General features: G+C 39.0%; 1 protein-coding gene across 4 annotated transcripts; it reads left to right on the top strand.

The window, feature by feature from the left end:
• The first annotated feature begins 15489 nt into the window (after positions 1–15489).
• ABTB3 (ankyrin repeat and BTB domain containing 3) lies at positions 15490–229150 on the top strand. 4 transcript variants are annotated; one of them, XM_087873814.1, is made up of 19 exons: positions 15509–17050; positions 158541–158690; positions 167935–168139; positions 181454–181606; positions 189173–189338; positions 191931–192020; positions 197492–197593; positions 201076–201169; positions 201270–201405; positions 204035–204073; positions 204392–204612; positions 209844–210022; positions 211300–211371; positions 213962–214067; positions 216713–216815; positions 218723–218804; positions 222045–222113; positions 222571–222684; positions 228318–229150. In XM_087873814.1, the coding sequence occupies exons 1-19, from the start codon at positions 15850–15852 to the stop codon at positions 228525–228527; spliced, it is 3492 nt and encodes a 1163-aa protein (XP_087729940.1). In that variant the 5' UTR covers positions 15509–15849; the 3' UTR covers positions 228528–229150. The 4 variants fall into 4 exon arrangements, with proteins under 4 accessions (XP_034258567.2, XP_087729940.1, XP_034258566.2 ...); XM_034402675.3 differs by lacking the exon at positions 211300–211371; XM_087873815.1 differs by lacking the exon at positions 204035–204073.
• The last annotated feature ends 13376 nt before the right edge of the window (positions 229151–242526 follow it).

Raw genomic sequence — 242526 nt, forward strand, 5'->3', positions numbered from 1 at the left:
GGAAAAAACTGAGGAAAGAAGCAGAAATTAAATGAGAATTTAATTTCATTATTCCTTGTTGCTATATTTTTTCTCAAAGATTTCATAGTACATTCCTTCTTATTAACTAGCGGTTTCCCTTTATGAATTTTGGGAAACTATAAATCTAATTTTGGATCTGACTGAAACTACTAGAAATAACATCTATAAAGGTAGTCTTCAATTTATGACCACAGTTGAGCCCAAAGTTTATGTTGTCAAGTGAGTTTTGCCCCATTTTACAACATTTCTTGCCACAGTTGTTAAGTGAATCACTGCAGTTGATAGATTAGTAACCTGGTTGTTAAGTGAATCTGGCTTCCCCATTGACTTTGCTTGTCAGAAGGTCACAAAAGAGGATCACATGACCCCGGGACACTGCAACGGTCATAAGTATGAACCAGTTGTCAAGCATATGAATTTTGATCTCATGATCATGGGGATTCTGCAAAGGTTGTAATTGTGAAAAATTGTCATAGATCACTTTTTCCAGTGCTGTTGTAACTTTGAATGGTCACTAAATGAACTGTTGTAAGTTGAGGACTACCTGTATGGAATCTGATTTGGCAGATCATACATCCACATCAGTGGTGGGTTGCCCCCGGTTCGGACCGGTTCTATAGAACCGGTAGTAAAACTGGCGGGAGGCTCCGACCACTGACCCTGATGTCATCAGGAAGCTTCTGCGCATCCGTAGAAGAGCACGTGCAGCTCCGTTGTGAACCGGTAGTAAAGGTAAGTAGAACCCACCCCTGAACCACATGAACGAGTGAGACATCAGTGCAGGCCTGGGCATGTGTGGCTATTATGAGAAACATTACACTGGGCTATAAAGTTGGATTAGCCTTCAGTGTTAAGATTCATCTGCTATACATTACAATATGGATAGGTAAAATAAAACAATTCACCCTGACATTTACAGAGTCAGACTATTGGCTTTTAGATCATTGGACCTTCATCAAATCTCTTCATTTTATTTTGAAATGAAAACGCCAGATACTCTATAATTGAGCTAAGATTGATTCCAAGCCTCTTGATTCCTTTGATCCAGAAAAAGAATGATTTGCCTCTGAAACCTTTCCTGGCACCATTTTCCTCAGTCAGTCAGTATTTTCCCCACTGTTATTCCTCAGGTCTTCTCCCAAACTCCCTTAGAATCTCTTCTTCTGCTCCTTATCTTGCTTGGAGTGCATAAAAGTCATACAGGCCACCTGAAATCCAGCTGGAGTTTCTGACCCTGGCCAGGTGTGAGGACTGATTTTGGTAATTATGGAAAGACAAGGTAGCAGAACAAGAAATGGATGTGCTGTTTCTAGGCAACAGCCCTAGGAGAGGGACATGGTATGGAAGTAGAGCACATGCTTTGCATGCAAAATAATCAGTCCCTGAAATCTTCAGTTAAATGGCGCAGATAACAGACAGAAAAGATCTTTACCTATTTGCTGTAAAGGTATGTGGATCAGGCATTTTGAATTAATATATTATATACCTTCATCATGGATATGTCCATATCAGTGGTGGGTTGCCCCCAGTTCGGACCAGTTCGCAAGAACCGGTAGTAAAACTGGTGGGAGGCCCTGCCCACTGCCCCGGATGTTGACATCAGCGATCCTGTTGTGTACTGGTAGTAAAGGTAAGTAGAACCCATCCCTGGTCCATATGGTCACCAAAAGTCAGGCTTGACTGTTACAGGCTGAAATCACCCAATTCAGTATTGGGGGTTGGGGGTGGGGAGTTGCTATTCTATTCCTTGCATACCTCAAAGGCTAAGTAATGAATTTATGAAAACCTCTTTCCCACCCCTAATACATTATCATGGATATTATTAACATGGAACAGCAAACTCCAGCAAATCCTCATCACCAAGTGGAAAAGAAGAATGTTATCCTTCAACAAATCTGTTTTTTAAGTTTAGCTATTTTGGTGCTGGTCTGAAGGAAGGGTCAGAGTCCTTTACAGTGGAGTTAAAATGCTACCCACGATTCTTCGAATTGGCAGAAAATTGTGCTGATAAGAACTGTGCAGTTCACATTGCCATACCTCTATTCTGCCACTGTAACAAGCCAAGTGTATCATGCTGACCTTATTGCTGTGGTTCCAGTTAAGGCCAATTTGATGATCAAGCTTTATTTCTCTCCCATCATGCTTCACCTATGGGCAGAAACACAATTACTATTCAGTCTTCCCAACATGGGATGGGACAATTTTAGAAGCCTATTGTGAGTTTAACCCCTTGTCAAGTTGCCTATTGTTTAAAGTCACTCGCAGCTGGCAAATCCAAGTAGTGGGAAAATTCAGAACAGCATTGTTAATACTCATTGCGGTAAAACTGTAAAAGTTCCCAGCAGCTTTATAGAAAATTAAGGGAGAGTCCCTTTCAAATGTCATCTTCCCTTGACCTTCATTTAGGCCGTGCTGCCTGTTCTGACACCAGCTGAGGTTTCCTATCTGCTTCTTGCAGTCTCTTACACCAGAGGAATAGATAGTAGGCATTAGGTATACTTGGGACAAGGAGAGAGGAAGGAGTACAACTTCCCTCTATAACTTGTTAGTTGGACTTTTTCAGAACACAGATCAGAGGTGGTATTCAGCAGGTTCTGACCAGTTCTGGAGAATCAGTAGTGGAAATTTTGAGTAGTTCGGAGAACCAGTAAATACCACCTCTGACTGGCCCCACCCCCATTTATTCTCTGCCTCCCGAGTCTCAGCTCACCAGGAGGAAATGGGGATTTTGCAGTAACCTTCCCCTAGAGTGGGGAGGGAATGGAGATTTTACAGTATCCTTATGTATGCCCCTTACAGACCTCTTAGGAATGGGGTGAGGTCAACAGTCAACAGTCAAAGGTTAAAATTATGGGAGATTGGAGATGAAACCACAGAGTCCAGGCATTGACCACTCTGTTGCTGAAGTCGTATGGAGAAGATGGCAAAGAGAGATAATAAAATGATAAAAATCTGCAGAACTGATCATGCATTTAGATAAAATGCTTAGTGATAGCTGTTAAGATGGCCATTCCACTCATTAAACAGTGCATAAGTATTCAGACTGAGGCAAGGATCCACATGTTCCCTCTCTGAAGGTTGAAGGCACATGGTATCTCCAGCTGCATGTTTTATGCTGCTAGAATCTGCTAACCACAGAACGTTCTTCTCTCTAACTCACTGCAATGCCCTCCCCTTAGCTGTGTGAGAAGGAAAGTACGGAATATCCCCTTTCCTGAAAGGCATAGATAGAGTTTCACTCTGTCTGTGCCTCTGCCATAATGGGCAAATCAAAACTGCCAGGCCCATCTGCCTCTTCTAATTTTACAGAGACGTCCCAGTACCTTTATTCTCCTACTGTATACTAGCCTACAAGGCTAGTGTTTCTCAACCTTGGCCACTTAAAGATGAGTGGACTTCAACTCCCAGAATTCCTCAGTCAGCATAGCTAGTAATTAGTAATGGGTTTTCTGCCAATAGGTGAATTCTGGGAGTTGAAGTCCATCCATCTTCAAGGAGCCTGGATAGCTCTGCAGACAAGGCACTGTAATTTAACACCAGCTGTCTGCAATTAAAGTAAATTCGAATCTTGCCAGGCTCAAGGTTGACTCAGCCTTCCATCCTTTCTAAGGTAGGTAAATTGAGGACCCAGTTTGTGGGGGCAATAAGCTGACTTTGTATAAAATATACAAAAGTATGAAGGCTATTGCTTAACGCACTGTAAGCCACCCTGAGTCTCCGGAGAAGGGCGGCATATAAATCAAATAAAAAAAAAAAAAGTGGCCAAGGTTGCACTAGCTGAAAAGACCAACTTTACATCTTCATACCACTCTTTGATTCCAACCTCTATAACATACTGTATATTGCTGCTAGTTCTTTACAGTAGCATCCAAAATCTACTGAGTATTGATGGCTGTCCAGGCTCAATCAAGATCAACACAAATCATATCTATTATTAGTCTCCAGTTATCCAATTTTACTGTTTTTCTTGCAACAGATTATTTTTATGCTTTTTAGATAGCACTGTATAGATTTTCATTTCACTTGTTTGTCTTTCATTTTTTAAAAATAATCCACTTTACAGTATTTATACATTGTCTATTTATTTCCTTCATAATTGTTCATCTCATTATTCTCACATTTTACTTTAGTCAAAGACTGAAATTAAAATATTTTAATGCATTGATATTGAGACATAAATATATGGGCAAGTACACTGAAGTTTCATTGTAATTTTGCAACAGTTTGTGTATTCAATAAATAGATACTGAAACAAGCACATAAGCAGACTCTGCTATGTCCTAAGTAGGAACAATAGTCTAAGATTTTGAGATATAAAAGCATCTTATTAATAATAAGTTAGGTGCTCTCCAAAACAATGTCAGTTTTGGACAAAAACACTTTATTCTCAAAATGGGGGTTATCTGATTAAGTCTATAAAGCAAGCAAAATAATACTTTCACAGAAAGCAATAAACACAATATAAAAACAAATAAGAAAGCAAATAGCAATATATCTTGCAGACTTCATACATATCTCAGTATTTAAAACAGCCTGCCACATTGTTTTATTTTAATTACCAAGCTTAAGCCAGTCTCAAATTAATTACACATCAAGTAGTATCTAAGCAGGAAAATCAGTGTGTAGTTGAGAATTTTTAAAATAAAACTTTTCATGCACAATCCACACTTTTCCTGCTATACATATTTGCTATGCACTTTGTACGATCTATCAGTATCCCAAAAGGTATATCACTTTCATAAGGTTGTTTTTGCCTTTCTATCTCTGTGTGTGTGTTTGTATATTTTAATATATGCATTCTGGGTAAATTTTCTTTCCTAAATGAAACCTTTTGCAACATCTAGGGAAGTGCTGCATTACAAAATAAGTAGTACTTTTTGCTTATACTGTATGTTCAGAAGTTAAAAGAAAAATAGGTTATATGAACATCTGAAAAGCCTAGGAGTGACCAAGAGACAGCAAAAGATTCATCTACTACTGAATAATTGCATTTATCTTTCATGCTCACGCATTAGAAAAGCCAGACATACAGCCTGGATGAAGAAGAGGCAGTTTGATCATGTGCAGTGTTTAAAAGAAAAGACAAGGAGTTTTTGCTTCATTGCTTTATTGATTGCACAACAACTCTTAACTATGTAGACCACAACAAATGCTGGATAGCACTTAAAACATGAGAGTATCTGGTCACCTCATTTGCCTAGAAGAATGTGTATGATGGCCAAGAATCAAACAGAATACGGAACATAATGGCTCAACATTAAGAAAGGAGTTCAACAAGGCTGCATATCATCACATTATTTACTTCACTTATCAGAATATATTCTGAGAAATTTTGGAGAAGAAGAAATAGTAACTGGAATTAAAATTACTGAGAAAAACATCAACAATCTCACATCAGTTCCATTTTGATGGCTGGAAGTGAGGGAGTTTTAAGGCAGTGTTTCTCAATCTTGGCAGCTTGAAGATTCCCAGAATTCAACTCCCAGAATTCAAAGGTGGCTGGGGAATTCTGCAAGTTGAAGTCCACACATCTTCAAGCAGCCACTGTTGAGAAACACTGATTTAATAATCAGTGTTTCAATACCTTCAATATCTTTTATTGAAGGTAAAAGAAGGAAGTGCAAAAGCCAATCTACTGCTCAATATTTTTTAAAAAGGAAATTTATGTCAAAAGGTAAGGGCAGCCTAGGCGAAGAAGAACTAGGCGAAGAAGAATTTGTAGTAATTACAGAGATGATCTTTTTAGGTTCAAAAAAAATCACAAGAACGGTTACTGGAGTGATGAAAGGAAATGATGACTATTAATTGGGAGAAAGGCTGTGACAAATCTAGGCAAAATATTAAAGTGCAGAGACATTACATTGACAGCAAAGATATATATTGCCAAGGGCATGGCAAAGTATGCCTGTGAAAGCTGAACCACCAGAACGGCTAAAAAAAGCAAAATTGATGCCTTTGGATTGTAGTACTACAGAAAATTCTATCGGAAGGAGAACAAACAATTCAGCACTAGATGAACTACCACCAAGACTATTCAGTGGAAGGACTAATAATGAAGCTAAAGGTTAAACACAAAATATAAAGAGAAGAATTACTGGAGATAATACTAATACCTTATTAAACATGTATGCCTGACACTTGGAAAAAAATGAGGACGATTGAAAAAGAGATTGGTACTATCACCTGCTAGATAGCAAAAAGATGACTAGATAACTGTCACTGATGACAAAAGCAGGAGCTGACAAGCTCATAAGGAAGCAATTCATGACAGATAATCCTGGTGAAATAATGTCTAGTCAGTTACAAAGAGCTGGAAGCAACTAAATGACTAAACAATATATTAATATGAAACCCAAATATATTTTCTCCATGTCATAATCTAGATTCCAAGTTGGTCAATAAATACTTTATATTTACTTTAACAGCAACAACAACAACAAGAAAACAACCAAATTTAAGTTAACCTAATGAAGATGTAGATAGGTTTCCATCCCCGCCCGCCCCCTCCTTTCACTGTTTGAGTGGATGGGCTGAATATCCATATTGTTATAATTTCTTGAGATGGGTGTTCATACTTCAGAATTCTAACCAGAGTGAAATCATGAATTTGGGAATATGTTTATCAGGAGAACTAACCATAAATCTAGAAGTCAGCTAGCAGCTCCTGGGTAGTCCTTGCTGGAAATAGTGGAAGGTTTCATTCACTATATTTGGAGATACAAGTAGTACTGAATGAAACCTTTTTAATTGTTAATTGTTACTTGGTTCTAGAAGGCGCGATGAGTACCAAACAATTTTTTCCCATAAGGAATAATATAGTGAGTCTCAAGGCAGTCAACCCCAACAAATTCTAGCTTGTGTGTTGAATATCCAACAAACAATGAGTACCAGGGCAAAATTTTTTGTATCAAAATGTGTTGAGTTCACATTCAATGACTTTCAATGACTTTCAAAACAGTTGCATACCAAGGTACCACTGTAGATATGTGAACATAAAGACATGGCATTTTTGTGTTATAATTCTGGAAACACTATACTAGGCTGATTTCAGTAGAACATTTTTCTATTTGGGAGTTTTGTTAAATCAACATTGGTCAGTCAACCAATCCCAGAACTGATATTTTCCCCCACTTCTTGCCCAATATACATTAACAATCAGCAAAGATATGACAGTATGGAGTTTGCTCACATTTTTATTGGTAAGTTAGTATGTAAAATTGGGTCATTATTTCTCATCTCTTCATAGTCTCAACCCACAGCATGGAAATCTAACACTTTGTGGTTCAGAAGTAAATAGCAATAACTGTTACTGAAGCCCCAAATATATTTGAAACAATAATTGTTTCTGGAATAATTTGACCAGGACATTATTTGTTAAAGTGGCTATGAGATTCACCATACCTATATCACCCTAACTGAGAATACAGCACAGTTGCATTGGAAAGTAGTGCAAGAATAGAATAGAATAGAATAGAATAGAATAGAATAGAATAGAATAGAATAGAATAGAATAGAATAGAATAGAATAGAATTCTTTATTGGCCAAGTGTGATTGGACACACAAGGAATTTGTCTTGGTGCATACCAGTGGTGGGTTTCAAAAAAATTTACTCCCGGTTCTGTGGGTGTGGCTTGGTGAGTGTGGCACGGCTTGGTGGGCGTGGCTTGGGCGTGGCAGGCGAAGGATACTGTAAAATCTTCATTCCCACCCCACTCCAGGGGAAGGATACTGTAAAATCCCCATTTCCTCCCAATCAGCTGGGACTTGGGAGGCAGAGAATAGATGGGGGCAGGGCCAGTCAGAATTTTTACTACCGGTTCTCCGAACTACTCAAAATTTCCGCTACTGGTTCTCCAGAACTGGTCAGAACCTGCTGAAACCCACCTCTGGTGCTTATGCTCTTGGAGTACATAAAAGAAAAGATACATTCGTCAAGAATCATAAGGTACAACACTTAATGATAGTCATAGGGAAACAGTCAATAGTAAGGAGGCAAGAGAAATTTGATATTTCTCTCAGAATACAGATAGTCGCAAACCACTCATTTAGTGACTGTTTGACATTACAGTGGCAAAAAGTGACTTACGATACTTTTCCCCACTTACGACTGTTGCAGCATCCCCATGGCCACATGATCAAAATTGAAGTGCTTGGCAACTGGCATGTATTTATGACAGTTGCACTGTCCTGGGTCACATGATCACCATTAGTAACCTTCCCAGCTGGCTTCCAGCAAGCAAAGTCAACGGGGGAAGCTAGTTTCGCTTAATGACCAAATAATTCACTTAACAGCAGCAGTGATTCATTTAACAACTGTGTCAAGAAAGGTTGTAAAATGGGGAAAACTCACTGAACAATTGTTTTGCTTGGCAATGGAAATTTTGGACCAGTTACGACTGTGATTTGAAGACTACCTGCATCTGTTTTAAGCCATCAAAGAGAACAGTTGTTTTTGAATGTTGCAGAGGTGGTTTACAGAACATGGAGGGTTTTTTAAAAAAAAAAAAAACTAGGAGGAGTTTCTTGCTAATAAGAACTTTACTAATTATCTATTAAGGTATTGATTCCTTTAGGTAATCTCCCAGCCCTTTTGGATGACCTCATTCTGGTTTCCTGAATCAGGCAGGGGGTTAAATTTCATTGCTTACAACAGTGGCCCCCAATCTTTTGGGCACCAGGGACTGGTTCTGTGGAGAGAGGTTTTTCCACGGACTGGAGGGGGCGTGGTTTTGCATGCTACCTGTATCCCGTGGATGGGTCTTTGCTTGTTTGAGCGGACTGGTTTCTGGCATGCCACGGCCCAGTGCCAGTCTGCAGACCGAGGGTTGGGGACTCCTGACTTATAACAAAGAATCTTGTCTTAGAAAACGAACTCTTGCTTTGTCTCCTGCTTCACATTTTAGGATCATCTCCTAGTTTTAATTTTTAAGCTGGGCCAAGACAGACTCATATCAGTGAAGATAGATGAACGTTGAAGAAATTGGTCCAATGGGCTGACTCTGTATAAGGCAGCATCTAAGACTTGTTTCAGTTCCACACTTACGCTTCTACTCTAAAGCTTCTGTGCTTTATTCACTTCTATAGCAGTGGTGAATTGCTCCCGGTTCTGTCCGGTTCTTGCGAACTGGTAGTAAAAGTGCCGGGAGGCTCCGCCCACCCGCCTGGATGTCATAAGGTACGATCTGCGCATGCGCAGAAGCATGCACATGCTCCTGTTGCGAACCGGTAGTAAAGGTAAGTAGAACCCACCCCTGTTCTACGGAATATACTTCTCAAAGAGAGTACAATTGTCTCCCATTCTGCTAGCATTCAGTTAGATTAAAATTGCATTTATTTTAATAAAAACTGGTTTTAATTTTACTTCTAATTTTATTAGCACTGTTTCTATTTATTTATTTTTTTACAATTTTTACTGTTAACTGCTGTAAGTCTCCCTGAATGTCACACAGATAGAAAAGAGAGAGACAATTTAAATAAATAAAGTATATAATAGGGAATTGTCACCCGTCATTTACCAGTCCCTGTTTTATTAAGAACCATTTTGCTTGCACTGGCAGACGGCTACCCCCACTCAGTTTTCTCTCTGGAGTGATGCTGATGAAAAAGCTTATTTCTCTGCCTCAATGGCACTTGATCAATGTCAGCTAAGTGAATTCTTTTACTGATGGGGATCTGTAAGGTGGAATCATTTCAGCCCACTGTAACAGATTATGATTATTGGTCTCATTGCCTATAGAAAAAAGTCACCTTCATTTGCTCTGATGCCAAAGTTTTGTTTTGTTTTGAATAGAATCAAAGGTGGCAATTTACTGCCTGATCCTGTTCTTATGGGTACCTTTCAGTTTGGGCAGAATGTGCATGTTTCTAAGCAAACTGCTAGCTACACCTGCTCCTGGGACATTTGCCCATCTTGGCTTTTGAAATTGGCTACAGCTGAGATTACATTACAAGTGTCAATTGTGCTAAATGTCTCATTGCAGGGAAGATATTGTGCTTTGTGTTGTTTGGAAGAGCGGCTTTTGACATCATCAAACATGATGTTCTTTCATATTCATCTCACTGAATAGTGGTGTCTTCAATCATACTTGGAGGACAATATTAGGATAGGATTAAACAATTTAGGAGTTGTAGATTAAATGGCTTTCTGAGTGACTATTCCAGGAGATGGGTGAATGTGAGAGGTTAGAAGTCTGGTTGGAATAACAAATGTGTCACTGTTTAACAATATCTACCTAAGTAAGTTGACAGAGATAGTTGTAGATTTGGTGGAACATCCCTAGCTAAGATGCTAATACTTAAGGAATGTAGCAACATGCTGAGACCAATCTCTCAAGGGTAGCTCTGGGTTCATAATTATTAGGATTTCCATAGGCTTGTGGCAATTGTACCCACTTTCACTCACCAAGAAGGGCACCTAGTAGACCTGATCAAAGATGATGTTCTGAGGTTAGGGAGTAGGTGATAGCTCCATCTTTCTTCTGTAGGGGAATGAAGACTTGGAGGCTTCTGGATTTCATGGAATTCTGAATATCTGAAATCTGAAAATTCACTTTCACAGGCAAGCCTTTCTTTTTAATTTGTCGTTGTGGTTTAAAGTGGATATATTGGATTCATACTGCTATGTAATATGAAGGGGTTATTGTTAATCTAGCATGCTAAAGATATAAATGTACAGTATGCTGGCATTTATAATAATAAATGAATCGTGATGAAAAACTGCATCACGGTGACCCACACTGCAGAACAGTGTCAATGGTAGAATGACCAAGCATGCTATTTTAGTTCTGGATTAATTTTTCCTAATTTAGTGCCCTCTGCATGCTGTATTGATGCTGTTCTACAACTTCCATCACCCATGCACAGCTAATACCCATAGGAGAGAGAAATAAAACCCATAATGATTTTGATAGGTTAAAAAAAGTGGACTGAAAATAAAGAATGACATTTAACAGATATGGCTATTAGTTTGGTAATGGGTTGTGAAAAAGATGAGGGGATAGTGGTTGGTTACAAACTCAATATGAGTCAGCAGTATAGCATAGTTCAAAGGAAGACAAACGCAATCAACAGAAATAAGATTTCCAAATCACAGGAAGTCACTGTTGCATCTTATTCTGCTTTGGTAATCCCACACTGAGCACTGCATCCGTTTTCTGGAACCCTATTAAGGATTTGAAGAAACTAAAACAACTTCAGAGAAGGGTGTACCAGAAGATTGGAAACTAAGCCAGTTTTTGAGCAGGATAAAGATTTCTGCAGCTCTAAAATTTCATCCTACTGTCTGAAAGACCTTTTCTATAGTTCTCTCATACTTCCCATTTACCCTATGGAATTCTGCTATGCAGTACATAAAACAGCATTACATTAGCAAAGTTTAATGCGTAACCCTCAATGCTGACATGGCAATCATATACTACAGTAGTAACATTCCTTACGCAGAAGGTTTTTGTATCTGCTCTAATTCCCCCAATGAATCAGAAGACTTTCTCTATTGTTATTGGAGTGAAGAGTTTATAATCCCACTTCTTACCCATTATGCAGGCTAATCTGAAATTGAAGTTATCTTTTTTTACTGGATAACTTCTCCACTGGATTTTTTCAGGAACGTAATGAAGTGTTACGTGATTGCAATTGCTATCAGAAGGTTCTTGGTTGACTCTGATATTAAGGTTTGGACCTATATACTTATTTCTCTTCTCTATATCCATACTCATCACTTTTATTTGTATTTTTGTTGTATTTTACTTTATTTTGTACTGTTTTTAAATAGAGACTGTCATTGTATCATTAATCTTCTGCAACCTGTTTTGTCTTCTAATAATTTTAGGGCTTCTGGCTAATTAATAATGAAAAGTTAAGAGAAACCCAACCTTGTTGACCCATGACTGTTGTGCAAGGTTTGTCACTAACCACATTGTGATGTCTTCCTTCCCCTGTCCTTACCACTTTCTATAGAGGGGCAATATAGAACATCCTGTTCATATTGCATTACAGTCTGGGTTGGAAGCATTACTGCTTCGGACAGGAAGGCAGTGCAGAGAAGGATGGCAGAAAAGATTATTGGCAGTTCACTTCCTTCTATCCAGGACATACCATACTGAAGTATTGTCTGGGATGCTACGCATCCTCTTCATGACCTGTTTTCCTTGTTACCTTCTGGGAGGCAGCTTCGTGGTATCTAAATCAGAACATCCAAATTCAGTCAGTTTTGTTCCATATAGTATCAACTTTGTGAACTCTCAAGCTTCCTCTTTCCGATATGTATTATGAGAGCAGACAACAGAACTTCATTTTTAAGTCCTGCCTACCTACCTATCTATCAAAAGGTATTGGGAAGAGCTATGTGTATATATATTTAACCTTGAATAAAATACACTAATTGGAGACAGTGGAAAAAAGTAGCTCTTTTCAAATATCTGAAAGAATGCTACATCAAAGGAAGCAAAACTTCTGTTCTCAATTGTTCAAGATTTCATTGTATAGATAGACTAATGGATTTAAGCCACAGGATGGCATATTCCTAACAATAAGTTTCACAATGGAAGCAGTTACCCAAGGGAGTAGTGGATTCTTTTTTTTATTGAATGTGCTCAAGCAAAGATGAGATAGCCATCTATCTGGAATGCTCTCATTTGGATTCCTGCACTAAGCAGGAGCCCAGATGCTATTCCCAACTCTATACATTTATTATCCAATCTTGCTAAAGAATTCTGAGAGGTGGTCCCCAGATCAGCATGCTCCTCTTCCTTACTCCATGGAAAAGGATGAAGTTTCATGAAAAGTACATTTAAATAATTACAGCTATTTTGATACAAGTTTAGGGTGGAGATGTTGCATGTGGGAAGAATATGGTACAGACTTTGTAACTCTGTTCAGTTTTGGCTTGCACAAACAATCTATAGAAGAGTTTGTAAGATTAAAAAAATCCTAAACCTTTTGTGCTATTTACAAAGCTGCAGTTGACTCTTAAAATTATTACAAGAAAAATACCAAATGTTCAATTGAGACACAACACTTTTTTTTATTCCATGTCATTTTTTTTTGTGGTCAGTCTAATTCACTGCTAGGAATTCTGCAAAGTCCCAGATTTCTTGAGTTATGAATTTCAGATTTCTTGAAAATACGAATATGACCCAATTGGCTCATACGGTGAGTGAGAAGATTAGGCAAGCTCTATTGGTTAAAGTTTGATATGAATTATGGAATTGCTGTTGTTTTAATCTTTTATGCCATCTGGAATAACTGCTGAGAGGGAGGAAGCCACATAAATCATTTAAATAAATAAACATGAATAATGTGAAGAGAACACAAGAATTCAGATCATTTCTTCAAGGAATTTATAAATGAATAGTAATTTTTCCCAAACCAGCACCTTCTAAGATGCATTGGACTACAATTGATTTCATTGTCAGCCAACAAAGTTCTGTTGAAAAGGTCGATGGACATTATAATACAGTAGTCCTCGATTTACAATAGTTTGTTTAGTGATTGTTCAAAGTTACAACAGCACTGAAGAAAGTGATTTATGACCCTTTTTCACAGTTACAATGTTTGCAGTGTCTCCCATGGTCATGTGATCAAAATTCAGATGACTGGCCACTGCTTCATATTTATGACCACTGCTGTATCCCAATGGTCATGTGATCACTTTTTGTGACCTTCTGACAAGCAAAATCAATGGGGAAGCCAGATTCACTTAACAACCATGTTACTGACTTAACAAGTGAAGTGATTCACTTAACAACGGTATCAAGAAAGGTCAGGAAACGGGGCAAAACACATTTAACAAATGTCTCACTTAGCAACAGAAATTTTGGGCTCAATTGTGTTTGTAAGTCGAGGACTACCTATAGAATATATCCGGAAGGTGCCATTTGGGAGAAAGCTGATAATGTAACCCGGATCCTGTTGGTTCCTGTGGAACTGCAAGCTCTTAGTTGAACAGCCTTCTCCACTGCCAGATATGCCAGGTATGTAGGACTTTAGCTGCTATTATCCCTGGCCAATGAAGACCAAGTTTGATTGAGGATTGAAAGAGCTGAAGCCCTGCCAATCACCAGGTTGGGGAATACCGGTTTGATTTGCACCCTCCTCTTCATAGTGATTCCCAAATGATTCCCAATCTCTTTCTGTGGCTGAGGGAGACTCTAATTCCCGGGAGAGGTTTTGTTTTAACGCATCCTCGATCTCCAGCTCCTGAACCTTCAAAGTTCGCTTGTACTACAGGCTGAAATAAGGGGGGAGGGGCTCTTGGGGATCAGTTTGGGTACCTCCAAAAGTGGGAGGTGATTCCCTTCGACTCGCCCCCGACAAGCTATGCATTCCAACGTTCCTCCTTTTATTCTGAGCTAGTGACGAAGGTCTGGCATTCCCTGCTAAATTTCCCCCGGCAGATGTTGCTAACACCACCTGGACTCGCTCGATCGCACTGAAGGACAGGTGCTCCAACCTGCCACCGCTGTTCCTTTCGGCCCTCAAGCGCCGTAAATACAATTACAGGAGAGGCAAAGACCTCGAGGGCGATTGCGGCTCCGCACCTGCAGAGAAGCTCTCTCTCTCCCTCTCTTCCCCCCCCACCACCCTTCGTCCTCCCGCAAATCCCAGGATCTCAGGTTGGCTACAACGTAACACCTCCAGCCGGTAAAGCCAAGCCAAGAACCAGGAACCGACAGCAACTTAACCGCAGTCGCCTCCGCCGCTGCTTCTTTTCCGTCTCACTCGTCAATGTTGTTTCGAATGGATCTTTTCTCTCTCTCTCTCTCTCCCACCTCTTGCTGCGTAATATATATATATATTATATATATATATATATCCTATATATATATAGGAATTTTTCAAAACAAAAAAATCGCCACTGTTCCTTCCCGGAGCATCTTGGATCTGTTTCGAATTTACTACAACACAAGATCTTGCGGGTTTTCGATTTCCTCCGCTCGCCGGCCCGCCCCCAGTGGTAGAGCAATACAAATAAATAAAATAAAATAAAACAAAACAAAACAAAACAAAATAAAATATATATTTTTTTAAATTTGATTTATATGCCGCCCTTCTCCGGAGACTCAGGGCGGCTTACAATGCGCTAAGCATTGTAAAATAAAATAAAATAAAATAAAATAAAATAAAATAAAATAAAATAAAATAAAATAAAATAAAATAAAATAAAATAAAATAAAATAAAATATAAATAAATAGCTAGCTAGCCAGCCAGCCAGCCAGCCAGCCAGGCCGGGATGGCGAGATCAAACTCCTTGGATGTTCCCGAAAACAGCGAATGTAGGAGAGCCTGTTGGAGAAAATACGGATTTTTTTAAGGGGGGGGGGGGAGAGAGAGAAAGTGACACTTCTCCGCCGTCGCAGCTGCCAGGGGAGGGGAGGAGCAAGTCCCAGAATGTAGCAACGAAAGCGTTCCCATTGGTTCCCGTTTGAAGTGTTTTGCATAACCACGCCTCCCGTCTCTCTCTCTCTCTCTCTCTCTCTCTCTCTCTCCCTTCCCTGCCTCCTTCGGCTGGCTTGAGCGTGCAGGGTAGTGCGGTGCCGGAGTCGGGCAAGAGCGGAGGGCGGCTGCCGCTTTTCCCAACTGGGAAGCCACCGGAGGGGCGTTTCGTGGCGCTTCTTCTTCGCCGCGCGTCCTTCTGCCAATGCGGATCGCCTTCGCGGGGAAGGGGTACGGCGTTCGCCCGGCGGACCTGCTCGAAAGTCAAACCAGACGTGGTGGGAGCTGCGAAGTTGGAGCCCGCGAGAAGAAGGAGCGGAGGCTTTCGGGGGCGCCGCCGCCGCCGCCTTTCTCTTTTTCAAAGTTTCCTGCTGGTGCAGCATGAAGTGCAGCGATGGCAAGGAGAGGTAAGACGGTGGTGAGGACGCTGGAAGATCTGACGCTGGACTCGGGCTATGGTGGTGCCGCAGACTCCGTCAGGTCCTCCAACTTATCCCTCTGCTGCTCCGATTCCCCTCACTCGGCTTACCCCTATGGAGGAAACAGCTGGCAGCAGCAGCAGCAGCGCCTAACTGACTCCATGCACAGTCGGCACAACAGCTTCGACACCGTCAACACTGTCCTGGTGGAAGACTCCGAAGTGCTGGACTGCGCCGGGCAGCACTGCTCCAGGCTGTTGCCTGACCTTGAGGAGGTTCCCTGGAGCCTCGACGAGGTGGAAGCGGTCCTCCTCCCGCAGCGCAAAGAGGCCCGAGGGCTAGGGGTGGCCCCGGCCGCCAGCTCCAGCAGCGCCGCCAGCTCCACCACCGTCAGCAGCAGCAGCGGAGGAGGAGGAGGCGGCGATGGCGGCGGCCCCCTTTGCAAAGACGCCTTGGCCAGACTTTCCACCTTGGTCAGCCGGGCTCTGATCCGTCTGGCCAGGGAGGCTCAGCGGCTGAGCCTGCGCTTCGCCAAATGCACCAAGTACGAGATCCAGAGCGCCATGGAGATCGTCCTGGGTTGGAGCCTGGCCTCCGGCTGCACGGCGGCCGCCCTCGGCGCCTTGTCCCTCTACAACATGAGCAGCAGCGGCGGCGACCGTTTCAGCCGGGGCAAGTCGACCCGCTGCGGCCTCACCTTCTCGGTGGGCAAGTTCTACCGCTGGATGGTGGACAGCCGGGTGGCCGTGCGAATCCACGAGCACGCCGCCATCTACTTGACCGCCTGCATGGAGAACCTCTTCCGAGAGGTTTACGGCCGGGTCCTGCAGCTCGCCGCCTCGGCGCCGCACCAGCAGCCCCAGACGCAGCCCCACCAAAACAACCCGCCGCCTCAGCCGCAACAGGCTCAGCTGCACCACAGGGGCCCCTGCTCCAGCGCCGGCTCTGGCGGGACCTGTGCCGCCTCCGCCGCCAGTCTGCCCCCTGCCGCCGCCGCCGCCGCCGCCGCCAACAAGGAGCGAGAGACGAACAGCGGCGGCGGCGGCGGCAGCCTGACTGCTAACGAAGCGCCAAAGTTTACGCTCGAGTCTCTGGAGCAGACGGTCAACAACGACTCGGAGCTGTGGGGGCTGCTGCAACCCTACCAGCACCTGATCTGCGGGAAAAACGCCAGCGGTGAGTCAAGGGCCCTGCCCACCTGTTATGGGGAGGGTGGGGGGAGAAGGAGAAGTCTGCAAGCTTTGCGCGCCGGACAGCCCCACTAAGATGAGGGTAGGGTACTCCCTGCACCCCCTCCCCCCCCCCGCCAGCGACAAGAGAGGGAAAGGATGCCCGGGCTCTGCAAAGGAAAGGGGCATCTATTTTATTGCTAACGTTTAGGTGGATCTGGATGGAAGGTGTTAGGAAGGCAAGATAATCAGAATATCTTGTCCCTGTTGAATTCAGCTGACTGCCCTATGCAGGCTTACTGTGGAGTAATTACTATTAGTATCCACAGGGATAAGCACTGGGCCCTGTGGCTGTGAAACCAGCTGTGTATGTTGATAATTTCCCAGAGTAATTGATTAGCCCAAGACCTAATTAGTGTTGCTCTGATCTCTTAGACTGCAAAGCCCATGATCTTCAGCTAGCATGGCAAGGGAAGATGGCAGTAGTAGCTTGTTAGATGTGTTGGCCATCAGAAGTACCTTGGGTTTGATGTATTCAATGAGATGGGACACCTGTCTATGGAAACTTTTAACTAAGAATGTTGATGTTAATTTTGTTATAATTTTAACTCATGTTAATTTTGCTTGGGTTTTGTTACCAATGAACTCAAGGTTGATTTTCAAATCAATTTGACTACTTTGAAGTCATTCATTGGGTTGAAGTTCTGTGTGGAGTTGTTGCGATATTACTTCTCATTATTGCTTCCGATGGCCTCATATCCTTATTGATACAACAAACTGACCATCATTAATTTATTCTAACTTTTAAAATGAATTGTAGGTTGCCACTTATTTTCCTGTGTACCTTAATTCCTGGGCCTCACTTGCTGGATTTCTACTCCTGATTCTGTCAAGTTACACAATGGTAGCCCATCCCCTATGTAGTGTTTGAGAAGGCTGCAGCTTTTGTCTGATGTTCCTAGAAGTGTTGGTGACAGCTGTACTTTGCATCCATTTTTAGCAGAGAGCTGTATGATGTGGTTAACTTGGAGAAGTCTGTCCATTCTTCAGAAATGTTACTATCCTAAGCCACAGGATCCTAGGGGAGGCTGAATTCTGCTTCCTCCCATGGTTTGGATTCGGGAGCGGTTGAAGAGTATATGTTGTATTTACAGATCTGTCACTTAATCCTGACAAAAGGGATGAAGGGTACATCTGTTGCTTTTGTGCCTCCCCATGCTAAATGTGACTGGATTGCTTTGGGGGCAAAGATCTATCTTGCAGTATTATGTAGGTAGTAAGAGCTGCATATCTATTAACCCTGTAAGATTTATTTGGTTTCCTGAGTGCCAAATAGATACTGACTGTATTTGCATTCTATATGTTAAGCCATTATTAACTGAATCTGTTGGTTGGGTTGGTATTATGAATTAAACAGACATGCATGGCATCTAGAATGGAAAACTAATTGACCACATTTTAACTCACATTGAGAAACACTGTTCTCTTGAACAATTATATTCCATTGTATCTGAGCTTCTTTGCAGAGATTTTGAGCAGGAAGAAAATTGGTATTTGTCTTGAAGCAAATATTTGAAGCAAGCTATTTCTGAGCATCTCTGCAACTGACTTCTGCAAACTTATCCATCTCCGAGGACAGCACTTGTTTCATCTATTAATTCCTTCTTCCTATATTCCTTGCATCGTTTTACTTACATTGGTAAAAACCATTCGTCCTCAAATCTCTGCATCAGGATGAATCAACCTTCTGTCCACCCAATATGTAGTCATTAGTATGTCACAGAAGCAACAGTTGTGGGTATGAGCAGAGTAGCCCATGAAATTTGCATGTCTTCCAGATGTGCCATGGCTAAACAGGAGTGCATCAAATTTTGAATAGTATAAAAGAGTAGGACTGTTTAGGACTGTAAGGTCTGAACTTCAGCTTATTAGTGCCTTTGCATAAGTGGTTTCAAAAACAATATTAACTATCACGGGTGCCACCTTATTGCAAGTTAATTCATTCTTTTGTAAGTATATTTGTGATCCTTCTAGGTGGCTGAGGAATTATGGGATTTGAAGTCTACACATTCTATTCGCTGGTTGGTTTTGAATGTGGACTTGTTTGCTTCAATTAGAAGGGATGTTTAGATACTAAACATTAGGTGGTTAACCAGCAGTTGTGTATTTGAGAGGTGTCCTACTACTTTTCCTGAATAGATTCCTGGACGTCTGCCCCAGAGTGCTGTTTTGAGATTTTTGGATTTTGCCTTATCTTACAAATGTGCAGCTCTTGTTATTATAGTGACAGATGAAGGGCAAATACTATATTTCAGGCAAAATGCCTTTCTTGACACAAAATACACATGATACAAAATTACAAGAGTAATAATATTAGCAAATCTCTTTTTAAAAAGGGATTATTTTCTTCTCATCCTCCTTTTTTGGGGTAGTGGTAGTTTTTATTATGTAGGATTCTAACTTGTTTCAGGTTTGTGCTTGAGGGACTTTGTGCCTTTGATAGTTTGGGCTTCTAAGATTTCCAAGTCTTTCTGCTTTTGAGATTGCTAAAATTAAGTGTGGAATTATGCATTTAAAAGTTATTCTTTGCATGGCGATCTTTGACTTCCAAGTCTTTGGTTTTTTTGGTTTGTCTTTACCCAATTTCAGAGGAACATGACAAGACTGAATGATTGGTGTCCTTCCTTCTCATGACTTGTTCCTTCTTCCAGTCTGCCATCTTTCTTTCTTTCCCATGGAGTTCCAGATATTCACGTGTAAAGCATTTCAGTTCAATTTTTCAATTTAATTCAATTTATATGCCGCCTCTCTCCAAAGACTCAGGGCGGCTCACAATACATTTAAAATCCTAATTAAAAACATTTAAAAATTAAAAACATTAAAACTCATTCATACCATACATGGCCGGATCTCGCCGGATCGCAAGAGCGAGACCAACTGCCCCAGGCCTGCCAGAAAAGCCAGGTCTTCACCGCTTTTTGGAAGGCCAATAGGGTGGAGATGGTCTGGACCTCAGGAGGTAACTGGTTCTAGAGAGCTGGGGCAGCCACAGAGAAGGCCCTCCCCCGTGGGCCCTCCTGAGGTATTAATAATACAAATCAATGGGGCTGAGAGAGAAGGGGGAAAAAAGGTAAATGATAGCATTATTTTATGCAAATACTTTTTTTTTTCATTCAAGTCAGTGTTTACTTTTGACAACTGCCTTGACAAATCCCTATAGTTTTCTTGGCATTTTTAAAAAAAGAAATGGCTTGCCATCGTCTTTTTCTTGAGACTGAGAGTGAATGACTGGCTCAAAGTTACCCAGCTGGCTTCATGCCTAAGGTAGGACTAGAAGTCAGTCTCCTGGTTTCTAGTCTGGTGCCTTACCCACTACATTGAACTGGCTTTCCGTACATATATTAAAAGGTGCATTTAAAAGACTTGAAGGAACGGATTGGGGAAGGAGATTTTTAAAATAAGTTTCTGACTTTTTCTTTTGGTATGTGTATCTGAGAATAAAGACACCAAAAATCAATAATGGCAAGAAGGGATTTTAAGGCCCTGAAAATGGATTAAGGGACATATTCTGCCTAACCCAGAGGTTTTCAAACTTGGCTGCTTTAAGACTTGTGGACTTCAACTCCCAGAATTCTCCAGCCAGCACAAGTTTTAAAGCGGCCAAGTTTGAAGACCTCTGGCCTAACCCCTGCCCTGAACCTCCTAAATTACTTTTTTGGTGGAGTTGTTCTGCTTTATCTTTCTCTCTCTTTTCAATTCTTTTTGTGTCAGCCTTGTGTATGTTTGAGCTGCCTATGTTATAGACACCCAGGCTTCAAAAGCGTTCATTTTTCCACAGGAAATGGCAAAAATGTAACTGAAGCTCTGGGAGAGAGACAGAGAGAAGAAATAAAACTTTGTTATATATGCAGTGGTTTGGCCAGCCAGAGCCTGCCTGATCAGACCTCTGAGATACAGTCTTTTGCTAGGGAAGCTGTATTCATGTCTCTGCCTGTTTACAAAAGCTGGAGGCGGAAGGTGCATCCAAGTTCACCAGCTTTCCTTGGATAGCTTCTTCTTTTTTTCCCCCCCTTTAAAACAGCAAGGTATCCAAAACATGACAGTGTCTCCCCATCTCCACTGTCAAGTCTGGAAATCTTCAATCTGCAATGCCTAACTTTGTTCAGATACATGCACAGCATAGCTAAAAATGGAGCAAAGCAGCAGTATCTTGTTAATGTTCAAGGACATTCAACTCGATGATTTAAAAAAAAAAATTGGATTGTTTTGATTTAAATCAGATTTTTTTGATTTTTATCAAATTTATTTTAATAAAATGCTTTTGTAGTAAAAATCTATCTAAAGATAGTTTTCTATTTAAGATACATTAATCATTTAGTTTATTCAGCATGAAACAGTTTGATTTAAATCAAATCCACCCTGTGTGTGTCTCCTTCTCTGGGAGATCCATGCTCTCTTACAACCACAGAGATAAAACCAGAATCAAAGCAAGCTGAACAGGAGAAAAAGTGGATTTTAAGGAGCTAAAGACATTGGCTAGAATCTTCTGGTGCTAGCCTAAAGAATATGCCATGTTACCTATTAGAATACTTTTCAAGAACAGAGAATTATTGTTTGAACCAGGATTCTATTCAACACTTGGCTTTTGCATTGGTTTTTTTTTGGTGGTTCCTTTGTGTTCTGCAATATTTAGATATATTTCAGTGACGGATTATATTTGGTAATTCAGGTTTGAAGAATCATGGAATCATTGGTCGTGCTCATAGATAATCTCTGGTGGGGGCAGGATGGAGGTGGTGCATACATCCTTGCTCTTCTTGACCTCTTGATGGCTTTCAATACCATCGACCATGGTATTCTTTGGGGCCAATTTAGGAAGTTGGGGGATGAGTGGCACAGTTTTATACTGGTTCACTTCTTTCCTTGGTCATAATTGATGTTATTAGGGAGTGATAGATCCAGCTTGAAGCTTTCACTGCTCCTGTTTAACATCTACATGAAATCATTGGGTGAGATCATCCATCACCACGGGATGAAGTATCACCAGTATGCTGATGATACCCAGCTGTACATCTCTATCCCCATTACTTTGGATCAGTGGTGAAGTCCAAATTATTTTACTATCAGTTCTATGGGTGTGGCTTGGTGGGCATGGCAGGGGAAGGATACTGCAAAATCTCCATTCCCACCCCACTCCAGGGGAAGGATATTGTAAAATCTCCATTCCTACCCCACTCCAGGGGAAGGATATTGCAAAATCTCCATTCCCACCCCACTCCAGGGGAAGGATACTGCTAAATCTCTATTTCCACTCCATGCCAGGGGAAGGATATTGCAAAATCTCAATTCCCACCTCACTCCAGGGGAAGGATATTGCAAAATCTCAATTCCCACCTCACTCCAGGGGAAGGATATTGCAAAATCTCAATTCCCACCTCACTCCAGGGGAAGGATATTGCAAAATCTCCATTTCCACTGCACTCCAGGGGAAGGATATTGCAAAATCTCCATTCCCACCCCACTCTGGGGCCAGCCAGTGGTGGTATTTGCTGGTTCTCCGAACTACTCAAAATTTCTGCTACCGGTTCTCCAGAACCTGTCAGAACCTGCTGGATTTCACCCCTGCTCTGGATGTTCTTTTGTGGTGCCTGGAGGCTATAAGGGGCCAGGATGGAGAACAACAGACTTCAACTGAACTCTAGTAAGGAGTGGCTGTGGATGGGAGCCCCCTTTGCATCTGGAAGTTATCATCTTTAGTTTTGGCTGGGTTGGACTACCCAGACAAACATAATCTTGGAGTCTTCCTTGAACTGTGACTTCTTAAAGAGCAGGTGGAACTCATGGCTTGGAAGGACTTTGGTCAATTTTGCATTGGGTTAAAAATTCTTGGATAGGGAGGATCTGCGCTCAATCATTCATGCCTTGGTCTGTTGCCATGTACTGTACATGGGGCTATCCTTGAAAAATATCAGGAAGCTTCAACTGGTTCAAACTGTGGCTGTGTGGGCAATCTTGGGCACCCAAAGAATACCTCAAAGAATGTCCTGCATTGGATATTGGTTTGCTCCCAGGTCCAATTAAAGATGTTGGTGTGACCTTGAAAGCCCTACAGGCCATAGAGCCAAATTACTACAGAACTGTCTTCATCCTGTAACATCAGCCTGTCCCACCCGGTCAGGCAGGGAAGGTGTTTCGTTGAGCCTGTCAACCAAAGACTTCTGACTGAATTCAAGGTTTGTACCCCCAATAAATTACCCTTAAAATAGGATTTTCCAATATGCAGTGGTTTTGCATATTTGCTTAACATGTATGAATTTATCAGGGGCTTTCTTTTTGTGTAATTTTTATATGGCTATTATTCATTATAAGTATGCAACTAGACTAATTTGGAGAAACTTAACACTGGAAAGTACTTTGATATAGCAATCTATTACACATTAGCTTACAGTATGACAAATTCCTGTTAAGACCAGTGGAACTTACTTCTGACTAAACAAATGTAAAATTGTTCTAGTTTCACTCATCTTGGACCACAAAAGAAGCTGCTTAATTGTGACAGAAGTCCCTAAAGAATGTTCTTACTCAGGTCCAGAATTAGATACACAACCGTTTGTGCAGCAACCTCTCTTTATCTTCTTTAGCTTTCTTCAGCCAACATGATAGAGTTTATTGGCTAGCCCAGTGTTTCTCAACCTTGGAAGCTTGAAGATGGGTGGACTTCAACTCCCAGAATCCCCCAGCCAGCTCTGCTGAGTTGAAGTCCACCCATCTTCAAGCTATCAAGGTTGAGAAACACTGGGCTAGACAGGCATGATTTTTTTTAAATTTTGGCAGAGTTTATAAATCCTTGGAATTTATCTGATTTTATTTTTAAGCAATTGATGTTAATGTGGTTGCTGCATGGTGAGCAGCATCAGAACTGTGCTGCTAATTAGCCAATGCTTAACTTGTATTTAGACATTATCTAGATGGCCATCTTCCTTCATTTGGTTGCAATAGAGACTGTTTGACTTTGGTGACATTTTTCATTGTTTCCTAGGATTTCTGTCTCAGAAAACTGAGTGTACTACTAGATTCCAACAGATTTTGCAGGTGTTTTCTGGCTAAGACTTTCTTTTGATGTTTCCTACATCAAAACGAGAGTTGAGTTGAGATTATTCTATTGAGTTTACTCTGAACTAATATGCATAGTATTTCGTAGGTAGTTCACTCCAGTTGCAATATAGGAAAATAAAAACTGAATAGTGGTTATTATTGTTCTCACTCAATCCAATAGTTGAAGATCTTGCAATTAGATTTTTCGCTTCTGGGAAATGATTGACTTTTACCTGCTCTGTTCTTTGTTCATATTTTCCATTCTTTAATCTTCTGACATTAATAGAGTGATTATAATAGACAGTTTCATTCTGCTGCTCCTGGAGCCTCAAGGAATGGCTATCAAAGGGACAATTTTCTTGAGATGCAGTTGAACTTAAAAAACCTTATTTGGATTGAGGCGATCTGTAGTGAAGTAAGAATGCACTTTCAGGATTGTTAGAGAGCTGGTTCTTGCTTGCTTGTCTTGTGCATGGTCTAAATTGGTTATCACATCTATTCATTTATGAGACTTAGTGCAAAGGCAAAGACAGGTAAAATTCACATGAGTGAGGTATCTTGCACAATTCCTCACTGAAATGTGCAAGAAGTACTTTTATTTTACTCTGCTTATGAGCCACGGTGGCGCAGTGGTTAGAGTGCAATACTGCAGGCTACTTCTGCTGCCTGCCGGCTGCCTGCAATTTGGCAGTTCAAATCTCACCAGGCTCAAGATGGAAGAGTCAACCTTCCATCCTTCCGAGGTGGGTAAAATGAGGACCCAGATTGTTGGGGGCAATATACTGACTCTTTAAACGACTTGGAGAGGGCTGTAAAAGCACTGTAAAGTGGTATCCTTGATCCTTGATCAAATCCTTGATCAAGGATTGCAGTAAAAGAGCTTGTGGTGGCCAGTTTGCATTCAAGATACGAGACAGTTGTTAATTGAGTTTTGCCCCATTTTTCTTGCTACAATTGTTAACTAAACCACTGCAGTTGTTAAGCTAGTAACATGGTTGTTAAGCAAATCTGGCTTCCCTATTGACTTTGCTTGTCAGAAGTTTGCAAATGGTGATCACATGATCCCGGGACACTGCAACTGTCATAAATATGAGTCAGTTGCCAAGTGTTTGAATTTTGATCACGTGATCATGGGGCTGCTGCAACGGTTATATGAAAAAACGGTCATAGGTCACTTTTTTCAGTGCCATTGTAACTTTAAACGGTCATTAAACAAACTGCTATAAATCAAGGACTTACAAGGAGTAAGATTGTGGTTGTCATTATGTGCCAAAAATCACTGTGATTTTGATGGTTTACAAAAGCAAAAAAAAAAAAAAAAAGGTTTGAACTGGGATACAGTATATTTGAAAGAAAAGTACAAATTATTTAGTTATTTAACTATGATCAGGACCACCCCCAAATCCTGTTTGAATTGGAGAGGAAAATTCCACTGATACTGCCCTTATTTGATTAATTATTCCCCCTCTCAACAACTCTCATTAATTACCTCATCATAAATAAAACAGTCACCCGAAAGATGGCTTCAGCTTGATAGAACCAAATTGATTTTTCAGAGACAAGGAGTTCAGACATGGAGGGCTTACTTAAAGAAACGCTCTACAGGTAGTCCTCAATTTACGACCACAACTGAACCCAAAAATTATGTTGCTAAGTGAGAAATTTGTTAAGTGAGTTTTTTGCCCCGTTTTAGGACTTTTCTTGGCGCATTTGTTAAGTGAGTCACTGCAGTTGTTACGGTTGTTAAATGAATCTGATTCCCCGTTGACTTTGCTTGTCAGAAGCAAAGATTGTCAAAGGTGATCACATGACCCTGGGACACTGCAACCGTCATAAATGTGAGTCAGTTGTCAAGCATCCGAACGTAAATCACGTGACCATGGGGATACTGCAGTGGTCATAAGTGTGAAAAATGGTCATAAGTCACTTTTTTCAGTGCCGTTGTAACTTTGAATGGTCACTAAGTGAATTGTTGTAAATTGAGGACTACGTATACTTTGGAATATAAGACTACCAATCACAATAGTATTGGTTAGTCCAAAAGCTGCCAGGTCCCTCCTCAGACCATCTATTGCTTGGTGAAAGTAGTCTACTTCTACTGCATTTTTCAACCGTGAAAAAGTATATGTTACATGAGGTTAGGAGGAAACGGTGTTCTTCCTGGTGCCATGAACACATTTCAAGAAGGAGTTTAGGACATGACAAGACTGGTTTACTGACATTTAGAAGTGATGGGACTTTTTCTTTTAAAATAATTATAGTCGAAGAAGGAAAAATATTTAAGTTGCTTTATTAGCTTTTTCCATGCAAACCATGGGATAGAAAATTAGAAAAATCTGTTTTAAATTTTAAAATCTCTGCTTCCACGTAACATAAGCAAGAAGCAAGAATGCAGCTGTTGTCCTCATTGAATAAACTAGGGAAATGATGGATTGGGGAAAACTATAATGAAGCAGTTCTGCCTTCAATGCTATTCTCACCGGAATCATGGCTGACCTGAAAGAAGTTCAAACTATTAGTATACCCAATAATCTTAAATATTTTCCATCTATTCAATTTTCTACAAAACCACTGCCTGAGAACACTGAGATGCTCCCTTATACATGAATTCTCGGGATCCCTGATTTATTTGTGAAATATTTCGCTAAAATAGATTGTGCTTTAACCTGCCCTCTCACCTTCCCTATTATATTTTTATGTAAATTCTATTGCAGAAGACACACTGAAATAAAGGAAATAAACACTACTTTGGTTTAATGGGTTAACACTTAGTTTCCTTTCTATAAACAAAAACCATATGTTGATTTTTGCTTTTGGGATGGGTATTTTAGAATAGAATAGAATAACAAGAGTTGGAAGGTATCGTGGAGGTCTTCTAGTCCAACCCCCTGCTTAGGCAGGAAACCCTACACCACTTCAGACAAATGGCTATCCAACATCTTCTTAAAAACTTCCAGTGTTGGAGCATTCACAACTTCTGGAGGCAAGTTGTTCCACTGATTAATTGTTCTAACTGTCAGGAAATTTGTCCTTAGTTCTAAGTTGCTTCTCTCCTTGATTAGTTTCCACCCATTTCTTCTTGTCCTACCCTCAGGTGCTTTGGAGAATAGTTTGACTCCCTCTTGTTTGTGGCAGCCCCTGAGATATTGAAACACTGCCATCATGTCTCCCCTTTTTGTTCCCTCATTGATAAATGTATATTTTGGGGGAGTGGAAAGACATGGGTTTTTTGTCTTTGGGTTTTTCAGATTGAGAAGTCATCTAGGGAAGGAATTTTAAGTGCTGCTCTGATACATGTAGATTTGCTTGGGAATAGCTTACTTCCTAGCGATATGTTGGAATTTGGCTTGGGATAGTAGCATACCTGAAAGCTGTGTAAAGCTCTTGTAGCTGCTTCTGTTACTTTGTGATGTTATAAACCTATATCCCATCCTTAAAATATTTTTTTAATTATTAAACCTTATCTTTCATGTAAGTTACAGATCAACAAGAGAGAGAGAGCATGATAGAATGAGTGACTGAATAGAGAGTGCATGCAAGAGAGAGATGGCATGAGAGAAAGTGAGAGAGAAGGATAGAGAAGGCAGAAAGACTTAAGAGAGAGAGAAAAAAGATGGACAGATGGACGGATGGACGGACAGATAAATAACAGAATAACAGAGTTGGAAGGGATCTTGGAGGTCTTCTAGTCCAACCCCTGGAAACCCATACCATTTTAAATAAATGGTTGTCCAATCTCTTCTTTAAAACTTCCAGTGTTGGACCACCCACAATTTCTGGAGACAAGTAGTTTCACTGATTAATTGTTTTAATTCTCAGGAAATTTCTCCTTAGTTCTTAGTTCACGAAAGACCAGGTCCACACTGAAAGTTCAGTTTAACTTATTTATTGCTACGTAATGATTTTAGCTGAGCTTTCGTTTCACTCCTTCTCTTGGCTCTGCTAGTTTTTCCCCCTACAATATCCCAGGAAGGAATACATAATATTTTGAAGGAATAACATTAAAAGTAAAGCAGTAATTCTAAAGCTATAATCATATTATTTAAAACCAAAACTGCGACCTTAACCAAAGGTTAAAAATTGGAATCTTGGAAAACATATGACATTAGTGCCACTTACATTCTAAATTTAAAACTTTATATGGCCAAAGGGAAACGTAAATCCACTTGCCAGTGTGTGTATTTAGCAACAGAGCCCTGTATTAGCCATCTGTTGATGTCTTTGTTTTAATCAGAAAAAACAACAGTCAAGGGTGACAGTTTCTGACTAATTTTGGAGACAATATGACAAAAGGTAGCGCCATAAAAAACCCCCCAAAAACCAGATTTCAGCTGGACAGATAGAATAATTTGTATGTGAACATTATCAATACTTTAAAATGTGAGGATTAATTGAAGACTAGAATCACTAGAATACCTGAAGCATTATAGTTCAATAACTCAAGCTGGCCAGTCTTCTGAAGCCACCTATGTGAAAATAAAGTTGTAAAACAGGGATGTCAAACTCAATTTCATTGAAGGCCACATCAGGGGGTTGTATTTGACTTTGGGGGGGGGGGCTGGCAAGGGTGGGCATGGCAGAGGGTTGCAGGAGGCTGTTGCCATGTGCGGCCCTCCCAAGCTCCATTTTTGCTGGGAGAGGCACCGCAGGCCAGTCTTTCACTGTTTCTAGGGCGGCCCTGCGAGCGAGATCTAAGCACCCCGTGGGCTGCATCTGGCCCACGGGCCTTGAGTTTGACACCCCTGATATAAAAAGTATTTTTTTTTGTTAATGTTCCAGTAGAATGTATAATAACATCAATGTAGGGATGGTAGGAAATCTGGACCTCAGACATATTCAGTAACACTTTTTTGCTGGTGGCAACTTTTTCTAACTTAATCCCCCCAGACATTCTGGAACTACAACTCCCAGAATTCTCATTGACCATGCTAAGTAGGATTTCTAGACATTGCAGTCCCAATACAACAGGAGGACACCAGGTTGAGGAAGATTGGATTGAAATCAATAGTGAGTTTCAAAAAATTTTGTGCCTTGGTGGGCATGGCTTGGTGGGCATGGCAGGGGAAGGATACTGCAAAATCCCTATTTCCTCCCAATCAGCAGGGACTTGGGAGGCAGAGAATAGATGGGGGTGGGGCCAGTCAGAATTTTTACTACTGGTTCTCCGAACTACTCAAAATTTCTGCTACCAGTTCTCCAGAACTGGTCAGTACCTGCTGAAACCCACCTCTGATTGAAATATACTGCAGGTGGAAAGAAAAGGATTTTACTGTCATTTTACAGTGTGTTCCCCATAGGTCTTTCAAGACTTCCAATTGTGTACTCATCACAATTTATTTACTCATGTAAATAAATCCAGCCATCTTGCTGCTAATTATCATCATCACCTTCACTTTGATGGCTGGGGAATTCTGGGAGCTAAAGTCCACACATCTTAAAATTGCTGAGGTTGAAAAATACTGGCATAATGTGTCAGAAGTCAAATAATTTGAGCTTGGTCATTTGCGCCTTGAGTGAGAACTCTGGGTTGATGTGTTTGATCATACATTTGTTTGTTTTCTTGGCTCTACATAGTATTCTCAGGAGTCTTCTACCACACCAGAGTTCAAAAGTGTCAATACTCTTCCTGTCCTGCTTTTTCAAGATACTGTTATATTTGTTTATTTATTTTTTTTGTTTTGTAACCTGATTTGATAGTTCAAAAGAAATGTTAGATAATGACTCCTGGATAAATTTACTGTGAGAGGATTTACAAAGACTCTTGGATAACTCTTTGTGTGACTTAAGAAAGAAAGAAAATGAAAACGTTATTTCTAAACCCTTTTTTATATTAAGCCATTCTGATAGCAGATGGAGAAGTAAATAGTAATAATGTGAGCAATAACAATAAGTTTAAATCCCTATTCAACCATATCTGGCTTTGTTTAAAGGTAGCATAATGTTACTTCTCTGCTTTTAACAGACCTAAAAAATAAAAAGGTGGATAATTAGCAATTAAAATAAAAATCTGCTGAGCCACTTGCAGTGCAATCCAGAGGGGTTTGGAAAATAAGCTGGGTGGCATTGGGCAACTCTTCTTTTGCTGAGAACTTGCCAAAATTTTATGTAGCATCACAAAGCTAAAAGGTATAAAATGGATGTTTGTGAAGTAAAAACAAGATATAAAAGAGTAATCAGAAGATAGAGTTTTAAGTCCCTAAAACATTTGTTACCATGCTAGCTTAATTTTCTTTTAGAAATCAAATTGAAAATCCTATATAAGATCACAAAAATTCTTGCAAGTTTAGAAGTTGATGCTTTGTTTTGCAGCATAGAATCACAGAGTTCTGGAGTCAGACGAGAATGCAACAATATTTCCCAACTCTCTGCTATCTGCAGGAAATTCATCCTTGAGAGACGGATAACCATGCTTTTCTTAAAGAACCCACAAGTTCATCATAGGTAGAATGTTCCCCTGTTCTACTGCATTTCCCCGAAAATAAGACCCAATAGGAAGATAAACCCTAGCATGACTTTTTCCAGAATTTTGATAATATAAGTCCTACCCCCAAAATAAGCCCCAGTTAAGATCATGATCCAGATGGATGCATTTAGTACCACATTTTCCCGAAAAGAAGCCCTAACTGGAAAATAAACCCTAATGCAGTGATGGCTAACCTTTTTGCCGTCGCATGCCAAAAGCGGGGGTCGCGTGTGGGGGTCACGCGCATGCGTGCCCACACCCATAATTCAATGCGCCCTGCCCCCCAGCTCATGTGCCCACGACCCCCCACACTCCCCCTGCTTTTGACACACGATGGCATGGTGGGCCAGGTAAGCCCAGTTTTCGCTCTCCCTAGGCTCCAGAGGCTTTCAAGGAGCCTGGGGAGGGCAAAAACAGCCTTCCCCAACTCCCCAGAGGCCCTCCGGAGGCCGGAAACAGCCCGTTTCCTGACTTCTGGTGGGCCCGATGGCGCACACATGCGTGCTGGAACTGAGCTAGGGCAATGCTCGCGTGCCCACAGATATGGCTCCGCGTGCCACAGGTGGCACGCATGCCGTAGGTTCGCCATCACGGTCCTAATGCATCTTTTGGAGCAAAAATTAATATAAGATCTGGTGTTATTTTTGGGGAAACTTTCCACCTAAGCACCTCAACCTATCTCTTATTTCCTGATCACCTTCCTTACGGCCCTTTTATGTACCCAAACATTAATATCATGTCTCCTCTCAGTTTTCTGGATTCAAGGCTTCTAATTACTTCATCCTGCTTTCCTAGGGCATGTTTCTGTATCTTCTTTGTTGCCTTCATGAACCTGTTGTAACATGTCAATACTCTTCTAGAAATATAGTGCCCAGAACTGTATATTGTATTCTAGTGCTAGTCTCACAGATGGAAGGACTTAAATAAAATGCTTCATTTAATGCAATCCAGAACTACATTATATCCCACTGCTACTACTGTTTCTTCTTCTTATGGGTCAAAGTCTATTGGATGCTAAGGAAGGTGTCTATGGGTATTTAATAAAGTTAAAATTGTTTTACCAAATAAGACTCATCACAATTACATTTGCACTTGTGGACACAATATTACTGTGTACCCTATTAGGGTTAAGGATAACATCTATGGTTGGTATGACTGAACATCACTGAGGGACATATGCCTGTACAGTGTCCATCATATAATTCATTTCATATCAATTTCCCATATCCTAATAGTACAAAAATCCATTTACATTAATGGGGTAGAGAAAGAATTGTCTTGAGTCGCTTTTCCAGGTTGAAAGATTTTCCCCAAATTAATTAGGAAACATTGTTGCAGCAGGCATCTGAAGGGCATCAGAAGTTTGTAGGAAATCAACTTCTTTTTGCTTCGTTTTTCTAGCTGTTGGAAAGGAAAAGAAAGACAAAGCAAGCAATGTGGAAAGAAAACAAGGGCTAAGTATCATTCCCAGGGAGACAATGATGAAAACCTGTTAGAACTTTCAGTCTTGCTTGCAGTTGTAGCATTTCTATCACAGTTGTGATAAGTAGCAGAAACGTGTAGCAGTTTGGGAGAGAGAAGACGTTGAGGTTGTTTGGCTATGGCAAAGCATCAGAATTTTATCTCCCTCTTGGATATTGGATGGCTGGAAGCAGAAACCACTGCAGTATGTAGAAGATCAGTGCTTTTATTTTATTTTTTTACTTTGGGCCTCATGTTCTCATTTACTGAACAGTTAGGCACAGTTAAGTTATATGCGCCTCTTAGCTTTGATCAGGAATGATATGGGCACATGTTTTCTATCTCACTAATTCATTCCGTCTGCCTCGCACAGACTTAACTGTGAAATCTCTTAATGTGATATTGATACCTCAGGGTGGCATCAAGAATTAGATTTTTAAATTTAACTGGGCAAAACCCATGCTGATTGCCCTAAGATGTCTTTTTCATTCCCAGCTTGAATAAAGAAATGACTTTGAATACTTTTGTAACACAATAGCTTGTGATGACCCTTTTTAAAATTGCACTTTGAAAACAGATCAGTCACTTCCAAAGAGAATCCAAGTGTCACAAATCTCTTGGAGGGAAAAAGTTTGTTCTTCTTTCTTGGATGCTGAAATAGCTGATTTTTAGTTTTTTTAGTTTATTTTGGAAGCAAGCGTGACACACTTAGCTATATTATGTAGGATAGGGTTTTTTCTCCCCTCCTCTGTTTGGTACACAATAACCTCTTAGCGTTAGACTCAGGGGCTATTTTTGGATCAAATGCTTATTTCCTCACTTAAGTTTCTTCTTCTAACCATAAAAACAGAAGGAAAGAAAATAAGATTGGTCATAAAAATAATATAGGAATGAATGAAGGTTGGTGGAAATCTCTGAAGAGGTGTTTCTCTCTCTCTTTTTTTGGGCTTTTGGAATTGTTAGACAGGAAGCCCAGTGTCTTCAGGAGGAGAATCACATTATCTCCTTATCTCTCTTAAGTAGAATTATACTGCTCCTGTGACAGAGAAAGCTTCCAAAAGCGAAGAATAGCACAGCCTAAAAAAGAATGAACTATACCTCTTTGCACTTGACATGCAGGACACATATGCAAGAAATTACAGTATGTGAAATAAATGGAACTGGATTTTCCATATTGGAATAAGGAAATGGCCTAATATTTGTTTATCTGTTGTTGTATCTTCATGACTTCTGCTTTAATTTCAAAGGATGTAGTCTTTCTGAGGTTGTGCCAATCTCTACTAGTCTGCTGGTCTGACTCATACCATATTTGGTCTCTGATATGGATGTCAGGTATGAAACTTAGCTGTTTACATGCCTTTCTTCTCCTCAATTCCGGCATAGTTTCCACTGATATTGTTATCTTCTTGGGCTGTGCCATTTAGCAAACTAACAGATAGACAAAGGAAATGCATGGCGTTCCCTCAATATAGTTTTATTATATTTATTCTATTTAGTTCAGTACTGAGTTACTTAAGAGAAAAGCAGAATACTTAATTTCACCAAGTGAGTGACCTGATTAAGTGGAGCTTTGAACTGTGCTCTCCCCAGTTCTAGTCTGGCATTTTAACTACTATCTAGAGTTGTGTCTGTGGGAGATAGTTGAAAAACAAGTTGTTTTTTTTTTTGTGTGTGTGTAACCAGATGTCATTTCTCCATTGGAATTAATAGGAATATTTTACGTATGCATTGGCACCTAAAAAAACCTGTTGACTCGGGGACATTCTCTAATCACATATGCAGCTGTGTCTTAGAATAAAAACAAACATTGTTTTAATTTTGATAATTGAAGTGATGTCATGTTATTGCATTTCTGTGCTCCACAAGAGTGACACTTTTAAGGCCAAAATTTTTGCTTGATATTTTGGATTTCCGTTTCCAAAATATCTTCAGTGACTTTTTCTTTATTGTATTTTACTATCAAAGGAAGAAAAAACCAATCTGATGTAGTGATTAAGGCATCAGGTTAGAACAGGAGTGCTATTCAGCAGGTTCTGACAGGTTCTGGAGAACCGGTAGCGGAAATGTTGAGTAGTTCAGAGAACTGGCAAATACCACCCCTGGCTGGCCCCAGAGTAGGGTGGGAATGGAGATTTTGCAAAATCCTTCCCCCGGGAGTGGGGATTTGCAGTATCCTTCCCCTGGAGTGGGGTGGGAATGGAGATTTTGCAATATCCTTCCCCTGCCATGCCAACCAAGCCACGCCTCCCAAGCCACACTATGCCCCAAGCCACGCCCACAGAACCGGTAGTAAAAAAAATTTGAATTCTACCACTGGGTTAGAAGCTGGGAGATTGTGAGTTCTAGTTCCCCTTTAGGAACAAAGCCAGCTGGATGACCTTGGACTTTCAGCCCTAGAAAGGAAACAAAGGCAAAACCACTTCTGGAAAACCTAGCCAAGAAAACTGTAGGATTTGTCCAGGCAACCTCTGAAAACTGGACACAATTGAACAAAAGAAAAAGCAATCAAAGGAAGAGAGCTCAGGAGTGGTATAATGAGCACATATCTGAACCCTGTTTTAAGCATGTACACTTATCTGTGGCTTCACAATAGCCTTTTGGTCTTGGATCACTTGGTGCCTAACTACTATCAAAGGAACCTGGCAAAATTCATGTTCTAGAGCATATTTCTCACAGGGTTTGCTGTCATCTCTGTTTCATAAATCCACACTTTATGTTCCAATATTTCTACATCAGCTAGGATTTGTATCCCCTCTTCTCGCCATCTATCCATAAATTCTTTCATATTGATGTCTGTTACATCTTTCACTTCTTTATAATCTTCTTCAAAAATATATTTACAGGTCCTGAAATTATAATAATATTGCAATATAATGCTAATAATATTGCTATTAGTTGTAGGTTTCTTCAAAACCCCTTTGAAATGTCTCAAGCATCATACCTTTGTTATTTTGCAAATTTTACTTTTCTTTTTCCTGCCTGGAACTTTCATCCCCTCTAGTGTCCCATTTATATATTCACAAAGTCTCAGGTGTCCTTGTTTCACACTTTTAACTTTCAGTCAATGATCTCTTTCTTAATAGATTAAAACAATTAGTGTTCCCGTAAAAATATTATTGTATTTACTAAATTTCTCAGAATAGTTAGCAAAAGTCCTAATAATCCAAATTTGTCTAGTCTCTTAATCTGTTTGAAATTTTTTTTCTATTAAATTTTTATTTAGCTTTTTGCCTTTTGTTTTATATTTTTTAAACTGCCAGCCTTTCATCTATTGCAGGAAATTTTACTCAGCAAGTAGTTGTTCAAACTTGTTATTTGGAACAGAAGTCCCCTTTTCTGGCTTGTCGGACTGGCAGAGGTGGGTGAGGGGAAGGAGGGAATGATTTTGCATGTGCTGCTTTTACAAATGCAGCTTTGTACACCTGTACCCTCGCCCACCACTTCCGCAGCCTGGTTCTAAACGGGCTGCGACCTGGAGATTGGCAACCCCTGATTTGGAAGATCCTTTTTACCTGTAAAATAATTGTGAATCCAAAAGTCATTAGAAAGTGACGTGGACCAATTCAGTGTACTTAAAGGCTCAGCTGTGGTTGAGTGCTTGATGGCTTTTTTCATCCCATGGTTTTCAAACCTGGGGGGGGGGCTATCGTCCTCTGGTCTCACAAGAAGCAGCTTTCTAGAGCACAAATGGAAAAATTGCCCTGAGAGGGTCTTTTAGACTGACCTTTGTTGTCATTCTTCCCTTTTTTGGTTCACAATTTTCCTCACCTAGAAGTCCCTAAGTTTCTGAGGGCCAGAAGAGCATGGCTGGGCACAGATAGTGTCATCAGAAGACAGGGTCAGTATTTTCAGCCTATTTGCTATTAGAAGAGTTGGGATTGTTTTAAAACAAAATTATCAATGAATTCTATTAGTGTGAATTTAGCAATATTCTTTGCCTAAGAAAGCAAAGAGGGTATATAGTCTTCTTTTATGTTAGCAAAGTATAATAAAATATAGAGCATACAAACATCTCTTCTACTTTACATTTCCACCATTCCTTATTTTTTTTTTATAGCCAATCCCAGAGACAACACAATAGTAATATAGTTAGAGGGGAGTACGTATCCTTTGACTAGAGAAGCCTCTTACGCTGTGTCCAAGATTCTAGTGCTCCAGTCTTCAAGTTCTTAATTCCATTACCTTCCCACCCATTTCCAATGAGACTTGGCTCCACGAAAACTATTGGCAAGGCTTCATGTCAATGCTTTTACCATCCCATTGTCTACATCAATGGAATTTAGCCAATTTAAGATTTACTAAATCTTTACTACAATTAGTAAAATTAAGATTTAGGGAATTCTGGAAGTTGAAGTCAAATTTGTTGAGGCTGACTAAGACTGGTATAGGTGGGTTGCTGAGGTTAAGATTCACTGGTCTAGGCAGGCAGCCTTAGGCGTGCCTTGGCAAATCATGCTACTCATTAGTATTTTGGAGATATTACTGTGCTGCCAAGCCTTGGCAGTGAGTTCTGTAATGGAGAGTCTTGCTTTTTCAGTTGCTGTTTTTATGTAGTTCCTCTTGGAGGATTAGAGTAAAATGACCGGATAAGGTATTGTTTCAACAGAAATTAGTTAATTTAATTCTGCATGGCTGAGTTAAATTTAATTGTCTAGAATTTAGGTCAATTAAGCCATTTTTGGCATTTCCAGACCTCTTTAACCCTCATTAACAGTTAACTGTGTTGTGCAAAGTGAGCCACAACATTTTACATTAGTTGTGGGGAGGGCATTTTCACCCGTTTTCATACAGTAGTACCGTATTATTTAATGACAGGTGTGGTCTAGCTATCTTTTCTGATTCCTTTCCCAGTTTCATGATCATGGTCAAAGGGAGCACATTGATATTTCAGCATTAGAAGGTGTAGCTATCCTTAGTACAAGGATTCTCAAATGATGGCTAGTAGTCTAGGGGTCCTATTCAGGAGGTTCTGACAGGTTCTGGAGAACCGGTAGCGGAAATTTTGAGTAGTGCGGAGAACCGGCAAACACCACGTCTGGCTGGCCCCAGAGTGGGGTGGGAATGGAGATTTTGCAATATCATTCCCCTGGAGTGGGATGGGAATGGAGATTTTGCAGTATCTTTCCCCTGCCACTCCCACCAAGCCATATCCACCAAGCCACAGCCACAGAACCGGTAGTTAAAAATTTGTATTCCACCACTGTTAAGTAGTCCCTTTGGAGGTAATGAGAAAATTATTGCATTCACTTCCACTCTGACTGGAAGGGGGTGACTTTCACCAATCTTCCGAAACAAGACTGGTCCATGTATGGTATCAATTGCCAGGATGGTGCTTGTTCTTGTACCAGTCCTAATATACTTCTGAATGTTTCCTAAGGTAACCTGGCCCAAATCGAAGTGCCCTTGCTTAGTTTCATCTCCCCATACTTCTAAGAGTAGCTCTTTCAAGGTTTTTTCCTGGCACTGAGCTTCTGTTGCCATTCCAAGCACACCAGTCTCTCCCTTCAGGTGCTTTCTCCTGCAAGAATAGATGTAGACAAGATAGAGAATGGTCTCAAAGGGCAAGAGGAAGTGCTGCTATGCAGGCTGCAATTAGACAAGCAGGGCTTCAGACCATTTAAGACATTAATTTGAGAAAACATTTCAGACAAGCCTCTCCCTTGAAGATAAAATATGGAAGGGGAAAGCACATTCAACTTGCAAGATTCTGTTACTAGGTTATTTTTCCAATAAAAATAGTTCTAAACCTATAACACCGTGATGGTGAATCTATGGCACGCATACTGGAAGTGGCACGCAGAGCCATCTCTCTGGGCATGCGAGCCATCGCCCGTTGCTCTTCCGGGTTCCGGTGCGCCAGCCAGCTGGTCTTCATGCATGCAGGAGCGCTGGAAACCAGAAGAGAAGCCGTATAGTGCACATGCGGGCGCTGGGAAGATGATCTTCCGGTTTCCAGCACGCGCATGCCCACTGGCCACCTGGTTTTCTGGTTTTGGTGTGTATGCATGTGTAAAGACCAGCCGCCCGGTGTGCTCCCGTTTCGGCACTCGGTGCCAAAAAGGTTCACCAACACTGCTATAACACATTGATTTCTTAGTCTAATCTACCTTACTGGACTGACAAATGAAGCTCAGCACTTAGACCAAGGGTGGGGAAGTATGATTCTTTTATGACATGTGGACTTCAACTCCCAAAATTCTTGAGCCAGCATGACTGATTCAGGAACTCTGAGAGTTGAAGTCCACAAGTCAGAAAGGGGCAGTAGTTTCCCACTTCTCATTTAGATGACCGGGGTTGCTAATACTGCATTTTTTAAGGCACCGGAGCAAAAGTCTTGACACTTTTGAAAATGCTTGCATTGATTTGAGATATAAAGCAGCTCCCCTACTTCTGTCAATTTTATCAAAACCTTGAAAAAAGAGGGAAGCGAGGAAAGAAAAAACGTAGATGTTGAAAAGAGGAGCAAAGAAAGAAAAGGGAAGAATCCAGGCTGGTGGGCTACTTGCTTGGCTTAATTTGTTGAACATACTAGGGAATTGTGGTTTACATGTAACAATATTGTAAGCAGTGGTGGGATTCAAGTAATTTAACAACCGGTTCTCTGCCCTAATTATTTCTTCCAACAGCCAGTTTTCCAAATTGCTCAGAAAGTTAACAACCGGTTCTCCCGAAGTGGTGCGAACTGGCTGAATCCCATCACTGATTGTAAGCCATAAAACTTGGTTTAGAAAAAAAAACAGTGCTAAAATCCCACATTTTGCTTTGACAAAGTCTAAGTAATTAAACTATGATCTGTGGAGTGTATGAACTCACTGACTGCTAAGCAGTAATTTACTTATAGAAGAAATGAATCAGGAGATAGTCATAAGACAATGTAGGCCAGCCACCATGTTTATGCTAGGTGGTATCTATATTTAAAATGAGGAAAGCATCAGTGTTTAATTATGGTCAGATTGTGTCAAACTGAATAAGGGAAAGGAAGGCCACTGAAGAGCTTGACAATGTATGACCGAGCTTGGGTTTTATAAATAGCTGTGTATGTTTGTTCCTGATACTAATCTGTTGTGGTCCTGATACTAATCTGTTGTGGTCCACTTCAGAGCTGGCAGTGGAGTTGGACAGTGATGAGGCTGAGGAAGAACATGGGCCAGTCCTGGAGGCTGGGGAAGGCCCGGATGAGGGCTCTGCGTCGGAGGCAGAGATGGGGCCAGGGCCATCGGGGAGTGATGTGCGGACTTTGGAGCTTCCAGAGGCTGACAATAGAGAGGCAGAGGAACAGGAGGAGCCTGTTCCAAGTGCACATAGAAGAGCTGCCAGAAGGCAAGAGCAGCTAAAGCAGAGAGGATGACTCGGGAGTAGGGCCAAGAGATGATTTTAAGATGATTTAAGCCATAAGGCTTAAAAGACCAGCAACGGCTCTTGGCCTCTTTGCCGGAAAACAAGGTTGAGAGAATTGCTTCTTGTTTCACTGTATTCATTTCTTGTTGGCGTCTTCTGCTTCTGAACTTTTGCCAAGAAAAACCTTTGGCAATTTGCCTAATTATACCAAGGTCGGTGATAAACTGAGGAATGGTGTTTTGAAGAATTTGCTTTAATTTAGTTTGGACTACGCTGAGAATGAGTTAATTCTCAGCTGTTCTAATAAAGTCTGTTTGTTTTTGAGCTGTTTGCATAACTACTTGGGCCTGGGTCACAACACTAATCCAAGAGTATTGGATCTGGGTATTGGTCAAGTCCATTTTGCTACGACAGTTATTGTTGTGTTTTGCTCCATGCACACACATTTGTTTTTAGTTGTTCTTAATCATTATTATTATGAGAGCCAGTTTGGTGTAGTGGTTAAGGCACCAGGCTACAAATTGGAAGACTGTTGGTTGTAGGCCTCCCTTGGATACAAAGCTAGGTGGGTATTATGTTTACTGTGTTTTTTGTTATCAGCCAAGAGTCTGATGTTGACTGAGAGACTATCAAATATATTAAAATAATCAAAACACATTTTATGCTATTGTGGCTTTTTAAACTCGTTCAATCCTGGTTCCTTTCGCAAAATGTCAATCATAAACTGGAATGACCATTCTGATTTGAGCTCCCAGGCTTTGCCAAAAACTTTGTTTTTGCACATATCCATTAAATAAGTTTTTGGACGCTTTGTCTGATGCAGTCTCTGACCTTATCAGTGTATGGACAAGTGCTGAATCTGAATGTAGCTGATTCAGATGGTTGTATGCAGTATCTATGCAATGATGCCTCTGCTAAATAATTACTTAAAAGTAAAATTAGGCTATCTGAGCAATAAATGAAAAGCATGGTAATATGCCACTACTCTCTTGATACTGGGAAACCTTGAATCAATTTACTTTATTGTGGCAATTTATTGTACTGTTTTGCACTAAGAGAAAAACCAGATTCCCGAGTGCTGGAGCAGAGCGGGTAATGGAAACCAAATGGAAATTAAACACTATTTGCTTCAGTTGTTTTATGCAAGAAAAAACTGCAGGAGAAAGAAATATTCTCTTTTAGCCTTGGGAAGCTGCTGGACGATTCCCTGAATGAAGTTGGAGCTGAGATGTTTTGAAAGCCCCTTCTTTTCTTTCTGTGTAGCTGTTTCTTACAGTTATTCTCCACCTTGAATTGTGAGATGGGTGGCAAATAAATTAATATTCTGAAACTAAATAAAATGAATAAATAAAATCTTCATCTGTAGTTCTTTCCAAGATAATACCAGGAGGTTGCCAAGCTACTAACTTCAAGGATCCCTGAATATGGGAATACAGAACTTCAATCAATATACTGTACAACTAATTTCTGTAAAAATGAAGGATTGATACAGATGCCAGAGTGGAAAATTATTTTCTAGCATTCTAATCCAATTTTTTCTGCTTAATGGAAGTTTTGCAAATGTTACATAGATAACCTTTCCAGCTTTAACTTTATAACAGTGCATTTCTCCAGAAATTTGGCAAAGAAAGTGAATGGCCTAGGTTTCTTTCAACCATAATTCATTAATTTCTCTGACTCTTCCAAGTTAAACATTTTTTTTCTACTATAAAAAGAGGATTTTATCCATTCTTAAAGATGATTTCAACATTATCTGCTTATGTCTCTAATTTTGCTTTATTTACATATCAAACCATTTTGTATTAACCACTATTGCAATTATTACTAATCTTTGCTGAGATTTTGTAAAGACGGAGAACACAGAATCATTTTGGTGCTTATTTGTAGCATTGTCAAAAACATGAATGTGCCAACAGGTAATGCCATTCTAAGAGCCAGTTTCATGTAGTGGTTAAAGCACAGGCTAGAATTCTAATCTAAATTAGGAGACTAAATTCTAACCCTGCCTTAGGCATGAAGCTAGCTGGATGACATTGAGCCAATCATTCTCTCTCAGCCCTAGAAAGGAGGCAAACTACTTCCCAAATTTTGCCAGTAAAACTGGATGGATTTATCCAAATAGTTACAAGGAGTCAAGACTGACGGTCAGTGACTCACGGACACCTACCTCCCCCCCCCAACCATTGTATAATGGTTGTACAATGTCTGTCTTTCAAGTTGTTATTAGTCTCCATGCCAAATTCAGATTGTGAAAATTTCATAAAATTTACTTTCAGGATGAGTTCCTTAGAGGAAGCATTAACTTGAAATGTAAACCTTTTGTCTTTATCTACCACCTAACCCTGCTCAGTCTTTTTGTCCCTTTGAACAATATGCAGACTTGGGTGTGGAAAATTACTAACATCTAACCTGTGATTCATCAACTTGATCCCAGGGAGGTTCTGGCATTTCTACACAAAAGCTGTCTTATCACAGGAAGAGTTGCTTTTTTTTTCTTTTTAAAACCAGTTCTTGTTCCTCTATTTCTCATCAGTTCAGCCTGCAGACTTTAGCAGGCAGTAACATTTGTCCCTACTGTATACTATAGTCTTGCTATTGAATGTGCTGTGAAAATACACATTTTTTATTCTGTCAGTTCACAACTTTGATCATAGGCAAGAGAGAAGGAAGATGGATAGATACAGGAATGAATGTGGATTTGTTTTTTTTTATAAAAGATTCCAACTAGTGTCATGGGTTCTTTTAAACTATACCCAATTTGGTGAGCTCAAGACAAAAAAAGAGCCAAAAGTAGCACCAGTCTCTAGACAACATTCACAAGCATTCACATACTTACTACTTATTCCTTATGAGTAAAGTGGCCTCTGGACCAGTGGTGGGATCCAAAAATTTTTACTACTGGTTCTGTGGACGTGGCTTGGTGGGTGCGGTAGGGGAAAGATACTGTAAAATGTCCATTCCCTCCCCACTCCAGGGGAAGGATACAGCTGGGACCCGGGCGGCAGAGAATAGATGGGGGTGGGGCCAGTTAGAGGTGGTATTTACCAGTTGTCCGAACTACTCAAAATGCAAAATTCACTATACAAAATTTATCCAAGACAAACCATCTCACAGATATTGCAAACAAAAATTTCAATCCACTCCACTGTTGGCATATCTACCATCTTTTACCCATCTAAGAAAGAAGCCATAATAATATTTGCATCGTATTGTGGGAGAGCAGGCTTTGCCAGCACCTGGGCTGCTTTCCTCCCTTCTCTTTAAGCCCTCTCCCCAATGTCAACATTGAAACAGCCCAGTTTGTGGGAGTGAAGTAAAACAGGCAAAAAGGTTTTGTTTTTGTTTAAAGAGGCAGACCTAACAAGGCAACAGGAATCTGAATGGGGTGTGGAATTAGGAGGCAGCTTGCAGACCTTGGGAGTGGCAGGGTCCTTACTTTGCTTGTGAAGAGTCCAGAGCAGAGGTGGTTATTCAGCAGGTTCTCACCAGTTCTGGAGAACCGGTAGCAGAAATTTTGTGTTTAGATACTTGCAGGGGAAAACTTGGGTGAGGCAGAGTGCTGGCCTGGCAGTTGAAGCATTGGTTTGCAAAGATATTCTTAGGTAACATTGCCGTATCCCATTTGAAAAATGAAAAAAACAACAACAACAACACTTGGAGTCAGTTGTGGCAATAGTAAACATCTTTAAAAGGGGGTGCCAAAAAAGTCAAGATGGCAGTCAAGATTTCACATAGAAATCTCGCTTCCTTTTTACTTACATCATGCTATTGACATGCATGTGAAAGTGGAATGCAATTGCAGCTGTCATCTTGATTTTTTTAAACTACTGCCTGATTACTATTCAGTGATTATCAAACCAATAGATTAATAATCAGTATCGGAAACAAAGTAATTACAACACAGAATCTCTCATAAAACTCACTGGAGAACACATGTAGTTCAGGTATTTCACCTGCCCAGGATGTAACAGAGGAAAGGCTTATTTCCCAGACCTGGTTTCACCAAAATAAATTCACCTGGTTTCACCAAAATAGTAATAATAAAGTAATCCAAGTTTGGAAGACAAGATATACCATCTGAAATACCTTTCAGATATTTTCTAAGAGATATAGGCAGGGGTGGGCTGTTGGGGGTTTGCAGGGGTTCGGGAGAACCTCTAGCTAAGATTCTGTGCAGTTCAGAGAACCCCCAAATCCCACTCCTGATTGCCCAGGAGTCTCCACATGGCCCGTTTTGGATGCAGGTAACTCCCCCACCATGGTGCAGGAGGCCAACTAGGCCACGCCCACCACGCCCATGCCCACCCAGCAACCAGGCAGAGAACCCCTTGCCAAAATTTTTGAAGCCCACCCCTGGATATAGGGACTTTGCCATGACGTGTTTTTCTGCTTTTTCCTCATTTAATTTGTTGATGTTATTGAAAACTTCCATTGGCAAAGAAAAACCGCCCTCTGATATATATCAAACCCTACATATAAAATTGTGGGTGCTGGTTTCTCTGCAACTTAGCAGCAATCACTTTGGAAGCAAGTAAATAGTAATTCGTGCAGTACAATCCTGGAAAAAAAAAACTCCCACTTTTGCTGCAATCCAAGCTGTGGCCAAGGAGGAGGAGGAGGAAATGGGCCATTGGAAACTTTCAAAGTTTTTGGAGATTCCGGGAAGATAATGATCAGAAACATATTTTCAAGTCATGTAAAAAGTACTTACAGATTTTTTAAAAAATATTTTGGAATGGTTTTCATAGTTCTCAGACATGAAAAACTCTGGAGGAGATTTCAAATAACCAGTGCCTGCAAGGTAGGCTAAGAATATTTCTGAGCCAGAAGCATTCTGGAAGGAAGAGTGGGGAAAAAATAAAAAAAGAAAGAATAGAAAGACTTACTTGGCTACAGAAAATGGAAATATTTATTTGTGCAAAATGGGGTTTATAAAATGTTGAGAGATATATGTATGAACTTTTCCACCCTATTCAATAAACAACTCATAAATAGCTGGTATGCATTCAGATGCCAGCAGCTTCTGTTTACTTACAGCTTCATTGAAGCAGACAGTTTGATGGGGCTGCCTAAACATTTACATATATTTTAATTTCTCAGGAAAACCTGTCTATATGTCTTTTCTTTTTAAAAAGATGCTTCAGCTCATATATACCTTTGACAAACAGCAGTGCAATGTCTTTTTCTCCCCAATCCCTTATTATATATATTGAAAGAAAAGAAGTAGCTCAAAGAAGAAAATTGGTTACAGGTATCAAAATATGGGCTAATAAACAAGTCTGAAATATCATAAAACTAATATATTCCAATACAGCGTTATATTATGGCAATATGATGAAATATATTGATTTTTATTCAGAATCGACATATCTCTCTTTAGCTTTAAATTGAAAATAGTTAACATTGTTCAAATTATTAAAAGAAAATTATATAAAAATGCATTCCATTAATACTATAAATTATACAAAAATTAAAATATCTCTAAAAACCAAATTTTGGATGTGGCACAATTCCATGTAAGATATTGTAATTCAAAAAATGTCCCCCAATTAGAATTAAATCCTGCAACAGATTTATTAAAAAGAAAAACACCAATGTTGTTTTGGACATTGAGGTATACTCCCACAATTTAGTTAGTTATCCTTCCAAAGAGGGAATCAAAGATTTTTTCCAATGAAAGTCTTAGAAATCTTTGCAGTTATTAACATACAACTCCAATCAGTACATTTTGAAGGAATATATAGTTGGTAAAATTTTATAAAAATATATCTGGGATTGCATGTTTCAAAATTTGTTTCATTTTACATAAGGGAATCATTTTCAATATTGTTGGACTTTACAGCATTGCCACGAAATGAAATTTGTTTGGGGAAAAATGATTATACATTTCGTAATCGTGACTGGAATGATATACCAATGATAAACACTCATATACTATATCTATTCTCTTTGAGTATAATGTTCAAGATAAATTTAATATTCTTCCATGAAATTCCCACTGTTGCATCATCAGAACTATATTTCTGTTCTGCCCCAGCTACAGGTCCCAAAAAGTGTAGCACACACACACAGCTCCAAAAACTCAGTTTAATACAAAGAGACCCCTTTCAAAATGCAGGCTTTAACCACAAATGTCCTTATCAGCCTGCTATGAATTACAGAGATTAAATAAAGTCTGACAAGGGTTGGAAATCAGCCCAGAAACCAAGTTGTAACAAAAAACTCACTCTCAAAATGCTCTGCATAGGACCAAACATTGTTTCCAGCAACGTTTGCTATCTGTGTGCGAACTTAAATAGGCTAAGAGAGTGGCCAATTAACCGCAAGCCTTACTCTCGAGGAGACCTCCTCCTGAGTAGCCACTCCTGCCTTTTGGCAGCCCTGTGTGCTCAAGCACACTTATTAATTTAATATAAAATAAATAAATAAATAAATAAGCATTGAGAAGAGGCTCCTCCACTTCACTCTCTTCACTTGAAGGAGCCTCTGGAGGTTCTGAAGGCCCTGGCTGAGTCTCTGCCTCTGGCACCACATCCTCTTCAGGCTTCTCGCTGTCCGACTCGAGCACCGGCTGCACAGGCTGCTGGCGCGACACCACACCAGCCTCCTCCTCGTCGGGATCAGTCACAATCCGTGCAGGCCGCTGGCGGGCCACAACATATTTCAATTCTGCATGTATTTTATCATACAGTACAGCTTGTTCAAATTCTAGTCATACTTGATTAATAATTTATATATCACGCCTAACAAATTATTAGTACTGTACTACATCTTATGAGATTATCAAATTTAGTCAAGCTTCTGATTGAATTTCTGTAATTCTTTTCCTGGGTATCTGAAGATAATGAAACCAATTAAATGTGGAGGAGTACTGATGTCAGCCCTACAAGACAGACTAAATCAGAAAGCAGCTCCACAGGAAATTCCGTTCTGAAATCCATAAAACAACTAGAAGTCCTTTTTAAAACAGTTTACAATTTGAAGTCGTCAAACCACTACATTCTCTTGTGTTCTGCAAATTTTTGAATTTAATTCTTGGCTTTTTGTTGGAACCAATATAATTATTTTTTTTCTGTGTCAAATGTTTAATAACTTATTCTGAATACTGGAATCATGTTAAAAAAAAGAAACCTTAGTCTTTGATAGGATATTCTAAAAGTTGCAGTTCTCCCTAAACTAATTAGATATAATTTCCCCTCTCCATCTAGAAGGGTCTGCTGATGGTTTTTTTACTCAGGTTGGTCAGAATTATATCTGTATTTTTGGTTTAAAAAAATTCTCATTTTGCCTTCTCAGCAGTCATGTTGAACTTGTTTCTTGATAGACATATTGTGTTTTTTATCCTTTTTGAGCTTGGTAGCCTGAAACCAAACCCTACTAATGTCTGCATTCTGTCAACAATGTTAAAGGTTCTCTGGACTGAGTATTTGGGAATACAATATCATCAGCAAGTAATTTCAATTAATGTTCTTGTGCAATTGATTTAGTTCCTCAGATTGTATTGTGTTTACATATTTGAATTGCCAATGGTTTTAGTGTTAATAGAAATTTTTTAAAAAGGAAAAAAAGAAACAAGGAATGAGTTATTTCTACTTGTTTCAAATATTCAGTCATATGTGTTTTATTTTTGCATGGCTTTCTCTTTGATGTTAGGGAAACAAACAAACATTTTATGAATCCTTTGCTGGCCTCCCATACTATGGCTAGGGAAATCAGAAGTTAGACGAGTCTAGAAGAAACTTTTCAATTTCTGATGCACTTCAATTTGATGTCCCTTTGTAGTAGTTGCAGTTCATTAAGTCACCACCTGTTGAATCTGGGAATTTCTCCATTTAATCTTACAGTTATTACATTAGCAGTGCGATGACTTCTTTTCAAATGAAAAGACAGGAAGATAGTGTAATTGTGAAAAAAAGGGAAGTTTAGCTGGTCAGTAAAAGGATCGGAAAAAACATTATTTCTAATTTTTGACCTGTCTATTAACTATTCCCATATTCTACAGTCAGACTCCACTTTTCAGTAATGTTTGTTGGCTACAGTTATAAGTGGTCCATCCCTTTGGTTGAGTCACCTCTGGTTTACATACCACAGATGTACCATTGAAAGAACATCCATACCGAGCAAGTTGGCAGAGAGGCAGGCAGCCTGTGTAATATTCCAGCAACTTGGCATATAGCATGGGCATGACATTTCTTTGTTTCATGTGATGCATGCTGGTGCCATTATGACTGCAATGCAGCAAAACAAATGAAGCAATGGGTGAGCAGTACTGAGTGTGCTGGAAGACAGTCCTGTTTATGTCATTGGCTTGTTTTGCCTCCCTTAAACAAGCCATCTTCTTTCAAGTAGCGTAGGATGCTATCATATCCAGCAGTGAAGTAAAGGGGCACCATCACACCCTGCACTTTAAGCAGCAGGATTGCACTTGTATGCATACCTAATACACTGTACTCTAACCCGAAGCTGTGCATCTCTAAGCTCATCCCTCCTGCAAGTGCTGGATTTTATACATTCCAGACAAGCTTTTGCTTCACTGCTGTAGCAGCAGAAGCATGTTCCATTCCAGTTTGTTCTTCATTTGTTACCCTCGCCAGTCATCCCTTTCAGCTCAGTTGTCTAAGCAAATGCCTTACATTTTACCCTTGTGTTACAATCTACTTTGTATTGTACATTTATCTAATGAAATTGGACACTCTTTGAATTTGCCCAATTCCCTTAGATTCTCAGGCCAGTTTGTCTTTTTAGTTTCTGTGCCACTACATCAGCAGATCCCCATAGCTTTATCCACAAACCTGATCCGTAAACCTGATCAAAGAACAGTCTACTTTATCTTCTTGGCTGTTAGCGAAGCCATTGAATAAAAGCTCTACCAAGCAAGCAACTCCCTCTGGTTCTTTATCTTCTTGTTCTCTGAAGCTATATAGGTAAGATCCTGGAGGAATATTAACCAGACAATGCCTAGGATAGTGTGGAATTTATTTTCATAATTCTAAATTCATGCTCAGCTGGAAGTTGGAGTAAAAACTTGCTGTAATTGCCCGGTGTTTCCTGAGCTGAACTTCTAACTCTTCGAGAACGACTGGATTCACAGATAGTAAATTTGGTTTAAATATTATTAAATAGTTAAATAACCACAACTAGCTAGAATCACACATGTTAAATGATTGGTTTACAATCAAAAAAGTGCACTGGTCATTCTGCAGTGGAGAGTAGTGTTGTTTTTCTTTTAGCCCAGCAAGTATGATATGTATATCTTATAAGGTTTTCACCTATTTCCTATGGCAGGGGTCTCCAACCTTAGCAACTTTAGGATTTATGGACTTCAACTCCCAGAATTCCTCAGACAACAAAGCTGGCAAAGGTGGCTGAGGAATTCTGGGTGTTGAAGTCCACAAGTCTTAAAGTTGCTAAGGTTGGAAACCCCTGCTCTAAACTAAGCTTAAATTGATTGGAGTAGTTTGTGATCCAGTACTTGTTGGAAATCAGCCATTGTCTTGACATGTGGTGGGAACCATGTTGTCCCATTGCTCTATTTTTTATATTTGGGCAAGAATGCTATATGAATGTACTACTTCTCTTTATTAAACTTGGTTTATGGTATAATTGTTTGTGAATCTTGTCTTTATTGCTTGCTGCTGGTTGTGATGGGGATCCAGCATAGCTAGCTGGGGAATTCTGGGATTTGAAGTCCACACATTTTAAAGTTGTTATGGTTGAGAAACAGTGATATAGAGAGATGCCTTGAGCTGCTGGGAACAGATTCTCTTGATCTCAGCAAGGTTTCTGAATAAACCTCTATAGAATTGCACCATCGAGCTAAGAAGCTATTTTATAGTGAAATTCTGAACAGGTTTATTCAGAAATAAATCCCACTGCATATAGTTGCTTCACTTCCTAATAAATGGGTATAGGATTGCGGCACAGTAGGATAATTCTTTGTATGCTTTATATGAATAGTAAATCCCATTCAGTTCAGTGGAGTTTAGTTCAGGGACAGAAGAATTGAACAAAGCACACCAGACGCAATTTCTAAAGCATTATTAGAATCTCAACAGGATCTTAATATTCTGCCATCCTTCCTTGCTCTTTTCAGATCAGATACAGTAATTCCTTATATATATATATATATAGAGAGAGAGATTTGCATTACTTGTTGCTCATTACATTCTTCCTATTGCTCTTCTAATACTATATGTTTTTTCCTAACACGAAGTTACATCATTTTTTTAAATGTGTACTTTAAAAAAAAATCAGTGTATTACATTTAATGTATTCAGTGTATTACATTTAGTCTTTATGGAAGCTCTTGTGCAAATGCAATCTTTTCTGGAATGATAGCTGATGGTCTGAGACAATATTCTATCCTTTCCTGACCCCCCACCCACCCAAACAAACCCCCACAGCAACCAGGAAATTACCAGTATTGAATTCAATTATTTTTACTTTAGTCAGTGTTACACTGACTGACTGCTATATTTCAGGTTTTCCCAGTCCTATCTGGGAATTATACCTGCTTCAGTAGATCGATCTATCTATCTATCTATCTATCTATCTATCTATCTATCTATCTATCTATTGATGTATGTATATGCATGTACAGTATGTCTGTCTGTCTGTCTGTCTGTCTGTCTCTATCTATCTATCTATCTATCTATCTATCTATCTATCTATCATACAATAAGTGAAAATAAAGTTTTCAGTCTTGAAGGTATGAGATGGAGAGTGGTAAACTAAATATGTTAATATGAATCAAGTGGATGCCATAAACCTACAAGAAATGACAGAATGGCAACTAGCTAATTGTATCTGGGTCAGTTCATCCATTGTATCATGTAGGTATGTCATTTATTTTATCTGAGATTCACTGCGGGAAGAAAATTGGCTCGTTACCTTCTAACAGTCATTCTTTCAGTTATCTGTTGCCAATTATTTTCCTTAGTCTTATGAAGGTGATAAATTGTATCTGGTCTGTGAGAATTGCATATTTACCCCTCAATCTTCTGATTACTGGCTCTTCAAGGTTAGGAGAAAGATGAAGAGATCCTGTTTATATTTGCAAATGCTGTCTTGTCCCTTTCACATTCTTTTGGGTAATGCTAAGAAGATTCGCAATGTGGCAGCTTTGGATGTGACTGCTGTATGTGACTACAGTGCCCTGTTCCCTCGAAAAGAAGAACTGACTGGTGCAGCAGTTATAGATTTTTCTTTAGCAGAGTATCAGAGGGACGCATCCTGTACTGGCCTTCATCTTTAAGAAGAAGAATAGAACAAAGCAGACAGCACAGCAGCCTTTTCGAAAGTGGGTAACATCATGTTCTAAGAACCAGCTACAATTTTTTCCCCCTTTCCCTTCCTCAGTGGAATTGCAATCTCCTAAGTAAGAGCCCTGGTGCCTCAGTGGTTAAGTGCAGCACTGCAAGAAAACTCTGCCTACAGCCTGGAGTTTGATCCTGATGGGGTTCAAGGCTGACTCGGCCTTCCATCCTTCCAAGGTTGGTAAAATGAGGAGCCAGATTGTTGGAGGCAATATGCAAATAATGCTTCTTCATTGTAAATCCACCCAGAGAGTGCTGTGAAGCACTATGGAGTGTCGACATATAAGCCTAAATGCTACTGCCATTGCTAAGTCAGTACCAGTGGTAGGTTGCTCCCGGTTCGCCCCGGTTTGGGCAAACCAGTAGTGGCAGTGGCGGGAGGCTCTGCCCCCCACCCAGACATCATCAAAAATGCTCTGCGCATGCGCAGAAGCACCACACATTCACAAAGTGAGGCGTGCACCCATGCGCTACTGATAGCAAACCGGTAGAGTTGGGATTTGAAACGCACAACTGGTCAATACATATACCATAATCTTCCCTAAACAAAATCAATCTGCTCTCATTCTCTCTTGAGGTTGACTCAGCCTTCCATCCTTCTGAGGTGGGTAAAACGAGGACCCAGATTGTTGGGGGCAATAGGCTGATTCTGTAAAACCGCTTAGAGAGAGCTGTAAAACACTGTGAAGCGGTATATAAGTCTAAGCGCTAAGTGCTATTGCTCTTCCCTCCACTCCAAAGCAGCGAAGGTTTCTTACAGGGCTTACTCTATCTTTCCCTATCCCTTCCCATAGTTAATGGCTGAAAGTACTTTTGGAAGATAATAAAAGCTCAATTACTCTTGAGATGTACAACACAAGATGTTCTTTAAGAAGAAGAGATCTGATCAAAATTAACAACTGGTTCTGATGAACTGAATGGGATAGATCAGTGTTTCTCAACCATGTCAACTTAAAGATTCATGGACTTCAACCCCCAGAATTCCTCAGCCAGTCACTTAAAGTTGCTGAAAAATACTGGGCTAGATAATTCCCTTGAGCCAGAACCATGAAGGGTTGTAGTTTGCTGTATTGTGCCATGTTCCAGTTTCTGCAGTCTGCAATTGCAATTTTGTCAGAACACTGGGATAATCCTAGAGCAGTGATGGCTAACTTTTTCTGGACCAAAGCCCACTTTCATGTGCCCTGCCTCCCATGCATGTGCGCGTGGGCCCCTGCATGTGCTCCCTTGCGAATGCACGCACTGCCCCCGCACACACTCCACCATGTGCAGCAGAGACCCGATGACCACTGGCTGGTGGGAGGCACGCACGCATGCACGATGGAGCTGACCTGGGGTGATGGCTCGCATGCCACAGTTTCGCCATCACGGTCCTAGAGGAAGCTATTTATGATTAAGGAGAGTATAAAGTTACATATTCTGTGAACTGACTTCTGAAAGCCACATGGAAAGACATTTCAGAATGAAGGTTGAAGTTTCCAAATGAGAAGACAAGATGATGACGACGACGATGACGACGACGATAGATCAGATATCCCTCCTCACCTCTTTCATATGTGACTCATCTCCTTAAAAATAAACAAATATCCAAAAAAATTCAGGAAAAGGTGGTAGGTTGTCAGATGAACTTTTTTACGTTGGCATGCTTATCAGTTTCTTGCAGAGCTCAGCATCTCTGCTTCTTTCTATTTCCCAGTGCAAATTATTGTGCCCCAATGAGTTATTCAAATGATAGCAATTCATAACAAAAGTTCTTAAATAATCATGCTCTCTGAAAGCCTATTAGAAGCATTGCTTTGAAAAAGTTTGCCATTTATCAAGCTCTTCTTTTTATTTTGTCAGCATTTAATCATCAGAAGTGTGTTCAGAAAAGCATTATTAATAAAATGCAGTATGTTAACTAGGGGTGGGTTCTATTTACCTTTACTACTGGTTCGCAATGGGGCTGCTCACTTTGCTCGTGCCCATGCACGTTCTTCTGTGCATCTGCAGAAGCATTTTGGTGTCATCGGGGTAGATGGGCGAGGCCTCCCGCTGGTTTTACTACCGGTTTTATGAACCGGGCGCAACTCACCATTGCTGTCAACATAAAGCAGTACATATGTATTGTATAAAGTTAGACAATATATGTGCTATAGAATAGAATAGAATTATTTATCGGCCAAGTATGATTGGACACACAAGGAATTTGTTTTGGTGCATACGCTCTTGATGTACATAAAAGAAAAAATGCATTCGTCAAGAATCATAAGGTACAACACTTAATGATAGTCATAGGGAAACAGTCAATATAAATCTTAAGGGTACCAGCAGCAAGGTTACAGTCATACAGTCATAAGTGGGAGGAGATGGGTGATAGGAACGATGAAAAGGTTACTAATACTAGTAATGCAGATTTAGTAACTAGTTTGACAATGTTGAGGGAATTATTTGTTTAGCAGAGTGATGGTGTTCGTTAAAAAACTGTTCTTGTATCTAGTTGTCTTGGTGTGCAGTGCTCTATAGCCTCGTTTTGAGGGTAGGAGTTGAAACTATTTATGTCCAGGATGTAAGGGGTCTGTAAATATTTTCATAGCCCTCTTTTTCACACACACACACACACACACACACACGTGTGTGTGTGTGTGGTGTGAAGTAATAATTTTGGGGACTATTCTGGATGACTTCCTGTCCTGAGGGTCAAAACAGTTTATAGAAACTGTTTCAGACTGTTTAATACATCTAGCTATACTTTTATGGATTAAATATATGCTTTATCAGAGCTCAAGCATAGCATGAAAATGTTTGTCTGACACATTATCTATCTCACCTTTTACTCCCATTTACTGCTCTGCTTTCCAAAAACATCTATATCTTTTCTCTCCCCTCCTGGCTAATTTTATCTGCAATAGCTTGCATTCCTGAGACTAGAGCATTGCTGGATAATTGAAAGATTGGAAAAATGTGTGTGTACACACATTCAGTTGAAATTTCAGCTGGGGAAAGTGGCTTTTCCATCAGAACTTCCAAAGCTTTCTTTTTCAAAATTGTCTTCATCACGCATATTGCTATGTTATTTTATTTCTTTTATTTGCTGTATAAACAGGACTGCTGAAGTGATTGCATTTAAGCCCCTGGAAAGCCAAGTTGCACCTCTGCTATGCAGCATTTGACTTAGTGTGCTGTAAATTGCAGATTTAAAATGTGTCATTCATTTTCAACACACTTCCCTGCCATAACACTAATTAGGTTTTTGCTGAATGGCACACACCATGTTATTTTAATAGTTTTGTATGAATCATACTGTTGTGGAACTCTTAATACCGTTTACCACCTTCTTATTCATGGGATCTGCTATTTTTGAACACATATTACAATCAGTGGATTTATTTTTCTTAAGGAATTCATTTCCTTTTCAGTCCCACACTTAACAAAGGCAGCATTATCAGATTTGAGTGGAAAGAGACGAGGGTATGCTAGACTGTTCCATACCAAACTAGAAAAGCCTTTTCTCTGTCTACCAAGTTCTGTGTGCATGAACAATATTTATATGAGCATCACTAGAATCATTCCTGAGAGGATAGTATTAGTACAGCATGGTTTCTTATTTTATCTTGCAATATTTTCTTTAAAATTATATCAAAATCCCAGTGCAGGTTGAAGTTGGGTATTATTGCAAAGTAGCAATCTTTTTGTAATTCTGCTGTCTGAATATGAACAAGTAGAAAGAGACTGTTGATACCTTAGACATTGGCTTAGGTCTTTGCAGATTTAAACAAAATCATACTAAAAATCAGTGTATCCATCAAGTTTATTAAATTAACTCCTGTTTTTAAAGTATTCTTTGACTCTGCTAGTAAGTTCAATATTTATACAAAAGAGGTACAGCTGTTAGTTACAACAATTCCCTTCTCCCCAAGGGAATATTAGATAATAATTTGCATTTGTGTGGGACTGAACTTTTCTTAGGCCAGCGCAAGTTGCCCAAAGGTATTTTTGAATTTTCTCCAATTGTTTATGGAAAAGAAGGATGGTAGCTGCCTCATTGATGCTATTAGTTAATTAATGTTAGGTTGCTCAATTTCTTTTCTTCTTTTTCTATTTTGTTTTATTTTATTCAGAAAGTTAAAATACAAATTCAAATAAATAATAGATAGATAGATAGATAGATAGATAGATAGATAGATAGATAGATGATAGATAGGCAGGCAGGCAGGCAGGCAGGCAGGCAGACAGACAGACAGACCAAACATTTAAAAATGTGCATTAAAAAGGACAAAAGTCTATAGATTTAGTACTATTTAGCTTTATATAGCTGTCCGTCTCATACAAAAAACTGACAAACAGAACAATTAAAACCATAATTATCACAACATAAAAAACATGAGATATAAACAACAACAAAAATAACATTAAAAATACATAAAAGAACCCCAATATAGTGTGAGGACAACCATCATTCAGTGTCACTCATCTTGTTTGCAGGGGATCTCCAGAGTTGATAGAAGCGGTTTTCAAGGATTTCTTGAAGGCTAAAATAGATGGGGCTAACTTTACCTCAATGTAATAATGGCTGATGAAGAGGATGGGGTTTACAGCAGAAAAGGTGTGTCTCCTGAGTCCCTCCTTAGCAGATAAGACCTGGAGCATACTTTTTCTACTGGATATGATGGGATGGGTAGATATAAGTGAGAAAATACAGTCCCTCAAATGACCTGATTCAATTTCATGTAGGGCTTTAAAGAAAAAAAAAACCAGACTTGCAACCAACGTAGCTTGCTGATCATATCCATTACATATGCCATCCTAAAGGAACACATAACTGTACTTTCATGTTCTGTGCCAGTTGAAGCTTCTGGGTGCAGGTGACGAGGGCAAGAGTATTAGTGAGTTAGAGCAGATTGGTCCAAGAAGGGGTGCAACATGAGGAGTGGGGGTGTGTGTGGCGTGGTTATAATATATATTTTAGCCTCTATTACCTATCGCATTTTAACCATTATAAGATTAGACTGACATCTAGACTAAAATTTGTATATGAGAGTTAGTTATTAATTATATAGTATCATTTTACAGTCAGTAGACCTCTCCAATAGGACAAAAGTTTAAAAATGTTGCATTTAAACCAGGAAAGCTGGGCTTAGATTTTGAAGGATATTCTCTCTGAGACGAAGTCATTTAAGGCCACTTTGTATTATAACTGAAGTATTTGATTGCAGCTGAAAAAATATTTCTAGGACTTGTAGGAGGAGATCCAGAGTGCTTGAGGTTGCTTTCCTAGGCAAACACAGAGTTTGACCTGTGGCCTCTAAGGTGCCGCTAAATATATCTTTATAACAGTCTCTACTACAAGGAACTAGCAGAATCCTTTTGGTCATATTTAGTAGTAAGTGCAGCTGTAAGAAACTGATGACTGGGAGGGGAACAGAATTAAGAAGAAGGGATAAAGGCTTTTCACTTCCACTGATGTTTTTCAACATTTAGCAATACAACATGTCAGGTTAGTCCTATTATTATGCAAAGTGAGACTGTTATCTCCAGCAGCAGATGCTAGGAGACAAGAAATGGTTAGAATGATGGGTGTGATACAAAAACTTGCTCTGTGCTGCTAAGCTTGACTGCCATCCTTGGATGTTGTGAAAAACATTCTCAAAAGAAAATTTTAACTGCAGGTCTGTTTACCTTTTGCATATAAAATAGCGAGTCTTTTGACAAACAGCAACATGTCTTCTGCCAACCCTGGACAAGTCTACGTTTAATTTCTTCAAGGTAGTGCTTTAGTAACTGCATGGGTAGGTCAGTTGGGATCTTCTTCCTTTGAAGCCAGTCTTAAGGCTGGCACAGTCCATAATGAGTTTCTCAAAAGCAAGAAGAGTTTGTGTTAAAGAACTACCCCTCGGGTTTTGTTTGCTTTGTGCAGGAATAGGTAATTGTGGAATTTATCCAAGGGTGATAGTTTTCCGTGATTTTTTTATTTACATCAATGCAGGAATACTCTGGAAAGAAAAAAAAAGTCAGGTATGGCTCACTAAATTCCAGAATGCTCACTAAAGAATCCCAAAGATGGTTTCTCAAAAGGCAACTGGACTTTTTTTTTGTTTTTCCTTGAAGACGTTTCGCCTCTTGAAAAAGCAGCTTTGGGACAACCTAGATGACCGAGAATCTTCATAGATGCTCCTAGAAAAATGTTATTGATGGTTTCATTCACTTATTGCAAGGCAAATTATAAATACATGTATTATGTAGAAGATTTATATGTAAGATTTTTCTCCCTGCTTGTTCTAAATTATGGGTGGATGTTGAATGTCAAATAAATAGGCCAAAAAAAAGTCAGTCAGTCAGTCAGTCAGTCAGTCTGTCTGTCTTTCCTTCCCTCCCTCCCTCTTCTCTCTCTCTCTCTCTCTCTCTCTCTCTCTCTCTCTCTTTCTTTCTTTCTTTCTTTCTTTCTTTCTTTCTTTCTGTCATACAAACATCCTCTTATACATACGTATTATTTGACCCAAAGTTTGATTTGATAGTAATACCACCCTCCAAAACTTTGGAGTTTGTTTGTGTTACATGTATTAACAAATAAATTGCGGCTTCCTCCTGAACATATTGTTTCCAGCTCATAAAAGGTTATTTTAAAACTGTCACATGAGAACAATGTTTCAACCCTTTTTAGGAGGTTTTAATCTGATTGCACATTAAATTTAATGTGCAAATCAGATTATCAAATGCCTTTTGGGTGTTTTTGAAAATAGCCATCAATTATATCTACCTATTATATTACATTTCTACATGAACAGTTAGCATAGTTGCCATATTTATGTAATTAAATAATTTATGGGCAACAATGTACCCGAGGTCTTTGCAGTACCAAATACGTACAAAAGGAGAAGACATATTTGCTACACAAATTCTTGTTTAGACTTGTGAAATACATGCCTTCCTCATGTCTTTATCAGAATAATTCGTTACATCACCAATAGGGTTGTATATTTCTGTTGCAGCTTTATTTACTCTAATCCATGGGTGTCCAACTCAATTTTATTGAGGGCCACATCAGGGCTGTGGTTGACCTAAGGGGGGGCTGAGTGAGCGTGGCCAACTGGGTGGGTGTGCTCAACTGGTCAGGCATGGCCAACTTGAGACCACCCACTGAGTGTGGCTGCCTTGGTAGGCGTGGTCGAGTGGGTGGGCGTGGCCATCTTGACGCCAATCCCCAGACTGTTGGCATGTTTCCTCTTTGCACTGGGTAGACTGAGCCGAAGCCACTCTGGCCCAATGTTTCCTCTTTCCATTAGGGAGACCGGACTGAAGCCACGCTGGGCCGATGTTTCGTCTTCGCATTGGGTAGACTGGGCCGAAGCCACACTGGCCTGATGTTTCCTCTTTGCATTGGGTAGACCAGGCAGAAGCAATGCAGGCTGGCCCCTTACATTTTCCAGGATGGCCCCGCTGGCCAGATCTGACCACATCGTGGGCTGCATGTGGGCCTTGGGCCTTGTGTTTGACACCCCTGCTCTAATCCCTTTCCTCAAAATATTACCTAGTGTGGTGTGTATGTGTGTGGGTATTTTGTTTTGTTTAAGAATCCCCTTCCACATTTTTTTGCAAAGGTTTTCAACTTTCAGTTTCCTTTGAGGTCCTTCAAAGAAATTATACATATTTACAGAATTGACACTTTTCTAATTTATGTCACGTTATTTTCAGAATTCAGGGTGATTTTAGAATTGCTAATGTTGGCAAAGCAAAAAACAACAACCATTGCTGAGCTTAAAGTATTTTTGGTAAATGTAAACAATTTAAGTAACTTATTAGATTGGTGATAGAGAAAAGAGAATGTTGAAAGCATCTCAGCCTATTAGACATGGTCTGAAGCTTTCTGAAACATCATTTCCAAGGTTGAGTAGCTCTGGGTTTGATCAATGATCCTTACTTAGGAAGGAAGAACCGTGAAAGTTTTGTTCCTTGCTTCTATATGAATTTTCAATATGTATGAACAGATTCAGGTAGTCCTTGACTTACAACCACAATTGAGTCCAACATTTCCATTGCTAAGCCAGACAATTGTTAAGTGAGCTTTGCCCCATTTTACAACCTTTCTTGCCACAGTTCTTAAGCAAATCACTGAATTGTTAAGTTAGTAACATGGCTGTTAAGTAAATCTGGCTTCCCCATTGACTTTGCTTATCACAAGGTCGCAAAAGATGATCACATGACCAGGGGACACTGCAACTGTCATAAATACATGTCTGTTGCCAAGCATCTGAATTTGGATCATGTGACCACGGGAATGCTGCAGTGGTTGTAAGTGTGAAAAACAGTTATAACTTTTTTCAGTGCCATTTAAATAGCAATAGCACTTAGACTTATATACCACTTCACAGGGCTTTACAGCCCTCTCTAAGAGGTTTACAGAATCAGCATATTGCCCCCAACAATTTGAGTCCTCATTTTACCCACCTCGGAAGGATGGAAGGCTGAGTCAACCTTGAGCCAGTGAAAATCGATTTGCCAAATTGCAGGCAGCCGGCAGGCAGCAGAAGTAGCCTGCAGTATTGTATTCTAACCAGAAGTGGATTTCAGCAGGTTCTGACCAGTTCTGGAGAACTGGTAGGGGAAATTTTGAGTAGCTCAGAGAACCGGTAGTAAAAATTCTGACTGGCCCCACCTCCATCTATTCTCTGCCTCCCAAGTCCCAGCTGATCAGAAGGAAATGGGGATTTTGCAGTAACCTTCCCCTGGAATGGGGTGGGAATGGAGATTTTACAGTATCCTTCCCCTGCCATGCCCACCAAGCCACGCCCACCAAGCCACGCCTTTTTACTGGTAGTAAAAAATTTTGAAACCCACCACTGATTCTAACCACTGTGCCACTACAGCTCTTGGTCACCAAATGAATGTTTGTAAATCAAGGACTACCTGTACATATTGGCTATTCTAAGCTCAATCAAGGGCCCATTTGGGAGAGTGGGTTTTACAGTCTCTCAATTTTTATTGTTGCTAAAGCAAAGTTGCCAGGAGCGCCAATAAAAAAAAGCAACTTGATTGTCAGGGGCAACAGTTTATCCCTGTGACATGACCTATTTCCAGCTGCTGCTTCTGCCATGCAGCACTCTGTTGGAAAGATTTGTTAATGTCTTTCATTCGGTAATGTGCAGAGTATGAAGTGAATGTTGCCGTTGAGAATAAGATAGTTATTTGTGCAGCAGTGTCATTTTCTTAGAGCCTTTTTTCTTCCCTTCCTTTATGATTGGTCCTATTTAACAAATTATCCTGTCATTGTGATTTTTAAACACTCTTAAGGGAGGAATCTATTTCCAAACATTCTGCTTAAAACTCTATAACATTACCTTCATGGTAAAACGAATTAATGATCTTGCTGATACAGCTTCCTTTTGCAATGTCCACACTTGCAATAAAAGAGTTTTTAATTGTTCTTGTCTGTGTTTGCTGCTTTCATCTTCTATTATGGTCACTGGCAATTAACAAGGCTGTGCCCACACATTTTTGAAAATTAGTCACACCGTTTTTGGGGAGCTAGTAAATTAAATTAAATAATTGAAGTATTCATATTATTTCCCAAAATATCTCCCCCCGTAAATGCCATATCTGATAATGAACATTTTTTTAAAAAACAAGTTTTATTGGTCCCCCCCCCGCAAACCCCCACATTCACCCACATCTTTTTTGAACAGAGTATTGGCTATATCTTATTTTATGCAATTAATCAAATTCAAATACATTTTACTCAATACAGTTTTTTTTTCATGTCTCAATATTTCTATGTTTACTTACATAAACAACATCTTCATTTGCCCTTAAATTCTAATTATTGCTATTTATTCATATTTGTTCTCTTTTATTCTTTAAACAATTCGTTCTTTATCTTAATATCTTTATATTTGTTCAGGGTTGCCTTTCTTCCCTTTCATCTTTTTTATTGTACAGCAATCTTTCTCCTCAAACCTACCACCTCTGTCTTTTCTTTCCTTCTTACTTTCTCTTCTCTTCCTCTTCTTCTCCTCTCTATTTCCCCTTCCTTTCTCCTTCTCCTCCTCTCTTCCTTCCTCTTTTAATTTAATTTTAATTTTATTTTATTAATTAAATTTATATGCCGCCCCTCTCCGAAGACTCAGGGCGGCTCACTCCTTTTACCCTCACTCCTACTGTAATTCCCCTTCCCTCCCTTCCTCCCTTTTCTTCCTTCCCTCTCTCTCCTTCCTTCTCTCTTTCATTTCTCTTCTCCTTCCTTCATCCCTCTCTATTACTGTATTCCTTTTCAATTTTATATTTTCCCCTATGGCAGTGGTTCTCAACCTTCCTAATGCTGCGATCCTTTAATACAGTTCCTCATGTTGTGGTGCCCCCCAACCAGGGGTGGGTTCTAATTTTTTTTACTACCGGTTCTGTGGGCGTGGCTTATTTTGTGGGTGTGGCTTGGAAGTCATGTGACTGGGTGGGTGTGGCTAGCTGGTCATGTGACCAGGTGGCCATGGCTATTTGTATAGGGACTACTCAGAGAGCTGAAAAAGTCATTTCTGACAGGTCCTCGCACTTTTGACTGGTCCTCACACTTATGACCATCCTCACATTTATGCCCGTGCAGCATTCTTAACAACCGTGTCACTCATTTCACAACTGCTTCTCTTTACCATGGTGACAAGATAGGGCAAAAATGTAAAATGTGAGGACAGTCGTAAGTTCGAGGACTTAGCTTCATCTGTACATCAAAAATGTCTTCAAACAGGTTAATAACCTTCTAGGTTTACGTCCTCATTTTATAATGGGTTGTGGTTTCTGAATCTCTCTGTCCTAGTAAAAATAGTCTACTCTGCCTTGTAATGAACCTGAAGGCAGGACAAGAACCAATGGGTGGAAAATAATCAAGGAGAGAAGCAATCTAGAACTAATGAGAAATTTCCTGAGAGTTAGAACAATTAATCAGTGGAACAACTTGCCTCCAGAAGTTGTGGATGTTTGTTCCAATATTGGAAGTTTTTAAGAAGAGATTGTACAACCATTTGTCTGAAATGGTGTAGGGCAGTGGTCTGCAACCTTAAACACTCAAAGAGCCATTTGGACCCGTTTCCCATAGAAAAGAAAACACCGGGAGCCACAAAACCTGGGTGGGCATGGCCAACTCGATGTCACTCACTTCCACCAGTCACATGACACCCCCCTAAGCCATGCCTACCCAGCCAGTCATTAGGGCAGAGAACTGGTTGTTAAAAGATATCGGGAACCACAAAACCCTTTTGATCCCTCTCTCCCTCCCTTTCCCCTCTCTGTCTCTCTCTCTGTCTCTCTCTCTCTCCCCTTCTCTCTGTATCTCTCTGTCTCTGCCCCTTACCTTCTCAGGCCTGTGAGGAGTGACTGGGAGGGGAGGGTGAGGGGTGGGGCGGGGCGGGACCAGCCAGTGGTGGGATCACCTGACAGGGAGTCACAGCAGAGGTCCCAAAGAGCCGCATGCGGCTCCGGAGCCACAGGTTGCTGACACCCAGTATAGGGTTTCATGCCTGAGCATGGATTTGGACTAGAAGACCTCCAAGGTCTCTTCCAGCTTTGTTATTCTGTTAAGGCAAACATTTTGAATGCTTGACATTATTAGATATTCTGGTTCAGTAGGATAGGATAAACTGTAGGTTATCCTATCAACCAACCCCCCGCCCCCAAACAGTGAAATATAGTTATGTTTTTAATGCATCCCTTTGAGGTATTCTGTTATTGAACAATAATAATAGTAATAATAATCAATAACAAAGCTATTTAAGAAGGTTTTTGTATTTTTAAAGTTAATCAGGCTACAGTGCATTAACCTGAAATCTAAATTCAATATTTGCAGATGCCGCAGATAGAAAGCAGAACATAATCCTACTTTAAAAGCATTATACAGTAGTCATTGTTATCAGCTAAGATTAAGTAGGCAAATAAACAAGGGGATTCCATGTAGAAGTCAAGTTTTTACAGAACTCTGGAAGGCACGGATGATCATTTTAATTAAGAAAACATATATATCCTCCCCTGCCTGAAATACACTGAGGGAAGTTTAGTCTGAACAGTATGTGTCAGTGCCCTCAGTCTTCTCCTCTAGAAGTAGCTGCTGGGTAGGACTGTGAGACATTTCTAGGCTGCCACTATTAATTTTCAACATTCATTTTGAAGGGAGAAAAAAAAAAGCTAAATAGAAAATAAACAATTAAGCTGTATCATTCTGCCATGCCTGTAAGTTATCACAGTATGTTCCCAGTAGAAAGTCAAAAGCAGATTAATTTTGAAGTGTTGGTTCTCTAAAAGTGTATGGCTTTCCTTAATTATTTTCTGAAAAAAATTATTATAACAGGAGCCCTTTCATTATCTGAATAGCAAGGAACTGAAGTTTCCATTTACTTGTTTGTTGGGCAATGTTCCTTTGCAATGTGAACAAAAAAGCACACCACAGTTTAATGGTAATTACTGTGAAGCAGGGAAAGTGAAAGAGGTATGAAAAGAAATATCATTTCTTTAGAAATGTAAATCAGCAGAAATCTTTACATTTCCTGACATGTCTATTTTTTCCTGTTGAGCAGTACCTTATTTTCTGTTACCAATACCACATTCTTAAAGAACCTGTCTGTAAAGTTAATGTTTGTGGTTAATTTACCAGCTGCTTTCAGAAGTTAATTATAAACTGGTGTTGATACGCTATTATTCATACCGTGCTAAATGTGTATGGGATGGCAAATTTAATTTGGTTTGCAGTTTTCAGCAACGAAATCTAATGTGTGTTTTCCACACTAATAGGCTGGTTGGAATGCAGGTACTTTTTGGGTTGTTGCTTTTCCAAATTTTGCAGTACATTTCTTACTCAAAAATGTAAACAAAATGTTTACCTTGCCTGAAAATACATTATTTTAGGGGGAATTGTATGCAGAGTGGTTATTGTAAAAATAAACAAAATAAACTTGTGTCTTAAATATACAGACTGAGATTTAAATGGGATGAAACAGATTTATAAATGAATGCGTGTAATCTATCCATGGATTGGAGGTGGATATATTTTATTTATGTGGTCATTGAAATTCTAGTCTCAGTTTTGAAAAACTTTCCAGGAAGAGAAAAATCTCCAGTGACATAGCTGCTTTCTATAAATAACATTTCTGTATCATTAAACATCTTTGATAAAGTTTATAATTTGGGCCTTCTAGGCCAGATGTATTCCCTCAACATTTTGGCGGGGACTCCAGAGTCCAGCAAAAACTAGCGAAGTAGTCAGCTATAAGCAGGAAGGCATCAATATAAAAGAGTACAAGGCAAAAGGTTTCTGTATACATAAGAGATACACCTTTCAGTGTTTCAAAATATGGCTTTCATGGGCTGTCTTGAACAACTAATTTCAATCAGATTTCTGCATTATTACATAATTAAATTGTGAAACTTCACTTTAGTAGCAGGCTGATGTTAGTTGTCGAAAGCTGATTGAACGAATAGGAACTGGGCTCAGTAATTGTGTTTGTGCTAGTGGTGGGTTTCAACATTTTTTACTACCAGTTCTGTGGGTGTGGCTTGGTGGGCATGGCAGGGGAAGGATACTGCAAACTCTCCATTTCCTCCCAATCAGCTGGGACTCGGGAGGTAGAGATTAGATGGGGGCAAGGCCAGTCAGAATTTTTACTACTGGTTCTCCGAACTACTCAAAATTTCCGCTACCAGTTCTCCAGAACTGGTCAGAACCTGCTAAAACCCACCTCTGGTTTGTGAATGTGTACACATTCATGTGGAAGACTCCCTTTCCTTAAAGCACCCATCTGAATCAGAATTCATTAATCTGAATGAATACGGCTGCCATAATAGTTTGATATTATGCTATAATACTGTATTTCAAATAGATGGATGAATGGACAGATAGATATTTTCATTACAGTTATAAATCAATTCAGAAAAAACAGAAAAGAAAACAGAACGTGGGGCAATAATGATAAAACTAGTGTAGGCAAGGTATTATACAAAGCTTAGCAGTGGTGAAATGCTCCGAAGTCTGCTACCGGTTCGCTGCACGTGCGCATGTGCAGTGCATGCCAAACACACGCTTTGTGCGCAGGCCTTTTCTAAGGTAAGGAGAACAGCGAAGGGGGAGGAACAGCTGTGCCACGTCATTTAGATTCGCTAGAAAGCAGGATTTCCTGCTTTCTAGCGAATATAAATCGCGCGGCACAGCTGATTGTCGGAAACACCGGTTTATCCAAACTGGTAGCATTTTTTTACTACCAGTTCACCCGAACCAGTCCGAACTGGTAGCATTTCACCGCTGAAACATAGCCACTCTAAGAGAAATAAAATTACATTGATTGGCCAGTAACAGCTGTAAATAAAATGACTTGAAAATCTGAGTAGATGTATTATTAGATGCAACTGTGCTGGCTGGGGAATTCTGGGAGTTGAAGTCCTCCCCTCTTCAAGTGGCCAAGGTTGAGAAACACTGTTTAGAAAGTGGGGTTAATGTTTCAGGAACTCCTTAGTTCCAGGGCCAAAGTTGTTTGAATAGAATACTCCATAATTTCTGCTGAGGAGCAGCTGTCAGAGGGCATTAAATCTTGTCAGGGTTAGGATTTTTCTTAATTTCAGAATCATTGTTTGGCATAGAATCTAATTGGCCTGAAAAAAGTAAATGACCCCCCCCCCAAGAACCTATTTTTAAGTATGAAAGTCAGATCTGATTGGGCTTCCAAAGCCTTGATACACTGTTTAAGGGCTGCCTCTGTATGTTCAGTCTGTGTCCTGACACATTTCTCCAATGTGCTGTACTTAAAGGTGAAGTTAAATGGCATTTCAGTTTATGTTTATCTAATGAAAGGAGCAAATTTTGATCTTTGAATTACAAACGATGGAGTCTGTGCATTTATGCGGTGTCATTATGGACAAAATGTTGCCCTTGGTGATTGATGTCCCTGCATTCACCAAAGCAGAACTGAATACAGTCTGTATTAATTTATATTATAACATAAGTACTAGAAGATACTCTAGAAAAGCTGAAACCTGTTCCTTTTTTTTTTTTGTGCTGACAGATAAATGTCATGATTCTGATTTCAAATCAGTATTAAATCCATTGGCTGAGCAGCATGATGGCCTAGAGGTGAAGATGCTCATCTCCCACTTGGAAGGTTGAGAGTTCAATTCTAGGCAGTGGCAGATGTTTCTCTATCAGGGCGTAAAGAGAAAATACATGCTGTGAACTCTGTGTAGGCGTCAGGAAGGGTATTTGGCCAGTAAATGCTCATTTACATTCAGTCGCCCCAACTCCACCCCGGAGAAAGGGATTAAAGGGTCATAAAAAGGAAAAAAATCAAATGCATTGGCAAACTCCATTGTTTGTTGAAAATTTTCTCATTATATGCATTTTCCCAGATACAATTTGGTATTTTAAAGAAAATTATGTTCCCGAAATTAAAATACATTTTGGCTGTAATAATATGCTGTTTGCATTTTGACCATAAGGCATCTCTAGTAAAGAAATATATCTCTACATATTGTGTCTTGACATCACAACATTGTAGTCACAGAAAAATTGTCTGAGCATATTGCTCAAGATCCTTGGGGCCAGACTTAGACATGATGTTAAGCAGATGACTCATGGGTGATTTTAAAAATTGTTTTTGAACTACTTTGGCTGTCTTGCCCCACCCATCCTTGTCTGGGAGAGGAGATTTGGAGCCTTGCAAGGGTAGAGAGAGGGTTGAACATGCTGTGATTCTAGTCAAAATCTCCCCTTTGTAACTGCTGTGTGACCCAGGTGCAAAATTGCCACTAGAACAACAGCAAAATTTCCTTGGAAAAATAAGAGTTGGGAAAACAGTCCTTAGCTAAGGTAGCCGATTTTAAAATATTGGGATGAAGTCTTACCATAGGCAGGGTGGGTCTTTTCCTTGCTTCCACATTCATAGAATTTTCTGGATGTTGTCTTTTACTCTTCGAGTCCTAACTGGCAGAATTGAAATGTTTTGATCTTTACAGTAGCCTATGAATAACCTGCTTATTTTCCTTACAAAACTAAATATGAAGTGTCATTGTCTATGGGCAAATATTCAAACCAGCCATTCTACGTACTTAGTTCCCTATTAATGTACAATAAGAAATCATTTAAGTTTTTAAAAATAGTGAAATATTAGCTCCTTCTATGATTCCTTCTATGATTTTGCAATGATGGGTCTTTATTGATACATAAAAAATGGGATTTTAGTTTTACCTCAAATGAAGTTGCCAATATCAGATTTAATTTGCAGAAAGTTTCTCGCTATCAAAACACAGTTCCTCATTAAGTGATTTAGTCATCTTTTATCAGCATCATCTGACTAACATTCCTCACACACCCTTCTAGGAAGATATTTTTCTTCCTTTCTTTCACCAAGGGAGTTAACTCTTGGCAATGCATTCCTAAGAGAAGCAACAACCCCATAAACATTTTAGAAATTAGACCATATTAGAAAAGCAATTTTTCCCTTTGTCAATTTAACACATTGATAATTTAGTGAACTTCAGATCATCCCCAAATCTTAACCAATCCACACATAACAACATTAATATTAATGTATACATTTTTATATCATAAAATGAAAGTAAGAAGAAGAGAAAATATGGAATAATTGAACAATGATAGACTATAGCTTAATATAAGTATGTATTATTATTAGAAATATATAAGCAGATTGAATGTAAGGATTATGATTAACTTGATTAGTTTTATTTGTATTAGAATGTATGACACTCAGGTGCCACATAGTTCAAGCATTGATTTGATATTTATTATAAAAAAACAAACAAACATCCCTGCTCTAGATCTGAAAAGAGTGGTGGCTGAGCTGACATGCATTACTTAAGTTGACTGATGAAATAATACAGAAATTGGAAACCAACCAATGCCATGAGCTATGTCATCCTCAGTTGGTATATTTAGGGGGGAAATGGCCAATTTCTGTGTGAAAACCATTCTTCTGCTCATTTGGAAACATGAGGAGAAGCAGTTTAATTGCAACAAGATGCCTGGACTTCAGCATGGAAGGAAAGATAGGAGAAGGGGGAAGGAAGAACATTCTGCTGGTGGAAATTGCTTGTATCCATGCTCAACTGTTGTCATTGCAGAACCATTTTCAGTGACTACTGTTGTGGTTCTGCAGAGATAATAAGCTAATGCACAGCTTCCACTCTGATTGGCTGTGCTTAGTTATAAAAGTGTTTAGGCTCTTCTTTTTTAAAGAGCAAAGCACATATAGCTTTCCAAACATATCCATCCAATTATAGCCAGAGAAATTGGATGGGTAGCTTAGAATTTCCTCAGGAAAGGAGAAATTTACCAGCAATTCCTCAAGAGCTGCTCTTCTTCTTAGTAGAGATAGTAACTTCTTGTGGAAAGAACCCAAATAAATCAATTGCCTGTTGAGATCTTCCTTTGGGATTTAATAAAAGCATGAGAAGTCAGAGAGGTTGCAGATGAATGTAGAGAGGATGGTTAGGTTAATGAGGGATATTCACATTCATCTCTTGGCTGCTTAGTAATTAAACAGATGCCACAATGCCACATCTGCCAATGAGAATTTCTTCAAAATTGTCTTCTGCTTTGAAACAGGATTTTCTAGAAAAAAAAATAGTGGGTTTTTTTGCCTGATACTTTTGATTTAGAATTTCTTTCTCTCTTCCTTGCAAAGACAGTCTGGTTCCAGTGGTGTAAACCAGACGTAACTCAACAATAATGGAGACTATTTGTAGCCCAGGGTTGAAATGAGAGGTCCTTGATGCTCTCTGACCTTGGTTGTTTTCTTGTAGATGTTTCATTACCCAAACTAGGTAATATCATCAGGGCTAGTGATGGTCTGTTCCAGCTGTTCCTGGAGGTTTGCCAGGGCCTGCTGATATTTGTTTCATCTAAGGCCGTGATGGCGAACCTATGGCAAGCGTGCCACAGGTGGCATGCAGAGCTCTGTCTGCAGGCACGCCAGCTGTCGCCCCAGCCCAGCTCTACCGCCCATACGCATGTGCCTCCCGCTGGCCAGCTGGTCTTCGGATCTCTGCTGCGCATGTATGTGGGGTGGGGCGCATTTGCGGGGACACTTGCATTGCATTTGGGGCCTTGCACAGCACCCCTGCGCCCTGTTTTGGCTTCCAGGTTGGTGCATGAGGCCTTCTAGGCCCAAAATAGGGTGCAGGGAGGCATGCACGCCCCCCTGCGCCCCGTTTTGGGCCTGGAAGGCCTTTTTGCACCAACCTGGAAGCCAAAAACAGGCGAGGGGAGGTGGGGCGCATGTGGGAGGGGATCACACACACATTGCCTGATTGGTATGCCCATTTTCGGCACGCAACAACAAAAAGGTTAGCCATCACTGATCTAAGGTGTGCATCTGATCCATGGTGTGATCATGAGCCATGTCATTTTTTGCCTACCTTATTGGGTTATTTTTCATCCAGCTGTGCAGTTTTTTGGAGGTTTGCATTTGACACTGATAGGTAGGGCATGTTGGCATTAGGCATTCATGCAAGGAGAAAAGTTGTTCCTTGGTGAAAGTTTGCCTGCAAGCAAATTTTTCCCATTTCCCAGTGCTGATGACATAACCTAGTTTAGGTAATGAAACTTCTGCAAGAAAACAACCCAGCTCAGAGAGCACCCAGGATCCCTCAGATGTAACTCAAGTTTGAGGGTCCCTAAGTGGTTCCAGATAGTGGGCTTCACAGGTTAGATACTATGCTGAATGAATAAAAATGCCAAATCTGGGGATTCTGCAGTACTTCTTTCTCCAACATTAAAATTCTTGCTACTCCAATTCAGGGAATTGGAAGAAAATGCGGTGGCCACCCAAGTTCTTCACAGAAGTGGAGGGCTAATTAATGATGAGAGTGAATCCAATTCCCTGTTTCCTTTTAAAAGTTGTATAACTTCTATATGTCACTGCATATGTAACGTATGTATGTGTGTATGCTCACAACACACATACCTGTTAACCTTCTCCAATTTGGCACACTTGAATGCATTGGATGTTGTAAACACATCCAGTGAACATATCTGGAAGATGCCAAGTTGGAGGTGACTGTTTTAGAACTAAATTCAGACTGCAAAAATGTAGAAGTTAATTACATTCATGTACAAATCTAAATCAGTGGCTTGACAGTCGTACTAAGTGGTACTTGAGAGAATTCAAAACATTTGAAGAAATAAACATTTTAAATGTCAGTGCAAGGAGGGAATGCTTGTTATTCTCCGAAAGCAAATCTTCCCAAAGCTTAATGAATAGTTTTGAAAATAATGAAAACTTTGTGTAAAGAAAATACTAAATATCAGAGGCAGATCATCAGTTATTAAAATATTTCTTCATGTACCATAGATAATATAGAATATTTGAATGGCCTATAATTGTATATTCAGAGACGTCGCAATCCTAGAGGAAGAGTATTAGAATATATTTTTTAAAAATACCACACAAAATGAGCTGGTGATAAAATAATGGAATGGATTTGACTGCCATGTGCTCTTTTGAAGAGCTGAATGGTTAATTGTACTGCAGATTTGGCCTTCTGTTCATAAAACCATAAGAACTTGCTTTTAATGAGTCAATTTATTGCTCTGTGCAGCCCAGTACCATCTACTTGAATTGGTTATCTTCTCAGTCAGAGACGCACATAAGCAAGAAAATTCATTCATATTCTCCCTCCCTCCCCCCCTCTCATTACAAAATGCTAATGAACTTGTAAAGAATGCCTATATCTTTCAAAAAATGTCACTGAAGAGCATTAAATATATTTGATCTGAAATGAGATAATACCACGTTAATTTGGGGTGTGAAACAATGAGAAGTTAGTCTGAAGCTGGCACCATTTTCTGTAAATGTTTTTTTATTTCCTCCTTTATCCCATTTGTATCCCACCAGAAACATGAATAGACTGTGGCTCACAGCATACAGTGGAACAATATATAATAATGAAAAACAGGAATACTAAAATTTGCAGCCCAAACAGAATCTGGGATTGATACAAAATACCTGCCAGAAAAGCACCATTTAAGCTGTTTCCAGAAGACAACTAAAATTGGATCAATTGGACTTCTAATGGGAAGCCATTCCAGAGATCTGGGTTGATTATAGAAAAACAGTGTTTCTTGGTTTCAGCTTCCCCTCCCTCTCCCTCCTAAAAGGGGCATAACCAGCTGCTACTCTTGGCATGATCAAAGTGCCAGGCTAACCCCAGCAGAGAGGTGCAGTCCGGAAGGTTTTCTAGGTAGATTTGTTGTCCCAAACATTCCCTAAACATTTTTGCTTTTATATCAGTAGGAAAGCAGAAACTAAACTGAAAGAGGCACCTGGTAAAACCAGGAGCTACTAATTCCTCTTTCTTTCATCTCAGAAGAAAGTGATCATGTAAAGAACAGGGTTGTTATCTTTTGGTATTAAGAGATTATTGGAGATTTCCATCAAACAGGAGCAACAAACAAATGGAGCAACAAACAAACAGGAATTCTTTATTTTTGTGTCATGCAATAATCAAAGGCTTTGATTTAAATTAGTATAAGGTGTCCTAATTTTTGAAAATGATTTATTTGCAATATTACATAATTAATCATCTGTTTAGATGAGGAGGGAATTGGCTTTGAGAGAGTAAACTGGAATCCATTAGCATCAAGTCAGGTAGCCTATAAATCAAATAATAAATACAAAAATAAAAGTAAAAGAGAGTGTAGTCATAACAGCAGATATCAAAATGTTGCATCTTCTTCAAATGGATAATATTTATTTATTTATATTTCATACTTCTTAACCACCCATCTCCCTTGGAGTTATAACCCCAATATCTGAGGTTGGAACTTAGTAGAAATGAATTGAAAAAATATGGAACTTGTTGGCTTTTTTTTCCCAGTGAAAAGTAGGTTATAAACATTGCAAATAAAGAAACTATATCTTCCAGCTATGCTGTCTGGTGATTCATAGAACTGCCATCTAGTGCAATTATGAGTCCTCTTAGCTAGGTATGGATTAAGATCCAATACATTTGAATGTTGTGAAATTTTGAAAGTCTGAATTACCATATTGCTGTTTTTCTGGTATTCTGTGCATGGCATGTTTTTAGTGTGATAGTTAACTTGGGCACTAGCAAACTTTTGTATCTCTGTTATGCATGTATCAATTACATTTCAGAATTCAGAATATTTTATAATGCCTAGTTTACAAAATCCTGTAAAGCAGGTTATGCTAAAAGAGAACAATTTGCTCCAGGGTATCAGTAATTATTGAGAAAATATTTAAATTTAGACCTTCAGTGCTGTTATACTGTAGACTACTGCTGATATTTATATATATTTTATACTCTGTTATTTTCTGTGGTTTTTCAACAAGCAAGGCACCTGACTTGTTGGTCTGTTTCTTTCTAGGAAGGCTGTAACAGAGTAACAGATATGGTTATTCAGAAATCACACAAAATATAATAGAATTTGCTTCAAGTAGGAATGTAAAACGTGCAGTACTAGAAAGCCAGTTGAAAGGTTTTTCTTGCCCTTCTGTATGAATAAATATTTTAATTTATTTGTTATATACTCTGCTTTATTATTGCCTGATATTTTAATTGCATTATTTTACTATTGAAAACATTTCAGAGGTGCAACTTGTTTAAACAATGGCAAAGAAATTAAATAAGATGAAATGTATTTCATTTGTTGCAGACAGTAGTGTGGGGCAATTTCTCTAGATTTTCTTCTTCAACATTTAGGAACCGATCATGCTATACCTTACCAGTGTCTTCCACTGCAAAGAAAGGAGAATATGTGATGAAATATCTCATATTTGACCTTGCCTTATCGTTTCCAGTTATGTAAATTGATGGGAGTATTGTGGAAAGAAATAGATCATAGTGTATCTACACCATCATATAGATCATTCCTTGATCAAGGTTAATGAGAAGATCAAATTGTGGAATGGATCCAAGTCAAATAAAATCTTTGAGAGACTTTGCCCTGAAGTCAGGAACTTTCTTTTACAGATAACATCTGGATTTCATTTGTCCAGATGTTTCACCCAGCAAAGTACCAGTAGTGACAAGTTGGTAATAGCAAGGTGCTGTTAAACATAGGGATTATCTATATCCAGATTGGCTCAGTGTTCACATGATCACATATGGTTGTTGCCATTTGTCAAGTGGGCCAGTTAATTTTGGCTTATATGTAGCAGAGCAAAAGTTGCAGGAAAAGTAAGGCTTCATACCATGTTTCTCTGAAAATATGACATGTCCTGAAAATAAGGCCAACCCTGATTTTTGGGGTGGGTGTAAATATACACCCTCTCCTGAAAATAAGCCCTAGTGAAGGGTTGGGTATGGGCAGCACAGAAGGCAGCCCTTCTCTTCCCCGGTCAGCTAATGGGAGCTGGGCTCCTTAATGGCAACCCGTGGATCAGCTGATCTGATCAGGAGCTGCCCCAGTGTTCTTGGCGCTCACACGCCTCCCATCCATCCATCCCCCTCGCCTGAAAACTCCCATCTCGCTTGCAAGAGAGCAGCCATCTGGCACCTCTTGCCACTTGGTGCCCACCCAGTGGACACCCTCCCTCCAGCCTGGCAGAGCGCCACTCACTGACCAAGCGGTATCCCAGGATCATGATGTGGACAAAGCCGGTGAGAACCAGGTCCTTGAGAAGTCCGCGCTGCTGCCTTCCCAGCACTGACGATGGCTTCCTCTGCGACTTCCAAACCCCAGCTGGAAGTCGCTGGAAGTTGAGAAGAGGCCAATTGGGCCGGCCAGCCGCCTGCTGCCGAGTCTTCGGGAGCCGGGGCAGCCACATGGACCTGGAACCATAGAAGAGCTAGGCACAGGAATGTGAGGACGCAAGCACGGCCTTGGGTGAACAGCTGCCACACCAGCGCAACACAGCAGCAACCATGAGCATCCCCCAAACTAATAAGACCCTCTGATAATAAGGCCAAGCCCTTATTTCAGGGTTAAAAGAAAATAAGACCCCATCTTATTTTCGGGGAAACACGGTATCTTTCTTTGAAAGTGGAGCCAACATCCATGACAAAGACCAAGGAACTGGTGAGTAAGCCCTTTCCTTGAAACCTCTGAATGTTGTTTCTCACAAAGAGATTGCAGGACAATGGCAGGACAATGGTATTCTGCAGATTTGAATGCCAGGAGATGAAGGGATAAGGAATATTAAATTTGCAAACCTCACTTTCTAATCACTTTTGGAAATTGCCTATTAACTATTCTAAAGCTATTGAAAATTTTTGAAAAATCATTATTGGATGACTTCCCCTTCAACTCTGAACAACAGAAAAATTAATTACAAGGTTAAAGAATTTGAAATAATTAGCTAGAAACTAAATGTGATTTTTTAATCTAAGAAAGTTATAAATGGATTAAAGGTCCATGTAAATTTGTACCATTTATATTAAAGGTTGGGAAATTCGTGGCAAGAAGTCCATTATTTCATAAGGGTGGAAGAAAAAGAGCTAAGGTTTAAACCCTGGGACTGTTTTAAATATAAGTTTTGATTGCTTGATTTTGTAGTAGCTCATCTTTGTTACCTCTGGGGTTTGGGGTATCTGCAATACAAGCAATATGTCTATCTTCTGCTGTTGGCTCCTGAGAGTGGAATACATTTTTAAAATGAAATGCTTTGCTCTGGATGAAGTTCTGACAGCAAATGCAGTTATGCAACTGAACTGCTAGAACATACTGGAAGGTATTTTTCTACTGCAATGTACTTCTACATCACCCCACCCTCTGGTTCTTCAGTTTTCACTCCTTCCTGTTGGGGTTAAAGAGCTATGGTATCCTTTTCGTCACTATGAAAGAAATGCAGTGCAGAGTTAGAGTTTTGAGTATCTACTTAATTTTGCATTCTTCTGTCATCCGCAGAAGGGAGCATTGAGCCCATGAACTGGTTTTGGCACTTGAAGAATTACAGGATAGATTCTGATTGAGAATGTCTAGGTGTGGTAAAGAAAGCTACAGGAAAACACCCTTCAACAACGAATAAATATTCTCCATTGAGAGTGGAGACAGCAGCCAGTGTGGGTAGTGCCCATCCAATCAGCTTGAAGGACTGAGCCTGCCAATTTTCCTTAGTCCCGCCCTGTTGCCGGACATGCCCAGTTTTTGGCTCAGTCCTTCAGCGCTGGCTGGTGTGTGGGACTTCTCTCTGGCTAAAATTCTCCCTTTTATCCCTATTATCCCTTCGTGCTGTTTATTTCTGATATTTGACCTGGACTGTTTGACTGTGATCTGGTTTTTCGATTTGGACATTGGCTGATTATTCCTGCTGACTTGGACCGTCTTGGAGTCGAGTTTGTGAGTTATCCAACCCTTCGTCTTACTTCCATCTCCCCTGACTTGATCAGGGGCGTGGGGATTCCCTGCCCTCGTTCCTAGCAGGGAGGGTTTATGATCGTGGATCTTCGAGGGACATTCTCTCCGTTGCGCTCTCCTCGCCCTCTGCATTTGGCCTCTTTCGATTCCTTCTCTGTCGGCAGGGACGGCGGGCGCTCCATAGCGGCGCCGGCCAATTTGACTTGCAAGTTTTCCCGCCGTTTGCGAGGACGCGAGGTTCGGCAGCCTGCGACTCCTCCTTAACAGTTTTGGCCGGCTGAGACCCTTTCGCTCCGGAGAGCTTCCCTTGCAACCGCTCGCCACAAGCTAATACTATTTGGAGGAGAAGCGTGGCGAGCGGAGTGCCTACCCTGTGGAGCCTTGCGCCCCCCCTCTGCGCAGCTGCCGGTTGTTGCGGCCTCCTAAATTGGCCCGTAGGCTCTCTCCTCCAATTAATTAATTATTCAGTGAAGCTGTTCCTGAATATCTGTAGCTGAGGAGCTTCGCGCCCCCTCCTTCTGTGTGGCAGTGGTCCGGATCCATGGGTGTTTTCACTTGTGCCCTGTGGAGCTTCGCGCCCCCCCTTACTCTATTACAGCAATCGTTTGCCTGTGCACTTCAATCGTTAATTGCTAGTGGAGCTTCGCGCCCCCACCCATCTTGCTGGCTTGCTTGCTACGGCCACAGGGCTCTGGTCTTATTTACCTAATTGATTAACTTGATTGACCTCCTTCTCCATTATTTCAAGTTGCTTCGGGCCTTCCCCACCACGCCTTACAATTGTGGAGTTCTTACGCTCCCAATTTCATTTGTCTGGCATTTGATTGGTTCAAATTAAGTGGTAATTTATTCAAAGCTGCCTCCTGTGGAGTTCCTCTCGCTCCCTTCTATCTACTCATAATCTATTTACTGAGGCACAGTCTGGTGTGTGGGGTCTTACATTTAATCTTTAATTGTCTGCCATGCCTAAGGCCCTTTCTAAGTCTAAGCACGGCCGGAAGGCCAGTGCAGGCAACAATGGCCAATCAGACTCCACGTCTGTTACCCAGCAATCTGCCATGGAAAATTCCAGGTCTCATTCCAAGACTTCTCAACGCTCACGTTCTCACCACAAGTCCTCCACGGCTGATTTGTCTTCTTCTTCTAAAGTAGAAAAACGTAGAGACAAAGTTTTGACCAGACTATGTGACAAGGCATCCGCTCAGTTGCCTCCTTCCTCTCCACAACATCCTGCTTCTTCGGATCCGCCTCCAGCCACGGTGCCCCATTCTCCTACTCCTGACCAACTATCTCTGCAAGATTGCCCTGTGACTATTTCCGAAGAAAATTTGTGGGGGTCTGGATCAGTTTCTCAGCAACCGGTTCCCGACCCAGCACCAACTCAGACGGCTCATTCCTCTGACTCTGTGCCTGCCCGTCCTCTGGATCCTTTTGTTCCTCCAGATCAGCTACAGCAAATGATTGAGGCAGCGGTTCAAAGGTCCTTGGCCGCCCGTTCGGGTCTTTCCAGTCGACATGGATCGGTTAGAGAGGCTTCTCCCCTTTCAGCGGACCACAGTGACGAAGGCTGTTCACATTCAGTTCGCTCCGCTTCTCCTTCTTCTTCTCACTACAGTCACCCTTCCGCCTTGATTGACGAAGGAGATCCTGATTCTGACCTGTCGGAGGATGAGAACCTCCCCCCGGATCAGCCGGCCTTCACGGGTCTTTTTCCTCAAGCCTTGTTCAAATCTTTGCTCTTCAAGGCGGTTAATACGGCCCGTTTGTCATCCCCACAGGTGGATCCGGTACCCCCTTCGTCTTCCTCTGGATCGTTGGACCCGATGTTTGCGGAACCAGCTAGGCCTATAACATCCGTTCCTACTCCTCCTCTCTTTCTGGATGTTGTGAAACGTCAGTGGGAATCTCCGGCATCTGCTCCCCTTCCTTCGGCTAATGACAAAAGAAACTTTCAAGTATCCTCGGAGCTGGAGGCTCTTCTTCAAATCCCTTCGGTGGATGCCCCAGTGGCTGCTCTTCTTCCTAACTCCAATGTTCCGGGCGAGCCGGACGAAGGTCTCCGCCCTGATGAACGCAGGTCTGATCAAGTCCTTCTAAAGGCATTTCAAAGCTCCTCCTGGGCCATTAAAGCGACCACTACAGCATCCTTCTTTAATCGAACAACGTTGCTTTGGTTACGTCAGTTACAAGAAAAACTAGCTCCCGGAGATTCTCGTATCAAACAAGACCTGAATAAAATCGTAGCTGCCGTTCAATTTTCAGCCGACTCAACTCTGAATGCTGCAAGGTTCTCCGCAAAATCTTTGGCCTCGACTGTCACGGCCCGTCGTTTGTTATATCTCCGTCACTGGCAGGCAGATGCTAGACATAAGTGGCGATTGGCTTCGGTTCCCTTTAAGGGTACGAAGCTTTTCGGGGACGCTTTAGATCCTTTCCTCACAGAAACCAGGGACAAAAAGAAGGTCTTAGCTGCTGTCTTCCGGAGAGGACCGCCCCGTTTCCCACCTTACCCTTCTCGTTCTTACTCCAGAGGTGCGGATGGGGGGTCCTCTTCTTCCTTTCCCTTCCCCACATCTAGGAGAGAGGGGTTTCCCAACAGACAACGGGGTTCTTCCGATAGGTCATTCAGAGGGCGTCCCTTTAACGTTAGGCGGCCCTTTCGAGGGGGAGGAGGTTGTTTCGCCCGTCGCCATCGCTGATTGCCCTTCGGATCCTCCCATTGGCGGTAGATTGGGTCTTTTTGCCGCTGTCTGGGAAGAATCCACCTCTGACAAGTGGGTCCACGCCACCTTAAAATCTGGGTTGGCCATTGAATTTATTGTCCCCCCCCTCACACCTTTGTCTGCTGCCCGATCTCCCGTAATCCCGTCAGGAGGGCCCTTATGGATTCCTCGGTCCAACATCTCCTGTCTATCAGGGCTATCCAACCTGTACCTCCCGGCCAGGAGGGTTCGGGATTCTATTCAAGGGTGTTTCTAGTCCCTAAATCATCGGGGGGGTGGCGCCCCATTCTGGACCTCAAGCGTTTGAACAGATACGTTGTGTACAGGAAATTCAAAATGCAATCATTGAAATCTATTCTGGACGGCGTTCGGAGGGGCGACCTCCTCTCTTCCATTGACCTTACCGAGGCTTACCTTCATGTCCCTATCCTTCCATCCCATAGGCAGTTTTTAAGGTTTTGTTATGACGGAGCACACTACCAATATAGGGCTCTCCCCTTTGGCCTTTCTTCTGCCCCTCGCACTTTTACGAAAGTGCTGGCTGCCTTGGCGGCTCAGCTCCGTCTCCGTTCAGTCCGTCTCCTGTGTTATTTAGATGATATTCTGCTATTGTCCCCTTCTGCGCAGCAGGCTGCCCTAGATATTCGTTTGACAGTTGAGACCCTAGCGGCTCATGGTTTCTCTGTTAATTTGGAGAAGAGCCATCTCTCTCCCTCCACTAGATTAGTGCACTTGGGGGCTCTGATTGACTCTGTTCAGGGCAAAGTTTTCCTTTCTCCCGACAGGCAAGCTAGTCTGCGACAGTTGGTTTCCCGGGTTGAAGGGAGTCGGGTGGTTTCCCCCTTTGTCTTGTCTCAGCTCTTAGGTAAGATGATATCTGCGATAGCCATCGTCCCCTGGGCTCAACTTCACACCAGGGAACTCCAATGGTTTCTCTTACCTTTGCAGAAGGCTGGCAGGGGCACCTCATCCAAGCCAATTCCTCTTCCCCCGACGGTACGAAGATCCCTCCGGTGGTGGCGTTCCCCCGCTCTTTCGGCGGGCTGCTTCTTCCTCGAGCCCACGAGGGTGGTGGTGACGACAGATGCCAGTCTCCTGGGCTGGGGAGCCCTTTGCCAAGGTCAGCTGGCTCAAGGGACTTGGAGCTCCTCGGAAGCTCGGCATCCCATCAATTGGCTGGAACTGAAGGCTGTCTTCCTAGCTCTAAAGTCTTTCCGCAATCTGGTCTCCGGAGCCCACGTCCTCGTCCTCACGGACAACGTCGCTGCAAAGGCTCACTTGAACAAACTGGGGGGCACCAGATCGAAGTCTCTTCTGACCCTGACAATCGCGTTGGGTACTTGGTCAGAGCGGCACCTGTGTTCCCTTCGGGCGGAACACATCTCCGGGGTTCAGAACGTCCAAGCGGACTGGTTGAGTCGCCGGCGGATAGACAATGCGGAATGGCGTCTCCTTCCGCGCCTCTTCCAGGAACTGTCTCTTCGCTTCGGCCGTCCGGTGATCGACCTGTTCGCAACTCACAAGAACTCTCATCTTCCGCTGTTCTTTTCACGATACCCCCATCCTCGAGCAGCCGGCTTCGACACTCTTCGAATTCCATGGCCGTCGGGCCTTCTGTACGCATTCCCCCCGACGGCCCTCCTTCCCAGGGTCATACGCAAAATTCTATCCGAGCGAGCGGAAGTGATCCTTGTGGCACCTCATTGGCCTCGGAGACCCTGGTTTGCGGACCTCGTGTCCCTATCGGTGACCCCATCGTGGCGCATTCCTCTCTCGGACAATATCCTCTCGCAAGGCACCCTGACGCACCCAGACCCGGCCTGGCTCAATCTGACCGCTTGGAGATTGAGCGGTGCACTTTGAGGGAGGTACAAGTCCCGGCAGATGTTGTACATACCTTGCTATCCTCCCGACGGCCTTCTACAGAACGCATTTACTCTGCCACCTGGCGGAGTTTCCACAACTGGTGTAATCAGGTCGGGGTCTTGCCTCTACAACCGTCTATTATACATATTCTGATGTTTTTGCAGAAGGGCCTCTCCCAGGGGCTCTCCCCCAACACCCTCCGCCGACATATTGCAGCTTTATCTTCGGTACTTACCTGCGGCTCCTTATCTTCTCTAGCTCACCACCCTTTGATCCGTCGTTTTCTTCGGGGAGCAAAGAACTTGTGCCCTCCTGTTCTACACCGTTACCCGACCTGGGATCTCCCTCTCGTTTTGCAGTCCCTTACGGGTCCTCCGTACGAACCAATTCGGACAACCAGTCTCAGACTTCTCACCTGTAAAGTTGCCTTCCTGGTGGCCATTACTTCGGCTCGCCGCATATCTGAGCTCGCCGCATTATCCACTCGTCCGGACCTTTGTGTTTTCCACTCAGACCGGGTGGTTCTCCGTTTGGACCCGACATTCGTGCCGAAGATCAACTCCGTGTTCCACCGGGCCCAGGAGCTTATCCTGCCTAATTTCTGTCCCCGGCCTACTCACCCTCGGGAACGTCGTTGGCACTCCCTTGATGTCCGGAGGGCTCTGCGGGTTTACTTGAAGAGGACGGCTCCTTTCCGTCGTTCGGAGTCTCTCTTTGTATCCTTCTTACCTACTTCTCAAGGCAGTAAGGTCTCGTCTTCAACCATCGGGCGTTGGATTCGCCAGACTATTGCCACTGCCTATGATGCTAGATCCCTTCCTCGTCCTTCAGGATTGACAGCTCACTCCACCCGCAGCGCAGCTACGACAGCAGCTTGGGCAACACAGGCTTCGTTACTGGAAATTTGTAGGGCTGCCACGTGGTCTTCTCCTAGCCCCTTCATCAGACATTACAAACTCGACCAGTTTGCGTCAGCCGAAGCTTCGTTTGGTCGCCGGGTTCTGCAAAGAGTTGTTGCCGGAGAGGACAATGCGGTCCAGCGTGATCCCCCCCTTTCATCGGGACAGTGAACTTGGGTATGTCCCACACTGGCTGCTGTCTCCACTCTCAATGGAGAAGGATCGTTGGTCTTACCTGATACGTTCCTTCTCGTTGAGTGGAGACAGCAGCCAGGCCCTTCCCTATTTTTCTTCACGCTGGACTCGAAAACCTTTTTTCCTGCATTTCTGTCTTGTTCCTTGTCCCACACACCGAGTCTGTCTTCCAGTCTTCGCCAAAACTGGGCATGTCCGGCAACAGGGCGGGACTAAGGAAAATTGGCAGGCTCAGTCCTTCAAGCTGATTGGATGGGCACTACCCACACTGGCTGCTGTCTCCACTCAACGAGAAGGAACGTATCAGGTAAGACCAACGATCCTTCTACCTGTCATTGCTTGTTAGTGACCTGGGCAATAAGAAGTGAATGAATCTTCTATAGAGCAGAACATATGGATTAAGAACCTAAACCGGGGTGTCCAACCTTGGCAACTTTAAGATCTGCAGACTTCAACTCCCAGAATTCCTCAGCCAGCATAGCAAAGCAGAGTTAGTTGAATAGTTATTAGAAACTCTGTATCTGAGCCGTATTAGTAATATGGACTAATATGGACTTTTAGAAGAAAAGTCATTTAGTACCTTAAGAGATTTGTTCTGTCGGAGGAGGGGGAGGAGGAGGGGGAGGAGGAGGAGGAGACGACAACATGGATTAACTATGAAATTAAGCATGACATTGAGAAACCATTGTAACCAGTGGTGAAATCCATTTTTTTTAACTACCGGTTCTGTGGGCGTGGCTTGGTGGGTGTGGCAGGGGAAGGATACTGCAAAATCTCCATTCTGACCCCCTCCAGGGGAAGGATACTGCAAAATCCCCATTCCCTCCCCACTCCTGGGGGAAGAATATTGCAAAATCTCCATTCCCACCCCACTCTGGGGCCAGCCAGAGGTGGTATTTGCCGGTTCTCCGAACTACTCAAAATTTTCGCTACTGGTTCTCCAGAACCTGTCAGAACCTGCTGGATTTCACCCCTGATTCTAACCCTGAAAACAGCACCAGATGCAGTTTAATCTAAGGCTCTTGCAGGGTGTTATAAAGCAACCATATCCTCTCTTGAGGCTTCATCTCAAACAGAGCGGTGATCTCCTGGTAGTACAATACTGTAGGAAATTCAGGCAGAATATTAGAGGATCATAAAAAGAAAAAATAGCAATAGAGAAAAGCCCAGAACCTGACTTCAATGGGAAAGAGGTAGATCCCTCAAACAAATCATGACCTTTAGCCTCGTGAATATATTCCACAGAAGATTTGTTTGGTACAATTAATAATTTGCTGTTTCAGGTGATGATTGTCACACACAGGAAAGCTCCTGATACTATTAAAAATGTATCAAACTGTTGGAGAGGTTTCAGAGTAATTAGTGTGAGGGAAGGATTGTCAAAATGTAGATTTGTACACCGTAACTCATAGCTCATATTTCTCTCATTAGAGGATTTTATTTTTCAGAAAACATCCAAATATAACTGCGTTATCTAAAGAACTAATTTGCTAATCAAGGGCCTTTTTATTGGGGTAGGAGATGGGAGGGGTTGATAATGAAAAACAGTAGAAATGCTGCCACCTTACTGATTGAGACTTAAACATTAAACATAAAAATAAACTTTACTTGTGTGTCCCCACTTTTATGGAAAAATAAGGCTTTATTATAAATGATTCTGATTGTCAAACCAAGTTCTTTTAATCTGATGCAACAGGGAGCAGGTTTAGAAAAAAATGCTAATTGCATACCCCAATGCAAGAATTGTTGGAATAAATCAGCACTAAATACAGCAGTGCAATGGCATCTGCAGAGGTACCTTTGATTTTTTTGGTTCCAAATCGTATCAAAGAGTCACTTGGCTGAACTAAGCGAAACTGGGACTGAGTAGATTTCTAGGTAGGAATTGTATTGACGCTACTGTGGGTTCTATGATAGGAAACAAAGCAGGATAAAAGTTACGTTAAATTATTCTTGGCTAAATTTGACATACTGAAGTCCTATATTTATTGGTGACTTTATTTCTATCAAAAAAAGGCCATCTATATATCCCAGATATTTCTATTTTCTAGCCCCTATTTTAGCCATTTAGTGATGGCTAAACTTTTCCAGACTGAGTGCCCAAAGTGCACACGCCTGAACCTCCAAAAGGCGATGCATGCGCGGTCCTTGCACATGTGCCCCACCCCATGCATGCGAGCGCAGACTCTTCATGAGTCTTGCTCCCTGAGCATGTACAAGCGGCCCCCGGACATGTTCCGGCCCCCACACATACGTGCTCACCCCCCATACGTGCCCTGACCCCTGTGCGTACATGTGTGGCCCCCTGCACACCCCCCCACCCCTGTGCATGCACGGCAGAAACCTGAGGACCAGCTCGCTGGTGGGAGGCGCGCGCACATGCACAACGGAACTGAACTGGGGCATCAGTTCGTGTGCCATCAGAGAGGGCGCTGCCTGCCACCTCTGGCACATATGCCATAGGTTTGCCATCACAGCCCTATCCTACCAATGCCCTATTTTGATAATATTTTTGATGTCAGTCATTCAGAGAATAGGTGGTGCGCAGGGGAAGAAGGTTCTTGATTCTGCTGCTCATCACTCCTGAATACTATGAGCTGAATTATGGAGAAATATAGCAGGGTTCACCTGAGCTTGCTCATGTTTTATATCAGTCTTTTCCCCAACTTGAAGTCCTTCAAATATACTGGGACCATAATTTTCAGCATTTCCTGAAATTTCAATGTATTTGGAAAATTTGTGACTGTTGTCATAAAAAGTATTCTTTTTTCTCAGGGATTCTTCAGTCTCTCCAGTTTCAATTATTATACAGTTTAGTAGTTTCTTTTTAAAGTCAAGGTGACCTGAAGAAGCTGTTTTTAGATAGAGATTTTTTTTTACCTCCATAAATGAGTCAATCATGCAGTTACAAGTGGAATATGATAAAAGCAGCAAATGCAATTTAGCAGTACATCTTGCATGTCAAACAACAACAATAAAGCCACTTGAGTTTGTTATATAATGGCATTTTTGCCTGTCTTATTAGCCAGGCTACTCATACTTTGCTACAGTAGACTTCTCATCCATATATTTTAGCTTGACTCCTCTGTTCCTGAATTTGCTATTCCAGTATTAATGTGCTGCTGTTCCAAAATCGTCAACTTTATGAAAATTCATCTCTTGTCAATTTTCATCATGAGCGTCTTAAACAACTTCCTCCTCCTCATTAGCCTTAGCCTAGACCAGGCCTGTCAAACTGGCGGCCGGTGGGCCGGATGCGTCACACAAAAGGCAAAAAATGTCATGATACATCACGTGATGCAATCGAGTTTGACACCCGTGGCCTAGACCAATCTATGGAACAAGTTCACTTCTCTGATGTCACAATAAAACTTCACAATGGACATATAAACGTCATATTTATACAGGAAGTGTATGGATCATCTTGTACACCTATATATATCCAACTTCCACCCAGAATGTACCATCAAATTTATAATCTATAGCTAGCCTGTGTATTACAACTATATTTGTTCTGACCCATTTGGCAGGAATGCTCAACTGATGGAATTAAACCAGGCATACAGGATACTGAACTATTTACCCCAAAAGATCAATAAGCCAAATCAGTAGAGGCAGATAAGTTCCCAGCAAGGATCTATTAAAAGGTACAGACACTGAACAATTACTGATTGTTACCTACAGCTCACAGCTTGTCATGTCAAGTTCCAAATCAAGAAAGACATGAGGTGATACTTCCAAGCTGAGTTCTTTATTGTTTCACACCTATAGCCAAAACCTTGCCAGACCGAGCAATTTACAGGTCATCCTCAATTTCTGGTTCTGGACCAGAAATTCTGGTCCACAATTGGGACCAGAATTTCTGTTACAAAGCAAGGCAGTTAAGTGAGTTGTGCACAATTTTAGGATTTTTTTTTTTTTTGGCTATGATTATGAAGTGAATCATTGCAGAAGTCAGTCAGTTGTTAAATGAATCGTGCAGTTAGTCAATAAATCCGGCTTCCCCCAGTGACTTTGGTTGTCAGAAGCCAGTTGGGAAGGTAGCAAATGGTGATCACATGACCCCAGGATGCTGTAACCATTATAAATACATGCCAGTCGCTAAGCACCTGAATTTTGATCATGTGACAATGGGACGCCGCAATGATTGTAAGTGCAAGGACCAGTCATAAGTCACCTTTTTCAGTTCCATTGTAATTTTGAACAGTTGCTAAACAAATGGTTGTAAGTTGAAACTACCTGTACTATTCTGCATCTGTGACCTTCTTACTCACACATCATATCTGGACTGACTTGTCTTTTATTCCTCTGGATTGTGCCCCTTCCCTCCTGGACATCCACCGGTTTACTATGTTCAATCACACTGCTCCAGCCACTCAAATACATTATTAATAAGCTACAACCCAATAGCATCAGGCACTAGATAGCAGGTCCATATTTGTGTACAAAAGGTGCTTCTCCAAAAGGTAACTAGACTAAACGTAAAGGTTCCCCTCACACATATGTACTAGTTGTTCCTGACTCTAGGGGGCGGTGCTCATCTCTGTTTCAAAGCCGAAGAGCCAGCACTGTTCAAAGACGTCTCCGTGGCCGGCATGACTAAATGCCAAAGGTGCACGGAACGCTGTTACCTTCCCACCAAAGGGGGTCCCTATTTTTCTACCTGCATTTTTTACATGCTTTCGAACTGCTAGGTTGGCAGAAGCTGGGACAAGTAATGGGAGCTCCTCCCATTACGCGGCACTAGGGATTCGAACCGCTGAACTGCAGACCTTTTGATCGACAAGCTCAGCGTCTTAGCCACTGAGCCACCACATCACTTTTGTAACTAGACTATCTTGGTTTTTTATTCTTTGCAGTCATCTGATTATTAGCACTCTGTGGGTGGATAGTTAGCTCTCTGAGAGTTCACATAGATAGAAGTTCAAACTCTTTTAAAGACAGCAAAGTTCAAATCCTGGATAGAGTGGATCATGGGTTTGAAAGAGGGGTCAAAGAGGCATCTAGGTTAAAATTGAACAGCCATCCCTCAACACAGGGGGAGGGATATGACACCACCTATCTCCTGTTTACAACGCGGTCCTTTCAATAGTCCTAAGAAGGTTTCACACCCGTTTGCACTGATTCAGGTGGCTCTGAGGATACAGCTAAACCCCCAAGTAGCCTCAGCTGACCTTTAGTGTGCTAATGACCAGATGACTGCAAAGAATATAAATCCTTCCATTCCCTACCATTCAATTAGAATTAAAGAAACTTCTTGGATGGGAAGCAAAATGTTTTCAAGGAAAAAAATCCCAAGAGAAGTCCAGTTGCCTTTTGGAAAAGCACCTTTGGGACAGTCATGATCTGGATGATTGAGAATCTCCATAGGTAAAATCAAGGTGGATTACTCTGAGTTGCATTCTTACACATCCCTCTATTTTTTTTCTCTGCCTGCCTGTCTATCTATCTGGGAGTGTAGTGACTTGACAGACTCGCATTCGAGACTTGCCGTGGGGCGGAATGAGTTCCCATCAAATGCTGACCCAGATGGCTCCGAGTTGATTAATGGTGGGCAACTTCATGGTGTCCCCCGGCAATGGTGATATCACCAGCAAATCCTTTTGCCACTTCAGTGCTTCTGACACACACACACAAAATCAGCCTGCCTGCCTACATCTCTCCCTCCCTCCCTCCCTCCCTCCCTCCCTCCCTCCCTCTCATCTATCTATCTATCTATCTATCTATCTATCTATCTATCTATCTATCTATCGCTATTATTATGGTGAATATATCCAGCATACCTCCTCTTCCTATTTTGCCCACAAGAATAATCCTGTGAGGTGGACTCGATTGAGAGAGAGTAACTAGCTTAAAGTCACCCATCTGGCTTTCATGATGAAGGCAGAACTTGCATTCAGAGTCTCCCACTTTCTAGCATGGTGCAGTGGTGGGTTGCTCCCGGTTCTGTCCGGTTCTTTAAAACTGGTAGTAAAAGCGGGGGGAGGCTCCGCCCACCTGCCCAGATGTCATAATTGACGATCTGCACATGCGCACATGTGCCGTTGCAAACCGGTAGTAAAGGTAAGTAGAACCCACCCCTGGCATGGTGCCTTAGTTTTCAGCAAGTCCTCTCTTAACAATTTACTTTGTCTTTCCCATCATAATGGCTCTTTCCTACCTCCGCCAAAGTCAGTTCTAAATTCTTTTACAAGCCCACTGTGATGGTGGCAGACTATGAACATGCTTTTAATTATGTTGGAGTTACTCTGATGTTATTTTCATTATTCCATGAATTTAATTTTATTGCTGATTTATAATTCATCCTGAAAATCTTTTATGCCGAAGACCAAAATTTAATTTTATTAAATCAACTCATACGTCAATCAATAATTGAAATGTTCAACATCTTTCTAAAATCAATACAAAACAAAGCCAACTAAAATAATTGATGTTCACTTTCAGATTCAGAGCACAGAATCAGTAGAAGGGATGTATATTTGCCTCAAGGGAGATTTGGAGGATTAATAAGTGTATTTTTAATTATCTCAAAGTAACTTCTCTCTCCCTACATTTACAACTTTTTATTATCTGCACATTTTTAGCACAAAGGAATGTATTCATTTATTTAAAGTAATTTGACATTGCTCTTTCCAGTCAATGACTACTGTAGGCAAAGTACAAATAATGAAAATGTATAAAGTATAATAAGCTGAATAATTTCTTGCATAATAAGGAGGAATTTTTATTTTATTTTTTATTTTATTTTGAATTTGTATACCGCCCTTCTCCCTGAGGACTCAGGGCGGTGAACAGCCAAGTAAAAACATCAAATACAAATATTAAAATACAGTTAAAATATACATATATAAATTTGGCCCCATTAATTAAAAACAATAAACAAAACACTTAAAAACACTTAAAAAAAATTAGGCCAGCCCGGCTTGCTGGAAAAGGAAGGTTTTAAGGGCACGGCGGAAGGCACCGAGGTCTTGGATTCTCCTTATCTCTGGAGGCAATTGATTCCAGAGGGTAGGTGCCCCCACAGAGAAGGCCCTCCCCCTGGGGGTCACCAGCCTGCACTGTTTGGCTGATGGCACCCCGAGGAGGCCCTCTCTGTGGGAGCGCACGGGTCGATGGGAGATCGTCGGTGGCAGCAAGCGGTCTCGAAGATAGCTAGGCCCTATGCCATGGAGCGCTTTAAAGGTGATTATAAAATTATAAAGTGTTATTAATTGTGCAAAGCTATGCAAAATGACGCACAGCATGTTAGCCAAATCCCCTTGGAGTTAAATGTGAAAGACCTCTTTTGAGTATGAAACAACCAACTCTGGTTTAAGACTGCAGTGCACAACTCTGTTGTGCTGATGGCTGCAATTGAATTTTGAACAACATGTTAGGGATAAGGAAGAACAGACCCTAATTCTGGTTTAATTTAATTAAAATGGAATGTAAATGAAATTAATTAATTACCGCTAATAGAATTTACTTCCTGTGTATTTATTAATTTTCAAAATACTGAAGATTACATTTGGAAAGAGCCTTGGAGGATGGATACCACCAGGCTTTGGGGAACTGGAGTCTGCATGCTCTAAATCAGGGGTGTCAAACTGGTGGCCCACGGGCCAGATGCGTCACGCACAGGCCACGCCTAACCCAGCTCCGCGAAGAGAAAAACTGTCGTGATGCGTCATGTGATAGCAACGTGATGCCATGAGTTTGATACCCTTGCTCTAAATTGATTAATGCAAGTTTTGAGTAGACTCGCACAAGGATAAATTGTCTTTCAAATCATCTGACTACAAGTTGTTTAAGACTTTGCACATAAGAAGTAATGTTTTGATTAACTTGGAAGCCAGTGCTATTCATTTAAAATGATTTCTAAAAGATGAGAATTCCAGAAACTCTGAAAAAAAATCAGGAACGCCTAAATCATGAAACTGATTTAAAAATACAATAATTACTTAAATGATTACACTGAGATTAACAGTGGAAAGACAGAAAAGAGGGAGAAGGGATGGAAAACAACAGGAAATACAGGGCAAAATAGAAGAGTCCATGACTTTGAAACACAAAATGATTACAAAATGGGATAAACAGTGGAAAAATAAGAAAAAGGGAAAAGAGATGGAAAATAATGGGAAATACAGGACAAAAAACAAAAACAAAACAGAAGCTAATACATTTATGATGACCACCATAGTCATTCAGGATTATCATAGGATTCACTGTACTTCTGGCTTCATAACTTCTATTTTGGAGTGAGAGCTTTCTTATTGACTGTGGTACAGTCAAGTTATTAAAGACTTTATACATAAGAAACAGTAGTTGGCTTTAATTGATTTTATTATATTTATTAATATGGACTTTTATCTTTTATACCTGATTTTATGTTTGTTTAACAGCAAAATTGGATTAATAAACAAATAAATGGACAGATAAATTCCGTTTTACCAAGATTATATCTCAGTTTCTTCACATTCAGATTTTATTTCAAGCAAGCATATGGAATGTGTGATGAAGTTTTCTTTTGTGTAGTTGCAAAGAACTAAACTTATTTTTAAAAAACACCTATATTAATACCAATATTAGGGCTATAATTTCAAGTTAAGTTTTATTCTGGGTTGGGTTGTTTTTTTGCACTTTTGCAACCCCTACTTACAGTATATGGCATCCCTTACAAATAAAGTATCCCATAATAACTAGCCCAGAATACATGACAATTGAATACAAGTAATACCTCCAGTGTTATAATGGAGTAATGCCTCCAAAGTTATATAATGTCATTAACAAATATTAGTAGTGAAGTGCTGGAAGCTCTAACACAGGGGTGTCAAACTCAATTTCATTGAGGACCGCATCAGGGCTTTGGTTGACCTCGGGTGGGGTCATAAAGGCATCATAAAGGCGTAGCTGATTGGGTGGGCGTGGCCAGCTTGATGCCATTCACTGGGCATGGCTGACAGGGTGTACCTGGCCAACTGGGTGTGCTCTTTGTATTGGGTAGGCCAGCCAAAGCCACACTGGCCCGATATTGCCTCTTCGTATTGGGTAGACCGGGTGACGCGGGCCAGCCCCTTACATTTTGTAGGACGGCCCACGGGCCGGATCCGACCACATCGCAGGCTGAATCTGGCTCGCGGGCCTTGTGTTTTGCCATCCCTGCTCTAACATGTTCTTTAGCATCAGTTCTTTATGTTCAGTTGGTAGGAAGTTTCTGTGAGAAAATGTTGTGTTGCTATTCATGGAAAAGAAGCCTTTCGTGATTCTCATCAATGCTGCTTAAGTAATGCACCATGATTGAGCCTTTAGCTGCCAAAGGAGTCCCTTTAATTGAATTTCACTATCAAGAGCCCCTTGTTTATGGTAATGACAGTGTTAACAGTGAATACTGTGCATCACTGTGCCAAAAAATGTCAAGATGGTAAAATAGGAAGTGCTTATTTATGTGATTAAAAACAAAGTTCGAACAGAAGAGAATATCGAAGAACAAATGTCTAAGAACAAAGTAAATAAGTAAATAAGTTGTGACAGCAACTGATCTGTTTTAAATTAGAAGGGTTGATGAACTGATTAAAGACAATCGGTGGATCACTCAAAGGGAAGTTAATGTAAAGCCTGGCATTCCACAGGAACATGTGGATCACATTATTAATGTTCTTCAATATCTAAAGGTTTGTGCAAGTCGAATGCTTTGCATTCAGAAAGCAGAGATGAAAGCTTCAGAAGCTGGAATTTGCCATGCTACAAGCATGAAGGTGAAAAATTTCTTCACAGCATCATGACAACCAATGTAATATGGACACATAATTATAACCCAGAAACCAAATATTAGGCCACAGAATATCATCACAAAATTTCATCTGTATGTGTGTGAGGAATCCAAACTAAGGATTTGTAGGACACTCATGGTTAATGTTTCCTGGGATGAAGATGATGTAATTTACATGGATTCTTTTGAACCTTGCAATGATACCATCTTAGAACACTACATTGCCTGACTCAATACTTTGAAACTGCAATTAAGCAGAATCCAGAAGCACAAGAAGAAAATTTGCTGTGAAACAATAACACCAAATCTCGCCTCTTATGAACTAATCAAAAGATAATTGCAAAGTTTTGTATGTTTCATTGTCCTGTTTAGTTTATACTTATAAATAAAAATTGTCTTTTCATAGGAACTTTGAAATTAAACCAAGAACCACAAGGAAGGAGGAGCCAAAGACATTGTGCATGTCATCCTAGGACTATATGTTGGTCATCCTTGCTGTAGACTGGCCATTTGGGGTATAAAAAAATTGTTGGCAATTTTGCTTAGATTCCAGAAATCCTTTGTGAGGGAGGACCAACTTGTTCCTTCATTGATGGTTTTCCACTGCAAGGAAAATACCATCATTTTGAGGAAAAGTCAACATTCTCAAAATTACATTAAAAATACTCTTTCATTAAAAAAAAAAAATTGCAAAGTTGCATCTCACAGGTTTCCCTCATCCACCATACAGTCCAGAGTTGATCCTACCTTTTCCCTAAATTGAAGGCATTGGTTTGACTCAAATCAAGAAGTGGAAAGGACCGTCCGGGCCTATTGGGACAGGCAAAGCATAGAGTTCATTTGAGATGTCTTCAAGTAGTTGTCCATTATTGTCAGTAGTGTGCAGTGAATGGCGGTGATTGTGCAAAGAAGCAAAATCAGGTAACAAAACAGCTCATCTCATGGATTTTTTTTTCATTCATTGAAACATCTCTATTTAAAGTCATAAAGGTGAAGACCTTATTTTTCATCCAACTCTTGTAGCATTGCATAGCATCAACCTGCTGCAAATCTTCATCCTTATGTCAAATCTGAGTCTTTGAGTAATTTTTAATACTAGTTTCAAAAAATAAATATAACAAGTTACTAATATATAAATGGTATTGTTTTATGAACTCTGTTTCTTATGATTTATAGAGAGTGTTTTATCTATCTCTATTGCCAATCAGCTTATTTGTGTAAGAATGTCTGTGCCACCACTGAACAATTATTTTGTGAAAAGCGCTATCAAGACCATTATGACTCTATGAACTTTTGAACTTTGATTTTTCCTGGTTATAAACAAAAATTCATGGTAGTCTACATAAGTGTATGTGCAGATAAATAGATGTGATAAGGTACCATCAGGTTTTTTTTTTGTTTCTGCTACTTCACAACTTAACTTGAAAACATCTTTATCTCAGTTTAATACGTATAACACAAACACGTAAAACTCCACAAGATAAGTAGTGCAGCACCTAAATCAGCAGAGTTTTCTGAGCTACTTGTCTATTTTCCAATCAATGCATCTATTTGTATTTGCATTTTATGCGTGAAGAGTTGTAAGTGAGGTGATAGAGGTTTACCACAGCCAAGTTAAGTACTAAATAATTTAGTCAGAATTTGAAAGCCACGTCCTCAGGTCAAAACCAAACATGCTTCTTGGAGCCTTTGACTTGTATTGTTAGTTTAGTTCTATGTAGATCACACTGGAAACCTTAGGTGGAAATTGTGAAAGTAAAGCAAATATTAGGAATTTATTGTTCATGAAAAATTTCTTTTTGAATAAAACATGGATGCAGACAAATAATTCTTGTTATGTTTCTTTTCTTTTCATTCACTCTGTTGGTTTTAGCCTTTTTTCCTTGTATCTAAACAGATCCTCTTCAAGGATCTCTCTCTCTCTCTCTCTCTCTCTCTCTCTCTCACACACACACACACACACACACACACACACACACACACCACACACACACAGAGAGAGAGAGAGAGAGAGAGAGAGAGAGAGAGAGAGACCCAGAAGATACAGAATTGATCCAGTTATTTTCATCCATAACCTCATCAATTTAAAGTAGTTTTTAAAAATAAAAACAAAAATGACTTCTGAGTGTGAGTTTATGAAATAACCAACATTGGAATTGGATGATGAATACTATCGCATGGAAATTCTTTCCTTGCATTAGCAGTTACTGTATATTAGAAAGCTGGATATTATTTCTTTACTGTTTTACTTTATGTATTTAACAATTTGCTGCATCTAGTAACCTACAATATTAAAGTACTCTGTATACAATGATGCACTTGCAAATAGAACAATAAAACAATGGATACACTAAGTCTAAATTAATGGTCAAGACTAGTGGGAGACAACCATCGTAAGATGTCATAAATTAATATGAATGGAAATGAATTCAGCATGAGTATAGCAGCTGAATATATTCAAATGGGAAAATTTTGACCAATATTTCATCCTTATTACTGGCTCTGTCTTTCATTGTTTAGGAGCTTGTGTTACAATTTTTCTAGGTTCCGTTGTTGAGGATTGTTCCCAAAGATCCCCTTTTCTCTGACGATCCAAGATTCTTTTCTCTGTGGTTCAGATACTGTATGCCTGTATTTTGTTTTGATATTATTTACATTCAGCTCAGGCTGATGCCGTTTTACAGAATGGCTCCATGCCTTTTTCTGAATGCTGTTTTCGTCACTTGCTGTGCTAATGTTTGCAAATATCCTCTGTTAATGGAAAAACTCTCTGCACATTGCAACACCCTGTTGGCTGAATTCATATGCATTCACAGTAGGTTTCGTACATGCTCCTAAGACACATTGTTGTAAACTAGGATTTATGATGGCCCAGCTCTGTAAACTTTAAGCATATGTCTATAAATAATTAAATGACATAGTGAATTGCTTTCCACCAAGTCTGCTATGTAATGTAATTATCTCCAGAAGTATTTGGGTGAAAACCTTGCCTCAAGGTTTGCTGAAATGAAAGGTGGCAGAGTGGCAGCTCTACCTTTTTCTGGGAAAGCAACACTTTTGCAGATCAGCTGATCCATTTAAGCTACCTGAAAGCAAGCTTTTGGTCAGGTTACCATAGCAAGATGCTTCATCTCAAGACTGATGTGGACCATGCCACAACATTTCTGCTTTTCTTTAGGTTTAGTGTTCAAATACTGAATCAGAACAAGCCAGTGGTAGGATTCAGCCGGTTCGCACCAATTCGGGAGAACCTGTTGTTAACTTTCTGAGCAGTTTGGCAAATTTGGAAGAAATCATTAGGGCAGAGAACCGGTTGTTAAATTATTTGAATCCCACCACTGGAACAAGCCCTTGTCAGGTCCTTTGCCTGCAATTATACTCTAGTGAAATACAGTGAATAATAATCTTAACCAGGATCTTATGGGGATTGAAATTTTATAATGATTGTGGAATGCTTTGGATCAGTGGTGGGATTCAAAATTTTTTACTACCGATTCTGTGGGCGTGGGTTGCTGGGCATGGTGTGGCTTAGTGGGTGTGGCTTGGTGGGCGTGGCAGGGGAAGGATAGTGTAAAATCTCCATTCCCACCCCACTCCAGGGGAAGGATACTGCAAATCCCCATTTCCCCCGATCAGCTGGGACTTGGGAGGCAGAGAATAGATGGGGGTGGGGCCAGTCAGAGGTAGCATTTACCAGTTCTCTGAAGTACTCAAAATTTCCGCTACTGATTCTCCAGAATTGGTCAGAACCTGCTGAATACCACTTCTGCTTTGAACATTTGAAAAACACTACACAGATATTAAGTACTTATACTATTACCCTGGCTGTTGCTCCCTGCCCCCCCCCTTGAGTTTCTATAGATATACTTGTTAACACTATTATTTCACCTGTGCAGTTTTGATATGTTTACAGAAAAGAGGAAAATTACAATGGGACTACAGGTAGTCCTCAATTTACAACCACAACCGAGCTCAACATTTCTGTTCTTAAGTGAGACATTTGTTGAGTGAATTTTTGCCCCATTTTACAACCGTTTCTTACCACAATTATTAAGAGAATCACTGCAGTTATTAAATTAGTAACAGAGTTGTTAATTGAATCTGGCTTCCCCATGTCAGAAGATCGCAAAAGGGGATCACATGACTCTGGGACACAGCAACCGTCATAAATATGAGTCAGTTGCCAAGCGTCTGAATTTTGATCACATGACTCATGGGGATGCTGCAATGGCCGAGTGTGAAAAGTGTGAAAAACGGCCATAAGTCACTTTTTTCAGTGCTGTTGTAATTTTGAACGGTCACTAAATGGACTGCTGTAAATTGAAGTCTACCTGTACTAAAATTCAGCTAGGTCAGTGTTTCTCAACCTTGGTAGCTTGAAGTGGGTGGACTTCAACTCCCAGAATCCCACAGCAGCGCTGGCTGGGGGATTCTGGGAGTTGAAGTCCACCCATCTTCAAGCTTCCAAGGTTGAGAAACACTGAGCTGAGTGAAAGAGATTTATTTATTTTATTTATTGGTTTGATTTATATGCCGCCCTTCTCTGGAGACTCAGGGCGGTTTACAATGCGTTAAGCAATAGCCTTCATACTTTTGTATATACCTGCTTAGTAGGACTTTCGCCCCCCCCAAGTGGTGTTCTTTTTTTATACAAAGTCAGATTATTGCCCCCACAATCCGGGTCCTCATTTTACCTACCTCGGAAGGATGGAAGGCTGAGTCAGCCTTGAGCCTGGTGAGATTTGAACTCGCAGTAATTGCAGGCAGCTGGCAGCTACCTAACAGCACTTTAGTCCGCTGCACCACCAAGGCTCTTGGTGATCTATGTATACAGTAGAACATCCTGACACTTTAACTACAGAACTAAAACTAATATTAAGAATTTATAATTTGTTAAATATTGATTCATAAAGACACCTTGCTCACCTCCCAAATGAACTACTGCAATGTGTTTTATGTGGGGTTACCCCTAAACAGTATCCAGAAGCTGCAGCTGGTATAGTATGCAGTGTAGCAGCCCAGGTAGTTATGTGTGCCACTCAATCTATACACATTAAAATACAAAATCTATAAGCTGCATTGGTTACTTTATGCTTCTGGGTTCAAATCAAGGTTATGGTAGTTATCAATACTGTAACACCCTTCAAGGTTATTTGAGGGATTGCATCTTCCCAATTATGACTAGCCATGCCATTAGGAGGGGCGTACTCTAGGTCCCATCTGTTTGGGAGGTCTATCAAGCCAGGCCCAGGAAGAGAGCCTTTTCTTCTTGTGGCACTCCCCTTTGGACCATCATTTCCTCTCCTGGAGATTAGATTGGCCTCAGTCCTGATGACCTTTTGTAAGGCCTTCAAGATATGCCTGTGTCACCAAGCTTGGGGATCCAGATATGTAGCAGAACCTGTGCAATGGCTATGTTGATTTGATATAGGTTGTTTTGCTTCTTAGGTTGGCTGTGGATTAGGTGTACATTTATTGTTTTGTATTTTATGGGGTTTAAAACTATTGTTAGTCTCCCAAAGTTATCAGCTTGAGATAGGTGGCCATATAAATTGAAATGAATGAATGAATGAATGAATGAGCAAGCCACAGTTGACTAAGTTCAGACATGATAATAAATTGATTACGCATCAAGCACAAGTAGTCCTTGTTCAGTACCATCATGACTTTGAACAGTTGTTGAATGAGTGGTAGGGAGTAATCAAAGGAGCAACATTGTTGCTTCTACATTGCAATTGCACTTGCAATTACACTTAGAGTTATATACCGCTTCACAGTGCTTTTACAGCCCTATCTATGCGGTTTACAGAGTCAGCATATTACCCCTAACAATCCAGGTCCTCATTTTACCGACCTCAGAAGGATGGAAGGATGAGTCAACTTTGAGCCTGGTGAGATTCGATCTGCCAAATTGCAGACAGCTGGCAGGCAGCAGAAGTAGCCTGCAGTACTGCATTTTAACCACTGTGCCACCACGACTCTTATTCCCTCCTTTTGGCAAAAGCAAAAACACTGAAGAAATGAGGATGTGGGTGGAGGTAAGAAATTGTCTGGAGTGCTCATTGTTTTGCTCCTTGGTTGATGAACTAAGCAGCCTTCCTGTTCTCTCACTTCTCACCCAAACAGCAGCAGCGTCAGACTCTTTGACAGCTGCCTGAAACTGCAAGCGATTGTTTGCCAGTCACAATACTCACTGAGTTCTTTGTAGCTAGATTGATTGAGATCAGTGAATGGAGACTACAACAGACTAAAATATATTCCATTGTTCAGTCGGTTCATTCCTGTGTACATCAGGGCAGAGATTGCCTCACTTTATGTCCATCTGCCTATGATCTGTGGTGGAGGTGGGTCTCTCACCTTTAATGGAAAGGCTTGCATCTGACTGTTTAATAATGGTCTTTTGAATTCTTATCAGTCTGGGATCCAGTTCTTACAAGCCTTGGGGACACTCATGAAGGAGCTTTAAAACCCTGCAGTGGGTAAGTGGGGATTCTGTACAGAATTGCTCTATCTTTATTTAAACAAAAAGCAATTTTATATCTGCACAGGTAGGAGAAGAAGAAGCTGAACTGGAAGGCAGGGTTAAATGTGTCATAAGTTTAGAGTCATTGCATTGATACAAAAGATTTAGGTCCAGCCCCCCCCTCCCATGAATTCCCTTGACACTTATCTAGGGCCAATTTACTTTTGATCATTAGTTGACTAGATGCTTGTATTAGAGGTAGTACTAATAAACCCTTTTGAGTTTTGAACTCAGTGAATGCTTCTGATTATTTGCACTTGACAGCCCTGTTCAAAAGGAAAAACAAACTATGGTACACATTGAAGACTTGAAAGAAATGGAAATGGATGTGCTGAATCACATATCCTGGTATCCTTGATCCACATGTCTATGATCTATAGAATAGAATAGAATAGAATAGAATAGAATAGAATAGAATAGAATAGAATAGAATAGAATAGAATAGGTTTATTGTCCAAGTGTGATTAGACACACAAGGAATTTGTCTTGGTGCATTTGCTTTCAGTGTACATAAAAGAAAAGATATACAAACAGAATGCTTTAAAAACTGATTCGTATTGATTTTCCAATTGTAAGTATTTGTTAAGTTTCAAATAAAGACGAATGTTCATATTTTTTCTTTGTGCTGCTATCTATTGTTTAGAAAAGTGCAAATGTCAAGCAGAATATCTTGCCTAGTTCCATTATATTCATCTGCAAAATATGTCATTCATTCATACAACATTGGCAGCATCAATGGAACCATATTGCTAAAAATGGATGTGAGTGAATAATGGGAAATACCAGACAGAAGGAAGCAAGCCTATATGTCCATGTGTGCATCTGTCCATTTCTTGAGAGGAAATTCTTTTCCCTTTTTAAAGAAAGATACATCTTACATTTTTTTTTATTTACAATCCTTCCTGGTTAAATATGAAACAAAAAACTAAATTACATCTTTAGATAATTGGACTAAATTCCTATTCTATTCTATTCTATTCTATTCTATTCTATTCTATTCTATTCTATTCTATTCTATTCTATTCTATTCTATTCTATCTGCCTACCTACCCTTTCTGATGATCACCTGATATGGTGGACTTCTATCATTATAATTTTCAGCCATGTTGGCTGGGGTTACTGGGAGTTGAAGTTCAATCCATACAGACACAACCTGATTAAGAAAGGTTATGTTATGTTATTGTCTTGTCTCTTGTTTCAACATACCCTCTAGATGAGCTCAATTACACCAACACAATCATGCAGTTTTTTTTGACAACAGGGCATAAATAGTTGGCTGTTGCTATATTCTGGTTTTAAAGACAGAAGAAGAAAAAAGTAGGCCTGAAATGTGAGATCTGTGCACTATTGAATGCACAACTGCATTGTTGAGGTCATATGGCAGAATCAATGATTGTTATAGTATTTATAAGTAATTTATAAAATAGTCACCATGTTTCCAAGTTGTTTACTAAAATAAAGTAATTAATTTGAACCAGCAATAGCATTTTAGGAAGGCAGTCAAAAACTGCATAAATTTCTGTAATGAAAATGGATTATTGTTTTCAAGACAAGACTTTTCTGTGGTGCAGATTGCAACCCTTATTATGCCTTGATCGAGAGATAAAATAATCTTGCAGTCAATTCATTCTGGAGTGCTTAGATACTCAAGGGAGCTAAAAGGAACAGCAGGTTCTGCATCACTTTTCTTCTAGCATTCTTCAGCAAATGGAATATGGAAATCTTGTCCTTGCTTTAAGTTTTAACACTGGAATGTTCAAATACTTAGAATTGGGTAATATGTGGAGCTAAAGTCCATTTTTTAAAATGAGAAAGTGCATTTCCTCTCAGGGAGTAATAGTAAATAAAAGCCAGGGTCCAAGAGGAAATGAATGTAAGAAGTGGGATCGCACCAGGGACCCATCTATTCCAGCATTCTGTTCACCACTTGTTAGCCAGATGGCATAGGATGTCCACAATTGATTGTGAGAAGTTAGCATCTTTCAGCTCATAATTTCTACAATTGAAATTTGAAAGTGCACAGCTTCTGTTACTAGAAACACTATAGAGAGAGTAGTATTATAGAGCAAGAGTGTCAAACTTGCATCATCATGGCGTTGCCACATGATGTATCACAACTTTCCCCCCCTTTGTTAAACCGGATGTGAGCATGGCCAATGCATGACGCATCTGGCCCGTGGGCCGCAAGTTTGACAGCCCTGATACAGAGAAACACTATACAGAGCCATGGTGGCACAGTGGTTAGAATGCAGTACTGCAGGCTAATTTGCTGCTTACTCCAGGAGTTCGATACTGAGTGGCTCAAGGTTGACTCAGCCTTCCATCCTTCCAAGGTCAGTAAAATGAGGACCCAAATTATTGGGGGCAATATGCTGACTCTGTAAACCACTTAGAGAGGGTTCTAAAGCACTATGAAGCGGTAAGCCTAGGTGCTATTGCTATATAGCTTTTTTTCTTAAAATAGCTATCAATAACCTTATCTTTATGAAAGTTACGGAATCTGGAGACACTTTCAAATAAGTTGGTAATAGGCACATTAATTTTTTTGAACTTTGTATTAAAAATCTGTATGGGTATGTATCGGTATAACAAATATTACTTGTAACTCAGTTATGCAAGGGTATTATGGTAAAATCAAGGTCATTGTGCATGACTTGGATTTGGGTGTTTAGGTTTATAAAGCAATGGCACTTTGCTATTTTTGCCAAAGCTGGAGGGTGTTTTTGATTATACATTTATCCTGAGATCCTACAGAAAGATTCTGAGAATGCAACTTAGGAAAAACAGATAATGTGGATGTTACGTGCATACAAGTCTGAGGCATCTAAAGGCAGAACTTGGGCTTTAGCCAATGTAATACCGAATACCCATTAAAATTCTGTCTGAACTGTTATCAAATCTTGGGATGTGATCATAGCTGCCTGTCATTGAGAGGAAATACACAACCTTCAAAGACCACTTCTGCATTGAAATTCTATAAGAATTTTACATCAAGCTGATTTCCCACATGACCCTTATTAGAGTAATCAAAATTATAAAATTAATAGAATAAAAAAAAATTATCTTCAAGCTGCTGCTGCTGCTCTCCAGATATGTTGGATTAGAACATCTGGAGAGCACTACAGGATTTCTAGCCAAGTGTTCATAATTGGTGGTTGCGTCACCCAAATTTCCGGCTGAAAGTGACCACATTATATGTTATATTGAGTTGAATATATTCTTGAAAAAATCATGGGGGAAGGGGGAGGAGGAGGTTAATTGAAACTTTTCCATCCAAGAAGGCTTCATCCATTTGTCTGAAATGGATGGGGACAGGGATGGGACAGGGATGGCTAACCTTTTTGCCATCATGTACCAAAAGTGGGGGGAGCACGGGGGATTTGCGCACGTCCGTGCCCACACCCATAATTCAATGTGTCCCACACATGTGCATGTGACCCTTCCCCTGCGCTCTGCCCCCTTTTGGCACGTGATGACATGGTGGGCCCGGTAGGCCCGTTTTTCTCCCTCCCCAGGCTCCAGAGGCTTTCTTGGAGCCTGGAGAGGGCAAAAATGGCTCCCTCCCAGGCCCTCCGGAGGCCGGAAATGGCCCATTTCCTGACTTCCAGTAGACCCAGGAAGCCCGTTCTTTGCCCTCCCCAGGCTCCAGAGGCTTTCTAGGAACCTGGGGAGGGTGAAAACTATCTTTCCCAACCCCCCTCCGGAGGCACTCCAGAGGCCAGAAACAGCCTGTTTCCTGACTTCTGGTGGGCCCGGAAGGGCCGAAAATCAGGTGGCCACCGTGTGCATGCGTGCTGGAACTGAGCTAGGGCAACGCTTGCGTGCTCACAGATATGGCTTTATGTGTCACCTGTGGCACGCGTGCCATAGGTTCGCCATCACGGGTATAGGATTTCCTGCCTGAGTAGGGGGTTGGACTAGAAGACCTCCAAAGGCCCTTCCAAAGTTATTCTGTAAGGAGCTACCACAAAGCATGAATTGCAGCCATTTCCCAAAGAAAGACTCTCTCTCTCTCTCACACACACACACACAAACCCCCAGGGAGGCACCTCTGTGATTTTTTTCATGGCATAAGCTGCACTTCACTAATTAGTTAGTTTCAAGAGGGTTTAAGTGCATCTTCAAATACATAGATTTGGCTTTGCAGAACAGGGGGAACACAAATATGTTTAGCCTACCCAGTTTCTGAAACCTACTGAGGATGCTTTTATGTTTTGTTTTTATAATTAATAGGGTAGGTATGCCAACATTAAATAAGCACCCAGTAAATGGGATCTTTTTTTGCCATGTCTTCCAAGTCATTTATCATGGAAAACAATAATATATTTAGTTCTGAATATCTGCCAAGAACAATGATGTTCAAACATTTTGTCCTGAGATTCAGGATTGTCCTTGTTAAACTGCCAGACCCTGCAATTCTTCCCTACTAGGATTCAAACAGAAAACTGAGAGGACTAAATGACCACAAGCAATTTCTGTGCATGAAAGCAGTGAAAAAAGAGACCATATTTTAACAACCTTTTACATTTTGTGCCCTTCAGATGCATTGGACTTTGGTTTCCATATTTTTTGGCCAGAATGGATTTCAGAATTCAGTAGCACCATCACAGTTTAAAAATCTTCCTTCTCCCACACCAAAGCAGAAGCTTGTACAAAACTAGTACACCTAAGAGAGAAAAATTAGCCTCATTTTCTGTGTTATGTGGCAATTAGACATTTTTATAATATATAAAGAATGACATGAAAAATACAAACCCATCAAAAGCTATAATGATCTTGAGGTGCCTGTTTGATTAATCAACTCCCTTGCTTTATTGGAAATCCATACATGCTGATATTTTTCCCCAGTAGTTTCACACTGATTATAATCAATGTTGACAGGACACAAATGACTTTTGTGCAGAATTTATACTTACGAGCAAAGAGCTTGCGTTGGTAGTAAAATATTGCAGTACTTATAACAAGTTACTATTGACCTTACCTTGTCAGTAATCAGTGCCAGGAAACTGAGCTTATGTTCTCATTGGTGATATACTGTCATGTTTAATCTTTTCATTAAATCATCTAAAGTATCCCTTTATCAACTATCAAACACCAGCATTTCATTCTGATATTGAAAGACATTAAAGCTGTGATTTTTAAACCTCTGCACTTTTTACACCTTGTTCTTTGCTATTTTGAAAACTAAGATTCATTTTAAAACAATTCGAATTTAGCTGGCAAGTATGGACACTTTAGAATATTTCCTTGTCAGTAGCTATAATTTCAGCTCTGGTACTGTTTTTGAGACATTTGCCTAGGCATAGCAGTCTTTTTATTAAATAATATAAACTGCAAAAGTAATGCTTGGGAAACAGAAGGTATACAAAAAATGTTAAGAATGGGATTTTTAAAACACATAGAAGGAAGATAGTGAGGGGGCATAAAAACTTATAAGAAACAACGGAGAACAGAAATCTACTATCTGTGCAAATGAACTGCAAAGAATTTAAGATATTGCAGGAAAAACTTAACCAGAATTAAGCAAATGACCACATCTGGAAAGGAATAGAACCTGACATCACACGTTATTAAGATGCATGTCTTGAACTTGACTCAACTCTTTATGTTTTGCTCGAACTATACTTCATTAGCATCAGATCTTTTTCTTTAAAAGTTATCTGTCCACTCACATGTGCTTGTGCTGCTATTGCTTTTCCTGTTTTGTGCAGAGGGGAGGTGGATTTCTAAAATTAACTCTGCATAATTTGAAATTAAATGAAAAGTACCAAAGAAATACAGAATGTTTGTTTTCTTCAGTAGCCTGTTCAAAGGCATTTTTTTTTTAGAAAAATAAGCGAAGCTGCATGTGTTCACCTTGGTGTACTTTCTTATCCAAAGAACTTCCCCTTTCTTATATGCTTTCAGGTACTTGCAACATCGTGTTTACTCTCCTCCCGTATATATAAGTAGTAACACAAGCTCTGTTGGAAATACTCCTTTGGTGTGGTTCAGCTGTTTAGTCCTGCATGTGAACCAAAACACTTGAAATAGTATTGAGCAGCTGAGGGGGAGTATTGAGAGTTCTGTGAAGGGGAACTTTTGATTGATCTATACTGATGTTAACACTGAAGAGAGGGATGGTATGAAGAAGATCTTTGATTGTGCTTCAGGATTGCTGAAGTTGAATGTATGCATTGCCGCAATCTTTCCCCTTTTGCTCATATTGAGAGGAATCGGATACAGAGACTAGAGTTTGCATCAGCTCACAAAGACTATATTTGTAATTATGAACTGCCTCTTAGTTCAAATATGATCCATGGAACAAAAATTAATTGTAGGGCAAGTCTGTGGCTGAATTCCTAATGATGTGTTCTTCTTGCTTGCTTATTTCATACAACAATCACAAATGTGTTTCCTGAAGCAGAAGGTTGGTTTTAGTTATAAACGAACTGGAGAATCTGGAAGAAAATATTATAATTGTGATGCACTTCAAGATGGTTGGAAGTGTTGGCATGTTTTGTAAAACCACAGCATCTCTTGGTGTTTTATTAAAGTAATCAATTATTTCAGTCTTCCATATGAGCTTTAATAATTACATTAACTCAAATTAATGGATTCCTTCAATCAGTTTTGGTTTTATGCAAGAGCTTGAAAAAAACTTGGATTACTTTAATGAATAGAAAAAACTGCCAATCTTGTGTTCTCCATAGCCCTTCTGCCGAACCCTTTTTAAAATACGCAGTCTTAGAAAAATACTTAAATTTCTGAAAGATCTGGAAATCGTTGATATCACTCCATTTCAAGTATAAAATAATGTAGGTGTGATCTCTAACAAATTTTCCTAATCTGTCTCTTGTACCCGATATGAAATGTTGTGAGATTGGACAAAAAGCTGACATAAAAAATATGTTTTCTTATGTTTACAATTTAAATATTTCCAGGTGTCGGTTAGATTAAAAGTTTCAATAATTGTTTGCAGCTTTGGGGAAGGAAGTCAGTGATTTGTATCTTTCGTATTTTGCATTAAAATATTTTATCTTCCTTTCCAGAGTTTCCAAGTTGCCAAGGTTGAGAAACACTACTGTATTGCTTTGAATATTATCTTTAAAAAATACTGGTTTATGGTTTCTGAGATCCTAAAGATATTTACAACTATTACTCTCCAGTCCTGTGTTGCTTATATTTACCACAATCAGGTGTTACAGTCTTTAATAGCTCTGTTAGTAATGCAAGATATCTTTTATCATCTTTCCTATATGACTCTCTAAGGAAAGGACACCTGACACATTCCACATGATGGACTACAATTCCTAGCATACCAAGAATAAGCCAGCAATGAAAAGTGATGGAAGTTCATTAATATCTGGATGTCACAGGTTTTTTTACACTGAACATGAACAAAGTTTACTGAACCTTTATTTTATGCAGCGGATAGATGAGAGAATTTGCAAACATTTCATAGTTTTTCTAACATGAGTTTTCTGTACTTTGCCCCCTCCCCCGCCAATATTACTGTCTTTTCCATTTTTTACCAGCCATACCATCTTTCCCTACTTTTTATGGTATTGTTTAATTATTTTCTAATTTATTACATTATTTGCAGTTACTTCCATATTTATTATATAGTAAAAATGCCAAAAAGAACTGATATAACAACTATTTGCAAATGAAATTTTATAATGCACAAATATTTATTGTTTCCTGAGATACGCATCCCCCCCCCCAATTATGACACAGGTTCTTTTAGTGCATTTTGTAAAGTATCAGTCAGTCAGTCAGTCAATGAGCATAGAGCTGGAAGGGACTTTGGAGGTCTTCTAGTCCAACCCCCTGCTCAAGCAGGAGACCCTATGCCATTTCAGGACTGGGCAGAAAAGACTGCCCAGTCTTTTCTTAAAAACCTACAACTTCTGAAAGCAAATTGTTCCACTGGTTAATTGTTCTCACTGTTAGGAAGTTTTTTCTTAATTCCAGGTTGCTTCTCTCTTTTATTAGTTTCCAACCATTGCTTCTTGTCTTGCCTTCTGGTGCTTTGGAAAATAAGTTGACTCCTTCTTTGTGACAGACCCTTAATATATTTTTGTGAATTAGCACAAAAATGAGCACATTAGTGATATATTTTGTGCAAATGACTTGTATCAAATTAGTTGTCTACATAGTGTGACAGCCGTATTAAATATGTGAAGCTCAGGAACTGACCTCGTCTGCCCATCAAGCTTAGCCAGAATAAGCTTTGTTTTTGGCTTAAGATGAACATAAAGCAATGTATAAAATATTCCATAATGTCTTAGGGTAATATGAGTATCAGGCCACTGTGGCTCATTTAACATACCATGAACCTGAACAGCGTTTTTATTAAAAACTTATATTAAGTATTATGTATAAAGACATCTGTGGATTAATGACAGTAGAATATCTGTACAGAGCTGTGGTGTCTCCAGAATAAATGGAAAAGGCTCTGGAAAATGAGCTGCTAGATTCTTTTCGTTTTGCTGATGAAAATGGAGCAGTTCTCCATTTTGCTTGCATTGAAAAGCCAGATATCTGAATTTCTAACTTTCTAGCTGGATGGCTGAGAGATATATAAGCTGGCTCAGAGACATTAGCGGAAGGCAATTTTGACAGAATCGCCTAGAAGGATATCTGCTGGGAGATACATGTCCAAATTCCTCTCTGGGGAGGCACTGACATAATCTTAATTTGTTCCTGTAAAATTATGGGAGAAAGTTTTAGCTGCTTTAGCTGCAAGATACAGTCGAAGGAAAGATGCTGTAACTGTCTATAATGCAGAAAGCCCATGGCTAAGAGATCTCCAGGAATGATCACAGTGAAACAGAGCTGCTACGACTGTTTCTAAAATATTTATTTATTTATTTATGCCTGCTTACTTAGTTATCACAGCTTATTTGCTGCTCCAATCAAAAGATAACTCTAAGCAGCTTACAAACCCTATTATAATAATCAGATTAAAATACATTGTCAGGAAATAAAACCAGAAAAAAGCAATACTGTGTCATAATCACTGATTTGACAAGCTTCAAATTCCTCCATATCCATCAGGTTATAGAATAGAATAGAATAGAATAGAATAGAATAGAATAGAATAGAATAGAATAGAATAGAATAACAGAGTTGGAAGGGACCTTGGAGGTCTTCTAGTCCAACCCCCTGCTTAGGCAGGAAACCCTACACCACTTCAGACAAATGATTATCCAGCATCTTCTTAAAAACTTCCAGTGTTGGAGCATTCGTAACTTCTGGAGGCAAGTTGTTCCACTGATAAATTGTTCTTAACTGTCAGGAAATTTCTCCTTAGTTCTAAGTTGCTTCTCTCCTTGATTAGTTTCCACCCATTGCTTCTTGTCCTGCCCTCAGGTGCTTTGGAGAATAGCTTGACTCCCTCTTCTTTGTGGCAGCCCCTGAGATATTGGAAGACTGCTCTCATGTCTCCCCGAGTCTTTCTTTTCATTAAACTAAACATATCCAGTTCCAGCAATTGTTCTTTATATGTTTTAGCCTGCAGTCCTCTAATCATCTTTGTTGCTCTTCTCTACATTCTTTCTATAATCTCAACATCTTTTTTACATTGTGGCGACCAAAACTGATGCAGTATTCCAAGTGTGGCCTTTCGATGCCATTTATTTCTCCAAATCATTCTCAAAGGCCCTCTGAAAGACGCAAGTCTTAATTGGCTCCTAGATGAATTATCAGAGAAGGGATGCCCATATCTCTGGGCATACACTGTTCTAGAAGTGAAAGGACATTTCAGAGAAAACTTGCCCTTGGTGTCTCCAGTGATGATGTTTGCTAGGAACTGAGCTCCACTACTAGATCTAACTCAATGGGCAGATTTCACTTGGAGAAGGAAATCTTAAAAGGTCCTGAGTCCTAAAGATAAAAACGTACTCTTTGATCACACCTGTAAGTCTGCTGTAATCAGTGCAGTAGATTGTCTGAAATAAGTCTGTAACTTGGGCCTACTCAAGCCCCTTATCATTTAGGCCACTGCACTGTGGAGCAGCTGTAACTTTCCATGTCTTCAAGAGTAGTCTCATGTAGGGCAAGGTGCAATAATCCCAGGTGTGAGAATGGATTAAGTCAGAGACTCCAATTTTGCTATCCGGAGCCTAACAGCCTCCAAGCACAGAGAGAACATTTCAAGCTGCGATTGGAGATGTGTAACTGTGTATTATCAGTATAGTGACGATAGTTTCCCCTGTGCCAGAAGTTCATCTTCTGTTCTGTTCTGTTGGCTTTACATAAATATTAAATAGATTGATGGATGAAAGATACTGATAGATGCTTTAGAGCTCTCACATTCCAAGCAAATAAATCTGGCATTCTTGGCTGAGACAGGTAGAAAATGTAAGGCATCAAATGTGGCTTATTAAATTATTTATTCTTCATTTTGATTTATACCCATGGGTTATATACTATTGCACGGAGTCATGTTTGGAAACTATTGGAGATGGTATTGACAGCAGGGTGGATTTGATTTAAATTGAGTTGATTTAAATCACTAGTAAAAAGGCTTGATTTAAATCAACTCAATTTAAATCATAATTTTTAAAGAGCAACTGTCATCTCTGCTACTCCTTTGACCCACTGTTGACTCACCGATAGTCCCAGTGTTGCAGAATATGCTACATAACTAAGCTCCATTTCATGCTGAATAAACTAAATTATTTATGTATCTTAAATAGAAAACTATCTTACAATAGATTTTTACCCCGAAAGTTTTTTATTAAAATAAATTCGATAAAAATCAAAAAAATCCAATTTAAATAAAAAAATCCGATTTAAATCAAAAAAATCCGATTTTTTAAAATTTTTTTTAAAAAAATCATTGATTTTTATCCACCCTGATTGACAGTCAGGTTCCCATTGTCAATAATAGACAAGGAGGGCAAGAAATTTAATATTTTCAGGTATAAGTTGTATTCTCTGGAATGCTCTTCCTTCCTATTACCTATTATCTGGCATGTATAGCACAACAATTTTTGTTGGGGGAAAATATCCCTATTCCCATTTCATTTGCCAGAGAACAAGAAGAAATAGTCCATGACTATTTTGCCAAGCAGGAATTAAATACAATTAATCAATTCAATGCAAGTGATTTGGCAACTAAGGTTATAGCGTTTTCCATTGCCCTGTATCACCATGCCTGACTCCATTGTGTTGGACTGTCCTTAAAAGCTTAAATTTAGAACTGAAGACCTTCCCTTCAGTTGGGGGTGTATAAAGGTAACCTTGAACACGGTTCATGAACAATATCCAAATCTGCCAATTTATGTAATGCTATCCTCATCATGGGCTCTCAACAGTTTCAATGCTACCTACACATCCAACTTCAACAAAGTAATAGGAACCAGCTATATATGTCTTCTGTCATTAATGAGCTTCAAACTCCATTCATAATTTCATAGGATAGGGATAACACGCTGAGTTTTAAGCTAACATGGCACCAGATCATTCTGTTAATTTTCTACATCTCCAGGGGGTTTCCTTCCTTCCACAGACAAAAAAGTCATTAGTTATTTTTGAAACGATGTTCCTGCCTCTTTTCTAAGCAGTGTATTGTTCTTGAGAAGGATGGCAAGCTTGGAGTTATATTCAGCCTTCACCCTGTATCAATTATTGTTGAGGTACCCTGATTTCAGAATATCCTGTGAATTCCATTCTTTCTGTCTTATAGAAGGAGGTATGGCTCAGGCATACAAATTTACTTTTACATATCCCTAATACTCTAGAATCACCTTTTCCTTCACATTATAGTAAGTGAATTCATTTACTAATTTTGTATTTTATCCTTTATCTGTGAATGAATGGGACCTATAACTGCATTCTCCCACATCCTAGTTATCAATCTGTTCCCTTTTTTAGATTACCTGTTGCACACTGCTATGCTCAGCTTTCTCTCCACATAGCTCAAGTCCATCTGATCAAGTCCTCCCAAGAATGCTGCCTTTTGGTCAGCAATGTTAAGTTCCAGGTTGTCCAATGCATAGAGATAATGATAGATGCTATTAGAGGAGCTGTTTTCCTGTCATTGCTGTTATTCCGTACTGGTACAAAAGTGCTCCTTGATAAGAAGGGCAGAGTCCATTTAACTATTGAGTCATATCATGGCTGCAAGTTCAGCTGTTCAGCCATTTTTGGATGTCTCCTCTATAGGCAGCCAATGTTGTAGGAGTAGTCACTTTATTTCCAGGTGCAGATATAAGAGTCAAGGAATCTCTATTACTGGTGGCTGGATTCAGATAATACCACCAGAGGTGTTCCCTTCATGACTTCTTCCCTCAGAACTCTGCATCCACATGCATTTTAAGCCCTTGCAATATCAGACCCATCACACTGTAGCCTTTCTCTTGCATTTGAAATAGTGAGACTTGGGTTCTCCTTCTTTAAAGATAGGTCTTTAGATCATCTCCTCTTCTATTATTTTACCGGGGGGCTTCCTTCCTTCCTTCCTTCCTTCCTTCCTTCCTTCCTTCCTTCCTTCCTTCCTTCCTTCCTTCCTTCCTTCCCCCCCCATCCCTCAACATTATTGGAAATACTCTTTCATTTCTTGTGCTGTTGCTTTTTACCTAAACCCTAAAGCACTATGACTAGCATTTATTTCAGGCTTCAAAGACCCCAGATTTTTCCAAATGAATGTCAGCATTAAGCCTTGTCGCATGCTGCTCAAATAACTACTGCACTGATTCTCATTCACCCCATAAGTGTAATGGCAGCTTCAGCAGCTTTTCTTCATGGTATCTCTTTCTGCTGTGCTCCCTTGTGGTTTCACGTCCAACTTCATTCAGCATTATTGACTGGATCTCCAGTCCAACAGAAATGCAGCCCTTTGTAAATAGATCCACCTCCAGGAAAACAGTTTGCGCTTCACCCATGTGTGAATAGTATATATGAATCAAACAAGGGTTTACTTACCTATAACTGCAGTTGTTCAAGAGTATCTGTCAGAATACAGAGTCAGAAGCCAAGGATAGTAGCTACATTTTTTCTTGGGGAAATTTACAGAATGGCTAGGAAGTGTTTGGTGACATTCTTGGAAAGGGAGAATTATTGTGGAGTCTACAATACAAATTCAAAGTCCTTTTTCCTGGCAGAATATTTAGCTTGTCACTCTTAACAAAATTTTAATTGATATTAAGCTTCATCATGAACAATGCTCCTGAGTCATTTTGTGGAAACAAATTATCTAGCGTAAAATTTGATGCCTCATTCTAGTTTATTTAATACTAGGAAAGTGATATGGAAGAAAATGGGGATTATGTGATCGTAAATAGATGGGGATATATATATATATATATATAGGGTCTCCTGCTTGAGCGGGGGGTTGGACTAGATGACCTATAAGGTCCCTTCCAACTCTGTTAATCTGTTAAACATATATACAGTCAACATCTTTGGCAAAATTGACTGCTGCGCTATATTATCAGTGTTTGAAGAAAAATACTCTGCATGTCTCATCCTTCAAACACTTTATTTATCAGCAGAGGTTTTTCTGGTACTTGAAATAAGCTTTTCCTGGGCAGTTAACTTATTCTATTGAAAGAAGGAACTTGTGCAGTTGATTAGCTCCTTTCATCATGCTGGTTGTGCAATCAACCTGCCTGAAACAGGAAGTTATAGGGAGTTGAAATTATGACCTGTTTTAGTCATGATCCTTTTGAATATTCCCATTGACTTTTTTCATAATAAAAAGTCCCATTGACTTTTTTCATAATAAAAAGAAAAGAAAAAAATACAATGTCTTTTGATTGATCTCATTAAAAACTGTCCTTGTGGAGGTCTCTATTTCAAATATTCCCAATAAGGCGTACCATAGTACATAGCAGCAGGTCTTGGCAATTTCTTCTGCAGATATTTTGATTCTTCAATGCCATATATTGGGTGAAGTAGGAAAATTGGCAATGCCCAATAGCAGGAAGTCTGGCAATACTTAATAGCAATAGCACTTAGACTTATATACTGCTTCATAGTGCTTTACAGCCCTCTCTAAGCAGTTTACAGAGTCAGCAACTTGCCCTCATTTTATCGATCTCAGAAGGGTTAAAGGCTGAAGTCAACCTTGAGCCACTGAGAATCGAACTGCCGGGAGCCGGTAGTCAGCAGAAGTAGCCTGAAGTACTGCATTTTACCCACTGCGCCACCACGGCTCTAACAGAGTGATGGCTCTAAATGACAACAACCTTTGCCTTTACTTGTGTTTCAGTTATAGATTTATTAAATAATCTGATTTCAAGGGCTTGCAGGAGTCACTTTAAATAGAATTTAAATCTAATGAGATGCAGAGAAATTATCTCATTAAATTATCACAAAATATGTGATAATAACTATTTCAACTTTTAGGATGCTCTAGTACTTTTGTGGTTATTCCTATAATTCCTGGTTGATCATTGTTCAGCATTTTGCCAGTTGAGCTAAACTAATTGATCATGCATAAACCGTTGCTTGTATTTGCATGCATAAAATAATACCTTTTGGAAGCAACACTAGTTTTAGATTATTATATGCAAATATTGTAGCCAGCATGGTTGTATATTCTGCCTTCTCCTTACTTTTAGTAATACCTATTTTAAAACCTGTTTTAGTAACTTGTGAACCTTTTGAAGGTTATTATCTAATTGATTACACACTGCAGTTCAGCTTAGACAGTTTTTCAACTGTCCTTAATGCCTTCAAACTGCAATTCTACATCCATGTATGAGACATCTGAAAATGAGAAGAGGTGATGAGCTATAAGAGGGAAAGTGAGCTACTTCTGTCTTCTTCTCCTCAGAAAAAAAACCACCTGAAAATCTGATTTTCAGCAATCTGAAAAGCTGGAAGATTAAATTCCTTGGGGGGAAACGGCATTCGAAATGGATATATATGTAAAATAAATACAGAGTTTGCAGATCTTTTTTAGAGGATTTTTTTTAGATGGAATAGATTCATAATTGTGTCTTCGTTTTCTACCATTGGGAGGTAGAGATACAGAAAGGCTTGTAAGGGAGGAATAGAATAGAATTTTTTATTGGCCAAGTTGTGATTGGATACACAAGGAATTTGTCTTTGGTGCATATGCTCTCAGTGTACATAAAAAGACACAATACATTCATCAAGAATCATAAGGTACAACACTTAATGATAGTCATGGGGTACAAACAAGCAGTCAGGAAACAATCAATATCAATATAAATCGTAAGGATACAAGCAACAAAGTTACAATCATGCAGTCATAAGTGGGAGGAGATGGGTGAGAGGAACAATGAGAAGACTTAATAATAATAGTAATGCAGCCTTAGTGAATAGTTTGACAGTGTTGAGGAAATTATTTGTTTAACAGAGTGATGGCATTTGAGAAAGAACATCTTGCCCTCATACATTTTGTGTCTAGTTGTCTTGGTGTGCAGTACTCTATAGCGTTGTTTTGAGGGTAGGAATTGAAACAATTTATGTCCAGGATGCGAGGGGTCTGTAAATATTTTCACAGCCCTCTTTTTGATTCATGCAGTATACAGATCCTCCATGGAAGGCAGGTTGGTAGTAATTGTTAAAATAAATAAAATGGATATCTTTAAATACATTAGAATCGTCTTCAACTCAAGTGCTTAGATGCAGAAATAAACAAGTTAAAAGTAGCTTGACACTTTTCAAGTTCCCATATGAGCATGAAAGGGAAATGCCATTGCTTAAAGGAATTCATTTATAAATGTTAATATAATTTTTAAAGAATGCACAGAAGCCTTTAAAAAGGACAATTTAATGAATGGCATAAAGGTGCTTTTGATAACAACACCAGGGAACATTACATTTACTTGTTGCCTATCTCACAGCTCGAGGCACCAGATATTGCTCACCAGAAGGCACCTCATTATCAAGTTGGCCTTTGTTGGGACTTCTTAGACATAGATACCCTGATGGTATTCTATGGGGTTAAAAATGTCTATCAGGAATTAAACTCACAGATCTTTGCATTTTAAATTGATATATACAGTGCAGGAGCTATTCAAGCTTTGGTGCTCAATAGTTGCAATAAGGGATCCAGAAGCTCTTTCAATAGTGAATGCAGTCTACCTTCTTGTAAGCTCTCACAGCATAGAGATATAGATGTGACATTAAGTAATGACCCCATGTAGGTTTCACAGGACAATGTATGTAAGTATGTATGTATGTAATGTATGTATGTATGTATGTATCTACGTAAGTACATACAGTATACATATGCTTTTAAGTCAGTGTTGAATTCAGATGACTGGCAAAGTTTACCATTGCCTCCTTCCTAGGGCTGAGAGTGAATGACTGGCCCAGTGTCATCCAGCTGGCTTTCATATCTAAGGTGGGATGAGAACTCAGTCTTCAAATTTCTAACCTGATGCCTTAACCACTATGCCAAACTGGCTTTTTGGTATGTAGATACTACCATTTCTTTATTGATAGAAGGATAAAAATCTTAATTTTGATTTGTTTTTGCATAAATAAACAATTGTTAGCAAACATGTTTTTTATATAATTATAACAGACGATACTGAAAACCTTGCAAAAACTTTCTCTTCACTGGGAACCAAAAAGATCAGTCATTCAATAAGGTTTCAAATAAGGTTTTATGCTTTATTCAGGTCTTAGGAAGTTGTGAGAAATCAGTGGATCCGCTGAATTTAATACTTTATTCCTGAAGAAGGAAAGTGCTTAAGAGTTCAAAGAAAATAATATCATAAATTCTTGGAAGTTAAAATTTGACTTACAGAAGAATTCAGTGTGAAAATATAAATACTTTAGATCAGGTTCCCTAAGCTTGTCATACTATGTAAGACTATAATTCTCATTTGTCTTCAACAAACAAGGTTCTTCAAGATGTTTGTTTTAGATTTTGCATTGTTACATATCAACTCTTTCTCCTCATTATTCATAACATCTAGAGTGTCTAGTAGAGGGGTTAAAAAAAAAAAGGCAAGATGGCATCAACACACATAAAAAGGAGGAGCCTGAGTGGCGTAAGAGGCTAATGCCTCCTACTAAGGCAGCATTTAACATCCAGCTGCCTGCAATTACTGCGAGTTCAATTCTTACCAGGCTCAAGGTCGACTCAGCCTTCCATCCTTTCTAAGGTGGGTAAAATGAGGACCCGGTTTGTGGGGGCAATAAGTTGACTTTGTATAAAATATACAAAAGTATGAAGGCTATTGCTTAACGCATTGTAAGCCGCCCTGAGTCTCCGGAGAAGGGCGGCATATAAAAATAAAAAAATAAAAAAATAAAAAAAATAAAAAAAATAAAAAGGAGGAGGTTTTCAATCCCATGGTTTGGGCTGCCATTTTGGGGCACACACCTGATCCAGTACTTGTGCTGGGTTGATCCTGCTATTCAATCCTGTGTGGTAAAAAAAGGGAATGCATGACACTGCTACCCAGAATAGCAATAGCAATAGCAATAGCATTTAGACTTATATACCGCTTCACAGTGCTTTTACAGCCCTCTCTAAGCGGTTACAGAGTCAGTATATTGCCCCCAACAATCTGGGTCCTCATTTTACCAACCTCGGAAGGATAGAAGTGTGGTGGGATTCAACCGGTTCGAATCACTTCAGCTGAACCAGTTGTTAAATTGCTGGCTGGCCCCTCCTCTCCCCACCAGAAGTCCCCCCCCCCGCAGCCCGTTTTTGCTCCCAGGAGGCTGCAGAGAGGCCTACTAGACCCAAAATGGGGCACGGGGTGTGTGTGTGCTCCCCGTGGCCTATTTTTGCTCCCGGGGGGGTGCAGGAGGCCAAGCGCTGCCTGTCACATCCCATGGCCACACCCACCATGGCCACACCCACCCAGCCGGTCATTAGGGCAGAGAACCAGTTGTTAAATTATTTGAATCTCACCACTGGATGGAAGGCTGAATGAACCTTGAGCGGGTGGGACTTGAATTGCCAAACTGCCCTGCAGCCAGCAGAAATAGCCTGCAGTACTATACTCTAACCACTGTGCCACCATGGCTCAGAATAATGTTCTGATATGATTCAGTTAAAAAGGAATATTTTAAATAATACCAATATTTTAGCCATGTATAAATGTCCTCCTTAATGATCAATAGTAATGATAATTCAGTTTAGGGAAGGAAATGGATATGCAGTTTTACACTGAAACAGGACGGATACTAAAAAAATCAGTTTTCTTGAAGACATAATAAGGAGGCATTTGACTTCTGCTTGTATTTCTTTTAACCAGCAACTGCTTTGCAGATTGCTTTTCAAACACAGTGCTAAAGTTAACTGTAGAGAAAGAATTATGAGAAACCTAGCAGTTTAGGGAAGAGTATATTGAGGGAGTATTTCAGTGAGTCATTCATTGCTGAAAAATTTGATGACACATTATTGCAGTATTAGATTTAAGGGAGCAAGTTGGATTCCTGGTAACATAGCTCAATAGAAGCCATCTTTCTTCTCTACTAAAGCTATGCTTGCAGTATGTTATACTGTCATTTGTCAGGCACACGTTTTATAGTACAACCTCTGCTCTAACCTCAGAAGACCTCGCTTCAGTCTTCTGTATTATGCTAAGTGGTGCTGTCATTCAGACTGAAATATCATCACAGAAATCAGCAGCACTTTTTCACCAAGGTTATCATGATGCGGTCTTACACAAAGGCTCCTGGAACGTTTCTGAAATAAAACCTTGCAAGACCACACAATCTTTTGAAAGTTTGGTACTCCCAAGATTTTAGATTTTATTTAATTTTCAACTCTTGGAGACACTAATTATGATCTCATTCGGCACATAACATTCAACTCCATACCATACCATGGTCCATACCATGGACCATAAAACGGTCCATATTTTAAGCTTCTACTTAAATATATTATACTAAATTAGCAAAATTATAATAAATTTTCTTCATCACATTCACATATTACTCAGTAAATTTGCTAAAGGGTAACAATCTAGTTTATACAATCCCTGGCTGCCATAAAGTTATACCATGCTGTCCAAATTTTGCTCATTCTCTTCTCTTGCATTCTTTCAATCAAAATTCTGCCAAACATCTTTCCAGGCACTTTAATTAACCTCAGCCTCCTATAGTTTTTGCATTCGCTTTTATTACTTTTTCTTTTCTATAGGGGAACAAATTGGTGGAATTCAATTTTTTTTACTACCGGTTCTGTGGGCATGGCTTGGTGGGCATGGTGTGGCTTGGTGGGTGTGGCTTGGTGGACGTGGCAGGGGAAGGATACGGCAAAATCTCCATTCCCACCCCACTCCAGGGGAAGGATACTGCAAAATCTCCATTCCCACCCCATTCCAGGGGAAGGATACTGCAAAATCCCCATTCCCTCCCACTTCTGGGGGAAGGATATTGCACAATCTCCATTCCCACCCCACTCCAGGGGAAGGATACTGCAAAATCTCCATTCCCACCCTACTCCAGGGAAATGATATTGCAAAATCTCCATTCCCTCCCCACTCCTGGGGAAAGGATATTGCAAAATCTCCATTCCCACCCCACTCTAGGGGAAGGATACTGCAAAATCCCCATTCCCTCCCCACTCCTGGGGAAAAGATATTGCAAAATCCCCATTCCCTCCCCACTCCTGGGGCCAGTCAGAGGTGGCATTTGCTGGTTTTCCAAACTACTCAAAATTTCTCCAGAACCTGCTGAATTTCATCCCTGGGAACAATCATTGACCCTCTTTTAATTGTCAAGCATGGATACAATTTTCATACCTGTGTAAAAAACTCGCATGGTGTAAGTGGGAAAGCCTGCAGCTGCATAACAGGTAGAGAAAGAAACTTAGAAAGGAATCTTCCTATCTTATCAGGCTCTAGAAAGAGAGAGCAGTAGATTCTTTCAGACTTGCAAGATTCTACTAATGTAGCCTAAATCCGGTTGTATTTTCTGTCTGGTCTACTTGGTTGACACATAGCCCTTCCATAAGCAAAGCATATCTGTATTTTAACATTGCTTTAATTACATCATCCACACTTTCAACATTACAATTTTTCAACAATTTCACATAATTATTTCTTTTTCATCAGTTTGGGCACTAATATTTATAGCACTTATTTCAATTCCAGACTTTGATATCATTCACCCGGAAATCACTAAACTACTGCTTCCAGCATTTCCTCCCTTCAGTTTCATCCCAAATTAGTTTTATCACTTTTACTTTGAATGCCATTCATTCTGCTAGAGGCTCCTTGTTTAGTCCTCTTTACCCAATTCCAAAACTATGTGTTATTTCCATCAAAAATGCTCCACATTTATTCTGCTTTTTTGGATTGCAACTGTCACACTTAGTCTTTGTCGACATTCTCTGCAACTATCTTTTTTCTTTTTGTACGCTTTAAACAATATGTTTCCTCCATCTCATTTTGTAGTGTCCTCTTTTATTTTCTTATATATTATATTTCAGGGGTGAAATGTTCCCGGTTTGGACTGGATCGCCCGATCCGGTAGCGATGGAGGCGGGTGGTTCGGAGAACTGGTAGCAAAAACCCCTGCCCCCCCACCATGCCCAGCTGAGCCATGCAATCATCAGAGGCTTTAAAAAAAAATAAATTTAAAAGCATTTTTTCTACACCTCTTCGGCCGAAAAAATGCTTTTAAAAGTAATAGAAAAGAACAAAAATAATATAGCAAAGAAAGGGGAAAGAAATATATAAAGAAATGATTTGCCAACTTAGTCACAACAACCACTTGAATACCATTGTGATTGACAAAATCACTTAAAGTCAAGCGCAAAAGCAGCTATACTTGGAACAAACAGTTTGCTTTAGCGATTAAGCACCAGTGTAGAAAGTGGGAGGTGGTGAATTCAAATCCCACCTTAGCTATGAAAGTCAGTTGAGTGACTTTGAGCCAGTTGTTGTCTGTCAGCACAACCCACCTCACAAAGTTGTTGTGGGGAAAATAAAGGAGGAACGTGTGTTACATATGCTTGCCACTTGAGTTATTTGTAAAAATAATAAAAGAATATAAGTAAATAAATAATTATGAATAATAATAATAACAACAGCTATCCTGTGACGATACCATTAACATCATGAAACAGCATCTGCCTATCCCAGGTTTTTGGGAAGGACTCAATAAGTGGACAAAATTTCCAAATCCAGTCTAAACATGTGGCTGATTGTGTGACCAACATATTTATTAATATTATTAAACTTATTAAGTTATTAATAATAACTTATTATTAATAGCTATTGCTATTGCTCTGAGTAGCTTCAGAGAGTGGTAAGGACAGCCGAGAAGATTATAGAAAGCTCACTTCCTGTTGTTCAGGATACTGCTTATAAGCACTATGTGCTTAGAGCTCAAAGCATTGTTAGAGACCCCACACACCCACTTCATGGTCTGTTTCTGTTGCTCCCCTCTGGGAGGAGGTTTCGAAGTATTTCTAGCAGGACTACCAGATTCTGCAACAGAACTAGACTGTGTTGTTTCTCCATGTCATATAATATATGTGGGTAAATGCATAATTTTGTACTTATTTATTTATTTTGTACTTATTTATTTATGTAGTGTATATTGGAGGTGGTGACCCTTTGAGAGCTGTATGCAATGAAATTTCATTTTAATGTATGCCGATTAGTGTACATTCAAAGTGCTAATAAAGTTATTCTAAATCTTAAGTTCTAAGTCTCTAAGTCTTCTAGCTCACAACTATCAAACAAAGAAATTACAATAAAATCGATGAAACAGTAGAATGGGGGCTGTCTGGATCTCAGCGAGAATCTGCTACAAAGAAATTCCACTTCTCTGCAGGATCAATTTGGCCAGGCAGATGTTATGGGAGATAGATGGTCCCTCAAATAATCAGGCCCGGTGCCATTTAGGGCTTTATAGATAAAAACCAGCACTTTGAATCACATCTGAAAGCAAATTTGCAATTGAAACACCTTGCAAAGCAGATGTATTACACAGGCAAACTGAAGCATATCTATTATTGCTCATGCCACTGAATTCTGGATCAGTTGAAGCTTCTGCGTGGTCTAACTTTGCCTCAATATAATAGGCTAGTCTAAACAAGTTCAAACCTTAACTGTGGAAACTAGTTTGTAAGTCAACATTCTGTTGCCCAAATACCTCCAAATAGGAGGTGCATGTAATCTACCAAAGCACTATTGTTGGTGTTGCCATACGTTATCCAAATTCTGGCTTTTAATTGGTGTACAGGATGTTCAGAATTTAAGAGTTCATTTTTAGGAACTTGGTCTTAGGATAGTTTTTATTAAGGCAACACTAACTCATTTTTAGTACAGAAAGAACAGTCTTCGGTTCCCATTGGTAAGGTGGGTCATGACAGCTGCTGATTTTGTCTAGGACATAGGTATAATGAAGCAAGAGGACAAAGAACACAGAATCATAGGGCTGAAAGCAGTGGTGAAATGTAAAATTTGTTACTACCGGTTCTGTGGGCGTGGCTTGGTGGGGCTTGGTGCTAATGTGACTGGGTGGGCGTGGCCAACTTTTTAAAAAAACTTTTAAAAGCATTTTTTCTACAACCTTTTCGAAGAGGTTGTAGAAAAAATGCTTTTAAAAGGCTCTGATGATCCCAGCTGAGTTGCCTGATCGTCAGAGGCTTTTGTTTTCTTTTAAAAGCATTTTTTTCGGCCGAAGAGGTTGTAGAAAAAATGCTTTTAAAAAAAAAAAGCCTCTGATGATCGCGAGGGTCAGCTGGGCATGGGGGGGGCGGGGCAGGGATTTTTGTTACCGGTTCTCCAAACCACCCGCCGCCATTGCTACTGGAACGGGTGATCCAGTCCGAACCGGGAGCATTTCACCCTTGGCTGAAAGGGACTTCAGAGGTCTTCTAGTCCAATCCCCTGCTCAAGACTGGGAACCATCCCAGTCAAAGAAGAATATGAGAAGAAGAGTATGAGAAGAATATGATAAGGTCAACAGAGCTTCTTACTTGGACAAAGTTCAGGAATTGATGGAATATTTTCATTTTTATGGTCTACGTGGTCTATCCAGTGTCTCAATCTGTGCTAAAGAATTAGAAGACTTTAAAGCAGAATGGCAATGTGGCTACAATTAAGGTTTTTGGGTGAGAATAATAGATACCAATTGGGCAGCACCCTGAAATGCCTGATAGTCAGCATATCTAAACTTTAATGGAAATTCATGCACATATTCACCTTAAGTAACTATTAAATTTTGAGAGGTTATAGTCAAGTAGATATTGCCTTTAAGATTACCACATATTACTATGGGGTTTTTGTTGTTGCTGCTCCTAGGACAGGGGTGTCAAACTGGCGGCCTGCGGGCCAGATGCATCACACACAGGCCATGCCCACCCCAGCTCCGCAAAGGCAAAAAACATCATGATACATCCTGTGACATCACGTGACACGATCAAGTTTGACACCCGTGTCCTAGGACAATGAATAGTTCTTTAAAATGTATATGAAGAGTGATCCAGCAATAGAACTGTGTATTAGATGTAAATCTGATGTCCAAAATTACCTAACTAGATCATTGTTACAGATTTTGTTCTTTTGTTGGTTGATTTTGATAACAGTTACAATTGCATGCAATTTATATACTTAATTAGAGTGTTATGTTTTCTGGCAGGTTGACCCCATCAAATTTGTATTGATCCTTCGATTAACTTGAAAACTTGTATGAATTATTTCAGAGAATTGTCCAAGTAAATATGTATGAGCAGATTTCTGCAGCAAGGTGAATTGCTTTGATTTCCCCTCAGCTTTAAATTTATAAGGGGTTCAGATTATGCTCAAAAGGATTTCAGTAGAGAGGATTTGGCTGATTTACAGAGTTAATTTATAAATTGATTTGTAATCCCTTGCTTTAAAAATATATAAGAATAAGATTAAATTATTGGGCACAGAAAAATGTATATATGTGACCAAAAGATATGACAAATCCTTGCAGGGAGGTGTTGTTACAGAATCATAAATTGTTTCCATGCAGGGAACCCTAAATAAATAGAATTCAGTTTTTAATTACCCCAAAATGTCATCCATGTAATTCCATTTGTACAATGGCACAATTTGTGAAAACTGAACTGTGCCATTATCATTTACCAGAGGACTTTAGGAAGGCAAGCTTAGACATTAAGTAATTTGTGATCTTTTGATACAGAGATGTAGCATTAATCTTGGCAAAGTTACAGTCAGCCACACTTCCTAAGAAATGTTAACTTCTTCTCCTCTATCTTGTGGGAAGCTGATGAAAATAAACAACAAAAATCCAAGTAAGAAGCCCAAAATAATCTATTTGTAGCTGTGCATGCTGAAGACATGCTATTCATCTCCTGGTTGGTACAAAGAGCCTATGTTGAATCATAAACATTCCAATAAATAATAGGAATCCTGAATTAACATCTTGAAAATTCTGCTTTGAAAGACAACACATTGAAGTTGTAAAACTGTAACCAGCCACATTATCTCGCAGTAATACAGAAAGACTCTGGGCTGCATTTAGTGGCTATCCAGAGTTTTATAACCCAGATTCGATTGCTCTAGCTTATTGTTAAAAGCTTATAAATAAAATTTTGATATCGCTTTTATAATTTTTGCTGCATCAATTTTTCATTTAAAAAAAGAGGCAGCATATTTTATAACAGGATTTCAGAATACTAAAAGACGTGAAACTCTTAATTGATCAAGCACAATGAATCCTTAATCAACTGTGCATTTCTGTGTTTGACTTTCTCAATAATAAGAGAAAATTCAAGGTAGAATTGGCCCTAATCTCTCAACCAACGGGATGGATTACATTCACATATCCTATTACATTTCTTTCTGAATTGCTCTGCCTCCCATCTCCTTGTCTGATCTCCTGCAGAAGACAGCATGTCCCTAGAAACAGGCTGGATAGCTATGATAAAATATTTTTAAAATATCGATACCTTTCTCCCATTTATGCCGAAGAAAACACATGGATTTAAGACTGCAGTTTATCTATCCTAGGCAAGGAAAGGGAAAAAAGAAATTATTCATTAATTACTGAAAATATATACCTCATCCCTTCATTGTGACCACAATGCTCAAGCCATTAAAATCCATTACAAAATAAGTTAAATAAAGAACAATAAAACAGGAAATAACTAGATAAATACATTGACAACACAAGAATATTCATTATAAATTCTGAAGCCTGCATGTTAAATACTTGCAGGAAACATTTTGGGTAGGAACTGGAACACTAGAAGAAGAGATTTCAATAAGATTGTCTTTTCCAACTTGGAATGAAAACATCTCAAATTCCCAGGGCTAGTCATATCAGTACATCTATATAGGACACTAAGTTAAGGAAGACTGCTATAAAACAGGGGCACATAAGACAGAGAAACCTGACATTTTCTAATAAAGGCATCAGGTAGTAAGGACTGCATCAAAAAACATCTCATCTGGTATTTTGTGCAAAGAGAATATCCTCTAACTCTTATCCATGAAAGCTTGGGAATTAGGAAGGGCTGAATCTAAAGATTTGGAAAACTATTGGTAGGAAAAAACTATAGTAGATAATACAGTAGTTGTCCAGATAGATAAAAGTCTGAATGGTACACCACAGACTAATGTTTGGTAGAGTAGCCATGAACTAGTTGGAAAAAATATTCAGATGCCAGGATATACAAAGGATAGAATGGTGCAGACAGTGGTTTCTCCTACGATACTCCGTGGAAGTGAAAGTTGGACTTTGAAGTAGCTAGATAGGAAGACCTTTTGACCTTTGATCTTAGAGGAGACCTGAGAATACCTTGGACAGTCAAGAAAACAAACATATGGATCATCAAAGTAATCAGTTCTGAGTTTTCACTTGAGACACAAATGACTAGATCTGGAAGATCTGAAGGACTAGGTTGGAGACAGATCCTCCTGGAGAAAATCAATCTACGTGATCAGTAAGAGATAATAATGATTTGACCGAACATAATCATCAATCAGTTTAAGAGATATTTATCAAGCAAGCAGATTTGCCTGTTACAATAATAATGTATGGGTACCAATTACTTCTCAGCTGAGAGACAAATGGCTTTCAGTCCATTATGACATATGAGGGGAGATACAGATATAGATCCAGCCCAGAGTTTTGCAGTAACAGGTTTTCTTAAATTACTTAGGATTTTTATAACATCTGCAATAAAAGTAGGTTATCATTACTTATAGTTGTCACTAGGAGTTGAACTTGATGTGAAGGAGACATTACCCTTAAGAAAGTGTATGCTAAAATGTTCTAATTATGTAAATATATTGTAGTCTGTGTGTCCTCCATATACTTTTCTCGCTTAGAACAATGCTTTGATTTTCTTTTGTGAATGTCGGTGCCAATAACTCATTTGCAAAAAAGACAGTTTTAAAGGCTGCCATAAATTTTTTGCCTGTTGGCATTTCAAACTTGAAAAACTATTTAACATGAAGTTTTATTAACTGTAGCTGTAGCAATTTCAGAGACACTGGTTATGTTGGAATTTTTCTTGACACAGTGTACTCATAATGTTCTGAGTGTGTCAAAGACGGTATGATCTATAGCTTTTAATCAGCTAATGGTTTGATTTTGTCTATAAACGTTGGTGCATTTAGTATTGTTAGAAGAGTAAAGATTTGCTTAACTTGGAAGAAAATTAGATTGATTTTAGACTAAAGCTACAAAGAAATGTTGAGGCTTTGGAATGACATAGCAGCTAATGTCAAATAATTTCTTAAAGGGTTGATTTGCATATTACACTAAAAGCCACAAAATTGTTTAATCATAATTTGTAGTCTAGGTCCACAGTGAACCTGGACCACAAAGAAACCCCACAAGTCATTCTTTATATATTTGCTTGACACCTTGTGAGGCTTCAAATGTTGCAAGATCTTGACATTATTTTAGTATTCTTATGTGAAAAGATAATAGCATACCTATAAGTGAGACTTATAAGAAATCTTATAAGATATTGTCCATTCTTATAAATAAGATAGAGCTAAGCCTTACTTAGCAGCTGCCTTGTTTAACAGTGATGAAAAAGTAACTTTATGACCTATCCTCACATTTACCACCTTCGCAAATCTGTAAAGCAAAGAAAATCTGAAGTAAAATCATAAGCACAGTAATGGTTTAACTTAGTGACTGCTTTGTTTAGTGATGGCTGCTGGCCCCAACTGTAGTAGCTAAACAAGGAACGCTTCCATTTGTAAATCAGTTTATAGTGCCTAGATCCTGAAAAGGACTGCTGACTTGTGGTTTATTGAATAAATTATAATAACTGGGTTTGTACAGCATGCATAATCCGAGATTTATAGACCATAGTGGCTGGACTTATATTAGGAGAAAACCAGGGGTGAAATGCTCCGAAGTCTGCTACCCGTTCGCTTTGCTACTGATTCACTGCATGTGTGCATGCGCAGGTAAGTAGAACAGCAAGGGGGGGAAAACAGCTATGCTGCGTGATTTAGATTTGCTAGAAAGCAGGATTTCCTGCTTTCTAGCGAATGTAAATCGTGCGGCACAGCTGATCGTCGGAAATACCGGTTTGTCCGAACCAGTAGCATTTTTTTACTACCGGTTCTCCTGTAGCTTTTATTATTACCGGTCCGAACCGGTAGCATTTCACCCCTGGAGAAAACCCACTTCCAGTGTGTGAAGACATGGGTCACTTTAGGATATTTTAAACTTGGAAGCTATTATGAGAAAGCTTTTCCTGAGATGCTAAAAGAGCAGAGTGCCATTAATCAAGCAGAAAATTCATACTTTCATCTCTGAAATCAGAGATGGGGAAGGAGTGATATGTATTCGATAGTTTCTTGCTACTCCTCATTGCTTAACTGCACAAAGTCATTTCAGCTTGCTGTTTACAATGCAATGTGTTCAACAGCCTCTCTCTCAGGAAAAGGGTGGATTGAGGCACTGTATAGAAGGGGAAGAGGACAAGAATTTACCAGGCAATGCCTACAGGGAGAAATGTTCAAGCCAACTGCCTGGCTAGCTTATCTCGATGCTATCTTACCTAGCATTTCATCTCATTTTTTAAAAAGAACTTAAAAATGGAATAGAAGTGGTATTTAAATGAAAGTTAATTAGTCTACATTTCACTTTACGCTTGGCTGGCAGCAGTGTGGATAATTTTGTTTCACATCTTATCCTATTCACTAGTGCATTTTGACAGAATAATGCTTGAGCTTTGTTGAAAATATGGAAGATATTGCAGAAATCCCTGCCATGAACATTTTTGTATTCTTTTTTTTTTTTTTAATTTTGATTTATATGCCGCCCTTCTCCGGAGACTCAGAGCGGCTTACAATGCGTTAAGCAATAGCCTTCATACTTTTGTATATTTATACAAAGTCAGCTTATTGCTCCCACAAACTGGGTCCTCAATTTACCTACCTTAGAAAGGCTGGAAGGCTGAGTCTACCTTGAGCCTGGTGAGATTCGAACTTACAGTAATTGCAGACAGCTGGTGTTAATCACAGTCTGCTGAGCCACCAGGCCCTATTCAATCAGTGCTGTCCTAAGAATCTTAGAAATATCTCTGTTTCATGTTAATTAGCAGTTCGGTTAGATGTTATTTGTGTCAACATGGTTTTTGTTAATATCAGTCCCATTTATTTAAGTTTACTTAATTCAGTATTTAATTGAATTAAATATTCATTGACTTTTTTCTGGATTCAAATGCCCTTGCATCTTCTTGGCGAAAATAAAGATTGTAGCTCAACTCCTGAGATTACCCAGTGATATCAGTTTCTCAATTTACGGGGTAGTACCAACAGATGTCGATTGTGACTGAGTATGTTAGATAGACTTTAAAGCAATTGGGGAAAAAGACTAAGAACAACTGATTCTAGACCCAACATAGTCTCATTTTTGTAGTGCTGGTATTTATTACAATGCCTTCTCCCCACCTTCTCTCAAATATTTGCTTAGTGGCTAAGACACTGAGATTGTTGATCGAAAGGTTGGCAGTTCAGCTGTTCAAATCCCTAATGCTGCGTAATGGGATGAGGTCCCAATACTTGTCCCAGTTTCTGCCAACCTAGCATTTCAAAAGCACGTAAAAAATGCAAGTAGAAAAATAGGAACCACCTTTGGTGGGAAGGTAACAGCGTTCTGTGTGCCTTTGGCGCTGTCTCTTTGTCTTTGAAATGGAGATGAGCACTGCCCCCTAGAGTCAGGAACGACAAGCACATATGTGCAAGGGGAACCTTTACCTTTACCTATGTTCCACATCATGTTATCTTCACAGCACATCTTTGAGGTAGAGCTGATTGGGGAAAAGTGACTGTCCCAAGGACTGTATTTGAGCTTTGTGCTACAGTGGGGATTTCATTCACCAGAAGTTACGTAGTAAATATATGATATAAGTAATATTAATTTATTTAAATGTATTGGCTGCCAACTTCAGTAGATTTTGGGGTGGCATACAAAACTAAAACAAACAAACATAAAAAGAGCTAGAAATAATAAAGCAACAGGCAGCCCAGACTAAAATGCTCAGCTAACAAAACAGAAGCCATTAAACAATGACAAAATTTCAACCCCAGGCCTGGGACTAAAGCCAAGTTTTCAAGGATTTCCAGAACCCCAGGAGAGAGGACACCATCCTTATCTTTGGAAAGATGTTGTTCCAGAGGGTGGGGGCTGCAAGAGAGAGGACTAGATCTCACAAGAGGGCAATATTTAATGGAAAGGACTACTGGAACGCTCCGTGGGGAGAGAAATGATTGAGATAAGCAGTCCCTCAGGCATCCAGGCATTATGGCCTATGCCATATAGGGTTGTATAGACAATAACCAGCATCTTACATTATACTTGGAGGCCAATGGGCAACCAGTATCACACAGCAGTGGTGACACATGAGCACATATCAAACCAGCTGTAGTTCCAGGTGGTCTTCAAAGGCAGCTCCATATAGAGTGCATTGCAATAATCCAATTTTGAAGTGACTAGGACATGAGTGACTATTTGAACTAGGAATTTCTCTCATATTCTCTCACTCCCATCCATCCCTCTCTTGAAAAAACACACACGTTTTGAAGTTTAAAATGTGGCCTTAATATGATAGTACTTCATTTTTCTTGAACTGATTCATTGCTCCACTCTGCTAGACCACTTTCCCTGCATTCTTCAGTAAATTCTGCCATACCAATATTTTTCTCTCCTACAGTGCCTTCCCAGACCTCCTCTTGGTTCTAATAAGTCTGCTACATTCTTTGTCTGCACCTTCTGACTTCCAGCAAGCCCCTTTATCTGTTGCTTGGAGCTTCTCTGTCTTCCTGCAGTATCAGGTTTTCTGTTTTTTTTTCATTCCATAAAGTCTCAAAATGACAGAAGTATGTGGATCAGGGTGATTCTGGGTAAGAGAATATCCCTTTCATCTGTTGCTGCTTTTGAAGCTTAAGTGCCCACTCTTACAAAGTGTTGCTTCAGGCATCTGATGCTCTTGTAAGCCTCCTCATGTTGGGAGAAAAGCAGGATGGAAATACAAAACAGAACAGAACCAAATGGAAATTGTAATAAAATGTTTTGGTACAGAATACTTGAATACATATTTCCAACTAGCCATGACATTAATCTTAATTACATTATTTCCAATTAATTATCATTATCAAGGGTGGATGAAAGGGAGCTAAAAAGGTGAAAGATGATGGTTGTGGTTGCATATGGGAGGAAAGCTTAGATTTCATGGTCATGGCCTTCTTGATACACATGCAGAGTTACTTGCAGATGCTTTCAATAACTATTCCATGGGAATTGATGTCATTGGGCTGGATTTTGGAACCTCCACACTATTAGATTTCCTTCCTCCAACCTTGACTGTGGGTGACATGATAGCAGTCTTCCAACCTCTCAGGGATTGCCACAAAGAAGAAGGGGTCAAGCTATTCATCAAAGCACCTGAAGGCAGGTCAAGAAGCAATGGATGGAAACTAATCAAAGGAGAAAAACAACCTAGAACTAAAGAGAAGTTTCCTGACAGAACAATTAATCAGTGGAACAACTTGCCTCCAGAAGGAGATTTTTACAAAGGGTTGGACAATCATTTGTGTAAAATGGTATAGGGTTTCCTGCCTGAGCAGAGGGGTTGAACTAGAAGATCTCCAAGACTTCTTCCAACTCTCTTATTTTATTACTTTGATTCTGTAGCCATTTCGTCTATCTTTGTCGAGGAGTCATAGTGGCACAATGGTTAGAATGCAATACTGCAGGCTACTTCTGTTGACTGCTGGCTGGCTGCAATTTGGCAGTTTGAATCTCACCAGGCTCAAGGTTGACTCATCCTTCCATCCTTCCGAGGTCGGTAAAATGAGGACCCAGATTGTTGGGGGCTGACTCTATAAACCGCTTAGATAGGGCTGTAAAAGTACTGTTAAGCGGTATATAAGTATAACTACTATTGCTATTTCTATTTGTAAAGATGGGATATGCAGACATTATCTATTGTAACAATTTAAAGATTCCAAACAATACAGTTTTTATTTGTATGTTTTCTCCTTTTCTTATTACTTTGTAGTAGTAGTAGTAGTTGTTATCCTTGCTATAGTGCTTGTTCCTCTAAAAAAAGAGAAGTTAGAAAAATAGATTTAAGTGGTAATACCTCAGAATCAATTGGTGGCTGAAGCACAGCAATAATCTAGATAGCTGAGAGGTAGGGGTGTCACATTGTCCTGAACATAAGTAATTGGCTGAGATAGAAAGAAAACAACTAATCACAAAGAATCACGAGTTAGAATGATATTTGCCAGTGATGGACTTTCTGCTTCACCTCACGTGGAGATGATCAGATGAAGGCAAGTGAAAACTTCACTTTCATTTTCAGATGCTTCTGCAATCTTCAGGCTTAACTGATCTTCTCCTTATATAGTCTGCAATTGGTGGTGGAAGTGCTACAAATTTTGAGAGTGGAAGACATTGTTGACGTACACATGGGAAAAAAAAATTGCTTCCTTAATGTATCCTCTTTATTGTCCTTCCTATTTTGGTTTTCTCCAAAAGCACTGAATGAGAATTTGAAGAATTGCCACCTGGGCTTGTGCCCACAGTTCCATGAATCATAAGAAGATTCATATTTAATGTGCCTGCCAAATTTAAAAAGTTTCAACATATAAGCAGAAATTGTGTTAAGATATAAGGTGGTTTTGGCTCTACTATCAATGCTTTCTTCACTGACTTCAGATTCCCCCCCCTTTTTTTTTTCTTTAATGTCAATATCTCACTTGAGCATTTTTCCAGATGTCAGAGTGGTTTTTGCTCAGTTTATTTTTTAAAAAATGCTTGCCTTGTATATTTTATATTTAAGTGGAGAAATGCGTGTCTCAGGAAGAATACACTTTAATTGATACAAACCAACCTTTTGGATATTATGATTGCAGGCAGCATTTCTTTCTGCTCACTGTTAACTGTGTCACTTTATTCTCATTCGTTCTTGTTGCAATACCGTAAAATAGAATTCTGCATGATTTGGTTACAAAAAGCAAGAAAGGAGAAGAGCATAAGTAGTTGAAAATATGATTCTCTATAATGCTCTATTCTGATTCATGATTCTTTTCTCAGTATTGTTCTTACTGTTGCAATTATATGTGCTAACCCTGTCAAGCAATTTTGCTTCACAATTGATTATTCTTAATTTGGTGGGAGAAAGTTCCTATTGGCTGGACTAACCTTTTCACAGGTTAGTGTCTTCCAGATGTGTTGGACTACAGGTGCTAGAATTCCCAGATGGCACGATCAATGGCCATAAAGTTTGAGGAGTCTGATATTTTAGATCAATACATATGCAAGTCATCAGTTTTTGGAAGGCTGAGCTAGACACGTACACTTGCATAGCATAAGAAACTATGTTTCATCTGACCACTGTTTCTATGTTCTGTATAGAATATAAATATTCTTTTCTTTATAGAAAGGAATATAAATCTTCCTTGGGAGGGTCATATTTTTGGAGGGATAATCTGTTTAGCATCACATGTCCACGAGAAAAGGAACTAAAGCTTGGTGTGGGATCAGAGTTTAAAAGAGACAGAATAATTTCCTTGATATCCCTATTTTACTTTGATTTTCCAAACCTCTCCCTCTTCTCAGAAAAGGGCAGGTAGCTTTTCTAGAAGTCTGAACTACTTGCTTGAGAAGGGCTTTCTTAAAATTGAGGTGAGGTAAAATCTAAGTGAGGAGGCAAACTCCTCACTTAGCCTTAAAGCTGCAAGTTGATTACAGCAGGTTTAGTTTAACTGGTGGTAGTGCCAGTTGCTGACAGTTGACTCGGTTGTTTCTATTACCTTATCAGCATATAAAAATATTTATATAAGGATACCCTTTAAAAATATTTATATAAAAGATGGAGTCATTGAAGCAGTCGGCATGAGTTTCAGTGGACTCCGGGGGATGGTAGAGGACAGGAAGGCCTGGAGGAACATAGTCCATGGGGTCGTGATGGGTTAGACACGACATTGTGACTAACAACAACCACCCTTTCCATTATATTTTCTCTTGCTGGATCATTCCATGTGGCAATATGCGGCTTCATCCCCCCAATTCTTCATTGTGAAAATAAGATGTAGAATTAAAATCTGGATAATGAATTTGCATCTAATCATTACAACTAGTTACCAATCTACTAGGTTCCGTAATGTGTGAACCCACCCAGAGATGTCAGAGAACCTTGCTGCATTCAAATATTCAGGGTTAACTTACCCTGGTTCATTTACAGACATCTTCCTTAAATCTATTCTGTATGTTTTGGCTCCAATGCATTGTGAGTTAAATTTTGTGATGTGCTGAAATATTAGACTGGATGTCAAGAAAGATAAATACTCAGGGATATTTGTAGTTTCATGCCTCTTGGTGCTCCCAGAAGCCCTGAGCATATCACAAAATTGCTATGCTCCCTAAGGGGAAAAAAATATTTCTAAAGGCTGTAAACTGTCCTTTAATTTGGAATGCTAGCCAAACTGCTTTTTGCGTTTTGTATGAATAAGCTTATTATAATAACCCAGTTAATACACACCCATCTCTCCAGCTGCTCTATTTACATTGATGTATGTTGTTATTTGGACCACCTGGTCAAAAACAGCATCTGTTTAAAATTAATTAGGCTTTAACTAAGAAGCTTCCTAGTCTTTTTCTTTACTTTCTTCCAAATCCTTTCCAGTTCTTTCAGTTTGATGACCAAAAAGAAGCAAATCATCTAACAGATAAAAAGCAGTGTCATATTGGAGCTGAACTACAGTAAATCCTGACAGAAAAGATTTATAGAATCTAAATCCAGCAACTTTGCCCTCTATTTTTTGGCAGTGTTATATAGCAAAGAAAAAGGAGAAACCCAACCAATGCTAGATTAATTGAGCAAAGCAATGTGGTACGTATTATCGAGCACTGAGTGACGAAAGGTCGGAAGAGATGAAAGAAATAAGAAGTATTCATTTCAAAATCTAAGTAAATTGAAAACTTCTGTCCTGGCCAGAAGAATTGATGTAGCAGATTCTGAAAAAAGATCACCGAGTCTAAGTTAAAATGCATCCCTTGTTAAAATGTGGTTAGATTAGTTTTTATCCTTATGTGTAAGGATGAAAGACATGTCACAAGACAAGCTGACAGCTAATAAGGAAAGAAAAGTATATGCAGTCAATTCAACATAATAAACAGCTGCATAGCTGAAACAGGGGGAAAGATTAATAACATACATCAAGAAGAAGTTTAAATTTGGCAGCAAGAGAAAGACTACATCAGTAGTAGTCACAGTTGGTGTTGGGTTCTTATCTTTTATCAGCTTCAATAAGTATAATCGGTAGCCAATACTCCAATAACACGAAGAGAGATATATGTTGTCCACCTTAGCCACATAGGAAGGGCATTCAATAATTGGAGCTGGAGCGGTGCAGTTTTTAGAATGCAGTATTGCAGGCTAATTCTGCCGATTGCCAGCAATTTGATTCTCACCGGCTTACGGTTGACTCAGCCTTCCATCCTTCCCAGATCAGTAAAATTGGGACCCAGATTGTTGAGGGCAATATGCTGACTCTGTAAACCACTTAGAGAGGACTGTAAAGCACTGTGACACAGTATATAAGTCTAACTGCTATTGCTATTGGGACAATGCTATAGAAAAGAGGGAGCCAGCTGGTATAGTAGTTAAGGCATTAGGCTGGAAACTGGGAGACAGAGAGTACGGGTCTTTGATTTATGACCACAATTGAGCCCAAAATTTCTGTTGCTAGGTGGGACACTTGTTAAATGAGATTTGCTCCATTTTGCAACCTTGCTTCCCACAGTTGTAAAACAAATCACTGCCAATGTTAAGTTAATAACATGGTTGTTAAGTGAATCCAGCTTCCCAATTGACTTTGCTTGTCAGAACGTCACAAAAGGTGATCACATGACCTCAGGACACTGCAATCGTCAAAAAGCCGAGACAGTTGCCAAGCATCTGAATTTTTATCATGTGATGGTGGAGATGCTGCAATGGTCATAAGTCACCTTTTTCAGTGCTGTTGTAACTTTAAACAGTCACTAAACAAACTGTTGTAAGTTTTGGACTACCTGTATTCATTCTGACTTCGGCATGAAGTCAGTTTTAGTCCAGTCACTTTCTCTCAGCCCTAGGAAACAGCCAATGACAAACCACTTCTGAAAAATATTGGCAAGAAAACTGTAGGGTCTAATCCAGGGGTCTGCAACCTTAAACACTCAAAGAGCCATGTGGACCTGTTTCCCACAGAAAAGAAAACACCGGGAGCCACAAAACCCTTCCGGTGCCTGACTATTTCTTGAGCGGCCACAAAACTAGCATATGTAGTTGAATTAAACATTCTGTTATCTTCTGAAACTTTTCTTTTTTTGGATTTATCCATGGTTGGCCTACCGGGGGTTGAAAAGCTCAATAAATCGTATGCTGGCGGGTGTCGCTTATTGGCAGTTGTGACACCTATTTTGAGTGACACAACAGAAGGGTGAAAGAGCCACATGTGGCTCCAAAGCCACATGTGGCTCCAAAGCCGTAGGTTGCTGACCCCAGGACTAGTCTAAGCAGCTGTCAGGAGTCAAAAACTGACTTGAGGGCACAATACATACTATAGAAAGGACAACTTCTTTATATGTGTCAGAAATTCTTAAGGTATTGACAGATAGACATATAGAGATATTCTTTTTACTTTGGTGTTCTGCTTAGGAGTCAGATATAAACATGAGTTGGGGCAAGATTTGTTTCTCTAAAATATTGCCCTATAATTCCTTCTGGTAAATGTTGAGCAATTGGCATCTACACTGTCATTTTGTCCAATTCTTGTTCTCATATTGGAAAAGTCATCGTGCAAAATTTAGTGGGCAATGCAGTGCAGGAATTAAAATATTATTGGAAGGAGTTGGTTTGCAGTACACATTTCTTCTGCAGGAAATATGCAGTGCCTCTATTGAGAATAGCTTAGCTGGTCTGCAATATTCATCAGTGAAAGAATTGAAGATGAAGAATAAAATAAAGATAGAGGATAATAACATTGAGAGCTTCTGCATTGGAGACAAGTCCCGTGTGTATCTAATCACACATGGCCTAATAATAAAGTATTCTAGAGTTTTCCTCTAGAACACTACAGTTATTGATTATTGTTGTTGATTTCACAGTCAGCCAGATGTTTAGACTGGATTTCATATTTTAATCTGCCTATCAAGTCATTTCCAAGAACCTGGGATAGGCAAATGTTGTTGCTTGATGATGGTGCTTCAAGTATCGTTGTAGGATATAAGATATTCCAAGTAAAGCTGCTTTTTGCAATTGACTGATAGCAATTTTGTGAAGGCCAATCGTATTCCAATGATGCTCCAGATGTTTTGGGATTGCATCCAAGATGTCTATTAGTATTGGTATTATTTTTGCTTTCTTTTGCCTCAATAGTTCTTACTTCTGTTTGCAGATCTTTGTATTTTTATTATTATTACCAACATCACCAAACTTCAGGCTTAAAGTTTGATCAGAAGCATTTGTTTTGTTATGTGATGGTGTTAAAGCACAGACGAGGCATCTCAGTAAATATTTCTCAATATCGATAAGAACTTTAAAAAGAGTCCCTTGATAACATGTTCTTTCAATATTATCGACCAAACCCAGGGAAGTGTAGCAGAAGGAGGAGCAATAATTTAAAATACTTTTAATTTTCCTTTAATTAAAAGGCAAGCTTAATGAAATGGCACAACAGTGATATAACAATTCTTGGCTTATTGCAAAATATTAATTGGTAAAGAAGCTAAGTTGTATTAAATGTTGCTGAGAAGTCTATCTACAGACCTCTGGAGCCTGGGGAGGCCGTTTTTGCCCTCCCGGAGGCTTGACGAAAGCCTCCAGAGCCCGGGGAAGGTAAAAATGCCCCCACCGGTCGTGGTGCAAGAGGCCAATTAGGCCACGCCCACCATGGCCATGCCCATCCAGCAACTGGGCAGAGAACACCTTGCTAAAATTTTTGAAGCCCACGCCTGGGGGAGGGATACTGTCAGGCACAACATGCTAGGTCCACTTGTGAAGGTTCGATTAAACAGATTTATTGCTATAGCTTTTGCACAAGAATCTTTTCATCTAATGGTCAGCACCTGGTTAGAGTTTTGGTTTTTGTTTATTAAATTTATATGTTGTTCATCTCTCCAATAAGGTGACTCTGGATGGCTTACAGATCATAAAAAGAAAAGTAGAAAAACAGTTAAAAATTTAAAACTATTAAATCTGCGTGAGGTCCACGGTAGACAGTTTGAGGTTGGAGGGTTTGAGGCTGTAACAACGGGATCGGGAAGAGCATTCCAGGCATTGACCACTCTGTTGCTGAAGTCGTATTTTCTGCAATTGAGTTTGGAGCAGTTTACCTTGAGTTTGTATTGATTGTTTGCCCGTGTATTATTGCGATGGCAAGGTAGGCCCGTTTTTCACTCTCCCCAGGCTCCAGAGCCTTTCTAGGAGGCTGGAGAGGGCAAAAATGGCCTTTCCTACTCCCCTAGAGGCCCTCCGGAGGCGGAAACAGCCTTTTTCCTGACTTCCGGTGGGCCTAAAAGACCCGAAAATCAGCTGGCTGGCGCTTATATGCATGCCGGAGCTGAGCTCGCATGCCCACTGATGTGGCTCTGCGTGCTACCTGTGGCACGCGTGCCATAGGTTCGCCATCACGGATATAGATGATAACAAAAGAGCAAGTTTGTGTGGAAACACTATTTATTTAGTCCATAGGACTGTGGGGGAAAAAAAAAGGGCTGATATCACTGTGGTCCAGTCCAGTTCTCTTTCAAGCCAGTGGGATTCGTCCTGTAGACTTGTTTTACACTCAAGTCACTTCAGTTGCAGCATCATTGAATGAAGATACTACGTTTGATTTTAGCCCAGGGCCCAAAATCTGACATGTAGAAAAGCTAAAACATTTTGGATACAAACACATGTATTAATCCAGAGGATTTTAAAAAATGAAGTACAATTGAAAGCAGAGCTTTTCTTTTGGGACTGATGGATAGGGAAGTAGAAAAAAAAATTCATGTAACTTTGTTTCAATGTAACAATTACAGTGAGATTATTATATGCTCAAAAGTGGAAAGGTTCAGCACTCACTCCCACTCCCTTCCCACGGACAAATGCTTGGTCAAGATGAGGGAACATGTAGAGATGATTAAATAACTTCTTTGACTAGAAGAATGATAATATTTACATTTGTGACTGACTGGAAATCTTTTAAAGACTTTTTGCATGAAATAGGAAAAATGCACTTATAACTTGTGGTTTTGATGATTAGAAAAAAATGAGTAATAAATATAAGCATTTTATTGCAATTATAGAGTAAGAGATAACTTTGTGACCAAACTTGTATTTTCTGCAAAGGAAATTGGAAGCTTCTTTCTTTTTCTTTCTATTCTTTTTTTCCAACACTTTTGTCATTTCTTCCTTCCTTCCTTCTTCCTTTCTTAGTTTTCTTTATGTGTTGGTTTTTATGTTCTCTTTAAAACTTTTAATAAAATTTAAACAAGAGGGAAGATGTGAAAGCAAATTAATTACAATGCTCTAAATTTTCCTGGAGGGAAATGGGAATGGAGAATTAAATCAAGGCTTCTCCCTCACACACAAAAAATATAAATTCAGAAGTTCCCTTGCTTGCCCAGGAAAATAAGATATGCTCATTTTTTAAATTTATAGTTGCTTACTCTTCTGAAAATGCTTTACATATGGAATTTCTGCTTAAGCAAAATGAAGAAGCAACGTTACTACTTTAAAAGCATCATTTATAATTGTGGCATCTCTATGAGACACAATGAAATGTTTCTATTATTCATCTATGAATATTTTTAAAAATAATAATATTGTGTTTTTAAGCTGACAATCAAAGCATTTTTAAAAAGTTGTGTTTCTGTGAATTCTGTTAACTACCTGGTCAAAAGGGCAACTAATAAATGGATTTGTGAACCCTCAAGTATATTCTGATCAATGGCATTTTGTATTATTCTTAGGTAAAGGCAGAACATGGAAATCACATAAAAACATATATAGGAATTTATCAATGTCAAAAGAGAAATTAAGAACACAGATTTAAACCATTGGTCACTGACCAAAATAAATAAAAATGTAAATAAATAAATTTAAATAAAAAATTAAGGATGTTAAATTCTTGAAAATAAGAATACAGAAAGAGTCACAGAAGGCTGCACCAATTTTTTTTCTTCCTTTAGTGATCAACTAGTGCAGTGATGGCTAACCTTTTCCAGACTGAGTGCCCAAAGTGCACATGCGCGCTAATGCATGCATGTATGCCTGAACCCCCAAAATGCAATGTGTGCTCTCCCCATGCATGTGCCCCCAACCCCATGCATGCACACACAACCCCACATGAACCCTGTGCATGCACACAGCCCTCCCCCACATGCCCCCCATGCATGCGCAGCAGAGACCCGAAGACCAGCTGGCCGGTGGGAGGCATGCATGCATGCGTGGCAGAGCTGAACTCGGGTGATGGCTTGTGTGCCATAGGTTTGCCATCAAGGAACTAGCATCTATTGAAAGCTCAAAAATAGGACAGGAGCACATTAGCATTACTCAGTTTGTTTTCCAGCAACTGGGGAACGTCAATTGTCCTCTATAGCCATTTTAACTAGTAGCATTTGAAAGTTGTATGTTTCAAGGTGATCTCTGCATCCCACTTGTAATAAAATGTGTAATAACCCTTGGGAGACAGCAAGAAGAGCCACAGCCCAGAAAACAGTCTGATAAAAGAAATCTGAGCCCAAAGGAGGAATAGGGTTGGAAAAAGCATCTCACAAGAGATCTTCCCTAGTTTCCTGGAATCTAAGGGGGTGGGGGTGGATTCTTTCAGAGTTGTAAGATTCTGTTAGCATAAATTTACAATAAAGATAATATCAGTATCTGTTAGTTTTGGGTTTCTAGCCCAGAGTACCTTGAAGGGTTGATACCATTATAGGATATTTCTAGAACAGTGCTTCAAGGAGTGAAGCATTAAATTTTCTCTGTGTTTTTTTTAAAAAATTCATTGTTTCTGATGCTTTCCTTCTATAAAAAAATGGAAAATACTAGTTTTCAGTATGGTTTGGACTGGATTTTTAAATATACAATTATTTTTCCAACTGGGAAAAAATCAGATTGATGAGGTAATTCTGGCAACTGACTACAATGCAGTGATATAACTGCACAATCTGGATTTTTTTTTTTTTTTGGCTAGACAAGTTTAGCATATAAGTATAAAAGAAATATTATATCAGCAGATTATAGTTCAGACTAATTTAATTGAAGTTTGGCATAAGAATCTATAGCACCGGTTTGTAAGTTTTATTCAACCATGCATATTTCTATTCAACTTTACATTTTGCAGTTGTTTCACTCAATTACACAGACATAATTAATAATGTCACTATTGCAAATTTCTGTTCAGATCATGACACACTAAATATAACTTATTTATATGTTCAAAAGATGTACACTCAAGACATCTTTTTATACCTGCATATATTTTTAAAACACACACACAAAAAATACTTTGAGCATTTAAGTGGTAGCATTGCAATGGGCCTTAAACATTTGATTTCAGAATTGTGCCTAGGATTTATTCCTTGGTGCTGAATGCATTATACATGGCACAAAGAAAGAAAATATAATTTATCTTAAACCATTTGAGACAGATGTAGAAATTAATATACTGGAACCATTTCTTTAAGTGATTTTGAGACTTTATGTAGATAATATATAATCTATGTGGCTCCAACACATAGTAGTATACTTCTTGGAAAGCATATAGAAATAAAGCCTTATTTGACTTTCTTATGAAGTTGAGAGAAAATAAAATCTTAGATGTAATATGGTTTAATCTTGTTGCATGCCTTTTGAAAACACATAGACTTTAGTATTGCAAAGTTCACTTCAGTTCATTTGCTTATAGCAGCAACATTTTCTCTTTGATATTAGAACAATCCTTAGGTTTCTCTAATTGTACATCTTGAGACTAGAAGAAGGTATTCATTTATTCATATTCATTTATTTTTCTCTCAAAGGCTTATCTGATGGATAAGGAAAAATGTAAGGGATTTTCAAAAACATGTATTTTTTTTGCATTGTTGGTTACACAAAGGCTTTTTTTTCTGTAAACATCACAAAAATCATGGATAGTTTTTAAAGCTGTGTTTACCAAATCACTTTTTCTACCTATTTGAACAATTTGCACAAAGTTCAGAAACTCTTTAGGGAGAATGTGGACCAAGTGAGTAGTTCAGAACTGATATTTTATATGAAGTTATTTGATGCAGTGGTAAATGTAGTTTATATAATTTTCTTGGTTATTTAGAAACTTCCTTTTAAAGGGGAAAAAAATCAAGCAATGGTTATCTGTTATATTTAATATGCTATTTATCTCATTTATTTCCAGCAAATATACAATATTAAACCACCGTACAAATATATAAAAAGTAGACAAATAAGACTGATTAAAATAAGATCATCTTACTGTATAGAACTGAAGGAGATTACCAGTGACATGTGAAATTTATCTAGTAATGAACAATAGCTCTGCAAACCTTATGGAATCCAGATGTCCCTTAAGGCTTCTTAAAGGTATTAACTCTAAAATTAATGAAGAAAGTATTTTAGACTAAACAAATGAGAAACATAAGTGAATTTTTAAAAGCATGAAATATGATTTCCTTTGTACAGTAATTGATATATACTTTTACTATAAAAAGATGTACATCATCCTATGTACAATCGGTAACCAATCATACAATCATACATCTTCTTATGTGCAATCGGTAATCAAAAGAAAACCGAGAAAAACTGTATGGAAAAGCCAACCCAACCCAACCCAAGTCCTCCCATTGCTTGAAACAGTGTATTTGCAGAGTGCTTTTCATTCTATGTGTCATTCAGCCTCTCCTTTTTTTTTTTCTACAGTGTTTGCTAAACAAAGCTTGAAGATTCTTTGATAGGAAAATAATCAACCCTGATGGCTGGTGTGGCTTCAATTGTTGGTTATTTCTGCTGTAAAACATAAGAGCTTTGCAAAACACATGTTCCAGACTTATAAAACTAAGACAAAACCTGAGTCCCAAATCATAGGCCACAATATAAATATGAGTCCTATTCATTTAGTGCAGGGGTGTCAAACTCAAGGCCCGTAGCCGGCATCCAACCCACGGGGTGTTTAGATCTGACCCTCAGGTCCGCCCTGGAAACAATGAAGGACTGGCCTGCGTTGCCTCTGCCAGCGAAAATGGAGCTTAGGAGGGCCGCATATGGACCACCCGGGCTCCATTTTTGGCCACGACGGCTTCCTGCAGCCCTCTGCCAGTGAAAACGGAACTCGTGGCAGCCGCGCCCGGGCCGCTCGGGCTCCGTTTTCAGCCATGACGGCCTCCTGCAGCCTTTTACCAGTGAAAATGGAGCCTGGGGAGGCCACTGATCTAGTGGTTAAAGCACCAGCTTTGAAAGTGAGAGGCCATGAGCTCCGTTTTCATTGGCAGAGGGCTGCAGGAGGCCATCACGTGGGATTCTGTCTACAGTTCCATTGCAAATCTTGTCATTTAACATCATTTAAAATGATGTTCCTCTGCCAACAACTGAGAATTTATTCCAATGTTTCAAGGAAAGATGCTTTCTTCCCTATTGTGGGAAAAATAAAACTGTTGAATTCCTGTTCCACACATTTTCCAATCGTGTTAATTATCTTTCTCCAATCAAAATACTTTTTAAGTGTACATTTAATGCAGCTGTTTATTTACTATCAAGTCTAATCAGACTTAAGCTCAGTAGAATTTCAACAGCTATCCTGTGGATAAGTCCCCCCACCTCCATTAAATCTTTACAGAATTTAATTCCAAGATGCATTGCTTGGCTTTAAAAAGAGATTAAAATAACATTCCAAGAATATCAGTAGCTGATAAAAATGTTGAAAAATGATTTAGAGAAATTCTTTCTAAAAGAGAGATTGAGAAGAGAGAGAGAGAAAGAGAAATGATAATGAAAGGCAGAGCTTTCCTATTTTGAAAATTAATGATGGTTTATAAATGTCAGACAGTCAGCATCCTCATAAATTTCAGACAAATCTCTATGCATAATTCTGGACATTAATATGTAGCATTCATAGAATCTTGCTGCTTCTTATTATAGTAATGAACCTCAAATTGACCTGAATGCATGTGATATAACGAGGTGGCTTTGTCATTTCAATAATTTTATTTAATTTTAAGCATCTTTAGAAGAATTCATTTTAAACTCCTAGAAGAGAGAGAAAGATTGCTGTTTCAGAATACTTTTCAGTTTTTAGAAGCTAGTCAATTGTCCTACTTAAGGCAGAGGAAGATGTTGTCTTGATTTACTCAGTACCGTAGCCCACAGAAACCCCTACTCTACTCTGTGCGAATATTTTACATTTCCTACACCTTGCAATATAGACCTCGTTTCCTGAGAGTTGAAAATAGCAATAGCAATAACACTTTGATATATATACTGCTTCACAGTGCTTTACATTTCTCTCTTAAGGGATTTACAGAGTCAGCTTATTGCCGATGTTTCCCAATTTTGCTCATTTGTTCATACTCAAAAATAAAATAGAAATAAACAAAAGCAGACCCCCAGAAATCTCTTCAAAAGAAAATAAGAGCTGTTAATTGTAGGAATATCATGGCAGCTTTCTCTGTCCCTGAAGATCCCATGACCAGTGCCTAGAGGTCTTAAAACATCAGAGTCAGGGGTGAAATCCAGACAGGTTCTGGAGAACTGGTAGTGGAAATTTGGAAACAGTTTGGAGAACCGGTAGCGGAAATTTTGAGTAGTTCGGAGAACCAGCAAATACCACCTCTGGCTGGCCCCAGAGTGGGGTGGGAATGGGGATTTTGTAATATCCTTCCCCTGGAGTGGGGTGGGAATGGCAATTTTGCAGTATCCTTCCCCTGGAGTGGGGTGGGAATGGAGATTTTGCAGTACCCTTCCCCTGCCATGCCCACCAAGCCACACCACGCCCACCAAACCACATCATGCCCACCAAGCCACGCCTACAGAACCAGTAGTAAAAAAAAATTGGATTTCACCACTGATCAGAGTGTACAAAATATTGAAACCATTCCCAGGTCTCTTGACCGTCTTTTGTTTTTAGTAATCACTCCTTCTGGTCCAGGCATGAATGTTCAAAACATAGGACCAAAAATGGAGCTACTGAAAAGAAGTGGGATCTCTTATTCTCAAGAGATTCCTCCAGTACATTACAGTGGTGCAAAAGTTCAACCAGATGAAAAAAAAAATGTGTGGGGTGTGAGAGTAAAATCAGGTAGCAAATGGTTAACCAAAAAAAAAAAGAAAGAAAGAAAGAAACAAGGCAGTGGTGTAATTGGTATTCTAGAGAAAAGGACATGGCTGATTGACTGAAACCCTGAATAGGGATATATTTGTTAAAAGACGAAGCTATACTGCAGTATTTTCTTTAGTTCAGAATATCTTGTATTTCTCTTCTCCTATATACGGAAGCTTTTGAAGTACAATAAATTAGGGAAAGTAGCACTGTAGGGATAACACCAAGCCTTAAATATGAATTAGATTGCAGCCATATTTTTTGTGTTATGAACAGAAGAAGAGATAGGGATGTGTGGGAATCAGTAAATAAAGATTAAAGATAAAGATTCTTATCTTCTCTGAAGACCTTCAGCCAAGTGTGAGCTTAGATAATAGTCATGTTGTGCTGAACTGAACATCTGGGAAATATGTTGAGATTTTGCCAGTTCAGAGCCAGACGAGTATATGAACGGAAGGCTAAGTGAAGAATTAGGTTTATATATACTGTACATTGAGAAGTTGTACTTTACCAACCTTTCAGATTTCTTTGTGTATAGAGATGTAACTCTCTTTGTATATAGAGATATACAAAATTTTACAAATTTTTTTTGACAAGATTTCTAAAAGTTGCTGTTATATGTACATAACAGCATTGAGAACCATTGAATGCAATAAAATTTTGACATGAATAAAATTGTCCTGTAAGCAAACTTGTCAGTCATGAAAGCTTATGGATGGGCAATTTGTAGCCATAGACTGTCTGTGCCTCTTGTCCTTTTTTAAGTAGCTTTCATTGTATATGTTGCCAAACTTTGGCAGAACGATTGTCAAACATTACCTTTATGGATTGGTAGCTAATTAAGTTGGAAGGTTGGACAAAAACGACTACATGGTTATGTAAGTACTGCATTGTTTTTCACCAAAGAAATAAAATTGTATTATTTAAATTGTTCATATCAACTAGGATGTCAACTAATGTAATGAATTTATGGATTATGTCCAGTTGTCCAGAAGGATAAAATTCAAAGCAAACTGTCAAGGGCTTGAAAAAAATTCTGTTACTACAAAAGAATTATGAAGAACATGGATAAATATACAATAATAAAAAAACAATTCAATCTTCACATGCACGCACACACACACTAATGGATATGGGAAAACTCTGTAAACATGTATGAAAGTTGAGGAAATGAAAGTCTTAAAATATTATTCAATGTTCTGAATATTTCTGGCCATGGAGCAGAAAACAGTAGGAATTCCATAGCTACTATATTATACTTTGACAAGTTTTTTTGTATTTTCCTGAAATCATGAAGAATCTTATAACAATATTCTACATAGAGATGGAGGGACAGCTTGGAATTCCCTGGAATTTTAAAGGCTACTTTAAAAAAAAATCAAGGGCCACAGTGATAGGAAGAGGGAACTAAATTCATCCTCCTCCTATTTACACTTCTTCTTTCCAAACTCTAAAAAATTACTCAGTGTGGCACTGTAGAAATATACATTATTTTTAGTCAACAGATTGCCCTTTTGAACCAAAGCTCCACAGATGTCTAGGGTCATAGAAATGAGTCATAGAAATAAAGCAGGAAAGCATTACAAAAATAATGAAATGGATGCAGTCAAGGGTAACAAATCCAAAGTATTATCTGCCTCAAAACAAACAGGATTCATGAGAAATAATCTAATTTCTTTCTGGCTCACTACGTTCCTTTTTTGCCTAACAATAAAAATATGGAATGGAATGCATGGAGGTAGGCACAAAACATAAGCATAATTTTCTGCCTAAACATGCTGTCTATATCGATCAATTTCTCATGAGCCATAGAAATAGATCAATTTCATAGAGCATAGATCAATTTCTATGAGTCATAGAACTACAGCAGGAAAGAGTAGACGTAGTACCGTAGGTACACCCATTCAAAAAGTTTGCAGCCAGGTCAACTTGGTGAGAGCTGAAGTTGTATATAAAGCGGTATGTAAAAGAATGTGAAGTTGTATGTTTATGCCTACCCTTACGGGTGAAGAATGACTTGCATCTTTTGTTAACACCTGTTTGGATGAGCCAGACTTCCAGAGCTTACAGTACCGCAGGGCTGAAGCTAACGAAGTGATTATTTCCAGACAAAAACCATCATATTGATCTACCGCTTACATAAGTCTTGGAAAGCATTAAAACAACATGGGGGCTCCTGTTTGCTTTTTCTCAAATATGGATCTTGGCTTAGACAGAAAACAGCATGTGCTGCTTACCTTTTGAATATTCCATGTTGAAGTTAATAAAAGAATTCCTCTGCCTTTTGAAGCTGCATTGATGTTGGGTTGGGATTGTGTTTTTTTTTAATATTCTATTTCCTCTGGAGGGAGATGACATGGACCCAGAATAGAAGCTTCCACAGAATGGTCTTATATGCAAGTTGTATCTGGGTCAGCCATTCCAATTCCAGCGGTGCAGTTAATTCATGTGCCAGGACTGTAACAGACTGTATTTTCCCAAGGTGGTAGGGAAATGTAGAACCTAAACATTTGGAGACACTCATTTGAGAAATTGATCAATATAGATAGTGGGTCCAGGAAATTACGGTTAGGTTCTGTGCCTACCTCTATGCATTCCATCCCATATTTTCATTCTTAGAGGATGGGGGGGGGGGGGAATAATAAAGTGAGCCAGGAAGAAACTAGATTATTTCTCATGAACCCTGTTTGTTTTGTGGCAGATAATACTTTGGGTTTGTTCCCCTTGACTGCATCCATTTCATTATTTTTTATAATACTTCAAGAAACATTTAATTCAGATTATCATTATTTCCCTATGCTTTGTGTAGTGAATTATAGCCATCTTTTTGTTCTGTATATTTTATTTTAAGTTGCCATTAGGAGGACTACATGAGTTTTCATTTAATTGCAAAAAGTGCAAAAGGTATGCCAGAACTGAAATAAACACTGATGACTAGGATAAATTTTCTGGCAGCAAATAAAAAGAAGGGCTATTATGCTGTTTTCTCCCAAGGGCTAGGAGACACTATAGAGCAGTGTTTCTCAACCTTGGTAGCTTGAAGATGGGTGGACTTCAACTCCCAGAATCCCCCAGCCAGCTGGCTGGGGGATTCTGGAAGTTGAAGTCCACCCATCTTCAAGCTTCCAAGGTTGAGAAACACTGCTATAGAAAGTAGTACAGTAATTATACCAGTATGACTGAAACAATTTTTAAAGATAAATACAAGTAGTCCTCAACTTACAACAATTCATTTAGTGACCATTCAAAGTTATAACAGCATTGGAAAAAAGTAAGTTATGACAATTTTTCACACTTCTGACCGTTGCAGCATCCCGGTGGTCACGTGATTTACCTCCGGATACTTGACAACTGATTCATATTTATGACGGTTGCAGTGTCCCAGGGTCATGTGATCATCTTTTGCGACCTTCTGACAAGAAAAGTTAATGGGGAAGCCAGATTCACTTAACAAAACAGGTTACTAATTTAACAACTGCAGTGATTCAATTAACGAATGTGTCAGGAAAAGTCATAACATGGGGGAAAAAACCTCGCTTAACCAATTGCTCACTTAGTAACATAAATTCTGGGCTCAGTTGTGGTTGTAATCCACTTCAAGTTTATTGCTTGCTTAAAAAGGGCTCCCTTTCCTTCCATTTCTTATTATCATCCTATTACTCGGTCACTAACGCTTCTGTTTCCTTGTCCAAATGCATGGCTATCGAACCCTCCATTGTAATATTGCTTCAGCAAACACTGCTTTTGTTAGGAAATCAATTTCATTGCATTATTAATTTTGGGGAAATTGTAATGTAATGTAAAATATTGTATCTTCCATTAGGACAGTGAAGCCTAGCACATGCTCTTGATATCTGAGCAGTTCCATCTTAGCGTGTCTCACAAGACGCTCAAGCATTATTCACAAATAGCTTTTTGTGTTCCGCCTTACAATAAATCCCCAAACCACAGTCAATTAACCAGGGCTTTTTTTCTTAACTTCTCTAATACAAGAATAATCTGATCATTTCTGGTGGTTAGTATCATTGAAAACAGAAATAACATTAGAGCCAATATAGTCCAGTGGTTAAGGTCTGGTGATTAAAACATCATGTTGCCGTCACATGATGTATCGCAACATTTTTCCCTTCACAGAGCTGGGGTGGGTGTGGCCTGCATGTGACACATCCAGCCCACGGGCCGCCAGTTTGACACCCCTGGGTTAAGGCATCAGACTAGAAAACAGGAGACTGTGAGTTCTAATCCTAACTTAGCCATGAAAGCCAGCTGAGTGACATTGAGCCAGGGACTGTCTCTCAGACCAACCCACTTCATAGGGGTTTTTTGTGGGGCAAATTGTGGGGCAAATAAGAGGAAGAAGGAATATTAGGTAATTCTAAAAATAGTAAAAGCGGGATAAAAATAAATTGGAAAATGGCAATACCTAGAAATGCAACCTGGCTCGATTGTGTTTTACATCTACAGATGAGCAATTCATATCTTGCCATAAGTGGTATCTATAAGTTATTTTAAATATTTGTTTCAGTTTCATGCCATATAGTTATTTCACACTGCAGGTCTCATTGATAAGATGCTGAGCATGGATCAGGGATAAATTCAGATAGGAGGGCATTGCTGAAATTCACCAAGCTAAAATTAGGTATATTTCTTCATTCCTCTAGTTATACTGAGATAAATATTAGAGAGAAAAGAACCAAGTCAAAAGAAAGCATATTTTTTCATTTGTCCACCTGTGATGATATCAGTTAGAAATAAATATAATTTTTCTTGACATCTGCCTTTGCAAATCTAGCAATGATTTATTATATCTAAGCCTACCAGCCAAATATTAAATATGAAATATACATTTTCTCTTCTGCCTAGTCAAATTTCTTTTTCTACCTTTCATTTTTGTTTGAAGTTTGCATAGATTTGGTTGTATTTTGGTTTGCATTTTCCCCCCTGATATTTCCCCATCCATAATCAGATACAATACTCTGTTGTCACATAGATTTGCAAAAACAAACACAGAAATATCCTATTTTTCCACAGTCATTCTAGAGATTTGCATAAAAGGAAGGAAGGAAACAGATAAAAAAAACCCATTACAAATGGTGCAAGCTTGATTGCTGCCATATTCTGATAATCTTGTTTCTCTCCAGTGCTTATATTTTGAATATCAAGAAATCATTATTTCTGAAAACTTGCTGTTAAAATATAGAAGAAATGCACAATTAATTAAATGTGGCTGTGTTCCACTATAGCTAAAAAATACTCACAGTGGAGAAGTAGGGTCAGGTGCTCTCCCAACACAAGGATGCATAGATAACACACAAACAAATATACAATATATACATACAATGTCTAACAAAAAATTCTCCATTAGATGCTACAAGAATGAGACTGCTGTTGGTATCAATACCAACTTTGTTACTATTTTTAGGATCTAATCCCCAGTGTAAACCCTACTCTTTAGAACCAAAAGATTGAAGAAGTGATAGTACCACTTTATACTGAACTGGTAAGGCCATATTTGGAATGCTGTGTCCAGTTCTGGTCACCAAGATACAAAAATGATGCTGAGAAAAGCAACATAGATGATAAGTGGTCTGGAGGCTACATTATTTGATGAACAGGTAGAGGAACCTAGGTATGTATAGTCCCATGATGGTGAATCTATGGCACGCGTGCCAGAGGTGGCACGCAGCGCCCTCTCTGATGACACGCAAGCTGTCGCCCCAGTTCAGCTCCACTGTGCATGCGCCTCCCCCCAGCCAGCTGGCCTTCGTGTCTCTGCCGTGCATGAGCAGGGGGCGGAATGCATTGAAGGGGGCCGCGTGCACATTGCATTTTGTGGGTTCGGCCGTGCACGCTTTGAGTACTCAGTCTGGAAAAGGTTAGCCATCACTGGTCTAGTCTAATGAAAGACAAAGATTTGGGGTAACATGATAGCTGTCTTTTGGTACTTATGGGGATCTCACAGAGAAGAGGGAGTTGACTTATTCTGCAAAGCACCTGAGGGTAGGACAAGAAGCAATGGGTCAAAGAGAGATTCTATCTGTAATTAAGGAGAAATTTCTTGACAGTGAGAACAATTAATTAGTGGAACGGCTTGCCTCCTAGAGCTGTGGATGTTCCATCACTGGAGATTTCAAGAAAAGATTGGACAACCATTTATCTGGGATGGTATAAGGTCTCCTGTTTTAGGCAGGGAGTCGGGCTTCTGTTTTGTAAATTTACGAAAAGAAAAATGGGGAGAGATGGAATTCCAAGTGATACGATTTACTTTTTTTCCCTATTGTATCATTGTGTTGAAAACATGCCATGCTTAATGTGTGTTTAGCATTAAAAGACATACATGACTACAGCAAAGGTAATAAGATAACAAGCTAACAGCAAACAGCCCGACTAAATAACCACCAAGACCAGAAGAGCAGACACCTGTAAGAAACATATGTGGTCACTGCCCTAGATCAACATCAAAGGTAGAGGTTTTCTGTTGGAGAATTGGTGAAGCATCTTTGATGGATTAGGAAGGCAGTTGAAGTTCAGGATCTTTTCACGTCTCTGTAATTCTGCAAAATGGTACAGTAGCATAGATTAAAAATTGTATGTTGACTTTAATGTGTTTTGGATAGTTCTAAAAATAACTTCAGCTACATGGATGGTCTTTCCAGACAAGGATAGAAATAACTAGAAGGGAATTATTAAGCAGAAAAAAATTAAAATGGAATGATTGCTATGATAGCCCCATACAAAGCGTCAAGTCTAATAATAGTTATAACCCCAGAATGAGGGTGGCCTTTGAGAAGACTACAAATTACTCTTCCTCTTTGGAATTCAAAGTGATCATTGCTTTAAGGGAGCTAGTATGACCTTAGCATTTTATGCTGTTTTGTTACTCAGATTATGATGACTTTCCCTGACACCCCTTCATACAAAATGAGTCTGGATAGGCAAAATGATGTCCAAATTTGACATGGAAAATTGTGTCCTGAATATGCAAACCAACATTTGTTCCACTGATATATTGCATTACAGTAGACTTCTTTTTTTTTTTTGCACTCAGTCATTCATGAAAAACAGGTGTTTGTGTATGTATGTGTATATGTGGGGATGAGTTAGCATTTCAACTGAGAGTTTCCCCCTTTCTAATGCAATGCTCTATGGCATTAGGCCCAACCCAAATACAAAATGTAGTTCCAAGAAATTTACTGCTGTTTATTTCAGTGACATAAGAATGGGTTTAATTGCTTTCATGCTAACAAGGAACAATCTGTCTCTTTTCTCTAATTGCTTATTAGTTGGAATAAACAAGGTTTGAAAAAAAAGAGATGCCTGATTTGCTGGATTATTAATCATACAAATGTTTACTGTTACAGACTCCTTTATCCTATACAGAATTTCAAAGAGCTGTCAATCAGACATTTCTCTGAAGCTCTTGGGTTTATTTAGATTTAATGTAAAGGACTGTCTGAGTAGCTTATGTCCATACATAGGAATGTATTTTTGCAATTTTAGAATAGAATAGAATAGAATTTTTTATTGGGAAAGTGTGATTGGACACACAAGGAATTTGTCTTGGTGCATATACTCTCAGTGTACATAAAGGAAAAGATATGTTCATCAAGAATCATAAGGTACAACACCTAACGATAGTCATAGGGTACAAATAAGCAATCAGGAAACTATCAATATAAATCGTAAGGATACAAGCAACAAAGTTACAGTCATACAGTCATAAATGGAAGGAGATGGGTGATGGGAATGATGAGAAGATTAATAGTAATGCAGACTTAGTAAATAATGTAACAATTAATGTATAATTAATTAACAATAACAATGTACTCTTTTTGTGAGGATGCTAAAACATACAGGAGCACGCATCATAATGCATGATTAAATAATAGATTAATAATTCCTTTTTCATTTGCTCCAATTAACAAGTGTTGTGTTTGGATTGTTGTAAAAGAAGAAATATAGATTAAATAAGTTTTTGCTCTTGTCTTGTTCTGGGCACTTATCTCTGCAAAAACCATTGGCCAAAGTGTTACCCAGTGTATTACCCAGCCAATTAAAGCCTTCTTTAACCAATGGCATAAAAATATCTGAATAAATCCTGTAGCACATGAGCACTGTGATCTCTTCCACAGAGTTGGAGAACATAACCATCCCATGATAGTACAAGGTTCTCACTTTTTTACCTACTTTATTTTTTTTATTAATTTATTAATATTTATATCTTGGTTTTCCTCTAGCAGCTCAAGGATGCACAGAAGGCATTCTTTCGCTCAGCTTTTTCTCCAAAATAGACAGTCTGTTGAACTGAGAGTGCCTGGCTGGGTTCACCCAGGGAGTTTCTGTGACTGAGGATGGATTCAAACATGGAACAGCCCACTCCTACATTATTTTTTTTACCACTAAACCACACTACATTTCCTGATTCCTTGGCTGCCTGCTTGACCCGCCACTTAGTTAGCCAATTACAACATACTGAGATTGTCGGTACTTTTATAATCTTTCTTCAACACTCTTGTCAGGCAAAAGTGCTTAGTTCCAGAACTCCTACTTTTATCTCTGGTACAGCAATCCTCTCTAGGATTGTCGGGGTCAAAAAAGACAAGAGGTAACACATTGATGCAGCATAGTTGAAGCCCTCTCATTTTGTATCTGTGCCATTTTAACATATCAACAAATGGGGGTGACTTTAGTTGCAATGCCACAACTGATATCTTACTGTTTTCAACAACTCTTCTCCCTGGGTTGTCATTTCTGCAATGGAATTCACATTTATGCAGAATACTGGATTACATCTTCGTTGTTGATCTACCGTACAGTTTTTGCTGAATTTTTTTTTTAAAAAAACTTTATTTTATAGAGAAAATATCTTCCTCCGCCACCCTCAAATTCCTCTTTTATATTTTGAGAAGAACACGTTTATTTTAGATCAGCTATTATTTATAGTTTTTATAAAGCTATTCTTTAGCTTTATGAGAATTATTTCAACTGAAAAATTTCTAGTGAAGTAACTTTGTGTTCTTAGAGTTCATTTGCTGTCATGGTCTGGTAGTGTTGAGTTTTTGCTTTAATCTACTACCCTCTGGTGTGAGGAACTTTTATCACCTCCTACCTCAAATTACTTGAAGAGATGTGATGTCTTAAAAGAAACACACACAGCAACAATATAGCACTGGAAGAAAAGGAAATACAGAATTCAAAACGAGTAAGGGACTCATATTTATTAACAATGCATAGAACATCATTTCTGAATATGAACATAAGGAGCAGTTTGAGACAATTTCAACTAATTTTTAAAGCATGTGCTTGTTGTAAACCAAAGCAACATGCCTAGATACACTTTAGCATCTTATTATTTACAAACCTATCTTACTACCAGGCATTATTAAATAGTAAGCAAAGTTAATCAGTGATCCATTGAAGTAGTTCATTGAAAAATGTTTCTTCAGGCAGATTTTACTAAAATCAAATGCTTAATTTATTTATAGGATGTATACCCCACCTTTATGGCAACAAATGACACTCAATGCAAATAACAAAAATAAAAGCAGTGTAATTAGAAATATAAGTAAAAGTATAAGTATGTAAAAATGTTATCTCTGGATTTTCAGGCATGAACAGATATACTCTGCTAAACTCACTCTGCTAAACAAATAATTCCCTCAACACTGTCAAACTATTTACTAAGTCTGCATTACTATTAATCTTGTCATCATTCCCATCACCCATCTCCTTCTACTTATGACTGTATGACTGTAACTTTGTTGCTTGTATCCTTACGATTCATATTGATATTGCTTCCCGATTGCTTATTTGTACCCTATGACTATCACTAAGTCATAGTTATGATTCTTGATGAACGTATCTTTTCCTTTATGTACACTGAGAGTATATGCACCAAGACAAATTCCTTGTGTGTCCAATCACACTTGGCCAATAAAAAAATTCTATTCTATTCTATTCTATTCTATTCTATTCTATTCTATTCTATTCTATTCTATTCTATTCTATTCTATTCTATTCTATTCTATTCTATTCTGTTCTTAACCATTAAAAACATACATAAAAAGCAGAACATTTTCCGAAGTTCTACAGTCAAAACACATTTACATACCAACAATCTGCCTAAAAATGTTTTGCATACTGTTAATAGAATAATGGAAAGAGGAACCAGCCCAGTTCTTTGGCTAAAGAGTTGTTAATCATGAGAACTCTGAAATTTTGTGTACTGTAAAATAAGACAAAAGTGGCCACCTTGAGTCAAGCTTGACTTCTGATGACTTCACGGAAATTATTTCCCAAATGTAGAGGTCAGTAGTTCACTAATATTATCCAGTTAATGTTTCTAAATCTCACTCATGATTAGTCATTTCCTTATTGGAAAGACCTGTCTTTACTGTTTGGCTTGCTACCAACACCGTGCTTCATTGTCATAACTGGCAGGTAGTAGACAGGAAACAGTCTACCACAGTTTCTGGGTTAGCAAGGTACAAAGCTTTATCACAAAGCAGAGAACAGTTACTTCAAAATTTGTCATGTCAAATATGAAAACAAAAGACTTTTGCAGCTACTCAAGACCCATTTTAATTCAACATTTATATTTCTAACAATAACATAGCAGCCAACCAATTCTACTGGCAGTTATTTATTTTATTATTTATCCACTGTGAAGGAATATTTCACTAATTCACCTTCCAGTCAGCATCAGGGACATTGCTTCCTGTTCATTTTCTTTCTCTTTTTTTTTTTTTTTGAATTTATTTTATTGAATTTCAACAATTAAACAATTCTTATTCACCTCTTGTGCATAACTGTGACCATTTACATATCATAACACTACAATTCACCTATACTCTATACATTTTTACTAAATCTACTTCTACTTTGTTTTTTCCCATTTTTCTGTTTTCGATCCAGTTGTACCACTTCTCCCATATTATGTAGTATTCTGAATCCATCAATCCTTTCAATTCAAGTGTCAATTTGTCCATTTCGGCGCAATCAAATACTTTTTTGATTATTAAATCTTCAGAGGGTATATTTGTACTTCTCCAACATTGCACGAAGACTAGTCTTGCCGCAGTTATTATATGTAAAATGATAATATGTTGTTTTTTTGTCATATTTCCCTTTCGTTATCCCTAGGAGAAACAATTCCGGGGTGTATTCTATCTGGAAGTCTGTTAATTCCTGTAACCAACCAGCAGTTTTATTTTCAATCCCTTTCTCAATAATCCCTAGCATGGCAACTTGACTTTTTCATAATCACCATGTAGAGAGTTGACATGTTCATTGACCTATTCATTATGACCTCAAGGTCTTTTTCCTTGATAGTTAGAAAAAAATGCATCTGTGTGAATCCAAAGTCAGTGCGACTGTCAGTGTTTCAAGGATAGAACAGGCCAGGTAAAACCTCAAAAAGAAATTTATTTGATTGATATAGGCTGTAATAACAGAACCCTGAAAGCCTAAGATCTCGATCTCTCCCCCTTTTATATCAAAGAGAATCAAGGCAAAACAATTTTGAGTTTCTTTTTCACTCTCTGAATTTAAGGATCTTTCTGGCCTCATAACTCTTACTCAAAAAAACAGGTGGAAGCTGTGGCCAAATCTTTGTACAACATCTTGTATATCAATTGTAATATACTGCAAGATCACTCATACCCTTTTCACTTCCACTACTGCAATTTGCTGTACAAGTGTGTGATTGTATGCTTGACATGGGTTTTTTTTCCTATTCAACTGGTCATTGATGAATGAATATAGGAATGTAAGAAAATAGATTTAGAAAAATATATAAGATAAGAATAGGTTTGAAAATGGAATAGTTTGCATGCCTATGGAGAATACGGTTTCTGAATTGATAAGAGTAGTATATAATGCAAATAAACCACATATGAGTATATTTGGAGTACTTCGATAATGTTTTAATATTGATTAGATAGTAGGACAATGATTTGTGATACTACCTTATTTAGGGATATATAAGGAATACTTTTAGTGGCATTAAAATATGTTGGATGGAGACTTCAATGTCTATGTATTTGTGCAGGCTGGCCATGTTTGTTGTTGACTGAGAACAGAATGATTTGCAGCAAGTGTTTGATTGTAGGATACAACAATAAGTATTGATCTCAAAATTAATGTAGCAAAGATTAATAGTTGTGTTTGTCGGAGAAATTAGAGTGAATAATTAAAATTTAAATGTGAATTGTAAAAAATGAGAGCAGAAAGAAAAATTTATGAAATTGGAGAAATTTTAAAGTATGCAAATTCTGAGAAAAAGGCAATGGGCAGAATATGTTCTGTTGTGAAGAACTAAGGTTTGTCAAAAGAAATGGAAATATCTGTGTATACGAGCATACTTCTGCCTAAATTGTTACATAGATGTGAGAATTGGATATATAGGAAGAAACCTGAAGGTGGATATAGTGGGAATATGGTTCTGAAAAATATCTGTGGTAAAATAAAGTAAGGTCAAGAATTAATGGATGATGAATAAGTCATGAGCCCAAGTACGATGCTCAAGCATGTAATGTAATCCTGAATGACACTGATCAGCAAATGCAGTGCTAAGTAATAAACTTATCATTCTATTACATAATTTTCCAATAACAAATGACACCTGGTTCCATTATTAAAGTTTATAGAGATGTGTCAGAATCTTTTGATTTAGAAAGACAGGTAAAAAACAAACCAATAACAGCTAGGGAAACAAAGTAAGTTTCTCATTCTGCAGCTGTATCAATTGCCGGTTTTCTCCCAGGTTCAATTCAAGGTGCTAGGTATAAGATAAAAAAGCATTTGTGGCATGGGGTCAGGCTATCTGAGGGATAGCTGTTCCATAATTATCTCTACCCATCCCATTAGGTCCAGAAGACAAAGGTTCCATCTGCTAAGAGATGCCACCTATCAGGGGCCAGGAAGTGAGCCTTTTGTATTATACCACATAGACCCCTACGCACTTTGAAATATGATTTCCCCAGAGATCAAATTGGCCCTGACCCTGCCAGCCTTTTGTAAGGCCTTAAAGATTGGCTTTTTCCCCAGGCTTAAGGATCAGGAAGTAGGCTGAGCCTGTGCACTGATTATATTGATTTGGACTGATGAGTCTGTTTTGACCCAGACTGCTGTTTCTTGTATTTTTGTTTGTTTCTTTTTAAATTGTAGGCCATTCAGAGTCATTCATTTCAGATGGGTGGCCATATAAATGGAATAAATAAAATAATTCAAGATTGGAAGCCTTGAATGGCTGCATGCTTATCAGATTAAGCTGTGTGGTTGAAGCAGAAAAAATATACAGTTTATTAAGATTAGGCTGAAATAAAACCTTGGAACAGAGAGCAGACATAGTCAGTAATCACTTCCCTCAGAGTTGCTAAATTTTCAGTTTGAACAGATGACCTTGAGTCATTTTATGGAAAGAGCTCATGTGGATACTCGTGCAATCTCAGTGTGAATGTATAGGTTTACAGTATCCCACATATATTCTTGCTGTCATCTGTTAAGAGAAATGGAACTGAATGTGTCTCACCATTGCTTACACAACCGTTCTGACCTTACTTCAGTTTAAGCAACTATTTCTTTTTCCCAACTGGACTGAAATTTAGTGAGTCACCTAAGTTGGGACAGTCTACTAAACCGTTGTCATATGTGGCATTTGCCAACCGTTCCCCCCCCCCCCCGATTGTGCTTTTTAGTGTGCATATGTATTTTGGGTTTTTCTATTTATTTGACAGATTGGAAATTAGTTTCTTTGTATAAAAGCTATGCCCTGACCAATTTCTGGCATATGCCTAATTATAAAGAGGAAAAAACTAACCATTTGGAACAGCCTCTGGAATCCTAAACCACTAACCTACATGCCATATAATTCATAACATGCAAGTTATAATTTTTGCACTCATAACAGCTGGTGCATATGATGAGCTCATAATGTGCATGGCTCATGAAGTTGGTCAGTGGCAGCTGGTTAGAGCAGGATAACGGAGAGCTGTCATACACGATCTGTATTTTGTTGTTGTTTTTTCATGAGATTGTGTGAGGTAATTAATGATCAAGGGACTAAAACAGTGTTTCTCAACCTTGGTAGCTTGAAGATGGGTGGACTTCAACTCCGAGAATCCCCCAGCCAGCAGCGCTGGCTGGGGGATTCTGGGAGTTGAAGTCCACCCATCTTCAAGCTACCAAGGTTGAGAAACACTGGGCTAGCCAATAAACTCTATCATGTTGGCTGAATGTTGGGATTCTGGGAGTTGAAGTCCTCCCATCTTTAAGCTACCAAGGTTGAGAAACAATGGGCTAAAACATTTGCTGCTTCTCCCATAGAAACTAGGCTGGAAATAAGTGTTTTAGGAACTCACTATGGATTGGATGAGCTGTTTCAAATATATAATTTTATGTTGCACAGTGAGTTAAGACCCCAAGGTTCTATATTTATATCCTTTTAAAATGTATTAATTAAGCAGTACAGTGATTAAATCAATTTAGTTGTAACGTTTCTGCAGCATTTCTTGTACTCATAATAAAAAAACCCAGTTTTTAGTAGTAATAAAATATGCACATTATCACTCTTTCTGTGAATCTCTTGCTTGTTGGCTGAACATTTCAAAAAACAATTGTCAGAGAAGTTAGGTGGCCCATTGTAGCAAAAGCAATGAAAAGTTTCATCTCCCCTTAAAAGCTTTTCTATTAATTCTCCAGAGGCATCGATAAAAGCTTATACTATAACTATTATGTTCATTTTTGAATATTTCTCAGAATGTTTTTTTTTTAATATGCTTCTCTATACGAAGTTTACTTGTATCCTTCAAAATATATGATTGATGGATAGATAGGGATTCATTCTCAATATAAAGATTTATTGACGGCAGGTTTGATTCCGGCCTTCAATCTATAAGGGATGCAGTGGCTCGGTGGCTAAGACACTGAGCTTGTCAATCGAAAGGTTGGCAGTTCAGTTGTTCGAATCCCTAGTGCTGTGTAATGGAGTGAGCTCACATTACTTGTCCCAGGTTCTGCCAATCTAGCAGTTCGAAAGCACATAAAAATGCAAGTAGAAAAATAGAGACCACCTTTGGTGGGAAGGTAACAACGTTCCGTGTGCCTTTGCCGTTTAGTCATGCCAGCCACATGACCACAGAGAGATCTTCGGACAGTGCTGGCTCTTCTGCTTAGAAACGGAGATGAACACCGCCCCCTAGAGTCGGGAATGACTAGCACATATTTGTAAGGGGAATCTTTACCTTTTACCTTTACTTTTGATTCCTATGTACTGTCCGTAATGACTGGACATAACGAATAGAATCAGTTTTCGGATGTGCAATTCTGTTTGCACCAGCCTGGTCAGCATTTGGAGAAGTCGTGATGAGGCTGGCTTAGTATATTTAACTTCTGATAACTGCTTCCAAGCCTAGCATAGGCTCCACATGCTTATCTATTATCTACTATGCAAGAGAATTGGCAGTTAGTTTATTTTCAGAGATTAACCTGGATAATTGCTATAAGTGCAGGCTGCTTTTCACAGGCCATGGTATTTGCACTTTCATCAAGGAAGGCTAACTGCTTATGAGCTAGAAGAAAATGTGTTGTTCTTCTATTGACCCAGAACAAGAATATCTTAAGAGAAAAAGAGGTGAATTATCTTGTGCGGAATTGATTTTGCAGGTGTCTCTGTTATAGCTCTGTTAAGTTTTACGTCGCAATTATGAAAAATGAGGTCACTCAAACATTTCTCAGCCATGTTGGTATACCTATGTTGAAACAGTTGTTTCAGAATGAAGTAGTCAGCTTTGTTTGTGATTTGGAAGATAGACAGCCTTTTGAACTATTCTTTAGTCAAGCACATACAATGAAAAACAATGATGTATACTGGGAACATTGAGGACCACAGGGAGAATCAAGGAGGACAAGTGACAAAATACCATATTTTTTGGAGTATAAGACACACTTTTCCCCCCTAAAAGAGGGTGAAAATTTGGGTGTGTCTTATACACCAAATGTAGCTCCGCCCACCTGTTGGCCCCCACCCTTTGGCCTCTGCCTCCCAGCAATTTGCCTCCTTGTAGCAAACAGCCCATTTCAGTTTCAGCTTCAGCACAGCCTGATTAGAGCAAGTAGCTGATTGTCCTTGGATCGGTCTCCCGACCATCAGCTGTTTCAGGCTGCAGGGATTGCCATTGCCTATTGCCGCCTCTGCGCGCCCCATTTTTAGCCTCCACTGTTTACTGCAAGGAGGCAAATTGCTGGGAGGCAGAGGCAGATTTTTTTCTTGTGCTAATCAGGCTGTGTTGAAACTGAAACTGAAACAGGCTGTTTGCTGTTTGCTGCAAGGAGGCAGATTGCTGGGAGGCAGAGGCAGAATTTTTTTTCTTGTTTTCCTCCCCAAGAAAGGTAGGTGCGTCTTATAGTCCAGAGCATCTTATAGTCCGAAAAATACGGTATGTGCCCCAAAATAAACTACGCCACTTATGTACTTGCACCTAACATCACAGGAATGTATAAACGTTAGGAGCTCACATTTCATCACTTGGGTATTATCCTGGTTAGGAACAAGTGACTGGGAGAGAGTCATGTTTTGGTGTCAGAGTACATGCTTTCCCCATATCAGGTGCCTGATTAGATCTCTTGTCATCTCCAGTTTGAAACAATGTCTGGATATCAGGGCTGAAGTTGAGCTGAAGATCTTAAAGAATAAGAATAAACTTTGTTCTTCACATTCTTAAAATCCTAGAGTCACTGGCAACCAAAATACATAGTATTAGGCTTGACTGATCAATGGTCAGTCTCCTATTGTAGGACAGCATTGTAGATTTGAGTCTGTTTAAACTGAAAACCTTGCAGTTGTCTGGATTTTATAACCACACTGAGCTTTTCATCCTCTCTTCTTTCTGCTTTAACACCAGGTGTTCCTTGCCTGCCAGAGAGTCTGAATCTTCACAAAGAACAGCAAAGGTCAAATAAGCCAGGAGATGTCCAGATGTTTAGCCAATCAGAATTGCGAACCATCGAGCAGTCGCTGCTTGCTACACGCGTGGGAAGCATTGCAGAACTTAGTAAGTGCACATAATATTTCCTAACTCTTTTGTCCTTTGGATTTTTGAGCAACCACATCCCACTTTATAAACACGCAAACCCCAGAGAGCAGGTTTGTGGTGAGTATCTACTTGTAACATCAATTCATATTCTCTTGGCAAAGTTGTTCAGAAGACAGGTTTTGAATCATGATGAACCTTTTTGCTATGTAAGAAAATAAAGCCTAGGCTTAACCTGAACAGTGCACATTTATTTTTCGTTGGCTAGAATATTAAGATTAGAATATTATGATTAGAATATTAAGATCAAATTAAACATTAGTGAATATTCACTTCTGATTCAAAGATTCCCTTCTGCTTCAAGGTCATGGAGCTGTGTATAGTATGTTTGAGGATAGGAAGAGGGCAGATAAGGAAAGAGTTATGTGTGTGTCACAGGGAGTAGGATTTTTGCATTCAGCCTTGAAAAGCACAAATCAAATTGTTTATGCATAGGTATGTGTGCATATGTGGATACAAGTAGTCCTCGATTTATAATTATTTGATTATTATTTATAATATAATATATAATAATTATATTATTATATAATTATTCAGTCTGACTTAAGCGTAGTACCCAAAATTATCTGTTACAACGTTCTACCTGTCAATGACTACTTCAGCTTCAACCCCAATAATACACGAGCACACAATAGATACAAACTTAAGGTAAACCGCTCCAAACTCGATTGCAGAATATACGACTTCAGCAACAGAGTGGTCAATGCTTGGAATGCACTACCTGACTGTGTGGTTACATCCCCAAACCTCCATAACTTTAACCTTAGACTGTCTGCTGTTGACTTCACCCCATTCCTAAGCGGTCTGTAAGGGGCATGCATAAGTGCACCAGCGTGCCTACCGTTCCTGTCCTACTGTCCCCATTTATTTGTATTCATTTCCTGTATTCATAATCATGTTTATACTTATATCTGTTATCTTATACATGTTTGACAAACTAAATAAATAAATAAAAATTAGTGAGGTTATAATGGTATTGAAAAAGGTGACTTGCAGCTGGTCCTCGTACTTACAACCATTGCAACATCCCCACAGTCATGTGATCAGCAGTTGGGTGCTTGGTATCCTGCATGAATTTACAACAGTTACATATTGGGGGGGTCATGTGATAGTCCTTAACAAGCTTCTTAGTTATCTTCCGGCAAGCAAAGTCCAATGGGGGAAGTTGGAATTACTTAATGACTGCCTGCCCTCTCTAAGTGGTTTACAGAGTCAGCATATTGCTCCCAACAATCTGGGACCTCGTTTTACCAACCTCAGAAGAATGGAAGGCTGAGTAAACCTTGAGCTGGTCAGGACTGAGTTCCTTGCAGTGAGCAGGGTCAGCCTGCAATACTGCATTCTAACTACTGCACCACCATGGCAACGAATAAATGAATAAAAACTGATCTCCAGAACTGAGGTGTGTTCAGGAATAAAGGGGCAACCACTAAAAAGACCTGCCTTCTGGTCCAGACTCTTCTCTAGGGATCTGCAGATTTTATTTGAGACAGCGACTTCTAATTTGGAATGTAGACTTTATCTCTCAGCTCAGTGTCAGTTCTCTGCAGGTTACAAATGCTCAATATTTTGATTTGGGCCATTTTTTCTAGTTTTTCCTTATCTCAACTTTACATTTAATTCCAGCCATGCCCCCATTTTTGCTACTCTATTGCAAAGGCTGACTTTAGTCGTGCTTAACCCTCTCACGTTATCATTGGAAGTAGTAATCAGAGTAACTGATATGCATCAAAAAAGACACATAGCAATAATAATTGGCTTTCCCTACTTTGGAATTTTGTTCTGTAAATGCTGTATCCTTGATTGAGGACCTGCTGTTGCTAGGCAACCCATAGTAGGAAATGGTCCCTTGTTGAGATTGCTTTGGTGTTAAAAAGCAAAGCAAGACAATGATAGAAAGGAGGACAAAGACACAAGATATGGATCACGAAAGAAAAGGGGCCAGAACTCCGAGGGCCTCAGACAATGCGCTGTCAAGAGCTTAAAGTTATAAAGATAAAAAAGAAACTTAACACCTAAAATGGTTTACGATACTGATTTGCATCAGCTTCTGTTAATGTCTGTTTTCAAAATTGGTGTTTGTTTGAATCCTTAGAAAAAAAGGAAGCATTAGGATCTGGCACGGGAAACAACTGAGCATCAAGTATTGCTAAATCTATATGGAGAAATCACAAGGAAGTTTACAAGTTAATTGTTTCATTGTATGTCAGAAATTTGCACAACATCTAGTTGATTTTATGAAATGTACATATTGTTCGATTTCAACATAAGAAAAAGTATCTGAAAAAACTAACCCAGTTATGAACCTCAGAAGTGGGCACATTTTTCAGTGTAGATTCTTCAGACAGTTTAGATAAAAATGCTAAAATACTGTTTTCTTTAACTGTGGTTTATTAACTAAATTTATTCAACATGTTAAACCATAAACATGTCTAATGAATGATAATGACTGGGTTTATATAGCATATGAAACCAACATACATTATGGTTTAGCATGATGTGTGAAACCAAATCTGTCAGGTTAATTAGAAATTGTATGTAGAAATGAACCAAGTTCTAGAGTTATTCAAAGGGAGAGAAAATATTATCTCTCTCAGTGTTCTAGATGCTGTGTATAATTTTAAACAAGGTTTATCATGTCACTTCTTTTTCTCAGTTTAAAAACATGTAGAAAATCACTTTCTTATCTAAATCAATTAATCAGTTAATTAAATTAATTAGTTGGTTTAGTTAATTAGCACCACACATTCATCCCATCCTCTCACAAGTCTAAGTTTCCATAAGTACTAAATGAATATTTGATTTAGACTTTGTTCTTAAACATATATTTTTATCCAATCTCACTATGAATATAGCAGATTGGTTAGAGCTGCGATGCTGAACCTATGGAACGTGTGTCGGAAGTGGCACGCAGAGCCATCTCTCCGGGAACGCAAGCTGTTGCCCATTGCTCTTCTTGGTTCCAGTGCATCGGCCAACTGGTCTTCACATGCACAGGAATGCCGGAAACCAGAAGAGTAGGCGCCAAATGCGCATGCGCGTGCTGGGAAGATGATCTTCCGGTTACCGGCACGCGAATGTGCACCGGCCTCCTAGTCTTCCAATTTCTGGTGCACATGCACATGTGAAGACCAGCTGGCCAGTGTGCATGCGCGTGCCAGAAATTGGAAGATCATCTTCCTGGCGCGTGCATGCACACTGGGCAGCTGCTCTTCTGGTTTCGCTCACATGCTCCTGTTTCAGCACTTGGTGCCAAAAAGGTTCACCAACACTGGGCGAGAGGGTTTTGAAGAATAATTAACTCTTGTTCAATGATCCTGAAGCATTTCTTTATTTATGGTTGTACAGAAGCAAATGCAAAACAAATTAAAACTGTAAGAAACAATATAGACTGTAAACAATGATAACAACAAAATGTTTGTGGTATGGCAACCCTATTTACTTAGGACTGAAACAATACTACTGTGTTTCCCCGAAAATAAGACCCTGTCTTATATTTTTTTGAACCCTGAAATAAGCGCTTGGCATTATTTTTGGGGAGGTCTTATTTGGGGGCGCGTGGAGGAAACCAGAGGAAATGGTGGGGACCGGCTGCACATATGTTTAAATATTTTTGAGGATGGCTTATTTTCGGGGGGGGGCTTATTTTAGTGCATGCACTCAAAAGTCCAATTGGGCTTATTATCAGGGGATGTCTTATTTTAGGGGAAACAGGGTAATTTACCTGTTAGCAAAATGCACAATCCTTTGACTCATTGACATCTGTTCTTCTCTTCTATGACCTCTAACTGGAACCACTCAATCAGGTAGGAGTGAAGCTACTACAACACAGACTTTCTAACTTCCAACCTTTACAGAGAGTCCATAATGATTCCATAATCAATGGTACTGAACATTGCTGAGAGGTTTAATTGGACTGAGAGGTTCTGTAGAAGATTATCCATCAGCTGACCAATAGCATTTCTGTCCCATTACAGGTCTGGTTTATGATTAAAAAGAATTCAAATATACATGTTGTCTTGGATCCACGGTTTGTGATTTACTACCACTACTTCCCTAAAAAGAGAAACCAGACAAAATTATCAAACATCATCAGGAAGGACTTCATGGCAGGATACATTATGTATCTCCCTCAGAAAATATTGGCTCTCTCTCAAATTCACTCACCTGCTTCTTACGTAGTCACCTGAAGTAGCCAGGAGAGGCATAGTGGATTCCCTCCAATTAGTGTCCAACCAAGAATGGATATAAGTAACTATCTCCTGAGAAATTTGTCCCATCTTTCCATTAAAGGGTTGAGATTGCTCTGAACAGCATCACTGGGTGATAACCTCTTGATGCAATAATCAAGGAAAAGAATCAACATTTTGATGATGTGATCACCACTCTATAGGATCAAACATGAGCTCTTATCTGTAGCTATTCACTTATTAAGCTGACTTTTGCATTGTAGAAAAATTGCTGTAGATTTCTTTTTAGTCACTTCCTTTCCCTCAGGTCCTTATCACTTAGGGTTGGCAAGTGGGACAAAGTTTCATGAGCGCAATATCATCCTTTGCTCTGCCTTTTCCCATATTCCATTAAGCAGGCACAGGATGGAACTGTCCACCAAGTGTATGGAGGAGGTTTTAGAAGCACCCTCTGGAAAGCCTCCTTACTCATTTGATGTTGGGGTGGGTCATTTTAATAGGTTCACCCTGTGGAGTTTTGGAGCCTCTGCGATGTGCAATTTGATGAGGAAGGGGTAATGAAAGCAACTCATTGTGAAAAGGACAGTTGTTGATATCCTTAATTTTCAGATCATGATTTCTCTGTAATAGAGTAAAGAGCAAGTTCAGTGGGTACCTTCCAAAATAAGTTGTGGCTGCATCTGTACTAAGCCCAAGGTCATTGTGGAATCCATTGAATAGCACTAATTCAGTTCCCCACAGTATGGAGGTTGAAGAAATGAAAGCTAATAAACTTGGGAACTTCACCACTAACTCAGAGCTGAGTTCCAAAGGCTCACTGGGCAAGAAATTAGTTGATATATCAGCAACAAATCTGGCTTGTCAATGGCGCTCAATTCCATGACCAGCATCCATTCATGTCTGGTGCAGAACTCCTCATCGTTACAAGGTCTCACAAAACTCTCCTACTTGTCCTTGACTAAGTGACTACTGTACTTAGGACTTGAAATATAATTGGGCATGTTTCCAATAGGGCAACATCCTTCTCTCAGTAACACATGCCAGATCTGCACACTTGCCTGTCACCATATCATATATGAATGCAAGCCTATCATGCACAGACCTGTTGATTACCAGCAGCAGAAACCAAGGTACCTGAGAATTTAATCACCTGGGCCTAGGTCCTGGTGGAAGAATCATTAACTCTAGATTATCCTATGTTTTTCTGAAAGTTTTATATAAGTTTGCTAAAATGCTATTGACTTTCAGGGAATTGTTAGGCAGTGAGAAATACATCCATTTGGAGTTAATTTTTGTAGGTTGGCTGTATATAGGATCAACTTTGTGCTCAACAACCCATTGAGAATTATAGACTTCTAAGAAATATAGGATTCATTCCGAGCAGAGTAATTTCCTACCACTAGGAAAAGAAAAAGGAATTCTTTAAAATGAAAGGTTTGAGTCGTAAGATATTAGGGAGTAAGCAGAAATTACAGTACACTGGAATCACAGCCTCTGTTTGCTTTTTCCCTCCAATGTTCCCTCCCTTTTCATATCCTTGCTACACATTTCACAAAGAGCTAGCCTTAGCAATCTGTCTATACATTATCAAACTGTTCCATAGCTACATATAGACTATTGTTCATTAGACTGACCTTCCCTATTCTGGCAGCTACCAGGCTCAAGGAAGAATTTGACATTCTTGCTTAAATTCCTGTGAGCTGCAATACCAACCAATCCACAGGGCATGCGGATAATTTATCTGATATTTATCTATTTATCTGCATTAAAAAAATCCCAGAGATATTAAAAAAATAAAATAGATGAGTGGCTACAGTCCATGTTTGTCCTGAAGTACGCTGAAACAAAAGGAAAGGAAAAAAACATGGAAGGAGATGTGCACCTGAATATTTTTTACTATTTATTAGGCTGATAAGAAGATACAGGGCTGAGATTCAAACCAACATAGGATTGAGAATCAAATCCTTGGCATTGTATGATAGCCAATGGTGCTTAAATTGTTGTCCCTCACAACTTTTTCACTTGCAGTTATTTGTGTTAGCACTGCTATTATTCGAAAGCCCATGCCACGTTGCATGGAATAGAGTGCCTGTTAAACATTTCAGGAATCTCCAGAAATCTCAGTTATGCTATCCTAATTTTCGACAGTTAGCAGACACAGAAAGAAAGAGGAGACTCTGCTAAAATGAAAGGGGAACTTGGCCACATGCTTTCCGTCACAAGCAAAGCAAATATTATGTGCTGCAATGAATTTCTTGCCAGGCACAGCATGTTGGAATGTGTCTGGCTCCTTTTGCTAAAGAAAATCATCTGCCTCTGAAAATGTGTTTTATGAATAATGCCATTATCTTCTGTTAAGAAAACGGTAGGGTTTTATTTTCCAGTTGGCAAGACTACTTAGAACAGGGGTGGGGAACAATGTCCCCTTTCGACCTGTGGACTTCAACTCCCAGAATTCCTGAGCCAGCCAAGTCCACAGGTTGTAAAGGGGCCATCATTCCTCATCCCTGATTCAGAACATATTTTGTAGAGGAGTGTTGATTTGGTAGATTTGTCAGCATGTTTGCTTAATGTCATATACGGTGTGTATTCTCATTCTATATTTTATTTGCTATTTTATCCCGTTCTTTCTCTTAAAAACAAACCAATCCTCCAAGATAATCATCTAACACAAGAAGTAAGAAAATGATCAAGGACTGTGAGCATAGCAGAAAAAAATGACCCCAGTTGGCAATAAATAACAAATTTGACTAGTACATCAAACTTTAAAACCCCCAATAATGCATAACCCAATAAACAGCAGCATAAAAGCTTTTCTGCCTCAAAGGCCTCTCGAAAAGAACAGTGACTTAGCCAGGAGTGGAAAACGTCATCATTAGCAATGACTAGGCATGGTTATTTGTTGAAGGCATTGTCCATGGTATTGATCACAACTGAAAATATCTCATTTCTTTTACTTCACGCTGGAGAGGTACAGAGATCAAGGCAGTGAGATATTTATAACGCAGAGGAGATGACACACAGGTTCACCTAAAATAGCTATCTATCTAGATCTGAGGAGATTAGGATTTCAAGGCAAAAACAGCATTTTCAATTGGGTCCAAAAACTAACTGATCACAGATCAATTAAGAATAATGCCATTTAATTAACCCCAGAATAATATAATATTTTAACAAGTTCTTGGCATTAGATAAGTGATGGCATTTAGAACCAACAGAATTTCTATTTAGGGGTAACTATGTCTCCATTTTAAAAACAACATTCAATTATATTTAGCATCATAGATAAAGAATCAAATCATAATTACTATATGTGTATTAAAGCAATTTCTCATCTTTCAATGCAAGCTAGAAAATACTGGGAATTAAAACCCTCTACTTTCTAAGAGCTGTAATTTAGGGGGGCAGCAATAGCATAATTCTGCATCAATAAATGGTATGTTATCTATATAGAGTCCATTCCACGTGTCCCAGAATGTCCTGGTTTGGGTTAATCCATTGTAGAGAAAAGGATTGTTTCCTAAGTGGAAAACAAAATAAAGGTGCAACATGATTGTACAAGTTTTTCCAGCAACAGTGCAGAGATCTTTTGCCATTGCCATTGCTTTCATCTACCAAAGTATTGTTGTTATTTTGATTTATTATAGCCACCACTCCAAAAGACTCTGGATAATTTACAACATATTTGAATGTACAATTAAATGAATTAAAAATACAACAGCAAGATATAACAATCTAAACAAAAAAACATTGAAAATAGTAAAGAAAACATACAACAGGGTGTCCACTGACACCCTTACTTCAACCTCTCTTAAGATTTGACATTGCCTAGATACTGAATCAGAGGTGGGTTTCAGCAGGTTGTGACCAGTTCTGGAAAACCGGTAGTGGAAATTTTGAGTAGTTCAGAGAACTGGTAAATACCACCTCTCACTGGCTGTGCCCCCATCTATTGTCTGCCTCCCAAGTCCCAGCTGATCGGGAGGAAATGGGGATTTTGCAATAACCTTCCCCTGGAGTGGGGAGGGAATGGAGATTTTACAGTATCCTTCCCCTGCCACGCCCACCAAGCCACACCCACCAAGCCATGCCACGCCCACCAAGCCACACCCACAGAACTGGTAGTAAAAAATTTCGAAACCCAAAACTGTACAGAATCAAGTTTTAAGGGATTTCCAGAACCCCAGGAGACTGGTCACCATGTATGCCTCATCTCTGGGAGATTCAAGATTGTTTGTAAGTTCAAATAAATTCAGCCAATGCCGTTCCCTGCTGAGATGTTTCTGGAGTACCTTTGCATGTTTTGAATGATGCAATCAAGGGCTCTGGGAGCACAACAAATGTCTTTTTTTATATTTGTGGTGGAGTGAAGGATATCCTGCTGCTGTTTTGAAAGCGCTTGAAAACTTGGCTCTTTGCCCAGAACTTTGGCAAGGTTGAGTGATGCCCCCTTGCATTATGTGTATTTCTTTATTGTTTCTATGCAGCTGTTGTCACCTTTGCTATCTCTTACTTTCTTATTTTTGTCTCTCAGTGTATTATTTTCTTATTTAATGTTTTGTTTTTTGTTGTTTTTTTTACTTTTGAGCCACCCAGAGTTGTTGGGAATTGGATGACATAGAAATTTAAATAATAATCTAAAGCACCACTTGAACACCATTGGCATTGACAACATCATCAGTCAATTGCGTAAGGCAACTTTACTTGGAACAGTTACATCCTGCCAAAATACCCTTAACATCACAAACAACAATTGCTTATCTTAGGTCCTTGGGAAGAACTCAACAGGTGGACAATAATGCTAAATCCAAGCTAAACATCTGGCTGACTATGCGACCAACCATAAAGATAGGATAGTATTTCTGCTTTGTAATAAATCTCATGCTGACTATAACTTTCATGCAGTTCATGCACTCTCTGCTTCTATACGTCATGACCAGTGATTATCAAGAGGGAAGGCTATAGTTGAAGTAGAATAAGAAAAGCCACTTAGTGACTTGTTTGCTCCTTTTCAGGTGACCTGGTGTCTCGGGCAATGCACCACCTGCAGCCGCTCAGTGCAAAGCAACATGGCAACACCACACCTTTGCATCATCGGCAGGGATCGCTCTACTGGGAACCGGAGGCCTTGTACACTCTGTGTTATTTTATGCACTGCCCACAAATGGAATGGGAGAACCCCAATGTGGAGCCTTCCAAAGTCACATTACAGACAGAAAGGTAATATTTCTGTTGAATGGACCCACAATTCCTTAATTACTGTATTTACTCAAAGACACTTGTCTTTAAGGTTATTTTTTTTAAAAAAAAGATTAATTAAATAAATATACTCTTAGTACCTCTAAGACAATCCTTTCATTTTAAGGGTACATCATTTAGAAAGAAAATCTAGTCTTTTAAGTAAATATAGTAGTTACCAAATGCTGGCTAAGTACTGCAGGTTTTTTGACTCCATCTATTTTGGTTGGAGTTGCTTCTTCTTGCTGGAATACATTTTGTTTCCCATAAAGCCCTCTGTGGCTGATACAGAATATATCAAAAATGACACCAAGTGGCCACAGGCTGCAGATTGGTTCCAGATGTCTCTTTTGGAGTGATCTTCTCTCTATATATTTGGTTGCTTGGCTGAGTCTCTGAATTGGAAAGGAAACTTACTGGTTCTGTTTGTAGTTTTTAACAGGTTTGGTCTTAAACGTATATTTTTTACAAATTTAATGGACTTCTGCAGTGGTAATTTGGGAATAGCACCTGAATAAGAACCATCATCAAAAGAATTAGTGTCGGAGAGCAGCAGATAGCTAATAACTTCTGTTGAGACACAGAAGTGACATTGAACAAGGTCATCATTCATTATTTTTTGTCCGATTATATCTCAAGATCCAAATCTATGCTGCCTGTAGCCAAATTTGTTCATTCAGCAAAACTGTTTTCAAATATAGGTTTTCTGCAGGGATTTCTTTTTTTCTCAATCAAAAGAATCTATTATTGTGCCTTTAAAGGATCTATTGAAAACCATCCAGTGAAACCTTCCTAATTACTTAGTAGTTTTGCCTCTTTCCTTGTTATTTCTTAGTATATTTTTCTTAGTAATAGGTTTTTAAAAAAATTTTACCACATGGGAATATCAATATGATCGCCTCCTTCTTGAAGTTCTCTATAATGCCCTGATGTAACTTCATCCTGGATTGCATGTGGGACCATCAAACTGGTGGATTCCCATTTGCTTGCTTCTTCTTAGTAAATTTAAACCAGCTAGAATTGGTTTCTTGCTCACCCTTGCACTTTTGTGAATCAATGACACCAGGCACTCTTTCTGTTTCTTCTTTTAATTGTTGCATTCCAGAAATTAAATTACTTCCCCTTCTTCTTTGCTGCCTCCTGCTACTCCCAAAACAGAAGATAGTAGTTAGATCTCAGTAAACATACTGTAGTAGTACATAGTAGCATATTGCATTGAGAACTCCTGAATTACACTGATTTCACACCTTATATAAAGTGGTCATCCCAACAATCTCAGAGTAATACTCAAGATAAGAAATGTTAATACTAACATAGTATATTGAATTTCAATATATATTGCTACTATCCACTATATATTTAGCAATATATAGTGGATAGTAGCAATATATATTGCTACTATCCACTATATATTTAGTGATAGTAAATATACTAAGCAATGTATAGGGGTTATATACTAAGGAATATACTAAGCAATGTATAGGGATTTCTTAGCTCACAGGGGTGAGCTAAGAAATCTAGAGTGGACATGTAGGAACATTTAATTTGCACATATTTTATTTCAAATTGCCACCTCTATTTTTATACCAATTTTACACCCTTCCCCCCCAAAAACCCACAAAATTATGGCCAGGTAAGTTTTTTTTTTAAATGACAGACAGCGACCTTATTCCATAATCTAGTTACATTTTACTGCACATTATTGCAATTTTAGCAGTTATGAAGTAATTGGAACTATATTAAAACCAGAGGAAGGTCTGTTCCTTTTTAAACCTATTTGACAAATTCCCTTTCCCTGGAAAACCACTTTAGGAACTGTGGTAATGTGGTTAAAGCCAGAATAAGCTTTCTGTATGGTTGCCAGGAACTTGTGGTTGATTTGGAAAGAGCAAAGATTCTTTCTGCCACTTAATCAGATGTGCCTTGGTCTTCAGTACCGAAAATCTGGAGTGCAAAGGATTGGAGAGGCCCAGATCTCTTTTTAATGCTTTCCTTTTTAGCTTCAGTTCTCAAGCAGCCTCACAAATGTGATTGGTTAAAGTGGTTTCTATTAGTACTTTCAAAAGTTCCTTTTGTGTTTTAGTTTCTCCAAAGAGATATCATTCTTTCTAGCATATGATTTACTTTCATATGCTAACACTTTCCTTTCTGAACAGCTCATTTCTTTTTTTTTTTTATTTTCTTTTGGGGTGGAATGTTTACAAGAAGGAACTGTTTTTAGTTTTATATACTTGATTTTATATGAGAAAGGAAAGAAGCAAGGAAGGAAGAGGAAGAAGACAGGACAATGTCTCTTCCCCAGCATCAAAGTTCAATACAGCTGCTAGTCTGGTTGTTTTCCATATGTGCATTGCTTTTCTGTTTTACCCTAGAGAGGAATATATTCATCTACTCCTGTATTTTAAGTTCTGAAGATTGAACGTGAAAGATGCACATCTGCAACTCTTGGTTGGTGATGCCCGTAACCTTTGAGGCAGTGGTGGGATTCAAATAATTTAACAACTGGTTCTCTGCCCTAATGACCAGCTGGGTGGGCATGTCTATGGTAGGAGTAACCAGGGGGTGTGACAGGCAGCACTCGGCCTCCTGCTCTCCCCTGGGAGCAAAAATGGGCCACGGGGGGACACCCCGTTTTGGGTTTAGTAGGCCTCCCTGCAGTCTCCTGGGAGCAAAAATGGGGTGTAGGGGCCCACACTGCATTCCCCGGGCCTCATTTTGGGCCTAGTAGGTCTCCCTGAAGCCCCCTGGGAACAAAAACAGGCCATGGGGGGCATGCCACACACCCCCGTGCCCCGTTTTGGACCTAGTAAGCCTCCCTGCACTTACCTGGGAGCCAAAACGGGGCGTGTGGGGACTTCTGGAAGAGTGGGGAGGGGAGTGGTGGGACCAGCCAGCAATTTAACAACTGGTTTGGCCGAAGTGAATCCCACCACTGCTTTGAGGGGGTATAACAAATTCATGGAGCCTGAGTGGCGCAGCAGACTAATGCTACTGTTAAAGGTAGTATTTAGCTTCCAGCTGCCTGCAATTACTGTGAGTTCAATTCTCACCAGGCTCAAGGTTGACTCAGCCTTCCATCCTTTCTAAGGTAGGTAAAATGAGGACCCGGTTTGTGGGGGCAATAAGCTGACTTTGTATAAAATATACAAAATTATGAAGGCTATTGCTTAATGCATTGTAAGCCGCCCTGAGTCTCCGGAGAAGGGCGGCATATAAATCAAAATAAATTTTTTTAAAAATGTAAAATGTTTCCTTTCCTCCCAATCCCAAAAGGTGCTTTTTCAAAAGGCAACTGGGCTTTGTTTCTTCTTCAGTTTCTTCTGAAGAAGCTTCTTGGATGAGAAGCGAAATGTCTTCAAGAAAAAACAAAGTCCAGTTGCCTTTTGAAAAAAGCATCTTTGGGACATCCATGACTGAGAATCTTCATAGACATTTTCCTATCAATGATTCTGTTTCTCCTTTGCCTTGGCAATTGCTTGGTTTGTACAGTATTCAACTCTTTTCTGTACCCAGTGCTTGAGTGTCCTGGAGTTCTGATAGGGAATTTGGGAGTTGGTTTGCATGCGTAAAACTTTCCATTGTGTTTACTCTGAAGCCCAACAACTCTTCTATTTAGAACCCTTGAGAATTAATGCTGAATTTCTTCATAAAAGAGTCTAGATTAGAACATGACTGTACAACCTTTTGGATTGCCAGGTATTGTGACCAAGGCCCACATAGTGATTACCAAACACAATTCAGTCCTGAACAAACTTATTTTTATTAAAACAGCAGAGAATTAATTTATTCTCAGCTTAGTCCAAAACAAATTCTTCATAAGCAGTCCTATACGGTCTTATCACCAACCTTTGATGTCTTTGGCAACTTGCCAAAGGCTTTTCACAAAGTTCAAGAGACCCTGAAAAGAAGCACTGGCATCAATGTTGCTTTTCTACAAAGAACCCAAAGGCTCATTGCTGCTCTTTTAAGTCTAATGGGAGTGGCCAATCATCTTCTGGCCTTACTCCCGAGTTGTCCTTTTTTCTTCAGCTGCTCTTGCCTTCTGGCAGCTCTTTGCATGCATGCACTAGGAACAGGCTCCTCCTGTTCCTCTTCCTCTCTGCTATCTGCCCCATCTCTGCCTCCAACTCAGAGCTCTATATCTGGGCCTTCCCCTGACTCCAGGACTGGCCCATTGTCCTCCCCAGCCTCCTCACTATCCGACTCTGCTGCCAGGTCTTCAGGCTGCTGGCAGACCACAACACCTGGGCTGCATTGAGTGAAGAGGAATTGTCTTAGAGTGCATTTAAAATATATAATATATTAATGTATATAAATAACATAATAGCGTTAGAAGATTACAATCTTGTGGGGCGACATTACGAGCTGTCTAGGGCCACATATGGCCTCTGGGCTTCATGTTGGACACAACTGGTCTAGAATCTTGTGTGACCTTTCCCCACAATTAGTTGTTCTCAAGTTTATTCTTAATTGTGCAATTTGTTATGAGTCTATTATTGGCCCCATGGAAAAGTTAGAAGTAGAACAGTGTAATCTTAGTGAACAATCAGTGCTCGGTACACATTCTTTCTTTTTGAAAGATGCTGCGGCAAAATGCTAGTGTGGAAATTTCCTGTTCTCTGTGATTTCACTTAAAGTTTACCTTATATGGATTAACTAGTTTCAGGATCTTTAATCTCTTACTTTTTTCCAGCCTTGTGCATGTTTCCCCTTTCCATTCACTTAACAGTGAAAAGACAAAAAGAAATACATTCAAGCAGAGAAGATTTGCAGAGCCTTAATACACATTGATAAAAATTATGTAATTTTTTAAAAAAATCATTTTTCCTAATGTGTAAGCAAAAACAGTGATGGTTAGAAATGCAGTCTGAAACATTTTTATCATTCAGTTAATTCGTTATTTTCACTTTTCCCATTTCTGATCCTCATAGAAAAGTTCAATTTTTTTGCCTGAAAATTGAACTTTTATTACAGTTGCTCTTATTGCAATCTTTCAGCCAAGGAAGCTAATCGTTTCCACTGGGCAAATAGATTCTTTTGAAAGATAAATGAATTCAATCTTAATCAGCTCAGTGAAAACCTATTTTTGGAAATTTATTCAATGTAACAGAGGTTTTTTTAAGGTCAAATATTAACAGTTGTAAGCATTCATTCCTAGGACATTTATAGTCATTTTTAACGGAAATGAGACCTTATGACCATTAGGTCATCGTTTATTAATATTTAATTACCTAGAGATAAATAAAATGACCATAGGCTGGCAAAAAAAAGGGGGGGGAGTTGAAGTGACTTCTGACTTCCTGCTGGCTTCCCCATTGATTTAGCTTGTGGGAAGCTTATAGGGAGCATCGGAAATCACCATTGCATGACTGTAGCCAATTGCGGCAGCACTGCAGCAGCCAAAAGTTTGCAAATATACCAGATTTAAAGGTCCTGAAATTTGAAATTCCATGGGAGTAATGGGACCTGGATTATATATGCATTCTTTAAATTAGCGCATTTGAGGTATTTTGACTTATAAATTGTTGCCCTATGATGCATTGTTTTGGCTAATTACAAATAGATAACCACAGAGGAGAATTTTAGTAGTATATCGATTATTTTTGTAGTAGGTCAATATGACTAAAATCAATTTTGATTATCACTCTAACTTGGTAATATAGCAAAGCTCCCTCAGAAGAATATAGAGATTCCCTAAAGAGCTGTGAAGCCTAGTAGATATCCGTTTGCTTATTAATCTTCTTCAGAGATCCCTCAGCCACCTTTTATGAGGTAACTGTACCAACCAAATCTTTTATCACCTAACACTGGAAGTTTTAAGAACAGATGTGACAACCATTTGTCTGAAATGGTATAGGGTTTCCTGCCTGAGCAGGAGGTTGGACTAGAAGACCTCCAAGGTCCTTATTCTGTTCTGTTAATTCGTTCTATAGAATTCTTTTTCCATTAATGTCTCAATGAAAATGTACTTTAGTAGTTCCTGTATTGGTGTTAATTTTACAAGGCCGCATAAAGTACTTTCTCTCTAGAGACTAACCCCAAAGTCCTTGTGCAAAAAAACTATTGTTCTGCAGGCTTTGAATTTGCTGCTCAAGGTTTAATCGACTTGCCCTTCAGTTTGTCCCTGACTTTTAATTTTCAGCCCAAGGGTTAACATGTAGGGAATTTATGGGAGTGTGTGCAGCATGCTGAATGTTGATCAACTCCATGTAAAGCCTTAACATATATTGCAAGCATATTTATTGCATTGATGTTCCTTAGTCTCCAGTACAGTATGCACTGTAAAATATGGGAACAAGATGTTGAGAAGTTCATAAGTTAAAGGACACTAATGTTGGGAGAAAATTTAATTATCAACAAATCATGGTGACAGAGTTCTGAAGATAAAGATAGTGAGAGACCCGGAGAGAGATAAACAGACAGCCACACACATACCAGCCTTCTCTTCAGATGTATTGGGGCTGCATGGCCAAAATCCAAGACATCTGGCAGGCACCTGGCTGGAAAGCTGATCTATACACAATGCATACAAATATAATAATTCTTTTATGCTGTGAATATATTGGCAATGGATAATTTCTCCTTGAACATTATAATGAACGCAAACAAATCTTCCTATACAATAGGGAGAGGAGACGCTGTCCTTGTCCCCTTCAAATATACCCAAACTTAACCACCACAATCATCTATTTCCTGATAACTTCTTGGAGAAAGAAAAAAGAATGAAAAAGAGCAGGAAGAAAACTAAAGCAAGGTTTGGATCACAGGAATAGAAAATTTAAGTAAATATCTAGAACGCAAATGAGGACCTGATAAAATAATAGCAATAGCATGTAGACTTATATACCATTTCACAATGCTTTACAGCCCTTTCTAAGTGGTTTACAAAGTCATCATATTGCACCCAATAATCTGGGTTGTCATTTAACAACCTCGGAAGAATGGAAGGCTGAGTCAACCTTGAGGCTGAGTCAACCTTGATCCAACCTGGTAAGGATCAAACTCCTGGCAGTGAGTAGAGTCAGCCTGCAATACTGTCTTTTAACCACTACACTACCATGGCTTAAACTTAGAAAATGCTTTATATCAAGGGTGTCAAACCTTGGCAACTTTAAGATCTGTGGACTTCAACTCCCAGAGTTTCCCAGCCAGTCAGCCGTCTTCAGAAGAGTGGCCTGTGACTTTTAAATGCAGATCGACTTCTGAATCTAGTCCTGATGCGTTTGTTCAGAAGACAACAAAGTCCATATTTTGGACAGAAAGGATCACTGGTTTGAAAGAGGGGTTAAAGAGGCCATCTATGTCAAAATTGGAACAGCCCTCTCTCAACAGAGGGGGAGAGATATGGCATTATCTATCTCCAATCTACAACACAGTCCTTTCAACAGTTCCAAGAAGAATTTGCACCACTCAGGTGACCCTGATGACACAGATAAGCCTCCAGGTGACCTTAACAACCTGCTAAAAGACCAACTGTCTGCAAGGAGTATACATCCTTCCATTCCACACCATTCAGTCAGAGCTGAAGAAGCTTCTTGGATGAGAAGCAAAACTTCTTCAAAGAAAAAACCAGAAAGTCCAGTTGTCTTTGGGACAACCATGACCTGGATGACTGAAAATCTACATAGACGTTTAGCCAAAATTGGACACCCCTACTTTATACCAAGACATATGATTGATATATCTAATTCTGTGTTGTTTACATCAGGGATGTCCAACCTTGGCAACTTTAAGACTTGTGGACTTCAACTCCCAGCAAAGCTGACTGAGGAATTCTGGGAGTTGAAGTTCACAAGTCTTAAAGTTGCCATGGTTGGAATCCCCTGATTTACATCGACTAGTAGCAAATCCTCCCTCAGTCAGACAGAAGCCCTTCTCAAATACACCTAAGATGTTGGAGACTGAATGGAAATACATTTCTTTCTGCTATGATCTGAAATAGGCAGATGGAGCCTCAAGTTTTTAAATTTTCTGTACTAGGTGCTTCTCATTTGCTTTGTACAATAGGCTTCTTGATCCAGCTAGAAGGCAGGATTTAAATGTTCCTACTTAATCTCAAAGTACCTAAGCAAGGTAGTTCTTGGATAAGAGACTATTAGGACATCCCACAGTTTTAGGCCAGAAAACTGGATTCTGGAGTAACAGATCACTTTTGTATTATTGCCAAGAAGTTGAGAAGTTGAACTTTTACTTTTATCTTTTTCAACCTTACTCTCTTCTTGCTTTACTTTAGCAGACAAGCAAATTACTTTGCAACTTTGTATAAAAATATGTATATTTATGAATAACCTTAAAAGGTTTTCAATTGGCCAATCTCATTTTGATGGCTGAGCTTTACCGCACAATTTTCTCATTGTTCTTACAGTAGTCACAAACTTCAAAAATCTCTCAAACCAGCTGCGTATCATCCTTTGAAACTCATGCTACTCCTTCCCAAGAGACAGACCAAAGCAAAGTTATTCTGTTCTTGTGGCTGAGGGCTTTTTCATTGGACAAACTGCCTACCTGCCAAGCTAATATCTATTATAATTACACTGAATTAAAAGAGAAAAAAGGCACATTTATTCCAGGGGTGAAATGCTCCCGGTTTGGACCGGATCACGCGATCCGGTAGCAATGGGGGCAGGTGGTTCGGAGAACCAGTAGCGAAAATCCCTGCCCCCCCCATTGCCCAGCTGAGCCGCGTAATCATCAGAGGCTTTTTTTTAATTTTTAAAAGCATTTTTTCTACAACCTCTTTGGCAAAAAAAAATGCTTTTAAAAGTAAAAAAAAAAAGCCTCTGATGATCGCACGGCTCAGCTGGGATCATCAGAGGCTTTTAAAAGCATTTTTTCTACAACCTCTTCGGCCGAAGAGGTTATAGAAAAAATGTTTTTAAAAAGAAAAAAAGCCTCTGCCAATCAGGCAAGTCAGCTGGGATCGTCAGAGGCTTAAAAAAAAAAAAGAAAGCCTCTGCCGATCAGGCAACTCAGCTGGGATCCTCAGAGGCTTTTAAAAGCATTTTTTTACAACCTCTTCAGCCGAAGAGGTTGTAGAAAAAATGCTTTTAAAAGTTTTTTAAAAACATTTTTTTACAACCTCTTCAGCCGAAGAGGTTGTAGAAAAAATGCTTTTAAAAGTTTTTTTTAAAAAAGTTGGCCACGCCCATTCAGTCATATTACCCCCCACCACCAAGCCATGCCCACAGAACCGTTAGTAACACATTTTACATTTCACCACTGATTTATTCCCTTGAAATGTTTGTTGGGCTAATACGTTTTAAAATCTTCCTGAAATGAAAGTGGTGGGTGGTCTTTGTTTTTTTGTCTTTTGCTTTTTTGCTTTGCTGCTTCTGTCTTTGTGACGGACAAGGAGAGGGTCAATTGTTGTTCAAAGAGCACTAGAGTGTGATTGTAGGAGGGTGTGAACTTAGCAACTAGCAGCACTGATTGAATAGCTGCATAAGAACAAGCTCAGTAATCAGAGATAGTCATTGGATATGACAAAACAAAAGTTAAGCTAGTGGCCAAGTTCAAGGGCACATAAAAATGGATGGTGTTTGTTTGCATTGTTGAGGGCACTATCTTGAATTTTTTTACCATACTTCGGAAACATTCCTCTTAGTTGGAGAAAGGATGTACTGAAGATACTCTCTAGAACACGGGTGTCAAACTCACCGCATCACGTTGCCATCATGTGACATTTGTGACTTTTTCCCCATTCACGGAGCTGGGGGCAGGCGTGGCCTGCATGTGATGCATCCGGCTCATGGGCCGCCAGTTTGACACCCCTGCTCTAGAAGTTTAACTCTAGGCTCTAATCTAGGATCTCCAAATGGTGAGAACAAGGTGGGGAAAATTTCTGTTGGTTTTAAAGGTAGTTTGAGATTTGCAAATAGATTACATAGATTACAGATTATATGAGCCAAACCTTTTGAAGAAAGATAACCACATATGTTATGAACCTTGCAGTTTAAAACTATGCATAAAAATAAAAACTTGATTTAATCTTGTTGCTTGCTAAATAATTTACAGATGTAGCCCTAAGTTCAATCAGACTCTCCAACATATTAGACATATGAGTTACATTTTTTATTTTTAGCATTCTCATGTTTCTTTTTTGTTCTTTACTTCCCCGTAAATATATAGAATTATTATTAGCCCAAGAAGTTTTAAATAGATTTAAAATTTCAAATCCATTAATGACGTTAGGAAACAGTAAATGGATACCCACTGTGTATCACCCTGAGTTGCTATTCAGTTTTTGCCCAAATGGTGTATGGTGTTTGATTCACTTGCTGGTATTGCCTGAATCCATCCATCCTTCCTTCCTTCCTTCCTTCCTTCCTTCCTTCCTTCCTTCCTTCCTTCCTTCCTTCCTTCCTTCCTTCTTTTTTTCTCTTTGAATAGGCACCTCTGAATCAGTGGTGGGATTCAGTCAGTTCGCACCACTTCGGGAGAACCGGTTGTTAACTTTCTGAGCAGTTTGGCAAACTGGTTGTTGGAAGAAATAATTAGGACAGAGAACCAGTTGTTAAATTACTTGAATCCCATCACTGCTCTTAATGGTCTGGGAATGACTCCCCATTTCTGGAAGTGAAATCTTCTGGAATGGGAAGTGATCCGCAGCACTCTAGATGTAGTCTAGCTAATTGAAAGGCTGTAGGAGCTGCTGAAAAACAGGAATAACAATAGGAAGTTGAATATGACAGTCCATAGTGGGAAAGAATTAACTAATGTTAGTCATGATAGAACACAGGAATCAGTCATGAATCAGTCTTACTTTACTGATTTTTGTCAGGTTGCATGTCAAACCATGATTTATAGAGATGTTTCATAGCACACTAAAACAAATCCAAAGTAACCACAGTATCTTGTAATACAGTTTGTGAATCATTATGTCCAAGATGGGAGGAAACAGTGAAAAGGATTTGAATGGGGAAGAGGGAGTGGTTGGGTCGCATATCGAGGAAAACTATAATTTATTTTAAATGGGCTCAGGGCTCAGACATAACACTCAGCAAGCAATGCCACTGTGAGAGGTGCAGTATGAATAGACTGGAAAATTAGGGATCTCTTGCTAATTGTGCTTTAGGCAAGACTAGGAAAAAAACAGGGAGAAAATATGCAGTACAGGTCGTTTTCGACTTACAACAGTTTTTTAATGACTGCTCGATGTTACAGTGGCACTGAAAAAAGTGACTTATGACCATTTTTCACATTTACAACCCACAGTCACATAATAAAAATTCTGATGCTTGGCAACTGGCATGTATTTATGACGGTTGCAGTGTCCCAGGGTCTTGTCATCCCCTTTTGTGACCTTCTGACAAGCAAATTCAATGGGGAAACCAGATTCACTTAACAACCGTGTTAACTAATTTAACAACTGCAGTGATTCACGTAACAAATGTGTTAAGAAAAGTTGTAAAATGGGGCAAAACTCAACAAATTTCTCACTTAACAATGTAAATTTGGGGCTCAGTTGTTGTCGTAAATTGAGGACTACCTGTTCTTATCTCAAAGAGGCCTTTGTCCCAGAATGCACTGTTACTAAGATCAAATAAAAATAGTTAGACATGTACACATAAACACAGACATATATAGACAACACACACAGAGTCACACAGAGACCTCCCCCCCCTCTCTCCCTCACACACATGCACGCACACACATACACACACACTTTAACCAAACAAGCAGAGCCATATTGGTGTTAGAATAACTTCTGAGTGATTAAAAACATTGTGTAATTCAGTTAAATACTGGTACTTTGGTCCAGAAAAGCAAAATTTCCCAAGGATTTTGCAAACTGTGATGCTGCTAAGAAATTTTTGGTAAGGGAATTCTTTCTGAGTAATGCATACTGTAGTATCTACAGTACTTAATTCCTACAATGCAGCTCCTACCAGCGAATCCTATCATGTCTGCATTGCCTTTGCCTTTGCCTTCACTAGCTAAGTTTCAGCAGGAAATTTCAGCATGATTAATTAGACAGTGAGCTAATAAGAGGTATTGACTCAGCTCATAATTAGTCTGGACATTTCTAACTGCAGATTATGCTGCTAACTATTCAGCTGCTTTCCTTTGCATCATTTGTCATCACATATTTATTGTGATCCCCAGAGTGTATCGTATATTACTCTCATGCCATATCACCAGATGTTTTTTACACAGGCTGAATAGGCAGAGTTTAATAAGCTGCCTCTTTGGAGTCTGCAAGATATGTCTGTGTGCCTCCCTTTTAAGTAGCTAGATCAAGCCCTAAGCCTTTCTTTTGAATTCTGCTTGTATTTTCTGTCCTGCTCTCAAATCCTGTATTGGTAATGACACAGTGGATCGTCCTCCTGCCAAAGGTAGGACAGGTTGCAGTTTGGGAATTAAAAGAAGAGACTACTGAATTCTGACAAAGGAAACTGGTGGCTATCATTCTGAAATTTATTTTATTCCAAAGAACTTGCTCCGGATTGCTCCAAACTTTAAAAGCAAGATATCAGTTATTCATGGAAAATATTGCAACCTTCTCAAGATCATTGGTTTTTTAGTATCAGGCAGACATGTTGTGTTCGGGACACTGAATATTAACATGTATGTTAACATAACACACCTTTCAGAGTTAATACTCCATCATTCTTTCTATCAGATTGGTTGAGAGGAAGGAGGGGGCTCTCCTATTACTCTGGTTCTTTGTTTATATCTGAAAAAGAAGCTTTGATAAATACTACTTCTCTTTACTCTGTAAAGTAAATGAGTAGCTGTTTTGACTATGAGTGGGATTTAAGGTTTTTTTTAATATGGAGTAAAAGCGTGCAAATCCCAAAGGAAATACAGATGGATTGGAAAATAAAACAGAGACTCATGTGCAAACATTTGGGAAACGTTATTACAGGGAAAGGAAGCCAACTTCCATAGAAGAAAAATCATACTTTTTATATTTTTTATAATTTAATTATGTACTATTATTTTTTAATAACCAGAGTCATTGAGAGTTGGGTGGCGTACAAGTTGAATAAATTATTGGTGCTAGTCCATTATATAATAATAATCATAATGATCCCAGGTTCTTGGGAAAGATTTGATAAATGGATAAAAATACCAGATCCAGTCAACATCTGGCTGACCATGTGACTAATAATAATAATAATAATAATAATAATAATAATAATGATGATGATGATGATGATGTAGCAGTAGATAATTATTGCTATTATTGCACTGTTTGCTTAACTGCATTGTTAAGAGCTTTCAGCATGTCTGAGAATCATGGACAGATTGTGTCTTGCCCAGAGAAACCAGGTTCTTTGTTTTGCTTTGCAGGCCGTTTATCGTGCTGCCCCCTCTGATGGAATGGATAAGAGTTGCTCTGGCTCACGCCGGGCACCGCCGCAGTTTCTCAGTGGATAGTGATGATGTACGACAAGCAGCCCGGCTTTTGCTTCCAGGAGTTGACTGTGAACCTCGGCAGTTAAAGTAAGTCTGTGCAAAGCAGTGGCATGATATGATGAAGAAATTGCTGTGCTGTAACAACCCAGGACAAGAAGTCAATTGCATATGCAAATCCGAATCTCTTTACATTTTTTTTTAGCCGTTTCACAAAATGCATTTTTTTTTCCATAGAGCAACTGAATCTGTGAGACTGTGCTTGCATGTTTACCTGGATCAAGCCTTAAGCCCTTCCGTTTGAGTTCTTGTTTGTTTTTCTCCTGTGTTATCAGATGGCATTCTTCTTCCGAGGGACTGGAGTGCTCATCTGATTTAGCTCAGTCTTGCTGTGCCTGTTTGCAAAATTTGGAGCTGCTGCTTCAATGGCTGTAAAATCGCTGCCTTCCTCTTCTTTGCTACAGCTACGGCCCAATTTGCACTTAGCTCCTGCTATAAGAATTTGCTTTTCGGCATGCTGTCTCTTTTCAGAAAAGATGCAGTGTTGCTATTAGTTTGGCTTATTTTTAATGTAATAAATAAAAGGCAGCATCGCATCTAATAATTTCATAATGCTACTGTACCTTTTATATGTTGGGTTTTATAAAGAAGGCTGTTGCCATGGTTCTCACCTATGTGGAAGTTTTTTAAAAAAACATAAAAGTTGGTGTATTTTGCATTTTGAGAGATTTCACCCCCTGCTCTCCTTACACAAGATGACCTGGTGTTTGGCATTAAGAATCTGTCAAGGCAGGAATTATCATGTGGTTGCTGAAGACCCTCAGAGCAAAACAGAAATGGCAACTCGGAGGTCGTCTTTGGAGACCAGTGATTTCAACCCCAAACAAACATGGACATTTTTGTCAAGATCTTCACAGTCTGTTACAAGATCTCCCTTCGCTGTATGAGAAAAGGATTATCTACTGTGTATATGTTAGCAACATATACACAGCAACATTTCTTGTATCAAATGGATACAAATGGATGAAAAAAGACTTTTAATGAGGTTTTAAAGCATAAGACATAATATATGAGTGTTTGGGTTGCTTATTTATTTATTTGTTTGTTTGTCAAGCATGTATAAGATAACAGATATAAGTATAAACATGATTATGACTACAGGAAATGGATACGAATAAATGGAGACAGTAGGACAGGGATGGTAGGCACGTTGGTGCGCTTATGCACGCCCCTTACAGACCTCTTAGGAATGGGATGAGGTCAACAGTAGACAGTCTAATGTTAAAGTTATGGGGGTTTGGGGATGTAACCACAGAGTCAGGTAGTGCATTCCAGGCATTGACCACTCTGTTGCTGAAGTCGTATTTTCTGCAATCGAGTTTGGAACAGTTTACCTTAAGTTTGTATCTATTATGTGCTCGTGTATTATTGTGGTTGAAACTGAAGTAATCATTGTCAGGTAGGATGTTGTAGCAGATAATTTTGTGTACTGCGCTTAGGTCAGACCAAAGGTGGCATAGTTCTAAGTTGTCTAAGCCCAAAATTTCAAGCCTTGTGGCATAAGGTATTCTGTTGCGAGCAGAGGAGTGGAGGACTCTTGTGAAATATCTTTGGACTCGCTCAATTGTATTAATGTCTGATATGCAGTGCGGGTTTCCAGACAGATGAGCTGTATTCTAGAATTGGTCTAGCAAAGGTTTTGTATGCCTAGTTTGCAGTACAATATTACCGGAGAAGAAGCTTCACAAGATTAGGTTAACAACTCTTGATGCCTTTTTAGCAATGCTGTTACAGGTAGCTCTGGCTCAGTGTATTATACACTGTATGTATTATGGTTGTTAGTTTGTTGTTATTGTTTTGCTGTAACCTTGATGTTCCTTAAGTCACCACCTGACAACTAGATACAAATTAAGGGAAACAATAATGTCAATAATCTATTGTGTTTTAGTATATGGTGATTAAGAACTCTTGTTGTTTTTGTGTCTTTAAGTCAGTGTTGCCTGCCTGGACTAATCCCTGCAATTTTCTTGGAAGAGGCTGGCCATTGCCTTCTTCTCAGAGTTGAGAGAGAGTGACTGGTGTAAGGTCACCCATCTGGCTTTGGGTCTAAAGTAGGCTAGAACTCAGATTCCCAGTCTTTAGCCTGGTGCCTTAACCATTTCATCGAAATGACTCTTCAGTTGAGAGCTGCCCCTAGAGAAGGAGGTTGTGGATTGCATTGCATTGAGTGAATCTGTGATGTCACCAAAGTGGGCAAGACTGGATCCAGGACACTGGATTAATTTCTCTTTTGATTTCTCTTTTGAGGAATAATCCTGCTTTTGTTTTATTTTATTTTTTTAACATGTTGGGCTTAAAAGATAATTTATACCATTTTAATGGTCATTTTCTACTGAGAGAGGAAGGAAATCATTCTCAATAACATGTCAGTGTTCGGTGCCATAGTGTTTGGGGTCAGCAAGAAAGACGTTTGGAACTTGCATTGAGATTGCAGGCTACAGGTTGCCATTCCTGTTTTGTCTCCATGTACATACAAATATAAACACACACACTCCCTCACACATATACACACACACATTCTCTGTGTGTGTGTGTGTGTGTGTGTCACATGCTACTACAAATCCGGGGTAGGTTCCACTTACCTTTACTACCGGTTCGCAGCGGAAGAACACATGTGCAGATCACCCATGATGATGTCGTGGTGGGTGGGCGGAGCCTCCCACCAGTTTTACTACCGGTTCTATAGAACCGGACCGAACCAGGAGCAACCCACCACTGCTACAAATCTCGGAAAAGTCCAGCATAGCTACCCTGAAAAAAAAAAGAGTCACCACTCATAGCTTATAAGTGGTGAACTCTGAAGCTAAGTAAATAGTCAACCTCAGTTTTTATTTATATTTCAGTTAAAAAGTTTAACCTCTTTATTGTTTATTGGGCAGTCTGTTACTGTAGAATAAACAGAAATTTGCCAGAATTTTGCTTATTCCTAATATATACAATTATTTATGAGAGCTTGGTGTCATATTCATATTCCAGAAATCCCTTATTCAGATTTAGTTCTTTTACTAGAATGAGATGAACTTCTCTCCCACTGATCATGATGATGTTGTGGCCAGAGGCCGGCCGTTGCAATAAATTCCAAGTTTCTTTGTTCTTTCTGACAAATGAAAGGAAACTGTTTCAAGGGAGATTTGCCATTCCTCAATCAGGAATGTAACATTTATTTATTTATTTTATTTATTTTAATTTGATTTATATGCCGCCCTTCTCTGGAGACTCAGGGCGGCTTACAATGTGTTAAGCAATAGCCTTCATACTTTTGTATATTTATACAAAGTCAGCTTATTGCCCCCACAAACTGGGTCCTCATTTAACCTACCTTAGAAAGGATGGAAGGCTGAGTCAACCTTGAGCCTGGTGAGATTCGAACTTACAGTAATTGCAGACAGCTGGTGTTAATCACAATGCTTTTAGTCTGCTGAGCTACCAGGCCATTCAACATTCCCTTGCTTTGAAGAGACAGTCTGTGTTTCTTGCTCTTCCTTCCCAGCTGTTATCCTATTGTAAGCATGCTGGTTTGATAAAGAAATCCAAATGTTGTAATACTCGCTTGCCAAATAATACACAATTGCCACCATGCTTGCATATATCCTCTCTTTTTCATCTTTTTTCCCCCTCTTAACTTGGTGAACAGACGTTTGTGTTTAGGCACAAAGGGTTGGATCAAAACAGTTGTCACTGATGGCTAAATACTGATTGTCTGGCAGTTGTCTATGCTTTGGTATTGACCAAGAAGACTAAGTCTTGAGTGGTTTAATAGTCTATAGAGGAGTTACAATGATGCTGTCATAAGCCCCAGATAGACAGTGATTTAGTAGGATTTGAAGGTGATGGATCAGTGTTTTAGAATCTAAGGATGGAATGTACTTGGGTGACTCAAGAATGGAAAGAGAATAGAATATAATTGCTATATATTTATGAAAAAACACATATGTGCCTGATTCTTTTATGCCTTCCACACTTCCTGAGAGTATAGTTTGGGTAGATATAATGAGCAAGCTGAAAGTGACTTGGGAAAAGCATTAATACAAAAACTAGGCAGAACAATAAAGTAAAATAACACAGAGACAAATAATACAGGAAAACAATATAGTTTTCTCCAAATTACTTTCAATACCCCTTTCGTATGCTTCTCTCCTTGAGTGTCCTTGTCCGTGTCTTGAATTTTGACTAATTCTCTAATTTCAGCTGTGAGAGCTGCAATAATTAGGGACAAAAATATCACCCCAGCGTGTGGCTGTAAACAAACTCCTTGACAATCTAGCAGTCTCTGATGCTGATGATTCCAGAGGATGAATAGGATTTGAAAACTTACTTGATAGGAGATTTGTCTAGATATTCTTATGTTTCATTGCTCAGCCCGACATGCAATTTTAAGACTTTCTGAATTGAATCAGTATAGCAGAAGATGGTGAACTGAAGCTGTTCCGCAGTCTCAATTTCCCAAATATAATTTGCTTCCCCAAACAGTTTTGTCCTACCAGAAGAAACAAGACACCAATATATTTCCTTAACTTTTATGAAGTCTGTATTAGATGTATTAACTTACTAGAAATTATGTTCAATGCATCTGGAAGGCACTAAGTTGGAAAAATATTGTATGGAAGCAATCCAGTGCATGAAATGTGCATCATCTTGTAGGTCACTTGGGCTCTTAAAAATAATAAAGGTGAATTTGCTTTCATTCTGTTGCAATTTTCCTGCATAGGTCAATTATAGTCATTGTAAGAATTAATCTAAATATTATTTTAGCTGCATGTTTCTTGCCTAGGTTGTCCTATCCTACAGACACCTACCCAGATTATTAGTGTGACCATTAAGTGAACACTGGGTTTGTAAAGTGACCACCATAGTAGTAAAGCCCACAGTCAAGCAAGCCCATTGTTTGCTATGTGTAGGAGATTATTAGACTGAGCCTGAGGGAGGGGTCAAGGGCATCATTAGTCTCGAGTCCCACAAGAGATCAAAGTCCAGCTCACTTTGAATTCCTTTGATTCTTATCTACCACCAATTTGCTTTGACAGTTAGTAGATTAGATTCTTGTAGAGAGCTTAAGATTGCAATAAACCTATATATTCATTTGAACTATATATTCATTTGACTCCTGATTTCCTGCATTTGACACAATAGAGTGTTTCTAAATTAACTCTTTTCAGTATCAGAGGTTGATTATATTAACATCAATTATTTTTGTATGTGATAGGAATTCATAGGATAGGAGTTTTGGAGGCAGTGTATACTTTCATAACAATGTTTTGGAGTTCTTTATTAATCCTCTGGACCTGTTATCACCGTTCACTTTGGTCTGGCTAAGCCAATATTGAAATTTGGTTATCCTTTGCATTGCGTAGGTGTGATTCTGTGGCTTCAACTAACAAGAAAAAGTGGTTCTTTTTCCTGTTAGTTGAAGTTTTGTTTCACCTTATCTCCCAACATCTGGATTCAAACCAGCCTCTTCCACTATATTATCCCCCCGTACAAGGTTAATATTTTATTGCTGGAGTGCCCAATGTATATGGCTTGTTCAGAAATTATATTTCTTCTCCCTAGTTCCAGCTACTATACTAACACACAATTATGGTTTTAATTATTGGGAAAAAGAATAACCTATATGCTTTTATTTCACCTTTGGAAGTCACTGAGGCTTTTTAATGGCAGAGAGCAACCAAGAAACCATTTTCAGGCTTCAGAACTTTTATTTACATTTTTGCAGTCAACCTTCCCCAACATAGCTACCCGTCATATATTGATATGATCTGCCTTTCAGGGGTGGCTGAGATTTACAGTGACAATAATTGCAATCCTGTTTCAAAGAGCTTTGTGAGGATTCACAAGATAAAAATTGTTCATGGTATGGAAAGGCCCAGTGACTGTGAAATGTCAAGGCAGGTACAGAACTATTTATATTTAGCAACATATAATCACAAAACTGTATGCTCTAAGAATTCAAATTAAAGTAGAAAGCTATCCTAAATCCCAATATTATAAATGGTCTGATTTTGAAAATGATCAGGGATAAGATGTAAAAGTAGCTATTTAGAAAAGGAAACAAAGATCACTTTAAAGACAGTGATTTAATTAGACCAATTAAGGGTTTATGAAGTGATTTGCACAGTTACAGTTTTACATCAACAGTCCATCAGTCAAAATGCTTTTACAACATCTAAAAAAAGGGAAAGACAAAAATTATAGTCCTTGATAAAATGTAGGAGGTCTGCAGCCCTGCAAGAGGGCCCCATCAAGTGCAAAAGTAATATTAAGGAGCCTCAAGGGCTTTCCAAAGTCATGCTGTAAAGAAGAGGGAACAATAACAAGATTGCTGGATCCCATGTTTGGTATAATAAAACCTAGCTGTTAACGTTTACCTGTTTCCATCCTGTTTCCTTCCTTCCATAAGAGATAGAAAACAACAGTGACAGCAACCAGGCAGACTTTATGTTAACAGACTTGATGTAATTTATTATGTTTATTATGAAAGAATTGTTAATAAGAGGCCAGATCTAGAACTGTCATTAGAAATTAAAGGAAATAGCAGTTGTATATGTTTAGAGCAGGGTGTCAAACTCGAGGCCCGCGTGCATCTCACCCCCTGCTCTGTTTTCACTGGCGGAAGGCTAGCAAACCAAACTAAAAGCAAAACAAAACAGAAGGAGAAATGTTTCCCCTTTTACATTTGAGCATCCAAGAAGGGACAGGAAAGGAGAAAGGATGGGAGAAAAGAAAAAGAAAAAGAAGAAAAGAGGGGAAGAAAGAAGAAAGGAGAATGAAGAGGGAAGGAAAAGGAAGGAAGGAAGGAGATTATAATGAGAGGGAGGGGTGGTCTGAGGGTCCTACTTAGCATTTGGCCACCACAGATGCCCCCGACATGAGTGATGTCGAGCTGGCCACGCCTACCCTGCCCACACCACCCTGTCCACACACCCCTCCCCCCCGAGGTCAAACACAACCCTGATGTGGCCGTCAGTGAAATCGAGTTTGACACCAAGGCCCCTTCCAACTCTGTTACTGTTACTGTTACTCCTGCTCTATAGAATCACAGGTTGGAGATGCTACTTGGCTGAATGCAAGACTGACATTTTCCTCCGCTGATGACTGTCTATCCTTTAAGTGCTACCATTCTACAGTCTACTTTTTTCTCATCAGGTCAAAAAAAAAAAAAAACCAAAAAGGGGGGAGATTTTTTTCCAGCTCTGGGAACCAGTATTTTATGATGGAGAGCCTCACCTTTAGCCCAAATCTATTTGACCATAGTCTCTGTCTATTAGCTCTAATCTATCTGAGTTCCTGCTTTTTCCTGACAATTACTGGGCTCCTTTAAAATTTAAGTAACAATCAAATGTGACAACTGCAATTCTATATTAAGGGAAAGAAACTTGGGGCAAAAATGTAGCACACCTGTCTAGAAGAACCTGGTAGGAATAGTTATAATTTTGGGATGAGATTTCCTCTGAGTAAATCCTCCTTGACAGTTCGTTATTCAGGTTGTTTGTTGCAATGGCAGTGTATGTCATTCAAAGGCAAAATGTGGCTGTGGAAAAAATGAATGGCAAAAATCTCTTTTGAAAGAATTTTCTAACTCTTTCCTTCGATTCACAGAATTGATGACTGCTTCTGTGCTTCTCGGAAACTGGACGCAGTGGCCACAGAAGCAAAATTCAAGCAAGACTTAGGGTTCCGGATGTTGACCTGTGGCCGAACAGATCTGGTCAAGCAGGCCATATCTTTGCTGGGGCCTGATGGAATTAACAGCATGAGTGAACAGGTAATAAAGAATTATAAACCATGTAGAAAATAAAAGACTTTGCTTTTTTTTAAAAAAAGTTTGAAATTAAATATTAATTTTCCGAACAGCTTGAAACAAAGTGCTTAAGGAGAATGAGTTTCTTTTACTCGGTTGGGTTGCTTATGTGGGGAGTTTATTATAGACATATTTATGATCAGTAAGTGGTAACATACTTAAAATAGCACTTGGGAGCAACTGTACATCTCTTCTTTGTGACCACTGAAACTCAAGGAATCTCACAGCCAAATAAGAAAGGCAAGATTCCCTGTTCTATTTTCACCAATAATAAAATTGTATACATTATTCATATTTGCTTTTAAAATTTCTAAAGAAGCAAAACAAAAACTCTTAAGAATCCTGAAACATTTAGGAAAACTTAGCCCTACCAAAAAAAGAGAGATCTCTTTGCAGAATGGAGGCAAATTACTTTTTCTTGCTCCATTCATTTGTTCTCCCTTTGGAGCATGCACCTCTCTTTAATACAAACAAACATCAATTCACATTTTTGTGTAATAGTAACAGTAACAGAGTTGGAAGGGGTCTTGGAAGTCATCTAGCCCAACCCCCTGCTCACACAAAAGACCTGTACTAGGGATTCGAACCGCCAAACTGCTGACCTTTCTAATCGACAAGCTCAGTGTCTTGGCCACCTGATCTGCCTAATGATTAACTCTCCCTTCTTGACTACATTTGTGCCTAATATTGTCAAAGAAACATTAATCACAAAGGATACCTTGATGAGCGGGACAGAATATTTCAGATTAATATAAATTTATTTATTTTATTTATTTATTAGTCATATTTCTATGCTGCCCACTCTCTGAGGACTCTGGGCGGCTTACACCAAAGACAGTATACTAAATAGCATATTGCCCCCAACAATCTGGGTCCTCACTTTACCCATCTCGGAAGGATGGAAGGCTGAGTCAACCTTGAGCCGGTGAGATTTGATCCGCTGATCTGCTGAACTAGCAGTCAGTTGAAGTAGCTGCAGTACTGCACTGTAACCACTGCGCCACCTCGGCTCATTTTCTGCAGCTAGAAGGCTCTGTAGTGAAGAGTCAGTTAATCTAGTTTTCTTCCAAACAGGACAGTGTTCCCCTAGAGCTAGGAACTCTCAACAGAGTGGCCTAGCATTTCATTTCAAATTAAATCAGTATATATTAAAGGCATGCATACCAAAGCTGCTACTTCTCCAATTGCAGTTAATACTTTTGGCAATTAATATAAAGTTCCAGTCTAATCTATTAAAATAAACCTGTTAAAGTCTAACCCGTGATGGTGAACCTATGGTATGTGCGCCAGAGGTGGCATGCAGAGCCCTCTCTGTGGGCACATGCGCCGTCGCCCCAGCTCAGCCAGATGGTCGTCAGATTTCCAACACCCTGGGTGGTGCGCGCACATGCACACAGGCAGGTGGGCGCCTTCCGGTTTGGACACTGTGCCTAAAAGGTTTGCCATCACTGGTCTAACCTGTTAAAATAAAATAACAACATAAAATTGATGAAGGACTGCTCTGCAAAATAAATGCCCAATATTTTATTCTTTGTAGGTAACAGTAGAGTGGAGTCCAGACTCCATAAAGATCTTGAGATTAAAAACCTTCATCTTGGCAAAGAAGCTTTACTCAAAATTTAATAAACAGCTTTTTAAAAAGTATGCTTTACTGGTAGTCCTCGATTTACAGCTAATCATTTAGTGACTGTTCAAAGTTACAATGGCACTGAAAAGGTAATTTGCATCCAGTCCTCATGCATAACCATCGCAACATCTCCATGGTCCCATGAGCAGCAAAATTCAGGCACTTGGCAACTGCCATGTATTTGCAATGTTTGCAGAGTACTGGTGTCATGTGATTGCCATTTGTGACTTCACCGCTGGCTTCTGACAAGTAAAGTCAATGGGGGAACTAAGATTCACTTAACAACCACACGATTCTTTTAACAACTATGCCAAAAAAGGTGGTAAAATCAGGTATCACTCACTCAACAACCGTCTTGCTTAGCAATGGAAATTCTGATCCCAATTGTGGCTGAATGTTGAGGCTGAACTGCCTGAACCCATTTTGAACATCTCACATCTGTTTTTCTAAATAAAATCTGGGGGGGAAAAGTTTGATGAAATAAATGAGCAAACCCAGACATGCAAATCAACTTCATATTTCATAAGATTATCATTTGATAATCATGCACCTCAAGGACATTTCTTGTGGGATTTTTTTCTGCCTATAATGCTAGTGATAAGATTAGCTGCATAGTTGAAAATTGAAAATCCTTTCAATTTTTCCTCACATATCAAATAAAACTTGTCTAAATCAAATAATATCAAATAAAACTTGCCTGAATCAAATAATATTAAATAAAACTTGTCTGAATTAAATAATATCAAATAAAACTTGTCTGAATTAAATAATACCTTTGTGGATTGATAGGTATTTGCACATGGTCTAGTGTCCTGCTTCTTGTATTTGAGCCCTAGTCTGGTCACTAGGACATCACCTTGTGATCCTGAATGAAAGATCATAAATCAAAGACTATAAATCAATGATTATGAATACTGCTGTCCACACAGGGTATGACTCCATTGATGTATGCTTGTGTGCGGGGTGATGAGGCCATGGTCCAGATGTTACTGGATGCTGGAGCAGATCTAAATGCTGAGGTGAGACTATTCTTATGATTGCATCTGTTCTGTGAAGACAGGTTAAAAAGCAGGAAGCCAAAGACAAGGGCACTCATGTTTTAAAATGCTGCATGACTTTGTTAGAACAGCTAAAATGTCAAATCCAGATTTAATCTTTTTTTGAACCATCTTCAGGAACATTTTTACCCTCTGATGCATGAAGCGCTCCCTCTCTTTAATAATGGTTTTTGCATACAGGAATGAAAATAGAATCCTTGAAAGCCAAAAGTAATTGAGCAAAACAGCAATGCTTATCCAGCAATGACATCAAGGCCTAGTACTTCCTGGTGCTAAACCCAGTCCCCTATGACAGTAGTTCTGCACCTGTGGTCTGCAGATCCCTGGGGGGCTGTGATGTAATCACAGGGTGTCTGCGAAGGCTTTAAGAAATGTTATGATTTAAATCTTGACTTAAGTCTTGGGTGTCTTTGGACATGTTCTGTGGCGAAGAAAAAGTTGAGAACCGCTGCTCTATGTTGTCTTCCAAATGTATCACTTCATATTATCGGTATTATTATTTAATGATCTTAACATTGTAGTTCCTAATTTCTTAATTAGATTCATCCAATTTAATTTAATTTTTTAAAGTTACTGCACTATCATCTACCAGGATCTTTTGATGGTTTTATAGTAAGCCAAAACCAAACAAGCCATCTAATATCTTAGCATGATATCCAGATCAATCCAGCCTAATTTGGGCTTTAGACTATCCTTCTCTTTGATTGGGTGCTTCACTGAAATTTTAAGTCCAGAAATTTTAAGCTCGATCAGTTCACTAAGAAGTAAGCCAACAAAAATCTTGCTGGTGGAACTGTGGTCACAAGCTACAGAATTTGTCTGCATCAGTATTTTTATGGCGTAATAGCTGCATGTACATGGTCTGGTATACACACTTCTTTCATATAAGCTTGTATTTAAACCCTGGCTTAAAGTGGCTTAAACTAACATCGAGCTCCTGAACAAAATATGGCTTATATATCAATGAATCAATCAACCAAACTGACATTTTATGCAGGCAGAGAATGGACTGAACTAGCCAGTCAGTCAGTCAATAAAGAATAAAAAAGAATAAATAATAAAGAAGCATCTCATACAAAGCATATTCATCCCCACTCTATGTTATCAGTGCCAAACATGGACACTTAAAATAAAACATAAACAAAAGTTAGTCACCACAAAATGAGATGTTTGAGGAAAACTGTTGGGGTGGCCAGAAGGGAAAGAATTGGCATACAACCAATCTTAAACTACATACAAAAAAAATATGGTAAGTGGTTTGCTCACCTGGAGAGGAGGTCATGGGATTCCATGCCATATAAGACATTCACAAAAAGGGGAGAAGGTCGAAGAACACAAGGTAGACCAAAAAGAAGATGGAGAGACAACATCAAAGGCACACTATAACAACATCAATTAACAAAGGTTGAGGCTGCCGGAAGAGCAAGAACCAGTACATTTTATTTCCTCAACACCTGAAGCAGTAAAAGAGGAAGTGAAGAAGAAGAGGAGGAGAAGGAAGCTCCATTTGTGGAAAAGGGGCACTTTTCAACATCCAGCTGAAATGAGATGCTCTTTCTTTTGTACTCATAATTTCTGTTTCTCTTCTGCATCCTGTGGAACAGTGAGCTTTTTACAATCTAATAATTTTTGTGTCCTTGTTCACAAGGCTCTTTGGCAATATATATAAAAGATAATCATATGAGGGTGAACTAATAACATAATTTCTTCTCCTTTATCATAAGTTGCCCATTGTTCCATCATTCTGCTTATAGAGCTCCTGATTACATTTGCCAGGGTATAATTTGGGACAAATCTTGCAGAATCAGTTCTTTGTAAGATTTATAAGTCTAAAAGATTCAGAAAAATTGGGCCAGGATGAAAAACATGATGCAGCATTTTTTTTGTTTACTTTTTAGTTTGCCTAAGGCTACCCACAATACAGTGAATGAATAGTAGCTTGTTTCAGGGGAAAAAATATGCTTTCTATTGCTGATAGTGCAGTGAAAACAGCAAGACTTAATAATGGGAGATTTATTAATCTTTGATGGCTTCACAAACTTTGTGAAACATTGTAGACAAGTGACAATCTTCATATTAAAGTAATATATATTGAAGGCCAATTGAAGATAATTAAATAGGGTGTAAACATAATTTTCATTATACAAGGGGATACTGAAAGGCAGATAAGGAGAATGGAGGAAAGGGTGGTTGAAGTTGATTTAATCATGCTTTGTTGTAAATCATGCTTTGCTACTTGCAGAAATTTTGATGGAGAAGTGGGATAGATTAAGATAAGGTAAATGCGGTCGTAAAATTCTAAAATAGGACCCAGTGCTGGGCTTTTCAGTTGTTCTCTAAATGTCTTTGGTTTGTTAGCAAATGAAAATTGATGCAATCTGGTTTGCCATTTGTTGAAATATTTAAAATTGATTTTTTTCATGATGTTTGTGCAACAGAGTCTCTGGTGGAACTCTTCATTGAGAAATGGAGTAAAATTGGGATGGGAAGAAGAGTGCCTTTTAAAAATAGACAAGATTTTCTCTGGTGTGAAAAATTGTTATAGCAGTCTGAAAACCATTACCTTTAAAACTTCCTATAGCGTTGCATTGCAATCTATACTGAAGCAGCATGTTGATATCAGAGAGCCTTGTCATTAACTGTGGTGGGATATCTGCAATGGGACAACATTCATTTGTAACCTTCAAGCCAACAAAAGCTTATTAGCAAACCATGTCATAGAAGGGATTAAGGGGGCATTTGTGTTTTCGTAGGGCTGTTTATAAAAGAAGGGACCGAAATCCTTTAGCTGGGTGATACTAAGTACTAGTTATAAAGTCATATTTATTTGTACGAAAAAAGGTGCAGTGGATTCTGAAAGAGAGAAAAAGAGCCAGTTTGGTCTAATAGTTAAGGCACCAGGCTAGAAACCAGGAACTGTGAATTCTAGTCCTACTTTAGCCATAAAAACCAGCTGAGTGGCTTTGGGCCAGTCACTCTCTCTCTCAGGGTTATTCTGGAACATGTTGTGGAATTTGGAAAGTGATGGAATAGATGTATAATTTTAACCTTTGTTCACATGGTATAAAGTTACAAGCTGGCAAAATCAGAATTTGAAAAAGTAAATCTGGGGGGCAGCCAAAAATATTTTTTGTTAAAGAAGACAGTACTACCTAGGTTTTTTTAAATATATGTATTGGACTAGCTCTTTATTGATATGCAGGAAAGTTTATCTCATGTAGTCAAGGTTTCATGCTATTTTAAAAACTTGAACTGTGCATTATGATAATAGGTTTTTATATGTTTTGTTTATTTGTTTGCGGATTAGGGTTTCTTAGGTTAAAAAAATAATTGTGAGGTGTGAAATGCAGCAATTTATATCTTTTTTTATGAGTTTATGAGATGCAGCAATTAGTCTGTTCAGAATTTCAGATACCTCTGTGTTATGATGTTACTTCTTGTCTTGGAATAGGCTGAAGTGCAGATAGCAGGCATTATTTCTGCTACTATTATTTTGAAATGTTTTTGTATTGAGCTGGTGAGAATTTCATATGAGAACTAATTTCCAATACATAGTCTTTTTAATTTCCTGGTCTAACCTTGAAATACTCTTAAGTAGCCTGGCATGAGACTATTCCTGTGGGAAGCTGACATTTGTAGGCATTCTTTTTTACATGTTCTAACAAATAATCAATTGCAGCTAGTACAGTGCTGTGTGTGACAAGTTTACAACTGATGATTGACTAGATAGTAGAAGATTGTTTTCTTGCCAGCAATCAAATAGCGAAAACTATAGAGAAAAAATTGGGACAGTTAGTTCAATATTCTAAACTTAATCTAAATCTGCTGAAGTCAATCCTCTGCTGTTTAGGATGGCCAGCAGAACAAGAAAAATTTACACATTGTATAGAACCATGATGGCGAAACTCTGGGACGTGTGCCAGAGGTGACACACAGCGCCCTCTTTGTGGGCACGCAAGCCGTCACCCCAGTTCAGCTCCACCGCACATGTGTGCACGCCTCCCGCTGGCCAGCTGGTCTTTGGATCTCTGCTCTGTATGCGTGGAGCATGCGGGAGGGCTGTGTGCGCATACACGGGGAGCATGCGCAGGGGGGCAGGCCATGTGCGGGAGGCGTGCACACATGTGCAGGGGCGGGGCGTATGTGCAGGGGCCACACATGCATTGCATTTTGGGCACTCGGTCCGGAAAAGGTTAGCCATCACTGGTATAGAACATGGCACTTCCCCGCCCCCTGCCCCCAACAATATGTTCTCAGGGAATTGTTTCAGGCATCATATTAAACTATCTTTAATGTTAACATTAAAAGAGCCGAGGTGGCGCAGTGGTTAGAGTGCAGTACTGCAGCTACTTCATCTGACTGCTAGTTCAGCAAATCAGCAGATCAAATCTCACCGGCTCAAGGTTGACTCAGCCTTCCATCCTTCCGAGGTGGGTAAAATGAGGACCCAGATTGTTGGGGGCAATATGCTATTTAGTATACTGTCTTTGGTGTAAGCCGCCCAGAGTCCTCGGAGAGTGGGCGGCATAGAAATATGACTAATGACTAATAAATAAATAAATATAATTCACAATCCTGACTATAGATATATGTTAACTTTAAGTTAAAGTTAGCTATTATATAGTTAAAATTAAGTGTAATTTGAGGTTCAGACTGGAGAATGGAGTATGGCAAAGAGCTGGGAAGAATGAGAGAAAAGCCATGGAGCTTTCAACTCTCTCTCTGCTGCCATAGCATGGTAGAATAGGCAGCAGAGAATGGAACATTTCCCTGTCTCTGCTCTGCCTAAGCTGGTAATGGTACCATGAACCATGACTAGTTAGACAGCACATTAAACCACACTTCTTCTAAATTTAAAGTGGGACTCTTTCTTTCTGTCTATTTATTAGGAGGAAAAGGGTGTGTTTGAGACCAGGGCTCTCAAAAACCTTTTCTTATAAGGTTGTGTCTAAGTCAGGTCATTAACTGATTTCTGAGAAACTTGTAGCTTTAAGGTCCACTTGGTTTGGTCAAAACATTGTATGAGTTTGGTAGGTTTGCCTAACACTGTATGTATGTGATTGTGATACTTTGAGATGGAGATGGAGAGTAGCATCTCCCTTTCTGTTTGTTGAGAATATAGTTTGAAGCTACTGACGTACTCATGTGATCATCAGATGAGTATTGATTGATTGTAAGAATTGTATCTAGCTAGGCCTTATGATTAAAAGGATCTAAGAAAAATTAAGGAAGTCTATTTTGTTGCCCAGTTAAATTTTGATTAGATTAAAAATTAAAAAAATATTTTTTAAAAAGAGTTTCTTTTCCATGCTTGCTTTTTTTTCTCTGTACCTTAACATGCCAAGCATTCTGGCAAGTTTGTTTTGATTGCACATACAATGGCTTTTGCTGAAGAGTCATATATATAAGAAACCTACTTTATCTGTTTATAGGTTGTCAATACTCCTCATAAATATCCATCCGTCCATCCTGAGACCCGTCATTGGACCGCCCTGACATTTGCTGTGTTGCATGGACATATTCCTGTAGTCCAGGTATTACTGTATTTCCCTTTTGCTCCATCTCATAGTTTATTTCTCATGGTAAGTTTTTAATTGGCAATCATTCCATACGGCAGCCATTTTCATTTTTTTTTTTTTGCTACTTCTTTCTTTGCTCTGCAGATATATAATAACTCTATTATATACAACTACAAGTATAAGGCTGCAGTCTTAAGTATACCTATTAGGAAGTAATTCTCATCGGATAGCTAGAATTAAACCTGAGAAATTTGCATGCAATTAACGGCTAAATCACTGTGAAGTGTAAATAAGGCAATTAAAAAAGAAATTATACCAATAATATCCTATTGGCACTTTTGAATAATTTTTGACCATGTGTTTTATGTATCCATTTATTTATTATTTAATAATATATTATCATGTCACATGATAATATATTATAAAAGAAAGCTTCCTTTCTTTTCCTCCTTTTGTCCAACCTCATTTTAAAAAACCACAGTCAAAAAAGAATAGACATAAAACAATAAATACAAATAGAAAGAATAATACTGTAGGAGTTTAGGGACCACGCAGAATTGTTTTGGGGCTCTAAAACCCCTCATCCAATGAGTTTCATTGACTAAAACTTTATAATTTCTTCAGGCTATATAGAACAAATTAATGATATTCGTGGCTATCAATTCCAGCTCCAAGCTCATAAGACATTTAAAGTGATGACGGTTTCATAGACGATAAGTTTATCAGAGGTTATTAGAAAAACTGGAAAGGAAGTTTGCTTTATCTCTAATTTGGAGAGAAGCAAAAAATGATTTCTCTATGATATCCTGCTTTCTGAAACTGAAAATGGTATCTCCATTAGCGAGATCCAGGAAGAAAGTTCTTACATTATTTGTAGCAGAGGTGGTATTCACTTACCTTCACTACCGGTTCACAAATGTGAGCACGCGTGCATGCACAGAGCGTCAAAAGCGGGACGTGGTGACGTCTGGGTGGGTGGGCAGAGCCTCCCACAGCTGCTGCTACCGGTTTGCCCGAACCAGATATAACTGGCTGAATATCACCACTGATTTGTAGGTTAAATATCAGTGTGGCATTATGCAAAGGCCAGTGGTCTGCATTCTAGATATTTTTCAGCCTTTCTTGTTTTCCTGTATTTTTTTGTAATTTAGAATACAATAAATACTTTGATGTCTGAAGCAGTGGACATTATACTTTTCACCCACCCACCCCTTTTGCATATATAGATGTGAACTGAACCAGCAACTGACATTACTTCAATGTTGGTGACAGAACAGTGTCTTCCATCTCACTGGAAGACAGCAATCTGGTGCCCTCAACTGCATCTGAATACAAAATCATTTTAATAGGAGAGAATGGGCTTCAAGTTCAAGCAGAATATCTGGAAGGCTGATCTCTACTTCTCGGCATCTGTTGGGTCACGTTGCCTAATGGCAGTGCTGTTTTTGATGGAACCAACTGCAAGACCACCATAAGATGCTTATGACTGATCACTCTTCAGTGCCATTTATTACTGCTCTCTCTTTCAATAACAGGATTCCTTTAACAATGTAGTGTCAAGCACATTGTGCTTTCATGGCTCCTAGTCAAGTGATTTAAATCCAGCACAAGACTTCTGAAATAAAAGTAACGGACATTATCCATTTAAAATGGTTACATTGATTTGATTGAGGTCTTTACCTGTGATAGATAATGTACATCAATGCATATATGATATAATAGTTAGCATAGCTTAGTCTAGAACAAACTAAACCGACTGTTTGTTGAAATGTTGCATTTGTTGAATCCTTGAAATGTTACAGATTGTGCAAATAGTATTGGAAAGACCAGGTTGTGGGTTATATAAATAAGAAGCAAACCCTATCCTCTTCTGGCACTGATGATGTTAACTAGTTGGATAATGAAATACCTGCAAGAAAACAAGTTCAGAGAGCACCAAGGACCCCACAGTTCAACCCTGAGCTACAAATAGTTTCTTCTATTAAATCAGAGTTGTTGGATGGGATAGTTCCTTTGGCAACAACAACATGGAATAGGTGAATAATTCCTTTGGCATCCGCTCCAATAAGAATAAGAATAATATAAGCAGAAGATTGGTTTTAGACTGGATAGTTATATTTCTGAATCTTTGGATTGTTCTGAATGGATTAAAAGTTGCCATGGTAGAGGATATATGGTACCCTACATCTATGATACTATTTCAGGTTTTTGCATAGTGCTGTCATATTCTTCAGCTGGTTTCCCCTAAACATATTTAGTTCCCTCAATCTTTCAAGTGTTATAATAATCTGAGCTGACATTTCTGTGGTGGTGAAAAAAATGTTCAATTGCTACCATTTGGTATGTTGCCTTCTCAAACCACTTTAGGGTAATTTGTGATTGTATTGTAAATTACTGTTTGTTTTCATGATAGAATCCTCATGTGTCTTCTCCTCCCAAGATATAGAGACACTAAGGGTGTTCTATTTCTGAAATTCTTGAACTTCTCACCTTTGGTATTTGTTTTAATGTATAATCCATTCCAAGCATCCCCAATCTCTGAAGAATATGTCATTCTGAAATCTTTTAGGTTTCGCGTAACATAAAATTCAATTTATTGTGTGAAAATGGAGTATTAGGTTAGGTGAAAATAGAAGATGTATAGCTGGGCTGCAGTTCCTAAGAACTGTCAAGAAGGGCAGTTGTCCATCGACTTTACCTTCACTGTGAAAACACAACAGAAAGCTCTTGGGAAGCCAACCATAAGCTTGTTGAAGCAAATATAAATCAAATTGGTGGATTAAGAAGGCAATCATAAGAGAAAACGGGGAATTGACCATTCAGTATTTGGGACATTTTTGGGAGAAAAAAAAAGAGAGAGAAGGGCTGATCCTTTAAAGGCCATTGTTTGGAATGACTGTGTCGAAAATATTGCACATTTACTGTTGTGCAGTAATCCTGTCTCAGCAATGGTACAAACAAAAAAGAGATGTTAGGGGGAAAACCCCTGCAAATTGTATGCGTGTGTGGGAGTCTACAATTCATTTGACACACAGCATTAAAAATCAGCTGTTCCTGTCACCTTTTCCCTTGATATTTAATGCTTCTTTGGTGGCAACCAAAGATGACAACTATCTTGTTTTGTGACCTGGCCCCTAATTTAATGGCCCTTAACCTTGGACTTCTCTATTTATTAATTTGCTGTTACCAGATCTGGGCTGGAATATGCACTAAGTGGGGGCAAAGAACTACATCACTTTATTGGTTGTCTATTGGTCATCTGGATTTTTGCATCCCATATGCGATAGCTAGTATTTATGTATTTTGCAGCATGCAGCTACTTTAGCTTGCACAAGTTTTGGGACTGCAGATTCTGGCTCAGAATGATGGGGCTTGCAATAAAATGGATCTCAGCACTAGGTTGAAGAAGATTGCTCTTCTGTGTTGGATGAGCATTTTAGTTCTTGTGTAGAAATGTTTTTTTTAAAAACAAAACAAAACAATGGATTCTTTTATAGCTACTACTGGACGCAGGAGCCAAAGTAGAAGGCTCTTTGGAACATGGTGAGGAAAACTATTCAGAAACACCCTTACAACTGGCAGCAGCTGCTGGTAAGGATTATCTTATCATAATAACTTAGTTAATATTGTTTGATTGAAGAGAATAAGAAGCAGGCTTTTTAAAAAGGCTTTCATTGTTACTGATTTGTAGGAAATTTTGAACTGGTTAGTCTGCTTTTGGAGCGAGGTGCTGATCCTATGATTGGAACAATGTACAGGAATGGAATTTCCATGACTCCACAAGGTGATATGAACTCCTTCAGCCAGGCTGCTGCACATGGACACAGGTATATTTGGTATGCTTTTGGTTAAGTGTTAAAACAATGTTTGAATGGGATATTTAAAGCATTTGATCTGCAATTCTTGTACATTAAGATTCACATATATAAATTTACACTGTCAGATTTTTCTTAAACATTATTTTTAACAAAATAGGTAAAGGATACATTCTATTTGCTATTGCTATTGTCCATGAAAGCTAAACAAAAGTAAAGAAGTAGTATATATAACCATAATAATCAGTGGTGGGTTTCAAATTTTTTTACTACCGGTTCTGTCGGTGTGGCTTGGTGGGTGTGGCTTGGTGGGTATGGCAGAGGAAGGATACTGTAAAATCTCCATTCCCACCCCAATCCAGGGGAAGGTTACTGCAAAATCCCCATTTCCTCCCAATCAGCTGGGACTTGTCAGGCAGAGAATAGATGGGGGCGGGGCCAGTCAGAATTTTTACTACCGGTTCTCCAAACTACTCAAAATTTCCGCTACCAGTTCTCCAGAACCGGTCAGGACCTGCTGAAACCCACCTCTGATAATAATGCAGGAACAGACACCACTGAGATGCAGGCAACGAGTTACAAGCTGGATGTTGGTATTAAAGCAAGTTAAAAATCAAGATAGCCTAGAGTTAGGAAAAATATTATTGTCCTGGCAAACTCTTACCTTAAATGCTTAAAATGTCTATTTTACCCTTTAAGCTTCTTGCCAGATCAGATTACATGTCCCATTTGGGGAAGTTTGAGTGGCAAGATCAGTTTTTTTAAGTGTAAGGTACTCATTTTGCTCCTTACATTATCTACAAATCAAATACAGCCAAAAAAAATAAATTGGCTGTATTTTATCAATTCTGAGGCTATCAGACTGGGGACAAAGACAGAACTGACCTGTAGGCCGTCTCAAACCAGGATCTATTTAGGACAGGCCCGTTTAGCTGTCCAGATTTTAACAGACTGCAACTTGTGTCGGGCTGATGGATTACGAGACAAAAAAATCTTGATGAACATAATTTTCCGTCACTTGATATTTGTTTTAGCTTTATAACTCAGTTGCTCTATCACCTGAAATAGCTTGCAGGAGTACCTTTCAATGAGATTTCAATGAAAGGCAAAGACAGAAGTATTTGTGGAGTCAGGACCATTGCAGTAGAGAGTAGAAGTCCCAAATATAGTCCTAGATCATAGATGTACAACATATGTAAAACTTCAGGAAAGGAATATGAGATGCAAGGTTTGTTCAGGAAATAGATATTCCAGATATTCTTCAAATTCAATTCAAATTCAAATCTTTATTGCCAGTGCACAACATATGTACAATGAGATTGGTTGAGCTTCCTCAGTGCACACACCCCCCCAACACAATACAATTCTTCAGTATAAAGATCTGGTAGAATCACAAGGAAAAGATCTGCCAATTTTATTGCCTCGGCAGTATTCAGAACTAATGAACCATTAGGCTAGTAACAAAGGGGAAAGAATAAGAGGTGGCTTGTGAGAAAATAAGACAAGTTTAAGGCAGGGAATAAGCATGTGTATATATGAATCAGAAAGGCACAAAGACATGACTGTAAATCACCTTGTTACTAAGCGCTTAGTGAATGAGGTGTCTAAAAATGCCATTAAGTCATACAGAATTTCTGTCTGTGCTGCTAAACCCAGACATCTTCTTTGCACTTATAAATCATCCCTTGATGATGTAATCATTGGATGATAAATAATCATCTGTAGAATTAAAGAGGAAAAGTTAGCATTTCGGTATCAGGGCCAAGAAAATACATGAACTGAAGGTGCAAAAAAAAAAAAAGCCATTTGAAAGGCAACCGTCTATTATTTGTGGTAACAAAGGATTGAATAGTTGTCTTTGCCACCACTTCTAATGTTTTTCATTTACCAAGATCTTCTTCCATTATGTCCTTATATCCTTTAGCTTCAAAAATCCAGGAACTGATTTTGACTATAAATTAAAAATGTCATTAGTTATAGTAATATCACTATAGAGATTTATGTAGATTTATGTAGATTTATTATAACTATAGAGATTTATATAGACATTTATAGTAATATAACTATAGAGATTTATGTTCCTTTGAATGGAATGCACCTGGATACCTACCCAATTGGGATATAGATAGCTTAGCGTGACCTTCCAATGATTGATGCCATCCAGATAAGATGTATCACAACTCTCATAATTTCAACAACCCCAGAACTCTTTTGCAAATGGCTTTATATTTCCATTCTAAAAATAAAGATGGATGGGATGGATTCTGTTCCAATTGAGAAATCATATCTCACCTGAAGTTTGGATGGAGAAAAGCTTAGATTTGGGGCAGACTCAGTCTTCCCTTTGATGCATCTGTCATAAATGAAGTCAGCCAGATGTTCAATAAAGAACTCATTGTAGAACTCTTTGGCCATGAGTTGCTATGAGCTATGACACATTTAGCTATGCCTGTCATCACCTGGAGAATTCTGGATTGCAGTGATCAGAGGTATTAAATGTTTTCTCCTCTAATTGCACAGCACAATAGACACATTATTGCAGATAGCAAAATAAACACCTTCCTCCCCGTCTAAACAAACACAGAGATACATACACCCAGCCCACTTGCTTCGGATACATTGCTTATTCTATCCCCCACAGGACTGAACATGCGCAGCTAGCAAGATGTAAGCGTATCAGGTAGGTGGGAGGTAAGGGAGAGGTTACATGCTGGGTTTCATTGCTTGTTTCTAGTTATTTGTTCATTGGGAGCAGCTCCATTGAACATTAATGGCCTTTGGATGAAAGCCTGTTGATGGACAGGATATGGGTTTTTTTGAATTTTTGACTTGCTCATGTGCAAAGAAAAGAATATACTTTGTTTACTAGATCTTGTTGGATGAATTAAGCAGAATTAGTATTAGCCAGATGGCTAGTTGTCTTCTGTTTCACTGTTAACAATTCCCATATGGTGGCCTCTGCCCTTCCCTTTTCTGTCTTTTGGCTTGTGATTGACAGGAACGTGTTTCGTAAGCTTCTTGCTCAACCAGAGAAGGAGAAGAGTGATATCTTGTCCCTGGAGGAGATATTGGCTGAAGGAACTGACTTAGCAGACAGCACGCCTGCTCCTTTATGTGCAAGCCGCAACAGCAAGGCCAGACTCAAAGCTCTGAAAGAGGCGATGTATCACAGCGCTGAACATGGCTATGTGGATGTAACCATTGACATCAGGAGTATAGGTCAGTTTGGGTTTCCTCTCACATGAGAAATTACTTGTCAGAAAAATGGTTTGATGTAAGAGACCCTTGTCTGTTGAACTGACAGTTTTGACTGCTCCTCAGTTCTTGTCAAAACAGAAATCGGGCAACTGATAAACATGTTTAGGAACACTGGAAATTCAAGTGTTAAAAACAAGTATTTTTAATTATTATGGATTTATTACATCAGAAAAAGTACAGCTCCCATTCCATAAATTTGTAAATATGTATAAAAAAAAATTTCAAAAAAAATTGTAAATATGTATATTGTTGCGAACCAAAGTGAAATACATTTTGCTCTTGGCCAAGAAACCAAGAATAGCTGGGAACATTTTTACAATCATGACCATGGCAAGGGGGAAGGCGTTGGGTCCCACCCAGTAGATCGGCGTCCCGATATAGCCAGCTGACGCCATCGCTGGCTATTGGAGGCGAATCACTCGCCCCCACGGAGAGGGCTCGTAACTTGGGCATCCTCCTGGACGCACGGCTGTCGTTAGAAGATCATTTGGCGGCCGTGGCCAGGGGGGCTTTTTATCAGGTTCGCCTGATACGCCAGTTGCGCCCCTTTCTAGATCGGGACTCCCTACGCACAGTCACTCAGGCACTCGTCACTTCCCGCCTGGACTACTGCAATGCTCTCTACATGGGGCTCCCCCTGGGGTGCACCCGGAGGCTCCAGCTGGTCCAGAATGCGGCCGCGCGGGGGATTTTGGGGGCGACGAGGCGCTCCCACGTGACACCTCTCCTGCGCGAGCTGCACTGGCTCCCGGTGGTCTTCCGGGTGCGCTTCAAGGTGTTGGTGACCACCTTTAAAGCGCTCCATGGCTTAGGGCCGGGGTACTTACGAGACCGCCTTCTGCCACCAATAGCCTCCCACCGGCCAGTACGCTCCCACAGAGTGGGCCTCCTCAGGGTGCCGTCCGCCAGACAATATCGGCTGGCGACCCCCAGGGGGAGAGCCTTCTCTGTGGCGGCGCCCGCCCTCTGGAACAACCTCCCCCCAGAGCTACGTACAATAACAGACCTCCGGATTTTTCGTCGGGCCCTGAAAACCCATTTATTCCAACTAGCTGGGCTGGCTTGAGTCAAATTTTAAATGGATTTTAAATTGGAATGTTTTAATTACGGCCAAAATTATTTAATTATTTTAAACAGTTTTTAGATTTTGTATGTTTGTATGTATGTCTTGTTTTTACTTTGGCTGTTCACCGCCCTGAGTCCTACATTGGAGAAGGGCGGTATAGAAATTTAAACAAATAAATAAATAAATAAATAAAATAAAGGAGTTGATATAGACTGCTAATTTCTTCTCTGCCCCCAAAAACCTTTAGCTCAACTAGAGCTGCTGGTTCTCTGGTTTGAAATGTGTATATCTGGAAATAATCACAATAGGTTTTGGCTTGCCTTGACATTCATTTTCTGAAAAGACAGAAATCAAATGAATTTAATGGCAATAGCAATAGTACTTAGACTTATATACTGTTTCACAGCCCTCTCTGAGCAGTTTACACAGAGCCTCGGTGGTGCAGCGGACTAAAGTGCTGTTAAGTGCTAGCACTTAGCTGCCAGCTGCCTGCAATTAGTGCAAGTTTGAATCTCACCAGGCTCAAGGTTGACTCAGCCTTCCATCCTTTCGAGGTAGGTCAAATTTTTATATTCGATTTTAATTGGTTTTAAATTTTATAAATCTATGTGTTTTAATATGGCTGTACACCGCCCTGAGTCCTTCAGGAAAAGGGCGGTATAGAAATCTAATAAACTAAACTAAACTAAACTAAACTAGGTAAATTGAGGACCCGGATTGTGGGGGCAATAAGCTAACTTTGTATAGAACAACACCGCTTGGGGGGGGCCAAAAGCCCTAATAAGCAGGTATATACAAAAAGGTATGCAGGCTATTGCTATAATGCATTGTAAGCCGCCCTGAGTCTACAGAGAAGGGCGGCATATAAATTGGACTAATAAATAAAATAATAAATAAATACAAAGTCAGCATATTGCCCCCAACAATCTGAGTCCTCATTTTACCCACCTCGAAAGGATGGAAGGCTGAGTCAACCTTGAGCTTGGTGAGATTCGAACTGCCAAATTGCTGGCAGCCGGCAGTCAACAGAAGTAGCCTGCAGTACTACATTATAACCTCTGTGCCACCAGTCCCATTAATAAATTGAGTAAAGAATTGTGGTCCTGAATATGTTGCTGAACTACACCTCCCAGCTTTCTTCACCATGTTGGTTGTGTATCCTGTAGATTGTAGCTCAGCAGCATAGGAAGAGCTTCTGACTACTCAACCCTTTCCTAATTAAAAGTATTTTAAAATAAACAGGCATGCACATTTTTGAAAAAGATCATGCTGGTTTCAGTAGTACTACATAGCATCCATCCTTCTTTTAAGCAAATGCCCCAGCCTATTCTAACAGATGACAAACTGGGGTGCTTAGTAGGTAGTAAATTTCTGGAAGGAGGTTACTTTGGCTTTACAGTGTAGAATCTTTCCACAAGTAGCAATTCTGGTTCAATCCAGTTTGTCTTTGAAGAGCAAAGAAGATGATTTTAATCCTGGAAATGAAATTGACTAGGAACTGCTTATGAAAAAGCAAAAAGCTTGAATGTGCAGACTGGATGCTTGGACAAAAACAGATGCTGTCTAAGAAATACAAAGAAGACAGCTGGGAGGAAGAAAAATAGTATATGCCCATTTTCAGAGCAATACTTTTTCAAAAGAAATGATATATGAGCAATTCAGAAATATCCATATATAGTATTTGTTAAATGCATACATTATCCAAAGCATCAATAAGTATCCTAAATTGCATGCTTATCATAAATTATAGTTATTTTTGCACTGAATTTAAGATACTGAATAGGCCAAAAGAAGATCAACATTAAACATCTTCTCTTATTATCATCAGAGAACATGCTGCTGATGCTGCTCTAAAATCAGCTTTCTGAATATCCGCATCTCAAAATTTCTATTAGATAGTTTAATTCATGAGTTATTTTGGTGAACAGGAAACTGGTAGCAGAAAGGAAAACAGAGCTCTGCACTTTTAGTCCTACCCTAAATGTTATTTTAGTTCTACTGTTGCTGATCCTGGGGCTCCTCCTATTTGTCAGAAGGAAGCTTCTTAAAATCATGAAGGATCATGATACCATTTAGAACTTTGATTATTTGGGATTCCAAACTGTGACATCACCAAATGTCACCAGAATAGGGTAGGGTAGGGTAGGGTAGGGTAGGGTAGGGTAGGGTAGGGTAGAGTAGAATAGAATAGAATAGAATAGAATAGAATAGAATAGAATAGAATAGAATAGAATAGAATAGAATAGAATAGAATAGAATAGAATATCTTCTTAGTTCTAGATTGCTTCTCTCTTTGATTGGTTTCCACCCATTGCTTCTTGTCGTGTCCTCAGGTGCTTTGGTGAATAGCTTGGCTCCCTCTTCTTTGTGGCAGCCCCTGAGATATTGGAACACAGCTATCATGTCACCCCTAGTCCTTCTTTCATTAAACTAGACATACCCAGTTCCAGCAACTGTTCTTTATATAGGAGTGACCTTGCTTTTCTTTGCAACAATAAAGAGAACATGGCAGAAACAAAGATAAAGGTGAGAAGTGTGGCCCCAAGCAGTGCAAATTTCATGTGAAAAATTATCCTCACAGATAGTAGGCAGTTCTTACTACTATAAAAGAGTTATATAAAACTTCAACAGTAGGTGTTTTACTTACATAAAGATTTGGCACTAGGGGTTCCATATGGAATTTGACCTGTCTTGTTTATTTGGGAAGGTCTATATTTCCATTCTTAATTCTCCCATGGTTACCCAATTCTTCTCCCTGCACTCATTTTTTTACATGCAGAAATTCTCACTTTAAAAAAAATGTGTGGAAATGTTGCTCAGTTTTTGCAGCTCACAATGATTCTCCCATTTCGTTTTGAGAAGTGCAATTCTGACATGGTGCAATTATACATCAGGCAGGTAAACTTATTGTAGGATACCTGTCGTGTCTTTTAATTGTCCCTTTAGTTAGGGCTAAAAACATTTTCCCTCATCAACAAAACTTTGTAGGTACATGTCTTCAGAACACTGAAATAATAATGAAATTGTGCTGTTTTATCATTGTCATTGCAATGTGCTTTTCCTAATTAAACCAGCTATTTTGTAATCAGGTCTAACATGTTTGGCATTCCATAGAGAATTATATTTAAATTAATAAACATTGAACAACTGAGATTATTTCTTCATATGGCTGCTCGGGTAAATAGAGTTTTACCAGTTAACAGCAGTGAGGAAAAACATAACAAAATAAATTCGAAACTTACAATGTCTTGATTGTGTAGAGCAGATTTTCCTATATTAGGTTCCTTCTAGATATGAGGTTCCATTAATGTGCCAACCAGAGAATTCTAGGAGTTAAAGTCTACATAACTGGAGGATCAGATTGGAAAAGACTGCTATTAAGAGTTAATTATAATGGCATAGTGGTTAGAATGCAGTATGGCAGGTTAACTCTGCCTAGTGCCAGGAGTTCAAGTCTGACCATCTGAAGGTTGATTCAGCCTTCCAATTTTCCAAGTAAATTGAGGACCTAGATTATCGGAGACAATATGCTGATTCTGTAAACTTCTTAGAGAGGATTGTAAAGCACTATGGAAAGGTATATAAATCTAATTGCTATTGCTATAGTTGTGCTGGGTTTCCAAAAATGAACAGTATATCATTATTGCTAGATGTTATGTGTCATATTTATACGAGGTCTGTGAAAAAATTGATCATGATGGTTCCAGCTTTCAGTTCTAGTCTTTAAGGCAAGGTGCTTTCAGCTGGACATTCTATCTCTCCAAACCATCTTCTCCTCACCATTATTGCTCTGTCTATCCATTTGACTCTGTTTTTGGATTTCAGTGCCCATCCTGAAGCCATTGTTACTACTACTCCTTGTTCTTTTCACTGGCTGCTTGTTTAACAAAGGCAGATGACCTGATAATTGTATCCAAAAAGAAAAGCACACGAAATTGGCAATGGGTTCTCCATTTGTGTTATTGGCTAATAACCAATGTACAATGCTATTAGGCATTGACTCTTAGGAAAGGAAATAGTGTATGTAGAATCACATTCATAAGTCAAAGGTCTTCATGTTATAATATTGTTTCTGATTTTTTTTACAATCAATAGAAATTTTTGGAATACTTTTTGTTTTAAATAGGTGTTCCATGGACTCTCCATACCTGGTTAGAATCTTTGCGAATTGCTTTTCAACAACATAGAAGGCCTCTCATCCAGTGCTTGCTCAAAGAATTTAAATCTATCCAGGAGGAAGAATATACTGAAGAACTCATCACACAAGGATTGCCTTTGATGATTGAAATCTTGAAAGCAAGTAAGGTAGGTGACACTACAGACTTGTCATTTTGCAGATAATAACAACTATTTGTAATGGGCTTTTCTGCTTATAAAGCAAATAGCTTATAGATCAAAACAGAAGCATTACAAATGCAAAGGAAGAATTTATGTGCAACAATAAAACTTCCCCCAAAATATTTGAGGTAAAGCAGTCTTTAGAGCAGCAAACCATCTACAATCTACAATCCAGTGAAAATAAGCATTTTAATCAGAAGCTGATTAGACAACGTATTGAAAACAAGTATTCACGCTTTTATGTTTCAGACTACACTGCCTTGTCTTGTTATCCTTTCCCTTCCTCTCCCTTATTAAGTAACAGTTATTTTGTTAGTAACACTTATTTGTGTAATACACCTTCAAACAGAAATTGCAAACTGTGATCTGCAATATTGGTGTAGAAGGAAAGCAAACCCAATTGGTTGCCAGTTTGAATGTAATGGGAAATAATTTGTGATAGCACAAAAAATGAACAATGAAGAATATTGTACAAGTAGAAAAGTTAGGGGGATCATGGAAGCCCTGTTCCATGAATGGCTTCACATTGGATACTATCTTGTTCAGATAACCATGGATTATTGAGCAAGCAACTATTGGATTGATTCACACAACACCAGAAGCTAACATTTAATCACTCATGGCTTTCTTCCATGTGCCAACCAAACCCCTGAAAATTAATCCAACATGCATGACATTTAGTGGGTGTGAACAGACATGCCTTTAAATGAACTGTGCATTGTAAAAGCAATTCATATTAATAATTTGATTGAAAAAAATCAAATTCTCAATAATATGTAAAAATTGTAATTATTTTAAAAACTTTTAACTTCCAGACTAGAGCACTAAATCAGATCTGGAAGATATAGCAGTCTATATCACTGTGGTTTAATTCCTTAAAAGACAAATAATAATAATAATTGAAGTGCATATTTGGTTTCATAGTATCATTTTGATATTAAAAATGCCCTTTGAAATATAAAACAGTATGATAACGAAACATGCATTATTCAGAGGAATAAAAGATTTTGGTTGTTAATAGACAAATGCTGTTTCAATAGACAAATGCTGTTTCAAGGAAATATCCCATATATTTTGGGAAGTAGCCTAGTGCAGACTTATTATTATTTGAAATTAAATCAACTTTTAACTAGATTATTCATGTCTCCTTTCTCTCTCAACCAGATAGATTTTTTTATGGTCTAATGACTATTGTAACCTATATGTTACTTGTCATCAATGTCAGTATTTCTGTATCTAAACAGTTCAGAAAAGCCAGGATCCGCAATCTTCATAAATGTGCATCTTGCATTCTCCATATGAGAGACAAACATCAGGTACACTAGTGTGGCATGCCAATATACTCATAATTAACCAGTGTCACATAAAATGATTAGCATGGTGTTGTCTAGAAACTAACCTTGGATTTGATGGATTTGCATTTAAATCCTTATAAATAATTCCTTCTAAAACATATTTCATCAATGGGTTTAAAAGACCCCTTCTGTTGTTGTTTTTTTAATTTATGAAAAGGAAATATTTGTTGAAATTTCCTGAAGAACCAAGAAGTATTGATTCTGTATCTTATGTGCCCTCTTTTGATCTGACACCCATAAACATTTTCCTGGACCTGAGTTTCTGAGGCACAAATTTTTAAAGATCTTTTTAGTCTTGGCATTATTCCCAGTAACCACTGAAAGACATCTTATATATCTCATTTGATTAATGGTATTCTCTTTGGAAGAGCTATAATTTAGTTTTGTCAAAATACAAACCTATTTTTCTCAAAGTTGACGTTGCCTCTGGCTGTTCACGTCAACATCTTAGATTCGATACTTACATATGTTGACTAGTATTAATGAAGTATTGAATTTCAAATCTTCTGATAGCAATCTTTCAAAGTATTATTTAATCATGAAACACTGATACTGGAGATTTTCCCCAAAGACAGTTTGACAAGTTTGGGGCAATGCTCCTTTTTGTGTTAACAATACCTTATGAGGTCAGTCCTTTGAGGCAGAACAGTTTCAATAACGTCTACTGGAAATCTACTTGATTAATTGTATGGCATAATAACAGAATCTTGAAAGCCTGACAGAGATACTTTTTCTTCCTCTTATACCAATGGGAGTCAAGGTAGGGCAAACTTGAATTTCTGGCTTAATCCCTCCTCACTTCCAGATCTAAACTTATATTTTTGTAAAAGCTGTTGAGATCTTTCTTCAAGGCCACCTTCATATTTCTCTGGGTGTGGTTGGAAGAAGATGATAATCATATCGGTGTGACTTATGACAAACGGAAACTCCTAGAATCATAGTGATCTTTTAATCAGCAATTTCCCTTTCCCAGTTTGTTTTTATTCACATATGGATAGATTTCTCAGAGACAGGAAGAAAAAAAAATGCATGTCTCATTCCAGTACATAATGCAGTTTTCTTATAAAAATTCAGCAATTGCTCAAAGATTGAAAGCATGTTCGTCTGAACTATTTTTTAAAAGGTTCTACTGATATCATCATAATCTTCTTCATCATCATCATTGTTCTTTCATCCATTCATTTTAATATTAGATGGCTCATACTACTTTAGTTTATCCTGTCTTTCTGCCTATTTTTGAAAAAAATAGTTTAGTCTTGACAGAAATAGATGGAACTTTTTTTTCAGATTTTTTGCCCCACTCTAGCTTCATCAATTCATGGTCACCAAAGCTAAAAAAAACTGAAAAACAATTTGCTTTGAATGATGATGGTTTTCTATATTGTTAGTTAGGACAAAAATAGGATGAAAACTATAATTTTATTATTTGGATTGGTTTTTGCATTTGGATTCTAGTTATTGCAGTAAGAATGCCTTATTTATAGACCAGAAGCTTTCAAGTTCATAACTTCAATGAACTATTCAGCAATAGAGAGTTGTTTTCATCCATCTTGCTGCAACCTTTGCTCCTTCCTCTATTAGCCTGCGAGAGAGTGGGGAGAGGGAAATAGAGACAGAGAGACAGAAAGAGAGACAGAGACAGAGAGATGGATTGGATCAATTTCAGAGGAGCGCCTGAAGAAAACATCAGTACCAGTGGGTTAAAACCTATGAGGAATAGCTTCAGCTATATTATCAAGGAAAACCTCTTGACTGTAGGATCTAGTGAATTAGTGAAATAGGCTACCAGATGAAGTGGTACCAATTTCTTAACCAAATGCATATTTTCCTGGGGTTGTGCTGCAGCAGTAGAGGAGAGACACAGAGTCCTGGGAAAAGATGCAGCTGCTTTAAGGAGGCACATATGATACATGAATGTCCTCATACGCTTCATAGCACTGTTTTTCCTAGCAGTTTGAAGTATGGCATAGCACTTTTGTGTCTCTCCTTGGCAGCCAGCCTCCGGTGCCTGATGCATGGATATATGTTGTTAATCCTATTTTTATTAGAATTGCCAGAAAATGAAAATATGCATTTACAGTTTTATTGAGCTGTGAAGTTGACTTAATTTTCCTCTGAATTTTTAGCTGAAAGGCATAAAAACAGGTTTGCATTATGTGGTTTTATCAAAGTATCATTCTGCCTGATGAGAGGCATAATTACCCGTAGTGGTGGTTCTCAACCTGTGGTCCACCCCGGGGGACAGGGCGCAATGTCATCATAGAGGGCCTACAAAGGCTTGATTTAATATTTAAGTCTTGGTGGTCCATGGCCATTGTCCGTGGCCACAAAAGGTATTTAAAGGGGGTCTGTTGTGAAGAAAAGGTTGAGAACCACTGACCTATAGGATATCTCCACAATGTTGATTTATCAGCTTCTAATGCAGTAGAGAAATTGCTCAAGGGAAGTAAGACAATATCCGCTCACATTTTTAGATCCTCAAAGCCATAAAACATTTGAGTGAAGTAACTTTGTTTTATGTTTATTTTACTGCATTTTTTTTTTGTTTCAGAACGAAGTGATTAGTCAACAGCTGGCTGTCATTTTCACTCATTGCTACGGACCTTATCCTATTCCCAAGCTTACTGAAATCAAACGCAAACAGACATCTCGTTTAGGTAAGCATGTGCTACATGAGTTCTTTGGCTTCAGTTTAAAAGATGTGTACTGTAGACATTTGGTCTTGGTAGACTTTTCATGCAATCCAAAATCAGAAGAGATCATAGAATATCCTAATCAGGGCCAAAGTTATTTGCTTATTTATTCACTTTGTATAGCTGCCCATCTCATATTTGTGACTCTAGGCAGCTTGTAAAATTAAAAAAAAATTATAAAAATAAAGAATATAAATAAACTCAAACACAAAACAAAAATACGGACAGCAGATGAAAGCAAGCAATAGATACCATTCATTAAAACCATTGGAAAACTCAACATTACTATTTTTCCTTTCTATTTCCCAATCAAATGCCAGTCATTTATTTCACCAATTTTCCAGTTTGGAATATGGGTATGTAGACTTTAATAATGATTTTATGATCAAACTAAAACACAATATTTACTCTGTTTAGAAGAACTTGCATTCACAACAGTGATATTACTGGCAGTTGTATCTGTCTTTAGTAGCCACCTTCTTCTTTAGAGTACTTTAATAAGTAACAAGCAATTTGGATATAGGAAAATGGAAGGCTTCTGAAGCAGTTCGTATATTGTATGTTTGTATAGGTGCAGCTTGGAAACTTCATCTGCATTAGTTCAAATTTCTGCAATATCCAGGTAGTCGTTGATTGACCACTGGTTCAATGACCATTCACAACAGCACTGAAAAAAGTGACTTATGGATGTTTTCACACTTATGACTATTGCAGCATCCCCATAGTTCTGTGATCAAAATTTGGAAGCTTGGCAGCTGGCTCATATTTATTATCACATGTCCTGGGATCATGTGATAATCTTTTGGGACCTTCTGACAAGCAAAATCAATGGGGAAGACAGATTTGCTTAACGGCTGCATAATTCACTTAAGAATTACATGATTCATGCAACAACTGTGGCAAGCAAGGTTGTAAAATGGGGCAAAACTCACTGCCCAACTGTCTTGCTTAGCAACAGAATTTTTTGGCTCAGTTGTGGTCATAAATCAAGGACTATCTGCATTTTCCAGATTTATTTACTTACTTATTTTATTATTTATTTATTAATCTTCTCTAACTTGGTATCTTTTAACATGTTCCCATCAGCCAAGACCAGCATGATTTACTGTTATTGAAGCCGAAAACAAATTGTATTAATAGAGATCTGGTAGTTTAGACTACGGGTGTCTAATTTGATTGCATCACGTGACATACCGTGATGTTTTTTGCTTTTGCAGAGCTTGGGGGGGGTGGCCTGCGCATGACGCATCCGGCCCGCGAGCCACCAGTTTGACAGGCCTGTGGTTTAGACATAAGCAAGAGTACTGACAAATAAAAAATAAGCCATCCCTTATATATTTATATAAAATGTATAACCCTACTCAATTTCTTTCCCAGGACTTTGGCAGTTCATAAACCTCCCAAATATGCAGGGAAAATGAAACAATATAGAATAGAATAGAATAGAATAGAATAGAATAGAATAGAATAGAATAGAATAGAATAGAATAGAATAGAATAGAATAGAATATTTTTTTATTGGCCAAGTGTGATTGGATACACAAGGAATTTGTCTTGGTGCATATGCTCTCAGTGTACATAAAAAGAAAACATTGAATTTTATTATGCAGTGTGTGGCAACCTTGAATATAAAATATACTCCAATATTTACCACTCTGCTCAGAACTGTTGAAAAATATAAGTGTTCATTTAAAAATGAAAATAAAAAAATGAGAAATAAAAGAAATAAAAATGAAAAAAAAATATTTTCTTAATACTGGCCTTGGGCCTCATATAAAGACAACATTTTTAACATTTTTATTTCCTGGGAAAGAGGCTTGTGGGATTGTCTTCCCAATATAGCACAATAACTTGACTAATTGGGGTGCTATGGATGGACTTGGAAACGGGGAATCATTTCTCCTTCTGTCTCAGGCAGCATAATATCTTAGATTGCTCTGTTGCTCTGTTACCTTTAAAAATAGTGTTAGAATTTCTTTCAGTGGCTTGGAATGCACTCTGGATGACAATATTTGAGTATATCCTCTATCAAAAACTTCCAACTTGAGCAGGGGTTGGACAAGAAGATCTCCAAGGTCCCTTCCTATGTTCCTATACTCTATGTTCTATGTCAGGGGTGTCATAGATCTGGCCCTGGAAACAGTGAAGGACTGGCCTCCGGTGAAAACTCTGCCAGTGAAAACAAAGCTCAGGAGGACCGCATGTGGGTCCTCCTGAGCTCCGTTTTCGCTGGCAGAGGGTTGCAGGAGCCATTGCAGCCGAAAATGGAACTCAGGAGCCCATTTTCTCTGGCAGAGCACTCAGGCCACTACAGGCACATCCAACGAGTGACGTCATGCTGGCCACACCCATCCTGGCCACACACCCCGAGGTCAAACAACCCTGATGCGGCCCTCAATGAAATCGAGTTTGACACCCCTGTTCTATGTTCTTCAAAATAACTTCAAAGGTGCATTCATCTTAAATTGCAGTCTTTTATAATGAAGATCAAATATATTGATGTTTTAATTTATTCCGATTAAAGTGTCTTCCTCTTGGTTTTTTGTATGTTTTTTTGTTTGGGAGGTGGTTTTTTAAAAAATTTGATCTGTTGTTTTTTGTCATTTCAGATCCTCATTTCCTCAACAATAAAGAAATGTCAGATGTTACATTCCTTGTGGAAGGAAGACCATATTATGCTCACAGAGTATTACTATTTACTGCATCTCCTAGGTATTTATACATATGAAAATGGCATAAACTTAATTTTAGTATTTTGGATCACAAAAGGCAGGCAGATTTATAGGTTACCCAAGAGGAATTTGCAATTAAGATTATATTTCTTCATTGGCTGAATAAATTGCCGGTGATTGCTGCACATCTCACCGCAATAAATGTGACTAGTTGAAAAGTGTGATAGAATCCAGAAAGGGACATCAAAGCATAAGGAGAAACAATACAGACTACCAATCAGGAGTTTGGTAGTCTTCTTAGGGAAACTATGTTCAGCAGCCAAAATATATTTCTGCTGTAATGCTAAAGTCTTACACTAAAAGTCAGTATTACAGTACATCCCCAGATTAAAGTTAGAGAAATTTGCTTGCCATTATGAATATAGAGCCATTGTGGTATGTATGATTAGACACTAGTTTTTCTACTAGCTTTAGAGCTGAATAAAGGTAGACCTTTCTGGACAGTACTCCATCAATTCCTGTCACTTCCATAACTGGAAGGATATTGTCAATTTTTTTTTACAATTATGAATATAAGATATTGGGAGCCAAGCAGAGGTGGTATTCAGCAGGTTCTGACCAGTTCTGGAGAACCAGTAGTGGAAATTTTGAGTAGTTCGGAGAACCGGTAAATACCACCTCTGACTGGCCCCACCTCTATCTATTCTCTGCCTCCTGAGTCCCAGCTGATCGGGAAGAAATGGGGATTTTGCAGTAACCTTCCCCTGGAGTAGGGAGGGAAGGGAGATTTTACAGTATTCTTCCCGTGCCATGCCCACCAAGCCATGCCACACCCACCAAGCCACGCCAACAGAACTGGTAGTAAAAAAATTTGAATCCCACCATTGGAGCCAAGCATATTTTTTCCTCTTTACCTTTTCTTCTCTGAAGCAGAAAAGGTGGGTTTGCTGTTGCTGAAAGCACTTGAGATGACTTCAAGAAGCCATTGATAATTACTGTTATCTTAACCCTTCTCTGAAACACTTCAGTTCTTGGCTACCTTCTCCTTAAAAAGGGTGGTGGAAGCGAAGAAATTAGATACTACCTTAATATCTAATTTGGCCTTTTCGAGCCTTCTGCCTTCAAAATGAGCTTCCAGAATTATTACTCAGCACAAGAACTGACTATTTGAACAAGGCTGACTAGTACAACTTGTGATCTGGCATTCTGAAGTTAAGCATTTAATAGCTTTGGCTGCTACTGACAGATCCTGGGGCATATCTTTTCTGTATTTAAAAAAAAGTGGAATATATGAGTCCTCAATGGATAGGTATCGTCCTTATGTGTGAACTTTATACCATGCTAATGCAAAGGCTAGTTTTTTTCCTCCTTTCCTTCATGGTGATTGATATAGATATATATATATATACACAAATTTACAAATTTCATGGTGATATATATATATATATAGAATATGCATATATATATATATATATATATATATATATATATATATATATATATATATATATATATATATATATATATATACATATTCTTAGCCAGGTTTTATCTACGTAAACTAAGTTGTTCTACAGCCCTGGTTCTGTGAAATCTCATTCACAAGTTTCACATAAAAGCCTACGAAAAAGAAAAAGACACATTGTACCTTTACAGGGAGGATATCTGAGAAGTGGGTGTGGCTCACTGATGACGCCTTAAAAGGCAGAAATAGCTATCTGAGTCTCCCAGAGAGCAACACAGAGTTGCAGTTTGTCAGCAGAAAAAAGGCCCAGAAACTTGTGAATGAGATTTCACAGAACCAGGGCTGCAAAACAACTTAGTTTACGTAGGTAAAACCTGGCTAGAAAGAATATGCATATGCATATATATATATATATATATAAACAAATTTACATATTACAAATTGTTTTTAAATAGCAAATGTATTTGGATGTTTCTCTGTAGGTTTAAAGCCTTGTTGTCCAGCAAACCTCCCTCTGATAGCACTTTCATTGAGATCAGCTATGTGAAGTATCCCATTTTCCAGGTAACGTTGAATGTCTCAAGAAATCTCGGTATAACTAATAATTAGAACCAGAGAAATTTCCTGAAATATGGACTCTAATTACTGTTTTCTAATAGCAGTATTTCAGCTTTGTTATTCATTGGAATCAAACTGTTGTGACCTAGGCCCAAGTAGTTATTACCAAACACAATCAGTCCTAAACAAACATATTTTATTAAAACAGCTGGAATTACTTCATTCTCAGCTTAGTCCAAATTCTTCATAAGCAGTCCTTCGGCCTTATCACCAGCCTTTGTCTTCTTTGGCACCCTGCCAAAGGCTTTTCTTGGCAAAACCCCATGAAGTTCAGAAGCAAGAGACGCTGACAAGAAACAAATGTAGCAACGTTGCTTTCCTACAAAGATCCCAAGAGCTGTTGCTGCTCTTTTAAGCCTTCTGGGAGGGGCCAATCATCTCCTGGCCTTACTCCCGTGTCGTCCTTTTTGCTTTAGCTGCTCTTGCCTTCTGGCAGCTCTTCGCATGTGTGCACTAGGAACAGGCTCCTCCTATTCCTCTACCTCTCTTCTATCCGCCTGGAGGCTCCAGAGTCCGCGCATCACTCCCGGATGTCCCTGGCCCCATCTCTGCCTCCGACGCAGAGCCCTCGTCCAGGCCTTCCCCTGACTCCAGGACTGGCCCATTGTCCTCCCCAGCCTCCTCAGTGTCCAACTCCGCTGACAGCTCCGCAGGCTGCTGGCAGACCACAACACAAACTGTATATGAATGATATTGATCTACTTTTATGTGGCCTGGCCATAGAATTAAATATTGTAACATTTATGTAGGAATGGTAATCAGGTTTAAAAAGTGGAATTATTAGCAAAGAATTCCGAGGTCAGTTAGAACAATGGTTTTATTTGCTTGTTTGACTTTTATCAGACCTTAATTATTTTGTAAATACAAGTAGTCCTTGACTTACAACCACAATTGAGACCAAAATGTATGTTGCTAAGCAAGGCATTTGTTAAGTGAGTTTTGCCCCATTTTATGACCTTTCTTGCCTCAGTTGTTAAGTGAATCACTGCACTTGTTAAATAAGTAACATGGTTGTTAAGTGAATCTGGCTTCCCCATTGACTTTGCTTGTCGGAAGGTCGCAAAAGGTGATCACATGACCTCAGGACACAGCAACCGTCACAAATATGAAACAGTTGCCCAAGCATCAGAATTTTTTAATCATGTGACCATGGGGATGCTGCAACAATCGTAAATGTGAAAAACGGTCATAAGTCACTTTTTTCAGTGCCGTTGTAACTTTGAACAATCACTAAATGAACTGTTGTAAATCGAGGATTACCTGCAATTCAAGGCAATGAACTTACACAATACCCCTTCTTTTTCGTACTATTTCCCCAACAAAAACAACCCTGTGAGGTGGGTTAGGCTGAGAGAGAGTGACTAACCCAAAATCACCCAGCCATTGTTTCATGCCTAAGGCAAGACTAGAATTTACACTCTCCTGGTTTCTATACCAACAGTTTAAACACTTGATCTGTCCCCGTCCACACACACACACAAACACAGCCAGCCGAGGGTTAAGAAAGTACTTGGCACGCACACAGGTCGTTATCTCAAACTTGGCAGCAATATAATCACCGTCTGCCAAGAGCTTTTACTGCAACAGATAACATAAATTACATACGTATTGCAAATAGTCCAGCAAAACAATATCCCTTTCGGCAGCTTCAGACGTTGTTCAAGTGACTAGCCAAAGTTCGTTTTTGTTCGTCACGGAGTTTTACCAGCCACCACCCTCTCTTATATAGTCTCTGGGGTGTGGTCCAGTGACTCAGTTCTAATCCCTAGCACGCCTCCTTAACTGCTGCAACCGTTTATCACGCCTTCGTTGGCGTGCATCCAGGAATGACGGCTCTCCTTCGCTCTCATCCGAGACACCTGGCTCCTGGCTAATCTCCTCTCCCTCGGCCGGCACCTGAGACAGTGCCAGAGGGGAGGGGCCTGGAGAAGGAGGCCTGGCTGACTCCTCTTCCTCATGTTCGGAGCTTTCTTCCTCCGATGAGATAGGCTCAGAGGGCGGGGCCACAACAACACTACACCAAACTGCACTCTTCATCTGGCCACCATAAATGCTTTTCTGGAAGTTCTTAAGTATCGGGGTGGTGGTGGTGTGACGAGGACATCTCTCCCATCAGGAAAATATTTGAAAGTCAAGAGAGGCTCTTTTGAAGATACCTTCTGCCTTTTTCTGTGTTGCTTTCATGCCTTCTCTGATAAGCTCCATTTGATTCTCACTCAGTCAGTAGTTCAAAACCAGGGGTGAAATTCAGCAGGTTCTGACAGGTTCTGGAGAACCGATAGCAGAAATTTTGAGTAGTTCGGAGAACCAGCAAATGCCACCTCTGGCTGGCCCCAGAGTGGGGTGGGAATGGAGATTTTGTAGGATCCTTCCCCTGCCACAGCCACCAAGTCACGCCCACAGAACCGATAGTAAAAAAAATTGAATTCCACCACTGTTCAAAACCATATAAAGATGCAACTCTTTCACAGACTTTTAATTGTTTGTTGGTTTTATGCCACTTCTAGTGTTTATTTCAATTTATGTTTTTAGTTTTTTATATTGTGCTTTTTAAATTTGTTTGACTGCCTTTAGCAATAATCAATCAATCAAATGAACTTTTTTTTTTCCAGAAGTGAGCTCCTTTAATTACTGGTATTACACAGTTCTTTTTTATTTTCTCATATTGAGGTTTTCAGAAGTGTGATAATTAAGCGTTCCTTAATTATTCTGAAAGAGGTGTGTTAAAGAAAAGTTGCCAGGTTTAGCTTGTCTTTCATAGGAGCACGCCTGGCAGAGATTTACCAGCTGACGGCATCCCTTGTGTTGTATTTGCGTACTATAGTGAATTTTTTCCTTGCCCTACTTTTGTATACCAAATTTCTTCCCACAAAACTGCTGCTAAAAAAGAGAATATGAGCTCTCTTAGGAGAGAAATTAGTTGTTAATTGTATAGCTTTGTAGCCAGTAGGTTTCCTTTATCAAGAATCCTTGAGTAAAAATGACAGAAACAAGAACTACTCTTCTGACATAAAGAGTTAAGGGATATATTTTCACCATATCCTAAAATGTATTAATACTATTTCATTCTTTTCTGTTTTCTGTTTTGAAATAACATTGATTTATCACTTTTCCCTTAGTTTTCAAGAACTTCAGAAACAAATGTATTTTTGTAATTTATGGATTTATTTATTTTTTTTGTTTCAGCTTATTATGCAGTATCTCTACTGTGGAGGTTCAGAGTCACTTCTCATTAAAAACAATGAAGTTATGGAGGTAAGAGGCATCTTATACTAAAAACTGCTATTATTATTATTATTACAAGTGTGCTAAATTACTAGATTTGGCTGAATGAAAATGGAGGTGATCAATCAATGATAAATTAATTGAATTTATTCAGCTGCCTGGACTTGCTTTCGATGAGATGGGTGTCTGTGTAAATGTGATAAATAAATTAATAAAAATCTTCCTTACGTGTAGATTTTTTTTGGACCCATAGATTTTTTTTTGATTTGTAAAGTGCTTTAAAAGCATGCAATCACCTGTTAACTTTGGAGGAAAAGAAAAAAAAAATGAACAACACAGCCCCCATAGTTTCCAGTTTCATTTCATTTGAAATACTACGATATGTACAAAGACAGACCAAGAAGTTGAAAAAGAAATATTCTTTTTGGTGCCCACAAAAATGATTACCGTCCCCAAACCTGTAATAATCCTTTTTCTCATTTTTCAGCTTCTATCTGCTGCTAAATTTTTCCAGCTTGAAGCATTGCAACGTCACTGTGAGATCATCTGTGCAAAAAGTATCAACACAGAAAATTGTGTGGATATTTATAATCATGCCAAGGTAATCCAATTTTGTTCCTCATATATATTCATTGGTGCAGGAATCCATGCCCAGCCCCAGCATAAAATGTCCTTGGACAGGTGTCAAGATCTAATTGTTGCAATCCTGGCCTAATTTTTGCCTCTGCTTTGTTGCATCTTCCCGCGCCATTACAGTGAGAAATTGCATTGGCCAGGTCCAGTTGTAAAAATTCTTCCCATCATTCCCAAAGGCATTCTCCTGGGCATTTCATAACTATACTGGGACTTACACAAATAGGGAGGGAAGAGTATTGAAATTCTAATGACTAGCAGTAGGACTTGGCTCACTCTAGCTATATATGACATGGCTATTAATATTGTGCATATCATAATTTATATGGGAATTTAGCTCGTTTAATCCTGAAGAAATGTAGTCAGGGGATAGGATTAGGGTTAGGATTAGTATTCTTTGCAGATAAGACTGCTGCTCACTTTTTGCAGTTATGATTGCTTTTTTAAAAAAACCACTAAAATTGGTGAACAAACAATATGCCTACCTACACACATATCCGTTGCACTATTCTTTTTTGGGGGTATAGCAGTGGCAGAGTTGAATGTAGAGTTGAAAGGATGTAATTTCAAAGCCCATCTCCCAGAAGACCTTGGATTTGTACCTTGTGGCCCACCTTCTACCAGACTGTCGTAGTTTATCACTACCACCACCACCTGCCTTCCTTGGAGAATGGCTTTACCTGGTGGCCTCCTAACCCCAACCTATAAAACAGATGTCTTGCCTTCCAGCAAAGAGTAGGAACAAAAGATGATAAAAAGAACTCTATAGGGCCACTTCCTGTCTATTTTAGCTTTCAGGTATGTGACTAGAAAAAACAGTCCCTGCTTCTTTGAAAAATTAAGTAATTTCACAATTGATACATTTTTTAAAAAACCAATTAAAAACAAGGAAGAAACGAGACATAAACCATTCATAACTTTAGGTATTTACATGTAGAGACAATCGGCAGCATGAAAAATAAAAACACAGTGGTGCTAAAATTAGAAATTTTCTTTCTATTTACTTTCTCATAGGAAGCAAACTATTGTGCTTCCATCATACTGATACATCTTCTCATATATTGCCTTTTCTTTAAACTACTTACCTTTCTCTTTTTAAGCATCTCATCAACTTCTTCAGTCTTCTCTTTCTCATTCATTTTTGTCACATGATCAAACAACCTTAGGGTACTGTTTTCATAATAGTCTATCAATTTGGTTTCATTAATTCATTAATTCCTTTTCTCTTCTTCAGTAACCCATTTGTACTTACTTAGAGAGGGCTGTAAAGCAGCGGCCCCCAACCTTTTGGGCACCAGGGACCGGCTCCATGGAGAGAGGTTTTTCCACAGACTGGAGGGGGCGTGGTTTCCTGTGCTGCCTGCATCCTATGGATGGGACTTTGCTTGTTTGGGTGGCCCGGTTTATGGCATGCTGCGGACTGGTGCTGGTTCACAGACTGGGGTTTGGAGATCCCTGCTGTAAAGAACTATGAAGCAGCCTATAAGTCTAAGTACTATTGCTATTTTCTTTTGCCCCCAGCGTGAAATCAAGCAGGTTTTAACAGGTTCTGGAGAACCGATAGTGGAAATTTTGAGTAGTTCGGAGAACCAGCAAATACCACCTCTGCCTGGCCCCAGAGTGGGGTGGGAATGGAGATTTTGCAATATCCTTCCCCTGCTATGCCCACCAAGCCATGCCCACAGAACCAGAAGGGGAAAAATCTGGATTTCACCCCTGCCCCGGGACACTTTTATTTTCATTTCTAAATAACAGTTTGACAAGAACATGTGCTTCTTCACAGATATTTTCAGATGCTTAGATCAAATAGACCAGATACTACCCATTATTTTTCTAGCAATATTTATCTTAATGTTTTTCCATCTTCCCTGCTTTAGTAAAATTTCTGTCAAGATATGCAAATTGAAAGCTATACAGATTTTTTATAAAACACTACTTACTGCATTTGTAACATTGTCTCTGTTAAACAAGGTCTGTGTATCATTTTCATTATTATGGTTCATTACACAGTCAGCCAGATGGATTTGGCATTTTTATCCACTTATCGAGTCCTTTCCAAAGACCTGGGATAGGCAGATGTTGATATTTGATGAGGTTAGAGGTATTGTCCCAGGATGTAAGCTGTTCCAAGGAAAGCTGCCTTTTGCAACTACTTGATGGTGAATTTGTCAATGCCGATGATGTTCAAATGGTGCTCCAGTTGTTTTGGGATTGCACCCCAAGCACCTATCATTATTGATACTACCTTTGCTTTCCTTTGCCACAATTGTTCTATTGCACAATTTGCAGGTCTTTGTATTTTGTTATCTTCTCTAGTTTTTTCTCTTCCCTTCTTCTTGCTTCAGGTACTGTCATGTCCATTATCCAAATGATGCAACAAAGACTTTTTTGTCTTTCTTATTAACAATTAAATGTGAGGTGTTATATGGCAGGTGCCTATTTGTTTGAATTCTAAAGCCCCAGAGCACTTCAGCCTCTTCATTTTCTATGATTATTGCTATTTTACAGTCTCACCAGTTCTTGTTTGCAGGCAAATCAGAGGTGGGTTTCAGCAGGTTCTGACCAGTTCTGGAGAACTGGTAGCGGAAATTTTGAGTAGTTTGGAGAACCGATAGTAAAAATTCTGACTGACCCCGCCCCCATCTATTCTCTGCCTCCCAAGTCCCAGCTGATCAGGAGGAAATAGAGATTTTACAGTATCCTTCCCCTGGAGTGGGGTGGGAATGGAGATTTTACAGTATACTTCCCCTGCCACGCCCACCAAGCCCTGCCACGCCCACCAAGCCACACCCACAGAACCGGTAGTAAAAAAATTTGAAACCCACCACTGAGGCAAATGGTATTTCTTGCAGATCTTCCAATCCCTTTGCTGCTACTAGGTCATGCTATGCTTGCCGTCAGTCTGTGTGATCTTGCAGTAGTTGTCTGCAACAGGCAATCCATTGTTTCTTCAGCTTCTTTGCAAAGGCAGCACTTGCCGTCTGTTGCTGTCTTCTCAATTCTGGCTTTTTTTGCATTTGTTCTTAAGGCTTGGTGTTATGCCACCAGAATTAGCTTATCTATCTCTTTCTTCAACTTTCCTGCTTTTAACCATTGCTAGGTCTTGTTATTATCTATTTTCCCTGCTATTTTTGTTCATGTACTGGCCATGTAATCCTTTGTCTTCCTACGCCTCTTTTATGTTCTTCATTTGATCTTTATTGTAGTTTGGTATCTTCAGTATTCAGTAAGCCTTCCTAGTATACTAGCTTCAGTGCATTATTAATATTATTTGGTGCCTTTGAGACAATGTTGGGCTAGCCCTTGCAGTTTTCTTAGCAACATTTCAGGAGTGGTTTGCACTTAGCTGCTTTATAGGGCTGAGAGAGAGTGACCTGCCTAAGTCACCCAGTTGGGTTTGTGTCTAAGGGAGTACTAGAACTCAGAGTTTCTGATTTCTAGTCTGCTGCCTTAACCACTACATCAAACTGACTGGATCATACGGCCTTCTTAAGTGGTCATAAATAATTTGGTTCATAGCCTACAGCATGATGTTGTTTACATACAATAATATGCATACATGCATCCCCCAGAGGACACACTACTGTAATGTCACAAGTATTCCATACACATTTATCCATCAGTACAGTATCATCCAGCTTCACTTTTTGAGCAATCATTGTCTGGTGTATTTTTCTTATCCATTATTTCTTTCACTTCATAATTTGGAAAGTATCCCTTTTCATATTTCCCATTAGATAGTTCCATACATCTGTGAGTCAATCTACAATACAATTCTTATCTCTATGTGCAAAGCCATTTCCAGATTTTTTTTCATTAAGTCTATTTTTTATTCAGTTCTGTTCAATTTTAGAAAGAAAACCCAATCCTTTAACATTCTGTATAATAAGAGACAACCATTAGATATTGTTAATACAATTTAAACCCTAGTGTAGCAGATTTTGGGTTTAACAGACAAAATCTGTTGGGCACAAACTTGGTCCAAATTATCGTTACTGTATTGGGACTTCTTAAATCCTCAGAATAATTTTTCCCCTGCCAGAAGTATTTAATACCCAGAAGGAAAGAAATATATACATACATACATATATATATATATGTATGTAGGTATGTATGTATGTATGTAGGTAGGTAGGTAGGTAGGTAGGTAGGTAGGTCTTTGGTTATTCGGGTTTTCGGGTGTCAGTCTGCTTCATGTATGGATTGGAGGGGTTTAAAGTGGCAATTGATGCAGCTGCGGTCTGGCTTCTGGTCCGTGGTCGTGCTTCATCATTGGTGTGGGTTTGAGTCTACTTTCTGCGTGGATGTGTGGTGGTGACAGTGTGCAGACAGCATTCTGCACAAACCGAAAAATATCCACCATCCTAAGAAACCCCAAAGACAAAATTGAATTAGAAAATCAAGGAGTATATGAAATCCCATGCACCGCCTGCCCCAGCACATACGTTGGACAAACCAGCAGAAGAATAAGTGCACGCATTGAAGAACACAAGAACTCAGTCAGAAAAGAGGAACCAACTTCTTCCCTAGTCCAACACCTTAAAGCCACAGGACATGAAATTGACTTTAAAAAGACCAGAACTATTGCCAAAACTGAACACTTTAACAACAGAATAATCAGAGAAGCCATCGAGATAGAAAAACACCCACACAGCATGAATAAATGAGATGATACCTCCCGCCTACCAGCCATTTGGAAACCTGCCCTTATTGACAAACAAGTCCCTAACACGAGGAATGACACCAGATCCACACTCACGAGGGCCACACAGGATGTCACTGCCACACATCCACGCGCAAAGCAGACTCAAACCCACACCGATGATGAGGCATGACCACGGACCAGAAGCCAGACCGCAGCTGCATCATTAGCCACTTTAAACCCCTCCAATCCATACATGAAGCAGACTGACACCCACCATGAAGATGTGGCACGACCATGAACGCGAAGCCAAACAACAGCAACACAGCTCACCAGCTCAAATCCCCCTGCAACTCAGACTAACCCGAGCACAACCAAGCCCCCACCCAAACAGAACACACTCCCAGCCAATCAGAGCACAGCCAACCCCCATCCAATCAGAGCACAGCCAAGCCCCCAAACAATCAGAACACACCTCCACCCAATCAGAACACAGCCAAGCTCCCACCCAATCAGTTCACACCCCCACTAGCAGTTAAAAGGAAGAAACAGCTGCGACCACACATTGCTCCTAGAAGCACGAAGCCGAAAACACCAACCTGAAGATGACGAATGAGACTTCGTCCAAATGTCGCCAAGACACTTCCAATTTTACGCGGGAGAAAACTTGAATAACCAAAGTCCTATATATATAGATAGAGAGGGAGGGAGGGAGGGAGGGAGATTTGGTAAATTAGGGTCAGAAGGGCAGATTAAATTCCATGTTGTTCTAAGTGAGATATTTGTCACATAGACTGTATTACCCATGTAGTTCTACCTCAGATTGCCAAGAGATATTGGATACTGTTGAATAAGTCTAAAGCACCATGGGCTGAAGAATTAGCTTCAGTGAGCAATTACAGTTTGTATATTTATTTGTGTTTCTTTTTCTCTTCCTACCCTTCATTATCCATCTTCAGTTTCTTGGAGTCACAGAACTAGCTTCTTTTTGTGAGGGTTACTTTCTAAAAAATATGATGGTCTTAATTGAAAATGAAGCTTTCAAGCAGTTGCTGTATGACAAAAATGGAGATTCACCTGGCCAAAATGTTCTACAAGATTTACAGAGGACGTTGGCAACACGGATCCAGTCGATTCATTTATCATCCTCGAAAGGCTCCATTGTATAAAGTTCTGGAAGTATTTGAAGTTTCATCAGAGACACTGCACGTGAAATATTGCTGTTGTATTATCTTGAGCAAACATATAATTCTTTTCCTACTGGAATATTACATTGCGGTTATGGGCCAAAGGTGCTGCCACTTACTTGAATCTTCTTTTGGGCAAGATGTTGTGGTACAAGTGACTCCTGGGCATTTTTGGAACTACCAGGGTGCATTGGTGTCCTGTGAATAACATATTGTTCACATTCTGGATGCAGAAGTGTTGTTGTGTAACTAACGCCAGCAGGAGATGGGATAAGTGCTGGTAAAGAGCAGAAACTCTGAAAGAACAAGAATGCCATGGAACAATTCTTTGACAAAACCAACACATCAGGTTTTTATTACACAATGTTCTGTTCTGTTTGTTATTTTCTTGTTTGGGAGAAGAGGCTAAGCCCTGTAATTCTTCCCACTTTCAAAGTCCATTGTATTACACATTTAAGAAATATAGAACTGGATTACTTGCATATTAGCATTTTTTAAAAAAAAAATGATTAAGACTGTTAAAAATGTGAAAATGTATTTTCACAATTTGTTAGTGGTGTGGTTTTTTTTTTAAATGGTTCCTAAATAAATGGGATGGCTCTAAATTGTTTTCCCCAAAAAATATATTTAAAATTGAATGTAATAGGTTAAGTTTGGTTATTCTTTTGTTTTTAAATGGTGAAATATGCACTGTGTAGACATAGATATGAAAATGGTTCGGTTCATCTGCTTTCTTTAAAACTGATATAATCTTGCCCAAATGTTCTGATTACACCAGTGTTTCTCAACCTCAGCCGCTTGAAGATGTGTGGACTTGAAGATGTGCGGACTTCAACTCCCAGAATTCCCCAGCCAGCAAATTGCTGGCTGGGGAATTCTGGGAGTTGAAGTCCGCACATCTTCAAGCAGCCGAGGTTGAGAAACACTGGATTACACCAAAGAGGTGCAATTACCAAGAATTTAATATTTGGGGTAGGGGGGAAATCTGCATGCTAGTTGTGGTTTGGGACTTAAAACAGCAATGAAACTCAACATGCATTTGCATGGTAATGGTACTTGTGAAATGTTATGTTTGTGCTTAATTTTTCCAAGAAAAAAAAAATGACAATGCAATGTTAGTTCACTGTCAATTCCATTTGTGAAGTTGTATTTCAGAGTTTATTTTCTGGATGCATACAGTTCCCACAGAGTAGAGCTTTAAAGATGAAGATTTCTAGTTATGTACGAAAGGTCAATCCTGGGTCTTTATTAAGGGAGAAGATGGTATTTTGTTACTAGGCAGAGGTTATGATCAAGATGATTTATTTTAATTATATATTAAATATATGCTATAGAGTGATTTCTTGCCATAAATTCCGAATGAGTCAACTATATGCTTATAGAGGCCTGTACCAGGCCTTGGATTATTCAGTGACAAATATTTTTAAGACAACTTTAATAAGTGCCACACAAACTCAACAATGTTGATTGGATCAGCTGTTATTTTGTGGATTTGCAGGTACACCAGATTCCATCAGAATCATTTATCATGCTAGCTTTCCTTTGATAGAAATGAATTATGGCTGGTTCATAAGCTTTGAGATATTTGTGATGATGATGATGGCGCAAAAGTATATTCTTTTATAAAGGTGCTACTTCTCGTTTAAAGATTTTTAAAATACATATATATATATATACATACAGGAATATACAGGAATCCAATTTTTGTAGTAGAAGGTCAGAAAAGAAAGCTCTGGACAATCCTCCTTAGTTGCTACTTAAACCATTGTAAGCAACAGCACTTGCAAAGGTGCCTGAACTACCTTAAAATTCTACTGGCACAGTTTGGTGACTAAATAGTGAAATACCAGTCTTGCCCATCTCTGCTGTGTGGTCTGCAATTAGCCTCTTCCTTTCACTGAATGTTGCAATGCTCATAAGGGCAAGAAGCTGACCACTGTTGAGACTGTCTCCTTGCAGTCCTTCCCTTATGGCTGTGCTTCCTAGTAAGTAAGACAGCAGGTGGGGCTGTTATAACATCACATCTGAAAGTCCTGTATGCGTTAATTGCCAAGTTGCCAAACAGTAGTTCAGGATGTCGGATCATGCAGCATTAAAAGTGTACGAATGTTTTTTTTTTTTTTACAAACTAAGGATGGATTCTAAAGCCAACTTCCCACAACATGCTAGAACCAGGCCAACACAATGAGCCACAATATGGTTTGTCTTGGCATAGCATGTTAGAAGAACCCAGCCGTTTATTTTGTGATTTCGGGTTTAGAGCTAGGCTTGTAACGGGAATCTAATTTAATCTAAACAGTTATTGTGATGTAACGTTTGTGAATATAAGAAACAAAAGAAATGGTTTTTTTTGAACTCTGTGCATGTCCTGTTCAACCGTGAGGGCTTGTTCTATTTTGAAAGGAAAAAGGAAAGTTAAATGGCATTTGTGAAAACATATGTCCATCTTAGCGGTACTGGCCTATAAACACCAAAGGAATTGGGACAGGGAAGAAAAAAAGCTTGTAGATGGATCCTCTTGATAAGAAGTTTAAAAATCCAGAATCACGGAGACTGTTGCACAAATCTTTGGATTCTCATATAATGGGAAGAAAGCTACAGGCAGTTCTCGACCTACAACAGTTCATTTAGTGACTGTCCAAAGTTACAACAGCATTGGAAAAAAAGTGTCTTATGCCCGTTTTTGACACTTACCACCATTGCAGCATCCCCATGGTCAGATGCTTGGCAACTGACTCATATTTATGACGGGCGCAGTGTTCCAGGATGATGCGATCACTTTTTGCGAACTTCTGACAAAGTCAATGTGGGGCAGACAGAGTCACTTAACAAACTGTATTGTAACTTAACAACTGCAGTAATTCACTTCACAAGCGTGGCAAGTAAGGTCGTAAAATGGGGCAAAGCTCACTGTCTCACTTAGCAACAGAAATTGTGAGCTCAATTGTGGTCGTAAGTTGAGGACTACAGTGCTTCTCTGCTTTTTCCAGTGTGGCTGCCAATGGCTTCTCCCCTCTTTTTGACCCGGGGCCTTGGAGGGATTTCAGAAGCGCTGCCATGTTGAAGGAGGGCCAAGTGAGATCCTTTCTGGACTGCTCAGACATGGATGGCAGCAATTACATTCTTTCATCCTTTTCTGACAGGAAGAGCATGCTGCAAGACAAAGCAAATAAAAATTGCATAGTTACAATTAGAGGAGGGTTTGTCCACCTATATTACTGCGGCTTTTCAGTGTTCTGCCACTGTCTTATTATCACATAAATTCCTAGGATCTTGGACTCCCAGTTGTCTTCAGGAGAGAGAAAGATGGTGACATTTTCTATTTCTTTCTTTTTCAGTACCAATTAATAGCAACAACTATTTTGATTAATCTTCCGGAATTGATGTCATGTTCCAGTGTCAGATTTCTATTTTACATATTGACATTTCTTTGAAATTTAAAGTATACTTACCATTTTATTGAAGTTGCAAACTGATTGAAGGATTTAGAATCAAGATAGTATTGGTTTACTATTAAGATAATATTGTGCCAAATGTTAGCTACATGATAATGGTTTATGGCAAGATGTATTAAGTACTTAATGGACCTTATGGCTGGTCCACTTCTTTTGCTGTGTCTGCAATCTCCTAATTGAGAGATTGTTTTCATCCAAGTTCCTACTTCCTATCATTCTGCAAAGGCTCCAGTGTTGAATAACAAGCTTCTGGAACCATCTGTGCACTAACAATGCAACATACATATTATTAAATAAATAACTAGGTAATTAAAAAGACGGCCTAGATCATATAACTAATAATGATTTAACATCTGCTGTTACTCTTGTTGTATATGCTTTTGCTGTACAGTTCCAACAGGAGCCATTTGTACAATATCTTTTAAAAAGATATGTATTATGTATTAAGCAAGCAAGCAAGCCATACATGATACCTTGTCTTTGTCTTTGACTACTTTCTAAAGAAAATAATTCCCAATATTGAATTTTCACTAATCAGTTTTATGTTACCATTAATTGTCCTATTGTAGGAAGGCAAGTAGAGATAAAAGTAATACATACATACAGATGGGACAAGATAGAAGAGTAAAGTAGTTGGAGAGGATAATAGTCATATTTTGGTATAGTATAGGTAGTTCTTGACTTAATGACCACTTAATGACCATTCAAAGTTATGATAGACACCCCCCCAAATCTACTTAAAACTAGGCTTCAAAGTTCTGAGGTTGCCTCCCCCCATGGTCACATGACTGCATTTTGGGCATTCGATCACCAGCCCACATATGACCATGGTCATCTAACTGAAATTTATAACAATTTTGCCAGAAACAGCATTTACTTGTGGTTTCTGGCAAAAGCCAGCACATAGTGGACATGTCAGTTTAATGACCACTGTGAAAAAGGTCATACAAGTGGGATGACCATGTAAGTTATCTGTTTTATGACATGACTTAACAATTGTAATTTCTAAGCTCAATTATCAAATTCAAACATTATCTTTCATAGATCTGATAGAGAGTTGGCATAATGAACAGGAACAGGTTTCTCTGAAATTAAACGTAAAACCTAAATGGGCAGAACCTACATCCTCATACAAAGAACTGTGGCTGGTTTTTTTTGTCTCCAGTCACATAAATATGTTATTTATTCTCACACACAAACTCCAATATCAAATGAAAACTCAGTTTATCAGCTCATTTTCACCGAATGCGTTTGTCCGAATGCCTAGTGAATAGCTTCATTTATTCAGTGTCTTTCCTTCCTGTTCTGAAATCACCCCTTTGGCTGTTTTTGTAAGATGGGACTTCAAAGAATATGGCACATTGAGAAAGAGTTTGTGCTACGGAGAAAAAAAAGGCATGTACTTATTTTTTTAAGAATGAAAGCAGAAGTCACAGTCAAGTAGGAAAAAGCCTAAGCTATGAAACCCTGCATAGTTGGTGATGAATACGTTTGGTAAGTTGAACCCCAGTTCACAAGGTCGGATATTTAGGAACACACTAAATCTATCTGAACTATGCACATAAAATATGAAATGTGACTTGGATACATCTATAAAGTCAAGAAAACCCCAATCAAATTATTTGTACCACATGACGCAAGTAAAAAAAGATGAAGCTTTGCTTCTACAATCCTAATTACCATTTTGACATTTTTGACACCCAGTGCCTCTTCATGCAACATTTAACACATGTATCGGGATACGTTGAATCTTGCGGCTGCATCTATATTGAGTAGCAAAGCTACATTTGCCTTTGAGTAACTTGTGAATTCTTCCTAAGTCTTCAAGCTCCTAAAAATTTATCAGCTGCCATTTTTTGGTCATAACAATATCCATTCATTCTGCCACTTTCCTTCGAAATTTAATTTCCAGGTGGGGAATTTAATCCGCATATAATTAAATTAATTTTATCTATTTTCATTGAGCTGCCTTTTGATAGTCAACAAGATGGATGTTTCATATTTTATGCAGCATCTTCTGTTTGGTGTGGCTACAGGTCTCACAAGACTTACATCCATTTCAAAATACACTTTAAAATTCAGCATTCAGGTTTTTCAATGGCTCAAATGCCTGCAGTTTAAAAGACCCATGACATTTCTTCACAATAAAAGGAAGGTGTAAAGGTGGGATAGCCCATAATCTGATTTCCTTTCTTCAGAAACTGACATTAGTCAGCCATTACAGGCTATATACACATTTAGAGTTTCACACAGACATGTTGTACATTTCTGAGATACCTTTTTTGCTGGGTTAGAATAGAGATGACTGGAGATGGCACACATTTCAAAGATTTATTACCATTATAGAATTGATGAGAATAAAGTAATCAAAATACAACAAAATTCCAGCCATAGCTGTCATACCGCACTTAAGATTCTATCTATTTCCTGTCTCACACTTCAGTATGATGCTGTAGAATATTGAAACCCTCATTGTGGCTGTATTCAAAATACAATTTTGGCTACATTCAAAGTATAGTTTTGAGGGTGAAGTAATTTGGTAAAGGTCCGTTGTTATCCAAAGCTCTCCCTTTTCCTGGCAATAAAAATAGAATAAACGCTTTGAAATATCGTAATGATACCTCAAATCTGCTGACTGAGTAGATCTCGCTCCTTGTTTTTCTGTCCTTGTTCTTTGAAGTTACACACAGTCTAGTCTTAAAGCTCCAAAAATAAACTATAGCAATCTATAGTATTTATAGTGTATCTTTAAGAAGTTTCCTAAAGATCTTTCCTTGGATATTTGGATACTCTTTGAATAAACTGAGATTTTTTTCCCATACTGCAATCTAAAATATTAAACAATTATCATATTAGACATCTACAATTCTATGTACTGTATGTAAAATACATAGATCAGAATAACAGAAAAACAGATTGGAAGGGACATTGGAGGTCTTCTAGTCCAACCATCTGTTGAAGCAGGAGACCCTATACAATTTCAGACAAGTTGCCGTCCAGTCTTTTCTTAAAAGCCTCCAGTGATGGATCACCCCAACTTCTGAAGGCAAGCCATTCCATTGATTAATTGTTCTTACTGTTAGGAAATTTCTCCTTAGTTCTAGGTTGCTTACCTGCACAGCACAGAGTGCACTGATGATGTTATCTAGTTAGGTAATGAAATGTCTACAAGAAAACAACCAAACTCAAGAAAGCACCAAGATCCTGGGATTTGTATGTCCTAGACTGGATTTTCTCTGCTTAGCTCAATGATAATAAGGCCAATCACAAACACATGCACTCTTGATTGCAAATTGATATGGCAAAATGAAATTGGGCATTACATGCTACTATCAAAAATGGTGTATTGCACTTTTCCTGGCCAACCTTCTTCTCACATTAAAAATGTAACAGACCTAATGCATTTGGGGCCAATCTTTCTGATAAGTGTGCACAGGTCAACCATATTAAAGAAGTGCCATAATAAACAAACAACAATTGTAACCTGATATCCCCAAAACTACTGATGTGTTGATGTAGTTTAGCCTCTGGCCAATGAGATGAATAGAAGATCCACATTTTGGATCCTTTAATTAAACAGTGGCATTTATCCACAACCAGGAAGTGTGCTTTTTCTATTGTGATATCTGTCCTCTGGAATGTAATTCCAGAATATAAATTGTGAACACGTACCAAAAATGTTATTCCCTCTCCCCCTTGAAAGTTCATGTAAATTATATTCATGACAAGAGCAGAAAAAAATGTAATTTTCTTGTCTTACTCATTGAACTCTGTGCAGGATTCTGATGATGTCATCCTTTATTTGGGTGCCTCAAAGTGTTTCCAGCAAGACATCTATGCTCTGTTATCAACAAAATCTATTATGAAGGAAAAGATGAAAACAGTTATGCAATGCTCTACTTTTTTTTTTTTGAAAGTAGAAGCACTCTGTGATTGCCTTTTAAAAGCCACATTTTCTTTTGGATGAGAGAAAAATGAAGAGAAAAGTATTTTTGTCTTTGCTTATTTTCACATTAATAGAAAAATCAAACTTGTCAGTAGTGTAGAAATAGCACCAGGCTGATAGCATTATATTTGGTTGGATCCGAAAAAACCTCCAGTGTATCTCTCTAGATTCTAGAGTCTAGAATGTCAATATAACATCATTGACCATCATCATACAAAAGGGCTACTTTCAGCTGTGTTTCTGTCCTATTCTAGATTGAACAATCACACAGCAAGTTTTGCAATTTTTTTGAACCAGTTACAATTAGAACAGTTAAAGAAGGCAGTTAAAATAGTCAAATGATCAGGAGAAGTAAAGAGAAGGTGAGATGTTGCCTGGTAGCTAAGGTAGCATTAGAGGTTGAAGCCAGTGGTGAAATGTAAAATTTGTTACTACCGGTTCTGTGGGTGTGGCTTGGTGGGGGGAGAAATGTGACTGGGTGGGCATGGCCAACTTTTTTTTTTCTCTTTTAAAAACATTTTTTCTACAACCTCTTCAGCTGAAGAGATTGTAAAAAAAAATGCTTTTAAAAGCCTCTGACAATCCCAGCTGAGCCGCACGATCATCAGAGGCTTTTTTTTACTTTTAAAAGTATTTTTTCTGCGGAAGAGGTTGTAGAAAAAATGCTTTTAAAAATTAAAAAAAAAGCCTCTGATGATTGCGTGGCTCAGCTGGGGATGGGGGGGGCAGGGATGTTTGCTACCGATTCTCCGAACCACCTGCCACCATTGCTATCGGATTGGGCGATCTGGTCCAAACCGGGAGCATTTCACCCCTGGTTGAAGCCAATAGTCCAGTGATCTTGAGCTCAAGGCCCACAGAATTCAACCATGGCCATTAGAGGCTAGAAGCGGGCCTAGAATATCTGCAAATTTGGGGAAATAAATGCGCTATCACCCTTGCATCCTGAGTCATCAAGCAGATCAGCTTGGCTGTTTTCTTTGAAGTTGCCAAGTTGAGGCTAAGTTAAAAAGTCTTGCCTAAGACCTTGGAGAATCACTTGCTTTATGTTGCCTTGTATTGTCAAGTCCATGCTGGCTGTGATTAGTGAAAGCAGGTTCAACATTGAGAGGCAACAGGCTGGGGGAGATTAAAGTAGAGAGGGCCAAATAGATGGACCAATAGTCTGTTGTTTTACCAATTTACTGTACACATCTCATTGAGATATTATGTAAGATTTTTTGACAACCATTGGCTGAATTGATATAACCAACATTTGATTACAGTTTACTATAATGTGCTAATGCAATCAATGTAAGGCAGTCATATAAAACTCAAATGTTGTGATAGAGGCCAAGGAGTAGATGATGAACTTTTCCTGTTTTTAAAAAAGCTTGTTATCTGTGAAGAAAAAGAAAAAAGGAAACATTAAACACAGTGTTTTCTCAACTGAGTCTAAAATGCTTCCCCCTTCAAACTAGTAGGCAGACTGAGATGGTAAAGATATAAAAGGGGTTGGCTCATCCAGTATTCCAATAAACTCATGAATCACGCAATATCCTGCAAAGGGAATGCATGATTCTAATGAATGATCTAAAGCAGTGGCTCCCAAACTTTTGGGCACCAGGGACCAGTTCCGTGGAGACAAGCTTTTCCATGGACTGGAGGGGGGTAGTTTTGCATGCTGCCTGCATACCACGGATGGGGCTTCGTTTCTTTGCGTGGACCGGTTTCTGGCATGCTGAGGACCGATACAGGTCCACGCATTGGGGATTGAGGACTCCTGATCTAAAGTTAAAAGCTTAAAGCACCTGGGGAATGTTTCATTTTCTAAAATGTGTACCCTTTTAAAATAGTGTTTTAATAGATTTTTTTAGAAATAGTTTTTTTAAAATCCAATTTTAAAATTGGATCTTGCAACATTCAAAATAGCTCACTGTAACAGCGAACCAATAAAACTAGGATTATATCCCCCTGAGATCTAGCAGATGTTTATTCAAACTCCTTATTAATAAGCATATATAACATGATTTAGGATCTATAGCATTACTCCGATGCTTTGAGTGATTGTGGAGAAGACTCTCCTAAAATTGCTACAGCGTATCTCCAAGATAAATCTGCTTACAATACCAATAGACAAATGACTAAGCAAATTGACTAGGAGCAGGAAAGTATTTTTGATTTATTTACAAGCTTATGCTCTCAGTGAAGATCTTTATCAGAGATACTTTGCACTTTTTTTTGGAAAAAAACAAACTATACTTTTAATTCTTCATGCAAAAATTTTATCTGGCTTATTGCCCTTGTTCTAAACCAGACAGTTGGCCATTAATATGGTGCCAAAACAATAAAATTATATTCCAGCAGGCATGGAAATTTGAAGGGAGATTGCATGTTATTTTCTGTATTTTTTTTTTCACCAAAAAGAACAATACAGGCATGCTAAACCTCAATTCAGTGCATTTCAGTTAAATTCCCTCAACTCCAAATGTGTCACATTGTCCCCAGTACTTCTAGTGCTGAAATCTTGTATCACTGTATCCTTTGCACTCCAGAAAGCACAACAAAAACCACTTGAAAATAATTTATTCACGCCTGCCCTAAATTTATACAATCAAAAGATGGTTTAGGAATATTGTTATAGTATATATAGTCTTTATCTAAACTGGTAGATTAAAGCTATATATTGCCAGACAATTTTTCTCCACCAGCAATAGACAGCAAAATACTGTATGACCTTTGCATTTGATAGAGTAGCCCAGAATGATTCATCGTCCTGATTCTCCTCATTCTTTTTATGCACTTTTGTTCTGTTAGGTATTATGGTATGGAAATAGCAAGATAAGAATAGGTTAATCATGCTCTGGAGAAAAAACATGAGCAGAGGTTAAAACTTGAGTTGCCAAGTCAGTCCAACAAATCATGGTGACAAAAAGCTCTGAATTTTTATTCATTTTCTATCTATAAATAGACTCATTCCAAAATATCCATGGGGTTAGTGATGAGGTTTGAAGCTGACTAAATGTTACAGGTTGAACAGGACTCCATTTCTTAAGTATGAAACTGTGCTACTAGAACTTTTAAGAGAACCTGCAGTTTTAGTGCGTTGAGCCCGTTCATTGCTCGTTGGGGACGGGTAAAAGTGCAGACTTAGGCATGTTTTAACAGTTTAGAGCAGGGTATCAATTTCATTGAGGGCCGCATCAGGGTTGTGTTTGACCTTGCGGGGCCAGGGTGGGCGTGGTCAGCTCAACATCACTCGTGTGGTGGTCTGAGTGCTCTGTCAGCGAAAACAGCCTCTTGAGCTCCATTTCTGGCTGCAATGGCCTCCTGCAACCCTCTGCCTGCAAAAACGGAGTTCGCAGGGGCTGCGTGCGGTCTTTCCGAGCTCTGTTCTGGCTGTAATGGGCTCCTGCAACCGTCTGCCAGTGAAAACAGAGTTTGCAAGGGCTGCACGCAACCCTCCCGATCTCTGTTTTCTCTGGCAGAGGCACCGTGGGCCAGTCCTTTGTTTTTCCAGGGTGGCCCATGGGCCAGATCTAAACACCCCTTGGGCTGGATCCGGCCTGCAGGCCTTGAGTTTGACACCTATGGCTTAGAGCAGAGGTGGGCAACTATGGTCCTTTTATGACTTGTGGACTTCAATTCCCAGAATTCCTGAGCTAACATGGCTGGCTCAGGAATTCTGGGAGTTGAAGTCCACAAGTCATAAAAGGGCCATAGTTGCCCACCCCTGGCTTAGAGCAATGTTTCTAAACCTTACCAAGTTTAAGATGTCCAGAATTTAATGCCCAGAATTCCCCAATCAGAATTGGAAAATTGAAGTCCACAAATCTTAAAGTTGTTGAGGTTGAGAAATACTGACTTCAAGAAATCAACATCCCACTTATTAAAAGTTATGAGAAACAGGGGGGCAATGGCAGTTGCGGAAGATTAGAGAGATGTTGAAGGAGGGGAATGAATTTTTAAACAACGGATTTTAAAAGAAATATAGTGCTTGATTCAGAGTATGTTGGTATTTTGACTGAATTATTTTTAATGAATTGAGACCAACTAACAATGTCAAGTTCATGCAATTTGTGAGTGAAAATGAAAAATAAAATCAATTCTAAATTGTATCACTGACAAGGCATATAATAGAATGTGATCCACCTCTTGACTGAAATTTAAATTGGTATGTAAGGATTATATAAACCCGTTCCTTTCAAACCTTATTTGTAGCAAAGCAGCATGAAAATCCATTTCCTTCCACAACAAATACTTTTGTTTCCTTTCATTTTAGTTAACCTACATCAGCAAATCAAATGAGTGGTTTTAGTGACACCTGTTGTTCTGTCAATGCAATCTCCCATGTAAAAAAAATAGTATTAGTTGTAACTATGGGGTTTATTGCCAAGGATTGCGCTGATATCTAGGTCAGTAGTTGTTTGTTTGTTTTATGTTAATGGTCTTGTGGCACAAAGGAGTTAAGCTTTTATAGCTGTACTCAAAAGTGTTATTTTTTTGTCGGCTTCAAGTTTCAGCATGATGGCTTAATTGCTGTATAGATCTTATATATACTGATTTTGCAATAAAAGATAGCAAGAACAAAAAAATTGTTTGGAACACACCAGGGTAATAAAAGAAGTAAAATACATTGAATCTTGATTTTTTTTTAAAAAAAACCTTGCTTATATTAATATCCATCCTCTGTCCTGCTTGAATTGATTGTTCGTGGTGCTGTGCACTACTGAAGGAGTTCCAGATCCTTGAGGTAATGCTTCTAAATTGAATGGCTTGCAACTTTTGTAGTGATGAGAGCCTTTTCTAATCAGTTTCTTTACTGCACAGGATCTGATGGTTTACTCTGAAGGCTTATCCACTGCAAAGAATTAATTATAGGAGCACTCAAAAGCTACAGCGCAGCCTGGTGCTTATAGAGGTGAAAAACTGCACAAGAACTGAGGGTGCCCCCACACCCCCAGAATGTATCTTATGTTCTCTTGCAATGTTAGCATTTCCTGTAACCCAGATTAAAACTCATAATTGATATGGTTATTTAAAATATGAATGCAAAGGGAAGGTTTTATGTGGTGAAGACAACCTCTGACTTCAAATGATCCAGAATGCTGGATCAGAATTAATATTGGTTTGGAGATAATACTTGTGTTGGCTTTTCCTGTCCCAACTCTCAACCAATGGTCAAGTGCCTCAAATATAGGGATCTAAGGTAGATATCTCAAGAATTTATACTGGTGGTCAGTATCGGTAGAAAGTACTCTTAAATCCTATTTTTGGATTTGTCTTTAATAAGGACCTGGTAAGGCGGGAGCAATGCTTTAATATATTTCAGAAGGGACCACAAAAAGAATAACAAAAATACAGTGTATGTACATATTTATCAATTGACTAATGTTTCTGTATTTGAATGATTTTGGTAGTGTCAACAAGTGATTGCTCCTATTGTGTTTACTGCTCTAAAATTATTTGCATGACTTCTGGTATATTAAATTCCTTAAGGAAGATATCTATCTCTAACCATATATCTGTCTATACACACACACACACACATATAGTCAGCCTGCAAAACATTCTTGTCAGATCAGCCATGTTTTGTGCGAATTGTATATTACTGTTGTGAGCAACAATGGTATATGATCTTTAATTAATTGTTGGAATTAAAATATGTTTTTATGGATAAACTTGTCTTGTGTGTTCAGACGGCAAAACCCTATGTTCAATATTAGCTATTGATTTTACAGTTTCACAAAAAGATAGAAAATCTTTTCATTTTCATTGGATCTGTAGTCACATTTTATATTGGCTTGTGACTTTAGTGTGCCATGTCAATCCAGATATCATGGTTAAATTATGATTTAACAAAAAAACAGGCTAACCCAATGAGTGAAAGGAATTGGAACACATTGCAATGATTCAGAACTCTTTTATGGGAAGTCACAAAAGGAGACGTGAACGATGGGCAAACACAAGGAATAAAGAAAAAGTAAGAAAGAGAAGCAGGAAAACAGATAGCCATTTTTAAAGCCTTGGTTTGTGGTGTCATAATTGGCTGAGTTTGCAGAGCACAGTAAGCTAAATACCAGTTTAAGCAAGAAACCACTTTATACATCTGTTCACACCACAATATATATTAGTATGAGATGTGCTGTGGTAAGCTGAAATCTTATTCACCACAATTTCTAACAAACCATGTGTTTGAAACAGACCTACATGACTAACAACATTCGGCAAAATTAGATCCTTTGCTGTGTTTGCCATAACAATGTTCTGTATATAAACTATATTCTACCTCTTCGGTTTCTGAATTAGATACAGTAATTGCATGACATTTACAGTCTCCTTTCCAGGGAAGTCAGATCAGATTTTAGCATTCAAGATCGTGCAGTGCCTTTATTAGAAACAAACAGCTTAGGTAAAAGATGGAGACAAAACTTTCTTATGAAACATGCTAAGAAAACGACAATGCTGTACACATATAAATACAGGTAGTCCTCAACCTACGACAGTTGAGCTCAAAATTTATGTTGTTCATTGAGAAATTTGTTAAGTGAGGGTTTTGTTTTTTTTTTTAATTTGATTTATATGCTGCCCTTCTCCGGAG

The sequence above is a fragment of the Pantherophis guttatus genome, chromosome 7, assembly GCF_059756535.1.
Source record: "Pantherophis guttatus breed Tessera chromosome 7, ASM5975653v1, whole genome shotgun sequence".
In the NCBI taxonomy this organism is placed as follows: domain Eukaryota; kingdom Metazoa; phylum Chordata; class Lepidosauria; order Squamata; family Colubridae; genus Pantherophis; species Pantherophis guttatus.

Excerpts from the sequence above, each read along its gene's own strand:
- ABTB3 (XM_087873814.1), top strand. The coding sequence starts at position 15,850 with ATGGCAAGGAGAGGTAAGACGGTGGTGAGGACGCTGGAAGATCTGACG. Across the intron at positions 197,594-201,075 it reads GACATATTCCTGTAGTCCAG|CTACTACTGGACGCAGGAGC; the intron begins GTATTACTGTAT and ends ATTCTTTTATAG. Across the intron at positions 204,613-209,843 it reads CATTGACATCAGGAGTATAG|GTGTTCCATGGACTCTCCAT; the intron begins GTCAGTTTGGGT and ends TGTTTTAAATAG.